This window comes from Pollicipes pollicipes, unplaced genomic scaffold (assembly GCF_011947565.3).
Source record: "Pollicipes pollicipes isolate AB1234 unplaced genomic scaffold, Ppol_2.1 Scaffold_6052;HRSCAF=7182_pilon_pilon_pilon, whole genome shotgun sequence".
Taxonomy (NCBI): Eukaryota; Metazoa; Arthropoda; class Thecostraca; order Pollicipedomorpha; family Pollicipedidae; genus Pollicipes; species Pollicipes pollicipes.
The window spans coordinates 8,973,250-9,185,096 of record NW_023596805.1 but is presented as its reverse complement, the minus strand read 5'-3'; the positions used below and the strand labels follow the sequence as shown (position 1 = coordinate 9,185,096).

General features: G+C 52.4%; 6 protein-coding genes across 6 annotated transcripts in view; 2 read left to right on the top strand and 4 right to left on the bottom strand.

Moving 5' to 3' along the window:
• Positions 1-3,730, bottom strand: part of LOC119104853 (H/ACA ribonucleoprotein complex subunit 1-like) — a gene marked incomplete in the record, with an annotated part of 53,720 nt that extends 49,990 nt beyond the window's left edge. The window contains 5 exon segments of the mRNA XM_037228580.1: positions 1-28; positions 671-691; positions 1,311-1,334; positions 1,648-1,708; positions 3,655-3,730. Coding sequence (XP_037084475.1) covers positions 1-28; positions 671-691; positions 1,311-1,334; positions 1,648-1,678 — 104 coding nt within the window.
• A 1,072-nt stretch (positions 3,731-4,802) lies between these two features.
• On the bottom strand, positions 4,803-11,893 carry LOC119104535 (isovaleryl-CoA dehydrogenase, mitochondrial-like). Its single transcript, XM_037228251.1, is given in 11 exon segments — positions 4,803-5,226; positions 5,654-5,822; positions 6,397-6,456; positions 6,458-6,488; positions 6,957-7,050; positions 7,386-7,401; positions 7,403-7,549; positions 8,475-8,636; positions 9,506-9,727; positions 10,907-10,996; positions 11,399-11,893. Coding segments are annotated over 11 exon segments (1,284 nt in total). The 5' UTR covers positions 11,558-11,893; the 3' UTR covers positions 4,803-5,092.
• Positions 11,894-39,968: 28,075 nt separating this feature from the next.
• On the top strand, positions 39,969-126,800 carry LOC119104759 (fibrous sheath CABYR-binding protein). The gene is made up of 12 exons (XM_037228479.1): positions 39,969-40,352; positions 59,566-59,753; positions 82,682-82,928; positions 97,387-98,667; positions 99,114-99,250; positions 99,826-99,920; positions 106,357-106,479; positions 113,846-113,938; positions 116,494-116,610; positions 118,235-118,321; positions 118,741-118,869; positions 125,946-126,800. The coding sequence occupies exons 1-12, from the start codon at positions 40,248-40,250 to the stop codon at positions 125,951-125,953; spliced, it is 2,610 nt and encodes an 869-aa protein (XP_037084374.1). The 5' UTR covers positions 39,969-40,247; the 3' UTR covers positions 125,954-126,800.
• A 14,469-nt stretch (positions 126,801-141,269) lies between these two features.
• On the bottom strand, positions 141,270-142,528 carry LOC119104808 (sorbitol dehydrogenase-like). Its single transcript, XM_037228529.1, has one exon. It carries the CDS (start codon positions 142,513-142,515, stop codon positions 141,457-141,459), a length of 1,059 nt encoding a protein of 352 aa, XP_037084424.1. The 5' UTR covers positions 142,516-142,528; the 3' UTR covers positions 141,270-141,456.
• Positions 142,529-148,813: 6,285 nt separating this feature from the next.
• On the bottom strand, positions 148,814-157,020 carry LOC119104528 (sorbitol dehydrogenase). The gene is made up of 2 exons (XM_037228242.1): positions 156,936-157,020; positions 148,814-150,698 (listed from the first exon to the last, which is right to left on the bottom strand). The coding sequence occupies exon 2, from the start codon at positions 150,656-150,658 to the stop codon at positions 149,600-149,602; it is 1,059 nt and encodes a 352-aa protein (XP_037084137.1). The 5' UTR covers positions 150,659-150,698; positions 156,936-157,020; the 3' UTR covers positions 148,814-149,599.
• Positions 157,021-160,774: 3,754 nt separating this feature from the next.
• Positions 160,775-198,794, top strand: LOC119104219 (elongation of very long chain fatty acids protein 6). The gene is made up of 4 exons (XM_037227884.1): positions 160,775-161,217; positions 162,898-163,059; positions 195,044-195,154; positions 196,509-198,794. Exons 1-4 carry the CDS (start codon positions 160,895-160,897, stop codon positions 196,753-196,755), a joined length of 843 nt encoding a protein of 280 aa, XP_037083779.1. The 5' UTR covers positions 160,775-160,894; the 3' UTR covers positions 196,756-198,794.
• The last annotated feature ends 13,053 nt before the right edge of the window (positions 198,795-211,847 follow it).

Here is a 211,847-nt window from a genome sequence, read left to right as displayed (position 1 = left end):
CCCCGGCCACCGCCGAAGCCACCGCGACCTGAGGAGAGGTTACACAAGGTCAAACGGGTCAGGATGACTTGATGAGGCCAGGAGGTTAGATGGGGTACGGCACGGACCGGCAGCGTCCTAGCGGACGTGCGAGGTCAGGCAGGTTCAGAAATGGGTACACCGGGCTCGCAGAGGCAGAAAGCGCCAAATGGGGACACAAAAAGGCACCGAGAGAACGACAAGGGTAGGAAGGGGAAGGCAGGGCCAGGCAGGGTCAGCGGGGAATGCACACACTGTTCAGAGCTGGCACCTCTACTGGCCCCACCATGCAGAGCATCACGGGTTCCCACTGAGCGAGCCATAATAGCCGCACTCCGCTGTTATCGTACCACGCGTCCGCTCATATTTTGAACAACAGCGTGAGTTCTGAGCAAAATTCGCCGTGGAGAACACGACACGCAACGACAAGTTTGACCCTCTCAGTCTTTCTGCGGGAAACGCCGAACGCCAAAAATAGTAAACGTTCCATTTGCAGAAAAAAACAATGAACACAGCAACGTGTATGCTTTCTTCAATAAGCCGCAACGATAGCCAGTAGCCCCGCGGCTATTGAAGACCAGAGGTCACAGAGGTGGAAGAGGTCACGAGGGTCGAAGCGGGGCGAAACGATGGTCGTATTGGTCGGGCTCACCTCCGCGGCCGCCTCCAAAGCCTGCCGAAAAAGGGTCTCGTGTGAGAAACGGCGTATGTGTGAACCCTCAGCTGGGTGGGTCAAAGGTTTTGCAGTTCCGTTCACTTATTTTACATTTATATTTCGCCGAGCAGGTGTATGTTCAGCGTTTTCCGAAGTTTGATCCCCCGTCATGGCGAGGAAGAGTGAAATCATTACTTGAAATGAAAGCCCAAATTTGGAACCAACTCATTCAATCTCAGAATAAGTGGCAGTTTATTACCTATAAGGCCAGCAACTTGGAAATAGCTCACATGTGCACAGTGAGTGGTAAACATGGGGCCTCTTGAATAGCAGTTCCATAATTAGCTACACAATGTTCCACTGCAGCACATCCCACAGAAAATAGGGGACATTTTGAATAAAACACTGCAATCATGGTCAGTTCCTTTGCTACAAATCCAAACATGTGTGATGTCACTGCATGATGGGAAGAATGCTAAATGACTGCAGCAAATCTGGGAACCCAAACACCCGCGATTCTGACTCTGGTTTCATTTACCAGCTGGTTCTGGTTCCATTTTCCTACATATGTCACGCTAGATGCCCCCAAATGCCCAATGCAATGACATTAAAACAGCAGAACAGGTTTATATCTTACCTCGTCCCCGACCCCCAAAGCCACCTGAAAAACATGGGAAACATTATTTCAAGCGATAAATGAGGCTGTATTTGATGTCACTGGAATCCCCACCCCATCCTAAAAAATGAGGATCATCCCAACAAATTAGATGTATTGCGCCTTGTGCCAAAAGACATGCACACATTTGGAGGAACACAACACTCCAGACAAGACACTCTTGTCAGGCAAACAGCAGTGCTGCCTGCATTACCAGCTACACAAAGTGTTCCAAACATTAACAAAAGGAGCCAGAAATCCTCAACATCATTCCTTTCATCTAGCATGGTTTGTCATCACTTGCACATGGTATACATACCTCGGCCTCCACCACGATCACCAAAACCCATTGTCTTGCACTAGCAGTAGTGTCTGATGAGCTGAAAGCCAAAAGAGACATTTAGGTGAGGTACATGGTGTCTTTTTCTTCATTGAGAACACATCACTTCTGGTCTCAGGAAACACTGACCAGTGGTCAGCAGATATCACTTAACTATGTGAGATGTGACATAACAGCTGATAGATGTAAGATGGTTATGAGATGTGACAGTGAGTTGGTAGCTAGTTAGTTATTGGGTTTCAGGGTGTGTCAAGTGCAATGGCTTCATGATGCATCACAACTTTCATGGCATGTGGCAATCTTTACACCAGTTTTGTATGTGGGAAAAAGTCTATCATCTCTTCACAAGGCAACCAGTTTGAAGGCATCCAAAAATTCAACAACAGCCTATTGTCAATTGTTGCCAGTTGCTACAATGACTCTGAAATGCAAAATTTAAGCAACACAGGACAACAGCCAGCACCATATCAGTATGACCTGTAATTGACCAGTGCCTGGTCCAACAGAGCTTTGTGTAGCAAACAACACTTTGCTCATACCCTTACATGCTTATCTGCATTAAGTACACTCCAAACTGGTGCCAGTGGTACTGCTGATACCAGCAGAGCATTGCTGGCCCTGAACAGGTAGATGCATATGCTGGGTGGTGCCATGTGTGCCTGTGCCAATATTTTTAAAGCATTTTAGCCAGATTTGCATGCAATTCTGCTGTTTTCAAAGTTTGTCCTGAAAACCTAGCCAACTTTTCAAAAATCTTTCTGACAACATCTGCTGGAGCCTGTCATTATTGGGCTCTTTGAAGGCTTTCAGATTTGCTTAGCTTGAGGTGGAGAAGGAGAGATGTATTCTGGCAGCTGGGGCAGCTTACATTTGCACATAGGAGCACCGCAAACCCAGAATGTTGCCAGGTGGGAGTCTGGCCATATAAGGGCTCTCTAAAGAGGACCAAAGTATGGGAGCCAGTAGCAAACAGACCATGCTAATGCCTTTTGAGATATTTTAATTTCATGTTTCTCTGATCTCAGGCACCCATGTATTTGATGAGAGATAGGCAAAGGCATCCATGTTTCATAACCTCAATTACATATACCTCTGGATACCAACAATCACACATACTAATGCCTGTGTATCATTCATGGATGGCATATGTGAATAAAGATATGCAGCACATAGTGTGCATATACACATCAAAAGTTTTAAGTTTGTGGGTTTGTGAATTTCTTCACTATGTTTCTACCCAATGAACTAAACTTCTTGTTATTGACATCATGTCTCCTTGGGAATATTGAGATTGTCTGTGCTTTAAATGTGCTGATATATCAAAACTTGTATGGTAATGTACTTCACTTTTAGGAAGATCAGGACAAAAGCCATTAACAAATTTTTAATCAATGGTACCTCATAATGATGGTGCTTCTATGCACATCCTACAACACTTCTCACCTGGCACCTATGGACAGTAAATTAGGGAGCTCACACCACTCCACGGATATGACTGTCAGCAGGTCCTCCTATGAAAGGATCATTATAGAATTCCCTTCTGTAATATTTTTCATGCACAAGACTGTTGCCTGAACAGATCATGTAGAGGCCAATACAGGCTGTATCAAAATTGATAACATATCTCTTGTGTAATGCCCAACTTGCCAGCTCTTAAGCAAGGTGGCTCTAAGCACATCTGGCAGTTTTGGTACACAATAACAGCCATACATCCAGCTTGGCCATCTGTGTAGTTTAATGCAATACTTACCAGGCTACCCATCAATTGTCTGCATTCTCAAGTATTGTTGTAGGTATTAAGATTCTAAAATAAACCCTCACTTATGCTTACAACAATCATTCCTGAGCCCAGCAGCTACAGAAGGAGTTGCAAGATGGAAACCATCCCCTACCCAGCATAGCAAATATCAGATAAATAGAGCTTAGTGCTGCATGAGAAGACAAAAACTAGCATGTTTGAATGATAATAAAAAATCTGGCACCTACCACCTGTAGCTAAGACATTAAAACCACCAAACACAGAGCTCTTGCTAAGGGACGCCGACAGGAAAGTCTAAAGGGGCAAACGGCCCGGCACTCAGCGAGAATTTGTAACGGTCATTTCCAATTTGCTGTCGGCAGCCACGTAACGTGCCAATACGTCCCTAAAAGAGGCATCCGCGCTGGGTCCCATTGGCGGTATCCACACAGCTGTTTTTTGAAAATTTACTTACTTCTCACTAACAGGCTATGTCAGCGTGCTGAAACCCACCACCCACACGTCCAAAACAAATAACGACAGTAGCGGACAACACACGTGCACACTCCGGAGCGTTCACACTCCGGCGTGTATTGTAACCGCGCCGGAAAAGTCTCAAAGGTGCCGGCATGTGCGCTGTGTGCTGAAGGGGATAATGAAGCGGAGGTAAAGACGCGTCCATTCACCCTACGAGCGAAGGCTCCTACCAACGACAGCCCATCGTGAAAAGAGACTGCAGTGCTTTCATTGTTCAAGCTTCTATTTGATTTTTTGTATTAAAAAAAATGTTGAGTGCGATGAGTTTGCGCACACTACTACACTAAAAGAGCAAAATATGTTTTAATGGCCCTAGACCCTTTCCGGCACTGCACCGTGAACATTCGTGGTCAAGTTGTAAGCGCTGCTTACTGTCTCCCTACTTTTTGAAGGGCCGGTTTCCATCCCTTTTCAATATGCTCCCCATGCTCACTGCACAGTCTCCTCAGGTAAAAAAAAATTAACCGCTTGCTGAAGGCGTAACTCATGATATTTGCCCTACTCGCCATGACAACGTCATAACGCCGTCACGCTGGATTCTTTATCAGCTTCGTTTATGAATGAAATAAAGGAAGAAATTGAACTAGTTTATATAATTATAAATATCTTACTCTTTCAATGGAAGGCTATCTCCTAAATATAGTGATTTAAAAGCTAATGAAGTCTGTCATCATTATACATAACCTTATTATTGTCAGAGTTTAAATGCCAAATGAGAACATCGAGCATTGCCATTCATCCGGGCGTTCATGTTCCAGTGTGTTTTAGCCGGAGGGATGGTGAGGAAAATGGCCAGTACCATCATCAGAGTACACAATATCTCACAGTCAATCCCGCAACCATCTCACCGCACCCTCTGTTTATTGCATATTGCATCTGTTTATTGCACCTAAAATATGCTCCATCATGTACTTAAAGTCTGTGTCCATCACTTCAAAAAACAAAATGACAAAACGGTTACTCTACTGGCTTCATGCATCATACTGTCTTGACCCATGAACCACCTCCACTATCACACACTGGCACATTGTGCGCCAATGTGCAGCCAGCATCGATAAAGCCCCACCCCACAGGCACTCATAAACAGCCTCCACGGACGAAGCTCTTCCCTCGTGCACCAATCGGCGGCTGCAGCGCCAAAACTCCGCCCTATTTGTACTCTTCGTTCAGCGCTCTGCCAATTACCAGTCGGCGCACCTCACTCGTGCCAGCGCCGATTTCGTACAGCTTTGCGTCCCGCAGAAACCGCCCCGTCGGGTAGTCGTTGATGTATCCGTTGCCGCCTGAAAGCCGGGAGATGCTTTTCAGAAACAAGAACTGCAGGAGTTTGTTTGGACGCCTGCACTATCTGCACACTGATCACCATAACATGCGGTAACAACAAAAGGTTGCATATGTGGCTATATCTTCTAATGTGTCTTTCAATCTGCATCACCTTGCATGCGACGAGCTTCACGCAGTCCGTTTTTAGAGGGTTTGGAAGACCTTCTCAAGTGTCGAGGCATCAGTGGTGATGAATGCTGGATTACGTATCTACGGGATTTTGTGAACACCACTTCGTAGGCCGACATTTTATGCTTAACGCGTGAAACATAAACACATAAAACACATAAATAAATAACTAAATAAAACAAATAAATAAATAAAACATAAATCACGAAACACGCACGAACAACCTTACAAACATCGACCCACAGTGCTGCCACCCACCAAGCGCCTGTATCGCCTGCAGCGCCACTTGCGTCGCCTTCTCGGCGCAGTACAGGATGACACCCGCGCAGTCCTTGCCGGAGACGTGACCGCGGTCCGCGGCGCGCGCCACGCAGTACAGGTACGACCGGCAGGCGTTCAGCTCGCAGTACATGTCGGCCATCTTGCCCTGGGGAGTCGGTCAGCAGCGGAGCATGGTCATTTTTGGCGTTGATGAAGTCATCTGCATAACCACTTGATATATGGGTTCCATCTTGCCTCATTAATCTTATATTTTGGTTGGAAATATTACGATTTTACACCACAATATTTCGATTTGATTTTTTACATCTCACTGTCCTCTTTGTCGCGACTGGCATCGTACACTATGTAGTCACCTTTGTTTGAACTGCAAACAGGTAGTTCGCACACATGCTGGTGCTCTATTTGCACTATCCACTGGTCCCTTTGTCATGCCCGCAAGAGTGTGCAGTTTCCTCTCCTTTGTTTGAAACTCCATAAAAAATGGGTGGGGCAGGGATGAAGGTGTTTTCCAATTTACTTTTCAAGAGGAAAGACAGAGTAGCCATAGCCAGAACAACCCAACACCTTCCATGTTCAAGGCCAAGAACTTAACCAATGTCAGGTCATGTGCAATCGAATCAACACACCACAAGACAGCTGCTATCCCAGTCAGGAGCAGATGAAGGTTCACCAAAAGCTCACGGAGCAAACCACGGTGTGTTTGACAGCTGCTCACTTACCTGCATCAGCTGAAAGTGACCAATAGGCTGGCCGAACTGCCTCCGCTGGTGACAGTAGTCTAAACGTGACGTCACAGCAGGCCTGCATCACCCTGCCAAAGAACAGCAGGCTCCGTCAGACACGTGACGTCACATCAGGGCTGCCTTATTCAGCAGTTCAAGGTCAGGTGACAGCACAGGCCATAGCAAGCCGGGACACTCTGAATCGGATATCAAGAGTGCATGGCACCATGGAACGACCTGCATTCGCTCGCATTTCTGACAGCAATCGTGGCCGAAAAAAAACTGAAAATAACGCCTGACGCTAAACACTGAACCCACAGCCTGTCAGATGACAGATGCAGCTAAGCCTTTGCACCACTGACTGACAAGCAAAGAGGCTCGACCGTGACCTTGCCTTGACCTTAAATCAATCCTTGACTATGGCTGTCCCTAAGCTGTGACCTTGGCCTTGGCATGAGCTGTAGCTTTGGTTGTGACCTTGACATAGCGTGTGAATGTTACCTTGGATTTGATCTTGACTGGCCTTGTCTTTGACCATGACCTTAACCTTAACCTACCCGACCGGTCCGGCGGCCAACATCAGCCGCTCCACGTCCAGGCCCGACATCAAGATGTACACTCCCCGGCCAACATCGCCCAGCACGTTCTCATCTGGGAGGTCAAGGCCACTAAAGTCACAAGACAGCGCACTCGAGCGCTGCTCAGCAGGACACCGGGGTCGAGGGCCAGAATCACGATTTGCTTCAATGCGGTTGTCGGGACGCGCGCACACTATGAAAGCTGTAATCCTAATGCTACTGTCTCAGTGCTATGTCACGTTATCCTATTTCATAGTTAGAAGCTTTGTATGCACACATAGGACTACCAGCGTCATTGGCGCTGCAACATCTCGGTAAGAAGGCGAACGAAAGTTTCCGACGACGGGAATCGAACCCAGAGCGCACGATCTCGAGCTCCACGTCTTAAGCGCGGGAGAGCTCGCCCACCTGGCACGAAGCAGTCCCTCAAACACAAGCTCGCCGGTGGGGGATCCACGCATGCCCAGCTTGTCAAGCTTGGGCGAGGTTGAGAACCCCTGCATTCCTCGCTCGATGATGAACGTTGTGATACCATGCTGAGGCTTGCATTTCAGGTCCGTCTTCGCGTATACCTACGGACCAAGACCAGATATTGCACCTTCTATGGACGTATGCTGTTGGTCATATGCGCCCATCGTAATCGCGGTCTCCCAAAGATGGACAGAGTGAAGTCTCTGCTGAGATCGATCTCCTCCACGACGTTGGCGAGGCCACATCGGTCGATTTCCATGGCGTGTTTTGGGGGAGACCATTCCGACGGCGGGCAGTCCCGTTCACCACTGCACCTTTTGCTGCGGCGATTTTGGTGCACTGCCCGAGAATCTACCGCCATGAGAACTACCGACGACCGAAAGGTCCCCAAACCGCATGAGGGGCCAGACAGTGCGCAGTTCTCGCCAGTTCACGGCCGGACTGACACGTTCAGGTGGCCTCGCAGTTTTGTCATGTCAGCCTCGTTAGCGTGAGCCAAATGATATTAACTATTTCAGAAGTTAGCTTAATTCACGCGCCCACGTGCACACACGCACGCATGTAAGCACGCACACACACACGTACGCGCGCGCACACACACACGTACGCGCGCGCACACACACACGTACGCGCGCGCGCGCACACACACACACACACGCACACAGCACGCACGCACACGCACAGCACGCACCACACACACACACACACACACACACACAAGGTGCATATCTATCTATCTACATATATATATATATATATATATATATATATATATATATATATATATATATATATATATATATATAACTGCTAGCAGAGGGAATGCCTAAAAACATGACAAGGTTACACTAAACACGCACAAAATCAGTGGCAAGGGTGTTTTGGGGCTCACTATTCATGCCAGCACCAATACATGGTCAAAAACATTTACCACTTCCCTTCCCACCAAGACGTCACAAGCCCGACCGCACACCACACCTGATCACCAAAGCACCACACCGGAACCACGCCCGCGCCCGCCCTCACCACCAGCACGTCCGCCACGGGCCCGTTGGTGATCCAGAACTTGCTGCCGTTCAGGAGGTAGCCGCCGTCGACCCGCTCGGCCCGCGTTGCCATGGAGACTACGTCGGAGCCGCTGCCGGCCTCCGACATGGCGAGACCTCCGACCAACTCCCCGGTGCAGAGCTGAGGGAGTGGTGACGGTGGTTAACTCCCTGATGCAGAGCTGAGGGAGTGGTGGTGGTGGTCAACTCCCCAGTGCAGAGCTACAAAGAGGTGGCTCCCCAGGCCGTAGTGGATCTGAGCGCTATGCGACAACCTGATGATGATTTAAGCTTCGGGGCGCATCGACTACGATGTTCATATGGGGGCCATCTATGTGACAACCTAGGTGGCTTAAAAATGTTATATAGCATAGGCCGGGGGGGGGGGGGAGACGGATGAAGCGTCAAGGGTAACCAACATCCATAATGAACGTCCTAGGGCTCGCTTGCAGGTATTTGATGCCGTTTCTCGACAGTACTTGCTGATCAAGCCAAATTTATTTGCACTGTATACTGAGTTTCTGAATAACCATACCATATAACCTGAACATAGAGAAAACATAAGGAACCAAACTCCCAAAAGTAATGTATCACAAGTTATATCACGCGAACCCCCACACCAGAAAAGCACCTGCCTCTCGCACGGCCCTTCAGCCGACGGGCCCGCGTCCGCCGCCACCCATCCTGGGCAGGAGCCTCTCCTTCTGCCGCCACGAGCCGGCGTCCGCCGCCACCCACCCTGGGCAGGAGGCTCTCCTTCCGCCAACAGAGTCCGCGCCCGCCGCCACCCACCCCGGGCAGGAGCCTCTCCTTCTGCCGCCGCGAGCCGGCGTCCGCCGCCACCCACCCTGGGCAGGAGCCTCTCCTTCTGCCGCCGCGAGCCGGCGTCCGCCGCCACCCACCCTGGGCAGGAGCCTCTCCTTCCGCCAACAGAGTCCGCGCCCGCCACCACCCACCTCGGGCAGGAGCCTCTCCTTCTGCCGCCGCGAGCCGGCGTCCGCCGCCACCCACCCTGGGCAGGAGCCTCTCCTTCTGCCGCCGCGAGCCGTGCCGGTTGATCTGGTTGATGCAGAGGTTGGACTGGGCGCCGTAGCTGAGCGCCACGCCGGCCGACACCCGCGACATCTCCTCCATGACCAGGCACTGGTCCAGCAGGCCCAGACCCGAGCCGCCGAACTCCGGGTCGGCCGTGATGCCGAACAGGCCCAGCGCGCCCAGCTGCAGCCAGAACTCCTGCGGGGGAGAGCGCGGCGAGAGCCGGCGTTATTGGCTCGTCCGGGGAAGGGTGACGAGGCTTGATTGATTGGTTCGGCTGGGGGAAGGTGAGAGTGTTTAATGGACTGGCTCAGCCAGGGGAATGTGAGAGGGTTTAATTAATTGGTCCTGCTGGGAAGGGTGAGATGGTTGGTTGGTTCATTCAGCCAGGAGAGGGTGAGAGGTGTCTTGATTGATTTTGGCCAGAAAGTGAGAGCTCCATTAACACACTGAGCAGCACTTGTTGCAAGACCCATGACTTAACCATCCCATCATGAAATTCCAGGTCAATGGCAGAATGCTTTGGCAAAAGTATAAGGTGTTGTAATGCCTGGCACAGTCCATCCTACCCCCTGACTTTGTCTGACCTTAAGTGAGGCCAGCCACAGGCCATCCCAGTCACACACAAACAGCACACTCTCGGAATGACTTGAACCTGTCCCACCATGGGCATGTGAGTCTAAACATAGGATCTGTCATCAAACGAGCTATTGGGAATGGACTGACTGAGTTACCTGGCTTATGGTGGGAGCTTGCCTGGTTGATTCAGTGCCAGGTCTGATTACAGTGTTACTGCAGGGGCATCACAAAGCACCCAGAGTCATGAATTGTGCTGGGAAGAGGGTGTGGCAGGCAATGTCACCAGGAAAGGTAGTGATGCAGTTTGCAAGCAGGGACTGATGGGGGTTCAATGCATACACAGTTTAAGCAGTACACTTTATATTCACTTAACATTGTGCTTTTGATGCACCCAACAGCTATAACTGAGACAGTTGCAGCAATTGGGTAGGTAAGGGGAGGTTAGAACTCATGCAGGGAAGGCCTGGTTGGGCAATAAACAGTATCTAAGGCATTGCCGCTGTCACAGTCACATGCACTGAATCATGTTTTCAAGTTATTACAAACCTTCCTGAAGGTGGAAGTATTTCAAGAAACCTCTCAGGCCAAAGTCTTTGAATGTTATGGCTACACAACTTTAAAGTGAAATTGTCTCACTGATAAATGAAGAAAGATGATCAGGTAGAATGACAGGGTATGCTGCTGTCATACATAACTCATCCAAAAATACCAAAAGTGCGGCAAGCATACATCAAGTGGGTGTTACATCACAAGAAGATACTTGCATCTCAAAGCTTTGCTTGTCATATGGTACATTACCTTTCTTTGAGCCCAGCCATCCTTTTTGTCTATTTCATCAGCATATGGGGCAAGTTACCTCTGAAGAAATCCAGACACAGTTGCTCTTAGCTAAAAAAAGAGAAGAACTCACATCAATCATGAATACCCATATGTTTACTGCAATGAAGCTCACCACAGTATAGTTCATCATACCAATCAAGGAATGCAGTGCTACATCTGGCAGGCTGCTAGTGCTCATGAGAAGGCTCCAGCATAAGTTGCAGGCTGAGGGATGAACCACAGTTGCTCAATTACAACTGATTTCGTCAATTGCAGCAATTACTGAGCAGCAGCAATGGTTTCTCAGGCACAGTCTGAACAGTTGGGTGTGACTAAAGAAAGATTGAGACCAAATTTCTGATAATTTAGCATGGCAACTTACTATGAGGCTTCCATTACTTTGTCAATTTTGATATTCCTGTGGTTATGTTCTATTGTGAAATAAATGAATAATACAGCCTGAATACTGACCTGCTTTTGCTCTTCAGTGAAACCAAAGAGGCTATCATCAATGGAATAGGTGGAAAAGGAGTACCCAGAAAGTGGTGGCTTGTGGCATACTTGTGTATGCCACACTGGCCTTAGTCTGTGAATATGTTGCATGCCTCTCTGCAGTCCTAAGCTTAACATGATAGGAAGAGAATGAATGAGTGAAGCTAGCAAATGTGTGTAACAAAAACTCAAACCAACACAGAGGAGCCAAAAGCTTAAAATCTGCTTTATGCTTGCAGATTAGAAATAAATCATAACAGGATGTCCATTTTCAAGGTAACCCAGCTTCCGCTGCCTGTAATATCACATCGCGCAGTTTAAACAGCACCTCTCCAGAAACAAGGGATGGATGACAGCAGTGCCTTTTGCAGAATACGGGGGTTGGCAAGCCGGATTCTCCCCAATAGCTGCATATAATTCGTTTTGACGGAGGCCGTATGGGGGTTCGGCCATCAGCTATAACTATCACGAGGATGCACCGCGACCGATATGTAACGAACAGTTTTCCGCCAGTGGTGTATTTGAAGCGGCGTTTATGAAAGGATACTTGCTTCCAGATTACTTCCAAATAAGAAATTAGCTTCCATAAGTCAACGGATCTCAGATCTTAAGGGGAGTGAGGGGGTTAGATGATGGACGGCAGAATTCCCCACATATGAATTCATATGTGGGGAAATAAATGACGGAACGCTGGCCCGAGACTATCCAAACTCGTGTGACAACGGAGATACAAACCACAGTCTTATAAAGTAACTGAATTTTATGAAACTGTGGTTTCTTATAACGCTGCTCTGGGCCATGCCCAAAAGTGATGGATTTCCTCAGTTTGGAATAGACTGGCTTTCAGTTCACCCCGTTCTGTTTTTTCGCGAATGTTTGCATCAGCAAGGGACCGTCGATAAATTACGTGTCACTGATTGTTTACGGGAGAGAGGGTTTCAAGTAACTTAACTTATGTGGGAGAGGGTTTTTATTGAACGTATCCTATGCATGATGTGCGGAGTGGTTTGAACAACGAACAGCCTAACGCTATGCCCAGATGAGGTCGCAAGGTAGGCTGAATATCCGAGCCCGAGTGGGGACCCGGGCCTTCCGACCCTTCCCTTCTCTGAAGCTCTAGTTAACAGCAAGGTAGCTGTAGCTTCATTCCCCCGAATAGGGTTGTTCCAACCACGCGGGGGTTGTATTGCTTACACGTTATTTTTGAAGAATTTGGTCAGTTTCACGTCTACGGTCCCATTTTAAGAAATTCACTGTCATCTACGATAGCGGTTACTTTACGCCATCGACTTCGTGAAACAAACTAAGTCTATCGGATTTATTACGGCAGACTGCGAGATTGCTTGGCCAAGATATGTAAGGAGTTAATAGCTGATGTATCTGAACATCAGCTCACCGTCCTCAGCGACGGGTAAGCCGAGTAGCACGGGTGCACATCATGCAAGGTCTCTGGAGGCTGTGCAGGGAATGATGAGTGCTCGGTAGGGCCAGGGTTGTGGAAACGTCTCAAACAGGTAGAGTGGCCCTTCTTGTTTCGAGGATTTCCATGTGTCGCTTTAGGATGGCCGTCAAACTTCCGCTAAAACTGGGACTCATGTGTCTCGGGAGTGCCTCTGTTCCCATGACTACCAGCCAGTAGGTCAGGGGCGTGGGACCGAAGCCCTCCTCTCCACATCATACAAAGGAATCACCCGCCGGGACCGGTTCGTGAGAGGACGCGCCTCGGGTGACCACCCCAGTCACCCCGAGGCGGCACAGCTGCAAAGACGGCCGGCCGTACGGCCCGCGTATGGATCGACGCGAAATGCGCGGCCGCGGCTATTGTGCCGCACCATGGCCTCCACGTTCGCGCCCCAAGCGTCCATCCTAGGCGTATCCTGAATATTTAGAAGGCGACGCTGCCGCCACTGTCTGCCGCGACCACGCGTTTCGCATCGATCCATGTGTGAGTCGCGCGACGGGCCGTCTCTGTAGTTGTGCCGCCTCCGAGTGAATGGGGGTCGTAGCCCGAGGCGCGTCACACCACGGACCGGTCATGGCGCGCGATTAATTCGTGTGACACGGAGAGGAGGGCTTCGGTTCCACAGTGGTATGGCTACCTAGACACTTGCGCGAAGTAGGTAGACTGGCACTACCGCCCACTCGCGTGTGTTTAACTGCGGAACAACGATTCCGAAATTTAGTACCAATGACAATTAACCAATTCACTAATCAAAATTTAACAACCCCTCTGCTCCGCTGCGTCTTACGCATCTCATCTCTTCAAACCGCCGCCCAGACGTTTGCCGCATTCGCGCACGTTTCGTCTTCCGGTGGACCCAAAGCTGGCCACGTCCAGTTCACAGTTAATTACCCGCTAGATTTCTCCGTCATGGGAAGATGGTCTGGTCGGTTCCGGGGAGCAGCGCGACCAGACGGTCCACAAGCTGGGTCAACGCTCGCGCGCGCCGGTCGGACTGGCCGACACACATTCTTGGGTGCTCACGTACTGCGCCCGGACGTGTGCTCACGTGCTTGGCGCCGGACTGTGCGGCGCAAGCAGTGCGTGTGTTAATGCATTATCAATCCCTGCGTGTGAAGCATGGGTTCCTATACATCTGGAGCCTTCTGTCGATCAGAACAAGGGCCTCCCCAGTCCCTGCCTGCTGCTGGTCGTGAAGCAGGACTCTTCTTCGTCCGAAGAGGGCCTCCTTTCTTACCACGGCGTGACCGTATCCGGCATAATAAGGCCCGTGCCGTGTCATAAATCTCAGCCGTCCAGTGCATCTGAGGTGCAGGGCGGGGCCTCGCCTGTTGGTGATGATAGATTGCTCCTGGCTCTTGGCACCTTGGCTCTTGGTACTTTAGCTCTTCGCTTTGGCTTTTGTCTCCTGGCTGTTGACACCTTGGATCTGGCTCTTGGCTCTTGGCTCTTGACACTTTGTCTCTTTGCTCTTGGCTCTTCGTTTCTGGCTCTTGACACATTACACCATGGCTCTTAGCACTTGACTCTTATCACCTGAACCTTGGCGCCTATTGGCATCGACTGCCATAATGGCTCTTGGCACGTCTTGGCACAATGACTCTTGACATCTGGCACCTTTGCTCTTGGCTGTTGAGTTCTTGGCACGTTGGTTTTTGGCTATATGCACCTTGGCTCTTGGCGCATTTTGACTCTAGGCTCTGGGAAACTTGGCTCTTGGCACCTCTTGGCTATTCGGCTTTTAGCTTTTGAACATTTGCTTTTGGCTCTTGGCACCTTAGCTTTTGGCTCTTGGCACGTTGGGTTTTGGCACCTCTAGACCCCTCGGCCGTGGCTCTTGGCACCTTAGCTCTCCGTCACACGAGATACCTGCACTGAGTTCGTCCCCCCCCCCCCCCCGTTAATGACATCCTGCCTTTTGGAAATCCTTGGGACCACCCTTGAGCCGGAATGGGGGGCTTTTGTTGTGCAGTGGCTTGAAGCCAACTTATTTATCTGCATGACTAGCCCATGCGCTATACTTAGCTGGTGCTTTGTGATTTGGGCACTCGGCCGCATTTTGGCTGTTAGCTCCGTCCAAACCAAACACTGCCCCGTCCGCTGCCCCGGCCGCTGCCCGACGATGTGGTGGGTCTCCATCGACGCTGCCCATTCTGGTCGGCTGCCCCTGCCCGTATGGTTTGAATGAACGCATCCTCCTACCACCGTTTATTGGTGCTGTCTTGTAGTGTGCATTGCTGGCCACCTAGCCTACCACTTATTAATATCGGTGTTTAAGGTAAGATAACATAACGGTGGCACAAGACCTCAAGGTCACGTAAGTAGGCTGTGCACGTTCAAAGAAGTCATCGGCTCCGTGAGTTAAAACCATTCATGTTTCATTATTGTTTCTCTGTTTGATATACATAAAGATAACATGCACCAAAATTAGGAAGATTAAGCATGTCACGGCGGTGAAAGTTTTGGCGGCGCCTTGATCAAGGTCACCAAAGTTACTGTGTTTCAACATCACCATTGGTTATCGCCGTGTGGCCATGAACGCGACACCAGTTTCCTTTCCGTGTGTTCAACATGATAAGCGATAACCGCCTGTTGCCGGTTCAGCGCGTGGAGCAGCGCGTGCACAATGACCGAGGCCCACAAAAGTGATGGGTAATCCGAAGGACAGCTGTTCGGAAAGGCTTGGATATTTTCTAATTAGCGCTTGTAAATATTTACTTGTGGAAACATACGTCTTCAACGAAAAGTTTCTTTTTTGAAAAACGCACAACCTTTTTTTGTTTCGCACTGTCGAATAAAAAAATGCGCTGTTTTTTTAGTTACAACAGGAGATACAAATAATTGGGCCAATGTTTTCTCAAAACCATGCTACGGACCGCATATGCAAGGACCGGTCCCCTGTGCTGACTTAGAAGGAAATAATCGTGCCCAAGTGTATTAAGTCACGTGAGGTCGCCGAGCAGAGCTCCAAAAGCCATCGCGATGAAGCGCCGAATTCACGGGCTAACAGTGACGACTCGGCTTTGGCCGCTGCCTCGCCCCGCCGGGCCAAGCCTGGCCCGGCAGCGGACCAAAGCCGCGCCGAGACGGTCCGCCATGGACAGGACCGAGACTCCCAGCAACAGGCTGACATAGCCTCCGACATCGCTGAGGAGTGCCACCGGCGGGTACGAGCGCCACTCCACGTCCTACTTGCTCCGGCGTCGGACCCATCACGATGGTGAGGAGCGACGAGACGCACGGCTGGCGGCGCCGGACCTTGACCATCGCATCTGCGCCGTACCGCTGCGTGCGGCAGGCGGGCGGGCAGCGACAACGGCGGCGCAGCTCGCCGGACGCGACCTCCGCCTTCGTCATGTTGTAGAAACAGTTTCCCCGCTTCGACCTGCTGCCCGGTCGGCTTCCGTGCGCTGAAGAGGCGCACCGGCGCTTGTTGCGTAGCATAGCGACATCATGGCAGCGCAGCGCACACGTCTCAAAGCCGTAGCCGGCGGCGGAGTGGCACGCCGCGCGGCGCAGGCTCTGGCGTTGGCGGACCCGCGAGGAGACGCGCAGACGCAGCATGTCGCAGCGGCTCACCAAGAACTGCGGGTCGCGCCGTAGCGTAGGTATACCCAGGCTGGAAAAGACCGGACGCCGGTGCGGATGTACGAAGACCTTGTGATCCCACGTTTCGGACGTGTTCAGGCCGACACGCAGTCTCAGTTGCAGCATCGCCTCCTTATCGGGCCGCATGGACATCAGCTGACCCCAGGTCACGTTGGGCGTAAAGGTGTGGCACACAACGCGGCTGTACGTCACCTTCGAGTACCAGACGCCGGCCGGCGCGGCGGTGAACTGGCTGCTGGGGGTGGCGCCGGCTGACGGTCGACAGCCCGTCTCACAGGACATCACCAGCTGCTGCAGCGGCATGCTGGCGCTCCAGACCGCCTCCGCCGTCAGGGTACGCTCTCGGAGACTCTGCCAGGCCGCGCAGACGGTGAAGGCGGGCGGCACGATGGCCGGCGTCGGCGTGTAGTACGTCGACAGCGACACGGGCTCGTTGAGGAAGAGCTGCAGCAGCTGCAGGCACTGGTAGCCGGCCAGCGCTGTGCAGACCAGCACCAGCAGGCTGCGGGCAGGTGCTGCGGGGAGGCGAGAACGGCATGGCCACCGTGGCATGGCAGACAGCAGCGCTGGCTCCGCGCGAGGGCAGGTCACAGGCTGAGCTGGGCGCAGGCTCCGAGCGAGGGCAGGCCACAGACTGAGCTGGGCGCAGGCTCCGCGCGAGGGCAGGTCACAGGCTGAGCTGGGCGCAGGCTCCGAGCGAGGGCAGGCCACAGACTGAGCTGGGCGCAGGCTCCGCGCGAGGGCAGGTCACAGACTGAGCTGGGCGCAGGCTCCGAGCGAGGGCAGGTCACAGACTGAGCTAGGCGCAGGCTCCGCGCGAGGGCAGGTCACAGACTGAGCTGGGCGCCGGATCCGCGCGAGGGCGGGCCACTGGCTGAGCAGTGCACCAGACCCCCGCCATTAGTGCTGATATGTGTTCACGCATCGAGCGGTGCAATCTAAGGCATTGACGGTTCATGTGTGCTCAATACACGGCGGCTTTTGGCCGAGGTGCTCATGAGACGACGCAGTTTTGTAACGCTGGAGCGTTGGTCGGTGAATGGCAAGGCGCGTATGAGTTCAATTTATGTAATCTTATGTTTGGATGGAATATTGCAGAATTCAGAGTTGATTTATGAAGGCAGCAATACACTGTGACGAGCCATTGGCTCCAGGCCATTATATCGCGGCTTGGTTGCCTTCGATCGCCTATGATGCACTATACTGGCCTTCGGTTGGGCTCCTCACAAGATTGATGGTAGCAAGGAAACGAGTAAGCGTTAAGCTAAAAAGGTAAAATTTACATGTGATATTCAAACATGCACGTCACTTTATGACACCCATACAACACATTATATATATATATATATATATATATATATCACTTCAACGTTTTAACAATATCTTAAGCGGCATCAGGAAGGCCGTATTTCCACTCCACAAGTTCACAAATGCAAACAACAAATTATGCAGCACGTGATCATAAGTGTTTGGTGCTGCCGTGAGCAAAATTCGAAATTGCTGGGAAATAATGAGGAAGAGTTCGGGACGCTTGCAGCTATCCATAGCAGACACTCGTAGCAAACATTGTTGAGGGCAGGACGTAGTTTGGTCTGGTTTGGTTTGTTTAGTTCTTGCTAGACCTGAATGGACCAATAAAACAGCCCTCACGCCCTTGGTCTAAAATGACACATTGCCGGTCACATCCATCGATGTTTACGCCAACCCTTCCGATAAAGGGCTTTAAGAGCTACCCAACACCGTGTTTCGCATTTTGTCCGTTTTTCGTTCACCTAAAGCGCTAATCCAAGGATGCCAGAAGCGAGTTCTGACCCCAAAGATTTGCTGCTTGCAATGTTCTTTGGTTATTGAATAAGTCGCGAATCCGTGTAAGTTAGTCGCGAGTCCGTGTGATTTGGTCATCTCCAAGCATGCCTATCTTTGTTGGTAACAGGAGGGCATGTACTTGATTTAACCTGCCAAAGTTGCATCCCCCATCGCTCGGTGACACCTGTATGGTGCAGTTTGATGAGAGCTTTCCAACGTCGTCTTTCACGTTGTTGAAGCTTGTTTGTTCTTTTGAGAGTCTGCTGAGTCCTGCCTTCGAAGGGTGACGATGAAAAAAGCCAAAGGGCAACGGTTAAGAAGCTTTTGTCTACAACACAGATAAACAACATTTCGACGATTATCACTGGACTAAACAGCATTCACCTGACTGCCATTAGATTAATGATGATTTCGGGAAACTAGTTTTCAAAGAAAGCAGGTGTCGAAGAGAGCATTCGACTGAAGTACGTTTTGGCCAATAAGCATCTGACTCTAGATCATTTCGGCAAATCATATTTGTTTAACACACACACGTATAGGAGTCGACTTATCCCTCCAAATGTTCTTTTCACAATAAATTCCGGACGGCGTAGCGTAGCCGCGCCGAACTTGGGTGTCTGTAAACAACTGAGTAACCAATCTTGTGATACCAAACAATTAGACGCACATTGTAATATTGCTGACCTATGGCAGGGCAGTCCGGCTATGACAAAGGAAATTCCGGGACAATTGTTCAGTCTGGTGCGACAACAACGTTTCAGACGAAACCACACATCTTTGAGATAGTTTCTTAGACAACCAGATAATTGGAACTAGGATTACGGCTACTCCCATTGAGCTTAAGTCAGGTATGAATTCTTCAGACACGATGTCAAAACCGAGCTGTTTTTATTGGGGAACTTCCTTCATGAGGTAGTTTTGAACCCATTTCGAAGTCCTTTACCTCTGGGACGTCAGCATGCATTTTAGCTCGACTTGAAGATCAGCAGATGTCATTGATCTTAGGTGGTAGCGATCAATCCTGCTGTTTTTAGAAATATACCACCCAAGGCTATTAGAGAAGGTTATGCACACGTGACGTCAACATGGGACTAAAATTTGGTAGCCTGTAGTATGGCTTTTGGTTGATATTACGCAAAGGTTGGTCGACACCAGACGCGCTATATTCGTCGTAGTCAACGTGCCTAAACATTTATATGTATTGCATTTTGGTGAAATGCATACACAGTTGTAAATAAATGGATATCGTATGTGGCGTTTGCATCAAATTTATAAATGGGCAATGATCGTCCCTTTATAGTCGTACTGCAGTACCTATATGGAGTGAAATGTGAAAGTAAGGTAATGTGAGCAGAGCAGGCGCCGAAAATTTCGCTGTTACTTTAATATGATCCTTCTAGTTGTTGGTTAACTCGCAGATCCATAATGCCAAACGGGTTGGGTGAAACAGATACGCAAAAAATGATAACCTGACTACCCCCATATATCCCCAAGACTATTTCCCAGCTGAAATATGGGCCACCACTCTTGACTGGCAGAAACTGCAAAACTTGCCAGAAATCTTCTCATTTTACGGGAAAATCTGCTATCTTGAACTGAAATGGCGTCCTCTGCACTTACGCCTCCTGGGACTCACCCCTCACTACCCCCTTAGGGCAAGCAAACCCTCATCCACCCTGGCAACATCCCTCCTAAGGCTACAGGACGTGCATTCCAATTTCTCAGTGCGCGTCCCAGGGTGCCGCAAGTCCGTCTGGGCCGCCGTTTCTCATCTTCACCCGATGTTGTTGTACGCTGTGCTATTTTTCACAGAGCACTTGAGAGCACTGTGCACAGAGCACAGAGCACAGAGCACAGAGTTTCGTAGCACTTCTGGCTGGCATTTTTGGGAATAAATCACTGGTAAAAAGGCTACCCCCTCTCTCCGTCGGTTGCAGGTTGGAACCGCGTTTCAGCAATGATTTTGTAGCTCTGGTACAAGCCAACGCCATTTCCCAGCTGGCAATGCCTCATTGAATGTGCTAGGTCGAAAAAGATCCAGTTTACTGAAATATCCATATTGAAACCGATCGGCAATAACAGCGTTTTCACGCCGCCTTAGCGTTGGTGCCCTATGATTTAGTCCCATGATGACGTCACAGTATCGCTACCCAGAATTTAGTATGCGGGGGCTTGATACCGCCTAGCGTAGCCCTTCACCCTTATTTCAATGTTAAAAATCAAAGCAGTTCCGTGGTTTTTGGTCACCGTGAACCTCCCGAGCAAAAGAACCTATTTCATTCGTTCATATTTACAATTGTCAGCAAATTATCTCACAGATATATAGTTTGCCCGTGCGCTTCGCTGTCACATTAGATTGAACAGCTGCCTAGGAATTTCCTTCGCTGACAGCCATGACCTGACTTTGAGCTACCATAAGTCAGCGAAATTACGAGGTAGATCTCATAGCTTTTACCACACGACTGATTATTCAGCTGCTTACAGACATCGAAGTTTGATGGGGTTACGACATGCCGTTCGGATGTTATTCTGAAGAAATGACATTTAGGGCTCAATCCGATGAAATTGGTGGGCGTGTTGACCGAATGCTTATTTACCGGAACGCTCTATAATGAAAGGTTAAGTCGCCCTAAAATGTCATTTCATCCAATGTTTATTAGCTGAAAGACGCTTGAGTCTAAGGCTTACTTCAGAAATGCGCTTTCTTTGAACGCTCATTTGCCGAAATGTTCTTTGGTCGAATACTTATTAGCGGAATGTTCTTTAGCCCAACGCTTATGTGTTAAAAAGCTGTGCATTTGTATCGCAGACAGAGTCCCCTTTACCCCTGTCTGCGTTTTTTATCGCCACCCTTCGAGAAAGGTGTCAGTAGTCATTCAGGCACTATCACTTGGTACAAAGTGACGCAACGCTTCAGCAACGTAAAATACGATATTGGAAAACTCTCATCAAACTGCATCAAATATTTGCGACTGAACGATGGGAAATGCGACTTTGGCAGGATAAATCAAGTCCATGCCCTCCTGTTACTGCGTTGACCACGCTTGGGTGGGGGTCAAATTGACTCCCCAAAAGCTTTTTCAGAATGGTTTCCGAGCGGTGCGGCGTAGCCGCGTCCAATTCTGCATGGCTGTAGAAAATTGAATAGCGGAATGTTTTGTGTTAAAGATTGAATGTACCTTGTAAGCCCGCTGACCTATAGCAAGTCAAATTCAGACCGTGGTTCCAGCCAAGTCAATTTCTAGGGAAGCGCTCAATCTGATGTAACAACGGAGTGATAGACGAAGCCATATATCTCAGAGATGCTTTCTTAGGCAACACAACAATTGAATGGGCAAATTAAATTGACCTAAGGTCAGGTATGAAGCTCTGACCAAGGTCAAAACAAACCTGTTTTATGGCTCTGAGGCTTGCTAAACGGGATGTTTGTAAATTGTGGTCGTATTTTATAATTAATGAATTAATTTTATATATATATATATATATAAATATATATATATATATATATATATATACAATAATAATAATAACTTACTTCTATAAAAAACAAATTGCAATTTTAATCGTTAAATGGATTGCATACGGGATGTTAGTTTCTGGTGCTCATTTCGAATGTATTGATAACAAAAACCACGTTCAACATCTCCACTGGACTTTTTAGAGGTCAGAATAGGTCATTAACCAAAGGTGACCCAGGTCAATATTTTGTTTTAAGAACATATTCCCTGGTGTAATCTTTGTCGCCTATTCGAATGCAAGACTCTGCATTCGAATAGGCGACCCACGGGCGAGTGTTAAACAAGCATACTCCGAGATGGTTAAAGAACACGGACTCACGGCTGAGTCACACGAACTCGCGGCTGAGGCACACAGACTCGCGGTTGGATCACACGGACTCACGGCTGGAGCGCATGGACTCACGACTGAGGCACACGGATTCACGGCTCAGGTCAACAAACTCACAAAAGATGGGAAGACTCTTGTTTCATTGGCCCTTCGAGCTATAACAAGAACTAAATAAGCCAAACCGAACAGAATCACTCAATGTTCTTAGGGACATTGGATGCGAGTGGATGCTCGGTTGCAACCGCTAGCTTTCCATAATTTCGAATTTTGCTCATCGTGGTGCCAAACACGTAATATCACGAGCTGTATAATTGATGTGTTGTGCTTGTCAACTTCTGCAGCAGAAACGAAGCTTTCCTGATGAAGCCTGAAATGCTATTGAAACGTTGAAGTCTTTTATGTCATGTAAAAATGAATGCGCGTAACATGTGGATGTCATATAGTTACAGGCATGTATGTACATTCCATGCATTTTCCATCTGTTTTCCATCTGTTTTAATGTACACTTGTTTTCTGGTTACCATTCATCTTGTAAGAGGCCCCATTGAAGGCCAGTGCAGTGCAACGTAGACGGTCGAATGCAAGCAAGCCGTCGGCTTATTGCCTAGCCGTAATTTCTCGCGGCAGGCATTTCTGTCTTTCTAAATCAGTTCTGAATTTTGCAAAATTCCGACTTAGCAGCTGGTTACGTGCATTGAATTGATAAGCACATTGCTATTTTTTATGGATGAATTTCTGGGATTAGGGCTCACGCTAATCAGTGCTTATTGTGTGAGCCCTGAGCCCCACCATTCGATAGTGCAATTCCAGAACAACGGCAGAATTTGGCGGCGAAAGTTAAACGTGCCACACTGCTCGGCAAGGTCCGTCCTGCCCTCTGACGTCGCCTGACCTTTAGTGCGGCCACTGCCACCGACCGCAGGCCATACTCGTCAACGACAAATAGCGAGCGGCTAAAGCGACTCGAACCATTCTGCCACGGGTGGGTGGATCGGAAGGCGGGCGCTCCAACGAACTGAGGCAACGGGACGGACAAAACCCGCCATTCACCGGCCAACACTCTAGCATTACAAAAGTGTGTCGTCTTACGGACACCTGGACCGAAAGCCGCCGTGTACTGAGCACACATGAACTGTCCATGCCTTAGATTGCACCTTTCGATGCGTGAATTCATATCGGCACTAATGGCGGGGGCTGGTGCACTGCTCAGCCAGTAGTCCGCCCTCGCGCGGATCCGGCGCCCAGCTCAGTCTGTGACCTACCCTCGCGCGGATCCGGCGCCCAGCTCAGTCTGTGACCTGCCCTCGCTCGGAGCCTGCGCCCAGCTCAGTCTGTGACCTGCCCTCGCTCGGAGCCTGCGCCCAGCCCAGCCTGTGACCTGCCCTCGCGCGGAGCCAGCGCTGCTGTCTGCCATGCCACGGTGGCCATGCCGTTCTCGCCTCCCCGCAGCACCTGCCCGCAGCCTGCTGGTGCTGGTCTGCACAGCGCTGGCCGGCTACCAGTGCCTGCAGCTGCTGCAGCTCTTCCTCAACGAGCCCGTGTCGCTGTCGACGTACTACACGCCGAAGCCGGCCATCGTGCCGCCCGCCTTCACCGTCTGTGCGGCCCCGCAGAGTCCCCGAGAGCATGCCCTGACGGCGGAGGCGGTCTGGAACGCCAGCATGCCGCTGCAGCGGCTGGTGATGTCCTGTGAGACGGGCTGTCGCCCGGCGGCCGGCGCCACCCCCGGCAGCCAGTTCACCGCCGCGCCGGCCGGCGTCTGGTACTCGAAGGTGACGTACAGCCGCGTTGTGTGCCACACCTTTACGCCCAACGTGACCTGGGGTCAGCTGATGTCCATGCGGCCCGATAAGGAGGCGATGCTGCAACTGAGACTGCGTGTCGGCCTGAACACGTCCGAAACGTGGGATCACAAGGTCTTCGTACATCCGCACCGGCGTCCGGTCTTTTCCAGCCTGGGTATACCTACGCTACGGCGCGACCCGCAGTTCTTGGTGAGCCGCTGCGACATGCTGCGTCTGCGCGTCTCCTCGCGGGTCCGCCAACGCCAGAGCCTGCGCCGCGCGGCGTGCCACTCCGCCGCCGGCTACGGCTTTGAGACGTGTGCGCTGCGCTGCCATGATGTCGCTATGCTACGCAACAAGCGCCGGTGCGCCTCTTCAGCGCACGGAAGCCGACCGGGCAGCAGGTCGAAGCGGGGAAACTGTTTCTACAACATGACGAAGGCGGAGGTCGCGTCCGGCGAGCTGCGCCGCCGTTGTCGCTGCCCGCCCGCCTGCCGCACGCAGCGGTACGGCGCAGATGCGATGGTCAAGGTCCGGCGCCGCCAGCCGTGCGTCTCGTTGCTCCTCACCATCGTGATGGGTCAGACGCCGGAGCAAGTGGACGTGGAGTGGCGCTCGTACCCGCCGGTGGCATTCCTCAGCGATGTCGGAGGCTATGTCAGCCTGCTGCTGGGAGTCTCGGTCCTGTCCATGGCGGACCGTCTTGGCGCGGCTTTGGTCCGCTGCCGGGCCAGGCTTGGGCCTGCGGGGCGAGGCAGCGGCCAAAGCCGAGTCGTCACTGTTGGCCCGTGAATTCGGCGCTTCATCGCGATGGCTTTTGGAGCTCTGCTCGGTGACCTCAAGTGACCTCATACACTTGGACACGATTATTTCCTTCTAAGTCAGCACAGGGGGCCGGTCCATTGCATATGCGGTCCGTAGCATGGCTTTGAGAAAACATGGGTCCCCTTAGTTGCATCCCCTATTGTAACGTTTAAGAAGCTTAAAAAAACAACACAGTGTTCTTTTTGACAGTGCAAAACAAGAAAGATCGTGCGTTTTCAAAAAAATGAAATGTTTTTTGTTAAAGACGTATGTTTCCACAAGTAACTATTTACAAGCGCTAATTAGAAAATGTCCAGGCCTTTTCCGAAAAGCTGTCCTTCGGATTACCCATCACTTTTGTGGGCCTCGGTCATTGTGCACGCGCTGCTCCACGCGCTGAACCGGCGACAGGCGGTTATCGCTTATCATGTTGAACACACGGAAAGGGAAGTGGTGTCATGTTCAAGGTCACACGGCGATGAACAATGGTGATGTTGAAACACAGTAACTTTGGTGACCTTGACCAGGGCGCTGCTGAAACTTTCACCGCTGTAACATGCTTAATCTTCTTACTTTCTATGCATATAATATTTGCGTATATTTAACAGAGAAACAATAATGAAACATGAAGGTTTTTAACTCACCGAGCCGATGACTTCTTTGAACGTGCATAGCCTACTTACGTGACCTTGAGGTCTTGTGCCACCGTTATGTTCTCTGACCTTAAACACCGATATTAATAAGTGGTGGGCCAGGTGGCCAGCAATGCCCACCTACAAGGCAGCACCAATAAACAGTGGTAGGAGGATACGTTCATTCAAACCATACGGGCAGGGGCAGCCGACCAGAATGGGCAGCGTCGATGGATACCCACCACATCGTCGGGCAGCGGCCGGGGAAGCGGACAGGGCAGTGTTTGGTTTGGACGGGGTTGACGGCCAAAATGCGGCCGAGTGCCCAAATCACAAAGCACCAGCTAAGTATAGCGCATGGGTTAGTCATGCAGATAAATAAGTTGGCTTCAAGCCACTGCACAACAAAAGCCCCCCCATTCCGGCTCAAGGGTGGTCCCAAGGATTTCCAAAAGGCGGATGTCATTAACGGGGGGGGGGGGGGGCGAACTCAATGCAAGTATCTCGTGTGGCGGAGAGCTAAGGTGCCAAGAGCCACGGCCGAGGGGTCCAGAGGTGCCAAGACCCATCGTACCAAGAGCCAAAAGCTAAGGTGCCAAGAGCCAAAAGCAAAGGCTCAAAAGCTAAAAGCTAGATAGCCAAGAGGTGCCAAGAGCCAAGAGTCCAAATGTGCCAACAGCCAGGGTGCCAATAGCCAAAAACTAGGTGCCAAAAACTCAACAGTCAAGAGCAAAGGTGCCAAGTGTCAGGAGTCATCGTGCCAAGACGTGCCAAGAGCAATTATGGCAATAGATGCCAATAGGCGCCAAGGTTCAGGTGATAAGAGTCAAGTGCTAAGAGCCATGGTGTAATGTGTCAAGAGCCAGATACGAAGAGCCAAGAGCAAAGAGACAAAGTGTCAAGAGCCAAGAGCCAAGAGCCAGATCCAAGATGTCAACAGCCAGGAGACAAGAGCCAAAGCGAAGAGCTAAAGTACCAAGAGCCAAGGTGCCAAGAGCCAGGAGCTATCTATCATCACCAACAGGCGAGGCCCCGCCCTGAACCTCAGATGCACTGGACGGCTGAAGTTGGTGACACGGCACAGGCCTTATTATGCCGGATACGGTCACGCCGTGGTAAGAAAGGAGGCCCTCTTCGGACGAAGAAGAGCCCTGCTTCACGACCAGCAGCAGGCAGGGACTGGGGGGGCCCTTGTTCTGATCGACAGAACGCTCCAGATGTATAGGAACCCATGCTTCAGACGCAGGAATTGGTAATGCATTAACACACGCACTGCATGCACCGCACAGTCCGGCGGCAAGCACGTGAGCACACGTCCGGGGTCAACGTCCGACGTACAGGTCAACACAACCTGTCAATTTGGCGTTTCTAGCTTCGTTAGTTCTCGAGATCTAAGATCGAGATCGAGGGGGGAGCAAACTGACACCCCACCGGAGCGAAGGGTATGCAGCCGGCCTCCCCCCCCCCCCCCCACGGGCGAGTGTTAAACAAGCATACTCCGAGATGGCTAAAGAACACGGACTCACGGCTGAGTCACACGAACTTGTGGCTGAGGCACACAGACTCGCGGTTGGATCACACGGACTCACGGCTGGAGCGCACGGACTCACGACTGAGACACACGAACTCGCGGCTGAGGCACACAGACTCGCGGTTGGATCACACGGACTCACGGCTGGAGCGCACGGACTCACGACTGAGGCACACGGATTCACGGCTCAGGTCAACAAACTCACAAAAGATGGGAAGGCTCCTGTTTCATTGGCCCTTCGAGCTATAACAAGAACTAAATAAGCCAAACCGAACCGAATCACTCAATGTTCTTGGGAGATTGGATACGAGTGGATGGTTGGTTGCAACCGGTGGCTTTCCATAATTTCGAATTTTGCTCATCGTGGTGCTAAACACGTAATATCACGAGCTGTATAATTGATGTGTTGTGCTTGTCAACTTCTGCAGCAGAAACGAAGCTTTCCTGATGAAGCCTGAAATGCTATTGAAACGTTGAAGTCTGTTATGTCATGTAAAAATGAATGCGCGTAGCATGTGGATGTCATATAGTTACAGGCAGGTATGTACATTCCATGCATTTTCCATCTGTTTAGTTTAATGTACACTTGTTTTCTGGTTACCATTCATCTTGTAAGAGGCCCCATTGAAGGCCAGTACAGTGCGACGTAGAGGGTCGAATGCAAGCAAGCCGTCGGCTTATTGCCTACCCTCAATTTCTCGCCGCGGGCATTTCTGTCTTTCTAAATGAATTCTGAATTTTGCAAAAGTCCGACTTAGCAGCTGATTACGTGCACATTGCTATTTTTATGGATGAATTTCTGGGATTAGGGCTCACGCTAAGCAGTGCTTATTGTGTGAGCCCTGAGCCCCATCATTCGATAGTGCAATTCCAGAACAACGGCAGAATTTGGTGGCGAAAGTTTAACGTGCCACACTGCTCGGCAAGGTCCGCCCTGCCCTCTGACGTCGCCTGACCTTTAGTACGGCCGCTGCCACCGACCGCAGGCCATACTTGTCAACGACAAATAGCGAGCGGCTAAAGCGACTCGAACCATCCGGCCACGGGTGGGTGGATCGGAAGGCGGGCGCTCCAACGAACTGAGGCAACGGGACGGACAAAACCCGCCATTCACCGGCCAACGCTCCAGCATTACAAAACTGTGTCGTCTTACGGACACCTGGACCGAAAGCCGCCGTGTACTGAGCACACATGAACTGTCCATGCCTTAGATTGCACCGCTCGATGCGTGAATTCATATGGGCACTAATGGCGGGGGCTGGTGCACTGCTCAGCCAGTGGCCCGCCCTAGCGCGGAGCCGGTACTCAGCTCAGTCTGTGACCTGCCCTCGCGCGGATCCGGCGCCCAGCTCAGTCTGTGACCTGCCCTCGCTCGGAGCCTGCGCCCAGCTCAGTCTGTGACCTGCCCTCCCGCGGAGCCAGGGCTCAGCTCAGTCTGTGACCTGCCCTCCCGCGGAACCTGCGTCCAGCCCAGCCTGTGACCTGCCCTCGCGCGGAGCCAGCGCTGCTGTCTGCCATGCCACGGTGGCCATGCCGTTCTCGCCTCCCCGCAGCACCCGCCCGCAGCCTGCTGGTGCTGGTCTGCACAGCGCTGGCCGGCTACCAGTGCCTGCAGCTACTGCAGCTCTTCCTCAACGAGCCCGTGTCGCTGTCGACGTACTACACGCCGAAGCCGGCCATCGTGCCGCCCGCCTTCACCGTCTGTGCGGCCCCGCAGAGTCCCCGAGAGCATGCCCTGACGGCGGAGGCGGTCTGGAACGCCAGCATGCCGCTGCAGCGGCTGGTGATGTCCTGTGAGACGGGCTGTCGCCCGGCGGCCGGCGCCACCCCCGGCAGCCAGTTCACCGCCGCGCCGGCCGGCGTCTGGTACTCGAAGGTGACGTACGGCCGCCTTGTGTGCCACACCTTCACGCCCAACGTCACCTGGGGTCAGCTGATGGCCATGCGGCCCGATAAGGGGGCGATGCTGCGACTGAGACTGCGTGTCGGCCTGAACACGTCCGTAACGTGGGATCACAAGGTCTTCGTACATCCGCACCGGCGTCCAGTCTTTTCCAGCCTGGGTATACCGACGCTGCGACGCGACCCGCTGTTCTTGGTGAGCCGCTGCGACGCGCTGAGTCTGCGCGTCTCCTCGTGGATCCGCCTACGCCAGAGCCTGCGCCGCGCGGCGTGCCACTCCGCCGCCGGCTACGGCTTTGAGACTTGCGCGATGCGCTGTTACGACGCAGCGATGATGAGAAACAGACGCCAGTGCGCCTCTTCCGCGCGCGGAAGCCGATTGGGGAGCGATTCGAAGCGTGGCAACTGCAGCTTGAACAAGACGAAGGCGGAGGTCGCGTCCGGCGAGATGCGCCGTCGTTGTCGTTGCCCGCCCGCCTGCCGCACGCAGCGGTACGACGCAGATGCGATGGTCAAGGTCCGGCGCCGCCAGCCGTGCGTCTCGTCGCTCCTCACCATCGTGATGGGTCCGACGCCGGAGCAAGTGGACGTGGAGTGGCGCTCGTACCCGCCGGTGGCATTCCTCAGCGATGTCGGAGGCTATGTCAGCCTGTTGCTGGGAGTCTCGGTCCTGTCCATGGCGGACCGTCTCGGCGCGGCTTTGGTCCGCTGCCGGGGTGGGCTTGGGCCGGCGGAGGGCGGCGGCGGCCAAAGCCGAGTCGTCACCGTCGGCCCGTGAATTCGGCGCTTCACCGCGTTGGCTTATGGAGCTCTGCATGACGACCTCATGCAACCTCATGCACTTGGGCACAATTTTTTTTTTTTAAGTCAGCACAGGGGACCGGTCTGCCATACGTCACCCGTAGCATCTTATTGGAAGGCATTAACCCCATTGTTTGCTTCAAAGAGACGCTTAAAGAACACTGCAAGATTTTAGTTAACAGCTCAAAACAAAGCAAATCGTGCGTTTTTCAGAAACTTTGTCTATTTAAGAAAGGCGTATGCTTCACAAGCAGCCGTTTGCCAACGTTAATAAGAAAATGCCCAAACGTTTTCGGAAAAGTGTAGACCCCGGTCTTCGTGCACGCACAAGCCCACGCGCTGAACCGACAACAGACGGTCGTCGCTTGTCATGTTGGACACACAGGCGGAAACACAGTACTTTTGGCGACCTTGATAAAACTGTACAGAGACCTTCACCACTGTGACGTGCCCACTCGGGCTATATTTTGGTACTGGCAATGGTTAGGCGCTTTAAACAGAGGAAAAATGATGACCTTTGAAGATTTTCGACTCACGGAAGCGATGATTTCTTTGAACATACTCAGCCCGCTGGCGTGACCCTCCTTCAGGGTTTGTTCCGAAGTCATGCTATCTTACCTTAAGCACCGACATGAACCAGCGCCAATAAAAAACGGCGAGAGGATGCGTTCGTTCAAACCAGTTCAAACTAGTTCAAACAAAGTTCAAACTATACAGGCGGGGGCAGCCAATCAGCATGGGCGGCGTCGGTTGACACCGATGACATCTCGGGGTGATTGCGCGCTTGAGGTGGGGCGAAGAGCCAAGACACGGCAGAAGGCCCATGTCATCTGTGCTGTGCTATATCAAACATTGACATTTGTGATACAATTTGAGCCTTTTGAATGTCGTACGATTTGGAACCTTGGCAGCATGTTTCTTGCAGCTTTGGAAGGGTTTTTTAGCTGTTTTACTCTTAATGTGCCTCGTTTAGCAAGCAAGATAATTGGACAGCCCAATAGAACATTTGCATTCAGTTCTTTGGCCTGATAGAACATATCACGTGCCACATGCGTTAATGTTCACCAATGTGCATGTCGTGAAGTTTTAAAGAGCTGTGCAACGTCATCTTTCCCATGGTCATAGCATGATTAATTCTGGATGCCACAGGAGGGTCTTTGATGGGTCAATTTGACTCCAACGACCTGATTTGGTTTTTCAAAGATTGTCTTCATCACATTTCAGGCCCATCTACCCGATGCACGTTGACTGAAAGTTTCGATGTCGTTTTTCCTTGGCCAAAGCTTGCTTAATTTTCGGAATCTTAAGGTTGGTTCCGGGGCCCACCGCGGTTTAAAAGTGAAAGCCCCCATAAGGTAGGGCATAAAACAACAAAATATTCCTCCCACTGTTGGGCAGCGGAAGAATTCGACATGACTGCTCGCCCCCCCCCCCCCCTAGTAGTCACCAGCAGCAACAACACCCGTGGTTGCCCAGCCGCGGTTGACGCATGGACCGCGTGGTAGGCCAGGCATTCTTGTTTATTATTCCACCTCGCTGTCCCGGCCCAGATCTGGAGCTGCCAAATCTGTCAGGCGCTGCCAGATCAAACCGCCCCGCGTGCCCATCGGTACACAATCAAAGTTGGTGGGCAGGCGCCGACTCCCAGCGTGTTCTTTATTGGTGGTTGAAATATTTAACAGTGACTCACGCCTGGTTAACATGACTGCACACTTCTCAGCTGTACGCTGCCATTTCAGGCCTCCGCAGCTGGCTGCTATCAACGCGATCGCTGGCAGACACTTCAGGCTCGTGTGCCTGTGTGATCAACTCCTGCTCGCAAAGCCGTGGTCAGTAGGGTGTGTCATCAGTAACAAAACTAAGTGAGACAAAGAAATTCCTTGGCGCAAGAGCCCACAAATACACGGCATAGCAAAAGTTCTTCCCAAAACCTTAAATTCGTGAGGCGCAGGTCGATCGAAATATCGCCGTAAACCAGTGCCCGGCATTGCAGTCACCCGAGGCTGGGCGGCGTCCGCTGCCACAGGTAACACCAAGCCGTGGGCGTCAAGCGACACAAAATACCTTTGCGTATAGAAATGACGCTGCCGAGCGCTCCTTAAGCCGTCGTACAAGAATGTCCCGGTCTTAGGTCTAATATGCGGATCAGGCATTGCCCGATTGATGGCGACTTGGCAGAAGCTTTATGTGGTGTTGAGTATGAGCTCGTTGTACGAGTATGTTAGCTAGTATTGCTTTATACTTCCACTTCTCTAAGATAACTCGCGCGATGCAAACAAAACTATGCATAGCACATGACTTAAAATATATCGTCTGATGTACAACTTAATACATACAGCAAGTTCTGCAACCTGCACCACGGGCGTAGAGGGGGGGGGGGGGGGGGCGGTAGGGTGACCCCATGCGCATCTTGCTCTTTGTCGAGCCTGTGTATTCGATGCACCGGCCCCAACAGCAACGTGTGGCTCCGTGTGGGTCATGTTTTTTTTCTGCCTTCACGGCCGTCGGAGTAGAGGATGGTGAAACCTGACTTATGGATTGCTTCAAAATTTTAACGAACCGTCTTTCTTCTCCCTCTGTCTCTTGCACAGCTGATCTTTTTAGTATCTACGGCATTTGATTTCAAGCAGCCAGTCCGTCTCTGCTGTCTTGTTGAAAGGCGTTGATTTTGATTTCATTTGATTTGATGGCATTTGATTTCAAGCAGCCAGTCCGTCTCTGCTGTCTTGTTGAAAGGCGTTGATGGTAGCAGCAGCGGCCCGATTCGAACCACCGTAGCTGTCAACCGCCAGAGTGGTGTGAGTCAGGTCGCTAACGCTATAATCTACATTGGCAGTGATCTCAACCGGAACGAACTATCGGTGTCGACGCCACCTTCTACCATGTACGGAACCGTGTAAGAATCTCGGCTGACTCACCAGCGCTAAGACCACTTGGTCCTGGAGCAGACTCGGGGTCAGTGCTAGCAGCCAGTGCTGGCTCAGCAGGCGGCGCCGGCTCAGCAGCCGGCGGGGAAGGCGACTCAGGTTCAGCAGCAGACACCGCCTCACTGGCGGCCGAGCCACGACACCCCTGAAGTTGTCTGGCCATGCTCCGCACCTCGCGGGCCTCCCTAGTCACAATCGTATCCCGGTCATATGACCCCAGGTCAGGACCGGGAATGGAAAGCTGCACTGAAGTTTGCACTTGCATTCCGCGACATCAAAAACCTTGTTGAACTTCGCGGTGGCGGCGTTGCTGTGACACTCTTTCTTTCTGTAATTTCTTGCTGATAGGTCTGTTGGGATGATATCAATCCCTCTCGATCAACTTTGTCACGCATTTTAGGTCTTGAACAGGGATCGCTTCGTTGGTCCACAGTTCCCCGGTTTCTACCGTCGCGGTCTTGAAGATGGCATTAGTGAGATTCCTTTTCGATTCGCTCAGCCACCTCACGTAGCTCCAGGCTTTCCCGCGGTCGGCAGTTGGTGGTGGGACAGCGGAACCGGGTGGCCTATCACAAAATGTTTTCTGCGCGACCGTTTAGTCTTCGGCATGCTTATGCCAGTACTTGTTCGAAAGAAACATTTCAGTGCCAGCAAAGCTAAACTAATAAACCCATATCTCCCACGCAAAAAACACACAAATTGCAAATCAGCATTACAATGAAGCGCTAGCAATAACAAACTTGAACCTAACCCGGTCTGCTACAGCATTCTCATAACTGCGCAGCTTTGGGTTTTACCAAAAATAAGTTGCTTCTTACTAAAAAGTCAGCTTAAGAGCTGTTTGGTAATGCTGTATCAGCAGTGTGGAAAGTGGCAGCTTTGAGGCGTACTAGATGATGACCCCAGTGAGTAAAATAGGTGGCGTTTGTATCAAATACGGTTTTCTTGACCTATGAAAGAAAAACTACTCGCGACCCCCTAATATCAACGTTGGTGAGGTACGACAGACCTGAATGTTTATCATTAAGCCGTGTGCCAAGGAAAAACTTTGTCTCAGCTGATTCCAAGAGATTCCCCCCTCGATGACACACCCTCGCGGTCAGAGCATTCAAAATAAGCGCCAGAGTACACTCGGCTGACAACTGTCGCACGGGTACCGCTTTTGCTGCATTTCGAACTTGAATTCATTTCGTCCAAGGTTGCATCGAAAGACAGTGCGAGATATCTAGGATTTTGAAATTCGAAGCTAACTTTCATACATGAGAGCTTTTTAACAGTGTTTTGTTTCTGGTTCAACCATTTCGTCCAGAAAACTACATATATATATATATATATATATATATATATATATATATATATATATATATCGAAAAGGCGCATTCTTCCCAAACTGGCTTGCCTCTCCCTTCTTAAGAGCACCGCGACCATAACCAGGTATAAATAATGATGCTTGTGGTGGTGACCTTTCCTCAAAAGGTCGATGCCAGTCTATTCTACCCGCTACCAGAAAGCAACCCGGCCACTACCTCCGCAATCTTCGAAGGCCAGCCAGCGCGATCGGCACGGGGGGAGGGGGGAGGGGGAGGGGAAGCTGACCGATAGCGTGACGAGGCGGACCCGCCGGCCGACATTGCCGACAGATGAGGTCACCCTCGTGCCGTGTTTGACGTGCGGCCGGTTTGACATCGGACTGACGGTATCATACGGACGGACCCGCTCGCCCTGCGGCGTCCACAGAACTCGCCGCGCGGCACGCCGCAGCCCCCCTCGCCCCCGTCGGGGGGGGGGGGCTGTGGGGGAAACCAGACGCGTTTGTCTGCGGGGCGTTCGCGATAGCGAGTACAAGTGCGCAGCGGTTTTTATGCGGGGGGGGGGGGGGGATAACACACGGACGCAGTGCCCGTCTTCCAACACAGTGAAAAGTCATATTGCCAGGCATCGCGATACAGCAAATATTTGTCCGATTGCAATCGCAATATTTGTCTCAAACAGCGTTAGCGATGAAGTGGTGCTGCACTGGTCTTTCGAATGGCGAGCAATACATAACTATGCGTCAGCATACACAGACACATGTCCACTGTCATGGTGGCGTCATCGATTGGGCGAGGTGGGCAGCGGCCTATCGTGTCGCTCGACGAGGTGTGCAGGCATGCATGTTTGTCCATCCCAAATGTGTACGATGCCCGTCGAAAGTCATGATAGGACCAGGCGCATGGGCGACGACAATAATGCGGTCAACAGACTCGGTCATGACCAATAACGAAATATGATCGAGGGAGCCCCCACTCATAAATGAATCGGGTTTGGTCACGGACGATTGCGCTGCTGAGAGACCCCTATCGCGAATGCGCTGCTGAGAAACCCCTATCACGATTGCGCTGCTGAGAGACCCCTATCACGATTGCGCTGCTGAGAGACCCCTATCACAATTGGACTGCTGAGAGACCCCTATCACGAATGCGCTGCTGAGAGACCCCTATCACGATTGCGCTGCTGAGAGACCCCTATCACGAATGAGAAAAGGCCGAAAAACGGAAGCATCACAAGTGGTTAAGACCCAAAATACGAAGGTAGTATATCTGGTAGCCGAGAGGCCCTACAGAAGCGCTACCCTGCAAGCCATCTTCAGCCCTACAGAAGGGGGCTTATTCGCACACACATTGTCTCACCGCACACACACAGTCAATCTCACTGACTTTGAAATGGAGGTCCACTCATAAACGAGAAGAGGCCCCACATTCTGTAACGGCCGGTGATCACGTGTGGTGGAGAGCCGGGGGAGGCCGCTGACCTACTAAGAGGAGGCCCAGGCACATTGGGGGGGGGGGGGGGGGGGGGGTCGAACCCGAGGTTCGGCAGGAGATCTCCTCTAAGTGGGAGGTGCCTAGCATGACGCGGAGCAGGTCACTGTCTCGACTGATCGCGGTCCCTTCCGATCAAAAACATAGCTCATTACAAATATTTAGATAATGTACGCGGTATTTTTATGTTCTTTCTCAACCTCCGCGAGCGCATTCTGTCATACAGCTTCAATGCCTTCTATGCGCAGGTGACGGAAGTAATCAAAAGTCACGTGCTTTCGTTTCCAAAAACGGATATTCTTCTGCGTCTTAGAAAAGTGAGAGCTGACTGTGTGTGGAAAAACCTAGGGGGTTTTACCATATTTGCTTTCCTTACGACACATATGTACGCACAATACGTAATGCGTTACGAACAGCCACAACCATAATTAGGACCGGAGCGCATTGGAAGGCCCTTTGGTCTTGGGAACTCCAACAAGATCTCAGGACCCCTTCCCCGTTCTCCGCAAAAGGAGCACCTGAATGGAGCGCGCAGCAACAGCGCAAGTACCACGTGACAACTTATGCGGGACAGATCGCTGAGACTGAGGGAAACTCCCAACCTTGCAGAGGCCGCTTATCCGACAGCGGCTTAATGGAGAAGTGTCTGCTCGCCCTTCGAATAAGTCTACACACTCCTCCCCGAGTCAAAGCATTCGGTAGAATAATGCTTGCACGGTACGTGAAACAATGTCTGTATAATACTTGAAATCACAATCGTACAATGATCACAATAATACGGGTGCAATACGTGAGATAATATTTGTACGAGTAATAAACACATTTGTGCGCTGTAATCCAACTCATTTTCTAAACACAAGTGCGTCTCTCTCTCTCTCTCTTCCTCTCTCTCTCTCCTCCTCTCTCCTCTCTCTCTCTCTCTCTCTCTCTCTCGCACACACTCTCTCTCTCTCTCTCACACACACACTCTCTTTTTCTCACCCTCACTCTCTCTCTCTCTCCTCCATCGGACAGCAACTCTCCCTTACCTCAAACTCATTTAAAATATAGCTGCAGCCATCCAACCATTTCGCGATCGGGTATTGTTTTCTGCCACTCAGAGACCTACGGAGTATTCCGATGCTGAACAAACGTTCGTTTTTAGAGAACGCATGGGATCGTGATCGATCTCTCAAAACGTACGAGGCGGCAACACGTGTTCTACCGGCGCTTGGAAAAAATCGCACTTTTTCAAGGCGATGGGGTCACGTGCGCTAGGCGATAACGACTTGAAGTTTTACTTTGGTATTACAAGTTGCCATTTCTCGGCGCAAAGCATGAAGAGAAACGAGTCAGACCGCCTCAACAGCCTGGAGGGTTGCTTCTGCTTTTGCTATATTGTCATTCCGCGAAAGCTAACGACACGAAGGCACTCGAGTCACTCATGTCTTGTTTGCAATCGGCCCATTCAGCAGCCGTGACATCCAAGTGCGTCCATTCTACTCCACAACGTAATGGGTCGCGTGCTCTCGGTTCTGACGGACGCGCAGTGGCGCAGCTGACGGCGGTGGGGCCGGGGCTTCGGCGACCAAGTCCCTGACCTTTTGCACCCTGCACTGTCGAGGACAGACAAGGTCGCTATCGATCGCTAGTCCCGATCAGATTCACAATAGATAGCGCACGGTCCTGCTTATTCGCGATAAGCCGGCGGCGGTGAATGCAGCCGCCCTGAGCAGTCGCTGCCAATGCCGGCGCCTTGTCAGCCTGACCGCCTGGGCATTAGGTGCAATGAGCGATGGTATGGTGCTGCATTGAGTTTCTGCTACCTGACAGTGGGTTCCTTGGGCCCGATCAGCGGGCGCAGCAACGCGCTTTTCAGTATGTGCTGGATGTTTGGCTGGTGTGGCCCCGTGGGGTCGCAGCCATCGATAAGTCTCCGTGTTGCGAGAAGCCTGATCCAACCATTCTACCAGAGAAATTCTGGCTCAGTGGTCAGTTTGTGCTTCGCAAGAATATTTCGGCATACCACTACCGTTTCATGTTAGCCTGACCTTCCCGCCCAGTTGTCGATTGGCAAGCTTTGACCCATGACACGGCGGCGCTGTTTTGGAACGTACGCTCACATGCCCGCCATGCGCTGAGGTCAAACGCGACAGCCATGTGGCAGCAATGAAGGATGACGTCATGGACATGGGACGCTGGGTCGCTCAAAGGGTGCAACGCGCCGGGTTGACGATACGTTCAGCATGGCCATTTGTGTGCAGTTGCTGTGCACTAGTGCTGGTGTAATGGGAGTGTTTGCTGGCACCGTGCCAACATCCGCATCCAAAGATCCTGCATTCAGGTCTTTGTGCAGCCAGATTGCATTCGCCACATGCAGTTGTCGTAAGACACTTAAACGCAGCTAACAGCCCATTACAAAGCCCGTCTGAGACGTGCACGATTAGCAGCAAAGCCGCGAGGGCGCCGGCATTGCCGGGCGCCAGTTGGAAGAGCACCAAAGAACACACGAGTCTGAGCTCTGATGACGAGGCCGGAAGACATGCGCATGCTCGGACGATGCATTGCGCTGATGGCTGAGATGTTGCGAGGCCAGTGTGTGCAGCGCGGGCTGGGGCAACCGAGAGGGAGAGGTCGGGTCTCCCGACATTTTTCCAGATCTTGTTTTCAGGTCTTCAGGTCATCTTCCAGGTCTTTGGAAAACATTAGCTTAAGCATTTTGCACACCATAGTGCACTTCTCCTTGTCATCTGTGGAGAGATCTCCAGAGATGATGCAGTGCGCGTTTGCAGTGATCGCTGGTACCCCACCTATGCATTAAATAGGTACCCATCTCTCGGTTTTGACGTTTGCTGTGACGGCCCAGGCGCGGATAAACGCTTTTCGCTCCCGGCGCGGGCGCGGCGAATCTGCCATGGTTTCCTGCTATTGCTGATGCTGGTGGACTCCTGGCTTTACAAATTGCAGACAGCAGACATTGCAAATCTGACGTCAGTTGGTCAAGCCTTACGAACTGCCAACGAAATCCTAAACCAACGCACGTTTGCCACTTTTTCCAAATAGACAGCTGGAAAGCTTAAAGCCACGTAGCATGAGCCCACGACAGTCGCCGCAGCGAACAGCGAGTCATGCTCCCCGCACATTCCGCCAATTTCGCCCGGATGCAAATCCGGCGAGCCGGTCCACTGAAGCCCATTTCCCTGCAAAACCTGTTCTCTTCCAGCTGCCAGCATGTCCTCGGGCGCTTCTGCTCAACACAGCGGCGGGGGTACGTTGCCCGCAGCCGAATGGCTAATTACAAGAGCCATTTCGTGATTTACGTCTGCAATCTGTAATGGTTTTACTGCGTTAGGTGATGAGCGTAAGAGTTTTATTCCTGTACTTGTTGCGTAATATCCGGAAAATGGCATGCGGTGTCGAACGTTTTTTTTCATGCGCGATGCAGATATGTCGCAGTGTCTAACTTAGCCCACTAACTCGATTTTAATTCCAGACAATTAGGTTTTGTATTCGATGGTGCTTGGGCTGCAGCCACGTAACTCCCCTGGTATGGTGCATGCTGATTATGTAACTGAACAGAGCAATATGCTGAAGGTGCTTTCCGTACGAACCGTTTTGAACACGTGGACATAAGCTCTCTCCGACGAAAGCGCACAGCATGCATGATATTTTAGGCATGCTGTAGTATTTTTGGTGAAGTTGCAAGGAACCTGATAACTTTCCGATGAAAAATGCGACATTGTTTACTGTGAATTCTTACATCCATTGAGAAATTGTTACCATCAGTATTTGAAATAATGCGCTGGAAGAAGATGCTTATTTACATATGCGTTGAACGCATCTATAGAATTCCTTGAAGAGCCGTAACACAATTTCCCACCAAACTAAATACCAACACTAAATAAGAAACTCTTCGTCTAAAAAGCAACACCCAACTCAAACAGATAATGATCTACGGAGGCTCTATGAATCAGATTTTTTAAAAATCACAACGCACGCCTAACCACATCTAACGTACACGTTTGAACGTGTTTGCGGTTGTTTTTAGAACGTTGGAATCTTAATTCGTGCATTATTTTATGTGAAGATTAGCATGCGTACCAATCTCACAAGCGAGGGGCTCGTTTGCTCTGTCTCCCCTGAAAACGAGCCCGATCGCTGGTGTTTTAAAGACGGGCGCTCGCCTGGGCTCGTTCGCCAACAAACCTTGCACTTGAGGCGATGGAAAACAGATTTAAAATGTGACTGGATAGGCAATGTTTCTCGTACAAAGCCCCATTAGCGCCACAGTTATGATGACGCGATAGAAGTAATATAACACGCCGTGTGGAGAAATCAACCTGCAGGTTTATAAATGTTCTGTAAACGCATGATGCATGATCAGACTGGTCACAATAAGCGCACGGAAAGAAACACGCTTGCTGCGAACGAAGTCATGGGCCTTCCGATAAGAGTCTCAGTCACGGCGTTTCTTTTCTTTCACAACGCGCACCACCTGGCGTGGCGTGAATCGTGACCCAGCGCCGGGCCCGCGGCCTCCGCGGCTCCACGACTCAGAGTAGTTCGGCCACCTGCCGAGCGTGGCGCTAGTGTGCGCCGCCCAGCCCGCAAGGAGCGGCGGGGTACCACGTCCGGCAGCACGACAGTGGCTGGGTGTGCGGTGAGGGTGCGGGTGTCTCCCTGTGAGAAGTGGCGCGGCGGTGGTGCGAGGCGGTGAGAAGGCGAGCGCGAGGGCCGTGTCGCTGAGCCGCCGGTGCCTCGCAGCGCCTCGCAGCGCTTCGCATCGACGCTTCGCAGCTCGGCGCAACCCGACGACCGTTGTCGTGCGTTTGGACCGGCGACGAGCTTGCGGACGCGGCCGACTCAAAACAAACCCGGCGACGACCTCCCGACCGAGCAACCGCCAACCAGCTAACCAGCCAACCAGCCAACCGACCCGCCGCCATGAAGTACCTGAGCATCCTGCTGCAGCGTAACGATCTCAGCGTGCCGTGGGGCTTCGAGATCGCCGGAGGCTGTGACGCCGGCTTTCCGGTCACAGTCTGCAAGGTAGGGTCGACTGGAGGGGGAGGGGAACGGAGGGGGCTGACCCGGCGCTGTCGACAGGGAAACGGGCCGCATGCCACCGCCCGGGGGGGGGGAGGACGGGGGGGGGGAGGACGGAGGGGGGGGGGGGGCGTGACTATGTGCGCCGCTGGCTGAAGTGGTCAACGTTGCAGCACAACACGCTGCAATTACGGGTAATTCACCAAGGCTGATGCAGCGATGATTTGTCGCTGCGATTTCTCTCGCCTTTCTTTGCAAGGAAATGCCTGAAGGTGCGTGGTTTATATCCATTTTGTAGTGATGTATGCCCACTGTACCGCCCTATTGCTTTCTCTGCATGATAATGCAATGTGAGCCTGAACAGCAGGCGCGCGGAGACAGTGTCCGATGTAAGGTCGCTTTTAGCTCACTTCGGAATATCAAGCCTTGAAGGAGTAAGCAGGTGTTTCCACATTCGTACGGAATTTTAAATTAGAAAAGCCATCTAGAAGACCTTTTGGTGCAGTTCACGACTATGCCTGCCTTGAAATATAAGCCCCTCTAGTTTCTGAGCTACACGCCCGCGAAAGTGTAGTATTATAAAGTACAAAATATTTCGGCGAGGGTATTTCAAAGTCATTTTGGCATCCATGACGTCACAATAACGTCACTGAAGTCCTGTCATACCATAAGCCATGCGGCGATGAAGGCTACGAAAAATATATTTGTCGAGGGTGTATACCTACAGCACGATACGATGTTATACCCGGCGTTCGTCAGCGAGATTTCCAGATATCACGGCCGTCAATTGGCTTGCAATCAGCGTAGTGCAAGGTACGATGACGTGATCGAACAATGGCGTATTGAGCAACTTGTTTACTTAGCAGAAAATTGTGCTGTCTAGGGCAGACTTTTCCACTAAAAAATAAACGAAGAATTGTACGTGAGATTAGTTGATCATATGTCATGATTTTCATTGTCTTCAGATGTGGCGCATTCCCTTTAAGCTATTCGCTTGTATTTAAATCAGACGAATTTGGCTATATTTATAGACAAACGCTGACCTCTTCCTTTTTATTCTTCAGCGTTCAGTGTCCGCGTATGGATCCGAACGCTAGAGCATGGTGTGACCACTCGACATACTGCCACCATTCACCACCTTCCCCATCCCGCCCGCCCGTCTGCCTGACGTAAATAGAATAATAAAAATATGTTTTATCGGCCCAACGCCGACTGGCGTCTATCCTCAAGCCTGACAAGCCTACACTGGTCAGCGGGCGATCGAACAGGAAAAGGTTTAAAAACAACACCCCTTCACTTACATTGTGAAACTGTATCGCCAGCCACGAATCTCGTCAGAAGTCAATGACCTTGTTAAAAGAACGGATTAACGCAAGTATTACCGGTGTCAAACGTGGTAGTGTCTTTACAATCTTTTTCGCCTGGCTTTTCACCGTGTGACCCCTATCGATGGCTCCTTCTTACCCCGATGGAAATTGTCTGTGCTGCTTGTACCTTGGTTGCTTCCCATTCACCGCTGAGCCTTCACGGTGCTCCTTTGCGTCGATTCTTCACTTATGTCTGCCTTCTTTCTTATCGCGCCTCCTCTCTTGGTTTTATCAGGTCCCTCCATTCAGAGAGGATCAGAGGGAACACAGTGGAGACATGGGGTTGTAGAGTGGTAAAGAACTAGGCCATTTGTTGTACTGTTGGTTTTTTTTTGTTGCAATTTCTTACGGACATTTAGTTACCATGCGCTCCAGTCAAAACCTACCCCCGTGACATTCTAAGTTGTATCCCGGGTTCGCCACTAGCTTCTTGTATTCCATGGGTTAGCTCGCAAATGTTTGCTCGACTTCGACTGTTCTGTTTGGTCTTCAGTACCAGCGTCGCCTTTTTTACATGACGAAAATTCACTGAATTCATGAAAGCTGCCAACTAGCCGCGAACCAGCTGAAATAAGGATGTACCAAGCGGCAACCTCAACATTACCCGCAACCTTGATTTTCATTCCATTTTCACTGAACTTGCCTTATTCTGTGAAAGGCATCCTTTCAGAAACGACTCAGGACAACACAGAGGTTGCTTGTCCACGGCGTGCGCAGAGTTTGCACCTCCACTGCGGAATCCGCGCGACAACATTGTCTTCGTCGCGGCAATTAATTCCGAGTTGGCCGACGATAGCAGCTGGCGAGCCCCCCCCCCCCCCCATCCGGCGGATGCATCGCATGGGGGGGGAGATGTTTCGATATTTGGCAGCGGGAGGTTGCCCCCCCCCCCCCCCAACGCGGTCAATTCTGGGACGCCGCGCGTGGAGCGCTGCTTGCGGAGCTACGCGTCTCCTGTCTCTGACATCGCGCCCGGATGCGCAGGAGTTCAGTCTCTGGCACCGACGTAGTGAAGTGAGTGCCGAGAACGCCTTTGGACGCATTCTGTCGCCACATGTGGGCTCCGGGGTGCTGTTTTTGGCATGGTCCGCGGACCCCAGGATGCTTTGGGAGTGCTTTGAGTATGAGTATTCCGAAGACATGGACTCGGGGGGACCGTCTTTCGCATACCAAAATCTCAGCATTTTGCATGCAACACAAAACATTTTGCATTTGCATACAAACATAAAAACACCATTATCGGACGGACCATCTTTTGCATAATGCCGAGCGTGTGTCTCGTGCATACAAAAAGCATGTTCCACTTGCATGCTGGTGGATACAAAACAAAGCGGCCTATAAGAAACTCTGAGTTCAGTGTTCTTATGCTGAGCATAGACCTTTGACATGTTGGTTAAGCGATGTGTAAGTGCAAACATTGGTTGCATGGATAGCACTTGACGTTTCAAACTAGGCTTATCATCACAAGTTGTTGAGCCAGTATCTGCTGGTGTACTGTACAGTACCTGCTACACCAGTACCTGCCGGTGCACTTGAGGTCAACAGGCTAGCACCAGAACCCTGCTCTCGTGGCGCTGGCCCATCTGCAGCTGAGTCCTCCCTTATTAACAAGTGCCTGCAGGGAAACGTTATCTCTGGTGCTTTGGATGTGTATCAGAGAGGCATCAGGTACGTGACAGTCGGGGAATAAACAAAACTGACATTGCAGAGTTGATAGATGCTGATCACTCTGTGCCCAACACTGCACTTTCGAAGTCCCGTATTCACCAGTTACTGAACAGCAGTAAAATCCCATGTCCTCGACTCGACGCGGTCGAGACCGTACGTGATCCATGCATGGATCCCAACGATGCACAGAACCACAGCTGCCGCGTCGCTTCCGTGCAATCTTGCACCGGCACGCCTCTGGGCCGCATCTGTCCCCGGCCGCCGCCCGTCCCCTCCCCACCCCCGTGACGCCGAGTGTTCACAGCCGCACCCCTGCCCCTCCCCCGGACGCCGCTTACCCAGTCCGGCACCGGTGACGCCGCGCACCCCCAGTCCGGCCACGGTGACGCCGCGTACCCCCAGTCCGGCCGCGGTGACTCCGCGTGTCCCCAGCCCCGGTGACGCCGCGTGTCCACAGTCGCATTCCCTCCCTCCCCCCCCCCACCCCCCCCCCCCCCCCCCCACCCTCCCCGCAGTGAGGCCACGTGTCCCCAGTCCGGCCCCGGTGACGCCGCGTGTCCCCAGCCCGCCCCCGTGACGCCGCGTGTCCCCAATCGTATCCCCTCCCTCCCCGCAGTGAGGCCACGTGTCCCCAGCCGCGCCCCTTCCCTCCCCTCCCCCTCCCCCCGGGAGCCGCGTGTCCCCATCCGGGCCTCGGTGACAGCGCGTCTACTGCGCTGCAAGGATGATGTGGCCGGCGGCCTGCCTGCGCGGTCAGGTCACACAAACAGACGGCGCGCTGCAGGGGCTCCCACAGCGCCGCCAGCCGCGGGCGCAGCCTCCCCTTCCCTCCCCTACCCTCCCTCCCCCTCCCCTCCCGCCATTCCTCCGGCTCCGCTTTTTCGTCATAGATGGCTTCTGACAGAAAGTGAAAAATCGGTGCGATGCCTCCTCGTCGAGTTCCTCTCCCTCCCTCTCCCTCTAAGGCAATCTTCACTGCGGCCCTGCAGCCAGCCGGGACCCATCAGGGTGGCTGCTCTGGCCGAGTCCGTGCATCATCGCCACTTTGCATGTTGGAGAACTCTGCAGCTTGGAGTTTATGTTCGTTTGCATTTTGATTTCGCGCCCTGTCTCAGTGCGAGAACTACAGCAGCCTGCTTTCATGGCATTGATGCTGCAGTATGGCTCTCCACTGGACTTTACGTTTGACCCCGCCCCCCCCCCTCTCCCCCCCCCCACCCCCTGCTCTCAGCAGTCCATGCAAGGGAGAGGAACACGATCATTCGGTGTCATTTCTTGGAACTTTACAAATTAGCAGCACATTGACTTCCGTTTTCACCATTTTCTTCCATGCAGGGACTGCAAACGAAAGTTGTCTTTGTGGTACGTGCTTAGTTGACATTTCCACAGCGTCTACCACTGGAATGAAGCAGCCTTTCCTCCAGTGACCTGGACTGTGCTGAAGGAGCCTTCTACTCACCTCACTCACCTCAACCGAGCACAAAAACCATGATTTATCGCAAGATGTTTGTCGAGCCGGCCCCTGCTGCCTGCTTTCTCCGACACCCCAGGCGTGATCAGGGGTTGTGATTACAGCTAGCCGTGGAGTGTGTGGGTCGGGCTCATTGCCGGTAGGTCCCGTGTTCAATGCTGAAGAGTGGAAAATTTCGCTGCCCTTGCTTAAACTACGTCATTTTTGCCGTTCGTAGCTTCATGTGCGTGCCCGCAACGTGTAGACGCATATGGTCTTATGACCGACAGATGAGTGAGAAGTGCAATGGGTGCCACTTGCCAGTGATGCATTACATCGTCATCAACATGTTACTTACATTGCGAAGATGATGTCTTTTAGCATCATCGGGGGGAGAGCTTCCGTGGTGTTCACTTCGTTGAAGCGTGACCACCAGACATCAATGGCCAATAACCCGGGCACAAAACCTATGCACCAATCGTCATCAGCGACGCTTACACCGATCCGGAACACACCGTTCTCATCAACAAACCGCATCCCTCCGCCCAAGCGATCCCTTTCAGAGGCGCCTCTTCGCCCAGAGCGCAGACAACGAGCCTATTAGGCCTCTGTAGAGTGCAGATGACGTAGGCGTCTGAAGAGTGCAGAGAACCAGTCCTTTGGGCCTCTGGAGGGTGCAGATGAACAGCTCATTAGGCTGTTGAAGAGTGCAGATGATCAGTCCATTGGGTCTCTGAAGAGTGCAAATGATCAGCCCATTAGGCCTCTGAAGAGTGCAGATGGCGAGCCCATTAGGCCTCTGAAGGGTGCAGATGGTCTTTTTATCAGAGCCCATTAGGCCTCTGAAGAAAACAGATGATGGGCCCATTGGGCCTCTCAAGAGATCGTCAACAGAAAGCGCACACACCGGCCGTGGGCAAACAGAGGTGAGCCTCTGACGTCAGCCGTCGCCCGGTAAGCGCCGGGGATGAGCCGTTCTTGAATGTCACGCCGCCAGTTTCTCTGAGCCGCCAGCCGAGGTGCTGGATCTCCGGTCCGTCACCGGCGCAAGCCTCGCCGGTTTCGCCACCCTCCGCTGCGTGCGGGGGGAGGGGGTGACCCCACCGAGCCAATCACAAAGCCGATGTGCTCAGCACAAAAAACAACAACAAAAAAAAAGAAGAAAAAAAAACTCATGAACCCCAAAATCGGGCCCATGGCACGGTGGACTAAAGTTTTAACGACGTTATTTTACGCTATGACCTGGCTATTTTACGCTATCATGTGCTGGTGACCTGCCGTGCTGGGTTGAATGAGGTTGGTTAACGCTTTCGAAACGTCCCCTTTTCATGCGCTGGCAGAGTGAACTTGCTTCTGATTAAAGCATGCCGCTCCTTGCCTACAAACGGTGATATGAGGTCACCAGAGGCTATTCGTTGGACTTCCGTGACGTTAGCCTCTGATGACATTGCACACACAATGTCCCTGTGCAACGAGGACATTGGTGCATGTTTTAACTTCCTTAACTAATACTATATTGAAAAATTGATTAGGACAGCCTGATCTGGACATGCCTTGGACCTTGCTTAATTTTGCATCACCATCCGGCCACATCCCAGTCGTTTCGTTTATGGTTTTGTGACGGTATGGGATAAATTAACATGAATTTCAGCGCTTTTTCATTTTCATTCATGCATTATTCATCTCATTCCAATTTTTCCCCTTTTATTTTATTTTCATTTTTCCACTTTTATTTTATTTTCATTTTTCCACATTTATGTCAGCCTTAGCCTGTGTTCCCTTCAACACGGTCTTTATTTCAAAAGGCTACAGGCGTTGAAGGCGTTCATTATCTGACCACTTCACATTCTCAGACTATTTGATAAGGAGGTGGTGCACACAGAGCTCACATTCAGCGCCGTCGGTCCACGATATCGACGCGCATGTCCTTGGGAACAAGTTCAAAGGTTGTGATGATCTAACGGTGTGAGACAATGAAACATAGTTTCACGGCAGGATTACGACGAGGCATTAGCATCATGGATGGAATAATTGTCCTCGGTCTCATGTGCTAGCGTGTCCACAACGTTTCGGCCGGTTGATTCTCCGACCGCCGTTAGGTAATATTAGTCCTGAGAAGCGGTGCATGGAGTTTCGCTTTCAGGCATGCACATGTCTCAGCCCGAATTTTCTCCTTGGATTTGCTGGGATTTGCACCGAGGGTGATTACAAGTTTAGCGCTATACCATCCGAGCGGATGGGGATGGGGAACGACCTTTCTGGTTAGCTCGGTCTCCTAACCTTGGATGACATAGCCCTGTGATCTTCTTGTGCGACGAAGGCATCGGTACGTTGTGCAAGACGTAGCGGCAATTTTCACTGCGGCTTGGAAGGTCTTGATTTGATGTTTTGATTTTAAATGACACTTACTCTAGCATTGACACACCTAAGCCACTGGTTCTGGCCCACAACGTAACTGGATGGTGGGCAACGTTCACGTGGCTTTCAAGGCTTGAACCGGTTTGACCTCAACCATGAAAGACCCCTGGAAATGTCGTGAGCATTGTTAATATCCATAACATGAACACTTCTACTTTCATAGCCGCTTGTAAAGGTATTTGACGCACGCAGGCCTAAAATGAGCTGCAAAGTACCAATTGTTCCCACTTTCAGCGTGCGGAGGTTTTGAGGATGGGGTTATAACCCATTCTCTTTGGCAGAAAGCAGAAGACCTGAAAGCTCGTCTGTGTTCAGCACTACCATTTATTTCAGAGCTGATGCCCCATTCTCCTGACAAAGTAGAGACTTGGAACTCGGGCGTGAAAACCTGGAAAGTCAGACAGACAAAATAATGTTACGCTGCATTGAGCGTTCGAGAAATATCTTAGTAAAACCTGAGGAGGTAAAACCAATCTTCGCCTCGCTGACCGCAGTCCGGCTGTCATCCAGTGATATCGGCTTTAGATAACCAAAACAGTTTTGAAACTCGTATAGAGATATATGGGGTGTTCCCAGTACCCATACATATATTCTGTATATGATAACATTATCGGACATCCATCACATGTGATATTTACTTTACAAGGCATTCCGTCTTTTTATTGAAATGATATAAACATATTGGTGCTCTCCTTTGTTCGTCGTTTATTACGCTCACTTCGTCTCTTCCCGGCAGCCGTCTGCGGTCTAGACTGTCGAGAATGCTGGCGCATGAAAGCCAATGCGGCTGCGAATCGGAAACCCTACCGCAGTGGCGGGGGAGCTTTTAAAAGTTTGGGGCGAGATGAGGAATTAAGGTTTTTTCTTGAGGCGCCCCAGGAAACATGTTCGTTGAACTGACGATTTTTCTAGATGAACATGCCTTACGTTGAGAACTTTCTTTGGAGCGAGGCTAGTGGCTACTCGTTCGCCGGCGCCCTTGCTCCAGTCACGTGGTCCCACGACTGTGCCCGACTAGACCACGCCGCACGGCAGTTAGACCCCAGTGTTTATTGACGCTGACGGGTGCAGGAGTCGTGTTGCATGGATGCATTCCAGTCTGGCCAACATTATCTGGCCGGCTAATTGAGTTGTCTTGCTGCGCTGCTCAGCTGAGATTGACAACCAGCGTTTAGAAGTGGTGCCGCGTGCCGTCCGTCAAACGAGAGGACGGGTTATGTGTCGATATTGATGCATGGATCGGATTCATTCGGCCACCTTTCACATTGGCATGCGGGCGGACGCGCATTCACCGTCCGTGCAGTCGAAGAGGTACCGAAGTGCTTTGGCCTGGTTGATACCACTGCCTCTAAAGTCAAGCTCATGGCGAGCAAATCCTGACTTTTTATCGTATTTTGGACTACAAATTTGACGTGCATCTCTGTGGGACTTCCTGCCACAATTCGCACTACTCTGCATATGCGTTGGCCAGTGCTTTACTGGCAGCGCTGGCACGACTTGAAATATGTGACATGCGCTGCGTCAGGAGCAGATCTGGTAAGCGATTAAATGCTGGTAACGGACCGTCCGTGCATTAAAAGCATGCTTCTTCTTCTTCTCATGCTTCTCAGCTCCTTGTGAGGTTTAGCGAGATATATCAAGATATATCTAGCACAAGATATATCTAGCACAAGATGTATCTAGCATAAAACAGGGATTGTGATTGTGCATAGGACAGAGGCAATTCATTAATTGGGGCGTCGACGTACGTTTCCTCCCGTTGCTGATAAAAATTCAGAACTCTCACAGCCGGTTCGCACTAGCCACACATAACCCTCCTGCACTGCTTGGGATGACGTCATTCTGTTTGGATGACTCATCGGTCGCGATGACAAGCGCCAGAAGCCTTGAGTCCTGTCAGGGGCAAATAAACTAGACAGCTGCTGCAAGCCATCAGACATGTGCGAGTGTGCATGCCTTTGTGCGCTGAAAATGTCAAAGATGTGGGATGTGCCACGCGTCGAGGAATACAGCTGATTGGGGCCAATGACACCCATATCGCTCGAGACTGCTTTGCTCTTGTGCATGCGCAAATAAAGTAAAGTAGTAATAAGCTAATGGTTCCAAATATTTTCGGGAGCATGATGTATCTGAACCGCCATTTTTCGTGAAACTAGTTATCAATCGCAGTCGTCAAATCCGATTCCTATCATTTTTAAACTGTGATACATGGCAGACAAGAACGTTACATTTGAATACAAATGCATAGATGTGAAAACATTCCATGGTAGACCGTGCGCATTGCACTGATGCTTGCAGACATAAGGGGCTGTCCATATATTGCATGACGTAAGCAGTGGGTAGGGGGTCTTGATGGAGCATAGCCAAAGCGTAACAAGTGGGAGGTCGTATGTGGACAGCATAACATGTCGTTTAGGTGTGGCTACAAATCAAGTCAGTCTTCTTTAAAATGTTTTAACATCTCAAAGCCGTATATTGCTGGCTTTCTCCCATGACCAGTAGTACGCTTGTCTTTGGTTTGCACTTCTAGCTCACTCAGGGGTCAAGCAGATAATACGTTTTGACGTTCCTCGCCACGAAAGGTAATAAGTGGGAAGGGTGGTTCACACAGCGTGACCTGCTGCAACCAAGGCAGGAGGTGAAACTAGCAAAACACCCATGCACAATTTATTGATGGCGCCTAAAGAAAGTCTATTGTTTACTTGCTCATCTTTTTCAACTTGTGTTATGCGCTACACGTGAACCATCTAATCTTTTTTCAGCGTAAACCCCAGCAATGAGGCAAACCGAGGATCCAGAAGTCGAAACGGTATTGGCTGACATCGTCACCAGACCTTTGACCTTGACCTCGGCTAGCCCATGCGCCGGCCCACACGCCAGAGCTAGCGGTGGCGGCTGGAACCCCTGACAACCTCGGATTTTGGAGGCCACTGAGCCGCTGACACCTGCCACAGGCCATGCCAGTCGAGGACAAATAGCGAGCGTGTAAGGCGACTCGAGCCCAGCCCTGTCACGAGTAGGTGGATCGGGAAGCAGGCACTGTAATAAACTGAGTTATCGGGACGGACGGCACCGGAATGTACGTCCTGAACACCGCCAATATTTCCTAGTGCCGGCAAAGTACCGGGACCGCCAATGTAAGCATCGCTCCAATGGCGCCTGTGCCGAGTGTGGCTGCCGTAGGTACCGCGGCCTGCAATTCACCCCCTTTTTGGTACGCATTCCCGTGTAGCGATATTCTCATCTTGCCGCGGCAGCTGCCGTGCCAGTGGCACAGTCAGGTGGGGGGTGGTGGGGGAGGGAGGGCCGCCACCTGTTGTTTTCGAACGGCGCAGCGTCGGCAGACGAGCCGTGACGCTGACCTGGCAGCTGACCTAGACAGCCCGGGGCGGTGTTCAGGGTCGTTTCGCCCGGTCAGACGGGCGATATGTTGGCCCTGCTGCCGGCTGTCGGCGCGGTACAAACTGCCTACACGACCTGCCACGGCTGTTGGAGCTGTTCCTGCCTTTGGCAGGACGCTGCATGGTTGGGTGGTCGGTGGAACCGTAGCCAAAGGAACGATCGTGCCCCTCCCCCTCCCCCCTCTGTTGAGCCCGCATTGTTAGTTAAGCGCCTGACCGGCTCTTTCGATTGTCTTTTGATGAGCTTAAGATGAGCTAACAGAGCTCCCTCTTAAGAACGTCCTGGCTGCGCGCCTGATGCTCAGTGGCGAGTTCTATATCGTGCCTGTTATAGCAGCTGGCTGATAACCCGAAACTGAATAGTCAAACCTGCACTTACCGTCAAAATGCCGGCAAGAAAATGCTGCGTCGTCGCACTCACCGGGACGCCCTGAGGACGCCTGAGGACATCTGGGGACGCCTGAGGACGCCTGAGGACGCCTGAGAACGCCCTGCGGACAAATACCTCAGGCGCCCGGTCAGGCAGCGTCTCGGGACATGACCAAGCAGGCAGTTTATGCCATTTTAAACTTAACTTTACGCATGAAGCGTAGAATGTCACCAACGCTATTGAACTATTATAATTTTACTGCGGTTGTAAAGTCACCGTACGAAACGGGCAGGCAAACTGTTATTACATTGATCTGTTTGATGGGGTGTTATGTTCATTGAAAGGCGGTAGAAACCTACATGCTTGATCTAAATCATGTCTTTCTCAACGGGTTTTTCAAATAGGATGTTTAGAGGTTATGCAAGGAAAAAGCTCGGAGAATGTTTCTTCATGCAATTGCACATTTCAGATCCTTCAATTTATTCGTTAAATGAGCTGGTGCACGAGCGTTTGTAGATAGCTTCTAAACACGCTCTCTTCATGCCCCCGTTGCGATAAGCGGTGATAGAATACAGCAAAGAATGTTAGAAGGTCACATGGTGCGATGGCGTTGGCCAGTTAATGACGTCATGCGATAACGTTGATCATTTACGAATTCAAACACAGCCCGAAACTGCCGCCTCCTGTCGTGTTCAGGAGTTTTCGTGCAGGGAGTCGCGAACTTGGTGCGCATTGTCATTTGGAAAGTGATTCTATATTTCAAATATATAATTGACTTGTGTGCTTAGCCTGTCTGTTACCGTTGACAACTGAACAAACTTTACGAGCAGCAAGCTGTTTGTACAGCACATTCCGAAATAGGATAAACGCCATTTTGACCATTTACCGAACACTGGTCTGGCGAATACCAAACCAGCGTGGATTTACCTAGGCTTTCTGGAGACTGGTAGTGCCTGTCGGGCTTCGTGCTGAGCATGTGCAAGTTCCTATGTCCTTTCTTGGAGCTAAGCGGTGCCCAATCTCATTAACTCCATCCGCCTTCTGCAGTTCCTCGGTCATCGGATAGATGGCACTATTCGACGCTTGGATTGAACTCTATATAGGTGGCGCGCCAGACGGCTACTGGCCGCCTCAGATGGGTGGCTCGCAACACAGATTCGTATTCCTCAAGACATAATTGCAGGAGGAGAGCCTGCGCATCGATTCATGTACGCGCGGAGATAATTATTGTCACTTCTGGAAAAGTAACAAACAGTGAAGATTGCTGCATTGAAGTTTAACTAACTTCGGCGATCACCGCGCAATGACGCCCCGCACGGGCAGCATTGTGACATCCGTGCTATCCCCTATCTGCTATTCCCGTTTGAACACCCAGCTTGCCTGGCACGTTTCTACTGTAGAGCTAGCATGACCTGAGCCCGAATTAAGAAGGCCTTAGGCAATGCCTGGACATAATTGTTAAGGGTATATGGCGGGCGTAATGTGAGCGTTAATGTCGGCGCACCCTTAAACCTCAAATCATCATCAGGACATATAGCCACATCTCTACTGATTTACGCGAGTGTAGAGACGAGTCTCGCATTAGCACAGTCTATTAAGCCATTGATATGGAAGCCGTCGTTTGCTTCCTCACCGGCCATCCACGGTGATAAATGTGCCGATGCCATATGCCAGACTTCTGCAGCCCCAGACGTGCCGATGACATATGCCAGACTTCTGTAGCCCCAGAAGTGCCGATGCCATATGCCAGACTTCTGCAGCCCCAGAAGTGCCGATGTCATATGCCCGACTTCTGCAGCCCCAGACGTGCCGATGACATATGCCCGACTTCTGCAGCCCCAGACGTGCCGATGTCATATGCCCGACTTCTGCAGCCCCAGACGTGCCGATACCCTATGCACCCTCCGCCCCAGAAATAATTATGCACGATACATCTTGACCCACTGGTAATTGGGTTTTAGCGGTGCCGATAATGCATGCCATTAACTCATACCCACGGACGTTGTTTTTTTTTATTTCACCCTATGAGGGGCCCTCAAAGATCTCTAAAACAAGCGAACAAGAACCATGGACAAAACGTTGATGGAGAGTTCTTGTAAAGCTACGTCAGATGAGTGTGACTTAACACCGGTGAATGTGACATTTAACAGGTGAAATGACCCAGTTGATGTCAAATTCGCATCTGACACGCCCCTCTTGTTATCTCAAGACGTGAGGATGCAAAGCCAATGCAAAAAGCTGCGTTGAATAGTTTTTAAAGGGCTCTTTTAGGGGAAAGTTAATGTACGTCGACAGGTGTAACCTATAATTCGTCATGCCAAGACAAATACGTGGAGGCTATATTTGCGTTGGCTCGTCGGGCGATACCAAGAACTTGGAGAGTAAAATCGTTGAGCAATGGCGTTATAAAGAACTTTGAAAGTAAAAGTTGTGCGTCATTAATTACTCATTCAAATGCTTTTTAAAAGGTCCAGTCCGGTCACAAAGGTCAAAATTGTGCCAAGATTGACCCACGATGATCTGATCTTGCAAAAGCAGCTTGAATCATATCCGTGCATATCAGTGATGAAGGTAAGAGAAAAGGAATAGAAAACGTTTTTGGAATGCGTTGCCTGTGGTTAATGAGCTTTATTTGTCACTTTTGATCCAAATGTCGTGAACATGATCTGGAGAAAGAGATAATAAATCATAAGTTATTACAGGCAGAAACATAAGAATCTTACGAGAGTGGTGAAGATTACTAAAAAAACGCTAATCAAAATTTCAGCACCGTCCTCGATTTTGTCGAGCAGTTACTTCATAACAGATTTACCGATGAAATCAAATGCCCCTTCTGAGACGTGGGTGAATGTCTTCTTGCTGCCTGGCTGCATAACAGTTTGCAGTGATAATAACAGTATTTTCCCATTCATCAAATTTACTGATTCATGAATATGCTAAGCAGGGCAATTTTGTGATGCAGGGGCAGTTTTTCTTGATCTAACCACCGCCCGACCGATATTTACGTATTTTTCTATCTTGCATTTCATCACTCGTTTATAAAGTTTAAACTGCGTTCTAGATTTAGATCAGGCCAGCCAACAGCTAGTTTATGGATGAGCACTACTTCGAACGCAAAATGGACGCTGGAACATGCAGAGCAGTACATGCTTATGAAGCGATGCGTGTTCGGTGGTTAGATAAAAGAGAAAACCGGCGAAGCAAACGGTCATCAGTTTCATCGGCTCGAGAGGTGCTAATGATGATAGCTGCTGTTAGCATGATGGTGCGGTCATTTTTTACCCAACATTGCCGACATTTTTTTCTTTTTGGTCTTATGGTGGCAGGATGCATCTGTCGAGCTTCAAAGTTATCTTTCATGCAAACAAGCACACAAATTCTTTGCCCACGTTTCGCACTACGTCATCTCTTTCTTTCGCGTCCCCAGAGAAAGCCATTGCAGTGAGTGGAAGTTGTGGGTAGCGCGGAAGGCACGTGCTATTGTGTCTTTCGCATAATCTACAGGCTTACGTAGGTTTAATGATAATAGACTTGTTTTCGGCGTCCAACAACTTATGTGTGCTTTATTGTGTCATCTCGCGAGTTATTGTCATCTGTGATCTGTAATCCACGCCATGGTCCATGTGGGTACACACGCAGGCGTCAGTAACACCAAATGACGTATCACTACGAAGAAAAGGTAGATGAAAACAGCTGACGGAAAAGCTGGCTCCATGCCCCTGCTAGGAATGATGCTGCCTTTGCCAAGGAAAAATTGCTCCACATGCACTTCGAAGCCCTTCTTTGCCACTTTCTGTCACATTTGACCATTTTCTGTCAATCATCGCTCAACTACTTGGTCTCTTGAATTGTGGCTAACTCTGGCTGAAGCTTTGACACTTTTTGCTAGTGAAATCGTCACAGCGCACCGTCTTGTGAGCGTCCGCCTTACAAATCCACGCTCACGGTATTTTTTGTCGTCTTCTTATCGCCTTCGCGCCGTGTTCTCGTCCACCCTGCTGGGTCAAATGGTCCCATATTTTAGGTCGCGATTAGCACGATAAGTTTCCCCCGAGACAATGGAGCTTTCCTGGGCCTTTTGTGTCCTGAGAGATGTGGTTCACCCCAGCCCTCCCGGGAAGCCAGATTAACCATGTTGGTTGGGACGGAGAAGTTTTCTGACCCGATCACGCCGCCCAGTAACAGGATGTGCTGTTATTGCTGTTACGCTAATTGCACTGGCTCTGGAAGTCAGTGGTACGATACAAATCACGTGCTAGTTTTTTTTCTGTTCTGCGATCTTATCTCAGCGCTCGCTGTGAATCTTTGTTAAGGATTGGATTGGTTGTTCCTTTATACGGCCGTGGCTGTTAATATTTAATATGCGGCGAATGAGCATTTTGTGTGGTTAGTCCAGGATCTGAGCTGTTGGTGGATTTTTGTGTGTGACGTTTTCCATCTGTATATGGTTTTTGTTAGCAGTTAAGACTTTTGATGTCAGGTATCTTCATCATACCAGGAGTAGACTGAGACCTCAGGAAGGGTAAAGTGGACTGAACTGCGTATGCTGCTGCTTATATCCAGCTATCTTTGTTTTGTTTGCGTCCCTTTGTATGTTACAGTCAACTTGAAGAGCAAAGGCTCAACGTAGCGCCGCTGCCTTTTTTCGAGGGATTCATGATAAATCTAGCCATTGTTCTAGTGATTGAATCGCCTCCACTCGTGGCAGATTTTCTTATTTTCAAATAGTCAAAAGGCAAAAGTTCATTATGAACCATCAGATGATTCTCACTACTGGTCGGCATCACGGACGCTGCGGAAACAAGACGCTCGTCCCACGGCTACGCAAGGCTGTCAGCTGATGGCAGCTGGCAGCTGGCAGCTGGCAGCTGGCAGCTAGCAGCTAGCAGCTGATGAGGCCAGTGGATACCGGTCAGATTTCGGTTGGACTCTTGTCACTAATACCTCTACCTCCTCGTCAGCACTCAGGTAACTTGGTGGCGGTGACCCTTTAAGAAAATAGCTTAAGTGTTTTCATGGCGTAGCAGTGACGAAGCTAGTGGGAGTGCTAGAGAAGCCCATACCCCTTCCGAACCAAGTTGATTGCATTAGAGACTGTGTGGGGAGAATGCACACTAGATATTGTGTGACCTCGCATGAATTCGGTCCGAAGTCGCAGAAATTCGGAGAAAAAATCGGCATTCTTCCTCCTTTCCTTCCCTTGATGAAAGTTCCGCCCGCATGAATTTCGCGTAAATAGCTAAGTTAGAACACCATGGCACGACTGTAGTAAAAGCGTTCCCATTTTGATCTCCTTCACAGTCAGCTGCCTACTCCGCTTCCCCATTCCTCCCCAATCGCGTGACTGCCGGCCTCTGAAGCCCCCCTTCTCCCCCCCCCCCCTCCTCCCCGTGAATCACAGCGGGTGCCTCAGGTTCCAGAGAGGCCGCCCATGGCCAACCAAAACAGCCGGCTACGAGATCCGATCTGCCGGCGGAGCACAACAGCGCTATCACCGACGGCGTGCCGCGTGCGGAGACCGGCGATCCCGCCACCCGGAAGTGGGTGCGGGCAGGCGCGCATCCAGGGGAGCGTTTTAGGGGGTGTTGAACGGGAGCGGTGGGACGAGATGGGAGTACCCATGGGATGCACGCTCAAAGACAGGCCATTTGTGAAAGGGATCATTTAATTTTTTTCTAAGATTCTTTTACAAGCTTAGATAATGCACGTGATCCGTAAAGAAACAACATCATGAAATTAACTTCCGGGTGACAATCAATCATTTGCTTATGAAGTGGACCAAAGTTATCATTTTATTTGAGCAATTATTTTAGGTGGATGCAGGAAACGAGGATCTGTGTTGCACGACACTTGGCTCTTGCATCCGCCCTTGTTAGACAGGCTGCTTCCAGGCTGCTGAAATAACGTACGCAAAAATAGGAAATTACTCACGCAAAATTACAGACCCCTCGAAACATGACACCTTGTATGACTTTCACTTCTGACACACACAGAACCAGCGGAAAGGTTAAAGCACTTAGCGCATCAAAAGAACTGCTGAATACCTGGGCTTCTAAAATGTTCGGCGTGCTCGGTTTTTGAACGCAGTTCACAGCGGCGAAGGGTACACGAAAAAGCATCTTTGTTTACCAATTTATTTGAGTCCCGCTGACGAATAGTTTCACTACATTGGACCCCGAGATATATAACGTATGACTCAAACGTTGTTATTGTACTGCTTTGGTTGGCTCCCACTCTCTGAATCAAGTCATTGGGGGACGGGGACGGGCGATGCCTCCGTGACTCACCGTCGGCCGTCATCTGAGAGCATGGCACACGGGTCCCGAAGCGGACCCCCGATCAAGACGTGGTTCGACATAGTTCGCCCAGAGCTAACTCTAAAACAGTCCTCTGCCAGCTGAGGTAACCGATAAGGCTAGTTCAGTTAATAGGATACTGGACTCGCGATTGGGAGACCCTAGCTCGAATTTCAGTGATTGCATGGAGAGAATTTGGGTCGTGACGCGGACATGGCTGAAAACGAATAACACCTGACGACGGTCGGAGAGTCAACTAACTGAAGCGTCCTGCGCATACCATCACACTAGACGTGGACCATAGTCCGAACAATTATTCCATCGTGACACTAGCACCTCGTCTGGGTCCTGTCCTGCCACTGCCACCAGACTTCCTTCGACATGAGTGTTCCTCTCATGCGGCGCGCAGGTACCACGCTGCGCCGCAAAGTGAGACCTCCGCGGTTGCGTGCTTATCGATGGATTCTACAAGGATGGCTCTATCAATAATGAAAGGGTGCGCGTTGCTGGTATGGACTAATGACTTTCCCGCTTTTCTAACGTTTTGTTATTAATGACAAGCGGCAGTGGTATTGTGATAGCCGGGGTCTTCTTGCCGGCAGTTATTATATCCAATTAATCAAGCGATCAGTTTATGTAATAGCCAATTGTTTTAGTGTGGTATCCCACGCTGTTTCAACAATATCACACAGTTTTGATGACCTTAGATATGCTTTGCATCGAAAGCGATTGCATGTTATTCATTGTTTTGTAGTTATTTATGATCCAAGTTGTAGAAGTATGGCTTGTCTATATCCCGTTTCAGGTTATTTTGGCAGCTTTGTAGAGACCAGACTGGGGAGCTTTTCCAGCAAACGTTAAAGGAATATTCCACATTTGAAGGCGTTGAAGCCAACATCAGATACGATGAAATAAGCTCACTTATAGCCATTGGGATACTTTGAAGTGGAAAAGACTGCTCTAGACAACACGATCTCTCTATTTAGCAAATATACTCCCCAATACGTCATTATCTGATTGCGTCATCGTACCTTGTGCAGCATTGGGTAAGAGCCAATTGACAGCCGTTGTCTGGAAATCTGGAAATCATGATCACGAACGCCAGACATCAGTGACTTGACAATTACATCAGTGATTAGCCTTGCTCGCTGCATGGCCTATGGGACTTGGGTGGTTTCAAGGTTGCTATAATAGCGTCATGAAGGCCTGAGTGACCTTGAAATAGTCCGTACGATACAGTCCGCACATCTTCAAGGGCGGGTAGCTCAGAAACTAGAGGGGCTTATGTCTTAAGAAGTGCATGGCTGTGAACTGCACCGAATGATCTTCAAGATGGTTATTTCAGCTAGAAAACATGCAAAAGCGGAGCACTCCCTTTAAAGCCAATCGTCGTTGCGGCACTTCGTTGGCCGCGAGGAAAGGCGTGGATAATGTTAGCATTGTTGCTGTTTTTCACAGACGTCGGTCGCGTTCACTTCAGACCAGTGATCGCGAACATGTTAGAGCCCTTTGAATAGTCCTCCCAGTGGCGGTGCACTTGGCACGGGCCTCGTGGTCGATCACAAAACCTCCGGCTAGCCCTGCCAAGAGCCCAGTCTGGCCAGCAGCTGGCAGCTTCTAGCTCCGACATGGAATCCTTCGGGCGGGGCTAAATACAGCACAATTTATTTGTATTTACACGGAAAACAATTGAAAAGGGTGAGATATATATGCTTGCTGTTTTGTGGCCATGGCTATTGTTAGCGACTGCCAGCAATGCCCAGCATCCCGGAATTACTGATAGATAATCCAGTGGTACAATGAGAGCGACATCTAGCTGATGATTTTATGTACAGTTGTTAAATTTCTTTGTTGATGCAAATTCTGTTTCCATATGGCACAGTGACAGTGAATGTTATCAAAGCTGGGATATAGAAAAGATGATTTGACCTTGAATTAATTTTGCAGCGCCATGGGATTAATGTCATTATTTGTCCGACGATGCGAAACAGCTCTTCCTACATAATCTGTCATCACCACTGATGTCCTCTAGCGGTAAGCGACGCTAGCGCCCGAAACACTAACAACTGATCAGGTCGAAACACTATCAGGTTGAAACACTAACAACTGATCAGGTCGACTGACAATTTAACGACGATGAGCACGCAGGAGGAGACCGTGGTCGCGGCAGTACCTGCCAACTCAACACTGTTCACCTTCATCATATATGACCTTTTGAATGACCTTTTCTGCTTGTTTGTTCTCAGGTCATACCTGGCACACTGGGAAAGCAGCATCTCGATCTGGGTGACATGATCCTGGAAATCGACGGCCTGAAGTCCGATGACCTTCCTGAGCTCAAGGTCATCGAACTGATCGAGACCTCCGGCAACAGACTGGAGCTGCTGGTCGCTAAACCAAGTTCCTCGGAGCGAGAAGAGAATATGGCATTGTTGTGAGTACAATTTTGACTTGTTGCGCATGCGTTTATCTGCAATAAAATGTCACAACAGCCTGGGGTAACGAAAACTTAACCCATTTAACGCAGAGGTCATGCGAAGGTCAGCAGCCTTCACGTGCGGTCAGCCGACCAAATCTAAACGAATGCAATTATTGGATGGGCCACGTAAAATTTAGGACCACCAGGCTGTAGAGAAAAATACAAAAAACACGGTATGTATTTGGGGTTTCATGTTCCTTTTCTGGCTGCAGTTTTTCTAGGGTCGGTCAGGCATATATTACCAATTATCTCGCGCGTTAACGTATTCTGTTACATTTATGAAGATGCAAATCTGAAACGTTGTTGCCTGAAATTATCGCTTCATTAAAATCAATTCTGGATATTTGAAGTCAGCTGTGAACCGACTTCTTAGTGCGACTGTGAACCGTACAAAGTAAATGCTGTGGAACGAGCTCTGAAAACCAAGAAAATAGGCATCCCACCACATGGATTGAGCTACCTGCTTCACCGCTTCAGCATATCCAACTTTGGGAAGAAAGTAAAAAGTAAGACCAAATCAGCGGAGAAACCCGTTTGCTGGCATATTTTGAAGCTAGACTGGGTCATTTCCACTGTTCAGCCCCCTCCCCAGCTCATTTTGAGAATGTACGTCTGCACCACACACACCCATATAAGCTGAGCGTATTATCTCGCAGCCAAATGCGCATCAATTGTCCTCCAGCTAGTGCCACGTTCGTGTGTGCGCGAGCACACGCGCTTGCGAGCGCGTGCGTGTGTGTGTGTGTGTGTGTTTATCCATGTGTGCGTGCTTAATTGACCCAGACAGCGTGTCGATCGGAGTTTAGCCTGCCCTGGCAGCGTGCCAAGGCGACCGGCCGCTGTCAGCTGTGTTCGGTCTCCCTCTCTCCCCCGTGCTGACGTCACTTTGCACGTCGTCACGTGGCCGCCGTCCGTCGCACTGTGTCGGTGTCGATGTCAATGTCGTTGTCGGTGCTGGTGTCGGTGTCAGTGTCGATGTCGGTGCTAGTATCGGTGTAGGTGTCAGTATCAATGTCCGTACTAGTGTCGGTGTCGGTGTCGTGTCGAGGTCGGTACTGGTGTCGGTGTTGATGTCAGTGTCGGTGTCGATGTCAGTGTCGATGTCGATACGATACGAGTGACGGCGCCTCTGAGCTTGGAGAGCTTTGGGGCGGAGGTGGTTCGCCGGCATGACCACAGCTGATCATTGAAGTTGCAGACATGTGAAGCTAGCCGCCGGTATGTGGGAAGTGCCCTTCTGTGCCTGACAGCTGGACGTGAATCTGAAAGGTGGGACGGATGGTGCGTTTTTGTTTGCGTCGTCGCGTGTGCAATGTTTGTAAAAACGGCGCGTGATCCGGAAAGTTACAAACTGCCATGCCGCACGTACGATGTCACGGCGAACAGATCTCTGCTAAAGATAGTCCAAATTTGCAGGCACAAACAGGGAAAATTGTCCCTGTTGGCGAGGTTCCATAGCAATTACTGCTCGTACACGGCGCATGCGAAATTCAATGAACAGTGAGACAAAAGACTAGAAAATAGATTTGAGGACATAAGAGTTAAGAATGATTGGAGATAATTCGAAGAACATCAGAAACCATTTGAGTTCAAAAGTGTAACGCAGCGGGAGGAAAACCACTGTGATTATTGGGGACACCCCCTAAGCAGGACAATCGCTATGCATGGCTCATGAATGGACGTGCGCTGCTGGCGAAGGCAGCCAGAGGCGTTGCACAGCGCCTCAGTTTCGGTAGAATTTGTGCAGGCCAGACACGCAGCCAGATCACGAACGTGCTATCGGCTCGCACAACAGGAAAACTCGCATGCCCCTAAGCATACAAACGACACACGCACGTGCACGCTGCACGCGTCGCACCACGTGCTCACAGGAACGTAGCGAAGATTTCTACAGGGGGAGCTAGTATCAAATGGTCTTCCCAAATCCTGCGAATCTGGACCAAAGTTCGGCGAAATCGCGCCTTATTTAGTGTTAACCTCTTTGCTCAGGGGGAAGCCACGGCGTTTTCGGACCCCTCGGCTAGGCATCTGCGTTCTCATGGCTTCATACCAGCACGGAATTGTAAGCAGTGAGTGCATTGGCATCATAAGAGACCGCTCTCTCTCGGCTGTACAGTCACAGCCACCTGCTCGGATACCTTGTACCAGCCGCCCGGGCATTGGCGCCAAAAATAGCGCGCCAAAACCCGGACGTGCTGCCGATGCCCGCCGGCCCGGTCAGTGGTGCTGCTGGTGCTGGTGCGGTGGTGACGCTGTGGTGCGGTGGTGACGAGTGGGTGTCGGCTGGTGCCGGTGAGGTGCGCTTCGCGTACCCCGGCCGTGAACTTCGTGAGGTAGGCTGTGTAGCTTGCGGATGGGGAGGGTTATGGTCAAGCTGATTACCCCGAGCTGATATTTAGAGGCAGTTTTTCGTCCTTGGTCATGCGATAGCCAGTATACGTGCATTCATTGCCGAGATACGATCAGTTGTGTTTAGGCATCATGTGTTTCAGGCATTTAGGCACCTGTGCCTATGCTGCATTGGTGTATCGGCAAATTGAACTGGTACCAATGCAAACACCGGCTGCATTTGGTAGCAGTATCGCCCAATAGCCATCGCCCACCACCCGATATTTTTGAAGTTGTTACTCATGGGCTGGCATCATTGAAGTTGTTACTCATGGGTTGTTGCTCATTGACCATGTTACCTGCCTATTCCGCTGGTTCATCAATGCCATCATGCCTGGCCTTCGGTCAATTGCGGCTATTTGTTATGTGCCGTTGTTATGCTGGTATGGTGTTGTTATGGTAACACCACGTTGCTATGGTGACACCACCAAGGGCCAAAGGTAATTCGGAGAGAACGTCTAATTTTTAAGGCGTTTCTGCCCATGCGACATCTCGCACCATCGGCGTAAGCCAATTCCGCAAAATTTCCATGCTTCCGGCCATTTTCCTCCCCCTACCATGTGACCCGCGCGTTGTTTGAGTCGGTGTCAGCTGATGGCAAATATTATCAAGAAAAGTTCCCGATGGTGAAGAGCAGCATCTGTTTATCTACTGTTTCAGCACCGTTGCCTTCCAGCACTGTTTGCGAAGGACTGCGAAGGAAGAGCATGAACACTCTTTCTTTGTCCCCCTTAGCGTTTTGAACCGCGACCAGGCACTTAAAAGCAGCATTGCGTGCTCAGTCCACGCGCCTAATTTTTTTACCCGGAGATTTATCGTCCATGTCACCGTCTATCAAAACGGTACCAAGACTATCGTTATCGTTATTGTAAGTTCTTGTTGTTGTCAAACTGAACATACGAATTACACACTGCTGGCAATGTTCCGATCTCATACAGCTCATTGGATCTGGCCCTGGCGTTTGGATACATTACAACACAGCGTGTGATAAAAATATTCGGCATTGCAGTGGACTTCCGAGGTATCGCCGTGGCCTGAACAAAATATGGCAGCAGAACTGGATACCATATCCGGCGGCGGCCTGTAAGCTCGTATGGCAGGCTGCAAATGTCAGAAAATGCGAGGCAGTTCGTTGGGCTATGTGGTGTAAATGCTAGCATATCGAACCGGTGTGTCCAGCAATATGTGTTCCAATCCCAATGCCTGGATCGAAAATTTTCCACACTATCTGGTGAATATCGTCAAGCTGCAAGGCAGCCACGCAAATCTGGCTAACCAAAGATGGAAAATTGGATAAGAATACCATTAACGTTGAAAAAGGATTTCAGACGTGCGTTGCGTTTCCTTAAAAACAACAGCAATTTGGAATGGAACGTCAGAGGTCTGGATTGGTGTCCTGTTGGGTGAAACCAAAATTTGGCGCAACGTATCTGGCGAACAATATTGCCAAACTGAAGAACGGTCAAGTAGCTCGGGCCCATGGGAGCGGGAGAAATGACATATAAAACAGCTTAATACAAAAATTATGTTAAAGAAATATTCTATTACCATTAATTCGCCGCGTTAGATGTCTGCTGGCACACGGAGGGGAACGCCATGAGATCCCGTGCTGTATCTTTGGAAACGATTTCCCAGATGTTTTTGTTACGATTTGATCCCTGTGCTGTTTCTATGTGTTGTCCTCTAGGGGAGTGCGGTTTCTTATCATATGTGTTGAAGAGGAGTGTGTTGTTATATGAGATGCGTCGAAGTGGAATGTGTTGTCTTATCAGATGTGTTGAAGTGGAGTGTGTTGTCTTATCAGATGTGTTGAAGTGGAGTGTGTTGTCTCATCAGATGTGTTGAAGAATGCGTCCTTCATCGATCAATAGAAGAATCAGAACAAACGCGGTGCTGAAGCAAAGAGCACGTGGCCGGGGAAGAGCCGTCGAAGATTATTGTCATGACACGTGTTGGGGCTTGTCATGTTGTGTTACATCCCGTGAGCACTTTGACAAGAAACATAACGTTTAATACTTTAGATAAGTGCCGCTAAATAGTCTTGCAACCCATTGTCCCTCCCTTATTCAAAAGAAATCATCCAGTTTATAATGTTTTCATAATTTCGATAGAAAGCATTCGTTTGAGGCAGAGAAATATCACGTTGCATATCACGTTTGGCAACTAACACAACCATACGTGATAACGTACCATGGGACGGGGAAGCTGCCACGCAAAATTTATCCCTTTATGTGTCGCAAGAGCCCGACAGTCATAAACATTTGGGGTGACTGATGCGCGAAGCGTCGCTGTGGATAATGAGACCAGAAACGACTCAACACGATGTGAAACAAGTATGCAAACAACTTCCGGGACAGCTGAGACAGACATCAGTCTCCCTGGAGAATGACGCGACTCCACAGGCCGCTTGTCACTCTTGGCTCGGGAGGGAGATGCCACACTGAAAACACGGAGGTTTTCGTATTTCTAAAATCAAAATAAGCATGTTTGACGGTGTAAACGACGTTCTTGCCATCTCTTCGCTCAGCTGAGCTCTTCTTCGAGACATTCCCTGACAACCAAAGCCAAAGCCGGCAGACGATCGCAACGCCCACCCCTCCCCCAGCTCCGCGCGAACGGTGTGACCTTTAATGCGCGACCTTTAGGCCATTAGTGACGGCTACGCCTCGGATTGCTAAGCTGCACAAACAGAGGCGTCGCCAGGTCTGAGTCATCGGGCGGCGGCGGGGTCGTGAGGCGACGGCGCTGGCGTGGTGCCAAGCTGACCCCACTCCCGTTCCTCCCACGCGGGGGTACCCTATCGCGCCGACGGTTCGCCGCCCGGTGCAGTGGCGGATGCAGGAGTGGTGGAAGCGACGACCGGACGCTTTGGTTGTCCCCCCCCCCCCCCCCCCCCAGGAGCTCCTAACCGCCTGTCGTGAACGATAGCCGATAGCCTAACTGGAAGGTGCGCGAGTGTAGAGGCGGATACAGGAGGAGACAGTGATGTGGTTCCCTGTACAGTGCGGTTTTGCCCCCCCCCCCCCTCGCACAAACATTTTAGAGAGAAACATGTGCAAATTGAGAGGAGAAACTCGTTTTCAGTACGCTTCTGATGTAGGTGGAGACATTTTGTCCTGCTCAGTCCATAACTTATTTTGAGGAACTACGCTCCCTGGCAAGGGGACTTGCGGAGCACTCACTCGCTTCCTTTGTTGAGGAGGCGACACGGCTTTGCACGTGATCTTCAAACTAATCAAATTTATTCGGCGCTTATTGCGGACACTTGGGAACGCTCATTGGTTGTCACTGAGTCAGCTCTCAAGCAACCGTAACTGTAACTGTAACTGTAACACATTCGTTCATTCATGACTTGGTTCATGTGCCCGTTGACGGCTCATGTTAGAAATCAAATGCAGACAGCGTGACGCTGAAGCTGCCAACATGACGCAGAATTTGATCTAATATATATATATATATATATATATATATATATATATATATATATAAAATCCCTCCTCGCGTGCGCAGTCGACATGACATTGTGTACAAGGGCATATGATCGCGTTTACGTTCGACGTATACGCATACACGCATACACCCGCATTCGTGTACATGTGGCTGAACTAGCCACATGTACAGGAATACTATTCCCACTTCCTGCACACAGGAGAATAAGCTATTTATATCAATGAACAGACTATATCGAAGCTGAAGCGGGCATACCGCTCGGCGAAGCAAATCACGTGCTCGAGCTGCGAGTGTCGAACCAGGTCAAAACCCGTGCCGCGGATGCAGTGCACCAACGGAGCCTCGAGCCCGTGGCCCATGTCATCGCCGGTAAAATGTGCCCACGCGGCCTGAGCAGGAAATGTGAACCCAAAGCTTTGGGTACATCGGCATGAGCTAGCAGGTTCAATAACACAAGTCGGCAGCGCTCTGTGGCGAGGTCCCCCCCCCATTCCCCCACCCCCAGCCCGCCTACCCCGGCACCCGACTTTGAGTCAGCAGCGGCCCCTATCAAAGGCTCGGCCCGGCTGGAAGTGACCGCAGAAACAAACCACGTACAAGCCTGCAGCACGCCAACGAATGCATGGTCGTCATGGCAACTGGAGGCGAAATGAAGCGTTACGTTGGCGCTAGAAGTGGGTACATAGCAATGCAATGAAACATAAAGCATTAGGAAGGAGCAGTTTGCATTCACTCAACAATGCTTCAGCTTTTGTCGTCAGAAACGACGCGTTTTGTGTTGTTGAAACGTTTTCGGATTACGCTTACGATTCTACGGTTTATTGGCACATCGCAAGGAATGAAACTGCTGAAGATGGTGATTGGCTCAACGCATTTGGACGTATGGGAACCTGTTCTGAACTCCCGGAAATCCTGTCAACCAATCATGCGAACTTTTTTAAAAACAGTTGCGCAATTTCGTTCGCATGAGAAGTAAAGTCATCAACGGAAAGGGAGAAGACGCACTACACTTCTCACGGCAATATTTGCTCGGTATTAGTTCGAGGCTTCGCACGAAGATGGTACACCATCTCATAATGTGGTAGGGCTTGCCAGTCCATTCTCTCCTCGTTTCGTTTCATACAACAGCATCGGCTTAATGGTGCATTTTCTTATGATGGGACGACTGTTCCTCTGTCCTCTCCCCTTCTCCCCCCCCCCCCCCTCCCCCGGCCCATTTCCGGTGTCCCCGACGATCCCGACGATGATAAATAATCCAAGCGCATCACCACTCGTAATCCCATTGAGTCACCCGCGGCTAGACCAACGAACCTGAGTGTGTCATCGGCCCAGGACAACCGGACACCATGTCGGCGACAAACCAGCCATCGTGCCGGCACCCCGGAATCCGAGGATCCGCGACTACATGGTGCGCGTGGCACCGGGTCTGACGCAGTATTTCCGTCCGGAACTTGGCACTGGTCGTACCGGAAAATGTCGCGATCCGGCGACTCCTTCGGGCGTCGCGGCGTGGTCAGGGGCGGAACCAGGGGCTGGTTTTTGGGAGGCGAGTGTGCTTCCTCGGTGTGCACACCGCTTCGCTGGGTCCGCCACTGCCAGCGGCTCGACTGTCAATGCGGCAGCGGCGGGGGGAGATTCGCGGCGGGGTTGTGTCCTGACAGCCCGTTTCCTCGAAGCTACCACACGGTACATTCCGCCGCTTGTCCCCAAGCGCCATCAATTATGCAGTGTCAGCTGCTTTGGCGGTTATCAGCGGGAATGCTCTCTCAACTATGACAGACATTTAGGGGTGAACCAGGCAGTCGCGTGGTTCACAAAGTATCCATCACAGCGGCCATGCGTGGGGCAGTGCTCATCCACACTCCCAACGCGACGAAGTCGCGCGGTTGTAGCTCTTCAAAAATCAGCAATCTGCATCAGATCACTCTTCCGACGCTATAGCGTCCGAACACCGTCATCTGGCGCCATGTGGTCATCAGGCAGCGTTGTAATGCGGCACTGTAATGTCGCGTGCTGGATGCCCGGATGAAACGCCGATGACAGCTAAGATAGCGTGTTGTGGACAAAACGTCTAAACCATTTGCCCATGGCGTTTCACGCGTCGATTTTTACATGTTGTTTGAAATGATGACAAACCCAGGAGTCCATGGGCTTTCTGGATTACATCAGAGCAGAAACTAGCCAACTTCAGAAAGAGAATTATCTCGTGGTATGGGAGCGCTCGGGTAAAAACACACGAACATTGATATCAGTTGTCGTTGCATTGAGTATTACGCATTTAGAAGAGCAAAACATGTTTGGATGGTCCAGCGGTTCTATCTCGCCATGGGCAGACGCAGATCAGACCCGTCGCGTGCTCTACCTATCTCGCCATGGTTAGACCCATCCGAGCGATGTCAGACCCCTCACGTGCTCTACCTGCTCTCAGCCTTTTTACCTCCACCTGCCCCGGTATACACTGCTGTCTGCCGGAAAGCCGGCGCCGATCCTGGCTGTTATCGACACTGTTAAGACGGGACTGTCAGCAATAGCTTTTTCTGCGGAGGCGATAGACCCTTCGTGATATGTCACGAGACAAGGCCGCGGCGTCTGAGCGGGGTTCTAGCAGGATGCATCAATCGGTACACCTTTGTACGACATAGATTACATTAAGAGCCTTTCTCTAACCTCGGATTTTGTTTGTGATGTGACATGGAACGAACACCGATCGCGTTAGGTCCCCGCCCACATGCATTATTCACACGGACCTTAAGCTTGTGACCTAAAGACTTGTCGGTAGACGCCGACGAACCACGCGCGCCGAAATACACTCACCACTCAGCGGCGCCTTTTGATCTCGACATCAAGCGCCACGTCGCGTTAAGTACAATGCCGACGCCGGTCACCCTGACCTCATTAACAGTGGCGAGATCCTCCGATTGGCTGGCGTTCACACGTGACCTGGCGGCGCCCGCGGTGACCCCGTGACCCTCACGGAGCCACGCGGGACCAGCCGGGATCAGCGCGATTCCGCCTGTGCGATGCCTGATAAAAAGGCGCATGCTGGGCCCACCGGCGGCCATGACCGGACAGTGCGTTCTCTCCGGAGCAAAAACAACATCCCGGTGAAGAGCGCTGGCTGGGCTGAGGAAGAGGGGCTGGTGGGAGGGCAGGTGAGGGTGACGGAGGTAGTTACGGAGTGGGGCGAAGAGAGAGAAAGGGAAAGTGAGAGGAGGAGGGAGAAAGAAGATAGGATGGAAAGGAAAGTGGAAAGTAAAGAGGATAATATAAATGTAAAGAGAACGTAGGAACCAGAAACGTGGAGAATGAGAGACAGAGAAGAGAGAGAGAAAGGAGAGAGAGAAAAAAAGAGAGGGACAAAGAGAGAGAAAAGAGAGAAAGAGAGAGAGAGAGAAAGAGAGAGAGAGAGAGAGAGAGAGAGAGAGAGAGAGAGAGGGAGAGAGAGAGAGAGAGAGAGAGGAGAGAGAGAGAGAGAGAGAGAGAGAGAGAGAGAGAGAGAGAGAGAGAGAGAGAGAGAGAGAGAGAGAGAGAGAGAGAGAGAGAGAGAGAGAAGAAACGCAACTGAGAACAACAAAAAGAAGAATATACAAAACTTGATCCATATCTAATGTTATTGGCCGTCTGTATAAGCGAATGAATATCGTACGCGGTGGAAATAAATCACTGCTAGCCTGTGGCATCGCTGCCAGCTCCCAGACACTGCAAGTTTGTCTTAACGCGTCACATTTCAGCCGCCTTACTCCGACATCGGCCGGGTGGTCGCCTGTTTGCCGATGCCGTGCGGCATGTTGCAATCATGGGCCTTATCTTATCTACAGAGAAGACAATACGCTGCAGTGACCGTTTCGCACACACCCGTCTGGGACCTCAGTTTTTGCTGGAATGATGTGTGAAGGACCCGGCCCATTGTCTTGTCAAAGTTGTTGGTACTGCACACCGTATATCTTCAACGTGCTGAAAATTCCAAGGAAGGTAAAAGGAAACTGCATCAGTGTTACGTAATTTTCTGAGAGAAAGAGAAGCCCTGTGGCCAATCGCCTGATAACTCCCATCAGTTGCCGTATGTGCTCTGATCCCTTAACGCACGAGCATTCAAAGTGCTTCATTCCACCGACGACAGAATGCGTTTTGATTGTATCTGTGCGACCACAAACATAATAAGTGGCATGCTCTTGGTCACTTTTTTCTGCTCCCAAAGTCGACCGTCATTCCAGAAGCCCGGAGAAGAAAAGTTATATCATGCTTGAGTTTGTCAACTAAATGTCATGAAAATGATCAGTGATGTCCATGATTGTTGAAAGGAATTAAGCATGCCGTTTTTTTTGTTGTTGTTGTTGCTGAATGTGTTGAAAATTGTGGCATATTCCAGGTATCATTGTCCCCTGGATTTTTCTCGTTACGTCAAATTAGCCCTGCAAGGGCTATCTCCCCACGTGCGTAATGAGAGATTAGGACGCGTAGTGCTCCAATTATGGTTTCGTCATGTCCCTAGCTTTCCGAACGTGACCTTCCACAATCTGTTATCATTCCAGCACAGGCAAAACCAGGCAGCTTTTGTCAAACCCGGTCTCTGTGGCGTATTCCAGATAAAGCCGCCGCGAACATCGCGCGAAGTTTTGGCGCCATTTGTTCAGCGGACCTGTGCCCCTCAGTGCGCTGTGCACCCTAACCCCCTACCCGAACGGCTAGCGCGTGACATATTCGCCCCAACGCGCAGAAGCCCAGACCTCGCCCCGTCCAGCGTTATGGCCGCCTGCTGCGGTCATCGCTCCTCCCGCCCCGGCCGGCGCCGCCTGGAGGGTCTCCGCACCGCAAGAAGGCTTCCTGTGTGCCGGCACGTTCTCACTTCCGCGAACTCGCGACAAAGACGCGTTCCGGCGGTCCGCGCGGCCTCTCGTCGAGGGGTCTCTCTATTTGTGGAGAGCGCGGTCCCCTGCGGGCACAGGCGGGGATGACTCACGGGTTCCGGCAGCGGTGGTTTCGCTGAGCCCTCGGGCGGTGTGGGTGTTGTTTGTCGGAGCGTCTGTGTGGACAGACAGGGCTGGAAGAAACTGGCGAGCGTAAGCCGAGAGTACGGGGTGACTAGGGCTATTTGAGGAGAGTTGTCATGTTCGAGTGGCACTCTGTAACACAGGCGAGTTGGGGTAGGAGGTTCAAAGGAAGTTGAAGGCGGTGTTGGCGGGAAAGTCAACGATGTAGGCAACATGCCATACATGATATTCCTCTTATCATTCGTGCAAAACTGAACGTTGCGTTCGTCATGGGTTGACAAGCATGTTTTTGTCCCGGTCGTTGGATGGATTGTTTCGCCTCATCACTACAGGGGTGCAGTTTCGTAAAACCAGTTGGGGGAATAAGCAGGGAAATGGCTTGACCTTCTCCCTCCCGAAAAACTTGCCTTAAGAACGAGTCTTTCCCCATGTTTTACCTCCTTTCCTCTCAAAGTTGCGGGCGGATGAAGCCCCCTCACTGAACAGAAAATTGCACCTCTGTAGCAGTACCCGGCGACAAGACGGCAGTTTGTGACGATGCATCTTTGGCCATCCGACTTAGGCTTTTCACACACATCTGGTCTCATCCCCCTGCTTCCTAAGGCAGACAAGCATCCGGAGATGCAAACAGACGCCGTCTGGCGTGGAACGAACTGCAGAACATGTGGAAAAGGATGTGGAGATGTGTACATCGACCGTTTGCGAGCCCACGCAGTGAACGACTCGGCGAAGAGGCGTCTTGGAACAACCTTACAGTAAACCAGGGGTGGCTTGCCATTCATTTGAGGCTTCAGCCCTCCCCATTCCGCTCTAACTACGAGCATAAAGTCGGCCCAGTCCGAGGAGAAACACGTCTGTGGCGGGTTTTGTGACCGTAGGTTAAGTCAATAATCGCGGCTCAGATCTCCTAACCTTTCCTGCAAAATTACTTCCCCGCAGTGGATATTTAAGTGCGCCGTGTTTAAGTGGCTTACTTTTCTCAAACGCCATGATTTCCACGCTTTCGAACGAATCGGCGGATCGTTCGAACCCTGTTATGCTTCCTTGCCTCATTCTGCCTAATCTCAGCACTTCCGTAATCTGTCTCATCTGTCTCAGTCTCAAAGTCTCTCTGTCTCAAAGGACCGTTTTCCTACTACTTTTCCGTCTCAAAGGACCGTTTTCAACCAGCCCCGGCAGGGGCCGTTTACGCAACGCCAAAGAAGCATTCTCCAACCGGCCTTGGCAGAGATGCACCCGCCATCATAACTGGCATCTCATGACGCCACGTTTTCTTCCTCGGCTGACACTCGTGCGCATGAGACGGTGATACTATCTCCCGCGGCGCAAACGCGGCTGCCATCCCCGCCAGAGCCGCCTGCCGCCGCCGCCTCCGGACAGCTGATTAGACGATGCTGAGCTGACGACGTCATTGGGGCGCCTCGCGTGGCAACAGAGATGAGTCAGCGGTGGTGTCAGCCGGTCGCACGGCGAGGTCACGTCTGGACGTGGCGTCCCGGCAGGCAGGGCGGTGCCCTGTCTGTCTGTCGGCCCTGTGTCTGTTCTGTCTCGCCAGCCGGGCGACGTGACTGCACGTTTTTTTTTTTTTTGGGTGGACAAATTTCAGAGGAACGACACACGATTTTTTCCTGGTGGCAGGATCTTGTCGCATTGGTAGTCACGTTCTCATCAACAAAAGCTGCGCGCTAGCTTTGCGCCTTTCACTCTGTTGGAAGCCCTTAGCTTTTCAGCTGTATAACCAGCGCTATCGCTTTTAGTCATTTTTCGTGTTCGAAGCCCCATGATCGGTTTGGGGAGAAGGCCGTTACAATCCTGAAATCCGAAAAGATGCAAAACATGACACAAGTCCCGGCTTGCATAGTGTCACCTTGACCCACATAGTCCCACCTAGTTGCCCAGTCCCACAGAAGTCAACCACACTAGGCCAGGGACGGAAAGACGCAACTCTAGCCTGTCATTTGCCTGCAATTCTGTTGACATTTATAGCGCACTCGTGTCAGGCCATGCCAGGCAGAATTCCAAAAACATTGCCTTGGATTACTTTTCTCAAACGCCATGATTTCCACGCTTTCGAACGAATCGGCGGATCGTTCGAACCCTGTTATGCTTCCTTGCCTCCTTCTGCCTAATCTCAGCACTTTCCGTAATCTGTCTCATCTGTCGCAGTCGTCTTACAAAATCGGCTCCGTCACAAAACGTTCCAGAGCCGCATATACCGGCCACTTTTCCGCTGTTTTCGGCCTGTTCAGCCGTCACCAGCACACCAAGGCATTCTGGGGCACGGACGCGCTCGCGCCTCCACCCCAGCCGCATCAAACGGACTTTCAAACACGCCGTCGCGACACACCTGGTCTCGGGACGATCAGGGTGCGCCGCTCCCCATCCCCATCTCCGTTGTGTAACCTTTCCGGTCGCGGCTTACGCAGCGCGCTTCCGTCCTTACGAGCTCTCCAGGCGCGGCCTGCACTGGCTGAGTCACCAGTCAGTCTGACTCTGACTCCTCAGGGCACAAGCCAGTTGCGGTGCTGCAGGGTGAGTGGCGGTGAGTCAGGCGGTGAGCCGCGCCCGCGACCCTCTGGCGCCTCCCCAGCCCTCTCCGCCCCACTCCCCTCCCCGCCTCCTCCCTCACTCGGCGCGCTCGTGCCGGTGCAAGCGAGCGACATTCCCAGATTGCCCGGGCCCAAACAATGGAAGCGTCTGCGCCGGAAATGCCGTCCAGCTCAGACCGGCTGCCATGGGAAGTTTTCCCCTCCTGTGAAGCACTTTTTGTGGGCAGGGTGAGTGGATGCGACCGGGCCGGGACGTCACTGAATCGGGATTCGAGTAATGCAGGTCGAGGCCGTAGCTTTTCGCTCGGTCAGTGCTATTTCTGCATTCCGGTTCGCCCAGTTTTTCCAGAGACCGAGCGTGGTTTTACCGGTGGCAGTTGACTGGGGTAGGGCTCGAGGAATCTCGGATTAGGCCAGGGGTTCGTTTAAGCTCAGTACTGGTTCTTCGGTCGATTCGATGAGGTTAAACCCGATCGTTCGCGCATGGGTGTCCACTAGATTTTTGCGATTATTTTATGTCGCGGCTGACGGTTGGTGTGAAAACTTGAGCTGGCTTAGATCTGCCTATGTTTTCCGGGACATCTAGTGCCAGGTCGAAACCTGCCCTAGCCATCGCTTGGTTGGTTCGCATCATTGTACACTGTAAACTGTCCAGCTTATGTGGAGCCAAACAAACCTTTGGATGGCAGATGCCATGTAAAATGTTTCCAAGGCTTATGATGATCGGCTCGCTGTAAAACAAATATTCCCCATTTCTGCATTCCAGAAAAAATGTAATTCGCCCGCTAGAATTTTCGGGAGTTTGGATTTAAACCTACTCGTCGATTATTCACGTCTTCTACCACATAGCTCCGGACCAGCCTTCAGTCACTGCGCGTCTCCGTCACGCGTCTTTGTCACGTGCACCTGTCACGCACGTCTGACACGCATCTCTGTCACGTGCACATGTCACGCACGTCTGGCACGCATCTCTGTCACGTGCACATGTCACGCACGTCTGGCACGCATGCATGTTCCGCACGTGTGTTCCACTCTCTTAAGCTAATCGGGTGATAAAAACTTGAACCCCGTTTGTTCAGGGTCAACGTTAGAATGACACCGTAACGAAGTTTCATGATATATTCCCTGATTATTCCACCATTTTTTATCCCAATGGTAATGCTGATGATTCCTTTTGCTGTTTTTGCACAAATACTCCCCTGTTAATGAGCATGAATTTGTACGAAACTGAGCACAGTTTAACAGTACTGACATGCTTGCCTAACCATTGAAAATGCATGGAAGCGTGCAACATGTCGTCACCAAAACACGTCCCTAGCCTCAAGTATGTCATTTACATTGATTCAGAACAGCCTCGTGTCCTGTTGAGCTGTCCTGTGGCGTCATCATAAGATCTTAACATCCCCCCCTTCCCTGTATTCATATATGCATACGCTGTGTGCAATTACTGGACACTCGACTGACACGTAAATGCAGGTGTTGTCGCAACACTCTTGCGATTGATGGCCTCAGTTCGGGTATCATTTTGAGCCTTTTAGGACGGAATTTTGATACACCTCCATGGGTAGAATCACATGGACTTCCGTCTGAGACACGTGAATATCACTTAGTCTGAAGTATATGAAGGTCACTTCTATGTGAGACATGTGGAGATCACTTCCGTCTGAGGCACGTGACTAAAACTTCCTTGTGAGGCGTGTGAAGATCACTTCCGTCTGAGGCAAATGAGGATCACATATGTCAGGGCACTAGCCAACCAACCATTCCCTGATTCGTTTCGGAAGGCATCCTGGGGTCCCTTCAGGTGCGCGATTTTATTCGCTATATTTCTAAAATTGTGGTCGTTTTCTCGACGACATTTTCGCTCGGGAGATCCCAATATTTATTCGGGCGCTTAGACGCATCTTTCTTTGTTTAATGTTTGCTTTCGCTTCCATTTAGGGCGCGGCGGTGCGCAAGTGCGCATGTTACGTAAAGCTGTGTGTTCCAGGATTGTTACTGATGGACTGACACGGACGAACGATCTCCTAGAGTTAGTCGTGCGTAAACGCCATAGATCTAAGGCGTTCTAAACCGACATTTGTCTCGAATTCCATTTTATTTTGGTTGACTTCCGACAGGAAGAAGACCGTGCTGTCGGAAAGCTTTCTGTTTGGATCAGCTATCAATGGCATCGCGCTCGCAAAACGAGCGCGATTGAAATGGTGTTGTCCTGTATTCCTGGCATGCCTTCTCCCAGGGCTATAACGATGTTGGGTCCTGGTTTGATGCTCTCTTGACAATGTAGCCACATACAGCTCCATATCACTAGCAAATGTCACTAAGGTGTGATTTCTCTAAAAGGGATTTCTTTTTCTTGTGATTTCTTCTCAGTCTGCCAAAAAGTCTGGTCCCACACTCACCAAAACTTTTTGAGGAACCACATCAGAAAGGGCAAAGTCTGGCACATGTGAGATATCACGAAAATCGGGAGGGGTTACAGTTTTCTGCGTACACGCACGAACTTTGAACTTAAACTTCTGTACGACCAACCCCTTCCAATCCAAAAATATAAACGAATTTATTCAAACTGAAACGGATGCGTACTGGGGTGCCATGCATATTTACTGGGGTCAAGAACTGCACAGGCCGTAGTTGCCATGGTGGTCATGGGCGGGCTTCCGGCATCGAGCGAGCGCTTACGAGGAAGGCCTCTTATAAATATTTCATGCTCATTATCATAATTTAGCTGATGGTAAAATGAAAACGCAAGTGACCAAACCAGAAAAATGACCAGCATCAAGAACAATCTTCCACGCCGTATTTGGGCGAAATGAATTGGACTACATGACAGACCAGATCGCAGGAGCCACTGTTTGAAAAATGGGACCACTCAGCGCCTGTATGACTTCGACAGAGGCCATGTTTGAAATATCGCCAGAATGACTCACCAAAAACGATCAAACGGGCATCGCTTCTTTAAGCAGTTAGGAATGTGGACTGGAATCTCGCCACGGGACTTGATGGCGTTGAGTGTCCGCCATGTTCCAGTTTTATCACTGGCAGCTTCTGCCCGTAGCGCAGAAGTGCCGCGGGCACGATACGTCACGTGGATAAAATTGGTAATAACAAAAGGCGTGCTGGACTGATTGCAATTTGGCAACTGTTTTTTTTTCGTTTGGAGTTGTCATTGCATCGTATAACCTTAAGCTTGCCTATTTTTGTTTGCTTAAGCTTAGTTTAAGTTTAATAAGGTAACCTTATTTTTGCTTGTCTTTGTTTGTGCTGTTCTTATTTGCTCGTTTTGCTCCTTTCCGCTGTGTATAAACACAACTGGCAAACTGCAATCGAGGCGAGCGCTTAAAAACTTGGAGCCTGAATGCTTGCTGTTCTTATTTGTTCTTCGTACTACTGTTAATGTTATTCTGACTGATATCTGCTTGCTGTTATGTTCGCCCCCCCCCCCCCCCCTCTGAGTGAACTCGATTCGACAACTCGGGGACGTGGAACTCTCACGAAGAAAGAGTAAGAGTTTCCATTGTTCTGTGTTGATCGGCATCAATCTTTTCGAGGAAACCACAAGAGCTTAGCATTATAAGCTCTCACGATGCCATCTCTCCAGGTGTAAGATATAATCCCGCTCGCTAGAAAGGGGTGTCACATTTTCACCATGACGTCATTTGCGACCATCGTGATCTACCGGGTCAGTTCACTGCTCGCATTGGGCCCAAGGCCGATGTGCTAGCAGTGGTAGTGGAGTGACGCGCATTCACGCAGTAAGAAACCAGACTTTAATCAATCAAGGCCTAACTTGAATGCGTCTTTATTAATCACGGTGTTTTTTGGCTTGACTTCTTCCGTCACATCATGCTTCTAGTTGGCCGACCCGGAGGTCATGTGTGCGCATCGAGCCGTGAATCTGATTAGATGGCCTCATTTCGCGCGACACAGGAAACCGCTCTCTGTTGGAGATCAAATACCTGCACGTCATTCACTTCATCCATTGGAACGTTCATTCACTTTAAAAGCAAAGCGCGCACGCTCACGACCATTGAGCATGATTACGCAGATTTTGCAGCACGAAGTTCCGCTCATCATTTTTAAAGGTTTGGCAGCACGAAGTTCCGCTCATCATTTCTAAAGATTTAGTCCGAATATTTTGATTAGGTGGATTTCTGGTATTAGGGCCCACGCTGGGCCGCGCTCGCTCTGTGAGTCCTGACACCAGCATCCAATCGTGAAATTCCTGGCTAACGGCAGACCGCTGCGGCGAAAGCTTAACGTGCCGCAGCGCCCGGCACGGTCCACCATGCTCTCTGGGGTTGCCTGACTTGGCACGGCCGTCGCCACCGGCCGCGGGCCAACCCAGCCAAGGGAAAATATCAGGCGCCTGAAGCAACTCGAACCCACGACGCCGCAGCAGACGAATCGGCAGGGGGGCTCTCTAACTAATGAGCTAGCGGGGTGAACCATACATCATTGTCAATGCTGTTTTCTGGCACCCACTAATGCCTACCTTCCGACAGCGCCTTTCTACGCCGGAACCTCGAAAACCCCATTCCCGTCAGGGAGCACTCTTAAATAACTTACCAACCCCTCCCGCTGCACCACTTCCGCGGTCGTGACCTTAACCTGCAGGGATTAGTCAGCGGCGGCACAGGCTCTGAAGCGGTGGCCGCTTACACACCAATCGGCTGACACAAAAACAGCGTGGCCCTGACTGCGCTCAATGCTGCGTGGGCACCGACAAATGCGAAAGCTAGTCGGGCTCGGTGGTCTGTGCTCACGATGGTGTGTTTGCCACGTCGAGCGACACTGTATGCCTGGGGTGGGAGAGTCTCGGAAGAGGCTGTGCGTTGGCGTGCGTGCGTGTTGCTTGACTCGTGTGCATTTTTTGCGTGTATTACGCCTATCGTCTTGCTTTTGGGAATCTCTTCTTCCCTCACCCGCACTCCCCTGCTTTTCTCCTCTCCTTGCCTCCCTCTCCGCTTGCCTGCCGTGATTCCCTTTCTCCTGTCTTTCTCCTTCCTCCTTGCTTATGTCTTCCATACCTCCCTTCCTTCCTCCCCATCTGCCGGCTTCTCTATTTGCTCCTCTTTCCATCACTTCTCCGTCCTTCCAAGCCTCTCCCACTACCCCCTTTTCTGCCACCCTCTATCCATCACTGCTTTGCGACGCTCTCTCCACGTCACTGGATCGTCATGCCACCAGCCTATTAATCCGCCTCCTTCTCTCTGTTTTCCCTTCTTCGCCCTTTTCGCTGTTCGCCCCATTTGCTCTTCTGCCACTCTACCCACTTCTTAGCTCTATGCTTTCCCGTTCTCAGCTCCCCTCCCTCCCCCTCCCCTGTATCCTGATCTCAGGCCTGCCCCTGCCTGGCACGTCCCTATCGTGCCCGCATTCAATGCAACGCCCCGTAATCCCCCCGCTCTTGCCCCGCCCTCTCCCTATCGGACGAGGGGCGTGCTCTTCGCGGCGGTCTGTGCAGCCCCGCGATTGCACTGCGCTCGATATCAAACAAACCGGTGCGCGACCACAAGCACAGATAACGTGTCATCGACCGTAGCCCGGCGCGGCGCCCGGCCCAACGCACAGACGCGGTGGTTTGCTTAACTGTCTTGCCGGCGAGCGAGGGCGGGCCGTGGCGGCAGCTATGTCGCGTTACGGGTGTCTGGGGTCACCTGGGTTCAGAACACGATGCGTGACGCTGGAAATGGAGACCCAGCGCTTTCAGACCCCGTTTAGTTTGGCACTTGGTGGCTGTCGATCCTGTTGGGCAGGTGGCACTCTGTTTCGATTGAGCTATGATTTGGACATCCGTCATGACTCTGCCGTACTGTTTTGCAGCCCTACTCGTGGGTCCGTTTCGCGCATATCTTGAAATATGGCAGCAGCGCCCTGACCCGCGGGCGCGTTTCGTGCGGGTCTTGAAATATGGTAGCAGCGCTGGACCAGGCGCCGTAACTCGGTGCGAAGCGGCGAGAACATTCTGCGTTAGCATTCGCTGACGGGATCTCGGCGCTGTGTGTTGCTTTAGTGGCAACACTGAATGATGTGCTGGGTGGTTGGCGTAGTCGCTTAGTACCATCTCATCGACTTCTGACTGATCTGAAGCGTTCTCCCGCTCCGAATCGCTTGCGAATGAATTTTGTAGCGGTGAGTTGTGTAACGCGATTTCTTAACTCTAATTGCCACGGCTCGATAAAGTTGACACTAGGTAAGAATAATATGTTGTCCCTTGCCATGTTTTGAACGTGCACAGTGGCCTAAATAGAAAATTAAAAGGAAACCCTTCGGCTAACAGTGGTATATTTGGACACCCTTTTAGCGCTTTTTAATAACACTTTTGTAAATGGATACTACATACTTATATCCTCATTCGAAAGTGGTTCTCCATTATTGCATTTTCCTAGGTCGGCAAAAGGTTACCTTATGTACAGTGGTGCTTCGGGGAAATACTGAGTTACGCAATATGTCCGTACGGCACTCGCCTTATTCCCGCCGCACCCAGCATACATAATGTATCCGTATTACACCACGGTGCCCGCACTTGCAGACATACCCACGTCCGCATTTTCGGATAGCTCTAAAGCTCTGCGAGAATCCCGATGTTTGGCTTTAGCAATTCTTATGGTCACTACATACAGCCACACATGATTGCTGTTTCTGCCCAGCGCCTCTTCGTTAAGCCTCGCCTCGTTTTGCTTCGTCACAGCTACTTTCGAAATAAACCTTACCACCATGGACGGACTCCACACCCTAAACGCCCAACCCAGGCATCAGCCGGACGAGCGAATCCGTCCAATTACCCACACAGCTAGACGAATACGGTTCTTCCGAATGGAAAATTTCCCACCGCATTATTCCTTTGGTGAGCAGCTATCCGCGCGAACGGCAGCGAACCGCCCCGCGCCTTAGCGTCCGCAGTGACGTCATCACGAGCGGTGACGTCACGCACCGCCCCAGGCGGGGTGCGGTCCGCGACTCGCCTCGCGCTGGCCGCAGCCAGTGCTCGCGTGCCGCTCGCGTTGGGTGGTGGGGTCGCACCGTGCCCGCCGTGTCCGCCGTGTCCGGTGGTCCGCGTCGTGTCCGCCGTCGGCAGCGTCCGCCGCGTCCACTCTGCTCGCGGTGCCCGCGCCGTCGAGGCGCTCCTGAACGTGACCCGAACGCGCGCTGCGCAGCTGTTGAGCCGTGCCGCCGTCACTGTGATTCGGGTTCGGCAGCTGGACAGGTGCATAGTTCGGCTTGAAATCGTGCCGACTAAGCCCTTAGCTCGTGCTGTGATTGGCGCTGATACCAGCAGCGGCGGAAACCGTTGTCAAGGACTCGCTCGCTTGTTGGTCGCCGGATGCAACGGCTAACGGACTATCAGTCGGCTCGGCGTCCTCGTGTGCCACAACACTAGGATCATCAGCTCGAAGCCTTCGTGCCTGTCAATTTGCCCTCGGCTAGCCACGCGCTGTGCGATCCCCTTGCCAGCCCCTCCCCCTCCCCCAATCCGGACGCGAGGGCGATCAAAGGCGCCGTCCGCCGCGCGTGCCGCAGTCATGTCACCTCCGGTTGACCCCAGTGACCCAAGGGTCAGGCAGCTGGCCTACAGCATGTATCGGGACATGCTGGGCGCGTGCCACGGCCGAAGCACGGACATGGTCGAGCGAGCGCCCGGGGGAAAACAGGTCGTCCAGGACCGTGGCGTCGCTGAGCAAATCAGGAGCATGGCGTGAGTACGAACAGGGATTATGTGGACTTTCAATGGGACGTAATCGTGCTCTTATAATAATTGGTGCATTATTTTATGAAATCGTGCTGCAACATTAAACAAATTTTAAAGCAATGCTTGTTACGAAATAATAGTTAATGTCATTATTAACATTATATCTCGTGGAAAATACTCTGGTGTTACGCTTGCGGCGTTGCCTGGACCCGAATTGGGCGACTGTGGTTGTATGAGAACAGACACAAACCCTCGCGTGGGAGGCCAGGGTTCGATTCCCGGCTGGCCTTCCGGCCTTTGAGTCCTTACTTGATTTCTGGCCACCAGCGCGCCGCGAGAATTTTACATGACAACGTGTGCCACGCATCTTTTTTCCGGGGAGGGGTGAATCTAACATCCCGCTAACCCCCACACCCATCAGTCGAGGTTTGCACTGCACCGTGCTATGACTGGGGGCAAACAATAATAAAAACGAAACCTGACAGTGGCAGAGCACCTTTGGTATATGGGAATCGGCTTATAGGCCAGTACGTTGCGTTACGTGGCCTATAGGCCACGCAATGTTTGGCTGGCACTGACAGAGGTGCCGACAGAGCCAGGCCCGGGACCGTGCCGTACCGCATGCTACCGTGGGTGCTGCTTCTGTACCGGCTGACGATACCAGCGGTACCGGAAATCCTGTTCGTATGCCGTGGAGTTCCTGTCTGGGAGCGGATAGAGGCATGTTTTCGTCCGGCGATTGCAAGGAACGTCGATAGTTTTGTCCGTTTTGCTTGGGAAGCGAAACGACCATTACTCATCGTCCCCTTTCGCTGTGGCTAGCACGGAACAGCCGCGCCTAGCAGTGATACTGCATTCTGATCATTGTCCATCGGGTCTTGCTCGAGTATACAAGACTATCACGATATTTTCATCTACAATCCCACACGAGCGAATGATTCGTAAGCACGCTGGTATTTGGTGCAGTATTGCGACGATTGCCAGTTTTGGTCATGCCAGCCGCTTAATGCTTGCTGTCGCTGCTCTAAACTCATGTCGCTTATTTGTGCGCTCAGGGTTGGCGAGAAAATGAGGCACGTGACCCAAAAGTGCATGAATTGGCGATTGCTACACCACGGTTTTGAAGGAGATAGGTTTGACAGGTCTCAAGGGGATGGGACGTGGCCGCCGACCACACTGAAACTGGAGCGCTCCACTCTCAAATATGTCGCGAAATTCTTCAACGAATTTAGGACGACAGGGCAGCGCGTCCGACGTTCGCAGCGTGTTCTCTTGATTAACATAATCCGCCGGTAAGCAATCATCCCTTCGGCCTTCGTTGACTTTTATGGAAGCTATGTGGGTTGTGTATTCACCGGGTGTGGTATGCCTACCGAGGCGGGCGTAAGCTGGTAGGATGGACATTTGTATTTGGCCCAATATTTTGATGAATTGATCAATTTCTGCCTGCTCCGTGAGAACCGACCTGTGCGAGAACCCCAATAGCAGGCGCGATGCAAAGTAATACGTTAAGAACGCACATTAAGGTCATGGAACTGACGCTGTAATGATACGTAATAACACGAAAAGGTAATGGTCGAAAACGCATGCTTCGTATCAGCTGTTAAAGGCTATGCCTTTCCTCACCTTTCGTGGCAGTATCATTAACCTCTTGTTCATGCATGGAAAGACCGACTTTGCGTAACGCGAAATGCCTTCCAAACCTTTTCTAATGCGTGCTGCCAGAGGCCTCGTCAAACAGGATGATCGTCGCCGGCTAAGTTATTCGCAACCACACTCGGTATCTCACTCAATCTCTCTTTTGTCTTCCAGACAGCAGCAGACATCCGCCCAGACATCCGCCCAGACATCCGCCCAGACATCCAACCAGACGAACGGCACTGTAAACGGAATTGTTAACGGGAGTGTTAACGGCGCTGTTAACGGCGCTGTGAACGGAGCTGTGAACGGCGCTGTGCACAGCGCTGTTTACGGGAGTGTTAACGGAGGCGTGCCGCCTCCGCCTCCGCCGCCGCCACCGCCGGGGAGTCTCTTGCACGGTCAGAAGATACCCTCTGAGGTAAGGCGTCACAGCGAAGTACTATTTTGTTTCCTCGGGAAGCGTTGCGTTTTGATGGTGCCTGGTCGAGGGGTGATGGTTTACTATTTTAAAGTTCCGTTCCGTATGTTCGTTTACTTGAACGAGGTAGCCAGAGATGATGGCAAAGTTGCGATGCGCCTCTGCAAGTAGCCAGACGAGTCAACCCCCAATCGAATGTTACCGATGGCATTACCGAGTACCATAGGCGTCTTTGCCAGCGCATTCCCACATATTTTGGTGGTGCTGCGTGCCGCGCCCAACAACCACCTGGTCAGTGCGCAATGAATCCGAACGACGGCGACCACCAGGAACGTTTAAAACTCTGACTCAGTCTTTGTATCGATGGCTTCAGACACTCACCTAGACACACTATCTTGGGCAATAAACGATATGACTGTGGTGCCGGAACTTGCGGATTAGTTGCGTTATGTGATGATATGGTCCTAGCTTATGACATGGCTGACTCTGCGATGACGGTTATCCACTTGTATTATCATTCAAATATGAGGACCGTGAGAAATTGTAAGATGGTCGCCAGATACGTCGCCAGATAATCGATCAGCGTGGACGTTGGCTTGTGATAGCTAGAATCGGAGCCCTCTCGTTCTCAACTGTGCGCTCATCCAGCCAAACTTTACCCCGGTCGACACTGTTTTGAAAAATGAAGCGAATCATAAGATGCGGCTATGGCTTTGTCTGCCCTCTGAGGGTAGGTGTGGCCCGGCTTGGTCCTGCTGGTTTGATGAAACAACCCTACCCATCTCCGCCACGTCACTGGTTGCTGTTTTTAGTTCTGGTGAGCTCACTTTGCATGGAACAGATAGCTGATGCGGTGGTAGCTTTGCCAGTGTGTGAGGATTACGTGACTTGAAGCCGTCCCGGCTCAAACGTAAAAAACAACGACGAAGCTCTCCGATGACCGCGGCGTCCCACGCGAACCAGTCCAAACCGCACGTCCCTCGCGCAGGACCATTCAGCGGGCGTGTGACATTTCTCGTGATGGGGGCGCGCTGTCGTGATGACGGCACGCCCCAACGGCCACTGGCCGTGCGTTCTCGACAGTGCCAGTGCCGTCCTTCAGCCCCCAGCCCCCAGCACAACAGCCCCCAGCACAAGGCCGCGGCCTGGACTGAGCCCAGGTAGCGATATGCTTGTGCTGCTGTCCCCGCTGTCGTGGGACCGAGGTCTGCGCGGTATTTCACTCAAGGTTCCGTGTCACTGACGTCGTTGCTTTCGGCGCCAGCTCAAGGTTTCCTCTCAAGATAAATAGTTCTGATGCACGTTTCGCGGGGCGGTGATTGCAAAAGCAGCAACACAACGACTTGCCACTGCTGCCTCAAGATCGTATCCGCATGACAGTCCGTGTGAGCTCGCAAACACGTGATATTTATCATTGAAAGTGCAGGAGTCCGGCGAAAAATCGGTCGCTCCTCAGCTTTGACAGAGTTTAGGTGTGTGGGGTGGGGGTGGGGGGTGGGGGGGGGGGGGGGGCACTACAGCGTGGGCGGCTCCTCGCGCGGCGAAGCGGGCCTTTGCGTGAGCCCCTGGCAAGACATGGCCTACGATCACGAATTATCCAGTCGCCCGTCAACGCGTTATGGTGATCGGGCGAAAGGACGGCACATATAAGGACGGCACGCACGCCGCACGGAGAGGGCCGTCTCTACAGGAGTCCCGTGGACCCGAGACAGGGTATCGTGAACTCGAGACAGGGTCCCGCGAACTCGAGACAGGGTCCCGTGAACTCGAGACAGGGTCCCGTGATCTTGAAATAGGGCTCCGTAGACTCTGGCAAAATTAAAGGGATTGAAGACAGTAGTCCCATGGATTCGTCACGGGAGTCCTTTGGGCTTTTGGCAGGATTCCTTTGGACTTAAGACAGGATTCCGTGGACTCAAGGCAGGGTCCCGCGGACTAGGAAAAGAGTCCCGTGAATTGTAAACAGCAGTCGCATAGACAAGCACAGGAGTCCCGTGGAGCCGAACCACGAGTCAGGTGGCTAACCGCAGCTCTCGTCGAGCCGCGGCCTCGGCCTCGGCGGCTACCGGCGATCGCTAAGCCATTTGTCATGCCGACTGATGATCGTCCGGAGCCGATCTTCGGGCGAGGAGGGTCTCACACCGTGTCGACAAATGATCCGTCTCACATACTGGTAGCGCCCCGCGGCGGGGCTTTAACGGCTGGTGGCGATGGCGAGTTTGAAACGTTCCGGAGTTTTCGTTAGGGGTTCAAGGCTAAGCGGGCTTGTCTAATGCCAAGGCATCTATAAGCGACATATTTCACTTTGTTTTTCAACGAGTTAGACCATGTGGCTGTATGAGAAATCTCGCTTCATGTCGGTGCTTTGTTACAGCTCGCGGCTCGCGGGTCGCTGGCCCCAAATGCACGTGGTTTTGAAGAAGGGGCTAAAGCAAGCGTGAAAGTCATGTGGGGCGTTCAAATTTCGAAAGATATGTGCGTGTCGTATCGCACAAGATACCACGCAACCCGCGATGTTTGACAGCCCCGCATGATTACCGCGCCAGGCGAAGGCTTGTCTCCCTTTCGTTCATCTGGGTTTCCCCAGCCACTCGCTTTAAGCGTTATGTGACCACAGAATGCGAAAATAAGGCTCGAAAGCCCCAGCTGCCACTGAGTCATCAACCAAAGCCTCTTGAAGCGACCTCATGCAGATGATGGATTTGCAAGTAGCGCGCCGTGCAATTAAAACAGACGTAACACAGACAGAAACTGGCGAAACAGAAACAGGCAAATGGTGTTTCTTATACTGCTGGGCAAGGGCCCATCCTCATTTGCATTTGTCCACCTCAAGTGCAGGCTGAGTCTCTCATCTGGGCAGCAGCCCTGTTTGTGATCAGTTGCATATGTTTTCGTCACGGCAGAGATTGTGACTGGAGCGGCTGTGTAGACGCTGTGCTTCTTGAAGTGTACAGTTCTACGCAACCATAAATAAGGCTATTTCATTTTGGTGTGCCCTCGTAATGGCGATTTTCACGCACCCTACCAGCGCTTCACTTGCGCGGTGGAGACAGCGAGCTCTTCTTGAATGCAAAACAGGGATAATCTTGGTTGATACATAGCATTTCGACAGCCTTTGTTTTGGGGCGAGCCCTGAGAACGCACCACTGCCTTCGAACATGCATTCGTTTGCATTCGCCCGCATACGATCCAGTGAAATAGCCGTCTACGACAGTACAAAGGGGCGGTTTTCGCGCAACAGTGCCGAAGCAGGCGGCGAGATCATTGTTCTTGGAAACTACCGCCATTCTTATTTGCACGCTCCCCTCCTAACCACCGCCAGCACCTCTCGGGCTTGGTCGCCACGTGGAACCTGACCTCTGCCGCCCCTCTCAAGGTCACGCGTCTGCCCCTCCCCTCCCCCTGTCTGGCTTGGTGCACGGAGATGACCGCAGCGGAGTCTGCGCAGTTGAGGTCAGTGAGGTCATGGCCAGGGGGAGGTGTGGCTCTGGAGAGTTCGGGGAAGCTTTCGGAGGCCTTGTGCTGACGTCATTAAGCTGACGGAAGGGATGGGCGCGACACTCAGCTTGGACGCAAAGCTGCGGTGTTGCACTAAGACGGCTGTTTTGCATGCCATTTCAATCATGTGCAGTGGCTGATGGAGGTGTACTTGTCATGGTATTGTGTTTTGGCGAGCTGCCGGAAGCCACTGTCTGTCTGCACTGGGTCCACGTCATTACCATGTGGGCAATCCGGGCAGAAGGATTAAAACAGATCACCTCGGAGCCCATCTGGCAAAGGATAAGCCACAACCCCAGGATAACGCACCACAAAACCTGTTCTGAGCGGAGCCTGGGCGTATGCGGCATGAGAGGCGACCAGGAGCGTTTGCAGGGTTCGCAAAAGGAGACACAGCTGAAAAAACGGCTAAAACCCGAGTTTACTGTCCCGTTCGCGCGTAATTTTCTACGTGTTGTAAAATAACATCGTTTGCCCTCAGTGTTACTATTTGTATGTCCTTACTTGGGATACTTAACTGGCGATATTTCGTCACGTATATAGTGGCGCACGCCCCGGGGCTTCTTCGTGTGTGCGCGCACGGTATTCGATGACGATATTTAAGCTATTTTAATGCGCATCTAATCGATTGTTCTCCGATTGGCGTGCATAGCGGCTTGTTGGTTTTCAACAATTATGTAAGAAAGCAAACGTTGCGTCAAGGATGATGCTCTAAATTTCTGATCTCGATATCACATGATATGGGGCTCGACCACGGTCGCAGAAAGCAAGTAAAAAAACTGGAACAGTTGGTCTAACGACTGTTCTTAGTGTTCTTAGTGTGTTCTTCACTCCCTTCTTTAACCACTTGGAACCGTTAGCAGGAAAAAATATTCGCACTCTTTGAACATCCACGGTAGTGTACTTCATATTTCAAGTTTTGACAGAGTTAACCCAAAAAAACTTGAACATCATTGAGCATTTCCCTTAAACATGAAGCGAGAACGGCCAACGGTGCAAGATTGGCTGACTAATCAAGCTAAAGGAAAGCAAAATGTTCGCGTAGACCGCGGCAGACAAACCATTTTTCCTCGTCCCCAATGCTGCTTCCCTTGGCAATTTTTGCTCACCTTCTGAGGACCTGAACGGAAAGTTGGAGACCTTCTTTCAGCAGCCCGTGGCGTCCGCAGGTTGAACTAGAGAAGCTTGCTCCGCGCTCCTGTGCGGGGGATCCGGTGCGGACAACTCGACCCAACTTCAGTAGCATGGCCGCTCCCTGTGAAATGCGACATGCTTGTGGTGCCCGGTGTCGTGGCAACGTTGCGACCACACTATGCAGTTACAAGGCCAAATGCTGGGCAAAGGTCTGTTGGTTGGCTCCCAGGGTTCCGTTCGTAGTGATGAATCAGCGATGTGAAATGTCCCGTCTCTAATCGGGACATAACTCCGATACCAGGGTCGTCACGCGATGATTGTAGTGGTTACTTTAAGTCGTTATCATTTGTGTTCATAATTCCTTATGTCGTTTGTTCAAAAATGGCAAGTCATATCCAGCACAGAACAGAAGTGCATTATTTTATCGACGTAACGTGCATGGGAAGCTGTGATGTTTATATGGACGGCGTCTCCATGCGACCTTAACAGGTGGTTTGTGCTGCGACATGCTGTGTTTCGTCCGTCCAGACAGGTCGCATAGTATTGTCTGCAGAAACGCTCTCAAACTGAGTCACTAACACGGGCTCATAGCTTGTCAAACGTCTAAAACGTTCTGTTGAGCGCGATGGTGAATGCATCTACGGAGGAGAACCTCCGTGCGTCAGCTGAACGATTGGGCAGCATGATGTTGCGGCGAGTGAGTCCTGGATCAAATGATCGCGAAAAACCTGATACTTGCCCATGTATTCCCCATGGTTCGTATGGGTGACTGGATTCGCAATATCTGCTGGGCAGAGCTGGCTGAGTGAGCCCTGAACCCACCGCCAAAGTTGTGCCGTCCAGCTCGGCGGATAGTTTGGATTCCGCCGTACACGGCTGCGGAGAGTTTTACGCGCCGCCAATGCCGCGGCACGGCAGCTCCGGGCCTGTGGTGACCCTCGTTGGCCCATTGCCAACCGACCTCTTCATGTCGACCGAGCCGAACAATTCCCCCGTTGTGGGACTACTTCTCAATACCGCTGGATGAGCCCGCCGTCTTTTTCCCAACCATAGGGTTGACTTCAGTTTTAGCCGAAGGCTGTCGGCAAAATTCGTTCTCCTGTTTCCAGCGATCTCTTGTGGACGCAACTGTCGCACGCTCCGTGCTGCAAAGCCGACAAATCGCTGTCACATGACGCCCTTGCCTCGGATTTTTCGAGGTTTTCGCAGCTGTCAGGTGCGGTTATCGAACAGCTGTCACGTACCAGTCATGGGAGCGAAGTTTGACGCGCCTGTGGCCTCACGTCCGCGCACATGATCAGGAAACACGCCGCTGCCGCGTAAAAACCTGCTTCAGCTCACCGCGAGCGTCGAACCGAAATAATCGGCTCGAGGCCTCGCCGCGAGTCCAGAGGCCGCGGTCCGTCCAGCGACGACGCGGACGCGCTCTCGAGCCGCGCATTTTCCTCTGTCCTCCTCTGGCTGAAGAGCAACGCTGACGGAATCCGTGGCGGAGTTGGTTATCCGTGGCGGAGTACCGAGTTATCCGCGCAAGAGTTACGAGTTGTCGCAGTTAGCGTCCAAGTGAGTTCAGTGGAGCAGAGATGGGTATGCGGTGCAGTTGAAGGGGACCAGCTTGAGCCAGGTTTATGGACCGAGATTAGGTCGATTTCACCGTTAACTGTCGTGACGGTGGTGTCTAAGAACCCCTCGTGGTTGGAAATCGAGGTCATTCATCATGTGGTCGTGATCATCTTCCAGGCGATTGGTGTAGCAGTTACTAGCCAGATGTTTAGAAACGACTGGGAAATAGGCCGACAAGCTCTTTAACGCCCAATCCGGATGAAACAGTTTGAATTGTAACGGTACCAAGACTCCGCCGCCAGAGCACGGGTGGGTGCATCTCTTTCAGGTTGTGTTTTGCTTGCGCTTTAGCCGTTCTTTTTATCTTTTCTCCAGCCTGTCCTTGAAGCACTGTACCGAAGGGCTGAATAATTTCCGGTTGGGTTTTCCAGCTGTTGCTCCTGAACAGTTTGAGATAGAGCCCTCAAACTTGGTGGCTTTTCGTTCCATATTTGCATGTGCCTTCTAAATATCTAAGTAGACCATAGGGCAGTCAGTGGTAACCCCAAGGGCGTGTTTTCATGAGGCGCATTCGTGACATTGATGATGCCGTACTGCGCAGGCGCGGTTTTACGTTTTGTGACACACGTGGTACGGAAACTAGCCGATTTTAGGGGAAAAACGACTCTGTGGGATCAAACAAAGTTTTAGAGAATTCTGCGGCTTGTGGTAGTACGCACATTTTGTCAATCTGACGGCCAATTTAAAATCGTTCCGGACTTACAGTACGCTAAATTCATTTCGCGTGACGCGTTTGGGTGACGCATGGTAACGGCCCCGAATGACAGCAGGGTGACAGGAGCGGGCTCATAAAGCGTAACGCAGCGACAGCATCCAATTTTGTCGCCTGAATCAGTCAAGTTACGTGTAATTTGCTTCAGTTTTTACTTGCGTGTGTGTGGATGTCAGAGTAGCTGCGGAGGTTTACAAGGCTCGACCGTTCCTGACAAAAAATATGGTCTAAAATCATTGCACTGAAAGTTGGTACTTTGGTTTTCATATTATGCACAGTATTTCGCGTCCAATAGATGTGTTGGAATATGATAAGTGTGGGTCTTTGTCATGTGCCGTGGACCCTTATCATTACTTTAAGAGTTGTACACATATAACTGGCGTCATTTGCAAACGGCATTTGCCTCGTTTTTGCGAGCTTACGCCGATATTTGATATGCTATCTCATGAAGTGGCACAGAAGACCATGGTAATTTGCTGGGAATCTTTTGATAATGTGCGACATCCAGGAAAGTTGGAAAAGCCAACGTGGCTTTAGGTTCTCGATAGACGTACAGAAACAGACTTAATTTAACTTTTCCAAATCCTATTTGGATATATATATATATATATATATATATATATATAAATAGGATGAAAATATGTCGAAATATCCCGGCATTTTTTCGTGTTTCTATATTTGAATTCCGAAAAAACTTCTAATTTGCCCCTTACTTGAAATCGCGGCTGTGCTCTAGGGTCGACGTGATCTTGCAGACTATCATGGCGGAGAGGCGACACAAAATAACGTGTCTGGACGCACGTGACATTTCCGTCACGACCTCCTCCGTCTCAGACACCGGTGATCGTGCGGCGCCAGCGAAATGTGAACAGCCCGAGGGCAGTTACCGACCGACACCCGTGGCATACGGTGACCGCTTGACTCACCCGGTGACTCAGAGAAGATGTGGGCGAGGTGAAGTGAGATTGATCACCGCATTGAAAGCAGAGGGCGGCGTCACCCCAGGGGGAAATCAGGGCGTCGGTCGTTTAAAAAACGGCCGGGCGCCGAGCGATCTGGTGTTCAGGATGAGGTTGGACACATGGTCGTAATGCGTAATGGACACAAAATCGTAATCGTAATGCAAGCAGGTCAGTTTTATTTTTTTGCTGGCGGCTGATTGGCTGTTCCAAGAGCTGGGTGAACCTTTCGTTTTCTGCCCATGTTTGGAATCAAAGTGTTAAATATAATTTTTATCTTTGCAGTGGGTTTTGAACAGAGGTAGTATGCACATACGGCCTCCCAATGTTTTTGTGTGCAGGGACAGTCCTTCAGTGCATGAAATGGTGGCAATGTAAACATAACTTTGAGTTTTATCAAGCTTGTCATGTAGTAATGGTTAGTTGCTTGCGCAGCAAGGAAAGAACTGCACTTCAGTTTTTGGATTTGTGCAGTTTAAGCACTTAACGACGCACTCAACTGGCGACGTTTATGGCGTCGCCTCCCTCTCAATCTGACAAGAAGACCGGGTATCTCCGGGAATCGAACCCGCATCTTTCAGTATTCTGCCTCCTTCAAGCTGCAATGCACTTCTTCAATTAATTGCAGGCCCCATTCGGTGCAGCATGTCCCGGCCGCAACATTTCCCTCCTTGAGCCATGACTTTCGACGCTGTCCAATCGCTGTCAGCCTCGCTGCCGCTGCCAATCCGAAGGTCGCAGCAGCGGACGGGCATAACTGGAATGTGTTCACGGAACCCGCGCTTTGTTTGCGGATTGCACCCTTCTTTCCGCTGGCAGCGAGCCGCTGGCGGCGCCGACGCTGCCGACCTCGCTCGGCCCTCGCTTGCAGCCGACCTCACCTGAAGAAGAGGCGACGAACGGAGAACAAAAACGCGAAGCGACGAACCGAGCCGCGCCGCTCGCAGCTCGCCCGTTTCCAATTTAGTGGCCGGTTCCACGCGCCGCCAGCGGCGGGGTGCGGCGCGCGGCGAGGGGCGGGCGAGTGTGATTTAGCGGCCGATTCTCTCGAAGGCGGAGGCGATCCGTCATCGGCTCCTGGGCGCTGAGTCAGCGCTTGGCGGCGCCTGGATCGGAAAACAAATAAAAATACCCGCGGAAGGTCGGCCGACGGCGCAGGGGCGCGCCGAAGGGCGGCTTGGGGTCGGACCGCACCGATTCTCGCTGCAGAAGTGCTTGAGGATTGGTGTGCTCAGAAACGGAGGGGATGCTGTTACGTCTCTTACTGTGTGTTGAACGTCGGCTGTGTTGTGATGCACGACACGTACCGATCTTAGAACCGTTGCCCCCCCTTCCGAACATTTTTGGGGGTCATCCCTGCACTGCTCGGTGTAGCCCATGCGGATCTCCTGAACCAGTTCGTGAAAATTCCCTCACCCCCTCTTCTCTGCCTCCCCCGCTTCCCTCCCCCCGCCCCGGAGAGTACACGGCCACGCCTCTGAAGGTGGGCGTATAGATACCCTTTGGAGGGCGATGTTGGCTGCCGAGCCGCATACCGAGGCGATGTTCGGGTGCCTCACTGGGGCGGACGCCAACGCATGCGCTGGAACGCTGTATGTCCCGTGCATAGCTCTGCCCCGCACCGCTCTTCAGTAGCAGGTCAAGACAGCGCGTTGTTCAGATGCGCTGTCGGTCTGTGAGTGACCCAAACGCGAGTTTTCATCGCGTGAAGATGGCGGTGGAGTTTTATGTTCCGCTGTCTTGCCGCCTTTTTGACAGTTGTCAACGGTCGTGTTGATGGTTGTCAGGTGTCAGTTGTCTTGTCAGTTGTCAACAGTTGGCAGGTGTCTTGTCAGTCGTCAACAGTCGTCAGCCGTCACAAACGCCTCTCCCTTCCGCGCGGCCTTTTTATTTGCCTACGGTTTGCGTAAACAAACATTTTTAGATGTTTATTCTTCGGTAAATGGCTGGGCTTAGTCGTGCTCGGCCTTGTTACATGTCGCGCTCTCCCGCTGCCTTGACTCGAACGTGGGAGGTTTAAAGCCTGATAATGGGGCTATTACTGCACCGTTTTTCCCACGTGTGGCTGACTAGGCGGCAATTAGTCCCCGAACAGTATTTGTTGCTAAACACGACCTATATCTACTGCAGGTTGTACGTAACGCCAATCCTGCCCCAAAGCATCGGCTACTTTGCCAGTTGCAATCCATTCATTAGGGGCCGTGGGCTGACGGTTTTTCGGCTTGATGGCTTCGATGAAACCTGGAGGTAACCGGGAGGCTGCGGTGTGCCCCAGCTGTAACTGCCCGAGAGATGACAGGGTGCCTCGCGTTGGGGAAACCCACGCTGACCCCCATCACCGTGACGTGGCAGTGCTGGTGTTCAGGGGCTCTTACGTACCAAAATGGCGTGTCCGCCGAGATTCTTTTTTCGATTTAGAATCACGTGATGTCATAATCAACTACCACAACAAAGTTGCAGTGGAGGATGGTAGTTGAAGGCTCTTACCTATCGTACTCGCTGTTTTGCAGGTTGTTTATTGAAATGAAGTGCGGCACATTAAGTAGAATTTATAGTTAGCGACGCTACCATTATGATGTGTTTTCTTAGCAGTTTAATTAATGCCTTGCGTCGTAATTTATGCTGAATTTTGCGAACCACGGAGATAGCCAATCCCTTCTGTCTCTCATGGTTGGCAACCGGCCCAACTGTAGCGCTTTTTTGTGGCGCGGTCAGCAAAGTCAGCTGGAGCTGATGACCGTGTCTCCTGATAGCGCCAAGATGCGACTCGAAATCAACAAACACGGATGATAATGATCCGCTCAACCAGGGGTGATGGGAACTAGAAGCACAGTACCATCAAAGGTGGCCAATCCGTTTGAGAAAAAAAAAACATTAGTTCTATGTGTCACCCTATGATTGTGTTCAACTGAAGTGAAAATGGAAGTCCATGCTCTTTGTCGCAAGGTCACTGATCTAGCATCTTTGTACTTTTTCCCTCGCCTAGGTTTAATAAGTCATCACTAACCGCGATGTCTGATTGTTAGCGAGCATGTATGGGACATCACAATTTATGCACTCGCTTCCTGTATGGAGTAACGTCTACGGCTGTACCAACGCACTGATGGTTGTATCCTCACAACCTCGCAACTCGGTCACAAAGCGTTTCAAGCTGCGACCCCGGTCAGTTAGCTTATGCAACCGTACCTTAGAGTGCGCCGTCGTCAGTGAAAGAAAATGTTCTGCTTTATATGCAGCCTCACCTCCGCCTCTGCTGGGCCGTGGAGCGCAGCCAATGAGAAGGCCAAGAAGGTCGTGACCCGCCCCTGACCTATGAGGTTATACAAGGTAGTGGAAGATTCTCAGGAATTAGGGCCAAATTCTCTGGATTTGGAAGAAAATTTGAAATTCCCCATGAGGAGATTCTTTACTACGTGCCTAGTCGAGACTAGTGTTGGACGTATCTGTGCTGGGCCGGTCTGTGTTGGACGGATCTGTGTTGGTTGGGTCTATGTTGAACGGGTCCGCGTGGGACGGATCTGTGCTGGTTGGGTCTGTATTGGGACGGTGTGTTGAACGGGCCTGTGTTGAGCGAGTCTGTGTTGAACGGGTTTGTGTTGGCCGGGTCTGTGTGGGGCGGCCCTGTGTTGAGCAGATCTGTGTCATCCGGATCTGTGTTGGCCGGATCTGTGTTGGCCGGATCTGTGTTGAGCGCGTCTGTGTTGGCCGGGTCTGTGTTAGCTGGGTCTGTGTTGGGCGGGTCTGCGTTGAGCGGATCTGTGTTATCCGGATCTGTGTTGGCCGGATCTGTGTTGGCCGGGTCTGTGTTGGGCGGTCTGTGATGGGCTGGTCTGTGTTGACGGGTCTGTCCTGGGCGGGTCTGCTTGGGCGCGGTCCCAGCGCCGGTGGCACTGTCCGCTCACGGCGTCGTTCCGTTTGCGGAGTCGTGCACAACCCCGCCAACGGGCCGAGCTCATCTGCATGGCGGGACAAGGCCGGCCGGTTGTCGGCGGCTGACGAGGGAGGCCGGTGTGGTGCCGCAACTAAAGAGAGCTCGCGATCTGGGCCTTCGCGGCGGGGAGCCGGGCTCGTCCCAGGGGTGCAGGGAGACGGCGCTCGCCGCCGCGATCTCTGCAGAGAGGTGGAGGGCTTGTCTCCGGTGCTCATCCCGGCAGTGTACCCACTGTGACTTGTGCGGAGAGGTGGAGGGCTTGTCTCCGGTGCTCATCCCGGCAGTGTACCCACTGTGACTTGTGCGGAGAGGTGGAGGGCTTGTCTCCGGTGCTCATCCCGGCAGTGTACCCACTGTGACTTGTGCGGAGAGGTGGAGGGCTTGTCTCCGGTGCTCATCCCGACAGTGTACCCACTGTGACTTGTGCGGAGAGGTGGAGGGCTTGTCTCCGGTGCTCATCCCGGCAGTGTACCCACTGTGACTTGTGCGGAGAGGTGGAGGGCTTGTCTCCGGTGCTCATCCCGACAGTGTACCCACTGTGACTTGTGCGGAGAGGTGGAGGGCTTGTCTCCGGTGCTCATCCCGGCAGTGTACCCACTGTGACTTGTGCGAAGAGGTGGAGGTTTGTCTCTGATGTTCATCCCGACAGTGTACCCACTGTGACTTACGCGGAGAGGTCGAGGGTTTGTCTCTGATATTCATCCCGACAGTGTACCTACCGTGATTCATGCGGAGAGGTGGAGGGCTTGTCTCTGATGTTCATCCCGACAGTGTACCCACTGTGACTTATGCGGGAAGGAAGGGGGCTCGTCTGCGACGCTTCGTCGTGAAGGCTCCGCAGGTGGTGTGGTTTGTCGCGATGGGGGTGTCTTCCGCGCGTTTTAGTGGCGCAGCTCTGGGACCGGAGTCTGAGGTTAGCGGAGGCCGTTGTGCTGATCCCGACCCCGCGCCCCACCAAGCCGCCAAGGCCGTCGCGTGGCCGCGTGGTAACCGTTCGCCTGTGTTGTCGCTTTACCTCGACGCGGGGCGACGGCGCGGGCCTCTCGCGTTTGACGGGAGGTGTGTGCTCACACCCGGGGGCCGACCAGACAGCGCGAAAACGGACGTCAGATGAAGGGAGTGCCCGGCCAGAACGTCGGGTGTTCACACTCCCTAGTTTGCCCGTTTTTTGGGTGGGTGGGGGAGGGGTTATTTGCTGTGATATGCCATAGTGCTGCCGTCTGTCCAGAACCGATTTGCTCTGTGTTCATGCGTCTCGCCCTCGTACTTGGGGCTGCTGGGTCTGCCCCGGAATGTTACCCGTGTTTAGCATTAAAGCGTACGGTGAGAACAAGCTTCCTACGAGCCCTGGATGCCGTGCGAGTGTTGGCGCGACATGCATTGGTTCCAGGCCAGCAAGGGTTGCGTCCTGTATCAGCCGTATCGGCTCATACTATCCAGCAACTGTTCCGGGAAGCCTGCACTCCTGTCGGGGTAAAATGATTTTGCGACGGCCATCTGCCGTGACCCAGATCTCTAGACATGCTTCCATGGCGTCCACTGACCCCGGTGCTCTCGCCGTCCACGTCTACCAGTGACGTCATGGATGCGACGTGCTGCGGGTGAAGCATCACGCCGCGTCCAGCATACGTATGTCTTCACTTGTCTGGTCGGGGCCGCGATAGAGACGTGGCGTTACGAGCAGCTGCGTATCAGACAGCCGGGAGAGTCAGGGGTTCACAAATCGGCTCAGATCTGACAGACGTGACGGATTTTGTTACTGAGTCCTGGCTGTGCTGCTTTGATATACATTTCCATCGGTAAGCTGGTGCGATCCCGAGCCATGTGTGTGCCATGAGGGGAAGATGATTGGTTTGTAGTACGGTTTCGCCGAAAAAAAGCGGTTGCCGGCTATCGGTCGTAGATATCTTGTGCGGTACCAGTCTTGACAGAAACAGCGAAGTCGAGTCGGGGACACCATGCAGGCGTGGGTTTGTGGTACGCTGCAGCATAGGCACGGAAACTGCGCGCTTTGGGTTTGGTCGTGGAACCAACTCGACAGTATCAGAAAATCTGATCCCTCCAGACTTGAAAGTCCGATACCAGGCTTGGCTCACGAGTTTCTTGCATATGAAATCCGTGTTGTGTTTTGTATAGCTCTGCTGATGAGGGAAATTTCAGGGCTGCATTGCATTTCGAGCCCTTCAACCATTGCTGTTGCTGTTGCTGTCCCCATTGCTGTCTCCGACCGCTACGGTCCTTGCGTTTGTGTACTGCGTCTGTGCACCCTGCAACTACCACAATTATCGGGTATTGAGTTCGAGTATCACTCAAATGCATGTTCTATCTATTTTCTGTTTTTTTGGTTCTCGCGACGACATTCCAGGAGATTTTGAAAGCTCTTAATCTATCCACTCATAGACGTTGACGAAGCTAAAGAAAGTATCTAAAAACTTCCTGCCTGTACTAGTTGACAATGAAGATTTCAACGTGGTAACGATTGACCGTAATCAGGGGCGTCCGATCTTGAAGAAGTCTGACCATTGTTCTCTGAGGCCGGAATCTGAGATCTGAGGTTTGGGCTTTGGGCTTTGCTTCCTAACTTCTCTTTCCGATTCACAGGTGTCGCTGCGATCGACTGAACCGCCTTCCGCCATTCAGAACGCCATGGCTACGAAGGACAAGAAGCCTTTCACCTATCTTCCAGCGGGGGGCATTGACCTTTCGGAAATACGCAGTCCCAACATGCAGAAGCGCATTATGAGCAACGCACGCAGCGACGGCATCCAAGGTCAGGGTCAAGGTCAGGGCGGCGCGGCGCAGCCCGTGTCGCCGTCTGCGATGCCGCCTGCCGCGCAGGCGCAGTGCCTGCCGAAGGCGCAGATCCAGGTGCTGCCGCAGGCGCCCACCGAGGCGCCGAGACCGCCTGCGCCTGCCGCGTCCACCTGGGCGCAGAACCTGGCGCGTCAGCGCAGCGCCGGCTCGCCGCTTGCCGAGCAGGCGGCCCCGCCGTTCCAGCGCTTCGCGAAGCAGGAGGCGCCGGCTGCGCAGCACTTCGCGAAGCAGGAGGCGCCGGTCACGCAGCGCTTCGCGAAGCAGGAGGCACCGGCCGCGCAGCACTTCGCGAAGCAGGAGGCTCCGGCCACGCAGCGCTTCGTGAAGCAGGAGGCACCAGTCACGCAACAATTTCCGAAGCAGGACGCGCCGGCCATGCAGCGCTTCGCGAAGCAGCCCGCGCCGCCGCCGACGCAGCCGCGTCCGGTTGCGCAGGCGATGCCACTGTCGCAGCGGTTTGCGGAAAAGGTGGCGCCACCGTCGACGCAGCGCGTCTCCCCGCCGCGTTCGGCACCGCCCGCGGCGGCCTCGGCCAGCATAGCGGCCCATCCGCCCTGGCGGGTCACGCGCAAACAGTCGGCTCCGGCTCCGGCGCAGAAGCCCACGCGGGAGCCGGATCCAGCCCGCGAGCCGGCTCGGGGCGAGCTTTACATCCCGCCCGTGTCGAGCCCGCAGCCGGTGGCGGAGGCTCTGGCTTCGCCGCCGGTGCACCTGCGCAACACTCCGCCCTCCTGGCGACCCAGAGCCGAAGCCGCAGAGCCGGCGCCGGCGCGCACGGCGCCCTGGCGCCAGGGAAAGCCGGCGCAGCAGCGGCCTGCCTTCCAGTCGGCGACGCTGCCGGCGCGTGGCCGGCGCGAGCATGTCATGTCGGTTCGGCAGGAGGGGGTGCCACCACCGCCCCCGCCGCCGCCGCCGCCGGCGCCGGCACCGCAGCACCAGCAGATGCCACAGTGGAAGCAGCAGCAGCAGCAGATACAGCTACAGCGACAACAGCAGCAGCAGCAGCAGCAGCAGCAGCAGCAGCAGCAGCAAGTCCGGCCCCAGCGGCAGCATAGTCTCGGCTCCCAGGTGAGAGGTGTCCTGGTTTCTCAGGATGCGCTGAGAGTCACATTGTGTTGCGCTGGCCCTTTCCACTGCGATTCGTTGTTTTCTGGGGAATTTTCCTGTTCCGTTAATCTCCACTGTAATGGGCGTCATTGAATATGACAGCGTGGGCTGGAGGAACGTAGTTTATTTGAAACAACGTTATGCTGTTCATCCATGCTTCTTAACATAGCGTTAAGCATTCGTGATGCGATTTGAAACTTTAGTAGGTGAGATATAATTTCTTAGAATGAAGCATAAAGATGCTTTAGCTGTTTTTTGGTTACTACTTGTTCAATTCGGATATTCCGAACCTTGGCTGGCTGTGCGTCGCTCGGGGCAGTCACAAGCCTCCCTCCGCGCCCCAATCGCGAGCGCTTCCCGCTTGGCTGGCGTTGGCCCGAGGCTGAGCTTCTTCTGTTCGCCGACAGAGGACTATACCGGTGCAGCTGGTGACTGGACCGGACGGGCAGCCTCAGGTCAGCATTGGCGGCCGGCTCATCCCCGTCACAGCCGAGGGCGTCCAGCTGCCCGTAGGCCTCTTCATGCCCGAGCGGGAACAGGGCAGGTACGCACACTGCGACGTCACTGGGGTCATGACGTCACTGGGGTCATGACGTCACTGGGGTCATGACGTCACTGGGACCAGTGGGAAGTGCACTGATCGCGAGCGAAAAGGTGGTGATGGCTTGGTGAATAAGAGGAAGTTTGGCTGGTATATGTTGCGTTCTGCCGCTGTAACATCGCCGCGCAGGTCTGGTATTTGTTTGGAGGTGTTGTTGGATACTTTTGAAGAAGTTTCAAGCAGTGAGGGAGCTGCGAATCGAATGACATGCTAAATTGACGGTGTTCGCATCAAGCTTCAATTTGGCGCGAGCTAAGTTTCGTGGAGAGGACATAACTGGCGGTAACTATTAGCGGATAAATTTCGAGGAAAATCCGCATATTTGGAGGGAAACCTGGTGAAGAGCTCTGTTTGGCATTTTTTGTAATGGCTGAGCAATAGGGCTTCCGGCATTAATATTGACTTCGGAACGGCATGTCAAGAACAGGTGAGTACCCGGTATTGCATCCAGTATTTCTAACCGTAGGTCATGCTGTGTATTATAGTTAGCCCTGAATGCTGGCCTCATATGGTTTCAGCTTGCGCACCAACTCAAGTGAGCCAACGCAGTCGAAATCTTTCAGAGTGATCCAGCAAGTCACCCAGCGGCAGAACAGCCAGCCTTCGCCTGGCGGTGAGTACAGAAACTATTTAGTTTGCCGGGCATCCGCAGGATGGCAGGCTGCATGGGCTTTTATCTGTTTTTTAGCTTAGGAGGGGGAGAGGAGGTGATGCTTGAGCGGTTAGCGCCAGAGGCCTCGGCACGGGTCAAAAGGCAGGGGTGCATTGATGTTCTGTGATACCTTTTTTCGTGTGTCACCGCAGGTATAAAGCTAAATTTGCAAAAGACGAGGAGCTGGACATGTGCCACCAACACCACGAAATTGGTTCGCTTTGCAGCCAGAAGCGTTACTGTTTACGGGCACTGGCCTTCCACATAAAGAAATAGAATTACCATCGCTTGGCTGCGTGACCACAGTTGTGAGGAGCTGATGACTGGCACGCGGCCCACGACTCAATCCAGCCTAGTGTTTCATATCAGCCGAAGCTATCAAAAATTGCAGCCTAGATGAGCTCATGGTTTCTGCGTCTTTCCTCACCCCTTGATTCACCAACTATGCCTAGTTTTCTAAACTTATGATGCCGTAAAATTAGGAGCGGAAGGTCTTCTTTCTCACCTATAGAAACTTAAGCCGATGTGATTAATATGATAATTTGCGATCTCCAGGGGCTCAATTTATACCCAGGTGCTCCGGGAATAGACAGGTTGGATTGTTTACTGGCAAGTGCAGGGTCTCCGTGATGAGGGCGGAGGAGGGGGAGGGAGGGGCGCTGGAGCAGTTTTGGATTGAAGCAGGCCACGTGACTGCCAGGGCCGCAAGTGTGCGATTGACTGATAGGGGTGGGACTAGCATTCGACCTTGGAAAAGGCCGAATTCTCAACTTATAACTGGTTTCTTACATGACTTTATAGTTTTCTTCCTTTCTTCTTCCCAGTTTGTGGAAAATTCACTCCTCCATTTCCGCCACTGCCAACTGGAAACAAACGTGACAATTGTTACAATCCTCCACGCTGCTATTGAGCCCAACGCGAAATAGTAAAACCACCAACCAGAGGTATAAAATGTAAAAGGAACACTTCCTTGGTTTTGCAATATTTAGCCTATAGCTGACGACGCTACTGCCAGCAAAAGCCAGTTGGACCGATCAACTGTCAGCTTCTCTGACGTCATAGTGTATTAATTAAAGCGCAACTTAAGTCGCATTTCAGCTTGTCGTTGCTCGGTGCCATGGCCTTTATTAGCTCGCTGGTTTGACGTCGCTTAAGTCAGATTATCAAGATCCGAAGATGAGGCGTAGCATATGCATGGTAGTAAGGGCCAGACAGCATGCGAGGACTGTGATGAACAGCTGATCTGGCTGATCTCCTCGTGAAGAGATTTCTGTGCAGTACTGAACCAACCGAGCGATCGGACTTAGGTACCCTCGTGATAAAACGGCATCCACGTTAAGCTGGACGTGATCGGTAACGGAGGGCGAACGTCCTCTGATCGCTGCAATGCTGCTTTGCTGTGACATCTTTCATCCATGAGATGTCTATTGTTAAGGTACTTTTTCGTGAAACTTAAATTTCCCCCGTCAGGCGGGGTTGCAACCCAGACAAAAACGCTACTCTGCCCATCCCAAGATCAGCAGCTCGACCCATTCTGGGGGGCCTGAGCCGTTTCGCTTGATTGGAATTGAAACATGTCTGGCTGTGAAGTCTGAGCGATAAAACTACAAAAAGTTTCCTTAAATCTCGGTAGACGCTTAAGGTTTCACATCTCTTGTTATTAAGCTTGAAAATCCGGGAGTGTGAATCAAAAATCTGAGCCATTGGAACATGGATATGACAGAGTTAATTTCCAAAGGAATTTCATTAAAACAATGTTGGAAAAAAGCGCTCGCAATGCCTTCGGGCCAACGCAAGTGATACTACCCTCGCAACAAGTCACCATTACCCATCCATTCATTGCAAACAATCACTGGTGACCTCTCTGTGATTTCCTTCGCGCGGCGATCTCGACCAATAAATCGGGATCATCTCGATCTCGATCCAAAAACGTCGATCGATCCAGCCCACCCACACCTCTGCCTGCCAGTGGTCTGGCCATGCATCGACGCTGTCAGACCGGATAATCAGAGGCGCGACCGCGACCCCATACAGCCGAGCGACGACCCCGGCCCCCGCCGCCGCCGCCGCCGCCGCCGCCGTCGCCGCCGCCGCCGGCCAAAACACACACGCGGCGCTGGGGGTCAGGTCAACCGACGGACCCGCCGGCGACGGCGCGGCGGGGGGGGGGGGAAGGGATTGTCGCGGGGGGGGGCGGAAGAAGCGCGTGAAGGCGGTGTGATGGCCTGGTTCTGAATTTTCAGAGAGAGAGAGAGAGAGAGAGAGAGAGAGAGAGAGAGAGAGAGAGAGAGAAAGAGAGAAAGAGAGAGAAGAGAGAGAGAGAGAGAGAGAGAGAGAGAGAGAGAGAGAGAGAGAGAGAGAGAGAGAGAGAGAGAGAGAGAGAGAGAGAGAGAGAGAGAGAGAGAGAGAGAGAGAGAGAGAGAGATAGAGAGAGAGAGAGAGAGAGAGAGAGAGAGAGAGAGAGAGAGAGAGAGAGTTGACGCGGTATGGTAGCGTTTGTGTGCGTCTAGAGTAATGTCCGCGGGATGTTACACACTTGTGTAGTCTTTTGAATGCGGTCGGAACTGCTCGCTGAAAGCAAATTCGAGCTACGTCGTCTTCTATCGATTTCCCCACCACCACCCCACCACTGTAAGCAAAGACAGCTAGGGGTGTTCAGCGGCCGCGAGCGTCTTATTCAGACTGGCTGACCAAATGATGGCCTTTTCACGCGCCTCGCATTTGTTCTGTGGCAGGTACCTCTGTTTAGCGACCAGGTTACGCTGGATGGTAGAATTAGTGTCCGAAATGTGACACATTTTTTCATGTAACTTAAATGCATCCGTCAGGGCTAAGTACTGCCGCACGACGCAGCCATGCGTTACTACCCACCTGCTTCCTGGTGAGTCACATATGTCAGCCATTCACTGTATTCCGAAACGCATGCGTCGCATTTGGAACTTTGGTACGGTATGAAAGCTGAATGGGTTATATCGTTGCTGATTCTTGGCGTAGTAATATATGGGTAGTAATAGTAGTGCTCCAATCGTAATCGTGGATAAGTCCACATTACCATGAAATTTGGCGGGTACGTGCAAATTTGTGTAACTTAACTCCTGAAGCTTATTTTTTCATTCCTTTCGTTTAACGCCTCTCATTTATACTCTTCCGTTCAATACTTTAGATAACACTGCTGGTCAACATCGCCACTAAACTACTTAGTCCCACTCTGTAAACAGAATGCAGGCTCCGAAACGTTAACACCAAACAAACGTTGTCCCTTAGTACATAACAGTTACCCAATGTTCATCTGCATTCGCTACCTGCGTGTGTATCACAACAAGCGTACTCATGCCCGATGACTGAAAATTTCGCCGAAATCTGGCCGCTGACAGGTGACAGAGGGTAGTTTTGGGTGGACCGCACCCGGTTTCGCTTTCCAACACGTTCCTCGCATGTGTAGATACCCCGCTTTGCGGCCCATTGCAGTGAATGGGCAAACCAACGCGTCACTACGTCTTGACCAGTATCACTTCAGTGAGAAATCTCGTGCGTATGGCGATATTGACTTTGGTGAGAACTTGACATGAACTCATGAACAGATTGCGTGCAAACAAAGCGCGTGCGTATCTCTCGGTACAGGGCATACGCTTGGAAGTGTAGGTATTTCCTCGCTCCCCATGACGGCTGCCGGAGCCTAAGATGCGTGACACGTGACGTCAGGCCTGACGTCACGTCTGATCGTGAGATGTGTGACGTCATACCTGGCGGTCGTGAATGCCTGACGTCATACCTGGCTTCTGTAGGTGCCGCGACTTCGAGCAAGGCCCTGTCTGAGACTGGCAAAGGCTAGATGCCAAGCCCTGGACGATGCTGTAATAGCGGCGATATTCGGTCTTCTCACTTCTCGTTTGGCGTCAATGTTCGAGGGCCGTGCGAAACATGCTGGTAGTTTGGGCTCTGGTGACCTCTTGGGCCGCGGCGGAGAGCGGGTTCATTGACCCCTCAGGGACCGTCTGAGCGTCCGAGGTCAGCACAAGATGGATGCCGCGCTCAGGTTCGCATAGACTGCCTCGGGCGATGACAGGGCCGTTTGTTTTCGGAAGAGGAGCGCTGTTCTGTGATTTGGAAGGCAGTCGCTGCTCTGTAATAGGAGACATGCTAATTGCGGCCAGACTTAGAAGGCATGTCAGAACAAGGTGAAACGGGTCTTGTTTTTGTAGAAAATAGATGACTCGTTTTGTTTTAATTGGTATATTTCGTGGAGGACGAGTGTTGTTTTGTATTTTCCGTTCCTTGCCAGAGGCCACTGAGGCGAAGTTTGCTCAGACTTACTCTGTTATCATGCGTAGGATTGATACTAAATACCCGGTGTTTGTCTTTTTACGTCTGCGTTCCAGGCCGGACGAGCTATCGTTCAAAAGCTTAACAGATTTTCGTTAACATCAGTTTCAAACAGTCCGTCAAAATTTGAATCTCTTGGTCATCCAGATGTGACTCCAGGAGCGTTTTTTTTTTTAGAGACGCTTCAGGTTAAACCCCGCGAGCTGTTTAAGGTGAACGCTTCGTCCCCGGTGCTTTGACTGCACCCTGGTGATGTTGGGGCCAGGTGAGATTCACACCTCTCTAAGGCGTCAAGGCTGGTCACATTTAGGTGACAGGTGAGGTCATGGAAACCGGGAGCGATAACGGAAAGTGTGAATATTTAGCCACATGTATGAGCTATGCGAAACGAGCTCTGTGATCGGGGCAGGCACTCATTTTTCACACCCATTAAACACCTTCGTTATGGCTTTCTTTCCTGTGACCCGTGTCAGCATGAGCAGTGACGATGTTATTTTTCGAGGTATGGGACGCCAAATGGCTCCTCCTTTCGGAGCTAATCAAAATTTAACGAATTTTTAGTGGGTTGAACGCCCGCAGACGTACGGTACGCGTCTTGTTTGACGACGTGATGCCCATTTGTAGCATTGCAGTTTGCAACAGTTCTTTAGGCGCTATTGCTACTCACATTTTTCGATCGTGGCACAACGAGAATGGCCGTTGGAAGTCAAAGATCGGCAGTGCCATCATTGTCTGGCAGCCATCCGGCATCAGTCGCGCGATTCGTTCATTAGTACTAAGCTCAAGCTTTTTGCAGGCGTATTTCGCCTCAACGCGAACGGACGTTTCTTGGCACTCGTGCTGTGGAGACCAGTGTGGTTTGTCACCAGGCCAGGTCCATTTAGGCATGTCGGAACGGGTGGACACCTCCATTTTGCCGTGTCAGTAGCGGAGGTCAGCAGGGGCGGATCCAGGGGCATTTGGATCCAGGGACGGATGCAGGACACCATCCGCATCGCCCATCAAGTAACTAAAGTCAGCTCAAAATGTTGTCACGGTCACATTTTACCAAGTAAAACGGAGCGAGCCCCCTTCGACCGTCCCTGAACACGTCCGTGGCACACACACACCTTTTTGCCACCTGTTCAGTGCCTCACCTGTGCCAGCTCTTTCGATCTCGGAATCTGCGCGAACAGAAGCGTATTTCGGTCCACTCGGCCATTATTAGTGGCGGGCATCGTCGCCTTGCACAACATAAAGCCTCCGTTCTGCTCGCAATCGAGCGAAACTCACCCGGTAGTGAAATCGGGCAGGTAGTGACTGTAGCTCTACCACCAAACGCTCCGGCAGACGTTTGGAAGCTTCGCAGACCTGTAGTCTTAGAAGAGAGCGATAGTTTTTATTGTTATTGGCGCAGGCTTTTAGCTTCTGGTGGGTCCTCACTGCTGCTTGGCAATAGCCCCCCGGCTGTCAGAAGTCTATGATTATCGGTCACGGATATGTCAATGGCAACGAGCTGATAAATTGATGGTGGAAGGGGGGGGGGGGGGCGGGGGGGAGAGAACCCTGCCTTTTAACGCTGACGCCTATGTTGACCTATGATCTCGCTGGCGGCCACATTAGATCTGTTCCCGTCGCTCGGCGGTTGCATGGGGAGGTCAGGGGACAATTTGTTTGGGGCACCATTCCAAAGTGCGACTTTGTTTGAACTCATTTGACCCGAAGGTCATGACCTAGAAACCTCAATTTTTGACACAAATGATTCCACATTTAGGCTACTCCACCTCATGCATTTAGCGTCTCTGGCTCCCTGACTTTTTATATCAGTTTGCAAATTGATCCCCCCCCCCCCACCTCACCCGAGCGGAGGGTGTTTACCGGCTACCCGGGCACGTGTTTAGTTACGTGCAGATAGCTGATACCTCCTTCAAAAATAATTTCCGTGGCAGCAGATTTTACGCAGATTCAGCGCTCCTCCCACCTCCGTTAAACCAATCGTATCTTGTTTTGGAGGAGCGGCGGGAACAGATCCACCGACTTCTGATCTTTGGCCTCCGACGCCGACGGGTGTGTTGACCTCTGACCCGTGTTCCAGAGCGACCTTGGAGTCGACCCCGCGAGATACCGACCGACTCGAGCGGCGACCCGATCCCCTCGATGCGCAGTGTCCAGCTCTCGGATGACGACCGTCGCCTCATGACCGCCTTCAGAGACCAAGGTGGGTGGAGCGGGCGGGATGGGCCATCGCCGTGGGATGGTCTAGGGGATGGTACTCTGGTACTGTACCCCGCTGTACTCTGGATGGTACTCTCCCCAAATCGTCGTAGTCAGAGTGACCGGCTTGGTCGGTACGAAGCGTTTTGATTTTCACTTGCGCTTTAGCCCGGCATATTGGCTGGGTAAGGTCGACTGGAGGAAATTGAGGTGCACCTGAAACGCCGGAATCTAAAAATAATCTGGGAGTACCATTATGCATGGGCATGTTGAGAGCAGAAGTCCGGTCCCTGGATGCAAAATCCAACATGCACACAATTTACACGGTTTATATTCGGAACGCAGTTGTATTGTATCTCTCGCACAATCTGTCGCGGAAATGCGCGTCTTACGCGAAACCAGCTACACTTTAGCCCAGAAACATGTTTCCGCCAACCTCCTATCTTTGAACACAAGAGTAAAGTCCCAGAATCGGGTCACTTCAGCTCGCTCTCACCTGGAAGAACCGCATTCCGGGACATCTGTACCTGAACGGCACACTCCGTCGCACGCGCGTACCCACCTGCGACGGCTTATGCGGCGCGGCGCCTCTGTAGTCGGCCGCAGCGCGACGCCGCCGCAGTCGCCTGCCCGCTAACGAGGCCCGGAGGCGACCCGCGCGACCACGTGACGGGCATACCAGCCGTTGGCGGCGAGATGACAAGGGTGCCATGGGCCCGGCAAGAATGCCTTCAACGTGAGGCACGTGCACGGCACGTGTGTGGCGGCCAGGGCTGGTGGCCGCCGGGGTAGGTGGTCACGTGTTTTCTTGGCGGCTGCCGGGGACAGGTGTGGCGGTGCGTTGCTTTGCGGCGGGTTTTAGCGCCGTGTTACAAAGAAAGCACTCGCGAACAGGCGAGCTGTCTGAAGATTGTCCGTGAGCTGCAGCTGTGTGCGGCGGTGGTGTGAGGCTCCGCCGGAATTCGTGGCGCGTTTATGCGAAATTTCCTTGTGAATGATGCTGGGATGAGTTGAAAGCATTCCGGGGCTCGACTTTACCGCTCAGTCTTAACAGTAGTATGGTAGTAGCTTTTTACTTAACGCCGGCCAGTGACTTCTGGCGCTGTTCCGACTCTTGAGGAACAGAAGACGTTTTTACTAGTAATTTCGGTTTTGATATAGTCCATTGCCATGTGACATTGAAGTAATGCTGCCACCGTTTTGCAGTGTAGTGTGCATTGCTGCGCTGGCTGTCGACCAAACACCACTCAGCCTCTGTGCCGTCCGCCATCACTGCCGGAACCTTCACCTAAGCTATCAGCAGTTCAAGATATAGATTATCCGCGATACGTCAGCAACCCGCAAAATTTATTTCCAGGCTGTGACGGGGACTATGTGTGACGTAAGCATGACGTATGTCTCGCCGGCTAAGCAAGCATACCGCGCAATTAATCACGTGAATCGATTAATAACCAGCAGATAATGGTATGCGTAATTATTCCCTCGGGCGACCAGCCAGGCCATGCGTTACAGAGTGCACCTGCAACTACGTTACAAACTTAAGCGATCCACTCACGCTGCGGGACCCTCTGACTACGCCTTTGCGTCCCACGCCACGCGGTCGAGAAGGTTATGACGCCATCACGCAGCCGGCGGATGGGACCGGCTCCCCGCGCCGCCACGTGCGTCACCCTGACGCGGCTCCTCTGAGCTCGTCCGGACTCGTTCTGGCTCGTCCGGGCTCGTTCTGGCTCGTCCAGCGCGCGACGTGACGAGCTGGCGCTGAGCGTCCGGCGCCCCTATTTCGGGGCGCGTCGTCTGGGGCGCCGTCGTCTGTTAACACCAGCCAACTTCCGTGACGGGCCTTGCTCATAAACCGACGACTTGGGACGTCAGCGTAGTTACGCTGTCGTCGTAGCTTTTGAACTTCGGTGTATATTCGCCATGCAGCTTGCATCATGAGCGCTTCATTGCGACTAAAATAAACTTCATAGTTTCGTCTGTTAGGAATTTATGCCCGCAGGCAGCATGCAAAAATTAATCACCGGCGACACCTTTGGTCGCACCGGGCGTTCGGAACGCATCATACATACTAGCTTTTCGCGATATCGCAGTGCACCATCCAGGCGCCATGTATCATGCAATAACTAAGATACGAAGATGTTGAATGGGGGGGGGGGGGGGGGGGGGAGGGGGCGTTGCAGCTGGCCAAGCAGCATGGTTGACTAACAGCCGCAAAGCCTTGGGTTCGAGGCTGGCAGCAAGCTTTTATTTTTCTCAACTGTGGTAGGAGTACCATCGCTGCGAGCGATCGTAGCGGTTATATACAGCGGAAAGTAAATCAGACTAACTTATCTACTGATGCTGCTACTATGTTACTGACGGGAAAGGATGCGAAAGCATTGTGCGTGGCAATGCGTCCAGAAAATTCCAGACAATGTCGTGATATACGGCACGTGTTTTAGCGTCCAATATGATGCATTATTTATGCAAATAAAAATATACCTGCAATATTAAGTGACTTAGGACGTAATCTTCAGTATTGTGCATGGTACAGCAAAACAGTCTCCCTATAATTATCTCTCCGTACATGATCACTTGACTTTCTAAATGGCAGATGCAAAACCGAAACATCGAAGCAATGGATTTCCTTACTGCGCGCGGTGGATTCCTCACCTATCACTGGCCTCCGCGCCAGCGTTTTAGATAGCATACATTTGATGGCATTGAGATGGCTTGATGATATACATTTTCGACGTCCGGCGCGCATTTCGCCTTTTTGATTTTTCATTTTTCCACACATTGCCATCAGGGTGTTCGTCACCACGTGACGGGGGCTATCTCACGGCAATGCGAGCGAGGGTGCCGCCATGCAAGGCCGGGCGAAACACGTTAAGCGGCGTGACAAGTGATCCCGAAGCCTGTCTCTGTGTCGGTCGCATCCTTCTCGCTTTATCTCGCTATAGCACTCTTTCCTTTCTATCCCTCCTCTCTAGCCTTCTGTCGACCTTTTATCCATCCTCGTCCGTTTCTTCACGTCCTCTCACCCTTTCTCACTCTCCTGCTCTGGGTCTCCCTCACTCGCTCCCTCGCTCTCTGTCACCCTCATCCTCACTCCCCCTTTCATCTCGCTCTCACTCTCTCCCTGTGTTTCTGTGTCTTTTCCAAGACCACTTTGTCATAGCAGGCTTGGCTGGAAAGATGACAGCCCAATCTGAGTAGCATTTATTCAGCGTTGACACGGTGATCTGTCGCTACTCCCGTGACGTCAGCGTGACGTCACAGGTGACAGCTTTGACCCGTTTCTGTCGGAACGCTGTCTGTGACTTTGGCCAACTGATGGCACCGATTCGCCCGTTCCGTCTGCTGCTTCTGAGGCACCAGTTTCTTTGCTGGTGCTTTGAGCTGGTCGGCTTGGGAATCCTTTCTCTCTCTACTCCTTGATGTAAACACGAAATGCCTTCATCTCGTAGTTTTTCGGTATGTGAGTTTAGAGTCGCTAGGCTGAGTTACCGAGCGCCAGTATACCAGGAGGTACCGGTTAACTGACAATATGGAGGAAACATAGGTTAAGTCGGCAGTGCCCGACGTTTCAAACGTGGTGTGTGATTTAGTCGTGGTCATAAAGCACAGCCCGAAACGTTGAGTTCTGTCCATATAACAAATGTTTGCCCTATAACGTTGTCAAGCCAGTAACTCTTGGAATATTGAAATGCGATAAGTCAGCATAAAAGCTCTGAACTTATAACGCGTTACTTCTATGGGCCGTTTATGATTTACGTTTATGCTCACGGGCAGTTGGCAACAATGACAGGATATGTTTTTCTGAAGGAGAGCATTGCATGAACTCTTTGCGATAAGTCTTGTTCTTTAATGAATGTTAGCCTTGCAAAATGTTTCGAGAAAGCTGCCGTGTCAGTCACGAAACATCGATAAAAAAGTCTGTGACATCCATGAGGCACAACGCTATTCCGTCTTGACCAGATATTTTTTTATAGAAATCCAGATTATGTGATTCCGGTAAGAAGAGCATGATAAGAAAAACCCTCGCTGTGAGAAAGAGCATGACCACCTGCCAGGTGTCTCAAGATTTGTTGGGCACGAAGGGTGCGCATCTTGCTCTAGCGGATTTCCAATCATTGACGACTTTGTACGTAGGAGGTGTTTTGGACAGCAGAATAGGATTGGGGATGGAAAAGTAGCTAAACAAGCTGCTTTTTCTCTGCTGGATGCATTTATATTTGTGTGAGGACATTTTTATTCCGCTGCCCCTAGCACCGGCCAGTCGGGAAAGCGCCCATACAATTATGGCTCATTTAAGCTGGGGTGCCTCGGTCAAAACATCCTTGTACAGTTGCTAAACAAGTCCGGCAAGGAAGTTAAATGAAAGCCGGCGATAACAAGCTCATGACACAACAGAAAAAGACAGAACGCTGGTCAACGAGCATATTCTGCATCAAGAAATTCATGGGAAAGCTGTGGTTGCGTTATTCGCAGAAGAAAGCGAATTAGAAACATATTAGCCTTGTATGGTTTTGAACTAATCCAATTTATAAGAATAGTAAATCGATGCCTCTCACTTCCCATGAACAAAATCCGCGGTCAAATTGCCTCTGGACGCGGTTTCAGGGAGATTCCCCTCTGTAACACTGATGGCTTTGGCTTGGGTTATCATCGCCCATGTTCCGGCTTAGGCTTTGTCGCTGTTAATCACGTACTTCAGCGGGTTACAAAGCGGCCTCCGCACCTGTGACGTGCTGTGAAGAGATGCAGGTGACAGGCGACGGCTTGGTCATGGTTTACGTCATGCTCAGGACCTCGTTAACCCGTGGTGTCGCCGAGAGTCGGTTATCCAGAGAAACGAGTTCGGGTGGTCGTCGGTGGAAGCTAAAGAACGGCTGGTGTTGCATCGAGCTGTTTCTCGGCAGGCACTCGGAACACCTTTCCCGTTGACATTTTCACTGATGCTTATTTAGGGGGACTAGAACACGTTGGCTTCCTGGCCGGAGCAGTCGGCCTCCGACCCACCCGTCCCTGCCAGATGTCCACGCCGCGCGGTCGGGGCGATCCACCCGTCAACCCGCACCGCCTCGCTTCACCCCGTTGACCTCAGCATCGGAGCTGCCAGATTTGTCCGCGGTACTTTTCGGCGGTAGTGTTCGACGGTGGTGTTCGGCGATAGTGTTCGGCGGTAGTGTTCGGTGGTGGTGTTCGGCGCTAGTGTTCCACGGTAACTAAAAAAAAAAGATCACTAAAAAGATAGCAAGCCACATGCACGCGCAATATGTACGTGTCATAAAACGGCATTGCATGTTTTCGATCTTTTATTTGTACGTGTCTACCCGTCTTCTTACTTTGTTTTGTCCCGTGCATATAAATTGCATGTCATACCTTTCACGAGAGGTGAGGCACCTCCCTCAGGCCTACCATGAATGTCCGTCCCTGCCCAACAGCATGTGTGGAATTCCCATACTAAAACGGGCTTTTGATTTTTTATTGCACTATTTCAAACAGGTCTTAGCCGCACAAAGGTTTGGCCGCATTTTTCTGAACTATAACATAGTGCTTATGAGCGCCATAGAGAAGGAGGTGACCTGAAATTATAATCTGCTGCCGGTGGCTTCTGAAGAGGTCCCGGCTGTGCAAGAGTCTGCGTGTCTGCCGCCGATGACGTGGGCGGTAGTCTGCGTGTCTGCCGCTGATGGCTTCTGAAGAAGTCTTGGCTGGGTGGTAGTCTGCGTCTCTGCCGCCGATGACGTGGGTGGTAGTCTGCGTGTCTGCCGCCGATGGCTTCTGAAGAGGTGCCGGCTGTGCGATAGTCTGCGTGTCTGCCGCCGATGACGTGGGCGGTAGTCTGCGTGCCTGCCGCCGATGGCTTCTGAAGAGGTGCCGGCTGTGCAATAGTCTGCGTGTCTGCCGCCGATGACGTGGGCGGTGGTCTGCGTGTCTGCCGCCGATGGCTTCTGAAGAGGTGCCGGCTGTGCAATAGTCTGCGTGTCTGCCGCCGATGACGTGGGCGGTAGTCTGCGCGTCTGACGCCGATGACTTCTGTAAAGGTCCCGGCTGGGTGGTAGTCTACGTGTCTGCCGCCCATGGCTTCTGAAAAGGTCCCGGCTGGGTGGTAGTCTGCGTGTCTGCCTACCTGTCCCTCACATCGTCCGAAGTCGCGCCGTCTCCCCTTGTCGACGTGTCCGTCCGCGTGTTCCGGCCCACTGAGCTGACCTCTGCGCCCAGCCCTCTAAGAACACGCCGGTGACACGCGGACGCCCCGCGAATGCAAGGTCTCCGCTCCCCACGTCCGGCCGCCAGCGACGCTGGGGGGAGGGGAGGGCGACGACGGGAGGTGAACGTTCCCTGGCGCCTCCGACTTGGAGACACCTGACATGACGGCGTCCGCAAGGCCAAACATAATAAGCCGTTCTCCTCTTGTGACAGCACCAGTCTAGCCGCCGCTCTCGACGACCGCCTTTGGCCTGGCCGGCTGCCAAATCTCGCTGGCCGCTGCCAAATTCACTATTTTAAAATATTCACCGTTGCCGGAAAATGGCGGCGCGGCGGCGGCGGGGATAGGGGCGCGTTTAGCGGAGTTTTGCGGCGGGCGGGCGCCTCTAGCGACGGCGCAGGGTCGTCGGCGGCGGCGGCGTCGGAGGGAGTTGGGACCGGCGCCGTTTTTTGCCGCCGCCAGTCCGTTCCGCGGCCTCCGGCCGGGCCAGGACCTCGCCCACCTCAAAATTTTGCTCTTGCCGCACCGCCTCTTCTTTCACCCTCTCCTTCGCTGCACCCTGTCGTGACCTCCGCACTAGACGAAGCTGAAACCTGCGGAGTGATTTGGTCGTTTAAACGGCATAACTCGGCCGCGGGCGCTGGAAGTGCGCTTTTTGTGAGCAAGGAGTAAAAAAGGGACGTTTTTTGGGCTCGCTCGATAACGTCTGTCAAGTTTTTTGGTAAGGCTTGACTCGGTAGTGAGGAGCGTCTGTGTTTTGGCGTTGACTCACCGCATGACGTGTGGTTGGGCTTTTTTGCCTTTTGTCTGTTTGCGTCGTCGGGATGCAGTTTCAGTGCAACGCCTGGTGTGCATTTTCATGTTGCATTGAGCACGCATTTTTGTTGGAGTTATCGATGACGTCATTAAATGTGCACTTCTGGACGCAGCTTGTGTGTAAGATTATGTTCGCTCCGCCTATTTAATGGCATCATAGGCTTTGGTTGAATGCTTCCGTTTGCTCTAGCACCGCAGTGCTAGCGGCTGTTTTAAACCACCGCCTAATGCTTGATTTTGCCATTTGATCTTTGCTTTCGCCTTGCCGTGTTGCCTTGTACCATTCGCGCCCTGCCCGCAGGCACCGGCTCTCACTGCCTCCTGAGTCGCTAACCTTTGGCTCATTTTACAGTGGACGGGCATGATTCGGACGTAGCGCAAGAAAGCCCGCTGTACAGGGGCGGCCACATACCGTCGCGGCTTTTCAGAAGCCTCGAATACACTGGTAACTGCCCAGCTATCTACTACGGTGTAGGGGAAACCGACTGCATGGTTTGGTGGACAAGTGCACGGACGTGGTGGTGGTGGTGGGTGTTGTCAGTGCCCTGTTATCCCATGTGTTCAGCTTGGCAAGGCTTGGACGGGGCGGCAAGAATATGAGGCAGCCATGTCGCTCTGGTGAGAAACTTTCGCGGCACCATAAAAGATGAGCTATGATATGGCTTTTGGCTGAGCGGGGAAATGCAGCGTGCATGTTTGTGCGTGTTGCGTCTGGGGTTCAGGCGTGGCAGGGACAACTGGTCTGTATAAAATGAGAAGGACTCAGCCTGATTTATGATTCGCCCTCTGAAAGGCAGACTTCGTATGCTAAGAATAGCTTAAAAGGGGTAAATGAAAAGAGAAATTGGATGACGAAATGAAATTTTCAATTTTACCCGACGTCATCGTGGAACAGATGCGGTGTCGTGTTGAACAGTGTTGCCGCTTGGCCCAAGGGTGGGTTTAAGGGCGCCGCAGTGACGCATGCGGGTAGTCGTTTCTGCAAACGAATTACTGTTTTAGGTCCGCATTTATTTCCGGTCGTTTCTCGAAACTGGTTTGCATAACTCTGCCCTGAGTTGAAGTGTGGAAACTGAGTTGCAGGACCGGCCTTGACTCCATCAAGTCTTGATTCCTGATTTTTTATTCCATTCAGTGTGTACCCGGGGGTGTGTTGAGAGCGGCCGAGAAGGATGCGATTGTCCCTTTCAACTCCGACGCCAAGCAATTCCTGATTCATGTGATGGCGCAGCGTTGCCTTTGCACGCACTTGCGTCAAACTGTGAGGATGAAACATGCTGAGTCGCGGGGGGTAGTTTGGCCTCCACAGATGTGACAGAAGTCGCCGGAGAACAGAAGAAGCAGCTCTGGTGCCAGTGACATGAAAATAACTCAGCTGCGCCTTTGATGTTCGGAAAGTTTGCGTTAAATGGGATCCTATGGCATTCTTACGCTCCGCTGTAGGACAGGTGGTGGCACCTTGTCTACGTAGGTATGTAACTCAGGCTAAGGCTAAAGTTAGAGCAAAAATCCTTGGAAAAGCACAGTTACGGGAAGGTTTGCATATTTTGTCAGCTGTTTTTTTTTTTAGTCTAGGTCTTAGTTCGCAATAGCATAGGTATCCTTCTTAGTTTCACTTTACACAGTTGAGGTCTATTAAAGAAGGAAGGTCTTTTAAAGTGAAGCACTGTTAAGTCTTAAACACATGCTTGCGGCGTATGTTGGTATGCGTGTACGCTCATTTCATTCCAGATTTGTTTTCGCGATTATCTCATGAAAACGTCGTGTCACTGAAGCAGAGTTACCTGTGGTTCGTGCGCCTGCGAGGGTGGCTTACCATCGCGCTGCCTCGTGGTTCGTCCGAGGAACGCTTGTCACAGGGGCGCGTATGCCAGCTGGCCCTTTTTATCAGGCCGTGACATTGGTCGCTGACGTATGAGTGGTAAATCACTCGAGCTCGATACGGTTGATCATGGCCCGCCGAAAACGTCGGAACGCTGATTCGGAACCTCGTACCGTTTGGCCGATCTTCGGGCAGCGCCCGTGTTCATGATTATATGGCGGCAACCGTGACGCTAGTGTGATGTGGTCAGCAGCCGGGCGACACTGGTATGCTGCAGGTTCGAGCCTGGGTACCGACCAAATTTGTTGTGTGTTACATAGTATTTGGCATTTTGCGACAGCTTATGAGTATTTCCAACTTAAGTAAACGGGGAACTAGATTGCGCTGTTCAATAGTCTGCTGTTTAGTATGGACCGGCGTTGTGACATTGGCGTCCGGGCATGTCAGGGTGGGGGGGGGGGAGGGAAGGGAGAGCAACTGAAACAAACCTCGTGAGTATTTCCGGTCCGTAAATTTACTTTGATTCCGAAACGATAGTAATTCCGCTTTTTATGCAGTTTTTGGACTTTGCGTCTTCCGGCGATTATTGCAATTCAGTTTGATTTGTGGGAAACTTTCCAAGGTCCAGGATCATCAAGAAGAGTATTATTGGATACTTTTTTGGTTTGTGAGGGTTGTCCTTTAACTACGCTGCTGTTTGTTGTTGATACGCCCTGAATTGTTCTCCTGGGGGATGAAGTAGGGAGTTCCGTAAATATTCAGTGGAGCATGCTATTCGTAATGTAACGTCTCTCTGGTAAAAGCTGTAGACAAACACACACAAACCGCTTGGCGCATTTTTCCTATTTATAGACACCAAATTGACTTACTAAGGCAGTTTGTCAGCTTCGTCTATTGCCGTTGTAGCCATAAGTTGGACATTCTGAAACAATTAAATGCATTATTTTTTGTTCAAATCCAACAGCCAAACAATAATTCATCACATCAGCCCAGTATCATTCTTAGCTACACCCGCCATCATCGACCTTTCATTTGTAAAATCTGTTTAATTTCCGTCGCAGACAGTTTTTCCCCGAGTACAGCAACGCCACCTCCAGGAGCAGAATTTCCAAGCACGAACAGCGTGGTCAAACCCGGGCGCCCTCTGTCGGCAGTTGACGGTAACTTTTTGTCGACAGTTGACGGCGACACAGAGACGTATCTCCACTCAGAACCGGACCCCAGATACCGCGGAGCGCATATACCCTCAAAAACCTTCCGAATCCTACAGGCGGCGACTGGCGAAAACGTTGGCGGTAGGCCCGCATGTGATGTGCTGCCATCTGTTGCCAACCACAAAAGCTGAGCTTTGGGCTGCGGCCGATACAACTGTCGGCCTGCTTTGATGTGCGCTTGGCCGGCTGTCGTTGCCTCGGCGTTTGGCGAGAGTGACGTGTGATAACGTGATTGGCTGCGTGACAGTTGTCAGGTTTACCCGTCTCCATCTTCCGAGATGACGTACGAAGCCCAGCTGTCGGCGTTTGGCGTGACAGTATTTCTAATTGACTGCATTCTAGTTTAACTTAACAATTTGTATTTTGCCACCCCTCGAACTCAAACTGGGTTAGAGGGCTGCGAACAATTGTTTTTTCCAGTTTTCACACGTTTCTTTTCAAACTCGGAGAGTCGGATCTCCGCACCATCCCCAAACGAAAGGGATATAACACCCGTACAAGCAAACTAAGTGTTTTGTGGCTGATTACACTTCAGTCAAACTTCCTTTTCCAGTTAATCGGATACAAAAAAATAAAGGTAAAAGGCACGAAGGGCGCAAATCCCGGGATGAAGAAATAGAATACCTGACCACATGGCTTGGGCTCGCCTGGCTGCATGCTGAGCATGGAATGCAGCCTCACGTCTTGTCTCAAAGACAGGCGCCGACTTTTCAAACCACCGTTTTCTGATAATCAAACCGCGATATGTGTTTTGTTTCTGCGAAAATCATTTTTCACGAGTTCCGTCGCCTGTTTATTCAATGCCGACGTTCTTACGCGTATGACTGTCTCTATCTGATTTATAAAATGCATGCTGTGAATGGGTTGAAGTGATGCTGTTGCGCTGAGTGTGAATTGGCAATGCTTTGTTTCCCTGTGAATTATGCCTCCGGTTTTGTTTAAAAATTCCCATTGTTGTTTGGTTTTACCCCATTATTTGATCTTTCTACAACCGTGCCCAATGGTCCTTTGAATCACAAACTCACAAACTCTTTTCAAAAATGCGCGTGACATTGTCATTCGACTTACTGCCAACTAATTTGTGATAGCAGGCCTTGTTTGTTTGCTTACCAAGGGATACGAGGAATCCGCTTCCGTTTTCCTAGCACCGCAGCTCTTCGTGGACTTCAGAAATCGTGCCCGCCGTTACTTCCGTAATTTCTACGGAATAATTAGCACTGCCATTGTAATGTGCACGTTTCGCTCCCAGACATGCCCTCTGATGCTGGAATGTACGCGTGTTGCTCCCAAACATGTCCTATGACCCTCTGCTAAAGCCAATGATTATATGGCGTGTCCCTTATCTGGTCACACGAATGGGCTTCACGTGTAAAAATATGATATTTCAACCATTGAGGAAAGGATAGCGATTATCTCCAAAGCTCCCTCTCAGAACAAACTGAACAACCTGGTTGGTTGAAGTGCTGTCTTTTTTACATTGACTATGTCCAAGCTCAATAACATCTTCAATCATGACCCTAAAATTCAGTTGGTGACCTCCCACCTGTGGGAGACTACCAGCATACATAGTCGTTCGAGGTCAGTCTTCGAGGTCAGAGAGGTCCGTCTGCGAGGGCGGGAGTGTCCGATGCCTCCGTGCACTCCCCTGAGCGGTGCGTCCTCCCTGGAGGCGTGCTCGGCGCCTGACGAGCGTCCGTGCCGACAGTTTCAGGAGGCACCGCGCCGCCGTCGAGGATCGGCGGTCCCGGCCAGGGCCGCGCCGTTATCGTCAACATGAGGCCCGGCCGGCCAGGTCAGTCACGAGGTCTGGCACAGGGCCGGCCACTGAAGTCACGTGCTCCGGGGCAGGACAGATTGCGGGAGTCACGTGATCTGGGACGGTTGAATTGCGTGAGTGCGTCGGTCTGGAACGGAACAGTAGACGGGACTCCCGCTGCCTGAGGCGGAGGGTGTAGGGCCGGGTAGTGTTCTGGGACGGTGGAACCCGTGCACCTGGAACGGATTGGATCGTGGAAGCCGTGTGGCCGAGAGCGAGATCAGAAGCTGGGAAAACCCTTGGCACTACGTGGGCAGGGACGACAGGTGGACCTTGTTAGAATATAAGGCGGCTGCTATGAGCGCAGGCTTTCGAGGCAGCAGGGCGGCACGCGCCCCAGCCCTCTGTGACGGTGCTGCCACCTGTAGTGACACTCGCGCTGTGGCCGCTTCCAGGTGGAGTTGGCGGCGCCCCCACATCTTCCGGCCAGCAGGGGGCGCCGGCACCGATGAAGAAGTACCAGGGCAGTCAGAACCCGTCTCGCAGTTTTAGGGCGCTGCAACAGGTGACCGCGGATCAGCAGGGTACGTACTGGGTGGTGCTGCGGGAAGCTGAGGTTTTGAATTCGCCGGTAGATGGCCGTGCTGTGATGGCGTGATATGTATATGACCAGGTAAGTTTGTGGTGTTATCGTACTTAAATGGTATTACAGCGTGTTAGTGTCCCGCTGAAATTGCCCCAACCCAGTGCGGTCTTTTTCGTTTGTGAAGTAGTGAGTCGTCTCACTGCATGCAGACTCCACCAGAGCTTCATTGAGCTGTTTTCATTTAGGAGTGACTTCTGCGGTGAACCGTCCTGATTCCTCATCCACTGCTGCGCCTTGTATTCCCGAAACGTCCTCAGCGTGGCGCATTGCTACCATCAGCCAGGAGCTGGCTTCACAGGCACTCTAGTGGGGGAGATCCGCTGGAGCACCAGCACAAACCCCAGAGACGGGCCCTGTGCGGAGTGAGGCTCGTGAACAGGAGCCTGCCACGATGGCCCCGTCATCTTTCGTCATCTGTTATCTGGCATATGTCGGTCGTCCACACAACTCGTCCGCCCTCTTAATCCCATAGCCTTAAAATGGTAACTTCTGGCCGAAAGGGATGTGATCTCCCCTCCCCCGCCTGAATAGCTAACAAAGACTCGATTTTTTTTTAAATGTCGGCATCCAAGAACTGTACGTAGATGTCACGGCAGAAAACCTGTGGCGACAGCCGACAGGCGTTATGCTCCAAATCGTTTTTATCATATTCTATTCATCGGCTGACACTGTCAACATGAAAGCAACAAATTAGGCATAGCTGCGCTAAAAAATTATGTCTAAGATGATGGTACGAAAGTTGAAGGAGAAGATATTTTCAGCGTCGCGCTCCGACTGTTGGCTAGAGCAGTGCTCCGCAAATGCCGACGACAAGCAGTGCGCTCATATTTGTATGCATCAAATAAGCTGGGAGAAGTTGCACAGGCATGAGTGCGTCCTGAAGAAGCGACGATAAAACTGCATGCAATGTTCTTCTGTTCATGTGTTTCGTTGTTCTCCAAAGCCTCTCGGAAGAGGTTTCCACTTTGTGCTGGCAGCAAGAATTCCTTCAAAGCACCCCACGTGAGCTCTTTTGCGGTTAAAAAAGCTGCTCCGTTTTCTATCCTGTATAGCTCAGCGTGCTCTCTCGAGTATCCCTTGTGATGCATGATGCCACGCTTTCTTTCATTTCTTACGGCTTGGCAGGGGGTGGGGCTTCACTTTCACATGCTTTTTGTAGTTTTCTCCTTTGTCTGAGGCAGCTTCTCCGGTCGCCTGAGTCTGTTGCTGTGGGTCTGGGACTGCTGTGCTGATCGCATACTGACACTATGAGTTTGTTCGAGCCATGCGCCCCGGAGAATCTCCCATCCTCCGCCGACCCTAATACCACCACGGATGCCGAGCCCTGTCGCTTGGCCAATGGACGGGAGGTCATTCGGCTCGCTTAGCCAATAAACGGGAGGTTGTCCAGCTCGCTTGACCAATAAACGGGAGGTTCTTCAGCTCGCTTAGCCAATAAATGGGAGGTTCTCCGGCTCGCTTGGCTAATGAGTGGATGGTTCTCCAGTAGCTCTATCGCTCGTGACAAACGCTATCTCTTCTCTGCCGTTGATCTCGCGCGGCTGCGCTATTGATCTCACGCGACCAAATCTCACGCGGAACGGGGCCGGCCGCTGTAGGATCGCTGGGTCTCCTCCAGACGCGTCTCGCTGTACACACGCTGCTTCTCTCCCCTAGAGCTGGCTCGGTTAGGCTTGCCGGCGGACGCCTCTGCGCCGGCGCGGCCGCTGCGCGCCTCCCTCCTGCTGGACGCTGCCGCCGCCCCTGCCGCCCCTGCCGCGCCTGCCGCCGCCGGCGCTGGTGCCGGCGGGCGCCGGTACGGGCGCGCCACCTCGTCCCGCCTGTCGCGCCTGCTCGCCGAGCTCAGCGCGCCTGGAGGCCGCACGGCGAGTCTCTCGAGCGTCAGCAGCGGCTTCGAGGAGCTGAGCAGCGGCGCGAGCAGCAAGACCGCCTCCGAGGCGTCCGACTGCGACGGAGAGCTCTCGCAGGATGAGGAGGCGGCACCGCCGGCCGCCAAGCGCGGCTCCGACTCCAGCGACGACACTGTCGTCGAGCGACGGCCGACGACGGCGACGTCACGCGCCGTGGCCGACGAGTTCGGCGATGTGTTCGACAGCATTTGGTCGGCGGCAGACGAGAAGGACGCGGGCGCGAACGACGGCGAGCACCTGTTCGGCGAGAACAGGGAAAGGCTGTTCGATACGTGGCTGGCTAACCTGGAACGAAGGAACAAGCGGCTGACGGTGCTGGAGCCGATAGCGCCCGTGTCGGTGGCGGTGGACGAGCCGGAGGGAGGGAATGTGCTCGCGAGATACGCGCTGGAATGTGTGAGGAGGGAGGAGGAAAGTGTGGAGGCGGAGGCGGCTGACAGGGAGACGGCGAGGGGAGGTGGAGTTGCGGTGGAGGAGAGGGACAGTGGATGTGAGCAGAGCACGCGCGCAGGAGAGGCGCAGGGTGGAGCGGCGAGCTGTGAGACGGTTACCGTGCGACTCGCGCCGAAGATAATCGAAAAGCAGGACGTGAATGTAAGCGTCAAACTTAATGTCAGAAAGCCTCCTGATGTACGCAAATCGAATGGTGAAGTGAAGCCCATGGGTGCGAGAAAAGAAAATGATATTAAAAAGTGTGAGGGAAAAGACAGTGGCACGGGCGCTAAGGTTTCGCCCAGCCGACAAAACGGACGGGATTCTGACGAACTGCTTAAACAGCATTATTCATCGGATAAATCTGTCACTAAGCAAGTTGAGTTAGACAATGGAGAAAAGGTCGAAGTTAAAATGCGGAAAAAGAAACTGAAGAGTGATGGTAACGGATCTGGAAACAGGAAGTCCAAGAAGATCAAGCCGAAGAGTCTGTGCAACCCAGAGACTCGCGATACCATTGAGACTGGTAAGTCCGGTGATGGGAAACAAGTTATCAGTGCCGCTGAGCCTGACGACAGTGCAGGTAAAACGCTGTCAAAACAGCCGACCAAGGAAGAATCGGTTGTAATTGCTGACGGTAAAATTACGGCAAAACTGCGCAAGACTAGCAAAGAGGAACAGAACGACAACATCTCCGCCGTGAACGCCAAGCGAAACACGATCGCCGTGCCGCCCAGCACCAAGGTCAAAGTCGACTTGCCGAGCCCTACCGCCAAGCCCAAGCCGGAGCCGCCTCGGCGGGGTCACGTGACTTTCAAGTCGGCGCTGCGCTTTTTCCAGGAAAATGCCACTGTGGGCTCTGACCCCGAGGCAACTGACTTATGTCCGGACAGCGACGATTCGCCGGAGCAGCAACAGATGTCGCCACCGTCGCCGCCGTCCCGGCCGCAAAGTTGCGCGCTGCCCGCGCCGCCGCCGGCGGCGGCAGTGGCGCAGCCAGGCGGCACAGTGCGAAGGTCGCCCAGTCAGTATGGCCGGACGAGCAGCAACTCGGACGTGGGCGGGAGGCGGGGTGATCGAGCCACGCCCCGGCAGCGCGCCGCTGTGCACGCCCCGGCTCCTGGCGCCGCCGCCGAGCGCGTGGCTCCGCCCCCTCCTCCGCCGCCTCCGCCTCCTCCACCGCCGCCGCCGGTGCCTGTGGCTACATCGCCGTCACCAGTCAAGACAGTAGAATTAAGCGTCAAGCGAGAACAAGTCATTAGCGAGCTACGAAATGGCAAAGTGGCAGGCCGAAAGGCGGGCGAAAACAGCGTCGACAAAGCACCCGCGCGGCCGTCAGCAAACGTCCATTGCGCCCGGGCGAAGACAGATGGCGCGCGGGTGGCCGGGCGGGTGGCACGAATCGCCGGGAAGGATACCGTGCTGGCGGAGTTGCAGGGCCTGAACGAGGGTCGCCTGGCTCGGCCCAATCGACCCAGCGCCGCGCCGTCCAGACTCTTCCGCAAGCTGCAGACGGCATTCAGCGATGGGGCGGGCGGAGGCGGAGGCGGAGGCGGAGACGGAGACGGAGACGGAGACGGAGGCGGAGACTGAGGCGACGGAGTGTGAGAGGCGTTCACCGAACGCATCCGTCCGTACAGAGCCCGGCTCGACTCAGGGAGCGAGCTTGTCCAGACGGGAGCTTTCGTCCAAAGGCAGCCTGTCCACCGAGTCGGGCTTCTCCGAGGACGAGGAGCTGACGCCGTCGGGAAACCAGCCGACGTGCGAGGTCACCAGCCCAGTGCCGCCATCTGTGATCGTGAACCGTAATTAAAACAGACTTGCTGGCGCACATTTGCGGCCCAGCTGATACTAGCAGCATTGCTGTGATCCGCCGGAGGGCTGGATTGCAGATGGTTTGCTAACATGGGATGTTTTGTGCTGGTGCTGGGCTTGTTTGGTGCTGGTGCTGCTGGTGCGGGTATTTGTGACCTTTGTCGGACGCATTACTCGCCTTGTTGTTATGCGCTGATATTCTGTGAGAAATTCGGATTATTCCAACCGCAAGGAAGTGTGTATGATGCTGTCGCAAGCTTTTGTTTGTGATTCGCACTCATTTCCCTATCTTGCTTTGTGTTTGATCTATTGCAAGACTACTGCCCAGCCCTATACTGCCTATTTATTGTATGCGGTTGATAACGTGCTGTATTTTTGTATAAAGCTTTCCGCTGCCCCGTGTCTCAACTGCAAGCTACTTTCCGAAACTCTGAATCACTTCCTAGATGCGACCTTCAAGCCTTGCTTTGCCTCCTACTGCGATCATTGGAAACACTTACAGTGCGGCTCTGGAACACCACAAGATCCTCTGGTAAATCGTGTATTGTGTCAGGATGACCGTGTACGACACAGAAGGCGGTATGAAACTGCGTCGAAAGATCGCGACTTGAGTCTCCGCAGGCTTCTGCAGTGGGGGTCCGATATCAGGAAGTCCGGAGCCGCGAGATGCCCACGTTCAGAAGCACGTGGCGCTGACCGGACGCGACTGCGTAACATTCTTCTAGAGCAAACACAAATGCAGCTACGCTTGTTTTTGCTGTAACCGATCCCTGGCTATACCACGGCCGGCTGGAGTACGAAGCTGCTCCTTGGCTTATGGGAGTCTGGGGATCAATTAAACGGCAGATTCAACAGCTCACATTTAGTCGACTATTCCCTGGTGCGGGGCCGCACTGACCGATGGTATTTTAAAACCGATTATGTATGTATATATATATATATATATATATATATATATATATATATATATATATCGATGGGATGTGTCGGACTAGTGCAAAATATATTGGGGACCTCTGGCCCTGCATAAGAAAAAGTAAAGTACAAGAACACGTATCCCATCCTACCAAAACAGCTCCTCTGCGCTAGCGGCTTGCGGCGACTGCCTCCTTGCCGCGATTGCTTCCAGTGCCAGTGCTGAATGGATTCGGGAAAAGCCAGGGTTGCAAGGGGACCGTTCCATTTACGACTATCGTCGAAAACCTTAAAGATGAAGCGATGCTGTTGAACAGCTTTGTCAGCACACGTTTTAGAGGCATTATTTAGCATCGCAATCGAAGCCTCTGAAACCCTAATTACCAAATAGCCAACCTCTAGGAATATACTCACAGCGTCGGATTACAGTGGAATGACCACATGTCACATGGTGGAGATGAAGACTACTCTCCGCTCCGTGACATGGATCTGTTCGGGATCGTTTTTCAAGCCTCTGGAGTGGCAGGGGAACGGTTGCAGTGAGCCTCGACGAAAGATGTCCGCGTCTAATCGCACGTGACGTTCGCATAAAAACAGGCAGTTACGGTGCTACGGAAAATTAAGGATGAATCGGCCAAGCTACTCGTTGTGTTTGACCAATCAGACGCCCGCGTGGCATTGTTGGCCAATCAAACGCCCGCGTGACATCGTTGGCCGGTCACAGCGCCGGAAGGATGCACATTGATATTTGTGGCCGGGGTAGTGTTGGGCGTCCAATGGGAGCAGTCCGAGAGAGCGTGGACGTGGGAAACGTCCACGTGGGAAACAGCCACTGCTTTCGGATAGGTGGCCGCTGGCTCGGTGGAGTCACGGAGGAAGTTAGGTTTGCGAGATGGAAGACCTGGGTGGTGTCTGGCTTTCAAGGATACCGACAGTACGATTGAGTGGCAGAGACGTACTGGCTTTACCTGAGCATGGTGTGTCAGCTTGACCAAGGCGCTCCAAGACATCAAGGCAATGCAGCAAGACATGCCGGTGGTGCATGAAGACATCCAAGCGGTGCAGCAAGCCATCCAAGTGGTAGTGGTATTTCTGTTGCCGGTAGCTTGCCATGCCACGGTGACTCCATCAGTTGCAATTGCAGTTGCAATTGGCTTTTTGCAATGTTGCGATGCGAGCTTGTGAAATGGTGCGAGCGGAAACAGCGCAACTCGGCGACGTAATTGGCGAGTGCTTACCGCCTTCGGCTTATGCGTGGAAGCCCGGGTTCGACTCTCGACCGCGCCGTGGCTGCTGATTGCTAACGCTGCTGCCGCAGTCGCTGGAGCTTTAAAACAGCGTGTGTGATGAAGTGTGGCGCGTTCCAATAAAAGGGAGGAAACAGCAGAGCTGTGATTGGCAACCGGGGTACATCAGGGGTCAATTGGCGTAAGCTGGCGCTATAAGCTGGCGCTTACAGGGCAAGACGGGAGGACAGGCCTTACCCGTTAATTTTTCTTGTACGCTGCGGTACCTATGTACGATTCCTATGTGCGGTACATATTCCTATACTATACCTTTATACGATGCGGTCGTCAGTTTAGTGTTGAACCCGTTTTCCGTACAGCTGGTCACTGACGAATGAAAGAACCCGCTCGCGTTTGGTGGCAATTCCACCAGTGGAGCGTCACACATTTGGCAGGATGGATAAGGGCACTCGCGTACTTCCAGCGCTTCTAAACTGTTGGCATGCATTGGAAAATGAGCGTATGGTCTGTGCCACTTTATGCACTGGACACACAGAGCCATGTCGGAGTGTGTGTGCGTGTGCGCGTGCGTTTTGATGCGTGGGACACGCAAGAGTTACGGAGCGGGACGCAAGTGACGACAGGACAAAAGCTCACACGCGGCGCGGATAGCGTCGACCCATGCCGCACATAACAGCATTTCGTTTTCCCCTCAGATTCGTGAAAGCCGTCCCGAAGCCTAGCCTGCGTTCAGCAGCGAATCCGGTCCGAACCAGTTTCATCCGGATTGCCGCTGTTCTGCGCAGCAGATAGGCACGTCTACCACAGCGATGACAGGAACGGCACAGCGACGGCCGACATCACCGATTAATGTGCTGCTGGCTTGTGTTGAATCACGGTGATGTCCCAGGTGACGTCACGCGCCCCAGTGACGTCACGCGCGACGCGCATTGAAAGAGCTGTGAGGCGGACAGACATCACGAGATTCCCGGGTGATGCGCGCGTGACGTGCCAGCGTGTGTGAGCGTGCCTCCACAGTCGCGCGGATTTAACCCAGCTGCGAAGGACAAGGGCGGAGGCGGCTCTCCTGCCGTTTCTCCGCTGTGAAGAGCTGGGCGTAAGCTGTGCGTGACGTCACGGTGATTAGGCGTGATCAGCTGCCGTGTGCGGTGCTTGAAGAGCGGCCGGGATGCAGTCAGCAGCTTTCGTCAGCAAGATGATCCTCTGAGCAACCACTGTGCTATTGAGATGTCCTTCGCCTTTGCCGGTGCGTCTTTCGCCGTTGTGTTTGCGTGGTAGTTGTTAACAGCCAGGCACAGGATGTGCATGTGTTGCAATTGGCCAAAACGGTCAGCCAATTTATCGCTAAGTTAATGTACAGGAACCATCTTGCGCCAGTGGCCGATCACGGGTCACGTATGGTCACACTGAGGAATGTTATCAATGCTCCTACGATGAGATTTTCACTTACTGGGAAGTTCTTGTCCGGGCACGAGGATGCTCTCCTCGCAGGACCCAGGTCAGACGTCTGCTAAGTACTAACCGAAGCTCAATAAATGGATAAAACGCGATTGATGGTTTTCTCGTTCGGCGTCTTTGGGTGAAGCACATCATTATGAGTCTGCACACGCAAACGCACACACACACGCACGCACGCACGCACGCACGCACGCACGCACCCCCCCCCCCCCCCCCCCCACACGCACACATAGATCTAGATAGAGAGAGAGAGAGGGAGAGAGAGAGAGAAAACGGTAGACAGACCACCTCTTCGCCTTCAGCATCAAATGAAACCGTCGTCCACATCGCGGTTGTAGTAGCAAACCCCTCAGCTAGAAGCTATCGTAGTCCCTGTGGGAGCGAAACTCTTAGCTAGAAGCTATCATCGTCACTGTGGGAGCGAAACCCTTAGCTGCAAGCTATTGTCATCTTTGTAGGAGCGAAACCCTTAGCTGCAAGCTATCGTCGTCACTGTATGAACGAAGCCTTTATCTGGAGGCTATCGTCGTCACTGTAGGAGCAAAGCCCCTTGAACGCACGCCGACGCTTACAACCCAAAACCACAGCATTAGATATTTCCTAATCGTACAGAACTAATATCGGGTCAGAGATAGGTTTCTGATACGGTTCATATGCGGATCAGGGAGGTGTGTGTTACGGGAGAATACGAACCTGATGTGGTCAAAATAGATTTGCCTGCTCGTGCGCGAAATTAAGTCTCCTCCCACCCCCCTGGCTGACCAGCCGCCTGGTGCCTCCATAGACGTAGCACAATGCTGCCTTCCCTCTCCCTCTTCTATCCCATCCCCACAATCAACAGTTGAATTCCGTCCCCCAGACATGCACATTGCGTAGTAATCAGTCTCCATCCGCAAGCGTTTAAGCCCCGGCTGGTCGCCGGTTGAAACCGCGATTTATTCTAAATCACTCAGTGATCCATTCGGCGTGGGACAGGGTGTTGATGATGATGATGATGCTGATGGCGACGATGATGACGATGTCGATGATGATAATGACGATGACGACGATGATGATGGCAATGGTGATGACAATGATGATGGTGGTGGTGGTGGTGGTGGTGGTGGTGGTGGTGGTGGTGATGGTGGTGATGATGATGATGATGATGATGATGACGATCACGGGTGTCCGCGTGCGCCCCGTTCCTCCCTAGCATAAATATCCCCCTAGATGTGAGGAGGTCTGCGCGGTTCGTTGAGAACAGTAGTTGAACCCGGGAGTGACCAATCCTGTGGTAACTTGATGCCTGGCTGAGCGCAGTCAGCAGATACCTGTAGGTACTCCCACAACATCGACCATCTTAAAAAATGACGGGTATTCGGACGTGAATTGTTATCGGACGGCACCACTCAGTTTGCACCTTCTGGTGCACTCAAGGTCAACTATCAGAGTGACAATGTTTCTGGAGAAGACCTCTCGATTGAACATTGTCTTGGGAGCTGCAGCAGCAGACATTCGGAGCGTCCAAGTCCATGGGTAAGTGACAAGCAACGTTGATCCCGATTCCTTTGAATGGTCTTGCACCGTGTGAACCTGGCTTCTTGAAATGATGGACCAGATCCTCCGGGATCTGGTCGAGCAAGATGGCGGGTACGTGAGCACACTTCTCTGCCAGTGGAACCCTATTCGAATGGCCCAACTCTTCGCAGTAGTTTGGTAAGTCCTGTCAGGCGCCTAATTTTCAGGCACCCAGGATAAGAGATCAGCTGACCATACCCCCCCCCCCCCCCATGTCCGATTTGCGGGCACTCAGGATCAGATATCAGCTGACACTACCTCCTCCCCCTCCCCCTAATGTCCGACTTGGCCTCCCCCAACGGGGAGTTAAACCCCCTCAACCCTCTTGGGCCAAAGAACGAGCAGGGTAGTATAAAGGGAAATCAAAATTATCTTTTTTAAAGAAGGCTTCTACTAAGTGTTTCACAAGAAAAGAACAAAGAAAGTGAAAACTGCGATGTCGTGTTCAGTGGCAGGCAGCTGATTGAGCTATTCACGCTGTAAAAACTCCGCGTATTTACTGTGTTTACTTGAGCATTTATTTTGCATGGTGCATGCATGTTTTTAATTACACGATTAATATGCCTTGTTGACTCTGAAATCGTTTTGTGTCATTGTCTTGATGTTTTAGCATTACTAAATGATGTTTAACATTCACGGATTGAATGATTTTTTGTCGTTGTCCCGTGCCCTCTCACTCTTGCTTGCAACTGTTCTTGGTCGTCTCGAGATCTAAAAAAGTTCAATTTTGGTGCGTTTTGTTTTGAAAACTGCACCTGTTCGGCCAGTCATGGGCTCCTTCGGAGCCTGTGGGTACCTTCGGGGCCCAAGGGGGGCCTGACCCCGTTCCTCCCTCTGGACCCACCTTTGAGTGCAGTACCGGATTAAGTTAGGTGACTAGGGCCCCTCAACTTGGGCTCCGATCAAGCCGTTCTGACTTTGAAAGGAAAGAGCCAAATCCGAAAAGAAACCCGTTTGTTGGCGTATGTTTGGGGCAGGTTTCGTCATTTTCACCGCCTAGCCTCCCCCCCCCCCCCTCCCCCGCCGCCTTATTTTGCGAAACTACGCCACTGCCACCCAGAGATGTTTCGCCAGGGTTGAAGCTTCCTTAAAATGTTTTGGGGATTGGCTGAATAGCGAGAGAAGGCTCAACCTACCCTAAACTATTTCAGGGGCGGATCTAGCCTGGAGTTGTTTTTTTGGGAGGGGCCAACCGTTCGTCGCCAGCTCGCTGGTGTGGTATCCGAGGTCCAGTGCATGGCGCCTCTCGCGAGCACCTAGCAAGGACACCATTCAAGCAACGACATGCTTTTGAATTTTCTATATACAGTAGGCATGTTTACAAAGCTCGTAACATACGATATTACTTTCAAGAGTCAACTGGTCAGATGGGGTTTACTGCAAATGGTGATCAGGGTGACAAACGGTGAAACAGGGTGATCAGGCCGGACAAAGGATGATTCTAGTGGCTATGGAGCGTGGTGGTAGCTGCGGAGCGGCTGTGGCGGGCGGGCACACCGGTGAGCCGCGCTGCGGAACGAGATGAATGATGAGTCAGTCAGGAATCAGGATGCGATGTCAGTTTGAGAAGAACAAGGGGTTGACGTGACATTCAAATGATGTTGGTGGCGGAACACTGAGCGTAAGCGTAAGCGACCACTGCTGCTGCCGGAGATGAGACCAATCTATGAAGTGATATTATACGTAGGACTGTTTTGCAAGGGCCAACGGCGTGAGGACATGAAGTAAGGGAAAACTCGATCAGGGGAAGTACTGATAAACGCTATAACACTATAACGAGAACCTTCAAGTATTCAACGCATAAATTTCGCGCACAATTGTTGTGATGGGTAACATGTTCTGTTCGGCACCTTTTACGCAACATGTGATGTTAACTAAATATTGTGAAGTTTTGGGAATGCTTTCGGGGGAGGGGCCAAAATATACTCACAGAGCATTTTGGGGGCCATGGCCCCATGCCCCCCCCCCCAGGATCCACCTATGAAATATCCCAAAAATGGGTTAATGACCAGATTCGATCCAACTTCATCTCAAAATTGGGGTAGGGAGGCCTGACATCAAGTTGGGGAAGAGGGGGGGGGGGGGGGGGGAGGACGAGACACCTCCAGCTGAATAAAACAAACTACACCCCCGTGTTTTGCTGCACTTTTCAAGCCCAATGTGAGCATCTTGTAGCCAATACGAAACAGTTCACATTCAAGAACATTTAAAGCCGAATTTCTATTGCAGCCGATTACAGGTAACACTGCCGCATCGCATTAAGTCAGAAACGAAGTCACCGAAATTGGGTCGCATTGCTTGGAGCTACAGCTGTAGCCAACACGAGGATGCTGTAATTTGGAATGAGAATCGACTTTGCCGGATTGGATGCCGGATGAAACCGGATTAGGTACCGAACCCAAGGGTATGCCGTCTCATGATAAGAGCTTTGGCGGGAAAGTGTAGTAACCGGCACCGGGGAATTAGAAAAATGTCGCATGTGTGCATTGATATATTATATTGATGTATTTATTGATATATTGATATATTATATTGATATATTGATATATTGATACATGTGATATATTGGCTTGTGTGTAGTCATAAATGTATGTATAAATTTATATTCATTTTTGATATTTATTATATAAAAGCTCATATATGAATGTATATGTACCTATGTGTATATATATGTATACATCATCTATATGTACTTTACACGACAAAATTTCAGGCTAAAAATGTTGGCCTTTTCCGCAAAAAAGCAGCAATGGTGAACTGTTTTTGGTACCAAGCGTAGAGCGATGGGATTCAAAATTTGTAAAGATAGCGGAAGTTCATTGCATTATTAGATATTAGACGCGAAATTGCACAACCAATACGATGGTGTGATTTCAGATTTTCTGACTTTCATAGATGTGGAGTCATTTAAGATAAAAGCCTTCACAACTCAAATTCGACTTGTTCTAGAAAATTTAAACCATGCACAGAAATTCTTGCGCCTTAATGCGCACACAAAATAAACCAGCAACTTTCATTTTGTAATTCTCTCTCCATGTTTAACACCCTTTAGACGAAGCGACAATTTTTGGACATTGGTCCAGAAAAGCGATATAGATCATACGAAATGACAGACGATGAAACCCCAAGTAGAGGTTAATGAGAGGCAATAAAAGATCATACGCGTAATGCTAGTTCTGGAAGTTATCTAAATGAGATGTCGTTCAATCGTTATATCTATGTTGACGTTATATCCAATCAACTTTTAACAGACTTGTCTTATCTGCCTAGCACGGTATATGGCGCAGCTGAGACGTAAATTTAATACGAGGGTTCACCGCGTTCACCGTACTCGTTATTGATACATCACTGTGCAGATATTACCATGGCTCCGCGTTGTCATTTGATTGCTAGCTATGGCGCCGAGTGGGTGGGCGTGGTTCCTTGGGCGTAATTATATTGAAGTGGCAATATAAAATCAAACAGCTGAAAGGTCTGCCCTTTTTCAGCCCTTTCCCCCGTCAGGTAAAAAGTTAAGCATGTAATATCGCAGGTACCAGGTGATCAAGTTAAACAAAATGATCCCAAATATGCAGCTTACTATCCCCCTTTGTGGCACAGTTCTGTCTGCCCCAAACACATTGTTAGTTGTTTTCCATGGCTTATAGGCAGACATGAAAGCCAGAGTGCTGTTAGCTGTTGCAATATCAGACCTTTCAGCATTTTAGCAGTTTTGTTTACGTGATGTTGCCATAAAAAATACATATTTGGGATTGTACAGTTTTGTGTGAAACCTGCTTGCATGATGCATGTAAGTAGCATGCGATTAGTCCTCACAGTTACTGTTTTCCTTATATTTGTCCCGCTTTGTCTTTTTGCTCACTTTGTCTTTATTAGACATAAATGTGGTGTGCTGTGCCCAAGCAGCATGCATTTGCCCAGTTTGAATGCTGTTGTGATTTGATTGAAACTATGGATGTTTCAAATGATGAGTGATCCTTTACAGCTAAAAACTTTCACTTGGTCATCAAATTTAGCATTCAACCACAGCTACTCTTTTTATATTTGTGTTAGTACCTTGTTTTCTTTCAAGTAAGGACAAGTATGTATCATAGGAGAGAAGTGTCTGATTTTTTATGAGAGCAAGGTTCTTTCATCAGACAACACTCCTGTTTACAGCCCTCCACCATCTGCCATGATTGTGGTGGACTCAGTGCCAGACCCTGTGCCACACCGCCTGCTGCGCCTGACCGGCTCCATCCGTCAGTGGACCTGCCCTGCTCAGCACGACATCGTCATTAACGGCCAGCCATTCCTGGTCCAGGGGCAGCGCTTCATCGGCTGGCTGCCCCTGATGCCAGGCTGGAACGCCGCCTCCCTGCGCGTCGAATGCCGCCGATGCCGCCTTCGCTGCGCGCGTGCGCTCCGCCTGCTCTGCCAGCCAGGCGGCGGTACGCACCGCGTGCAGCCGACGCTGCTCGTGTGCGCAGACGGCGACGGGTCCATCCGCTCGCCGCCGGGGGAGGATGGCAGCCGGGCGGGCGCCGTCGCGCGCGTCTGGACCGGCGCCCTGCTCCTGCAATCGCTGTTCGCCGACAAGCTGCGCGAGCACTTCCCAACGCGACCGGCGCGCACCTTCGCGCTCTGCAACTCGGTGTTCACGCTGCGGCTGACGATCTCCCGAGCGGAGGCGCTCGCGCTCGACCAGCGCGCGCTCTGGCGTCGCGTCGCGGCCGAGCTGCGCCGGGCACCCTTGGATCTCGCCACCACCAAGGTGCTCGCGTTCCTCGCGAGCGCCGGCGGCCCGCGCGTTGAGGTGTGGCAGGGCGCCGGCGGTCTGGCGCTCTGCAGCACCGAGAGCTTGTTCACGTGGCCGCGCTGGCCGGCTGACATCCCCGCGTGCTTCGCCGACACACGTCCCGGCCGGCGGTGGCGGCGACGCGGACGGTGCGCCGCGCGGGGTGCGCTTCAGCGCGACGCTGGGCGCCGCCGCGCACGAGTTGGGCCACACTCTCGACCTCGGCCACGCCCAGCACGGCCTCATGGGCCGCGCCTACGACCAGCTCTGGCGCTACTGCGTCTTGCCGCAGGCCGAGGGCGTGGGCGGCGCGCTGGCGCGGTCCCCGCCGGCGTCGCTGACACTGCCGGGCGGCGGCGGCGGTGGTGAGGGGCTACACCGCTGCGACGCGGCCTGCCACGCGCACGCCGTCGCCGCGTCCCCCGCGCCGGCGGACCTGACCTTCCTGGACCCGGCGAGCGCGGCGCTAGCGTTCCACCACGCGTGGTGCGCCCCCGACCTGCCGGACGGGACAGACGGCGGCGGCGGCGCCGCAGGCACCGGCGCAGCCGCCGGGGGCAGCGAGAGAGACGGCGCCGGAGGACGTGGCGACAGCGCGGTTCGGATCTCGTCGACGCTGGTCGTCATGTCAAGCCGGCCGCTGCGCGTGATCGTCTGCAGGACGGCGGACGCCGCCGCCCGCCTCGTCGCCTACCGGCTGCTCCACGGACAGGAGACGCGGCTGGAGCTGGGGCCGTGGCTGCGGGCGGCGGTGGCGCGGCTTCGCGGCGGGGCGGCGCGGGAAGAGGCGGTAGAGGATGGTGAGGAAGAGCTGCTGACAGCGGCGGGAGAGCCGTGGCGCCAGACAACGAACGGGCAACGGGCATCGGGCGACGAGGGGCCGGAGGAAGAAGCGGGGAAGATCACTGGGGAGCAGCGGGAGAAGGGGAACAGTAAACTGCGTGAACAAAATGCGGATGATGAAGGTCAAGCAGCTGATGGGCTTCCAGTGCAGCCGCGCGGGGAGCATACAGGGCAAGTACCTCACGAACTTCGTAGACAAGCCGCGGACGAGACTCAGGAGTGGTCGACTGAAGCGTCTCGCGGTCAGGCAGGTACTTTGCTCGCTAACCAAGCGTGTGGAGAAGAGCAAAGGGATGAAACTGGAAGCCTCCAGGGCCGAACCTCCTGCGACACGTCGGAGCAGGCAGATGAGGAGGTCCAGGGACCTTTCGATGAGGAGCCGAAGGAGTTCACAACAGATCTTTTGCCGGAGTCCTCCTGCGTCCAGTTTCTTGTTTTGGCTGAGAATGATGTGGGTGGTTTGGGGAAACTGACGTTTCAGCTGTGATGTGCTTGACCAAGTCCTTTTGATCTCACGTTGGCATGCTTTGTTTGTGAGATAGGTGTAAATCAGATTTGATCATGGCATAGGGAGAACGAAATGTCAGTTTCGCCGAAACGTGGACTGTTCTCAATTCAGCTCTGGGAGACTTTGTGTTGTTTCATGACGACACTTATTCATTGTTGATCGAACGGGTCCGTTGCTGACATTTAGGTCAGCTTTTGCATTCAAGGATAGTGAGCAACGTCCTCACTCATTTGTATCCCGATTAGTGGAGTGCTACAAAAAGCTTTAAGTGTCCGGCAAGTGGCATTACTCAGTGCGTCGTTCTTATGCTGCCATATTGTGATCTGATAGTAGATAGATAGCCAACAAGCCTTCCATTGGGCGGCATGTGAACTTAAGTGTTGCCGTTGAACCGTTTTATGTTTTCGTAGGTGCCAACGTTTGTTATTGCTGGATGTGGCTCGCTAGAAGACCGATATCATTCAGTACCATGAGGTCAGTTCGAAACAACTTGTTTTGAAGCGTTATGCCAGTGCTTTCATAGTCGCATTTGCTGCCACTTCTCGGTGTTGTCGCGTTGTGCATTTCATTTCGTTGTGCAGGGGCAGTGCATTTCTTCAAGTTGGTCTATGCTATAATCTACGCCCCCCCCCCCCCCCTTCCCCCAGTGAGGTACCACCTGTCGTGGTGTGGGGGATTGTGTGCTCCATTAACCCTGCGGGCGTTTGAGGAGGATTGTAAAACGCCCCTTCTGGCCAAAGGGGTGGAGCCGGGCTAAACGTGTCTCCCGCAAGGGTCCTGACTTCGGTCAGGATGGGGGTTAGCAGCCCCTCGGCCAACCCTTCGGCCTCCGCTTCAGTTTGATTAGGGCTACGATGCCGCGTTGTGCCCCACAGGAGCGACGAAGGGGTCCTGGGTGCTGAGGTGGCCGCCTTGCGGGCCAGTCTTGACGTCCACCAACACTCCTTTGGCCGATCTGCGGGTGCCCCGTGTTTAGTCCGCATGCGGGTAACCGACCTGTCAGGAGCCGTCTTCATACGGCACTGGCCAGGAGCCAAGCGTGTCAGGCGACGAGTGTCGAGGGAGAGTCGCCGGGTGCACTGTCCGCCTGAGTTTCAGCTGTGTGCTCGTGCCCTGCCTCACTTAGAGGAGGTGCCTGGTCAGCTCTTTGTGACCCGGAGCACCGCTCCCGCGGACGCGTGTGTGTCTCCGCAGCGGCACTTTTGCCGCTCTGGCCCGCGTATGACGCGTCTGTAGCCCAGGCGGCACCGTGGACACCGTTGCGCCGTCCCCTTGTTGGGCTCGGTGGTGGGCGGGGAACAGCCGTGTCGAAATGATATACCACTGCTTTAAATAAACCACGAACTAAGCTGACCACTACGCCTTTTCCGTGTGGAGAGCAGGCTGAAATAGTTCTGCCAGCCAGATCCAAAGTTGATCCCAAGGGTGCTGGCAATGTTCCCCACTCTGGAGACCAGCCAGATCGAGTGCCCGAACGTCTGCCGAACTATGTGATTATTCGATCATCGACAGTCGACGATGAGGAAAGGCCTCTGCTGTCAAAACTCAACCTCTTCCAGATTGATCAGGCTTTGTCAAAGTTTGGCAATCCCAAAAACGCGTTTAGTTATTGAGACGGAGGTTTTAAAGTTCAGCTTTCAAAGGACGGGGAGATCAGGAAGATGTTGAGCGCCAAGGAGCTTAGCTTCCGAGCTCGTGAACAGGGTGTACAGTCGGTGCAGATCGAGGTAAAACCGCATTCCCGTAAGAACTGTAGGGTGTTTTTAGCTGCTTGGACCTGAAGGAGGTGAGCGAGGATGAAGTCCTCAAAGGCATGGCGAACGCGAAACACATGAAAAGGGTAGGTGGCGGGCTGTCGCCCACGAGTGCCGTCATTCGTACCATTGCCTGTTGGCCGTCACCAGAGAAGGTGTGAATGCGGTTTACCTTCTTTCCAGTCCATTTCTACTTGCCAGGTCCGGTGCGGTACCTCAAGTGTCATTCGTTCGGCTCTCTACCACGACAGGTGTCGGAAGCAGATGGTATGCGGGAAACGTGCAGAAGTCGGGCATGACACAAAGAACTTCGATTCACGCTTCACGAACTGACCCAATTGTGGTGGTCACACAGCGTGGTTTCACACTCGTGGCATCTTCAAAAAGGGGAGTGGAAATTCTAACCATTAAGGTAAAAAGTGGGATCATTCTACCGTGGGGCCGAAAAGAAATACGGCGTTAATGCAAAAAAAGCCACCCAGTCCGCCCTTACCAGGACGCGGCCGCTGCTCAGCCGAGGACCCATTCCGTGGCGACGCCGGCAGGTGCTGGCCTGTCAGCAAATTCAACAATGAACACGTTCCAAAACATGACTGTGGGGGCTTTGTCATCCTCATTACACAGTTCTCCCACTCCCACGATGTGTCTCCGCCCTGTCTCCATGTGGCAAGTGTGGTCTCCACCGCGTGTGGTAACGCAGCCCCTTCGCCATCGGGTGCGCCGCCAGCGCCTGACGCGACCCTCCCGGGGGCAGCTTCGGGGCGCGGGGGTCCCGGGAAGAAGTCGGCGCGTCCGGAACCGGGAACCAAACCGAGGGGAGCGGACTGGACACCAGTTCAGCGCGGTCGGCCTTCCCCCCCCCCCCCTCCCCACAGCGACCGGCGTCCGTTGCACCCGAGCACGCACCAGCCGGACCCCCCCCCCCCTCCCCCCGTCTGCTGCCGTCGGGGGTAGCTGTGGACATACACCGGCACTTTCCGGGTTGACCGAAGAAGGTTCTGGCCGACTGGTAGCTGGAGCGACCTCTGCAGCTCGTCCAAAAAATCAAACAGGGAAGACAAGTATCGAAGAGTTGGCGCCGACCCACCGACAGCCCCATTTGTTGCACTGGCGGGTGCAAGTCTGCTGGAGCAGCTATCCGTCTGGCTGCCTAAGATGTTGGTGCTGCTGGACGTGCTGCCCGTTCAGAGCGCCGCAACTCGTCCCCTGATGTGAGGCACCTCCACCATCCCTTACGGCTCCGCCACACTCTCCTCGTTTCATGGGCGCTTCCCCGACCCCGGGTCGCCCAGCGAAGCGCGGCCCACCGGAGCCCGTCTCGCCAACGAGTGGCGGCAGTCCGAGGTCCCGACTGATGGTTCAGTCTGGCGCGGGCGGAGCTCCCTCGACATCTGCGGATGGCCGTCCACGTCAGAGAGGCCTGGCCTTCCCGAGGTCCCGACCGAGGACGCAGTCTGGCGCGGACAGAGTGTACTCGACATCTGCGGATGGCCATCGACGTCAAAGAGACCTGGACTTCCCGAGGTCCCGACTGAGGGCGCAGTCTGGCGCGGACAGAGTCTGCTCGTCATCTGTGGATGACGGTCGACGTCAAAGAGACCTGGCCTTCCCGAGGTCCCGACCGAGGACGCAGTCTGGCGCGGACAGAGTCTGCTCGTCATGTGTGGATGACGGTCGATGCCATAGAGGCCTGGCCTTTCCAAGGCCCCCTGCAGCCAGTCGTTTATAATGCACCATATGGTCCTGCTGGCCATATGCGTCCTTTTCTTTTATCTTTTTGGTGATATGCTGAACTCGGTTTTAAAATGGAACGTCCGTGGACTCCGCGCCGATGTTCTGCACTTGCAGCGCATGCTGCATGCAAAAAACACGTTTGCTGCCTGCATTCAAGTAACTCAGCTGGCCAGGGACACATCTGCTTTGCTCAAAGGTTATGCCTTATACCGAAAAGACGAAATAAATGATACCAAAGCCCACGTAGGTGTAGCGGTAGCTACACATCACGGTATTCCAACGCTCTGTTCATTATACAATCCACCAGCTATAAGCATCTTATCTACTCACCCTTGACTAGTTGGTAACCCAGTTATCTGTACCCTTTCTTCTACTCGGCGACTTCAACAGCCACAATACCGTTTGGGGACGTACTTAGACGGATGACATGAAACGGCGCACTGAACGCTACTTTACACCGACTGATATATTCAGCGATTTATCTATCATTATGCTCACCAGGTTGGATGCCCGGTATTTCATGGTCTGTAGACGAGGACACAGCTGGAAGCGACCACTTACCCACTTGGTTAATGCTGAGTATCGACGTGCAGCTTGGAGTCCGGCTCCGGCGACGGAGTGCGCAGAACGTACACTGGGAAGTTTTCAAGTGTGATATATGCATCACTCCTAAACAGAGGGACAGTGGATCGTCGCTAATCGACAACTTTACCGCTGTGTTAGCTACACTGGCTGATAGCTGTTCACGTCGTACATCCAGCCATCCGCGTAGAATGCCTGTCCCGTGGTAGTCGGCGCAGTGCAAAAATGCTACCACAGAGGAAAAGCGAGCTCTTAAAAAGTTTAATGAACATTTAACCACACAGCACTCGATGACCGGCAAGCGGTCCAAAGCGATTGTTAAGCGTGTCATCCTGAATATAAAACAGACATCCTGGCGAGAATATGTTTCGAAAGTAAACAGGTTTACCCCAGTGAAATAAATTTGTTCGCGAGTCCGGCGCATCGCTGGAAAGTTTTCATCCGCGCCTGTTCCACCACTAACCGTTGATGGCTCGGAAGTTGTAGACTCGGTTAACGCGGCAAATGCAATTGCTAAAGCTTTCTCAAAACGATCCCGACGTGGGACACGCGATCTAGAGTTTGCACGGCAAAAACGCAGTGTGAATCCTCTCGTTTCAGCTTCTCGTCGAGACAGACTCACCCTTATATCGCATGATTTGCACCGTCCGAAATGCAACATGCCTCGTCCCTGAAGAATGCTTCAGAGTGCCGTGACTGCGTTCACAACTTGATGCTCCGACATTTACCATCGAACAGTCGGAGATCGCTTCTTACCACATTTCATTTAATGTGGACAAACGGCGATTCTCCTGCCTCCTGGAGAGAAGCAATCGTCAACCTCGTCCTGAAACCCAGAAACAGGGAAAATGTCCTCTGGATTATCGTCCAAAGCTTTAACTTCTTGTGTGTGCAAACTGTTCGAAAAATTATAGACTCCCGCCTAATTTCGTAATGAGAGAAACATTCCGTTCTTTCCAAAGTCTAGTGTGGGTTCAGGAAAAATCATTGTACTTTAGACCATGTGGTGAATTTAGATGTGTCAGGACATCGAGCTTTCAAGCAACGACATCATCTTTTAGCTGTGTTCTTCGAGGTCGAGAAAGCCTGTAACACAGCATGGAAATACGGTATTCTAATGAGGCTCTACAGATATGACACTAGAGAACACCTGACATTGTTCTTGTCTAACTTCCGTCGGAAAAGATCCGCCATGTCTGTGTGGACTCGGTTCTGTCTACTCTATACCCGCAAGAAAATGGCGTTCCACAGGGCAGCTTTCTCAGCACTGCATTCTTTGCCATCATGGTTGGAGACATGACTGGAACCCTTCCTCCACTCGTAGGGAGATCACTTTTCGTCCACAGCTTTGCCTTCTGGATTAGCGCACGACTAGCATAGCTTCCGAACGACAGCATCAACTATGTATGGGAGTAAGATGGAGTGTGCTATGTAATGCAACTGTAAGTGTGCTATGTAATGCAACTATGTAAGATGGAGTGTGCTGAACGGGTTTCAGTTTTATGTATCAATATTTACGTATTTTTTATCAAACAGTACCTGTTCGTTTTTGTAGAAAACGTGCTCATTGTTCCGGCTAATATCTTGTGCTATACGGGGAGAGGTACCAGCTAGACAAGAAACCAACTTCCTACTGGCCGTAATCGATAGCAGGCTGTCATATCGCTCACACCTCAAACACGTGGGACCGCTGTTTTAAAGCCTGAAATATTTTAAAGGTTTTGACTCAGACTGACTCGGCTTCGCAGCCAGGGAAGAAACTTTTAGACAGAGCGCGCCACGACGACACCCGAATAACCACAGGAGCATCTTCGTACGAACCCTGCTTCACAGCATATCGGTGCATGCGAACGGGCGCCTTTTGTATTTGCGACGGAAACTACTGTCTGCGCGACATGTAGCAAAGATTACAATCTCCTTCCCATCCCTCACACTCGAGCATTTCTTCACCACACGTTGTGAACCTTTTAACTTCTTCCCATGAGAAGGCTGCGCTAACCTTCACCATACGTGCCAAGCAGATATTCGAGCGATTGGACATCTCGGTGAATATTGTTGCTATTGGTCCAGAGCAAGGATCTCACCATGGCAACTCCAAACACGCAAGTGTAACTTCCACCTTTGCGAATCATCAAAGAAATACGCAACGGCAGAGGAATATCGCGCGGAGTTTCCATGCCATCTGCATGCAGTGTATGGAGGGTTCCGTCACATATACACTGATGCATCAAAAACTAGCGCATGTATAGGATATTGATTCGCACCAGGAACCAAACGAAAATATTTTTAGCCTGTGTAAACATCGCTCCATATTTACCGCAGTTGTTTGCCATCCGCGAGGCTCTGCATTTAGTGCATCTGCGTGACAAATCTATGTACGTAATATTCTCTGACTGAGCTCTCTGGTGACCTTGCAACAAGCACGTCAGTGGCACAAAATCGACGAGGAAATACTATACGCATTGCTTACCATGCAGCAGGACGACAGTCATGTCGTTTTTACTTGGATGCCCCGTCACGTCTAGATAAACGGAAACGAACAGGCTGACTCCCTGGCCAAACAGGGCACTCACGGTCTTGGTTTGACTTGGAAGAAGACACCAGCAGGAGATCTCAAGGACGTATTTTATAGTGATCTAAAACCACCATGGTAACGGATTTGGGATTAAGTGGGTACTGATATTGCCACATACCACGCATGCAGAATTGCCACGCATGCAGCTACCACATGCTCGATCATAATTTTTGTTACCGCAATGTCTACAATCAAGCGAGCTACTCTTCTGAGACTAAAAACGTGCCACACGACGTATTTCGTGTCGCTGGAGAAGCTGCAAAACTGCTGCCGATGGGGCAGTACATGGCGAACCCGGCGCCTGGGGTTCGCCGCCTGGTCCCTGCAGCACCGCGCCATTCTACAGCATGCATCTACCGCCCGCCCCCGCCGGCAAACTCGCCTGCGTCGCTTCCGGCGTCCGCGGCCGGGCGCCGCGTCACTGCTCGCCGCACTTGATCAGCACCTTGACGGCGCCGCCGGCTCCGGTGCGTGCCGTCTCGAAGGCCTGCACCGACTGCTCCAGGTGGAAGCGGTGGGTGATCAGAGGCTTCACATCCACCAAGCCCGCCTCCACCAGCTGGATCGCCGCCGGGTAGCAGTTGGCGTAGCCGAAGATGCCGCGAATGTCGACCTCGCGCACGGCGGCGTTCACGATCGGCACGGTCACCTCGGCCGGGCCGAGGCCGACCAGCACCATCATGCCGCCGGAGCGCGCGGCGAAGATGCCCAGCCGGATGCTGGCCTCGGCGCCGCTGCACTCGATTGTAACGTCCGGTTGCCGGCCGCCGAGCAGCTCCGCCACGCGGCCGGCCAGCGCCTCCGCGTCCTTGCTGTCGACGAGCAGCGTGTGCTGCGCGCCGAGTCGGGCCGCCAGCTCCAGCCTGCCGGCCGAGATGTCGGTGACGACCACCTCCGTGGCGCCCATCGCGCGCGCCACCAGCAGGTTGACGAGCCCGATCGGGCCGGCGCCGCAGACGAGCACGCGCTGTCCGGCCGTGATGCCGGCGCGGCGGCACGCGTGCACGCCCACAGAGAGCGGCTCCATCAGCGCGCCCTCCTCCAGCAACACGCTGGCCGGCAGCCGGTGGCAGAAGTCGGCCGCGTGCTTGTAAAAGCGACACAGGTTGTCGTCATCCGGCGGCGTGGCGCAGAAGAACACGTCCGCGCAGAGGTTGTACGTGCCGTGCTTGCAGTGCTCGCAGCGGCGGCACGGCACGCCTGGCTCGATGGCCACGCGGTCGCCGACCTCTAGCGACGTAACGCCCTCCCCCAGCGCGTGCACGACGCCGCTCGCCTCGTGGCCCAGCACCATCGGCTTGCGCAGCACGAAGTCGCCGATGCGGCCCTTGGTGACGTAGCTGACGTCGGAGCCGCAGATGCCGACGGTGTCCATGGCGACGACGACCTCACCGGCGCCGGCCTGCGGCATCGGCAGCGCCTCCATCCGGACATCATTCTTCTCGTGCAGCACCACGCCCAGGTTGTCGGCCACCATGGTGAAGGGCTGGGCGGAGACTACGGTTGGCTAGGTGGTGCTGCGGACGGACTGAGAGCTGTCAGACATATGGTCAGGGAACTGTATCAGGACTGGGGGAAGGGGGGGGGGGGGGTCACGTCTGACGAAAGCAGCCTAACATTAACTCACATTTATCATCTGACTGGCTGACTGTATTTTTCGTGACTTTACTTTCAGATTTGAAATGGTGGTAAAAATATGTGTCATACAAACCAAATCTGTTTTGAATAGATTACATGTTTGGCTCTCTCCAATTTGGGGGGCAACTCCTATGGGAAAAGTGACCACTGAATAAAGAAGGCTTTGGGTTAAGGCTATGGCTGACATTTAAAATAATTTTGCTGAGACCTTTGACCTATGGTGCTGAGATGTTGAGCTGCCTGGAACCTCTCCTAATGGTGCTTTTGGTCCAATCCCAATATCATTTTCGCTCAGATTACCTCATATAATTTCTGGTGTTGGCCATAACAATGATTACTACAAAAATCAAGCTGTTCATAAAATGGTTTGTCCCACCAGTATGAGCTAATATCTTCACAAGAACCAGGAGCAGCTGTTCAAAGACCACTCCCCTCTCCTGCATGGCAATTTAAGTCTGGTCTCCATCCATAATGGGATGAGATGCAAACCTTTGCTGAACTGAGCTTTAAATGAGAACAGATTCAGGAATTAGCCAGTGACTTTTTTAATCAAACCCTGCTGGCCCATTTTGAAAACAATAACATACTATCATATGTGGCTGACCTATTTCAGGTTATTTTGAACTTCACAAGACTTTCTTTCACCACATCTGTGGTATTCAAAACTAAAAACTATATATGCTCATATCCTGAAAGATAGCAGAAAAATTAATGTAAAAATAAAAATGCAATATTAATGTCATCTGAGCAAGCTAATATTCTTAAGTGAGCCAAGCAATTAAAACACGTCTTTGATTTATCTACCTCACTTCTCATGAAAGAGGTGCCAGTTGGGTCAGACCTGCACAGAGTCACTGGTGGGTAATAACAATAATGGTGAAACAGTGTGTCGAATACAGTTTTTTTATTTCCATTCAGGTCAGGTCTTCAACTTAGCTTCAGTGATCTATGGTAAAGATCAGGATGTCTTTAAAAATCTGATTAAACTGAATTGTGAGTCTGGTAGGACTGGCGACTCAGGAGAGACATAAAGCCCAGGTGGGAGGGCACTACCGCATCCAACATTTAAAGAATTGTCTGGTAATATTATTACGTAAGCGTATGTCAGTTACCCCATGGCAGGGCAATATTACACCGGGTACTCCAAAGTTTGGACTAGTAGATATCGACACATACCAGAAGTATACCAGAATTGGGATTAACACCAGATTTAGGTTGTTGTACCAAAAGTTGGCAGTGCTGTGTCAGCGGCATCTTTGGTTTGTTTGTTGCGATTAAGTGTAATCACATTTCTCAGTCGCAAAACCGTTAGATATGCGCGAAACGCTTGAATTGTGGTGCGGTATTGGGGATGGCGGTCGGAGGATCAGGTTGTGTTCAAGTAATTTCAGATGTCTCTGGGCTCATCAGATGTATGTTGTTCTTTGCCAAGTCACACCATGTCTCAGTTTACATTTAATGGCTTATTTAAATATTCTGGAGCAAAGCTGATAATGTAATGATTCATTACAGCACAACTTGTCAGTTATGAATGCTGTGGCCTAGGCTACCGGCTGTTGAATGCTTGTGGAATACCGCATGTGAGGTGATTGGCCAAGATGTGCTCAGGTAGATTTATGTTGGAGCTGAGGGTCTTGTTATTTGTTAATACATGAATGTTGAGACTGTTGTCTGATTGGCACTTGAATATTCGACATAAGCATTGATAGCCTTTGTCCACAGTGGCAATACCACCCATGAAATGGGCCAACCAGTAATTATGTCAGTTCAGCACTGCTGTGTAATTGCATTAGATGTGTTTATTGAGACATGAAAGGCACTGCAATGTAACGGAAATGTTTGGTATGATGTAATGTTGTGCACATACCTGATGACATTTTGCCAAAGGAGTTATCTGCCTGCACTGTTTAGAAAAGGACAGCATGTTGTATTTATATAAAAATGTGCATAACTGGGGCTTAGTTTTGGGGTCTGTTGATTTTATTTCATCTATTTAATCTAAGGTCCATTGATTGTTTGTATTGCCTTGAGCCAAGGCTGCATATGTTTCAGATACTGATGAACCTTCCAAATCTGTCTAAACTGCCCATTTCACTTTGGCTGCCTAGGTGTACCTTTCCTACTGATGGATCAATGGATGCAAGTTAAAGTTATAAATTACAAGGCTTGATGAGGAATAAACAATTATGTCATATTGAAGTTCCAAATATTTATTTTGCAGGTTTTGTGATGTGAGAGCAAGATTTTTCAGCTTAATTTATTGACTGGAGCCAATGATAAAATGTTTGTATTCGCCTGATGCCAAAAACCCTTTGTGCAAATGGTTTTCAGGAGCATGGTTACTTCGGCCATAGGTCTGACAGGTGTTTAAGCTCTTCAAGATTAATCAAAGAAGTTTTATAAATTTTGTCATGTCAGGGCCTTTGTGCAGTACAGCTCGCCATTATGGCATTTATCATTATAATGCTTGCAATCCCACTTTTAAGCACAACTGCTTCCCAATCAGCGGTGCTTGCAATGTTACTATGCCATCGTTGCTATGCTGGTCCTGAGGCGGCATTGCCGGCCCTGCACAACAGTGGCCGCCAGCATCACAACTTAAGAACCTAACACAGTGCCTGGTCCTACCTCTGGGCGCGTTGGACGGTCAGCTTTGGACCGCTACCGTCGCGATAGGTTCCATACGTCAGGCACAATAATGTTGTGCGCCCCAGCCATAGGCTGTTGCACATAGCCCGATGGCTGCATAATGTCAGCCAGGTATATTTGATAGACACAAAAAGATCTTATGTGTATTCCTTGTAATAGCTCGCAGCACATTTCACAGCACAGCAGATGCATCTTCAGGCTATACATGATATGCACACACACACACACACACACACACACACACACACACACACACACACACATATATATATATATATATATATATATATATATATATATATATATGCGTGTGTGTTCATATATAATCATAATATTGTTGCACTCAATAGTTCTATGGCCAGTCAGTGGCCGTATTCACTCCGTGTTTCATCTCAACTCTGCTGAAAAGAGTTGACGGCAGCGGGATTCGATCTCACGCCTACACATCGTGGTGCGTGCATGGGTCTGCACTTTGCCTGATAGCTCGAAAATGAGTACCACGGTGCACACTTTTGATCGTGGAAATCGAAAGAGAATTGTTCCAGCTTCATTTCTATGCACTTTTCATGCATACATATGCTCAAGATTTAGAAAGCCGTGGGCCTGAAGAATGTCATTTTAACATGGGAACCCTATGGCTAGTCGTGAAATGTGTGCCGTTGCTGCCATATATTATACTAGACTTTGGACCCCCGCCCCGCGGGTTTGCATAGCAAGATTATCAAGCAGTTGAAATATCACTTTTAAAGTGACTTTGACATTAATTGACATTTTTTCAGCCTTGCAATGAGTTTTTTCCAGGAAACATTCCCAGAAAACAAAAAAGAGAACACGGCGATAGAAGTTCGATAGCAAGACCATCGAAGTTTAGCACCTCCTATTACAAATTTTGGGGCGAAGCCCCAACCATACAAAGGGCCTAGGCTCCAACTACGCTGAACGGACGTCGTCGTCATGGGGCTTTACGACGCACTCAGCTGCTTGGGCTGTGTGGTGCCGCCTGCCTCTCACTCTGGCAGGGTGGGCGGGCGCTACTGGGAATCGCACCGCGCACCTCTGGCTTCCCAGACGTGCAGTAGTTGACCACCGCGTCATCGGCACCCCACGCTGAACGGATGTAACATGCCATTGGGCTTTACGATGCACTCAGCTGCTGAGGCCATATGGCGTCGCCTGTCTCCCACCGTGGCAGGAAGGGCGGACACCGCGGGGAATCGAACCCGGTACCTCTGGTTTCCCAGACGTGCAGTGGTTACGCTGAACGGACAGCAAAATCGTACAATCTGTGTATGGAGCGACAGCGTCAGAACTGTCTCTTTTTCCTGTTAAAATAGCTGTCTAACTGCCTTTGGAATAGGTCTGTCCTGTCCTGTGTGGGCTCGGCTTTGTCCGCTCCATACACGCCAGAAAATGGCGTTCCACGGAGTAGCGTTCTCAGCTTCGCACTCTTTGCCATTATCGCTCAAGACATAACTGAAACCCTTCCTCCACTCGAGATGATTTTTCATGGACGACTTTGCCCTTTGGATTAGCGCACGGCTAGCGCAGCTTCCGAGCAACTGCTTCAACTAGGTATGGGAACATTGGAAAGATTGGGTGTGCTGAACGGGTCTCAATTTTCTGCTGCCAAATAGTATCTGTTCATTTTGGCAGAAAACGTGACCATTGTCCCGGTTCATAGCTTGTGTTACACGGGTAAGAAATACTAGTTAGACAAGAAGCCAAGCTCCCACAGGTCGTAATCGATGGCAGGCTGTCATACCGCTCACACCTCCGGGGTTGCTGCTTCAAAGCCTGACATATTTTAAAGGTTTTGACTCAGATTGACTCGGCTTCGCAGACGGAGAACAAACTTTTAGACAGAGCGCGCCATGACGGCACCCGAATAACCACAGGAGCATTTTCGTACTAACCCTGCTTCACAGCATATCGGTGCATGCGAACGAGCGCCTTTTGTATTTGCGACGGAAACTACTGTCCGCGCGACTTGTAGCAAAGATTACAATCTCCTTCCCATACCACATACTCGAGCATTTCTTCACCACGCGTTGTGAACCTTTTCACTTCTTCCCATGCGCAGGCTGCGCTAACCATCCCCATACGTGCCAAGCAGATATTTGAGCGATTGGACATCTCAGTGAATATTGTTGCTCTCGGTCCAGAGCAAGGATCTCACCATGGCAACTTCAAACACCCAAGTGTAACTTCCACCTCTGCAAATCATTAAAGAAATGCGCAACGGCAGAGGAATACCGCCCGGAGTTTCTGTGTCATCTGCATGTCGTGTATGGGGGGTTCCGTCACATATATACTGACGCATCAAAAACTAGCGCGTGTATAGGGCGTTGATTCGCATCAGGAAACGAACGAAGATGTTTTAACTTGTGTAAAAATCGCTCCATATTTACCGCAGTTGTTTGCCATCCGCGAGGCTCTGCGTTTAGTGCATCTGCGTGACAAATCTATGTACGTAATATTCTCTGACTGAGCTCTCTGGTGACCTTACAAGCACGTCAGCGGCACAAAATCGATGAGGAAATACTATACGCATTGCTTACCATGCAGCAGGACAACAATCATGTCGTTTTCACTTGGATGCCCCGTCGCGCCCAGATAAACGGAAACGAACAGGCTGACTCTCTGGCCAAACAGGGCACCCACGGCCTTGGCTTGGCGTGGAAGAAGACACCAGCAGGAGATGTCAAGGACGTATTTTGTAGTGATCTAAAATCACGATGGTAACGCATTTGGGATTAATTGGATACTGATATTGCCCGGAGACCAAGCAAGCTCCGAGCCATTAAAGCGCACGTCAGCGAACGGAAATCCTCTTACTTTAAAGACAGAACAGACGGAGTAAAACTGAGCCGGTTGCGCACGGGCCTCACGTACGAAACGCAATCTTACCTGCTTCTTCGGAAGCTCGACCACTTTGCCGCAGATGCCGAACGCCTTTGTCCGTGGCTCACGTAACAGCTGAGTGTCGGAACTACAAGACTGAGCGAGACTGCTGTTTTAGTCTGAATTACATTCCCCTGTCTTGGCTGATGGGTGATCCGCCTGCGAGCGATCTTCGAGCAGTTTTCGCCTTTTTCAGAGATATTGACTTCAAACGTTTGTATTCAACGACCTAGACAGGTGGAAGGTGGGCCAAGTGGCCTTTATGTGACTTGTTTTCTACGCTGTACGGTTCTGGTGCACAGCTGACGGGCCTTCGGAGTGACTAGGACATTGAAGACAATCTGCTTACATAGTTCTGATTATAGTGCTGTTGACATAGGTTCTTGACAAGACATAGGCGCAAATAACCAATGCAGTTGACGAGCTCTTGAAGCTCAATAACTGACTGGAATGTGCATGATGTAGCTGTGTTCGTTTTCATTAGTTATATAGTGAGACATTGGTCTTCGCCACCGCTTTTACTGAATGAAGCTCTACTTACTTGGGGCCAGTATTGGACGTCGAGGTCTGGACCGAAAATTGTCAGCGCTAGTGATCTTCACTTGTATTGTACCATCAGGCGCCTCCCACCCAGCACCAACACGCATTCGAGAATAGTTTCCATCGTCGCTGACCACAGAAGAGGAGGCGTCCCGGTCTTCCACGACAATTGATTGCAAGCGGCCGGGTTCAGCCATACCGCGGTGCCGCCCGTACCTCCCGTTTCCGAAGGTTCCTCCTGCTGGCCCGCCGCCCATCATCCCCCTTCACCAAAGTGTTCTCGGTTTGACGATGGCCGGGACTGTTCGCGGAACTTCCGCACGCCCGTCCGGAACCGCCACACCAACACGGCTGTCCGCTACCCGCCACAGCGTGTGAACCTGAGCCATACTGACCTTCACCAGTCGCGTACCCACGCGTGGCAATTCTGAACTTCTGCCTCGGGGCTGGTCGGCCATTGCAACCGGGGAACTTTGACCGCCGAGGCGTGGTAGTGCGACACCTCTAAAGTGAGTGTGATAAAAATATGCTGTGATAAAAATAAGGACAATTTTACACATGCAGTTACCACATGCTCGATCACGATTTTTGTTACCACAATGTCTACAATCAAGCGAGCGACTCCTCTGAGACTAAAAACGTTCCACACGACGTACTTCATGTCGCTGGAGAAGCTGTAAAACTGCTGCCGCTGAAGTACATGGCGAACCCGGCGCCTGGGGTTCGCCGCCTGGTCCCTGCAGCGCCGCGCCATTCTACAGCATGCATCTACCGCCCGCCCCCGCCGGCAAACTCGCCTGCGCCGCTTCCGTCGTCCGCGGCCGGGCGCCGCGTCACTGCTCGCCGCACTTGATCAGCACCTTGACGGCGCCGCCGGCTCCGGTGCGTGCCGTCTCGAAGGCCTGCACCGACTGCTCCAGCTGGAAGCGGTGAGTGATCAGAGGCTTCACATCCACCAAGCCCGCCTCCACCAGCTGGATCGCCGCCGGGTAGCAGTTGGCGTAGCGGAAGATGCCGCGAATGTCGACCTCACGCACGGCGGCGTTCACGATCGGCACGGTCACCTCGGCCGGGCCGAGGCCGACCAGCACCATCATGCCGCCGGAGCGCGTGGCGAAGATGCCCAGCCGGATGCTGGCCTCGGCGCCGCTGCACTCGATTGTAACGTCCGGTTGCCGGCCGCCGAGCAGCTCCGCCACGCGGCCGGCCAGCGCCTCCGCGTCCTTGCTGTCGACGAGCAGCGTGTGCTGCGCGCCGAGCCGGGCCGCCAGCTCCAGCCTTCCGGCCGAGATGTCGGTGACGACCACCTCCGTGGCGCCCATCGCGCGTGCCACCAGCAGGTTGACGAGCCCGATCGGGCCGGCGCCGCAGACGAGCACGCGCTGTCCGGCCGTGATGCCGGCGCGGCGGCACGCGTGCACGCCCACAGAGAGCGGCTCCATCAGCGCGCCCTCCTCCAGCGACACGCTGGCCGGCAGCCGGTGGCAGAAGTCGGCCGCGTGCTTGTAAAAGCGGCACAGGTTGCCGTCATCCGGCGGCGTGGCGCAGAAGAACACGTCCGCGCAGAGGTTGTACGTGCCGCGTTTGCAGTGGTCGCAGCGGCGGCACGGCACGCCTGGCTCGATGGCCACGCGGTCGCCGACCTTTAGCGACGTAACGCCCTCTCCCAGTGCGTGCACGACGCCGCTCGCCTCGTGGCCCAGCACCATCGGCTTGCGCAGCACGAAGTCGCCGATGCGGCCCTTGGTGACGTAGCTGACGTCGGAGCCGCAGATGCCGACGGTGTCAATGGCGACGACGACCTCACCGGCGCCGGCCTGCGGCATCGGCAGCGCCTCCATCCGGACATCATTCTTCTCGTGCAGCACCACGCCCAGGTTGTCGGCCACCATGGTGAAGGGCTGGGCGGAGGCTACGGTTGGCTAGGTGGTGCTGCGGATGGACAGAGAGCTGTCAGACACATGGGCCATGGAACTGTATCAGGACTGGGGGAAGGGGGGGGGAGGGTCAAGTCTGACAAAGCAGCCTAACATCAACTCAAATGCATCATGTGACTGACTGACTGTTCTTTCAGATTTGAAATGGTGGTTAAAATATTTGCCATACAAAGCAGATCTGTTTTGAAGAGATCATAGGTTGGGCTGTCTCCAATTTGGGGGCCACCTCCTATGGGAGAAAGCAACCACTAAATAGAGAAGCCTTCGAGTTAAGGCTATGGCTGGCATTTAAAATGGTTTTGCTGAGACCTTTGACCTATGGTACTGGGGTGTTGAACTGCCCAGGACTCCTCCTAATGGTGCTCTTGGTCTGATCCCAATACTGCTTTTGCTCAGATTACTTCAGACAGTTTCTGGTGCTGGCCATAACAATCATTACTACAAAAATCAAGTTGTTCATAAAATGGTCTGTCCTGCCAGCATGAGCTAATATCTCCACAAGAACCAGGAGCAGCTGTTCAAAGACCACTCACCTCCCCTGCATAACAGTTTAAGTCCTGTCTCACTCCATAATGGGGTGTGATACAAACCTTTGCTTAACTGAGCTTTAAATCAGAACAGATTCAGAAATTAGTTGACAACTTCCTTAACCAAAACCCACCAGCTCATTTGGAACACAATAACATAGAATCATATGTGGTTGACCTATTTAGGGCTATGCTGAACTTAACAAAACTTTCTTTCACCACATCAGTGGTATGCAAAACTAAAAACTATACATGCTCATGCTGAAAGGTAGCAGAAAAAATATGATTGGCACATAAACAAGCTAATATTATGAAGTGAGCCAGGCAATTAAAAACACATTTTTGATTTATCTTCCTCACTTTGTATGAAAGCTGTGCCAGTTGGGTCAGACCTGCGCAAAGTCACTGGTGGGTAATAGCAATAATGGTGAAGCAGTGTGTCAAATTCAGTTTTCTTATTTCCATTCAGGTCAGGTCTTCAACTTGGCTTCAGTTATCTATGGCAAGGATCAGGATGTCTTTAAAAAAAGCTGATTGAACTGAATTCCGAGTCTGCTAAGACTGGTGACCCAGGAGAGACATGAAGCCTAGGTGGGAGTGTCACTACTGCATCCAACATTCAAAGAACTGTCTGGTAATATCACCACATAAACCAAAGAGATGTACAGCTCAACATAAAATGCACCTACATAAATTTGTTGCTTAGTATGCTATTTACCCCATGGGCTTGCATAGCAAGATTATCAAGCAGTTGAAATTATTACTTAAAGTGACTGACATTAACTCACATTTTCCCAGCCTTGCAATGCATTTTTCCAGAAAATATAGCCAGAAAACAAAAAGAAAGCAAGGCGATAGATGCTCGATAGCAATACCATCGATGTTTAGCACCTCCCATCACAAGTTTTGGGGCGAAACCCCAACCATATGAAGGGCCTAGGCTCCAACTACGCTGAACGGACGTCGCCGTCAAGGGGGCTTTACGACGCACTCAGTTGCTTAGGCTGTGCGGCGTCGCCCGCCTCTCACCCTGGCAGGGCGGGCGGGCACCACGGGGAATCGAACCCCGCACCTCTGGCTTCCCAGACATGCAGTCGTCAACCACCGCGTCATCGGCATCCCCACACTGAACCAAGGCTATCTCACTGAACGGACAGCAAACTCATACAATCGGTGTATGGAGCGACAGCGTCAGAACTGTCTCTTTTTCCTTTTAAAATAATATCTTATCCGGCAGGCCGCGATCATGTACGTTCTCATTGTGATAGGTCTGTTGAAACGCAACAACGTCATTCCAGTAGAAAGCACAGTGCCGTTCGGAATGAGTATTTTACTCCTGATTTAGCATTAAGGTTTTATTTGTTTCCTGTGACAATACGACTATCAGTGTTGTGAATTTAATGCAGTTTCATGCACCCATGCTACGTGCTTATGAACTTAATAACATACTTCACGAAACAGTTAACAGCACGCGCATCTGATACGAATTCAATCAAACACGTACAGGTGTATGAACACCTGTACGGTGTCAGAGAACACAGGCGAGCTAGACAGTAAATATTCGCGTAGTTTGGCGGACGCCGCTTAAATGCGTTCGCGTTCCCCTCCTCCTGCGCCCCGTGCGGGGGACGCGGGCGCGGGCCGTGAGAGGAGGTAGCAACAAGGAGAAGACTTAGAGAGCCGCTGGCGCGAGGACGGACGCACCGGAGGGACGGACTGTGTGGACTGTCTGCGACGAGCGTCAAATACGGAAGTGGCTTCGAACGCACCGTGTGTAGCAGTAAGCCGGAGGCGAGACACCAAGACAGCGGAACTTACACACCAACAAGAGATCCATTGCGATCAGCTCATCAACTCGTGCCGCATGAGTCGTGAGAGCGGAAGACAGTCCTTTCTCGTTTCGCATGCTCAGTATTCATAAACCTATTTCAAAAAGTCATGTACCCATGTTACACGACAGTTAGCCACGCTTAAGCACGAAGATGCATCATGAATCGCATGGTGTACGCCCATACACTCGCTGCCCGTGGGTCAAGTTATTTCCGCTCACTGGCAGCCGTTTCTCACGCCCTTGAACTTCAGTCATTATGCCTGTATGTCTGCGCTGCAAGTCCATGCCCCAAGGGTGCAGTGTCACATTCAGCTGGGGGCTTCGGCCCTTCTCCCCCCCCCCAAGTTGGTATTCAGCCCTGCCCCCCCCCCCCTCTACCCTTGACACGAAAGTGGACCATGTCTTGAGAGAAACCTGTTTGTTGGCGCACTTTGGGATGTTTTTTTTTCATTTTCCATCGCTCCGCACCCTTAACTTATTGTCAGAAGCCATGTGCTTGTTATGTTCTCATTCGACCCACGTATTCACCTGATGAAACACTCATGCCAGCGGCGGATCCAGAGGGGAGGGCACGGGGACATGCTTCTCTTTGGGCCCTGGAGGGCCCAAAGGTTCCAAGAAGCCTAAAGTCGGCCGAAATGACGGTATTTGAAAAAAACAGAATTCAAAACAATTGGACGTTTTTGCCCTTCCAGGCGACGAAGAACAGTCGCAAACGAAAGTGAGGAGCTCACAAGCAGACAGAACTGATCCTTCGCTGATTGAGGAGGTGGTGATTGTGAGATTCTCAGGCTCATCTGGCTGTCCAGAAGCCCTCCACTGTTCCCTGGGGCCCCTATGTGTCCACTCGCAGGGTCAATCCGATCGTAAAGAAGCCTTCCACGTTACCCTTGACGCATCTGCATTTCCTCGTGGCTCCCAGCCCTGTTGTCGGGTGGCATTTTTGCTAGAAACGGGCCACTCTTGTCAATCAGCAGCCTTCCACGAATCCTTTTCATATTCGCCCGAAAGGCTCCATACGCTTTAGCAGGGGGCTCCATGTGCTAACCTGCCGGAGTATCCTCGGTTGCTCAGGGGCCCCTCACATTGGTCTCGGTTAGCCTACCCGCACCCTCGCGATATGTTCATGGGCCCTCTACATTGGCCTGGCGTCCTTCCAATTCCTGTCACTTGCTTAGGGCCCTCTGCTTTTGTCGGGTCACATTTGTTAATCTATTCGGGCACACTCAATCGTTCCGGACCCTCAAAATTGTGTATTGGGTGCTTCTAAATACCTTGGAGGGCCCTACGCTTTTGTCGGGAGCCCCATCTGTTACACTGCTCGGGCACACTAGACTGTTGGAGGGCCCTCCACATTCGACCTTCGATACTTACTATTGGTTTTTGGGGACCCTACGTTTTTGTCGGGGACCCCATCTGTCAACCCGCTCGGGCTCACTCGACTGTTCGGGCGGCCCTCCGCATTGGGCCTTGGGTACGTTCCATTTGAATGGAGGGCCCCGCACTCTTGTCGGGCCCCAATATGGTAACCTGCTCGGACACATGCGATCATTCCAGGGCCCTCGACATTGCGTGTTGGGTACTCCCTATTTAAGTAACGGGAATAGAGAGAAATACGCTCTTGTCGGAGCCTTGTTAGTTAAGCTATTTGGGTTAGTGGCGGATCTAGGGAGGAGGGGGGAGGGGGGTAGCAAGGAGTCTGGCTCTCCCTTTTGTGCCCGAAGGAGCCTCATAGGCTGCGAAGAGACTCATAACCCGCCGGACGGACGGAGTTTTCTGACGCAAAATACAAAAGAATCAGACATCTTTGGGCCTCCAGATGACCAAGAACAGTCGCAAGCAAAAGAAAAGGGCCCGTGAGCAGGCAAAGGTAATTCTTAGTTGATTGAGAGGGTGGGGACTGGGGGAGATCTTGCGGCTCATTGCGCTGTCCAGAGGCCCCACGCTGTCGTCGTGACCCTATCTGTCCACTAGCCGGGTCAATCCGATCGCTAAGGAACCTTCCACGTTGCCCTTGACCTATTTGTATTTTCTTGTAGGGCCCTGTGCTGCTATTAGGGTATTATCTGCCAATATGCCTGGGCCTTCTAGATCGATCAGGGGCCCTCCATTAATCTTTCCCATTCGCCTGGTAGGCGCTATGCACTATGCCGGGGCCCCATATACCGGGGTACACTCGGTTGTTCAAGGGCCCTTCATTGAATTCTCGGGTTCTCTCCACGTGTTCGAAACGGCCTTGTGCTGTTGCTGGGGCCCCATATAAGACAACGCACCGGAGCACTCGATGCCCAGGGGCCATCAACATTTATTTAGGGCCCTTGAACCCTGCTCGGTAACCCGCCCGGGCAATCTTGATCGCACATGGGCATTAATTCATTTACACTGGTCATGGATAATTTCCCTTTCCTTAACGGATCATATCCTCCGACCGGGGCCCTATATTTGGTTTCCGTTTTATCGGAGGACCCCCGTCATTGGCAGGTACATACTTCTTAATTGGCCGGGGCACTCTTTATCGCTCCGAGGCATCTTGCATTGGTCGTGAGCCCTTGCACTGACGCATGAAGGATCTCACTTTGTTGTTGAAGCCGCACGTGTGCTTTGCGAGCGCCAGGGCGTGTTGCCTGCTCGTGTGTACGGCCTGGCTAAATTATTTCATGTTCACAAGTCCGAGGCTATAAGAAGGCAACTTCTCTTGGTGACTAGGCAGGTTAGGGCAGCTGTCGGGTATGTGCCAGAGATTTTTATGCGAGATTGTCGAACGTAATTTTAGGCACGCAGACGTCATGTATGTTATTTTCGTCGGTTGTTGACTTTGTGGCGCTTGTTATGCTTGTGTACTACGTTCTTAGAATATTTTGAACGCTAAGATATGTTGTCCTCTTTCATAACAGGTAAAGCATAAACTTTGCATCAGCCATTAGCCATCAGCTGATCACAACGACCAGCCAGCTAGTTGTGAATAAGCCATGAATCAAGTTTGTGTATAATTGTCATGCGATTTTAGCAGTGAACTATAGTTGACTTCGTCCTGTTTTTTTCTCGAAATATTTGGCCTCAAAATGGCAGGATCCACCATGATCTGAAGAAAATGAACAAGCTCAAGGTACGTCAATACGCAGTTCCTCGTTTTCTAGGGCTGCACACAGTAAAATGGGCTCCCGTATGCAAGATAGAAGATATACAAGTTTTAAAATACAATGTCCTGAATACGAAGAATGCTTAGGGGATTCCCGACCTAAACTCTAAAGGGGTCCCACAATGTTGCGTGCCCCCCCACCCCATTGACGAAATCCTGGGTCCGCCCCTGACTCATGTTCCCAATCAAGCATGCCCGAGAGGCCAATCGAGCATACGCACGAACCCAATCAAACACATCCGTGAGTCCGAGGTACATACCAATAAGCCTAGAAAAAAAAACAGTTACGCACGTGTGGAAAATTACCATGAACACAGTGCCGCGCACTCCGCCACCCGTATTTCGTGCCCACGAACCGCAGATTTTGTGACTTGGAGGACCCATCGTCACAACGGCACCAGCTAAATTGTGATAATACGTAAAAGGCGTTATTTCCTCACAGCAGAAATATTGTTAAAGTGATAGTTTATTGTTTCACTGAAGGACTCCATCGCTAGTTCAACGAACCCAGTGAAAGGCGCACATTGGCCTTGGTACTTCGGTGTACCTTGATATTCAATTTAATACGCCGATGCAGCCGCGCCACATACTCGCCGTCCACACCAGCCCGCCCCTAGGCATGCACCTCATGCGGCACGTTCACGCACCCATGTAACAACCCATGTCGGCGCGTCCACGTACCCATGGCACATCTATGTCGGCACGCAGGTGCGAGCGTGCGCCGCGCCATCTCACCTTGTCGTCGAGATGGACGCGCAGCAGGACCGAGCTGCGGCACAGCGGCGGGACGAGAAGCCCAGCAGCGTCCGTCCGCACTCTACACGCGACTGCTCCCCCTCCCGGACCAGTCGGCAGGAGCGGAGGCAGGAGCCGACTGCGGGAGGTTTCCGCAGTGTCGTGTGTTGTGAGCAGGGGCGGGTTTTAATCGAGCTTGCCTGCTCTTCGTTTCACGTTTACGACCCATTTTGTCATGGACCTGAGCACGCCTCTGCCAGGGACCTTGGCTATCGCCGCTCCTGAATAACTTTGCGTCTTCGTGTGGACTGTGGGCCGCACAAGACCAGCGTAAGCCCTGGCTGGCGCCCAATGTACCTCATATCCGAGACGTTTCTGCTGTCTGGTGTGGTACCTAGTTCGCGTAGTGCAGTGCTGTACGGGCTCTGTTGCGGGTCAGATGTGGGGAACATGTCTGTGCTATCCGTTTCCTTGCATGCAACGTCTCGAGCATAATTGTGCATAAGTTGGTGTGGCTTGCCATTTTCTAGCCAGTTCTGGAACTTCTCGCGACTTTCCCTTTCCCAGTGCCTCCCTCAGCGATCTGCTCGTTCCTAGTGTGTTCTCTAGTGGATTACACGTCACTAGTGCATTTCCTAGAGATTCGCCCGTTCCTAGTGCCTCTTCTAGTGATCTGCTCGTTCCTAGTGGCTTTCCCATGCGGTGGCCCCTATAGAACTCGCGCCTTCACGAAAACCGGACCTGATAAGTTCCATGGTGAACAGCGTGGATGAAGTACAAATAAGCAGAGTCACAGGAGACCAGATGCCTCCTTGTCATCGCAGTTTATTTTAACTTGCAGTGCTTGAACTGAGCTTTCGGTCGATGCTTGGTGAGTCGCAAAACATCACCTCACACTTGCAAGTATCCAGCTGATGAACTAAAAAGATAAATTTTACGTGATTTACTTTGATCCTAGAATTGATGAGCTAAATTTCCGATCTTGAAGGGGTCATCCGGGCACCCTGCATCCAGACGATCGAGATTCCTCAGCCCCTTAACGCTCAAAGAGCGTTCAGGTACCCATGACGGCCACAGGGTCCAGATCTGTAGTGTCCGTGCCTAAGACGGTCTCTATCCCGGACGGTATTGGGCCCCGGACACTCGATAGATCTGTGCGACGAGATGGAGAAAAAAGCAATCGTTACAGTGCCACGTGACCTACACCACACTGCCACGAGCATATGGAATGGCTTATAATCGAGGCTTGCAGGGGTGTGGTTTAACACTTATGCCACACGGTGTCGGTAACATAGTTTGTGAGGACTGCTGTTGCATTTTACGTCTGGGCCCAGACGTTTAGGGAGGAAAATTCAGCAACAATCGAGGTCATGACAAATAACTACGGTCCAAGTTTAGTATGATTTTAGCGATATGTCACTTGCGCAAGACGTCACTGACACCAGAATGTGGCAACATGTCACTTGCAGAAAGATAATAACACACCCGGTATCTTGATAGTATTCTGTTTGCTGTAGTTGACTGCTGGTCCGCAAGGTCATTCACCAAGCAAGAGCGGATTCAGGGGGGGGGGGGGGTTGCGGGACCATGTCCTCCCCCTTGGACCCCGAGGGGGCCCATTGGCTCCGAGGGGTCCTATAGCCGGGCGAATAGGTTGAGTTTTTAAACACAAAATGCAACAAAACTCGACATCTCGGGAATTCCAGGCGACCAAAAACAGCTGTGAGCGAAAGCGAAGGGGCTACTGAGAAGTCTTATTCAATGATTGGAAAAGTTGTGAGCTAGAGATTTTAGGCCTCATTACACCATTTAGCGACCCCATGCTGTTTACACGGGGGGGGGGAGGGGGGTCTACATGTCCACTTGCATGATCATTTCGATCGTTAAGAAGCATTCCACATTGCCGTTCATTTCTTTGTATTTGCTCGGAGGGCCCTGTGCTGTCGTCGGCGCCCTTCCCGTTAGCGTGCCGGAGCACTCTTGTCAATCACGGGCCCTTCCACGGGTTCTTCCCATTTGCCAAAAAGGCTCTGTGAGCTACAGCCGGGGTCTTTTCGGCTGCTCAGGGGCCCTTTACGTGGACCTCGGTCAACCTACCAACACACTTGCGATATGCTCATGGGCCCTCTACATTGGTCTAAGGCGTTTCTAATTCTCTTGCTTAGGGCGCTAAACTCTTGCGGGCGCACATCTGATGGCCTGCTTGGGCACACTAGTCGTTCGGGGACCCTCCACACTGGGTGTTGGGTACTTTTTCTGAATGGGGGGGGGGGGGGGAGGGGCCCTACGCTCCTGTGGTGAGGCCTATCTGATAACTTGCTCGGGCACATTCGATCGTTCGCAGGCCCTCTACATTGGGCCTTGGGCACGTGCTTTTTGAATGGGGCCCTACGCACTTGTCGGGGCCCCTCTGTTTGCTTCCTCTGTCAAAGAAGCGTCGTGACATTTTCTTCATTTCCCCGCTGCCGGTAAGTATATCATCCCACCCAAGCGCTTTTCATGAGACGCCACACGCTTGAGCTTGGTACCGAATCTGGCATAATCGATTCCGATTCCGATTCATCCCATACTCGTGCTGGCTACAGCACTGGCCCGGGGCAACGCAACCAAATTTCGTTGACTTCGACTCTGACTTAATACGAAGCGGCAATGTGACTTTGGAATCGGCTCCAATAGAAATTCGGTTTTAAACAGCTTTGAATGTGAGCTATTTCATATAGGCCTACAGGAGGCTCTCATGAGACTTGAAAAATGCGGAAAAACGCAGGGATGTAGTTTCTCATGCAGTTCGAGGGGGTTTTGCTCTCCCCCCCCCCTCAAACTTGGCATCAGGCCCCCCTTTCCCCAACTTTGAGACAAAGCTGAGTCGAATGTGGTGAGAAACTCGTTTTGGCATATTTTGGGGTAGGTTGAGCCACCTCTCGCTGTTCGGCAGCCCCTCCCCCCCCCTCCGATCATTGAGTGAAAGTGCGCATTTGACGAAACGTCACTGGGTGGCAGGGGTGTAGTTTCGCAAAATAAGGCGGCGGTGGAGGAGCTGATCGGTGAAAATGACGAAATCTGTCCCCACACTCGTCAACAAACGGGTTCCTTTCGGATTTGGCTCTCTCTTTTCAAAGTTCGTAGGGCTAGAGTGCAGTCCAAGTTGCGGGGGCTTTGGCCCCCTGACTGAATCGGGTGCTGCACCTGGCCGGGTGGAGAGCTCAAACAGCCGCACTACTGCCACCTGTTTAGAACAAAGAACGACGCCACCGCCATCTGACCGTGCTTAATAACTATGAATAGGCATGTCCAGCGACATGATTTGAAAAACGTCCGTCGAGAAGACTGCATCTTGCACCCACTACAGGCCTAAGGCACATGTTACCAGTACTGATTATCGAAGTGTTCACCCTAGGCAAAATCTTGCGCAACGTGCTATTTAGAGCCAGCGGCTGATTACAATTACTGGAGTTAAATGCATATTGCTGCAGGGCACAGGCTAGTCTTGCCAAGAGGAAGTGAAAGTAGATTTACGGCCACATCTTGTGTCAAGCTTACAATGGACACTAGTTGAAGTTTATCACGGTACTTTGCTAAAATGACACTGATAAAAATATTTACGGACCTGACTCCTTTGCTGTTTCTCGTTATATACCATGTGAAAACCCGCAATACTTTTGCCCCTGGTTCTAGGTGAAAAGCACGCAGAACGCTTTTCATAAAAAGATCCACGCTTCATACTATGCTACGCTGAACGATAACTCCCCCCATTCACCCACCCTGACTACGGTCCTGACGGGTCAACCTTGAAAGTCAGCTGTCTTCAAAACGCGTGCGCGCGGCGGTTCCAACGCAGACCCTTGTCACTCGCCGGGTCGTGTGGGCGGTGGCCCGAGCAGCATTTTCGGCATCGGAATCAACTTTTGCACCGAAATTGTGCGCTGCATTTGACGCCGTGTAGGTGACACATTGCCAACATGGAGACGGTTTCCATGAGTATGCCAAATTACTCGTACGTTTTTAAGTTTGAGGAAGATTTTGCTGAGAAGGAAAGGCGTCAGTGGATGCACGAAAATTGGTATGTCTCCATTTACTATATTGGTGCATACATGGTTTTCATCGTGTTAGGCCAACACTACATGCAGTCGCGTCCTCGGTTCGAACTTCGAAATACTTTGGCATTGTGGAATTTCTTCCTCGCTGTGTTCAGCATCATCGGCACCATGAGAACCGCTCCTGAGATGATATTTGTCTTAAGACATTTTGGACTGCATCACTCCTGCTGTGTTGCTGGACCCAGGTGAGAAAGTGTTAATGTCTTTTTACAGGTAAGCTTGGTCATGGCTGTATAGTTTGTGTCTGTGTTGTCTTGCACTTTCCTTGGTTTTGTCTAAATTGCTGGTTCTTAGGTAACAAAACATAATACTTAAATTTGGCTGCAAAATTATGTTTTTTTGTGCTAGTCATGGTAAATATGCTCAGGATTGTTTTTTCAGCTTTTATAAATGAAGTTTTTTTGTGAGGTTGTCAGGAATACTGATTAATACCCATGACTCATGTTTGAGTATTGTAGCTGTTGATATCACATTTTTGTTTGTCTTTATTCAAAACATTATTTACTTCAAAGCCTTTTTGACTTTTCCAGCCCCTTTAGAATAAGCTTGTTTATTTTGAAATTTCTGACACAATACAAAAACTGCTGTATGCTAAAATGATATGGTATGGGTTGCACAGAATGTTGCATGTCATGCATCAGTGCAGCTTTGAGTTCTAAAATTGTGCTTACTCCCCACCCACTGCATCTGTCTTCTGATTATTTAGATTTAAGCACTAAGTCATAGCAACCTTGGCCATGAAATTGTCATCAGTTACAATTTAAGAAAGTCAATTTTCATGTCATCAGATTCCCAAATGCACTTAATGTCTTTTATCAGATAACTGATATGATTTCTGGCTTGAAGACTGCATGGTGCTATCTGTGTTTCTCAGACTTTTGGCCATGGGTCATTGTTGATGGCAGGTGTAGGTACTTTGGTTTGCTGTTTTTTGTGGTGCATACTGAGTCTTCCCAAATTATCAAAGTTATCACTGTATTTCATATACATATGTGGGGATAATGATGCAGATGAAGGCAATTTTGAACATAAAAGTTGGATACAGCAGATATGCTGCTCACAAGGGTTACAACAATAAAAATGTTTGTTATGTCATCTACCTCATTACATGGCAAAGAGTTCCGCTTTAAAGCTGCCTGTGTTCTCCTTCATGAAAAACTTGTTTAGTAAGTCTGTGTCTTCATCTTTGGTATGATGTGATGTGTTGTGCCCCTGTGCTGTCATGAGACACATGTGACACATGTATCACCTGACAGGGTGGTGCAGCTGACTGGTTTTGCTCTCACAACTCCCCCAATTGTTGGGTGTTTGACTATGTTAGCTGTGTGCAATAGGTGTAGTGTATGCAGCCCATTGCATATGGTTAGCATTTGAACGTTGTGTGTCTCAGTGGGTGTGGTTTTCAGTAGTGCTGGGCCCACCTGATGCATTAAGGCTACCATGCATGGTTAATAGGATGAAATGCTATTGGTTGAAATAACAAAGCTATCAGTAATAGAACAGGCAGAGATTAGTATTGTCCATTTTCTATGTTGTGTGCTTGTGGGGATCATGTAAATGTGTCATTATGTGTCCTCTGCTGCCCCCTCCCCTTCTATGCTTTTGCACACTGTTCCTTCCCACCCTGTACCATGTATTCAAGTGTTTAGTTTCCATACACATTTCTTTTCAGATTCAAAGAAAAGTTTAATGCCCTTTTTTTGCTTCCAGTTCTCTCAATAGATAAACCACCTCTTTTACATAGGAGGATGCCTGCATGCTGTCTTTTGCTCCAGGTATGTATGTACCAGCTGTGATGTGTTGCTGAAGGCAGTGCAAGCTTAAACAAGGTAACTCACTGTTGCATATTTTCTGCTCCATTCCAGTTTTGTACAGAACAACACTGTGTCTGCCTTCTGGAGCTACCTATTCACCATGTCAAAGGTTCCTGAGCTCGGTGACACGGTCTTCATCGTGCTGAGGAAGCAGCCGCTGATATTCCTGCACTGGTATCATCACGTTACCGTACTTATCTTCACCTGGTACAGGTCAGTCACATGGTGCACGCTGCCTACCCGTCTGTCCGCATGGGCTAAGGGCGTAGGATGTTATCTTACTTTTCGGATCAGAATCGTGATCTTCTGCCACATGGGGAAAGACGTTAGGCTACTGAACTGCTGTCGACTCGACGTGTTTCAACTGTTCCCAGTGACGAGGTTTCTCCAGCATATGGATAGGTATGCCTTTGAATGCGTGCTGGTATGTCAGGCGTGCTGTTCATAATTCATCGGCATCCAAAGGCATATGGGCACGGCTCGTACACGCCTGAGGGCCTCATCGCTTCATACGACTGGCTGTCGTGAAACGTTGGAGTGGGGGCCGGTGAGAGTTATTCTGTGAACGACAATGCGGGCATCATTAGGACGCATCTGAATCCCGACAGCTGTAATTATGACATAAGTAGCCACGTGCCCAGAGCGCACTTCTGATGTCTCGATATCGCTCTGTCATGTCCTAGCGACCCGATTGGCCACTTTTTGCCCGTTTTTTTTCTCATGCGCACTACTCGTGAGACTGGCGTAAACTCATCGGGATGAATGATGATATCGTCATAACAAAGACAACTCATGAATGAGACCTCAGGTCGCGGCGAGCGTTTTACGAGAGGGTATTTTTCTCTCACGTCCATGCCACGATAGTTTTCCGCGTGATCTAAATTGCGCTATATTCTGGCGGAGACGTCCCCTGATCGTTGACTGACGTGCTCAGCATTCTTCTGTGCATAGTTTTCAGTATTGCACCAATGAGTTTTAGGCTTTTAATAAACATTCATGGTACTAAGTCTGGCCATGGGCCCTTGTTGAGGCCGGTCATTCTGATGCTTCTAAATCTAAAAATTTTGGGTCATTGGCTCATATTCGGCGCTGCGTTAGCCGCCGAGTTAGCAACTTGTTTTTTTTCTGTGAGGCATGTGTTCCTGTTTATTTAGCTCGTTCTGGTCTCGGTCATTTAGCTTGGGTTGCTCTGAGCCCTGTTCTTTGTTAAAAAGCTGCTAATCGCTTTGTGGGTAGGCCTCGAGTGGTTTCTGGCCGCTGGGGGATTCGAGGTTTCCAGACTTGGATCTTGAATTGACTTGAGGAGGGAAACGAGTGGGAAGTCGACAAAAGCACTGGGCTCGCATCGAAGAGACGACCCCATCAGCGGAGGGGAAATGTACGCCCCGTCCACTTTCCATCGAGCGCCGAGACCAACTAGATTACGAAGTTTGCCGATGGGGACATAATGTAGCCGCGTCGTCCTCATTACGGGAGTCTTTTTATAGCGCCGTCCTCATCAGGCGATGGTGCGATCGATGTGGATGTCGGTCTTATGACAAAAGCCGGCCTGACCGGCGGGAGCGCGGCGCCGCCGCGTGCGCCGCGGACTCCCGGCGCGGCAGTGTCGACGCATGTTTGACCGTTGCCGGCGTGATGTTTGCGCTTGATGTCGGCTTAAGTGCGTAGGAGGTTTGTTGTGGAGTCTGACAAGTCATGGTGGGCGGTGATGGCTTGTCGAGTGGGGCAGACGGTTTCCGAGAAGCTATAGCCCACCGTTTCCTGTCATGTTTTGAATTGAACCTGCAAAATCATTGATCGCGAATTTTTCCTTGAAGTCTTTCGCCAGTGGGGAAAGACCAAGGAGCGACGCCCTCAGGTGGTGCTCCTGGTACCGTGAAAGGACCACGTGGGGTTTTCCTCTGAAAAGACCGTGTAAAACATCCTACACTTTTTCATGCCTCGTGCTGCTTTCTCGCGTTCTCGCGTTGTAAGCTCTGTCTTCTCGCGTTCAAAGCGCACCATTGATAGTCCGGCACGGTCTGGCTTAATTAGCCTGTTGAGACTGCACGCCTCCAGCCGCCTTTTTGCCTGGGAAATCCTTGCGTATGTGTGTGACGGGCGGGGGGGGGGGAGGGGGAGAGCCGCACCGTCAGGCGTCGCTCTGCCGCTTTTTCTGCGTCGTCGCCGCCACCCATCCGTCGCCGCTGATTGTTGTCGGCGGGTCGGCTTCCCGCGCACGTGGCGGCGCGCCGCCTCGACGGAGGAGCTGAGCCACACGTGGGTGGTGATAGTGAAGTGGTTAACGCGTCTGCGTTAATCTCTTCGTGTCTGGGAAACCAGAGGTACGGGGTTCGATTCCCCGCCGTGCCCGCCCTTTCTGCCAGGGCGAGAGGCAGGCGACGCCATGTAGCGCAGCAGATGAGTGCGTCGTAAAGTCCCAATGGCCGCGAGTCGAGCAACGTGCGTCGGACGCGCGCTGCTGCCGACCTGGGCTACGCCACGCTGTGCTCTGCTGTGTACTGTGCTCCGCTGTGCTCTACCGTGCGCTGTGCTTGCCTGCGTGCGATGCTGCGGAGAAGTGCTACGTTGTGCGCGCGCACGCGCGCTGGCCGGCCGACAAACGCTGCGACGTGCCTGCTCAAACACCAGGGGTGCGGTCGTGTCGGCGCTAGGAGGTTGCCGTGCGAGGCGCTGGCCGTGACCCAGCGTCGAGCGCTGGGTTCGGTGCGCTCGCCGGTCGGTGCGCTCGCTGGGACGTGTCCGCTGATGGGGTTGTGCCCGTGCATTTCGGTTGCCAGGCGGCAGTCGGGATTGACGGTGCAGGTCCTAGAAGGCTGTGCTTGCGCTGGTCGCTGTAATCTGCAGTCATCATGCCGGCGATTTCACTGGACGTCTTGCCGGTTATGGGCGCCTTCCAACGGCGGGGACCTCTGCGATGTTAGAAATTTGACTGCTGTGCGCGTGCTTCATTGTTAACCGGTCCGCACCTGCCGCCTGACGCCTGAAGCCTGGTACACGCCTGACGCCTGACGCCTGAAGCCGGGCACACGCCTGACGCCTGAAGCCTGGTACACGCCTGACGTCTCGTCGGTCGGTTGCGCCATTCTGCCGTCTGCGCCGTTTCTGTATTGGCGGCATGTTCGCCGCCGCCGCGCTCCGTCTGCATCCGCTGAGGCCGCTCTCTCTAGTGCGGAGCCGGTTCTTCCCCTCGTGTCGCGCCGGTCCTATCGTCGTCCGTCGTCCTTCAGCTGTCTGGACGGTGGTCACGTGCCTTCCGGTACTGACGGTGGCGCGCTGCTGGCTCTTGGTTACGGCTCCCGGAGCAACGCCGCGGGTCATGCTCGTGCCTGTCGATTGCGGCGATTTGGGCCTGGGCACGCGTCGGTGCTTTGGCTCAGGTGGGGTCGAGCCGCTTCAAGCGCGCGCCGCGTTTGGGCATGGCGGCGATTTGCGTGCGACGGCCGGCGCCGGTCCTCGGTCGTGAGGAAGACTGCAGGTTCGACGGCGGGTCACGTCCGGGTACATGTCGCCACAGACGGGGGCTGGGTCGGGTGACCCCTCGAAAGAAAGCCGTCGCCGCGCCGGTTGCGGCCGCTGTGACGGATGGGACAGCGGCGTGGGTGTCCGGTTCTGTTCGCGGTCTCGAGTGAGGCACGTGAAGCCGGCGGGCCAGGCGACGGCGGCAGTCGCTGCAGCTGGGAACTCGGCGCGCGGTGGTGCCGTCTGTTCCGATAGAGCCCGGTTCAGGCCTTGTGCCTTTACCTTGGCCTCTGGCCCGTTACTCTCGAGAACACTTGTTAATGGCTTTTCGTGTGCCGCATCTGCCAGTATGTGACACTTGTCTAATAACGTTCTCGGTGCGTAGGCACCCTAAATGTGGGCATTACCGTGTCATTAACTGGGCCCAGGTGTTTCCGTTTAACCCTTGGACAGGTGTCTTCTTTCTTGTACGTGCCGGCAGGCAGCTTTTTTCCACCAAACCCATCCGGAAAATGGCCTGACATTCGGTTCATTTGCTGAAACGCGCGCTCGGGTGGGGTTCAGTTTGCCCCCCCCCCCCTTTGAAAGTTTTTCCAATATATCGTCCCAACGGCATCGGCACAGCGGCATCAAGCTTTGTAAAGTTGGTGGCGATTGACTAGCCGATCTTTTGGGGAAAAAATATAGATACCTTGTAAGGTCGCTAGCCTATCGCAGGTTAAAGTCGGGCAATGGCTGTCGGCGAAGGCAGTTCATGGGGAAGCGCTCAATATGTTGCGACAACGTAGTGTTAGACAAAGCCGTGCGTCTTTGAGATGGTTTCTTAAGATAACTGTACAGTTGAAGTGAGGATTACTACTTTCGTTGACCTCGGGCAGGTATGGAGGGCAGACTAACTTTAAAAGCAAATCGCTGTATTACTCTATAACTTGCATTATTTAGGAGCTATCATGCTCCTTTCTAATGGATGTATGACATTTGCGTCAAAAATGTGTATTCGACTTCAGGAAGGCCAGGAAAGGCCATTGCATTAAAACAACCTCGGTCAGATTTTTCCCTCACGGAACATGCCGCCTGGGGTGAAGTGCCTGGCGCCTATTGTGAATTCCAATATTGACATCCGGACGGTTTTGGCGACTTGCCCTCCGCAGCTCAGACGAGTTCACTGGCTTGTCAAGAGCAACAGGAACATTTCGCTTATAAGTGGTATCTGTATTCAGGCTGGTTGTGTGAGTACATCTGAGGGCACTGTCCACCGATGTGGAGTTTGACCCGGTTTGACATTATTTGACCCGAAGATCACGACCTGTGGACGTCCGAATTTGACTCGGACGAGTTCACATATACTTATCCTGTGAATTTAGTGGCCTAGCTCCCTTAGTTTGTATACCTAAGGGGCCCAGCTCCCTTAGTTTTTATACCTAAGGGGCCTAGCTCTCTTAGTTTTTATACCTAGGCTGCCAAAATTGACCAAAATTGCCAAAATCCGGTTTCAGCGCATTTAACCGGCCGCCCGGGTGCGCGTGCAGCGCGTGCTACGCGTCACTTGCCCCTGACTGGTATGAGGTGTGGCTATGCTCGCGGAATCGATGCAAGTGTGCGTAAACTTGGCGTATCTACGGGCGGCCAGCACGACTGAATGACGCCGCGTGGCGCCATGTCGCCGGGGCCACCAGCCCCCATTGAGTTTGGTCGGTCTGGCAGTATTACTGCAGCACTACAACACTACACGGGTGGTGCTTCCTTTACCCGCAGCTCGCTGTACCCATGCCCAGCCGGGACCCGCTCCGCATGAGTTGGGCGGAGCTACGTACGCCTTTGCATGTTTTAGCACTTGAGTTCTAAGCATGGAAAGCTGTGGAGATAGTTATGACTGAAAGAAGCGCAAGCAGTATCATTCTGTGGTATTTCCATATGTATCGGCCCCTGAGTTCGTAAACGTCTTGCCCATGCCCCAGCCGTAGCTTGCCCGTAATTTGTAACCTACCCGTAACTTAGCCGTAATTTCCTGAACGTCGCCTTTTCAGCCCGCTTGCTATTCAGTGCGGGTACCCAATAGCCGTCCTGTGAAGTCCTCCACACAGCCATGGTCCGGAGCGGGCCACGTCCGGCTCGGCGGCGGCGCCGGCGGCCGTCGATTGATTGTGTTATCGTCCGCGGGCCGGCCATCGACTCAGGCCAGAGCCGGGCTCAGGCCCGGCCGGCGACCGTTCCGGGTAACGGGGGCGTCAGCGCCCCCCCCCCCCGCCCCCGCCCCCGGGTGTCGTGGTCGATGTTGAGTCAGTCGTCCTTAATTGCCACGGTGCGGGCCCAAGCCGGCGGCGACCGGCGGAGCGGAGGGACAGGGGGGGGGGGGGGGGGGACGTCCCAGACGCGGCATGAGGAGATCTGTGCGGCGAAGAGCGCCAGAGGTGGCTGGGTAAGATGTGGTTGAGAAAGGTGAATGGGGTGGGTTGGAGTGGAGGAGGTGTGCCACTAGTAAGGGAGGGGTGTTTTTTTTTTGGTAAAAGCAACGCTACTGACACTCGTACATGTCCCGTGGTGAGGCTCTCCTTCTCGTGGTGCGTTCCGTTTCGATGCCGGATTTATATCCCCGTCGCCGGTTTCGTGGCATCCCTGCCATACCTGTCGAGCCTGCGGAAGCGCTGCACCTGGGCCGAATGGATGAGGCCGGGCCGCTCAATGTACTGATCGAGAGGGAGGATTATCTGTCCCCCGCGCACGAGCGTTCGGAGCGACATAATTGGATTGCTCATGCCCGGGAGAGTTCATGTCCGTGTCCGGTTTTCATTATCCCCGTCCATCCCCGCCAATGTCCCGGTTTTCAGGCAGGGTTCTAGTTTCATTGCAACGGACCACTGATGAATCAGGAGCCGCCGCGTGACGTCACGATGTGATTCAGGCGTGCCTCTTCGCCGCCGGCTTCGTCTTTGGCCACGGCACTGCCGGCGATGCCCCATTGGCAGGGCATTGCTCTGGTCTCCGCCTTTTGGGAGGCCTGTGGCTCGGACAGCTGGTGCAATTCCAAGATTGCTGCTTCGCAGCCGGGCCCTGCGGCTTTATCGGAGGACATGGCTGCAGGAAAGTAACTCGCGGGTACCACGGTGCCGAAATATTGAGCAATATATTTCCGTATATGGCTGTCTGCGTCGCACATATCTGTTTCGGGCTGGAAGTTCCAGATTCGCCTAACTTCACGCTCGTAACTTGGCCAGCATGAACTTCGAACTTCAACCTTGGACCGCTCGGAGTAATTGTCCGGGTGGTTTTGTGTGGACTTCACAGAGAGAGGGGGATGCTTTTCTGGCTGCCACGCCCGCCGGCGGTTTCCACGCGCCCCACTCGGAGCCCGACTCAACCTGACTCAGGCTCACGCAGCTTGACTCAGCCTCACTCAGCCTGACTCAGCCTCACCCAGTGTAGCTCAGCCTCACCCAGCGTGACACAGCCTCGCCCAGCTTGACTCAGCCTCACTCAGTCTCACCCAGTGTGGCTCAGCCTCAGCCCGGCGCGACTCAGCCTCACTCAGCTTGACTCAGGCTCACTCAGCCTCACTCAGCCTCACCCAGTGCGACTCAGCCTCACTCAGCTTGACTCAGCCTCACTCAATCTCACCCAGTGTGGCTCAGCCTCACCCAGCGCGACTCAGCCTCACTCAGCTTGACTCAGCATCACTCAGCCTCACCCAGCGTATCTCAGCCTCACCCAGCCTGACTCAGCCTCACCCAGCCTGGCTCAGCCTCTCCCAGCCTAACTCAAGAAGATCCCGCCGGGGTGTCAGCCTGGCGCACAGCCGACAGGCTGTTCTCCCTCGCTTGGGGACGATCCAGGCTGTACGCCTGCGCAAAAACCGCGGCCTGGATCTCAGCCTGCAGGCTGACCGCCGCCGGCGCAGTTCGCGCCCCGCTGCCCATTCCGTCTAGCCGGACATGCCGCCTGCGGACGGCGTGACTTTCTCCGCTCCAGCCGGAACCGGAACCGGAACCACCTAATTGAGCGCCGACCAGGAGCGGATCTGAGCACATTCGTGTTCCCCCCCCCCCCCCCCCGCTGCTCCCCCCTCTATGTCACGGTGTCTGGTTGCACAGCGGCGGCGGCGGCGGCGGGCGTGGGGGCCGGCAGGAGGTTGCCATGGGTTGTGAGACGGTCCGAGGGCTGAGCATTGGCGTTGGCTCTGCTGAGCCGCCTGTAGCGTGGTCTGGACTGGAGGTCCTGACCACCCAGGTCGCCGCGGGCGGTCTCTCTGCGCGGGCTCGATTGGCGAGAACCGGCGAGGCGTTTAGCGGATACCGGGGCGTGAGTTACGGCTGGGGGATCGACGCAGGTGACGCGAGGCGGCCACGGGCGTCATCAGCCGCGATCAGCCCGCCCTCCAGCGGCTGGTTCGTGAGTTAATAGCGGCTGCCGTTCTGTGTTGACAGTGTGGTTCTTTTGGACGGTGCTGGCTGGGGTCGTTACACGCATATTAGCGATGGTGGCAATGGCGTCGGGTGACGACGTTTGCACGTTTGGTTCATTTGGTTGTCGTATATTTTGTCTATCCATAAGCGTAGTCCGCAGGAATTGAGCAGCGTTGAGCGTAGCAACGAAGCTTTTGCTTTCAAACTAAGCATCGTTGCGTTGAAATTGGGCGACCGTTGCATTTAAATCAGGTTACCATACCATTCACCACAAATCAGGTGTGTTCGCTGTGGGGAATCTTGGGCCGACTCTTGGACCAGGGTTTTCGGATGGGAGGATATCTTGATCGCGGTGATCGCGTGATCTTGATCTTGATCGCGTGATCTTGGTTGCGGTCGCGCATGAGCCAGTCGCCTCAGTGAAACCGGCCGACTCAGACCCACTGTAGTGGGCGTGGCTGTTGCTTGTCGAGCGCGTGGTTTTCACTGTTTCTGGTCCGTGTTTTCAGTGGTTTTCAGACGACCGGTCAGACAGCGGACCATGTGGGGCTCGGGCTGGTCTGGAATGTGTCGCTGTTCTTTGAGGTGTCTCGGTGAGCTGGACGCGTTTTCGGCGCTGAGCCGAGCTAGTCTCATACCGATATGACAGCGGCGTGACAGTGACGTCACAGTGATTTCACTTCTAAATATTGGGATCATAGAGTGATGCAGGACATGACTTCGGCTTCGTGATTGCACACCCTGATCTTACGGTACACAACTCTGCTGTAAGGACATGAGTGGCCCCTCCTGTCTGCAGCCATGTTTGCAGTAGCTTCGCGGTATCGCTACCGGCGAGTTTTCGTCTTGTTTTAAATTTCCGCTCCGCTGCATCCGTGGAACGCCGTCTGCCGCTTCGGCATCGCAGCAGTGGACTTCGCCGTCCATATGGTACCCAGCCAGCACCAATGCGCGCGTTGCCCCCAGTAATTGCGGTCTAGACAGGTCGCGAGCCGTGGCGCCTCGGTCCACGGACAGACCGGCGCCCGCGGGCGTGTCGGCGCAGGGGCGCGTCCAGGCAAGAAGGTCAGGAGGTCTACGGCGAGACTTTTCCTTAAAACAACTGGCGCGCGTTGAGATGGCATTGCTTGACGTGCGTGATCGGCGAAGTCGTTTCAGATCGCAGGTGTTGAGCATGCGCGTGGAGGAAGACCTGGCGTTGGTGGCGCGCGCTCTTGGCCGTGGGGGGTATCGACAGATCGCACAGCTGACCTTCCCGCTGCAGCTGCGGTGTCTGCGAGGGCCGGGTGTGGATTTCTGCTCCATTAAGCGAGGGCTCGCACCACCAGAAGAGCTCCGAGCGGCATGGCATGGGCGATCCTATTTTTGCTGGAGGGGAGGCTACGTCCGACTGACGCCGGTACCCTGGAAGTCGCCCGAGGCGTGAAATGGTGAAGATGTGCGCTTCTCTGACCGCCTGACAAAGAACAGAATTGAAGACGCAGGATGTACTGCTTTCATAGCGTATAAGCTATCTTGCAGTTTATTTAGCCTCGATGAGGTGCAAGCGGCGGATTTGGTGACGAAATTGGCGTGTTGCGCGTTGTGAGGACCACACGGCCCGCTCCGAATTCGCCCTGTGCGCGCCCCTGCTCGCCGCCATCGGTCGCTCCAAAATAGCGCCGTCGTCTCGGGGATGGGTCAATCGTCCGAACCGGCCAGTGACGTCACGCCGCGCCGGTCGTCATGGTTACCGGACGCGGTCACTTTCACTGGTTTTGGGAGTTGCGGCTGCGGCGGACGTCCTGATAGCTATGCAAATTAGGGTGATCTGGGGTGTTTAGCCCAGTTTTTGTTTGTTCAATGGGCTTTACGGCTAAAATCCATTGAATTCTGACTGGGTCTCCGATTGCGGTGGAAACGTGGCGCGAGGAGGGCGTCGTTTTCACAATGCAGAGATCCATCGACTCCGCTTTGGCCGAGATCCAAGAGACCCAAGTCCGCTGCGACTGAGTGGGCCGCACGAGTGGCTCACGAGGGCGAGCGCTATTAAAGCGATTGGCGCATGCCCAAAAGTCATTCGGAACCGTTATGCCTGCAGCTCATCATTTACTTTATCAGCTCCGCCATAAGTGATTTTCAATGGGCGGCAGGCCTTCCCACCCGGCACGCCATCGCACCGTTAGGTCGGCGTGTTTGCCGCTCATCTAATTGTTGAAGTCGCCGTTGGCCAAGCTGCTCGTATTGTCAGGCGCCAGGCTCCTGTTGATGGTAAATGTGGTAGAAAAACAGTCTAGATAGATGCGTTTTTGATGTAAGACAACGGTGCAGAGAACTTCGACAATATGCCGATGTGATTTCTTGATAAAGTAAGCTACCCTGGGTGACGCATGATCAGCTACCTGAACAAATTTCTGATATTTCTTAAAGCCAGTCGGTCCCGAGAAGCTCGAAGCAAACGAACAAAACATCGACTAAGACTGTCCGGTCGGACAAGACAGTGTCTGGTCGGACAACTCACTATCTTTGTCCCACGAATGGGCACCATGACTCATGTAATCGGGGCGTTTCCCGTCAAGAGCCGCGGTAATCGTCTCCACGATGCTGCGGTAAATCCATTGTCTTTGTCCCAGCCTCTGGGGCTTCAGGATGGGACGTTATGCTCATATACCGGGCGGCCGGCGAGCCTGGACCTTTCAGAGCAACGTTGATAGTGTCCGGAACTGACTGTTGATAGTGCCCGGACATGACTGTTGATAGTGTTGGGACCTGACTGTTGAGTGTCCGGACCTGACTATTGATAGTGCCGGGACCTGACTGTTGATAGTGTCGGGACCTGACTGTTGAGTGTCCGGACCTGACTATTGATAGTGCCGGGACCTGACTGTTGATAGTGTCGGGACCTGACCGTTGAGAGTGTCCGGACCGTGTGTCCGATGTGACCTTCGGCAGCGTCCTGAACTAGACCGAATTGTGGCAAGCTACCAGACGTTCTGACCAATTCCTCCAGATTTCTGGGCTGGCGTCTATCGCGATGGCGGAATTCAGAGTGCTCGGGGTATCAATCAGATTAATTACACATTTCGCGGATTTACGGTCGCAATAAAGCACCCGGGCAGGAATTCATCATCGTCCATGGCCGGAACTCCCTTGGAACCGAACTCTCCAGCCCAGATTGACCTCAGGAACGATTGTTCGCTCTTACTGTTCCCTCTCGCTCTGACGATTCGGGATGTTCTGCGGGCCTCGGCTTTCGTACACACACACACACACACACACACACACACGCACGCACGCACGCACGCACGCACGCACGCACGCACGCACGCACGCACGCACGCACGCACGCACGCACGCACACACACACACACACACACACACACACACACACACACACACACACACACACACACACACACATATATATATATATATATATATATATATATATATATATATACACACATATATATCGTACATATAAGAACGTTGGTGCATGAACGGAGCAGTACGAACTTTCCTTTTCGTACGTCTGAGAGTAACGGTCATTCTGCTTATGACCGGTCACGAAAGCACTTGTGAGATGTTTGTTCTCTGACAGGCGCATCAGCCGCTGGGCATCACGTGCGCAGACACGTCCCACCGCGTCGCCTCTGCAATATGGCGGCGGGCGGGGGGGGGGGGACATTTGTTCAGCGTAGCAGGGCAATCTTGTGGGTATGTCGTCCGCCAGCCCAGCACTGGCCATTGGAAACCTGCTTCCATCACCCTGCCATCCCCGGCTCCTGAAGGCCGATGCACTTCGTGACTTGGTTTTACCAGCGAAGGGGGCATTGACCTGGTTCACGCGCGACGTGAAAGAGTCTCGCGACTTCTGTCGACACAGTTGAATGGTTGTGTGGCCCGGCCCTGCCTGGCGTGGTTCTGCGACTGTCTGCTCCCACCCTCTGCCTTGCGGGGAAAGAGCAGGTGCGGTTACCGGTGGTAAGCGACGCTCCTGCCCGGTGGAGGCCAGGGGCTTTAGCCGGGTCTTCTGCAGTGTCTGAGCACCGAAGCTGGTATTGCTACTCATGTTTGGGGCGAGGTTCTTCGAGTCGAGGGAAGCTTTTCGCGGTTACCGCGGTGACGCGTTGTGTGGATCAATTCTGGTAAGAACGCCTTTATCATCAAATGCTAATTGTGTGATTATGTATGCATTCAGAGAATAGTGTTGGTGATATATTGCATGCGATATTAATCGGTGTATAATAGCAGTGTCCGTAATGTATGATAGTGCCGCTTCATGCAGCACTGGAGTTTTGTTGTTGGATCTGGAGTGGAGCAAGCGTCCGGCTGGCGTGAACGACTTGGGTGCGGTGTTGATCGCTGTGGCTTGGGTGCAAAGTTGATCGCTGCGACTTGGGTGCAGAGCTGATCGCTGTGAATTGGGTGCAGAGTTGCTCGCTGCATGTCTGGATATTTTTGCTCTAATGATGCCGCTTTGGATACGCGATGACGGTTATGAACAGTTTTACGGGAATGTAGTGGTAAATGGGCATCTTGTGAGAAATTATCCTGTTAAGGGACCATGCTGTTGCATGGCAAGCAATTTTCTCACCCTTTTGTCGAGGGTTGCTGTCGTAACGACTACCCGCTATAATGATCTGTGAGCAAAACGGAACACGTTTGTGAATGTAATGTTTGCTATCTAACAACTTGGTGAACATTGTGTTGAAAATTCCAGACACCCGGAGCTAAGGGATATCTCCACCACTTGAGGAGTGCCAGATTTCAGCGTTTGACGCGCGCTGGAGTGGGGTCAAATTGACACCCTCCCCGGAGGTTTTTACGGAATGGTTTTCGAACGGCACGGCGTAGCCTCGCCGAATCTTGCATAGCGGTAGACAATTGAATAGCGGATCGTCTGATGTAAAAATTTAGATGTACCTTGTAAGTAAGTTCGCTGACCTATGACAGATCAAAATCAGGCCATGGTTTCAGCGAAGGCAATTTTTAGGGAGAGGCTGGTCCCTTTGGAGACCAGCCTGGAATTTGACATTTTGACCTTGTTTGACCCGAACGTCATGACCAAGGAGCTACAAACGCTGACCTAAGTGAGTTCATGACAGTTCAACACACCCTGTGAATTTGGTGTCGCTAGCTCTCTTAATTCCTGAGATCGTAGTGGGGTCAAATTGACCCCCACCCGAGCGAAAGGTACCCAACCGGCCACCCAGTCGCGTGTCATAAACGAACGAGGACGTTCTGCCGACTTAGCTTTAGGTTAGACCGTCATCACGAGACAAGGCGGACGGCGGCGTCGAAGTGGCTTTGCTCCGGATACTTCCGGTCTTAACCGGATTTACCGGCTGGGCCTTTGATCCACGGCAGTGGCTGAGAGTGGCTGTTAACACTCAGCCCGTGGTGAGTGGACGGACATGCGATGGCGTGTGTTGAGATACGCTATCGAAAAGTGGCCCACTCAACCTTCATGTGGTTGACATCGTTCGTCGCGCTTTTCTTTTTGATGCGTCAGTGTGTGTTTACGTCGGCGTTAAGAGGCATTTCGCATGCAGCGAGTGTCTATCAGCAGACTCGGTGTTCGAGCCCTGCGCGTGCATGACCCACCAGCTGTGATTGCTCCCATCGGTGGCGGGTCGAACCTCGTTTCGGCAGCCTCGTATAATGCAATGACTTCCGATGGTATCCTTCTGGCGGAGGGAAATCAAATGACAATAGGATTGGCGGGGAAATGGGGAAAGATCTTGCCGCTGGTGCAGCCGGTTTTGCAGACGTCACTGATACTCCCGTGGATAAAAAACTTGACATTTAATACTGATGCTTTGAGATATGTCGTCTTCCCTCCGGCAAGCGCTCTCCATTGGGCGTCGGGATTTGTGCAACGGTGAAGTAAGCGCCACGCGAGGCACAACGGCCGACATGAGGTATTCCAATTCAGGAATGCGATGAAGCTGCGGATTAACGTCCTAAGTATGTAAAGTCGATGTCGCGGGCTGCTCGTAAAGTCCTTTTTCGTCCAAGAAGGAAGCTCTTAAGACTTCTTCGGCCAGTAAGCTTGCGGCCAGGGTATGTTGAGCCTGTGGTTTGCTCATAGAAACACGTGGCATATGCTGGTCATATGCAGCCTCCCCCCACCCAGGGGGGAGGGGAGGCTGGCTAGGGAGGCAGCCTCCACCCATATTTTGGCGCACGTGACTTGAACGTGAATAACGGCAATAAGTTCCAATGTTTTGGGTAGATTTACCGCCTAGGAAAAGAACGTAAACCATGTGAGCTTTGAGAGCCGCGAAGGCCGTTTGAACTGTTAAGAGCTGATGAATTCTCCAGGCGATGTCTACAGCGATGCCCCCGGACTCCGCTCCGAGGGCAGCAGCCGGGCAGTCGGGCGGGGCGCTGCTCGGTCATGTGGTCACAGTCCGGGCGCTGGCCCGGTGGTCACGCGGTCCCGCTGACGTCAGCGCTCGGGCCACATGTTTGCCGTCCGATTGGCCCGTGTCAACATCCGCGGTCCGGCGGCCGTTGCGGCGGCCGGCCCGGCGTCGGCGGCCGTCAAAGGATCACGGACTGACGTCAAAGGATCGCGAGCCGCCGTCAAAAGATCACGAGCCGCCGTCAAAGGATCACGAGCCGCCGTCAAAGGATCACGAACTGTCGTCAAAGGATCGCGAGCCGCCGTCAAAAGATCACGAGCCGCCGTCAAAGGGTCACGAGCCGCCGTCAAAAGATCACGAGCCGCCGTCAAAAGATCACGAGCAGCTTTCAAGGGGTACTGCGGCCGTGGGTCCGTCGAGGTGTAGGCAAAGCGATCTCAGAGCTTCGAGATGCACGGCTGTGACGCTGTTGTCCTGACGGCATGTGTCGGCTCCTGTCGTGCTGGGCTGTTGCTGTTGCTGTTGCTGTTGCTGTTGCTGTTGGGCTGGGCATTTGCTGACAGCGCGGGGAATGTGCCGCGCCAGGAACTGCTGACCTGCTCGGGCCGCGTTGAAAGGTGGTGCCGGCGCCTTCCGCTCAGTCAGATGGCTGCGCGCGCTCACCCTCGCGTGTGTGACTCATCAGGCTTGCATGCGCGCGGATTGCCGGCCGGAATCCTGTCAGGTTCTGTCCACGTCATGCCCCACTTCATGCCCGCTTGTCGCCGCTCGATACGTGCCGTGGCATGTCCACGAGACGCCGGGACGTCGGTCGCCCCGTGCGGGACGGGTATCGAACCGTCGCGTCGGATCGGGAATCGATGCAGCGCGATGAAAAGGCACCTGCTGCCCCGCCCCCGGCCCCGGCCCCGTCCACGCCCCGTCCACGCCCCCGAGACCGCTCCCGCCCCCGCTGCGGTGCAACAGGGTTCAAGGGAGGTGATCCTGTCGTCTTAGGCGGAGGGGGCGGGGCTGGAGGGGCCGCGGAGAGGTTCGCGTCGGAGCTGTAATTTTATTGCGCCGCGGTACCGACAAAGCGGAATGAGTGTGTGCCGGCAGCGTTGGATCGAAGTCTGGGCTGGAAGGTGTCGGTACTTTTCCGGCAGCGTGAAATGGTGGTGTCGTTGAGCATACTGAGACCACCAGACCAGCGCTGCCAGCACCAAGCCGGATCCTGGTCAGCTAGGCTGGCGCCTGTATGGAGCGGGTCCCGCATTTTTTCTAGGTTTGCATCTCTAGGTTGTGTTCCAGGTCGCGTCCGGTCGGGTCATGGGTAACGGTCGGTCAGCGTATAAGGGGTAGCATCCGGTGGAAGTTAGAGGCACCACATGGCCAGGAAAGTGATTGCGTAACTCATAACTGGAACAATTGTTCGACATAACTGGGTACAGCCCGCATCTACGGCGGAGCCCGTTAATGCTATTTCCGATCTGAGGGTCGCTCTCGCTCGGTGCCGTAAACGCCGCCGAGGTGACCGTATTCAACGATAGAATGCCCTTGGCTGTGTCAACAAGTGCGGTGGTACGGACGGTTTGGGGAACGAGTGCGAGTGCTGCGACTGTTTGGGGGAACGAGTGCGAGTGCTGCGACGGTTTGGGGGACGAGTGCGAGTGCTGCGACGGTTTGGGGGAACGAGTGCGAGCGCCGGGACGGTTTGGGGGAAGTCTACGCTTCGAATCAGGATGTGAACGGCCATTGGCGCAGGGTTAGGTGACAGTCGCTGCAGATGTATTTCCGGTGGATGGGGCTGAGAATGCCCGTATACATTCTGATGAGTTCTTCTCCTTCTTCATGGTCAGTCCATGTAGGGATGGCACGAGATGGGATGCACGGTTACGAGATTTAGTTGCATGGTTCTCTCCCTGGCACTTTTCTATCCCACAAACAAGTTCTTGTTCTTGGCTTTGGTGCAGTCAGTGTTTTAGAGCGTCATAGCGATAGGCGTTGGTGTATGTTTGGAATTCCTGCCAGCTGTGGTACGAAATTTCAGCCTGGAACGTATCGTTTAGCCCGCAAATATTTGTATTTACGTCATCACATGCAACAGGCATGCGAGACCAAAGTCCAGATTCCCTCCGGGGAGGTCGTTGACCACCAAAATGCTCGGTGGTCTGTGTGATCGGGTCTTGAGGATCCCACCCATGACCTTGTCGGTGACCTCACGTGTCCAGTCAGGGACCCGTGCTGTGGTCACGAACGAGATTGTGACCATCTCGTGATTGCGCTCCGTCTTATCGGGACTGGGCGGTCTTGTGGCGTTCGCACCGCGGGCCACGAAACGCTGGTTTCAAGCGGGAGGGGTCACTCGAAGTCTCGTGCAGCGCCGGCAGGTGATCATCGCATTTGCACGATGTCATGCGACGTAAACCTGGCAAAACAAGCAAGGCCTTCCCATAAATTTGGGTGTGTGGCATGATGGTAGAATATTCTAAATCTTTCTTGCAATACCGGCGGAGGGCATGCATCAACGTTGGCGTGCCGCCATTCGCCGCTCCCTCTGTCCGCCTTGCCGCATCGATTTCTCTGTCCCGCGCTGATGGAGCGCGCCCGCGGCCGGCCCACAATCACCATTGCCGCCGACAGCGCGCTGGCAGCGGCTGGACCCGGGCGCGTCCTGTCACGGACCGGGTGAGGAGCCGGTCACCTGGGGTGGGTCGCTCCGTTGGGACTGCGCGAAGCCGAGGGTGGCCGGGGTTTTTGGTCGCGGTGTTTGTTTGACCTTTGGCGGAAGGTCAGCGTAGTGACTGACGTTGGTGTCATTGAGCTGCCTTACCAGTATTCTCAGACCTGCCGTGGGTGTGCTGTTATCGGAGTAGAACTAGTTACAATGCAGATAAGACAGTAGTATTAACTTAAGTCCTCGGAGAAAGCCAAGAGAATGCAGGTATAGTTGTGTTGAATTTCGGCAACATGCCTTAATCGAAACAATAGCTGAAGTGAATATTCACTAATGATATTCACTTCTGCTATTGTTTCCATAAAGGCATGTTGCCGAAATATGAATCCAACCATATCTCAATTCTCCTGGTTTTCTCCGAGGAATAGGACAAATACTACTACCTTTTCTACGTGAATAATGTTTCTCGCTAATGCGCTGAATAACTCACGTAATTTTGAACCGAGATAGAAGTAGGTGCAGTAGAAGTGCACAAAAAGTATGGAGGGGCAGTTATTACATTGCAGTGAGGATGTCCTCGAGCGTCCTCGACATTTCATCGCCGCCGGCGTTGGCTCCCTTCCTGCAGCAGTCGCGCCACGCGTCCGCCAAACCGCGCGACTCGTGGCCAAAGTTCGTCCCCGGGCCCCCTGGCCCGATGACAGCGCCCGTCCATTGCGTGACCTCACTCTCGGGCCGGGCTGTGGCGCCGAAGCGGCGTGCAGTCCGGCCCGGTGGACCCTGGCCCCAAGTGGGGTGCCCTGTGGCCCCGCTGCCTCGCCGGTGTTCTTCCGCCCGGCGCCGCTCGTGGTGAGCGGACTATGGACTCGACTGGCCTGGCCGGGTGCCGCCCAACGGGTGGGGTGGGGGGTCGGGGAGTGGGGGGGGGGGGGGGGCGGTTGATGACGCTGTCGCCCGTTAGTGCGGGGGTGGCGTAACCCACCGGCCGTCGGCGGCGGCTGGAACCGGTGAAATGTGCCGCTTGTTTGTCGGTGTGTCGGGGCGATTTGACTTTCTCTGCTCCGCCCGCACGCACCTGCGTGTCGGGGCGGCGCGCGCTCCCATGGTGAAGCATGCGGAAGAAACGAATCCTTTCACCGGACGCGCATCGTGCGCAGGGAGCGTCACGCTCGGCTGGACAGCTGGGGCCGGGTGGTCGTCCCGCGGCGGCTGACAGGAGCGGTTTTGTGACGCATGCAGGGTCACGGATGCCACGGTTCTCAGCGTCCCGCTTTTGGCATCGTGGAACCGTCCAAGCAGCGGGCTCCCTGGCGGAAGCCAACTGCCCTCTTCCAGCCACAAACAGTGTTGTAATATGTGCGTGTTGCTAAGCCCAGACGCCTAATTGTGATGTGCATAACACGTGACGTGAGCGTAGTGTCCCGTCAGTGTCCCGTCTGTGTCCCGTCGGTGCCCCGTGGGTGTCTCGTCCCTATCCCGTCGGTGTCCCGTGGGTGTCTCGTCGGTATCCCGTCGGTGATCCGTCGGTGTCCCTTCGGTATCCCGTCAGTGATCCGTCGGTGTCCCTTCGGTATCCGTCAGTGATCCGTCAGTATCCCGTCTGTGTCCCGTCGGTGCCCCGTGGGTGTCTCGTCCCTATCCCGTCGGTGTCCCGTGGGTGTCTCGTCGGTATCCCGTCGGTGATCCGTCGGTGTCCCTTCGGTATCCCGTCAGTGATCCGTCGGTGTCCCGTTGGTATCCCGTCGGTGTCCCGTCGGTATCTTAGACGTGCCCTTGGGTGGTCCTGATCGTCGCTATCACTGCTGTCGGATTACTTGAGGACATAAGTCGTCATGAACACCAGAAATTGATCGTGTCACTTGTGCAAATGGTTGCGCTGGGCTGACTTTGAACCGGGTGATATCACTCCGGAAAACACTTCATGATTGTGCCGAGTCCGCAAGACAAGGTGCCAAGACGTGTGGTGAACCTAATGTACGATGGCAGTAGATTTTCGGGATTTGAATTCTGGTCCGGTGTTCTGGCCAGCCTCTTCTCTGTGACTGCAGCAGGGACCCTCAAATGCCTTCTCCAACGCTGGTGCTGAGTGCACGGGGATGCTGCAGTTGCAATTCTGATAATTTTTCGCTAAGGATTATTAAACAAAACAAAAAACAACAACAACAAAATACGGTCTGATATTCCGTATCATGCAAATGACGATGGCGTTTTGACTTTGCCCCTCCAAAATTAATTTACCTCTGGGGTCAAGAGAGAACGCGCGTGGACGAGTCAGAAAGAGTGCTGGGAGAGAGGGGGGGGGGGAGGGGGAGAAAAAGATGACGCACACGCGACTGTGCGTCTTTTCCTCGCGCCTGTAATTTGTTTCCATCAGAATCTCCCAGGGGCCTGTGTGGTATGCGTGCGCGTTATGCAACTTGCACTGCCGTGCGCGTGCGGCGTAATGACCGCGATTGCTGATTGCTCCTTTGGCCTGACGCTGTCATCGAGCGACGGGCGATTGGCGCTCACCGCCCCCGGTCTGTTTGCGCGCGCCGTCGAGCAGCAATCGCCGTGGCCATCCGCTGTTTGGAAAACCCCGACAGCCAATCACCGGTCGCCGCGGCGGCTCTCCAAATACTGTTTACGGACGCGGCGTCGTTATGCAAGCGGGTTATTGCGTGGCCGGCGGCAGGTGAAAAGCGCGAACGGCCGGCGATTGTCGCTGGTGTTTTGTCGACGTTTGCGGCGCGGGCTGCGTCTCTCCGGCTCGTCAGTTCGTCCTTGCTCCGCCGCGCGAGCGTGACGGGGGCTGATGTTGCGTCTTGTGGGTGCGGCGGAGCGAGGGGCACAGAGATCCCGTGCTGCTCTGGTGCCCCGGAGCGGGGCGTAGAGCGGTATTTTGGTGGTGGATGCAGTCACAGAAGCGGTCTGCGCTGTAATCTCGCTTATGAGAAACGCAGGGTGCGTTGCCGCCCATTATGGATGTTGCTTGTGCCGTTGTGAAACGTGCCATGCATCATCTAACCTGTCGTTTTCTCTGTGCGTTTCCACGAAGCGTTCGGAGAAGTCAAGCGGGCGCTGCACAAAACGTAAAACTCTAGAAGTACTGTATGGTCTGTGGTTTTTTGGCGTCAGTTCCCACGTCCCTCATGGCAGCTGGGAAAGATAACATCACCATTCCATTCCTAGTCGTCGGTCGTTCCGACCTCCAGGTGCGTTATATTTGGTCACACCTTCGATTCCCGCACGATGGCCTCGCCGTAAAGCTCTGATGACGTCACGAAGGCGAGGTGTCTGTCGCTTTGCGCTGCGCAGCCGCCGCATCCGTTTGATGCTACCCGATGGTTCGCCCCGGCCGACCCGCTTGACCGCAACCGCCCCAGTCCCCTTCCAGCACGCCCTGGTCTCACTGCAGCCGCCCCAGTCCCAGTGTAGCCCATCCCCCCACCCCCAGTCCCACTGCAGCCGCCCCAGTCAGGTCGCATTTCGCTTCGGGCCCGTCCCGAGACTGCGCGGGTGCTGTCTGCCGGGCCGTGCCGGTGGGCGGGTGCCGCGGCCTCCCCGGTGCCAGTGGGCGGGTGCCGCGGCCTCCCCGGTGCCGGTGGGCGGGTGCTGCGGCCTCCCCGGTGCCGGTGGGCGGGTGCGGCGGCCTCCCCGGTGCCGGCGGGCGGGTGCCGCGGCCTCCCCGGTGCCGGTGGGCGGGTGCGGCGGCAGGCCCGGACGTGACCGGACTCACTACATAGCCACGTGCCGAACATCCGCAGCGCCAGAGGCGACGCCAGCGCCGAGAATCGGGGGGGGGGGGAGCGTGCGTCGTGATTTTTTTTACAAGATGCTAGTTCTGGAGTTTGGTCTAGCTGAAGACGGGGGGGGGGGGGGAGGAGATATCTTTGATAATGTTAAGTTTTGCCCCTCATTCGCCGTAAATAACGTCCACATTTGCCCCGTCCTTATCTATTGTGCGCATCAACGTGAGAGCCAGGGTAGGCAGGCATATGACCGGAATTTTCCTCGAAGAGCTAAATGTTAAATTTTGTCCAAACCGGAGGCGCAGCGAATGGAACGGTCGTCTTCCCCTTCCCTCCCTCTTACGCCCGGATTTTGTTTTTGTTTATTGCCATAGAATGCTCCCCTTAGAAAATTAAAATTCGGTGTGATGTGTGCTCACAGACGTCCGGACCCCTCCCTTAAAAAAAGATGTTGCCTCCGGTCTGAATCCCTGCGAATTTGAACCCAATTCATGTTAAATCGCGCAGTAACGTGTGCAAACCTCTTGGCTCGAGAGAGTCATGACCCTGTACCTTCGCCGTCCTTTAGCTACGTGCCGAATGGGAATGGAACTGAGCAATGGCCCACCTACTTTCCGTGATAAAATAGACACCACATTAGTCCCATGACGGTGCATCGAAATAATTGTCATCCGGAAGGACTCTTCCGCCCACTTTTACGGACTCCTCCCCGCTGCCCTGCGTGTTGTCTGCCGCTTTGCCGGTGGACGGTGTCGGGCTTGGCGCGACGCGGGCGGGAAGGGGAGGAGGGCTCGTGATACGTCACCATCGGTCAGCCGTCGGCGGGCGGACGTGGACGCGAACGTGGACGTGCTGCGCCTTGTGATGTGACGTATGGTGGTGGGAGGCGGGCGTCGGGGAGCGGTGTGAACGAGAACGGTCGGGCGCTCTGGACGCACGTACGTACTGGTGCGTGGTGACACTGCGGGTTGGGTGATGTCCGTCGGCTGCCGTGCCTTTTGCCTCGAGGTCAGCGTGACAGTTTTTTGTGGCGGGAATCCTCTTTCGTCCAGGACGACCCAGGACGGCTGGCTTTTTCGCGTCGCGGCTCAGCGCTGGTTTCCGTTGGCGGCTTCTGAAACATTCGGAGAGCCGTTCTTTTGACGCCATGTGGCGTGCCCTGCGACGCAGCGAAGATTCCTCCCGGGCCTCAGGCCCTGTGGGCGGTGACCTCGCAGCGGTACCCTGGGTCAACAGTCGACGGCACTGGCGCCGCTCGTGACGCGGGAGTTGCGACACTGCGGCGCGCAGTCTGCGGGACGCGGGCTCGGCCGGCGAGATGGAAGTCTCAGGGTCGCGCTTAGTGAGTTCCGTGCGGGAGGGAGACGAAACGGGCCACTGGACCAGGCGACGTAGCGCGCTAACGACCGTGTGGTGAATTTCGTCGAGTTCTGCGTACAGTTTGCCGCAGGGGCGGAAAAGAAAAAAAGAAAACGGCGGCGACAGAAAAAGGCACAGCGATCGCAGACTGTCCCGATCTTATGAAAGCTCCAATATTTCACCATGTGGCGCCGGCGCAATGTAATCGCAATGTTATGTAGCTTTTTTAAGCTGAAATAGTGACATATTCACCCTAAAGGTTTGGCCGTCACGGCAAGAAAGTGCAGTCCGATTGAGCCGAAAAAAACATTAGAAATTAATCAGCCTGTACCTTTGCTGCTTCCATTTGTCAATGGCATTAACATGTTAAACATCTTTCTACGTCCTTTATATCAATGAGCAGTTTTCATATAAAATTATGTATAGTTTTATATAAAGTTTTATCTCATCACAATTATGTCAAACAGGAGAGGGGTGTGAATCTCGACTCCCTACGACGCCCTTGGCCCAGCCATCTCGTAGTGCGCATCCCCACGCATCCGCTTCTCACTCCTTATAGCGCGCTGGGTTTGTTCATACCATGTATACTTAGCTGTGATTTCACTCATGTTGTTTGTCATGGCAACGTTCTCCTCCGCGAGGTAGAATGCGCTCTCACGGCGCGGTGGATTAGACCTTTTTTTCTTCGCAAAAATGAAAATGTACGACGATTGACCGCCCCAACAAAAGCGAAACGAGAAAACTACGCAATTAATTGCTGAAAATATGGCGTTGTACGCACATAGCATCATGCATCCGGCGGTTTGGGAGTGGAGAAATCATAGCATTCTAATTTCAGAAACTTTGGGAGAGGGGCATGGCCCTTTCGCCCCTCCCCCTGGATCCGTTATGGATTTCGAGCAGCGGTATGCGACCGCGGGCATAAATTTATGCAACGTGAGGAGGGTTACGGGCTAGTTTGTGTCGCATCGGTTGCGCTTGGCATGCTATATAGCGTGACTCAGAACTGTGCGCGGTCGTGGTGTCACGATGTTGCACCAACGCGCTGCTCTGAAGCCGACATTCTGGGCGCTGGCGTCAGCGGCGAGGTATGACCGTGTTGAAAAGCCGGGCTCATAAGAGACTTGGCAATAACGCGTCGGTTTCCATTGCACCGGCGGACTTGTGCTGCTCCGGCACAGAAGGCTGCGGCATGCGAGCTGTCACGCGCCTCCATTTTCCACGGAATGCACGTGTGGATGTGCGTCGGGCTCCTGAATGCCGGAGTCCTCAGATGGCTTTTGCGCGCAATAAGCTGCGGCGCACAAGGCGTCACGTGCCTTCATTTTCCACCAAATAACATGTGGATGCGTGGCTGCCTCTGGAATGCCGGAGACTTCAGATGACTTCTGCGGGCGAAGTCTGCGCTGGCTGCAGCCAGGCTTTTTCGCCAGTGTTGTCGGTATATCTAGCGCAGTATTGTGAGCGCGCTGTTTGCGTGCCCTCTGTGACCTCTGCGCATTTGAAATGACTGCGTGGCGGTCACTGGGGATTTCCCAGCTGCCACCTGAGCTTGAGACGCAGAAGAGGAGAGATTGAGAACGCCCTGGCGTTTGTTGACGACGCGCAGGGTGGCGGGTTGCGTCATTACCTGGGGTATCACGCAGGTCATTGTTGATGTTATGACTTGCCTAAGGAGACAGTCGCACACCCATGGCCCCCCGCGACTTTCGATCGGCCATGAAATATGTACAAAGGTCCCGTCGAAGATGGTCGTGGAAAGGCAGCGGGTGTATTGACGTGATTTCTGCACGGCGGCAGGATCGGTAGGCTAAGGCCAGCGTGCAAAGGCCAGTTTAATCCGTCGTCGTGCGGTGAAGAGTTTGGGCCTGGTAAGTGCAGAGGAGCGAAAAAATCAGCCATTGTGATGAAAGTGGCGCTATTTGGGCCGCAATGGTAATTTTGTGGAATGTGCTGCAAACATGCTCGTCATGCACGCTGCAGTGCGCCAGATCAACCACTTTACCTCACGAAAAGCGCATTGTGTGGTGCTTACAACACATGCAGGTGGTGTGTGTGCCGCATGACGATGTGCATGTTGCGTGTGACATGAACTGAACTCTAGATTTAATTGAGGGGAGGGGGAGGGGGAAGATTAGACCTCCGCAAGGCAGAGGTGTTTTGCTGTTTTCTTGTCTAGTGTCCGTGGCGTTCGTGGAGCAGACCCGAACGAGCGTTGAAAGGAACAAGGTTCACACCCATGGCCACAAAGCTCCATCAGTAGTGCGCGGTGTAGCCGTGCACCGGGGGGGGGGGGGGGGGGGCACCTGCGGGATAGGGCTCAGTGCACAACAATGCCGCCACGCGCCACGGTGGTTATTGCGGCGGGTCACGCCGTTTTCCACAAAGTGTTGCTCAGGGCGCCGGCTTTCGTGCCCGACATGTGGTCAGCAGTTCAGCAGAAGCGGTGAGTCACAGTGCGGCCTTTGGACGCAAAATGACCGCTGCAGTCGACGCGCCCGAAAACACCAATCAACAACTACAGTGCGGCCCGGAATTGTCACCTGTGCCCCCGGGTAGACGCGCAGGGAATGATTGGGGAAATAAAAGTGTGACATTTTAGTTGTTATGTAAAGTAAATCAGAAAAGACTTGTGGAAGAGCCCACATGGGTTGTGGTCGTGCCATTCGTTTTGCATTTTTAATAAAAAAGTGCCGCGGGATTATAAAGTTGCGAGAAAAACGTTGGGGTACCGTTGGGCAGTGTTGCGCGAGGTACCTAAATCAACCGCTTGCTGACTAGCAGTGGCGGTTGGCGGCTTGGCGGCTTGGCTATTGAACGTTGCTGCTGCCATATATTATCACGTAACTAGTGTCAACAATCAGTGAATACTCCGCACGTCAAAGTGCACGCGAGCTGAGGCACGGGAATGTTGTAAGCATGATTTTATTACGCTCGTGACTATGGCTGGTTTGATAGCATGTGGCCATTCGAGCTGAAAATCTGGTATGAAGTTGAAATTGGAATGGCACCATTGGGTTGTGCGGCGTTCCCGCGGTTATGTGAACGGGCGGGGACAGACCCTGAACTGAATGCAACCGCACAGTTGTCCCATTCAGTACAATGTTAAGTGTCATTGTGCGGTTTAATGCAGGTGCATAGGCCTTGCACCATCTATCGCGTGCTAATTAATTCCTTGAGCCATTGAGGTCGGTTGGCTGGTCATCGCTTTGAAACGTCTTGCAATCATTTGGTGAAGATCCCAGGTCTCGGTTTCAGCCCAGATATATATATATATATATATATATATATATATATATATATATATATATACATATACATATTTGCAAATTTTCACACTCCGGGTTCGTCGATTCTGCCGTCTGGCTTGTTTTTGTTGACACGCGCCCGGGTGGCCGGCTAGATACCCTTCGCTCGGTTGGGGGGTCAATTTGACCCCCTCTGAGATCTCGGGGGCTGGGAATGCTAGAGACACCAAATTTACAGGGTGTCGGCCTGTATGTGAACTCACTTAGGTCAAATTTTGAGCTTCCTAGGTCACTTCCAGGTTGGTCTTTAAAGTGCCCCCAGAACCCAGGCAACTGTTTCTAAGCAAAAGGTCACAAGCCCATTTGAGGGCAGTGACCTTGTTTGCCTTTTTAAGGTCATGGTGACCAAAATAATACAAGACTGCTCTGAATTTTGCATTTGAGTAGGTGACAAAGATTACGCTAGGCAGTATGTTCCTAAGACAAAATGTCGACCTGAGTCATCTTAGGTCAATGACCTGTTCTGACCTCCAAGAAGTCAATGGGAGATGTATAATGCGGTTCCTGCTGTCAATAAATTCGAAATGAGCACCACAAACTATCCCATACGGCAAACCCTAGAGAAATAAATCAGGTCGGTCTTAATCTTGGTCTGACCTTCATGTCTGACCTTAGGTCAACGTCATTTGCTCATTCAGTATTTGTGGCGCCTAAGAAAGCATCTCAGAGTTGCATGGCTTCGTCAAACACTCTGTTATTGCATCAAATTGGACGACTCCCTAGAAATTACCTTCGCTGAAACCATGGCGTGACTTTGACCTGCCGTAGATCAGCAACGTTACAAGGTACATCTAATTGTTTTATGTAAAACGATTCGCTGTTCAGTTGTCTACAGCTATGCAAAATTGGATGTGGCTACGCCGCGCCGTTCGAAAACCATTCTGGAAAAACCTTCGGGGGGTCAATTTGACCCCCTCCCCACCCGAGCGCGTGTCAAAGTTTCACAGTGTGCCTGTGAGCAGGATTTGCAGGATTTTGTGGATGCAGAGTTTTGTAAGCAATGTGTTCATGCTCAAGCGACCCCAGACTCGGGTGTAATGCTGGGCATCCTAGTGGAAAAGCGGGTCCCAATGCTCAAAGTCCCCGTAATCTATTTTTGGGGTCTCCAGAAGGTACGTCCCAGCGTGATGTGGTTGAGTAACCTGGAATTTATGGTTCCTCAGACCCCCGGATGCTCACTGTGTTTTCCGACGTGCCCGGGAGCAGTGCGTTTCCGAGGGAAAGCGCGTGGGGAAGTTTTCCCATCTCGATGCTTGCTTTATTAGCCCGTGGACATTGTGTTGGAGCTTGACGGCACACGTAGCTTTACAGAGGGGGAAGGGAGTATGTGCCTCCGGCGGTACTATGTGCGTACGCCCCTGATTTACTGAAGGTTTTTTCTGGCTCCGCCTTGAAGACGTGCGGGGATGTTTTACCCTCCGGCTGGCGCGTGCGGCGGCGTACGCCGGTGTCCTCGAGCTCGTCGGCATTCGCTCCGTGTCGTCGGGCGCCCTGGTGCTAATACCCACCGACCGCTATGGGATGACAGAGGCGCGTCCAGGCTCGGTAGCCGGTGGGGCGGAGCGCCGGGCCGGGGGCGGTTTCAGAGGAGAATGCTGGGTGGTGTGGTGGGGCCGGACGCGGTCGGTCCTCTGAAGCCGCGGAGGGCGTGGCAGAGGCGGGCCCAGATCCGCTTTCAGAAAGGTGCCGGATTACACGGCGAGAGAAGTTGGGGGTGTTCACCACCGGGTAAGAGCGGCATTCCGATTGTGACCGTGCATCCCTTTACCAGCATGGACGGCCGTGCTTCGGTCGCACAACTTTCCTATCTTCGCCGCTGAAATCGGATGGGTCCCCAGTATTGGCTGACTGGGCCCGCCTCCGCCGCCTGCAGTGTTGCTAGGCGCTTGTCGGGCGCTGCCCAGGCAGCAGACGGAGGTCATTGGCGCCGTCTCGCCGGCCGTGAGGACGGGGTGCGGCCGTCTGCGTGACCAGGCGCTGCGTGGGCGCCGCGTGGCGCTGGGTCAGCGACGCGTGAAACCCCGCCGCCGTCACTGCAAGGCTCTCCCCGCGGGGGGTCTCGGCTGCTGTTCGGTCGTGGTGGATGCTCGTAATGCACCGAACGACACTATGGAAACGTTCATAATGCGAAGGAGACGTTCAGGTAGGCGGTGGTTATGCCGCAAAGCTGGACGTCGCAGGCAGGATCTGACGTGGTTAAACTTTTCCCGGGTCCAGTGTTTTCGGCGTGGCCGGTGGCGTCTGGAGATATTGTGATGGTGGTGTATGGTGTGATGTGTTCGTGAAGCACTGTATGCGACTTAGGCTGATCGCTGGCGTAGTGCAATATGATCCCAGCAATCGACTCGTCGGAAGGCTTCAAATAATCGATCCGTCAAATTGATGGATGACTGTTTTACCCCAGCTGCAGTATCGTTTACAGTTTGTGTTGGTCGGTCAGCGTCGTTTACAGTTTGTGTCGTTGAGTCAGCGTTATTTACAGTCAGTATCGTTTAGTGCGGACGGGTGGTGTAAGTGAGAGACGCTATTTCTTATTGCTTTAATTTGGGCTATTTAGGGATATTTGGCTTTAGTTTTGGCTATTTCTTATTACTTTTAAGTCATTATGGAAGCAGAATTGGTTGGTGCTGGGGCCAAGTCAGTTTTCGGTACAACCCAGCATGTCCTGTAGCTTTCGGCCACGCCACCCACTGGCTGCACTGAAATGGCCGGTCCTGCAGCGGGCTTTGTTGTGCGCAAGTCGGCAGCTTTGCTTCATGTAAGCGGTGGCTCACGGCGCCACCCGACCTTTTGATGATGTGTTTTGTTCCTGTTTTATTAACCCAGACCGGCGCATTAACTCCATGGGGTCTGGCATATATCATAAACAAACGCGGCACAACGCCCCGACAAAGCCGTAGGAGCTCGCGGGCGGCGCTGGTTTCATTGTTAAGGACTGTTCCCTGGAAGCTCCATCTATAACAGATGCTTGGAACGACCCGTTCCATTGGATTTGGTGACGAGAACCGGGTGCATTGTGAAAGGCTCGGAACCCACACACCCGTTTAGTTATTTAGTGTTTGCCCGTCCTGCCGCGGCTCCCTTCGATCCATAGTGACGTGCGCTTGATTAGGTTCGCTGTAAGGATGAAAGCGTTCGGAATTAATGGCGCTGATCCATCTGTCGTTCCGAAAGCTTGTGTTTTTTCTATCGATTTCTTAGCCGAGCAATTATGTTTTTTTGGTGCTCGCTCGCATCATGATTGCGTCGATGGTCATCTTAAAACATTTGCCGTCGTTTTTGCTCGGCTATTTGAAATGTCACCATTCATTACGTAGTGCTTTCATTTCAACGATTTCGACGTAATCATTCAAGTCCGTTGTCAGCAGTTGCCACGTGCAAGCCAGCAGGTCGTTTATCGCGAGTGAACTTTGGTCTCGTTCAAAAGACGTCTGTGTTTGCAGCGAGCACCATATTTCAGCGCAAACACGGATTGCACCAATCAGACCCACTTCTTCCTGGCTCGGTGCGCACGTGATCGACCCATGCACGGCCAGACTGTGCACGTGGCACGGCCGGACCGTGCATGTGGCACGGCCAGACTGTGCACGTGGCACGGCCGGACCGTGCATGTGGCACGGCCGGACTGTGCATGTGGCACGCGGCTCGCGAATCCGCCGGCACTACGCAGTTGTCCAGGCAGACACACGGCCGGGGGACCGAGGGCCGATGTCACATGACTCGCTCCGGTCGCCAGGCGTGCGGTCAGCAGGGCATCACGTGACGCTTTCGCAGCGGTGTCGTGGGATGGCGACAGGCGATCCGTCCGGCGATCGGAGGCGGTAATGTGTTGCATAATGATGATGCATTCCTGCGTAATGAGGCGTGCAAATTGATGACGGTCGCCAGGGCTTCGCCAGACGTTATCGTCAATCGAGACGAATCACCCAGAAAGCGGACTGTGGTTCTGGCGAGTCCCGGAACGCCAAACAATCAACCAATGACCGGCGTCGCCTTGGTTATTCGGTTCGGCCGCGCAATTGGCCCGAGCTTCACAGGTCGGGGCTAGTCTGGTTAACACTCATGCTAGGCGGCCGATGGTTTCCAGGGCGTCGATGCCGCTCTGATCTCGGGAGCTGGGTGATCTCCCGTGTGGTCTCGGGAGCTGGATGATCTCCCGTGTGGTCTCGGACCTGGATGATCTTCCCTGCTCTCGGAGCTGGATGATCTCTCCTGCGGACGTGGGTGTTGCCGTGACCACGTCATCATGGTCTCTAGTTTCAGTTGTCCGATAGACTCCCGCAGCCGCCGTCTTTTTCTGCAGTCAGCGATGAAGATATCAGGCTGACGGGTTGAGCCCTTCGACGCCGCGTTGGACGCCCCCGCTTGCACAGTCGGCGAGGTGCCGCCGTCACCCGCCTTTCGCCGGCACGTGCTCCGAACGGGCGTCTGCGCTTTATCTGTTTGGGACGCTCCGTTGGGGACCGTACCGCCGACCATGACGAAAGGTCAGGGATGGCGCGTGCTGCGACGCACGTGGTAGGGGGAGGAGTGCGAGTCCCGTCGCCATAGCAACGCGCGCGCTTCGCAAGGCGGCTGGCCAACGCGTTGATCGGCGCTTGGTAACAACGTTCAAACGGACAGGACCGCGTCGGTTGTCCAGTGATGCCTTTCCAGGGTCCGGTGCAGGCCCAGCGGTCGTGGGTGCCGCGGGGATTACCAGGTACTTGGATTGGAATGGGTTTTTATGTTGTGGAGCTGCATCTTTCGACGGGTACATGACGACTTATGCGGATGATTCAAAGACGGACGCAGGTGTAGGGTGCGCTTTTGTGTGTGGATCCACAACACGGTCCTTCGCGCTGCCTTCACATGCGTCGGTCTTCACCTCCGAGCTTATAGCCATCAGCAAAGCTCTCTGTTTTATTGAAGTGGACGATAGCAATTTGCATTTAATTTCTTTCCGACTCCTTGAGCAGCCTCCTGGCTGTTGGCGGCTTCTCCCCGTCGAATCCACTGGTCCAGGACATTCAATCGCGCCTTAGCTCACTGGATCGAGCAGGAAAAACGATCGTTCTGTGCTGGATCCCAAGTCACGTGGGGATATGCGGAAACGATCTTGCTGACGCGGCAGCAAAGCGCGCTACGACAGGGACTAGAATTCCTATAACACAACTACCAGCTCAAGACATGTACCCCGCAGTGTCGTTGTTTATGCAGAAGAGATGGCAGTTCCGCTGGAACTCGCTGAGTGTCAACAAGCTGCAGTCGGTGAAACCCCGTATTGGACTGTGGCAGTCGTGCTTTTGGGACAATAGGGTGGAAGAAGTTGCCCTTTGCCGGTCACGCATAGGTCACATGTGCTACGCACCGTCACCTGCTATTGGCTGGCGACAGGCCATGCTGCAGTCGATGCTCTGACCCGCTGACCGTGCATCACGTACTGGTCGCTTGCCGCCACCTTACTGCAACGAGAGCGCAGTTTTTCGGACACCACGTCCAGAGTCGCACGCTATGTGACTTTTTAGGGGATTCTTCGAACGCCGTCGAGTTTGGTAGAGTGCTCCAGTTTCTTCGCGCTATAGATTTCCCAGCAATCGTTTCATCACGTCACCAGGCCTGATCATCAAGGCTTTATAGGGTGACCTGATTGATGCACTTTTCTGATTGGCGGCTCTGCATTAATTGATAGTTATGGGCGCTGCATGACCTACAGCAGTCGATGCGCCCTAAAGCCCCAAATCATCATCGTCACTATGTTGTGGAGCTGAGGTTATTGATGGGGCAGAAAGGTCTTGGAGACAGTCTCGTCGACAGTTTTGGAGCTTTCCTGTCGTCGAAAATTTTAACAGCCATGGGATGGCCATGCAGCGTGGGATGCACAACTGATTGTCAGTGTCCGGTGGTGGCGAGTCCTGCGTCGTGGATAATCCAGATGAGGGCCCGAATTGAGACCGCATTTTTATCTCCAAAAACCGCGCATCCAATCACCAGTACTGAGGTTTTGCCCGTGGTGCTTGTCCGCCACGCGCCTCTGGTGCTCCCCCCCCCCTCTCTCCCACCCCAATTCCGGAGCTTACGTAATGTGCTATGGCCCGGAGGTGACCTCGGCTTGACATGACGTTTCCTGTGGCGTCTGCGGTGCCTGTTTTCACGAATGCGAGAGACGATTGTTTGTTTTTACAGCGAGGTATCTGGCTAGTAACACACTGTTGAGTTTCGTTGTGTGACGGACAACGGCCTTGTTTGATGATGGTCTACAGCTCTGTTTTGTGGAGATCAAGCATTGCGCCGGTGGGGCTCAGGGCCGGGTTAATAAACTGACGTCAGGTTTTTCAGCCACCCTGGTGCGTCTTCCTGGCTCTTGTGTGTACTGAACGGTTGACTGGAACAAACTGGTAACCGTGATCTAAGTCTCGTGTAGCGAGCACTCTAGCGAAGTTGGTGGCGGATTATACAAAAAGAGGCGGATTGTACAAAAACAATGTGACTACAAGCATGTACTATGCTTTGAACTCGGCGCTTTTTAGCAGAAATTTCATTCACGTCGGGCCTGTGGCTCGATTTCCGTCCATGATTTTCCATTACCCTGATTCGTCTTACGGGCTAGTGGATGGCGCCATCAATGGTGTTAACGTCGGTTTAATGGGATCATTCCTCGGAACCGGAAGGGCCAAAGACTTACGGGTGTTAACTACGCGTATATCTAAACTATCGGTCCCGTGGCAACCTACGAGCAACCTTCGGGCGCCGACCCTCGGGGTAGGAGCCTTAAGGTTCCTCGCGTTGCCCGCGGTTCCTTTCTGTCCGGGTGAGGGGCAGGCGACGCCATGTAGCCTAAGGAGCTGGGTGCGTCATGAAACCCCAGTGCCCCCAACACTCGAACACAAACACCCCCAGAGTCTCAAGGGTGCGAGCTATCGTGGCTAACTGCATCCTTCTGTCCTTGCAGCTACTCCGACTACATCACCACGGCGCGCTGGTTCGTCAACATGAACTACTTCGTCCACTCGATGATGTACAGCTACTACGCCTTCAAGGCGCTGCGGTACCGCGTGCCCAGGTAGGACCGGAAGTGGGGACCCGCCCGAGGACGGGGAGGTAGTTAGGGAGGGCGAGCGGAGCTGGGCTGGGCGGAGCTGCGGAGGAAGAAATGTCCGCGTCTCTCTTCACGCATGTCTGTAGGTGCTCGAATGCTACGAGATGACATGACACCCGCTCCCACACATATCCACACACACGCGTGCGGCCACGCATGCACACACTACGCCTACCACGCCACCCACACACCCCCAACCACACACCCCCACCCACACCCCCCACCCACACCCACCCACACCCACCCACACCCACCCACACCACCCACCACCACCCACACCCCACCCCACACACCACACACCACACACCCACACACACCCACACCACACACACACACACACACACACACACACACACACACACACACACACACACACACACACACACACACACACACACACACACACACACACCACACACACACACACACACACACACACACACACACACACACACACACACACACACACACACACACACACACACACACACACACACATCACACACACACACACACACACACACACACACACACACACACACCACACACACACACACACACCACACACACACACACACACACACACACACACACACACACACAACACACACACACACACACACACCACACACACACCTACCACACCACCCACACACGTGCCACACGTACACACACACCACACAGATATATTTTGTCGGTGTCTTTATTGGACGAGGGAAGTGCGACTATAACAAGATAGTTTCCGTCGCAAAAGACCCATGTGATCCCTTTATACATTGATGCAAAGGTGAGTCCGCTTAATTTCAGTCCTCGATATAGTATGGAAAAAACGCCTAAAGAGGTGTCGTAAGAAGAAAAGAAACTTCGCCTGTGCGACAGCGGTTTTTGTGGTGTCTTAATACGAAGGTTCGTCATAACTGCGCCAGCCCTGTTCTAAGCAGCTCACGCATTGGCCGTGTGTACAGCACGCACATATTTCGATTAAACAACGCCCAACAGTCCCCTCATGCGGCAAATGCGGCGAACTGCTGACTGTCAGTATGTCTTGTCGACTGTCGACAGCTGTCTGCCGAGAGGGGGAAGTTCTTCGGTGGCCTGAGGCCACTGGCGTCATTTATCGGAAAACGTCCTGCGATAGAACCGTATAAATTGCTGAACTTTCTGGGCGCTACCGGCCTTCGGGTCATGTACTCTTCTTTTTAGCAGTATAACGCTCAGGAAGTAATAGGTTCGAGCGCGAAATAGCCCAGTAGCTGCTGCGCTCACAAAACGCCTCAAAAATGACAAAACCTGACAGCCTTCCGCATCTGCTGCGCAGGTGGATCTCCGTCACCATCACCACCTGCCAACTGGCTCAGATGATCGTCGGCTGCCTCATCAACTTCTACGCCTACCACGTCAAGACCAGCGGCGGCGAGTGTGACGTCTCCTACCTCAACATCAATCTCTCGCTCGTCATGTATTTCAGCTACTTCGCACTGTTCGCGCACTTCTTCCACAAGGCCTACCTGGCCAAGAAGCCCGACCGCAGCGTCACCAACGGCGCCGTCAAGAAGGTCGAGTGATGGCGGCGGCCGCTAGATGACATTGCGACAGTCGCTGGGCGCTTGGCATCGATGATGGCTATGGACGGACCGGCTTGTCCAACTTGCGGTCCCTGCCAGCGGCACCCGTGCTTTGGGTCGCCTGAGGCGTCTATCCGTTGCACTTTAGACGAGCTGTTAGGTTTTCACGAGCGGGATAACCAACGGGAGTCCGCTTCTTGTTTGGTTTTAACACCCATTTGTGTTGCTTTCCCGAAATTCGGGAGCGTTTTGCGCACTGCAGTGGTCCTTTGTGTGCTTTACTTCAGATGTTGTAAGTGATGTCAGGCATATTTTCCGTTCATTGGTTGCGCTTAGACTGCTTCAACAGATTTCATGGGAAAGGTATTCCACGTTTTGCAATATGGTATAATATTCATGTATTTTTGACAACTTTCCGCACAATCTTTCAAGAACATCAAAATTTCCGCAAACGGTTTCCGTCTAAAGTTTTCTTTTTTAAGGTTCGTTTCGAAGTCGGCATCTTCAACACAGCAAGACTCAAGATTATATTTGCAAACTGTACAGTATTGGCAACCCACAGTATTGAGCAGCCAGAAATAATATGGTGGTTTCAAATGTATCCAATGCCATGAGGCCAGTAAGATACAAAGAGGGTAGATGGCTGTGCTAATATGGTTCATTTGTTTCCACAAGCTGCATCATTTTCCACGTCATACTCCATGCCGCATTGTCTTGACTCTGAGCTTCAAAGTTACAGATACCGTGAGATGGATTTGATGGGCGTGACGTCTGCAAACGTCACTGATGGGCTGTTCTCTTGTTAGATGTTTGGAAACATGTAAGCTTTAACTTGTTTGCATCTGTTGTTCCAATCTTGAGGATATCTGTCATTCCTTTCAGCGCATTCCGTCATAAGCAAACGTTCCGTTGTTAGGATCTCCCTCGTTGTGATCATTTACTCAGACCGTAACTGCACGGCTATCCCAAGAGCTCCGATCAGCCCCAGCAGAAGGAGACTGCTTGTTAAGCCGGAAGCCCGCACCTGCCGGACGCAGGTTTCTCTCGCTGGGAAGTCACCAAACGCTGCGCTTCTCGTGGCGCTTCCACCGGAGCGGACCGACGCTCCGCCACCGTCGCGCCCGGCTCCACTCGTCGCGCACACTCCGCGGGCTCCGGGCGCGGAATGACTCAGACGCACATGGGCGGAGGCGCCGACTGGCGCCCGGGTTCCGCGCAGGCGGCGCGGGAGGGCGCGGCTGGCGCCCCCGCGGGACTCTTCTGTGTCGACCCGTTAGGAAGGGACGGCTCGTCGGCGTATCCGCTGTTAGGCCTTATCGCATGCGGGTTAGGTGTTGCGGGCGCCGTCGGTCCTGATTAGGCCTGTCTGTGATGCACGCGGTTCGAACTGCCACGGCCCCTCCGACGCCCCGATCTGTCGCGGTCCCCGTGTCGTGCACGATCTTGCCGAACAACCCTCGTGTTGCCGCTCGTCCGCTTGCCACTTGGTGCTAGGTGTAGGAGCTACGCACTGTTAATCAGTTCATGTAAGGCCGCGCGGAAATTGTCGGCGTCGACGTGTGCATGGAAATTCACGGAGACGCGCACTGCTCTGCCGGACGGATGGGGCCGCGTGCCCTGGCGCATGTCCGGGGAACGACAGCTTCTCGCTACGGGCAATAGATGGCGCTGGTCTCACCGCTGGCCCCTGCACAGGTGATCTTGGTAGTGACGCGGGATGCATTGGCGTATGGTGGTAGGACGAGGCTCGGCAGATGGCGGATTTTCACGCGGTGCGACCAGCAGAGCGTTCCTCCCATGATAGTTGCGAGTTGTATCTCGGCGTCGGTCTGTCTCCCTTGTTGGGTGTGTGAACGAGTGTCGAGAGTGAGAGGCTGGCCCTGACTGCTATGTCGGGAGTGTGGGAGTGAGTGATGGCGGCTCTGGTTGCTGCGTCGGGAGCGTGCGAGTGAGTGGTGGGGAGTGTCGGAGCTCGCTGCGTAGCAAGGACTGCGATGATCGTGAATAAATTGTGTCTGCGGCCGCACGGTAACCAGTTTGTAATGCACGTTACTTGCTCCTGGTTTGCGAGAGGAAATCTGACTGAAGGAGCCGGATAGTGGACAAAATACCCGTCCTGCACCTGCAGGTGGCAAACCTGGCGAATGAGTCAGAGGTTTTTTTCCGTAGAATCCATCCAGGGCAAGGCCCATCCGAAGTGTTGTCCATCCACAGCGTTTTTGGCACGTGAAACGGTCTCGCCTTGCTTCTTGTATAAATAAGCTAAGCAAGGCCTCAGGGTGGATGAGATGCAATGGTTTTTGCTTGATCCGGACAGCTTTACGGGCTACACGGCATAATACTTTTGGAACCACACGTTGCAAGTTCCTGCAGCATTCATCAACAAGAGGCGCAATTCTTTAGAAATATGTATAAGTCCCTGTCATAGTTACAATATATAGATAGTCGCCAGCCTCCTTTGACAACTGCTTTCGTCCCGATGCATTTAAAGTACACAGCACGCTGCCTTTCGCCCAGTTTTGGCTCCCGTTATTTCGGACATTTTTCTTAGAAATTGAACGGAATAATGCCAAATAAGAACAGATATTTGGTAGGAAATTACCAATTTCTAATGGTTTTAATGAGTATTCTAAATATGTTCTAGCATAGCAACTACGTGACCGTGCACGTTTTCAACAGCACACTTGAAACACCACAAACACTGCACAGCCAAAAAGCCTGGCTGTGCACGTCATTGACAGCCAAGCGTTCCTCGTTGGCGCGGACCAGCTCCGCGACAAAACAACCTATAAACAGAGGTAGACTCCGAAGTCTTATCATCCCTCTATACCATTCCATTTAGAGGCACTCCGTGAAGGAAACGATGTCCGGGTGCTTGCCAACTACCTGGACATATATACTTATCACAGAGTCCAGACCCCATCACAGCCCCGCTCTATTTCACCTCGGCAAGTGGCGGCGACAGTCAGACATCATATTCATGTTAGTCTTTTAAACCAACTACATTTTAACCCGTGTATGATTGGTTGCAAAATCCCAGGAGAAATATAGATGCTCGCGTAATTTGTTTGCGCCATGTACACGTCGCCATAGGGTCACCGCACTCCATACACATTTCCATGTTTATTTCCATACATCTTGTATTCCGAATACATATTCCAGTGTATTCGGAGGGAGTTGTGGGCGTGCCTGGACGAGTCCGGCAAATCTTAAAAGCATGCCGATGAAGTATCAGGCTTTGGAAGGATGAAGGGCGCACTGCATGTATACCATGAACGGCCGGATAAACGAGACATCAATGCAGCGCTGACCCAGCCCGTACTTCGATGCTAACCCGCTACGGGCAGCTGAAACTGACTTAACATCGATGTCCGTAGCCAGAGCCGCACGCCGACCAACACACAGTGACAGCAGGATTGGGCAACAGAGTGCACAGATTGTCTCAGTGGATGAACGTGAAGTTGGGACATTCGTAATTAGCTAGGCATGGTAGCAGCGGTCTGAACCATACGTGAGAGGTCGGGAACAAAAGCGATAACGTCTGGATAAAATTCTCGAATTTAGGCAATGCGATGAGACCAGGTGAGTGACGTCGTATAGTTTGATATGAGCGAGAAATGATTAGAACTGTTTGTTGCCGACATCATGAGGAGGGCACCAAAAAATGGCCGCCGTTAGAAAATTAGAAAATACGCCGTTCTCGTATAAGTCTGACCCCATGACTGTAGGCGTTCCCTTCGAGCAGTGTGGAGCCTATAGTGTCTCAGACTCAAATGTCTAGCATTCTTCATTCATGGTCATAAAATCGAATTTGTGAAGCATGTGCGAGCCTTATACCATGATTTCGACCTCTCACCGCCCTCCCCAAAATTGTTCGCGACGCCGAAGACAATTTCCACAACTTGTGGATTCCATGATTCCGTTTCTTTCAAATTCAAACCAATGGCTCTTCGGCCAGGACGGCACATTGCTCCAAACGCTATGCTCCGTTGGAATGGAAAGATATTCGGATTTCCACAAGGACCTATAATGTGGGCGGGAAACTGAAGTGAGGCGCACAGATGTCCTCACCGTTGGAGAATGTTTACCAAAGTACTCATGAGCGCAGCTTTCTGTTCAGTTGGAGGCTTCAGCCCCTCCCCCTCCCTCCCCTCTAACTTGGTGTTTAGCCCTCCCCCTCCACTTAGGAAAGAAAGTGGACCAAATCTGAGCATAAACCTACTTATTGCCATTTTATGCGGTACGATTGGTCAAGTCGTAAGACTTAATCCTTGAAAGACCTGCTAGCAAAGCTACTGGAATAGGGTGCATCGTGCAACGACTAACGAAAAAGGATAAATTCATTCAAACGTAGTGCACTCGCTGCCTCGCTCGTTTACCACAAAGCATTTTTCCAACCATGACCAAATGGAAGACTATCTGAAGATGTGGAGGTTATTATTGTCTCTTATAACTGTTTCGGATGAGTACACCTCGCCAAGACTGCTTGTTTCGGGATGAATGCCGTGGGTCTGCTGCTTTCGCCTTAAACCCGCCGCTCAGGCATTTTCAGTTTCGTTGAACCTTTTTTCCATTTTTGTGAGACTGGCTCTTGAATGATGTTGTCGCCCCACCGCAAACAACAACACCACGAGCCCGTGTTATGCCTTCTTCCAACACGCTCATTGCAACGAATTGCTATCCTGGCGTTTGTGGCTAGCCCTGAGCATGAAGCTCAATCGTAAAGTTTGTCAAAATCTCAAAGCTCGCGCCAGATCTACCCAAGTATCTCATAACTCAGCACGAGCGCAGCGTGCGCGCCACAAATCACGAAGGCGGCAGAAGTGTGCGCAATCACAGCTGCGTCACCCATAGTCACCTCCGTCACCATCATAGTCACCATCATAGTCACCGTCACCCATAGTCACCTCCGACTGCTTCGATTCCGAACGGGACAGGTTCGTTCGCCGCCGTCGACCTCCAAAACGTTAGAAGAAGAGGGAGGAGGCGGGAGAGAGGGGAGGGGGCCGCCGGCGCTCGTCGCTGACTAAAAGCGCCGAGCCCATCCGGATCTGAGTCCCCTGACCCTCCACGCGCCACCCTTAAGTGACTTCCGGTGGGGATCCCCAAACGGGGCCCCGAGGCAGTGTGTGCTGCGTTCTGCCGGTCGCGCATGCGCGGGGCGCTGGACGGGGCGGCGTACGTCAGCAACTCTGCGGTGGCATCGGGGGCTCGAAGAGGTGTGGTGATAACTTGGTGCGCATTGGTTTCGTGACAGCTGTTCTTTTAGTTTTTGGCTGAAGAGCGTGACTTTGGGGTACGCCTTGTATGCCTTGTATTTGGACTGGGGTGAATTGGTGATTTGGGTTTGGAAAAAAAAACAGGAAAAGACTGTCTTTCTCTTCTGGACCGACAACAGAGCACAACCCCACTGGCGGTAGATTCTCAGAGGTTTGGAGGTGGTGATGGTGGGTGCGGGGGGGGGGGCTTGAGGTCTCTGTCATTTCTTTCTGTGAAGCACCATGAAACTGATATCATTTCGTGCAGAGTTAGTACCCAGTTGCCCTCCCGTAGGCGTCCCGCCCCTCCGTGGCGCGCCCCCAGCACGAGAGCTGCCTCCCCCTTCCGACAGGCGAGCTCCAACAGCCCCACCACATCACCATAATGGCCGCTCTCGACCAATTTATCCGATGATTCGTCGAACACCACAGCTCGCATTTCGGGCGCGTTCTGCAAAAACACGTCCGTCTCCAAATATTGGCACAATCGGCCGCAAATAAACCGAATAATAGCGCTGGAAAAACAACTGCGAGTGTGCAGAAGCTGGCCGCGATGCTCCCGCAGAGAAGAAGGGAGCCAGGTTCGAATCTGGCGGGTAGCTTAAGTTTTAACTTTAGTTGAAGATAACACTGTGAGAGGGAAGACACCGAGATATGCTGGTGCTCGGAAACAAAGAACAGTTGTAGCTTGAATCGGCTGTTTATTTCTACGTGAAAAGGTCATATGTTTTCCTGAACCATCAGCTATGAATTAGAAACTGAGCATTTACGTTTGGTAAGACGTCTTCATCCAAACAATCGATGGTAGCCGAAATTGACATTTGAATGCAAGGCACAAAAATGCATGTGCTTTGGGAAATATACAGTTAGCTGGAAAATCTTGTCCAGAAGCCAGGTAATCCTGGGAATCGACGCAGCCCGTTCGTCAAAGATCTTAAAAATCAAGTTCTCGAATGCAAGTGGCAGCTGGTGTTCAAGATCTGACCTAAATATATGGCAGAAGTGACGTCAGATGTGGATCTGAAGATAATTTTGGTGGCGGAAGCCTGCATTTGGCAAAAATATATTCCCACGTGCAACCAGGGCAGTACATGGAAACATCCTTGTACGAGAATATCGTGATGAATAATAATCATGACAGACGCATAGGCAAGGATCGTTTGATAAAATATTATGTACGATAAACATATCATGGTTAGAGTCTAGAAGAGGTTAGAGTCCGTCAGTTCGGAAAAGTTTGTCGTTGGCTGGGCTGGGCTGGGATGAATAAGGATGGGGTGGGTGCGGTTAAGTGCGGGTGGAGTGAGGTAACATGAGGCTGGGCTGGGTGGGGTTAAATGAGGGTGGAGTGAGGTAACATGAGGCTGGCCTGGGTGGGGTTAAGTGAGGGTGAAGTGAGGAAACATGAGGCTGGGCTGCGTAGGATTAAGTGAGAGTGGAGTGAGGTAACATGAGGCTGGGCTGCGGGTAGGGTTAAGTGAGGGTGGAGTGAGGCAACATGAGGCTGGGCTGGGTGGGGTTAAGTGAGGGTGGAGAGAGGTAACATGAGGCTGGGCTGCGGGTAGGGTTCAGTGAGGGTGGAGTGAGGTAACATGAGGCTGGGCTGGGTGGGGTTAAGTGAGGGTGGTGTGAGGTAACATGAGGCTGGGCTGGGTGGGGTTAAGTGAGAGTGGTGTGAGGTAACATGAGGCTGGGCTGGGTGGGGTTTAGTGAGGGTGGAGTGAGGTAACATGAGGCTGGACTGGGTGGGGTTAAGTGAGGGTGGAGTGAGGTAATATGAGGCTGAGCTGGGTGAGTCTGAGTGAGGGTGGAGTGAGGTGGCATGAGGCTGAGCTGGGTGGGGTTTAGTGAGGGTGGAGTGGGGTAACATGAGGCTGAGCTGGGTGAGTCTGAGTGAGGGTAGAGTGAGGTAACATGACGCTGGGCTGGGTGGGGTTGAGTGAGGGTGGAGTGAGGTAGCATGAGGCTGGGCTGGGTGGGTTTAAGTGAGGGTGGAGTGAGGTAACATGAGGCTGGGCTGGGTAGGGTTAAGTGAGGGTGGAGTGAGGTAACATGAGGCTGGGCTTAGTGGGGTTAAGTGAGGGTGGAGTGAGGTGGCATGAGGCTGGGCTGGGTGGGGTTTAGTGAGGGTGGAGTGGGGTAACATGAGGCCGAGCTGGGTGAGTCTGAGTGAGGGTGGAGTGAGGTGGCATGAGGCTGGGCTGGGTGGGGTTAGATGAGGGTGGGGTGGGGTGACATGGGGCTGAAATGAGGACGATGTTAAAGAGATTACACATGTTGTACAGATGAAGTAAGTCAGCAACAGCTCGTTTCGTTTCGGTTTGGCGTGACTTGTTCTGATCTTTATGTTTCATTGCGCTTATCCTGTCCATTTTCGTCCTGCACAGTTTGTCGCCCGCAGTTTTGTGTTGTCATTGCTTGCAGTCTAGGATTTTTGTCGTACAGTATCTCTGCGTTAAGGTTATTTTCCGGCGTTGTCCTTTAGCCGCAACAAAGTGCACCTCGCAGTTTTCGAAAATATTTTTCTGCGACTCATATGAACACTTTCGAATCCATAGCACCTCATCAGTGTACTTCTCCTGGCTCGATCGATGTGGAGGCGCTCAGGGAGCGGGTGGCAGTCTCTTTTGTCTCGCGCCCTGCACTCCCGCTTTCCGTATTCAGATGTGCGGATATCATGGGCGGAAACGCGCCACTTCTGTTTGCGTACACAAGTGCGGCGCGTTTCCGGCGCGATCGACGCGCCACGCAGATGGCGCGCTTTCCGGCCGGGCGCGGGGCCGCTTCGCGCGCTTTCCTCCCCTGTTCGCGCCATCTTCGCCTGGCGGGTGGGTCGGCCGGAAAAATCAGCGCACGCGAATCACATCAGCCAGATATTGGCATAGCGGCGCACGGAAACGCCCGGATAGATTGAAGAGGCTGCGCCGGAAATGCCGTCGTCATTTCCGGGCGGCGATAATGGCGCAGCGAGCGGCGCGCCGTGAACACCGCGCGCGCGCGCCATTTGGCTGCGCCGCCGCCGCCCGGTGTTTTGTATGCTAATCGACTGGCCGGACGCGACGAGGAAATGTTTATGACGCGTCGGCGTAAAACGGCGCCAAACGCGGCGAAAAACGCGCGCCCAACGACGCCTGTTAGGATGTTATGGTTAGCGTGGTGCGTTTGAATAAAGAGTGCAATCAGTGCGCGTGGCGTGACGTTGGCGACCGCAGCCATTAGTCTTGTGAGGAGGGGCGAGCACCGGGGAAGGGTCGGCCCCGAGGACACACCATCAGCTGGCGGCGGCTGCGCGATATTCGCTGCCATCGCTGGCGCCATGCGTCTCGTGGCGATTTCTCTGCAGCGGTGTTCATACGTTTGGGTGTGGTCTTCGGACGGTTTTGTCGTTTTCTGGGGTAAGCGTGTCACCTGTTTGGTGTGAAAGGAGCGGTGAATAGAATGAGAGGGAGGGGGAGAGAGGATAAGATATTTGGCCCTTCGGCTCAGGGGCCCCCGCTAGGTATGAACACCAAACTTCTTCCCCCTCGGCAACACCACGCCACTGTCTTTTGCGTTGTAAATGTTACGAACTACTAGCGTGCACAAAGACACACATGCTTTACGTCATTGAAGTAAAAGCTCTAGCAGTGAAAGTTTTAAGCCATGGTCTACATCAACGCTCAATTCATCACGACCTATCCAAATCACGTCATGTTTGTCCAGAAAGTGTGAGGCCCTTTGAACGGCACGTAGGTGATGACCGACACTTGACAATTGCAATGCATCAGCCTATGTATCCCGTTTTCTTCAGCATGTGATCACATCGTTTTTCGGTTAGTGAGATGCGATTGCCGATATCGATTGGAAAAAGCATACATACGATAACATTACAGCAACGTATCACACTGATCTGGATGTCGTCACATTATTTGTAGTGCTCCCAAGATAATTATTTGGCCATGATATACTAGTTTTATCTAACTGCAGTGGTACAGCTCAAGTATGTCCCTCTTACTCAGCTACAGTTCAGACAAAAAAATATATGACATACATGTGATGGCACTTTCCTGTAAACCATACACTTAACGAGGTTGTAAAATGCATGGGGGCCGTCCATATATGTCACGAATGGACAATAGGAGGCAGTCTCAATGGGCTGTAACCGAAGCGTATCAGGGGAGGGGCAGGGATGGGGGGGGGGGGGGGGCGTTGTGACGCTACGTCCAGGTGTGACTGAAAGTCATGCCAAGAGATTTTCAGGTCTCAAAACCTTAACTCGGACATCGTTGGCTTCCCTCATTACAAGCAGCACGCTTTCTGTTTCGCACCTCTGGCTCAAATGAGGCCAAACAGGTGTAATATTTCATTACGTTACGCTGAACGCAGCGCAACTAGGATGGAGGTGGATTGCCCAGCGCAAGCAGTGCCTTACCAGAAGGTGGGGGTCGTTAAAAATGGTCAAAAATGCGTAGCGTTAAGTATGAACGGCTTGTTGCCGGCGCGTTCCCCATTACGTAATGGGCTGTTTAAAGAAACATAGCCTGGAGGTCTACAGGCAATCAAGCCATTGGCCAAAACGGTAGCAGAAGCAACTAGTTTCAACGCGTGCATTTACCATCGTAATTATCTGGGTAGTCGAATTGCCTTCCCTTCCAAGAGCAAACCCCAAAGGCAAGATACCCTGTTACGAGGAATACCCAGCTGTATGCGCTTTACAATGGACTGTCCCGATTTGGAGGTAAATCAAATGTCTCAGTTTATTATTCTCATCTACTTAGCCTGATTAACTTGCTAACGAGATACACCCACTTCATTACTTGAAGATAATTACAGTCCGGGAGTAATCATTCGGAAGGGTAGAGCTGAAGGGCGAGAGTCCCGAGCTAATCAACTGGAAAATAGACCCAGATGTCACTGGTCGTTAGGGCGAAAATGGGGCGTCCTATTTACGGTCCGGATGGCTCTTGGCCTTGTCGAGATCTCTTCAGCATGATGTTGAGATCAAGTGTGTCAACAAATAAAACAAAATGTTGACAGGCCCGCGCGCTTGGCTCCACTCAGGAGAAATGACCTTTTATTCTGGTTTTAAAAACTGAGAGCTCATTATGGAAATATTGCATGCGTTCTTACTGAAATCCGCAAGGTAGATCTCGAAAGTAAGCTTATAAAACATATATTGCCACGGATTTTCTGGGCTTTAGAATCGACAGAAGCGGGCAACAATGCACGCAGTAACACGGTTCAGGCTTGAAAAAACATTTAAGGCTTCAGCGCTTTGAGGCTATAAGGCTTAAAAAACTTTTAGACTCGGCATGGAAACACTCTGACACACCCAAAACAGAACGCTCCTGTAACGAGCGATTTGCCGTAGCGGTATGTTAGAAGTCACATGGTCTGTCACGTGGTTTGTGATGTAAGAGCGGACCCGCCCGTCAGCCAGCCATGCAGGTGGCGGCACAAAACGCCGCATTTGGCCTTTTTAGGTGCTGAATTCATCGATGTGCTACTGCAAATCCAAACAACGTAGGTTATTAAGTGCATCTGCGAAAACCAATGAAGACAAAGGTGTGATATTTCGGCTACATGCCTCTGTCAAAACGAATATCAGTAGCCAGTATCAGCACTATCGACAATTATTTGGATACGGGCCTCTAGCCGAATTATCACATCTATCTCTCCATTTAAGAAAGTACAAAAACCAGTGTGATAAGTTCTCACTGAGCTCGCGCCCCCCCCCCCCTGCCGTTTAAGAAAATCCTTGCTGCGTCCCTGTGGTGTTGACTGGGCGACCGCTGCGCACGTTACAGCCATATCTTCAGGCGGCAATTGCTACCGATTTTCATGCCAGGAGGCGAAGGTATGGAAATGTTTTGTTGGGCCAATTTAAGTCAGCAATGTCTCAAACAAAAGATTGCGTTCTTAGCGATCTTTCCGGCAAGACGAGATTTTCGGGGAACATGAATGGTGCATGCAGGAGGGAAAAGCGTGAGGCAAATCTTCAAGCTTCATATATGCCGATGAGAATGCATTGAATTCTTATAGGCTTCAGCGTTACAGCCATGGAGAATACAGAGGCATGCGTGCCGTTACGAGATCAGTGGCGGATGCTTAGCTTTGAAATTGACCTTGGACTTTACACGACGCACTTGACATCGAGGAAAACGTTACACACAAAACGTTCCAATTCTCCATGCTCCAATTCTCCAAAGCCTGACAATGCTAATATCAATAGCGGATGTAGTCTCTGCAAGCTGTGTGGGCAAAATGCGTGAATTGGTGCGGTAGGGGCCCCCGTTTTGGTAAAAATCTTAACATCTGTCCTTAACTCATTCTCGAGTGCCTGGCCCTGCCCTGCCTACTTAAAGCATCTCTCTCTGCAACATTCGAGTTCTCCTGAAACGTCATCACCTCTTTGCTACCACTTAACACAGAACACTTAACACAGATAGAAACCGCGGTGATGGGATGACCCCGCCTTTCCCCCTCACATCCGTTACTTGAACCAGCTTTTTCCGCGCCCTGCATCGGCCTCTATATTTATGCATAGGTATAGGTAATGCAGGTTATGGATGCATTGTTGGCATGATGTTGACAGCAGCCGTCACAAGAGCAAAGTAACGTCACTTTGATGTCACGTCACACAAGATTATAGCAACCATGCCAACGCCGGGTCGTCATCATGTGCTCTCTCACGTATCTTCGACGTCAGCCAGTGGAAGTCTGAAGTCTTTAACAGATAACTGGATTCGATACGTCTGAAGCGCGCTGCTAAGTCATTCTTTTTGTGGTAGGATTGTCTGATACTGTTAGTGTATGCATTCCATACGGTAGATGTATGCGTGTGTATTACGGGTCGTGTATGCACGTTTATGCTTTTTATCCCTTCCATCACTTGTCACTTTCCGCTGTTTTTAACTCACCGTTTTATCGCTCTGCCATATGACATGCAAGGTATTTGTGTGAAGTGTCAGCTGCTGTCAAGCAAACGCATGAATAGACAGGGCGAGTGGAAATCTACCCATGACATATATGACGTATGAAAACTCGACCAGCTTTTAGCACCTCCACATCCGCAAAGAGTCACCCGTCAATTCCGACGACCGTGGCAGCCAGCCCCGCACCAACGTCAGCTGTGACGTCAGATGTGACGTCAATTGTAACGGCGTGTCACATTACCACCCGCCTGTGGCGCAGCACGACGTAGTGGCCGGGATGTTCGTGACGGTGACGGGACAGCATCGCCACCGCCGAACGCGCCGGCCGGGCCGCAGCCACCGCGGTAGCTGTCCCCGTGACGACAACCGGCCTTCACCATCGTCCACTGTGACATCCAGCACATATCTATATCTATATCTGTCTATGTATATATATATATATATACATATATATATATATATATATATATATATATATATAATATATATATATACCAACGTCCTTGCAACAGAGAGACAGAGAGAGAGGGAGGGAGAAAGTGAACGAAAAAGGATTATATATATACATATACATGTATGTATATACATGATATGCATAGCTTCTTCTCCTTTGCTACTCCTGAAGTGTGGTTCCTTATCCTTTACCCCAATCCCTTACTGACGCGTTCTGAAGAGTTCTGGTATTACCAGACCCACAGCTATCATTTGATTTCAATATCGAGCGCTCGGACAGCCCTTTCCTGCATCTCAGTTAACATTCATCCGTTTCGCAAATCTCGCCAGCCCTCCTCTCTCTGACAGCTCCTAATGCCTCCGCCTCGGTAAAAGACGAGCGCCAGCGGAACTGTCCGATCCAATACCGCCACCCGCACATCCATAACCATATCATTCCCGCCTTTATTGGCGCACTTACCGGCTGCTTACGGCCGTCTGCACCGCGACGAATGGGGCGCCATCTATCAACGACCCCCGGCAGCCGCAAGATTGCGGCGCACTTCCAGCAGTCTTTTGCCCCGTCTCGGCACACAAAGGCGCCATTGCTCACGACAATAGCCGGCTACCGCCCGCCTAGTTCGCCGGTCGTCGACGCTTCCGCCCCAGGCGTGCTCCATTCTCCGCCCGCCGCCATTTTGTTTGTCCGACAATTGAGACATATCCGGCGCGGCAGTCAGCGTGGCTAACGGGCGCTCTTCAACTTCATTACCGCTGGTGAAACGCTTTAACGCAATGAGAAACGGCCTAATGGACCGCCAGCGATGGCTCGGTAATGGTCCGACGATGGAGATGCGAGCTTAATTGCCCGTTAAAGAAGAGGTCTGCTCGTTTGGGCAGAGGCGCGCCCAGACACAGAGAAAGGGGGTGATATGTATTCCGCCACTGGAACTTAGAAGTGCGAGGAGTAAATATATTCGACACAGCGATTACCGGGGTTGGAGTAGCGTCGGAGCGTGCCAGGCTTCTTCTTCGGCGCTGATCGCCAGTGCACGCTGCTGTGTTATAGACTTAGGGTACTTACTCAGCACGTTTGCACGCCGACAACCACGCAGATGGATGATGGGCGCCGCTGATCTTCGACCTTCAGTGGTCGCTGGCTGAATCTCTGCATTCGGGTAAGTTAAACATTTGTCCACGCCTCGTGCCCATGAAGCCTCTTGCCTTCTAATGCAGGACGCTTTTGCGGCTTCTGCCTCTCACCAAGCACCCCTGACGCTGCCTCCCCTCCCCCCCCCCCCTCTCCAGCACCATCAGTACAGGGGCGTGGCACAAAGCCTGGTGCCGTCTGCTGAGCTGTAGGGATGGAATTCCCTTTGCCCTGAGCTGGAGGGATGAATCTCCTTGCTGCTGAGCTGGAGGGAAAGATGTCCCTTGGTCCTGAGCTGGAGGGATGGAAGTCACTTGGTCCTAAGCTGGAGGGATGGAAGTCCGTTGGTCCTGAGCTAGAGGGATCGAAATCCCTTGCTCCTGAACTGGAGGGATGGAAGTCTCTTGGTCTCTGCAGTCAGGACATGAGCAGGCGCTGACAGCAACCCTCCAACGGAGAAGCGGAGAGCACCGACAGCTGCACCTAGTCACGGAAAAGTAATAAGCGAAGAAAACAGTAGCGCACTGCGCACTAACGCATGTCCACGCTACTACGTGAGCGCGGCACGTGTGTCACGGTTTCATTATTTACGGAGGTAAATTTTACTGGGTAAGACTTAGTGTTCGAGATGGTTGAATTGCACAGTCGACGAATGTAGTAAGATCCTCATAGTTCATAGCTATGTCAAATAGGCGGTCACTAGGCTGGGCTGCGGCTGGGCTGGGCGGTCAGTAGGATGTCAGCGGTACCGCCGTGTTATCATTACTTGCTTGCGGTTGTAAAGCATGACTTGACGATTTTGATTTTGATGGCTGATTCTGCTCGTGGCGAGGTTGTGTGAACGACAGAATGTTTGATAACGTGCGAATGTGATTGTGCTGTCTCATTTCAATATCGAACTCGTACTTCTGTTGTAATTGTACCAAATCAAGCAACAAGCCACTTCTTGGAATGACTCGTGAATAAGTTGTACATGGTGAAGTTGAGCTGACATAATACCTGGGTTATGACCTTGAAATGGCGGGATAGCAGGGCCATCTGAGATGAAGTGGCGGAGCAGAGATTGATCTAGTTCTCACTGTCTGCCAAATGACAGCGAACGAAGTTATGCTCTGCTACCTTAAAACTGCCTACTCGCAGCATGGAAACCCTTGTAACTGAAAACAAAAAGGCATTGCTTAATGCGACCTCGTTCCTGACGACAGCGAGAGCAGAGAAGCGGTTTAAACTGGAGATGCCCGTTCGAGACAGCGTGGGCACGTCTGACGACAGCGAGAGCAGAGAACCGGTGTAAACTGGAGATGACCTTTCGAGACAGCGTGGGCGCGCGACCATTCG

Coding starts and splice junctions, on each gene's coding strand:
- LOC119104808 (XM_037228529.1), bottom strand. CDS start 142,515: ATGGTGGCCGACAACCTGGGCGTGGTGCTGCACGAGAAGAATGATGTC.
- LOC119104219 (XM_037227884.1), top strand. CDS start 160,895: ATGGAGACGGTTTCCATGAGTATGCCAAATTACTCGTACGTTTTTAAG. Junction 161,218..162,897: donor TGCTGTGTTGCTGGACCCAG/GTGAGAAAGTGT, acceptor GCTCCATTCCAG/TTTTGTACAGAACAACACTG. Junction 195,155..196,508: donor CTGCGGTACCGCGTGCCCAG/GTAGGACCGGAA, acceptor TCTGCTGCGCAG/GTGGATCTCCGTCACCATCA.
- LOC119104528 (XM_037228242.1), bottom strand. CDS start 150,658: ATGGTGGCCGACAACCTGGGCGTGGTGCTGCACGAGAAGAATGATGTC.
- LOC119104759 (XM_037228479.1), top strand. CDS start 40,248: ATGAAGTACCTGAGCATCCTGCTGCAGCGTAACGATCTCAGCGTGCCG. Junction 106,480..113,845: donor GACCGCCTTCAGAGACCAAG/GTGGGTGGAGCG, acceptor CTCATTTTACAG/TGGACGGGCATGATTCGGAC. Junction 113,939..116,493: donor CAGAAGCCTCGAATACACTG/GTAACTGCCCAG, acceptor TTTTGTCGACAG/TTGACGGCGACACAGAGACG.